The 283533-nt window shown below is 46.3% G+C and overlaps 9 protein-coding genes across 23 annotated transcripts; 5 read left to right on the forward strand and 4 right to left on the reverse strand.

The window, feature by feature from the left end:
• The first annotated feature begins 9561 nt into the window (after window positions 1-9561).
• KSR1 (kinase suppressor of ras 1) lies at window positions 9562-61699 on the forward strand. Of its 4 annotated transcripts, none has more exons than XM_034068775.1 (20): window positions 9562-9861; window positions 38269-38409; window positions 47562-47709; window positions 49644-50115; window positions 51069-51073; window positions 52561-52621; window positions 52811-52894; window positions 53467-53528; window positions 53638-53744; window positions 53903-54071; window positions 55306-55347; window positions 56030-56084; window positions 56624-56669; window positions 56883-57262; window positions 57894-57990; window positions 58497-58630; window positions 59049-59180; window positions 59343-59478; window positions 59804-59937; window positions 60682-60905. In XM_034068775.1, exons 1-20 carry the CDS (start codon window positions 9601-9603, stop codon window positions 60686-60688), a joined length of 2673 nt encoding a protein of 890 aa, XP_033924666.1. In that variant the 5' UTR covers window positions 9562-9600; the 3' UTR covers window positions 60689-60905. The 4 variants fall into 4 exon arrangements, with proteins under 4 accessions (XP_033924666.1, XP_033924665.1, XP_033924664.1 ...); XM_034068773.1 differs by lacking the exon at window positions 60682-60905 and adding an exon at window positions 61463-61699 and having other exon boundaries at window positions 9563-9861; XM_034068774.1 differs by lacking the exons at window positions 55306-55347; window positions 60682-60905 and adding an exon at window positions 61463-61699.
• A 3122-nt stretch (window positions 61700-64821) lies between these two features.
• Window positions 64822-81720, reverse strand: NOS2 (nitric oxide synthase 2). Its single transcript, XM_034069034.1, has 27 exons — window positions 81651-81720; window positions 80302-80469; window positions 79268-79361; window positions 78719-78841; window positions 78480-78628; window positions 76528-76693; window positions 76163-76254; window positions 75629-75770; window positions 75085-75224; window positions 74641-74815; window positions 73870-73971; window positions 73057-73251; window positions 72784-72866; window positions 72329-72473; window positions 71971-72075; window positions 71754-71803; window positions 71485-71659; window positions 70903-71035; window positions 70429-70507; window positions 69835-70013; window positions 69046-69209; window positions 68016-68226; window positions 67637-67724; window positions 67244-67365; window positions 66572-66720; window positions 66164-66358; window positions 64822-65631 (listed from the first exon to the last, which is right to left on the reverse strand). The coding sequence occupies exons 2-27, from the start codon at window positions 80400-80402 to the stop codon at window positions 65518-65520; spliced, it is 3471 nt and encodes a 1156-aa protein (XP_033924925.1). The 5' UTR covers window positions 80403-80469; window positions 81651-81720; the 3' UTR covers window positions 64822-65517.
• A 14687-nt stretch (window positions 81721-96407) lies between these two features.
• On the reverse strand, window positions 96408-128632 carry LYRM9 (LYR motif containing 9). Of its 7 annotated transcripts, XR_004081270.2 has the most exons (8): window positions 128497-128632; window positions 116503-116575; window positions 104451-104540; window positions 100137-100280; window positions 99348-99440; window positions 98397-98444; window positions 97551-97614; window positions 96408-96514 (listed from the first exon to the last, which is right to left on the reverse strand). XR_004081270.2 is itself a non-coding variant. In XM_031053699.2 (6 exons), the coding sequence occupies exons 4-6, from the start codon at window positions 100260-100262 to the stop codon at window positions 98427-98429; spliced, it is 237 nt and encodes a 78-aa protein (XP_030909559.1). In that variant the 5' UTR covers window positions 100263-100277; window positions 104451-104540; window positions 116503-116575; window positions 128497-128632; the 3' UTR covers window positions 97758-98426. The 7 variants fall into 7 exon arrangements, 6 of the variants coding, with proteins under 6 accessions (XP_030909559.1, XP_030909554.1, XP_030909555.1 ...); XM_031053699.2 differs by lacking the exons at window positions 96408-96514; window positions 97551-97614 and having other exon boundaries at window positions 97758-98444; window positions 100137-100277; XM_031053694.2 differs by lacking the exons at window positions 96408-96514; window positions 97551-97614 and having other exon boundaries at window positions 97758-98444.
• Window positions 128633-129104: 472 nt separating this feature from the next.
• On the forward strand, window positions 129105-171961 carry NLK (nemo like kinase). Its single transcript, XM_034068931.1, has 12 exons — window positions 129105-129162; window positions 129685-130639; window positions 153667-153796; window positions 155207-155262; window positions 162065-162171; window positions 162448-162533; window positions 163204-163413; window positions 164203-164304; window positions 167161-167247; window positions 168798-168996; window positions 169701-169794; window positions 170264-171961. Exons 2-12 carry the CDS (start codon window positions 130182-130184, stop codon window positions 170316-170318), a joined length of 1584 nt encoding a protein of 527 aa, XP_033924822.1. The 5' UTR covers window positions 129105-129162; window positions 129685-130181; the 3' UTR covers window positions 170319-171961.
• A 569-nt stretch (window positions 171962-172530) lies between these two features.
• Window positions 172531-175111, forward strand: TMEM97 (transmembrane protein 97). Its single transcript, XM_034068878.1, has 3 exons — window positions 172531-172665; window positions 173567-173711; window positions 174223-175111. Exons 1-3 carry the CDS (start codon window positions 172546-172548, stop codon window positions 174471-174473), a joined length of 516 nt encoding a protein of 171 aa, XP_033924769.1. The 5' UTR covers window positions 172531-172545; the 3' UTR covers window positions 174474-175111.
• A 634-nt stretch (window positions 175112-175745) lies between these two features.
• On the reverse strand, window positions 175746-177333 carry IFT20 (intraflagellar transport 20). Its single transcript, XM_034068894.1, has 4 exons — window positions 177135-177333; window positions 176853-176938; window positions 176455-176558; window positions 175746-176067 (listed from the first exon to the last, which is right to left on the reverse strand). The coding sequence occupies exons 1-4, from the start codon at window positions 177259-177261 to the stop codon at window positions 175986-175988; spliced, it is 399 nt and encodes a 132-aa protein (XP_033924785.1). The 5' UTR covers window positions 177262-177333; the 3' UTR covers window positions 175746-175985.
• Window positions 177334-177420: 87 nt separating this feature from the next.
• Window positions 177421-189975, forward strand: TNFAIP1 (TNF alpha induced protein 1). 3 transcript variants are annotated; one of them, XM_034068879.1, is made up of 7 exons: window positions 177421-177445; window positions 179699-180039; window positions 181543-181712; window positions 182822-182911; window positions 183018-183070; window positions 185012-185207; window positions 185431-189975. In XM_034068879.1, the coding sequence occupies exons 2-7, from the start codon at window positions 179823-179825 to the stop codon at window positions 185647-185649; spliced, it is 945 nt and encodes a 314-aa protein (XP_033924770.1). In that variant the 5' UTR covers window positions 177421-177445; window positions 179699-179822; the 3' UTR covers window positions 185650-189975. The 3 variants fall into 3 exon arrangements, with proteins under 3 accessions (XP_033924770.1, XP_005154443.1, XP_033924771.1); XM_005154386.4 differs by lacking the exon at window positions 177421-177445 and adding an exon at window positions 177464-177540; XM_034068880.1 differs by lacking the exon at window positions 177421-177445 and adding an exon at window positions 177597-177753.
• Window positions 189976-192326: 2351 nt separating this feature from the next.
• On the forward strand, window positions 192327-236472 carry SGSM2 (small G protein signaling modulator 2). Of its 4 annotated transcripts, none has more exons than XM_034068844.1 (24): window positions 192327-192440; window positions 200104-200179; window positions 212692-212854; window positions 213897-214058; window positions 215782-215849; window positions 216334-216479; window positions 216912-217046; window positions 217309-217433; window positions 218404-218471; window positions 219619-219782; window positions 220116-220245; window positions 221627-221761; window positions 224931-225081; window positions 225592-225656; window positions 226097-226242; window positions 226692-226820; window positions 229286-229468; window positions 230239-230622; window positions 231259-231383; window positions 232211-232293; window positions 232735-232844; window positions 233470-233566; window positions 234652-234819; window positions 235678-236472. In XM_034068844.1, the coding sequence occupies exons 1-24, from the start codon at window positions 192384-192386 to the stop codon at window positions 235764-235766; spliced, it is 3159 nt and encodes a 1052-aa protein (XP_033924735.1). In that variant the 5' UTR covers window positions 192327-192383; the 3' UTR covers window positions 235767-236472. The 4 variants fall into 4 exon arrangements, with proteins under 4 accessions (XP_033924735.1, XP_033924737.1, XP_033924736.1 ...); XM_034068845.1 differs by having other exon boundaries at window positions 192384-192440; window positions 219622-219782; XM_034068846.1 differs by lacking the exon at window positions 221627-221761.
• A 6765-nt stretch (window positions 236473-243237) lies between these two features.
• Window positions 243238-269773, reverse strand: MNT (MAX network transcriptional repressor). Its single transcript, XM_034068960.1, has 6 exons — window positions 269701-269773; window positions 263579-264140; window positions 261424-261465; window positions 260630-260741; window positions 246188-246380; window positions 243238-244677 (listed from the first exon to the last, which is right to left on the reverse strand). Exons 1-6 carry the CDS (start codon window positions 269771-269773, stop codon window positions 243962-243964), a joined length of 1698 nt encoding a protein of 565 aa, XP_033924851.1. The 3' UTR covers window positions 243238-243961.
• Between the last annotated feature and the right edge of the window lie 13760 nt (window positions 269774-283533).

Genomic DNA, 283533 nt, shown 5'->3' on the forward strand with positions numbered 1-283533 from the left:
GGCACACCACATGGGAGACAAGGAAAAGGCTGGTTTTCTTAAGGCAATTCCTTTCTATGTTTTTTTTACAGGTGTTTGCTTTGAGAGCGATTTTTCTCTCCCCTGCCACTATGCTCAGAAAATAGTGGTACCAATTTCAGGACCTGCAGTTCAAATTCCTGACTTCTGGGTCAGAAGCTGTGAATCATCTTCTTCTAGTGATAAGCAGGTCATTCAGCCTTGTGGCTTCTGCTCACAACCTGACTATGAGCTAACTGAAGTCAAGAGAGTTTCTCCCCTGGTTCTGAACTGGACCTACATAGCTACTTACAGACTGAAAGATCAGTGCCCTGTGGAAGTACAAGGTCTTTTGTGTTAGCTTTTTTCAACTCTTTTCTTCTAATGAAAATAACTTACAGTTTGGGATGCACAGAGATCATTCCAGTGGCAAAAGTTGGGTTTCTTCTTCCTTTCTTCCAGGAGCAGTGTGAGACAATCCAGAGTGAGAAAATGTACTACACGAAGCTCTGAATTAGCAAAATGCTGATGCCTGTGCTGGTTTGTGCTTCCTTCCTAGGCAGTGCATAGGCAAAGCCTGAACAGCAGCATTTCAAATCAGATACTAACTTGACTTCAGTGTAAATGTTTCTGCCATATTGACTGCGGGAGCACTTAAGTATGGACTTAAAAAATTCTATGCTTATGCAATGTCCTGAATAAAACCACTTTCCTGCACTGAGACCTCTGTCCTTATTGTGAACAAGTGTTCAGGTCTCGTCAGGCAATTCTGCCCACCAGAAAACAATGGGGACTTTTTCCTTGTGAACTGCAGGAACAGGCAGGAGCCAGGGCAAGCTGACTTGCTGCTCAGCTGCCTCATTTCTTCAGTTTTGCAGTGAGAGCAGAGGTAAAGAAACAAGTCAGCTGCTGATCAGGAAAAACGAAGCTCAAATATGAGGGAAAGTGGTAAGGGTTTACTTTATCCTTTCCTGTACATTTGTCTGCCATGAATGCAAAGGGCTTCCTATTTGGTGCTGTGGGTGAGAGCCAGAATTTTCAGCCTTTGGCTCAGCTCCTGCCAGCGTTCATGTTCTGCTTATCTTGCTTCCGGTGCAACCCATTTCCAGAGATAGTGTTATTGAGAAAGTCAGTGATTGTGGTTGAAACTAAGCAAGAAGAGAAAACCAAGAAGAAAACCAAGAGACTGGAATCATACGCTGACAAGAACTGGCCATGACCATTATCAGAAGAATTAGATGTGCCTTTGTGCAGAACTGGGGCAGCTGAGCCCTACCAGCCTAGCAGGTCCTGACAGAAATAGGGTAGTGAGCCAGGCTGTGCTTTCCAGCACTTTCCGTCTGAGGAGATTTTCTAAAATCGGAGCAATGCCACCCACCCCAGGTACCTGGAGGAGCCCCAGCAGCAGGCTATGCTCTGGGAAGCAGGCAGCACTGAGTTTGCAGTGGGACTGCAGGGTGCCCACATAGATCAGGAATAAAAGCTTGACCACTGCAAAATCAGAATCAGTTCAGAGCTGGATTCCTAAATCACCTTGTTACATATGTGTCCTGATTCAGCAAGTCCCAGAGCCGTATCTCCAAGCCTGACACTAGCACAACAGCTTGTGTTTAAAAGTCTTGGCTGAGTCAGGGCCAGCATCAGGAGCTATAAGGTAACACTGTGCAGCTCAGTTTTATAGCCCAAGGCTTCAGATTGTTTAGACCTTACCCATCCTGCCTCCCAAAATGTTCCAGAGCACTGAAGCAGGACCACAAAGTGCTAAAAATGATCAACCATAAATATAACTAACAGTATCTGCTAGTGCCTGTTGCAGGCAAAGGTTAGTAAATGTAAGAACACAAGCAGCTCAAGAGCTTTTTGACATCAAAGGGATCAGAACTCAACTTTCTGCATGTATGGTTTTATATTGTCTCTATTTGTCTGAAATGGTCCATTCTTCAAGACTTCATTCTGACTATTATGACTGCATGCTTAGGAATACCATACATTATAACCACAGGACCAAAATGGAGAGCATTTGTACCATGGTATGCTTTCAAAATAAGGAACTTGTATCAAATGTTAATGTAAAAATAATGCCCATTGGATTTTGTAAAGACTTTTACTGTGTTGAGGTGGACTTGCAGAGTATGCAGCTCACTATTTTCTGTAGCATCATTAGGAAAACATTCATTTGCAGGTGCATTTGGGCTTGGTGGGTAGTTTGGGCAGTGACTATCTGCTGTGTGAGAAGTTAAGTACATGCATGAAACTCTGGCTCGTTACAGTGACTGAGGCAGATGTTTGAATTTGAAGGAAGTTTTGCATAGTCTTGCACAGAAAGTTTAGTTTATCTTATTACTTCTTGCACTCATGCTGGTTATTAGCTGGTTAATTCATGGATGCACTAAATAGCTTAAGTATGGTATGAGTACCATGATCCACAGTCTGAGCTGTATGCAGAGTTCCAGCAGGGATTTAGATAGCACATGCACTTAAAGGTGATTTTCAAAACAAACAAAAAAAAGAAATATTTGTTTGCTGGGAACTCAGGTGTACAGAAACAGCCTTGGAGTATTTTAAGGACATCTATTCTTACTTCTCTTTCACCTGACAAACTAATGCTTGACCAACATTCACTATTTATAAACACACCATCAAGTGAAGACAAAGGTTTAGTGACTGTCCACACCCTGATGGGAAAGGGAGTATCACTGTGTGAATATGAACAGTCCCTTATTGGCATCTCTTGTGCTACCCCAATCAAGGCAACAAAAACTTCGGAACTTGCAAGGGCTCACAAACCAAGACACAACCCTCCTTTATGTCAAGAATTTGGCCTACAAGTTATTAAAGAATAAAAGGGGTGGTACTTCTCTTTGTCTTCTATTTATGAGCCACAGAATCTTCCTCCTGCTTTTGTTTTCATTTCAATCTGACCTGCCTCTCCCCCCAGGCTTTGTTTTAAATAAAATGCAGTGGTCAAGTGGATGCTCTGCCACAGTTTCTCTTGCCCTTCAATGCTGTCCTCTGAAATGTGAATCTCAGTCCACTGGCTACCTTGAGACCTGACCAAGTTTTCCACAGCATGGTACACAGAACCCTCGTTCCCAAGGGACTGCACTGACTTGAGCAGAGCCCTGCACACAGCTTGTATTGCAGCTCTGTGTCTCTGCTGCATTTTGCAACACTGAATGAAAGGAAAGGGTTAAGGTTTTTAGCTAGTTCTGAAAAATAGGGTGTCACTGTAAGACAGAATTAAAATGAGAATTAATCCAGACTGCACTTCTTTAGGATACACACTATTTTCTATATATCATCCCTTCAAAATCCCACTCTGTCTTTGACATATATTACAACTATGATACTGTTTTACAGAATCTAATTACTACTGAAGTAATGTCATAAAATCTGCTAGACCAGAAACTAAGATTCTTTTTTTCAATATGTTTCTCTACCAAACAACATAGCACTACAGAACTCATTGCGAACAAAGGAAAAATGCCAGACCCTAATCAGCACGCAGCAGCGATGGATCACAAGCACATTTATCTTTCTTCTCACAAGCCTTCCCTGGATAAAGGAAATGCCCTAATACTCAAGGCATCTTGGACACCAGATGGCTGATTATTAGACATTTTATGAAGAGGAAGGAAGTCAAGAGAAACAGCCTGAATTTTCATGGTACTGTAGGGACAGAGGAAAGGAAGGCGGAATAAGAATTTAATCCAAAACTTACTGACTGGGAAGACACTGATTTCAAAGGACTTAGAATTGGAAGGAACAAAAGATCTGTGTTTGCTTTTTCTCCTGCAGATTAATTCTCAAGTCATCAAGAAGCTAGAATGATTGATAGGTGAATAAAGTGTTCTTTCTACTACCATCACTGCAGTGAACTACAGCTGAGCTGTTTTTTTGCAGGGGAAAGGTTTGAGTTTTCAAATATTCACAATAATGTTGCAAGTTTCCTTTAGACTACCTGCAGGCTTTCCATAGACCTGGTCTCAGTAGAGCAGAAGCCAGCTGTGAGCCAAGGAAGAATACCAGGACTCCCAGGCAGTTACTTGCAGAATTCCATCTCCTATGAAGGAGCTCAACAGGCAATGCCAATCAGATGCATTTGGGTTGATGCTGCACTAATGCAATGGAGGGACACAACTACATCAGATGTGCGAAGGAATCTTGGGAAGAACGCGGATATTGGATCTAGCGGTCTTTGTGGTCCTGCTCCTCCCATGAAAAGGGATGTGGATTATCCAGCAGGCCCTGCTGAGCTCAGAACAACCTTCTTGCTAAGTATGTCATGAGAGACATCATAAATTGCTTGAGAAATGTATGTGGTCAGCCCACTTCTGAGGCACTGCACATAAATATGTGGAAGGGTTGCAGAACTGGAAACAAGGCCTCCCACAGAACAATATGAGAATTGGTGGTAAAATCTCTTTCCACACAGAAGAGGCTGCAACAGAAGTTTGAGTCTTTTTCTTTTTGCCAGAAGAACTGGCACTGAGTCAGGGTTTTGCTGACAGAAGTATGGGATACTGGGCTGTGAGAAGTATTTTCTCATTTTGCTGCTCAACATAACTACATTACCAAAACCTCGAGCACAGGATGAGCCTTACACAGGGTGTACACAGCAGAATCTGGACTCATGTCCTCTCCACAGGCCTGTCACATCAAAGAAATCCAGGAGCACAGGGTATAATGTGAACAGATGATTAACCTGTCCAACTCCTTTCCCTTTATTTAAAACAACAACAAGAAAGAGCTTGGGGAATGAAGCTAATAGCCATGTGCAGTAACAGCACTGGAAAACGTAATGATGGACCTTGAGCCTTGTTCACAGAGATGAAAGAGGGGCTGTTGTGATGCAGCTCAGCAGAGTGCTAATGATAGAGGTAGTGGCAACTCAAACCTTCAGCTGCATTTCAGTCTCAGGGCTGTAATCTCCTTATGCAATACACTTGACAAAGCTCTCTTGTGGAACATGAGCCTGCTTTTTCCACCACAGTGTATACCCCCTTTCTTGCCAGACTGAGGGCTCCAGGACTTTGTTTACTTACTTATTTATTCATTTATTTATTTATTATTTTTACCCTTATAACATTTAACCAAATGAACTGGTTGCCTCGCTGCAGATAAACCAAGCACAAGAAAGCTCTGCTTGCAGGGAGGGGTGTGCCTGTCTGAGGGGATGAGCAAAACCCCACCTGCTGCAGTGTTTTCAGAGGTAAAACTGCCTAATTATTTTTTATTATCCCTGTGTTGTTTTATTAACCAAATATTTGTCTTTTTGCCTCACACACATCTAATGCCAGTATACAAATTGCACAAGGGGATTATGCCAGCATGAGTCAATCTTGGGTGTGTTTATCCTCAGAGAGACATAAGCCTCTGTTTCTAGAGACGGGTGTTTCTTATCCCTGTTAGACCTATGAATATCTTTCCCCAACAGAATTTGTCACTTTTCCCTGCTGGCATGTCTGCTGCTAGAACAAGCCCCGCAGCCTGGCAGGCCTCCAAGTGGGGTGGGGGCTATGTCCGCTGGGACTGCTACTATTTAGTATTTACATTAGAGCAGAGCCTAGAGGCCTCTAGCTGAGATCCAGGCATTGCTGTGCAAGCAGAGAGTAAAAGACACTTCCTGCCCCAAACAGTTTATAGTCTAAACAGAGGAGACTGGTGACAAACAGCAGACAAAGAGGCAGCATTATTGCGACACAACTAATGCTAAAGCAAGGCTGCAAGCCCCATGAGATTTTTCTAAAAATAAGTAAGTTTTTTTGCTTGTTTTATAGACTATTAAAATGTGTTCAAGCTTTCTTAAAGGTAGAAAGTGTTTGGTTGCTGTAGCAGCTGCAATTCTTACTCACGTGACTCCAGGAGGTAAGGTCTTGTAAGATGAACTCATCGTTCCAGTGATCCTCCTCTCAGTCTCAGTTTAAAGGTCCTTTCTGTTCATCTGTCTACAGAAAACATTGAGTGTAGCTACACAGCTGATTTCTTGTGTCCTCCTTCTGTGGAGAAGGAACTGTTTCTTTTACATTGACCAAGCACAATGTGTTTTCCCCACACATGAAAATGATTTTTAAGAACAACCATGATGTTTAATTTGCACACCTCTCAGCATACAGTCCTGTTTCCTGTATCTACCCCTATCTCACTGGTACATTCTGTCGTGGATTTGTTGTTCCATCCCTTAATTTTGACCTTGCCATTTTAACTGCAGAAGACTCCTATTAAATCCCTGGGTTCTCTAATGACAGGTGATAGAGAAGAAGTTAAAAATACGCAGGCAGAAAGGAGTGGGTGTCTCGCCTGCCCAAGGTGGCTTCTCCTGTAATTTGTGCATGAACCCAAATGTGCAACTGAGCAGGAACAACTCTGTGGACCTACACACAAAAAGTTCTGGAAGGTGCAGGCCAAATGTTAAACTGCTATGAACTGGTCTGGCTCAGCTGCAGGCAATGGAGCCACTTAAACTACAGAAAACCATGAGGATTTGCCCAATGACCATCATCTCACCATCTTTACTCTCTCTGTATATCCTAAAAAGATTATCCAGCAGCAGGTCTAAAAATAGGACTTAAGTTTCTCAAATTCACAGCAGACAAGCATGCCAGGACTACTGTGTGTTATTGTGCTGCACAGCAATGAGAAGGAAAGGAAAGGAATACTCTTACTGTCTGTGTAGGAGGAAGCCTTTGAGGGGAGTCATCGGTAATAAAGGCCTCTTTTATCTGAACCACCGAACATTTCAGCTCTTCAAATCCCAGGTTTCTATTATGTGTTAGACACATCAAATAGAGTAATTCAGTCTCATCATCTAAATTCAGTGTTGTGATAGCTAAATGAAATTGGGGCAAGCTAGCTAAAAAGGTAATAGGAGCTTTTCTGAAAAGCAGCATGTGAAATGCATCACTGCTTTTCTCTCTTTGGGGAAAAAAAGGAAAAAGGTCTCTGTTTTTCCCCAGTGAGCTTGAAGAGCCTTGATATGGTCTGTAGGGCAGGATTCTGTAGAAGTGATTAGCAAGGGCAGGACTTTATCATGGCAGTCAGCGAGGGAAATTTCACATCCCAGAGAACTTGTGTGGGCAGGAGTCACGTACCTCAGCATCACATCTGTCCAGTGGTCACCTTGGGTGACGCAGACTGTAACCCTGTGGGACACACAGGGTTGCAGCCCCATGTTAGCCTAGCTCTGGATCCACCTCAGCATGAGGCAATGGTTCAGTGCTCACCTCTGCCCCTTCTTTCAGCTGTGCTATGAGAGTGCCACCCTCTCCCTAGCATGTGAGCAGCTCACCTGCATGGAATCTGCTCCCATAGAGGAGCACTCAAGGACTCCCCACTTCTGTGAACACAACAGCTGCATGAACGTAAAGTTTGTGTTCGTTCAGTAGTGCTGAGCAGGCCGGGAGAGCATGGTGTGTGTGGAGTGTTTAGTCAGCACATTTTTCCATGCGGGCCCGCAGGGCAGTCTTGTAGCTGGGACTGGAATGCTGCCCACTTATGGTAGCCAGTTAATGAGGCCGGCACTCCCAACGTCGAGCAAACACTTGCAGAGAATGCCAAGTATCCTGTGATGCACAGCCCACAATTTTCCTAGTCTGCTTTCTTATGCAATAGACTTGGTTTCTTGTCTGTTAGCAAATGGATGTTCTCAGGTGGGCATATAGAGAATCTCTACAAGAATAATATCCCCGTTGCCACTATTTCTTGATTCCATGGACACCTGTACTTGAGGAATTTGAACTGTCAGAGTTCTACAAACTAAAATTTCCAGTGCTAAACTTCCAGTGCTGCTAAAAGAAGAGGGGGTTGGTAAAAGTCTTTTTCACAAGGTCAGAAATATGGAGGTAATAAGCAAAGTTTGTTACTTTCCCCAAACCACAGGACTCATCAGATGGCAAACTAATTAGACCCTAATCCAGCAAAGCCCTGAGTGCGTATGACATTTATAGCATGTGAATAATGACAATGAAATCAAATACTTAACCTGACCCACATTCTTGAGAAAATTACTAAACAGCATATGCCACACTACTTGATGCAAATGCACACCACCTAATGTGGATACCAGTAAGCACCTGACCATGAGAAAAACAGCTCAGGGTCAGACAATCTGCCCTGCTCCACTGCCTCATGTCCTAGATTCATAGTTTCCCTCTCCCCTTTTTTGTTTTTTTTTTTTTTTTTTTTTTTTTTAGTTTTTTGTTTTTAATATATAAAAATCTCTTTTGTATTGCCACATGCAGCTCAGGTGTCATTTTAGCTTTTAAAACCTGGTGTCAATCTAGTCTAAACTAAGAAGGCTATCTTCTTCTGTCAGCAAAGAGCCTTTCTGGATTCCTCACATCAGATGAACAGTCCTAATTCTTCTAATAACTGGGAAATGTGTGGTTCCTGCACCAACACCTCAGTTCTGTGAGTCCATCAGACAGGATACGCAAGCAATGCACCTGTAAAGTGCTTACCTGCACCCTTTTTCTCGTGTTTCTGCTGTGAAAGCTGAAATCACAGTGGTTCTCAAGGCCTTAATAAAGTTCCCTCCAACTCGTGATATGAATGAGCCCAGATGACTATTGCACCAAAGTGTTTATAGTCACTAAAAGTTGTTTATAATAATGCCCACTTCATGTACTAGACCTGCACTTAGTCTTTACTAAGTAAACGTTTATGTCAAACAAAACATGCACCTGATCGATTTATTCAGCAGTTGGGAAAGGCTATTTTAGGCTCTATGGCCTTAGTAGGTGACTTGTTTCTAGCTGGCACTGGGTTTTGTGTAATGTGGTCACCAGCGTCCGTGAACTCGGTAACAGCTCATGCCACACCACAGGCTGCAGCTCCACTGCCTGCACTAGACCACCCCATCCAGGAAGGCACAAGGGGCATCTGTGGACACACACAACGCCATTTTGATGTTCTTTTTAACCTCTGGACCTCCAAATCCTCACAGTGTTCCGTGCCTGCAGGCTCGCCTTGTGCACCAGCACCTGGAGGCGCGAGGAGCTCGGCTGGGCCCGTCGCCCACAGCGAGGGGCTGCACCCCCCGGGGAGGACAGGCCAGGCCCAGCACTGCCCCGACCCTTCTTCCTTCAGGACCAGCGGCGAAGCTCCTGCAGGGCGAGTGCAAGCCCTGACATACCTGCCGGAAGGCTGGACGGGCGGGGAGAGGCTGAGGCGGGCGGAGAGAGGCTGAGGCGGACGCTGAGGTAAAGAGGCGGGCTTTTAAGGCTGAGGGAGGCGGAGGGAGACGCTGAGGAGGGCGCTGAGGCGCTGAGGGTTGAGGCGGGCGCTGAGGCGGGCGCTGAGGGAGGCGGAGGGAGACACCGAGGCGGGCAGAGGGAGGTGCTGAGGCACTGAGGCGGGCGCTGAGGCGGGCGCTGAGGCGGGCACTGAGGCCGGGGGGCGGAGCAGCCACCGCCCGCGGGGTCCGCCCGCGGCCGCGGTGCCTCCGCCGTCGCGCATGTTAATGCTCGGTAATTGCCCGGAGAGGCGAGGCGAGGCGGGGCGGAGCCATCGGCCGGCTGCCCGCCCTCCCTTGCTCCCTCCCCGCTGCTCTCCCCCCGCGCCGCCGCCGCCTCTCCTCCTCCCCGGCCTCCCTGATGCCGAGGAATGGATAGAGCCGCTGCCCTGCGAGCCGCCGGCATGCTGGAGAGGAAGGAGCGGAGCGGTGGCGAGGCGGCGGCGGCCGGCGGCGGCGCGGGGCCCCGGGCTGGCGCGGCAGCGCGGGGCTTGCCGGCCGTGCGGAGCACGCTGCAGCAGTGCGGGCTGCTGCAGGACCTCATCGACATCTCGCTGTCCAACCTGCGCGGGCTCCGCACCAAGTGCGCCGCCTCCAACGACCTCACCCAGCAGGAGATCCGCACCCTGGAGGTACGGGGCTCGGCAGCCGCCGAGGGGACACCCGCCACCGGCCCGTCCCTCACCGGGGCCGCCCGGCCTCGCGGCTGTCAGGGCCGTGAGGCAGCCCCCGCCCCTCCCCGGCTCCCCGCCGCTAGAACCGCGTCCCTCGGGGCTGGTGCTGACGGGGAGGCGGAGGGTGAGGACAGGTGCGGGGCAGCGCGGGTCACCCCTGCGGTCGCGTCCCGGGCGGGCACGGCGTGCCTGGGCTGTCAGAGGGGTCGCGGCTGGTGCGTGTGGCCGCGCTCCGCGGCCATGGGGCCTGTGGCTGCGCTCGGGTGTCGCTGTGAAGGTATATGCGGTGAGGTGGGGACCAGAGGTGACCTGAGCTCCGGAGCAGAGGCGGGTCCCCACATCGCCTGTCCTGGGAGGCTGGATGCAGTCACGCTTTGCCTCAGGTCTCTGGTGTTCGCTTCTGGTGGTTCCCACCCTGTACTCCAAGCCTGGCTCCCTATCCCTGGCTCAGTTTCACTGATCTAATCTGATCCTCCTTTTCACTCCATTGGTGCGGCTGACAAACGGCATCACGATCTGGGCTGGAGAGATGTTTGCTGTTTAGAAAGATTATATGAAACTCTTTAAACGTGAAACATGTGCTGCTGTGATGCTTTCAAGGAAGTGCTGTCTGTACACGAGTCTAAATGAGTATTGGAAACAGAATGTAGGTTTCTTTTTTTGTGTAGTTTGTTTGGCCCTTAGATACTTAAATAACATTTCTTTTTACCTGTGTGCAGGTAGTGTTGCTTGAAGCAGAGTAAATGACACTCCCCCTGAGACAAAAACTTCATGTGAAGGCAAATGGTCCTTTTCTCTAGCCTGACACTGGAGGCTGTGGAGCTACAGCATCTGGCCTTTAGGGAGCAGGATCATTACAAGAGAGTAACCGTAACGAACACCTATACTGCAAACACCATTGCACGAGAAATGAAGGTTGGGGAAAAATCACAAAACAATAGGTGGTAGATGGCTTCTGGCACAATCTCTTGGAAATGTATTGTTCTTACTTTTTTCTTCCTCTGCCTTTCTTGTGCCTTTTTTGTTTGGTTGGTTTGTTTTGTGGGGTGTTTTGTGTTTTCAAATTTGTAGCACTCTTTTTCCCCTGCCACCTCCAAATCATGTTCAAAAGGCTATTCTTTATAAAACAATATTTGTGCAGGCTTTTGGCAACCCTACTGACGGCCTTTTTAATGCTCAAACAATGTCAATCAGCATCGTTTCAGGAAACGATCATCAGTATTTTGCTGGGGACCTGTTCTGAAAGGAAACCTTTACAAAGGGTAAAGGCTGCTGTCATCTTTGGATTCTTCTGAAAGCAACAAAAGGTGTTTCTAGTGGCAGTTGTCAAGTGTGTGCATACATTCCTCTTCAGCATTTATCTGTTTAAACAAGTGGGTGCCATGATCATCATTTTATGATGCTCATACAATTTACTATCAGAAAACGTCTTACCTCAAAGAATTCTTTTTAAGGCACAGTCCAGTATGTGATTTCTCTAGGAATTCAATCAAGTACAGGGTATCTGCCAACATGTGGAGTTGTGGGTATGGATATGGGTCTGTGGCCTTTGCTCTGTTAGTTGCCTCTACCAGAATATGTGTTGTCAAGTGCAGCCTGACTCTTGTGCATAACTCTCTGTGCCAGTCTGCAGTGGGTCTGTCCGCAGGGGCAGAGTGAAGAACCAGGCTGGAGATGGGTCTGTCTTTTCCCCTGGTGCACCAGAGGGTGGTGGGCTGCAGTGTGGCCTCAGTACACAGTACAGACAGCTGTGGCACTTCAGGGTGTAATTACTGTGCCCTAGTTAACGTGGTCAGGGGCATTTGCATGGGCAGATGGGTGCTCCAGTCTCACAGAGAGCCAGTGTTACTGATGGGTTGACTGTATCACAGCTCTGTGCAGACTGTAGGTAACTCCTCATGAGTCAGTAGTTCACCCAGAAGCTGGAGGCCTGGAGATGTCCAAAGCCTGCTGTGGTTTTCCTGGAGCAGCCACGATGAGTCGCTGAGGAGTCCAGTGGATCCTGAAGAATGGCGACTAGTGGTTGCTGGGCCTCATCTGTATTTTTGGATTTGAACCCAGGCATCTTCTGTTCTTGAGCAGAAATTTTTAATGGGAAAAGAATTATTAAAGTTTAGCTGCATCAGTATAACTGTTAAACTGTGTAGCAAAGACTCAAGGAAATGATAAAGCGTGAGAGAAAAGCAGAAAACTGGAAGCAGGAGGTACTAGTTTGGGAAAGGAGGTGACTTTGGAAGTTGAAGAAGTAGCTCCTGAGGCCAAATGTGAGGCTGGATGTGTGATTTGAAGACAGCCAAGTGTACTAAGTCAAAAATAAATTTATTGATTTCAATTTCTACTGGAAGGGATAAAAAGGCAAGGAAGCTTCCATAATACAATCCGTATCTAGCTTATACACCTCTGAAAGTTCTGTGTTGTCTAGTTTTGCTGTCAAACCCTGTGAACTTAAAAGGTGAATGGATATTTCCTTGACCACAAACTTCTCTGTTAGTGAACCCATGTGCAGGGGTGAATGCTTTGGGGTGGATGTGGCTGTCTCAGCTCTATACCAGCTCAGGTCAGACAGCACTGTGTGTTTATTACCATTTCTAATCCCACAGTTAGCATAGCCCTGAAGTAAAGTTCTGAAAGTAGTTGTAATGTGAATGGGATTGATAGCCTAAACCACCAGTGCCATTCATCTAAGTGCTTGTGATATTTTAGTTTTTACACCAGACATACTAGTTTGGTCCTTTTGGCACGGCTTCCCTCTGTGCCTGTTCACAGTTTAGAGAGCTGTCATGTACACGACATGATTCATAATGTGTGCCTGTTTCAAAGTTAAGCACATCAACCTAACTAAAGGTATCTGAGTACATGCTTATGTCCCTCCCAATTTACTCAAATGCTTTAAGTCCTTCCTCATTCCTCTTGTGTATAAGCTCTTCTCAAAATAAAGCACATGGTAGATAAGGATTTCAAACCGGGACCTTGACAGGTAAAGATAAGCACTCGTGATAGCTCAAATGAGTGCAGGGAGGACTTTCTGTAATACAGGAAGAAAGGGCTATGGGAATTGCTTGCAAATGATGTGTTGAGTGTACATGTGTTACATGAGCTGACTGTTTCACTTGTAGGAAGGCCATTTCTTAGAAGGGCAGGGAGTTTCCCTGTAGTGGAAAGTAGACTGTGTTAGTTTGGTTATTACCAGACAGGTTCTCTGATGCCACAAGGTCCTGTGTATCTTAAAAAGTTTTATATGTCCTGCTAAGTAACTGCTTGAGTGTTTTTGCCCAACACTTTGGTATAGGGTTTTCTTTGAGTTCTGTCCCAGCAGGTTTGCTCACTTCTCAAGTTGACTACAGAACTGAAATGGAAAATAATGGTAATTTTAACCCATACTTACAAGAGAAAAATTTCTTGCTACGCAGTGAGCATCCAGTGTTGCTCCAAGCATCCTTGAAAAGAAACAACTCAGTCTTTACTCTGTCCCTGTGTTAATGCCTTGCATGACTCTTAACATTGGTAAGGGTGGGGTAGTGGCGCACATTGCTAAGATCTGCCTGCTCTTTAAGAAAATCTATTCTCTTCGCTCTTTGGCTGGATTATATCTGTGATAGAGACACTCTTGGCTCGTATGCAAAGATCCCTTTGACCTCTTCCTCAGCAATGTCTTCTGGTCAGCACCTCCAGAAAATATCACACCAGATGAGAAAGACGAACTCCAGCTGTGCTTTGTCACAAAGAAGTAAGTTACTACTCCACAAATCAGTCTTTCATATCAGCTGATTGATAACTGTGGGTTAAATATGTTTGAACTTGCTCTGGTATTATCTCGATTCATTTGGCAAGTTGGCTAGAAAAGGCTTATCTCTTACCAAGGAGTCTCTAAGCAGAAACAAATGCTCAGAAAATGGGGGGAGTCAAGAGAGGAGAGGAAGAGGAATTGTAATCATCTGAACTTGCAGACTGGAAGTTGGGCATGTGTTATGCCTAAGGAAAGGAAGACTGTGTGTTTGTAAATTGGAAGTAGTGGGAGTAGTGAATTTTCCAGGCCAAACTGCAACCTGTAGCCACATGTTTATGAGTCCTGTTCAGCGGAAAAGACTTCCTTTTCCAGCAGACCTTACATAAGAGGAGAGGAGAGTCTCTTACTTCATCTTACTTTTTGCATATATGCAGGATATTTGGTTTTCTTAAAGGTGTCCTCTTTTTATTTTTTTTTAGGACTTTTTCTTTTTTCTTAGACTTGTGCTTGTTTGTGTGAGACAGGGTTCAGCAGCGTTTCTATTTAAGGGAGAACCATCTATTGTCAACAAGTCTGTAGACATCACCTTTTCTTTGTGATAGTGTATCTCTGTATATGATCAGAATTTGCATGTCATAAAGGAATTTATCTCGTCTCCTACCACTGATTTTTGTATTAATGTTGACACAAAAAGTCAGCAGCAGTGTTGTAACTTACCTGGGGTTTCCGGACAAGCTCTGATGAGTAGGTTGTCATCAAGATGAAGATATGACAAGAGACTCTCTTCACTTTTCTGTCAAGGTCTCTGCGTACTTCTTGCCTTGGGTTGGATTCTAAGATGCACTGATTGGGAAGCAAGAAAGAAAGCATCAGAGTGAGGCTTTGTTCTTCCTTTGTCTTTCTAAGGCTGCTTGTGTGCTCACTGTATGATGTTAAAATAGAATTACTCCTGCTCATCTTCATGGAGAGTCAGCTCAGAGACCCTTTTCAGCAACTGAACTCCGATAAAGAAGTTTGGCAGAGCCTGGAGTTGAGACCCCTGTATGTACGTGCCTACACACACTGACAGGAACCCTGGTCTGTCATACCAGACAAACCTCAGGCTCCACGTACCATTTCTGGTGTTTATTGCGTGGTCAGAATTGATCTAATCAGTGAAGTTGTCTGACTTGAACCTCAGCTCTATCTTGCTAAACTCATGCTTGCACAGATACCACCTGAGTGGAGTCTGCTACTCAAGTTCAAATGCGAGCTCTTCACTGCACCTTACACCAGGAAAGCCCCAGTTAGTGTTACAGCTGCACACTAGTGACACATTTATAGCTCTGAATCAGCACGGTGGCACACAGATGTATCACCTGGTTCTGTTCATAAATAGGAACACTTAACAAAAGGAATCATGTGACACACCAAATTGTTTAGGGAGTAGTTATGCTTAAAATGATATTTCCAGCATAGCGCATATAATCTTCCTGATGCTTGAGGGAAACCCCTCACCTTTCCTGTAAGGCTAAGACTTCTTATCCTTGTTTTCAGCTCATAGGGAATATTTTTCTCAAAGGAAAATGTAATGAAAGCAAACCTGGCTATCTCTCACCCTTTTGGGGGTTGAGAATGTATTGGTTAGATTACTGCTGTGGTGAAAGGCACAGAATGAAATATAGATGACACCACACAGAGATACTGACTCAGACATCTCTTAGAGACTTCCCTTCCTCCTCGTTTCTTGCTCCCATGGAGTAATCCCACACAGTCGATGCTACCAGCAGCACAGTGTTGCCACATCTAGAAGCAAATGGGGGGAACAGAGACTCTTTGAATCGGGGAACACACCTCTTCCAAAAGAAGCGAGTAAATCTTCCAAGACATAACTTGTGAGCAATTGTGCAGAGAAGTGTCCTGGGCACTCCTGCTTCTTGGTAGGAGTCTGAACCTAGTAAAAAACTAGCTCAACATGCTTAAGAAACAGCTTGGCAATCTGGCTTGGCTTTGACTGCAGCTATTCCTTACTGGCATAGCCCCCAGAATCTAGGACAAGATCTGTCCCAAGTTAAACTAGAGAAACTCTGTATTGCTGCTACAGTGGGAGGACAGCTGAGAACCACCAAAGTATAGAGGTGGTCAGATACTGTCTTTTGCCTCAAGCCAGAGCAGCACAGAGCTGTGCCACCTACAGATCCCGGAGGCATGTCCCAGCCCAGTTGTACTCCTGCTGTACTCACTCCAAGGAACATGAAGTAATCATTGGTGGTGCTGTAGTGCTCACTGGAACCTGTGCTAGTTGACAGTCACTGGTTCTGTGGCTGAGCTCACTGTCTGTGTTCTAAACCTGCTTTTGCACGAGCTGTTTAACTGGAGCATTCCTGAGGTGAAAACTCAAACCTTAGCTTAGGCCCTAATCTCTCTAGGCATGTGAATATCACAGCCCAGTCTGACAGTAGAGACTTTCGGTCATCCTTCTCCAAGTGCAGCACATGTATCTTAAGTCTGAGCTGTTGGGGCTGTAGGCAGATGGAAGGCACAAATCGCACTGGAGTTATGCACCTCAGCTCCAGACTGTTCAACCAGCAACACAACCTATATGTGATGCTTTAAATTGCTGCTGAAATCAAGGTGGTTATGCAGGTGCACAGGAGATGAGGAGCTGGTTAGTGGCTTTGCTTCCAAAGCACATGATAGCAGGAAGACATTAGTGTGGAGAAGACTAAAACAGAACTCAAAGCCAGAACTTTTACATGTTTTGGCTCTATTTGAGCCTTTTCAGGTGTTACTCAGGATATTGTTCAAAATACCTAAAATTACTTGCTTCCTACAAAGTAAAACCACAATGGCAGGTAAAAGCAGCAGTTTTACAATAGAACTCTCCCCACCTAAATACAGGCTGTGAATTTTGTAGCTTGACTGGCAACACATTGTTTTGGGGAAGGGGTGTCACAGAATGTGCCTGCAGAATATGTACTTAGGTGGCCATGACTCAAATACACTTTCCATGCTTTAATGAATGAGAGGAAAAAAAGAGACAGCTTCCTGTTGTGGGGTTTTCTAGAAGTGATTTTCCTAAAAGGAGAAAACAAGGAATTTCATGGGTTTCTTTTGGCTATCCTTGGGGAGGCAGTAGTAAGGGCCAGGGTTGAACCCCACTGCAGGCCCATGGTATCCTCTGTGTAAGAAAAAGATCAGTGACTCCTTGTTATTACCTTGAACTTTTTTCTGTGACTGTATGATTATCATCCTCTGAACTCTCCCCGCAGAGACAAAGCTGGCCTGGCCTATCATAGTGCAAAACAAGCCACTCTCCAGCATGTCCTACTTTTAAATTTCAGTAGGGAAAATCTATCTTGATGCTCTGTGTTTTAAAGGACTAATTCCAAGTCTGCAGGCTTGCCACTAGGGCAAGGCAGTGTTGCATGTGTCTACAGGGAAATGCTAGCGTGCCTCAAGGTAGGGCAGTGACTGTCCAGGAGGTAGCTGAAGAGTAGTTATACTTTTAATGTCAGTGTAAATGGAATTACAAATACCCTCTGCAGAACCTACATGGATATTTGCTGGTCTAACTCAAAGAGTTGCAGTGAAGCTGCTTCCTGCCCATTAGCCATTCCCTGTCTGCTTTCAGAGTCTGCAGGCAGAATTGGATCCACTGCCTCCAGCTGGCTGTTGGTACTTTTAAATTTGGCTTTAAAGTTAAAGCATAGCTGTCTTTTCTCTCAGGAATGTATTCCAAAGTGAACAGGGGCCAGGTCTCTGTCATTGCCTTTCTGCCTAGAGAGAAGATCTAATTTGTACTGTGTGCACCTTGGAGAAGCAGAGGGGAATTACAGGACACTTAATCAGTAGCATAAAGAATCATGCTTTGATCAGGGGCTATGGACTGCCTCTCGTGATTATTAGTTATCCCAAATGGAAGACCTCTAATAGCAGAAGCTGCACAATCCACTTCAGAGTAGTCATTAACATGACACTGAGGACTCTTGCTGGGATGCAGCAGATTCAGGATCTGATCTGACACTGCCAAGACAGGTAATTGAGCATAGTGTTCAGAATGCAGCAGGAGCCTCTGTGTTCCTGAAAACCTTCAGAAGCCTTTTGCAAGTGAGTTTAACTGGGCAGACAAGCATTTTCCTGCCCAGTTCTGCTCTCCTGACGTGTTTCTAAAACATGGTTTGTTGATTTCTCAAAGAACTTTCACTTCTGTTTGAAGCAATCTAAATTTAGAAAGGAAGTCTTAAGCTTCTCACTGCTGCTGTGTGTGGGCTATTGTTAAGGCTTGGAGATTCCAGTGTGAGGTTTTATTTTTAGTTATTAATGATGCTGAATAAAGTGGAAAGAAGTAATAATTATTCTGGTTTACAGAGTGTGAACTTCAGCTAAGCATTACTGCTAAAAGATACTGGGTAGGAAGGTAAATGAACCTGTCAATACAGTACTGGAAGCTGTGTGTCAGTGCCTCTCAGGCTGTCATAGCAGAACCTTCCTACCTGTTTCCCTGCCCAGCCTTAAAGCATGGAGAATATTCTAGCAATTTTTTTAGTTTTCATCTTCCAGAGCAGTGTTTTCTTCTTTTTACCTTCAACAGTAAGCTAGAGGACCATGTTCTGCTTTAGGATACATTTGCATATCTCCACTGAAATAAGCAGAAGTAGTAAGATTTTGTTGTTAAAGCTTCCTGACTTTTTTAGATGTCTCCCTCTTATAAACTGCTCTTCATCTGCCAAGCAGAATGTTTCAGTTTATGGGCCTTTTGTCTTGCTGACCAAACCTGAAACTTTCCACAGAGTAAAACATCTCTTATTAAGTCTTCTGACTTTTAACTCTCACACAGTTTCTAGAGACTGTTCACGTGCCTCAGGCCAGCACCAGCTAGTGGAAGTAAACTCTCCTACTGTAGAGCAAAGACAGTACTTCCCCCCACCCGCCTCATTTTAGTCAATTCTGGAAGCTATGCCCTTTTCTCCCTTGTTTTAAGGAAATAACTGACTAAAATACACAAGTACTGTTATCAGGAGATTGATCTGTCTGGACAGATTTGCATAGGCTTCAGCCTGCTCCCTTTGGAAAAAGAAAGGTTTCTTCTCCCACTTTCTTTCTCCTTTGAAGCACAGCGTGTCTGGAAGCTCTCTGGAAGAGGAAGGAGGTCATAGTGTTGAAGTAAACCAAGGTGAGCACAAGTACCAAAGTCTCTTAGCACTTGCTCACACAACTAAGCTGGGAGAAACCCCAGAGTAGCTATCAAAGGGCTTGTCGACCTCATTTGTATTAAGCCAGGATATTATGTGTGTTAAACTGGTTTGGTCTTGCTTTGTGGGTCAAGTGTAATATTTGAAGAACTGCTGGCTGATGGCTACAGGCCCCATGTAAGCACTGTTGTATTGGTGGCACTTTGTATGGCTATAACAAGGCAGAGTTTCTGTGGGACACCTCTCTGTGCACTCTAAATTCCTGGGCCATTTGCAGTCATGGCCAGTGACTTGAGTGGAGTCTGGAAACTGGGGTTTGGAAGGAGGAAGGAGAGCTGCTGTAAGTCCAGGTCTTCAGCTGCTGCACTGAAGCACTGGCTGGACTTGTGCTGAGACCGTATCTGTAGGAAATACAATCCTACTTTAGGGGAAGATGTTTTTTATAATGATGCTGAAGGCACCATTGTAGCAGCAGTTACCCATTTGCATCTAACTAAATGGGCCTTATCAGTAATCATCTGCCAATCTCTAACTGGAGGCGTAGCTAACAGCAAGAGCTAGCTGAGTATCTCTACTAGGATGACACTAATATTTAGGTTTTTATTCTTATGGAAACTGAATCTACAATACTATTCTGCTGCCAAGGCATGCTCCAGTTCCACTGATGTGTTCTTTCCCTCATTTTTTCTACTGTGTTGTTCAAATTGCTGCAGTTGCCAAGAATAACTAGTTTGTGGTCTGAGGTGAAGGGCTTTGAAGTTAATGGACACCTCCAACACTGGCTTTCAAATTGAAGGTGGTGGCATCTGTCCCTTCACTGAGTGAGAAATTAGTAGCTTGGCAGCAGCAGTGCACTGGTGATGCAGCTCTCAGCTGTAGCCCGTGGTAGTGCTAGTGCTCCTTGCAGCTCCTCTCTGGGGTCCACTTGAACTGCCTTTACCATGTTCTTTAATGAAGGGGCAGATCCTGCCTATAGCATGTTACTAACAGATTTTTCAGTGTCCTTTTGAACTGTTGTGCCAAGAAGGGTGAGTTGGGAGAGGTTTAACAACTGGCTTCAATGTACCCATTTTTTGGTGGCAGCACTGGGGGAAGATGCAGAGCTGACACCTACAAGATATTCCTTCATAAAGCTATGTACAGAAATCTTGTTGCTGTGGTAGTCAACTCTGATGCAGTGGAGCAACTAGGAGATATTTGGAATGGGGGGTGAGGAAGACTGAGGAGAGGAAGCATCAACCCATGCTGGTGTTTGTGACAGCATGCCTGGTCCTGTAGGAACTGGACAATAAGAGCTGGAAAACATGCTGACCATACAGGGTTGTGGGTGCTCTTGCCCAGAGAGTTCAGGGTTAACACACTGCTGACGTGCAGGTCTTTGGGAAGAGCAGGCTGCTTGGGAGCTCAGAGAAGCATCTATGCTCGTTTCTGTCTGCCTTCATTGCACTTCTAGCACTTCTTTCTACTAGGCTTAATCTGCATCCTCTTTCCAGTTCTGTTAATGCAAAATGTTTCCAGTTCTTAATCTTTCCTAGGCAGAGCTCCACTATGTACCTTCAGCCCAATGAATCCTGCTTGTGCCTGCAGTGGGTGCCCCATACAGCTCGAGTGTCCCTACCCAGCAGTGCCTTCCCAGCCACTCAGCTTTTTCCTTTGGCCAAAGCCTTGTCACAGAGTCCCTGAGGCCCCACAGCCATAGCCTGACTCAGCAATTTTCCACAGTTCTCACTTGGTCTTTCCTGCAGCTGTAAAACAAAGGTGCAGGGGGGAAAGGGAAACACATGAAGAAATGCGTGGTCTGATCCCTGCCTTTCTCTTTCACTCCTCATAGATCTTATATGTAAATTGGCTGGCTCAGCCTTTTCTGTCTTCCTGTATCCTGACAAGAGGAGCCTGGTGTGAGGTCTCTTCAATCCAGGCATGGCGCCTTTATGCTGCGCAGGATAAAGTCTCCACACTCAGTGTTTTGCAGGGTGGGTTAGCAGCATGGTCTGTGTCAGCTTTCCTGACAAAGCCTCAGTGCTGTGGGAACAGTACCAGCAGGCACTGCAAGTCTCCACATTGCTGGAATTCTTTAGAGTTCTAGATGCTGAGCCTTCAGCCCCTAATACAAGTAGCTGTGGCTCTGAGATTGGTCTGGCCTCTAGTTTTGGGGCAGAGAATATGGGGAAAATCTGGAAGCCATCCTGATGGATGAGGGATTTTGAATTTATCAGTACTAAAGGTTCATTTCTCTGAGAAAAAATATTTTGAGATCTTTTCTTCTGAGAAGCCTGGTACCACCTCTTGCGGCACTTACAGTGCTGGCTACCAAGTCCTGTACTCCTTCAAGGCTTTGCTGCTACCAACAGTCCTTTCTACCTCCTCTATAAAAAGACTGCCTGTTCTATGCCTCGTGCAGTTCCCAACTTGAGCTGCTGTCTGTTGCTCATCCCTAACACATGTAGTATGCACTTTCTAACCTGGTTGCCTAAGAGATTAGGTACTTAACTCTACAGGTACCCAAATGCCACTCCTGAGGACAGCCAGTACTCTTGCTGTCACTTCAGATGCCCAAAGGCAGAAAGAAGGAATGACCTCCAGGACAGCCAGCATCAGACAGGTGGGGATCACCACAGCTCAGTACAGATAAAGGTACCTTCTGCTAAATTACTCTCTCATGTTCTGATGAGCTTCTGCTTGCCATCTGCCTCTTACACAGTCGTCATATCAGGATCTGTTCTTTCAGGGACAATTTAATTAGATCTTCTTTCAGTAGGTTTTAATCAACTATTATGGGGTTGCTGGTAAATTATTTACAGCCGTATCACTTGATGGAACACTTGGTGTCTGCTAAAGGGATCACATCAGTGACATATCTGTAGCAAAGAGTACAGCTGGCTTTAACTTAGGACCCTGCTTGTTTTCCTTGGGGTTATGTGAGTCCACCTTGCTTTACAATAGTAGAAACTGAGTGTGACTGTGCTGAAAACAAAGTTGTTGAAGCAGTTCAAAACTAGGGTAAGAGCTGAATTTAGCTCTAGTCTCTGCTGGCTCAGTTCTTTTATAAGTGCCTTTCAAGGTTGAATACCTTAAACAGTGTGGCCTTGACCCTCACTTGAAGCTCCAGCTATTTAAACAGAAGTGCTGTTGTGCTGTCTTCAAGCTGATGTAAAGTAAGTGGTTTTTGAATGGGCAAGGTAGTAAAAAACAACACTCAAATAGCAGTGGATAATAAAGTGAGAAAGTGGGTATTTTTAGAATACAGAAGGAGTCTTTCTCTGCCTCATTTCACCTGTCCCTTAAGTGGTGATAATTTTACAGCAATAGGATATCTCATCTCCTTCCATGCTGTTGGATGTTTGTTTCACCAACATTACTTTTCCCCAGTTCAGCTCCCACTCTTTATGAGAGCTCCAGCACGGGAGGATCCCATCCTGGGTTCATAGCAATGACCATCGGCTATTCCTGCTTACATACAGCCTCTGAAGTGAGGTGCAGTTTGAAGGTATATAAGCAGTCTTACAGATCTGTCAGCTATGGAAACCTCATTCCAGGTATTTGTTATGCTTATTTGGTATTTACAAATAGCATGGGCTTGGGTGTGTTTTTAAGGCTTTGTGTACAGTCTGTGGGTGCAGCTCAGGTTCCATTCATTACTGGAAAATTACTAAGTCCTTTTGAGGAAGAGTTTGTCTCTCTTGTTTCTGTCAAAATCCTTCCAGTCTAGTATTTGAAAAAATAGTTTTGCAGATTGATTGGTGTCTTGCTTGACTTGATGGGTTCATAGTGCTGAGATAGATACAGAAATACAGCTCAGCTGAAGTTTTGTGATCTGAACTAGACAGAGGACAGTAATACTCATTCCAAAGCACAAATCTCTACTGGGTGTTTGGAGAAAGGCTGTTTAATACACTATGAAGGCTGTATCTGACATCAGCCCAATGACTTCACTGTGATTTTATTTCTGCCATATGCATGTTAAGGCAGTAAATCCTGGCTTGGCTTACCCTCTACATCTGATCTATAAAAGCTGATGCAGAAATTGTGCAGACTTTGTAGTTGCACAGCCAAGTACAAAATCTGATGTAGTGATCTTACACAGTTTTTAAAAGTGGGCTTAAAGGGGAATACAATGATTGTCAGAATCCTTTTTCCAGCTATTCTCTCACTGCAGACTCCATCCTATGAGAACCTGAATCATTCACACAGAAAGTGCCCTACCCTCAAAAGGAGGATGCTTCCAGACCAAAAGTTGCAACTTGCTACCTGTCCACACCACTGCATAAGGACAGAGAACTGTTACAAGATTACAAGACTATGTGACAAGGGCTACTAACTTACATACAGAACCAATACCACAGTAATTTGACATAACACCTTGACTATGACAGTATGCTCTCAGAGCTGTTTTACCTTTCAAAGCCTGTGTCTTGCTCCTGACCCTCCTTTACTGCCTTCTTCCTAGTTCCTATCTCTGTGTATCAGCTTTGCTGCTCCAGCTCATTCAGCCCCTTCACAGCATCCAGAACCAGCTTGTATTTGTGTTCCTCCCTTTTGAGCCATAAAAGTGGCAAGAATTCTCTTACATTATGCCCCCATAACATGCAACTACTGCTACCCATGACCTATATAATATTCACTGTTTGTATAAAGATTTCCTTTGTTCATACCTGGCTTTAAAATCTCTGCCACTGAAATGATGACAGAAATGCTTTAAAGTCCAATTCCTCTTAAGCTCTTTCTTTGCATTTTTAAGAGCTTGAACCTTTCCCTGAGGCTGATAATGAACTATCAGTATAGTTAGGAATCAAGAATACCGTGTAGGAAAGTGACTGTCCCGTGACCCAAGCCATGTATCCTTTCAGTGGATAAGTGCAGATATTTAAATTTAGGAAGTGATGTTCAGAGAAGTCCCATAAGGGACCAAGGGACAATTTAACAGGCCATTGTGTCTTGTCATTATCATTTGTCATAAGCCTTTTGTGAAGGAAAAGACTAATTTACACTCTTACTGTGTAGATACACTGGATGCATGTTTTGAAAGGCTCCTCAGAATGAACAGTTGGAGTGAGAAGTTGTGTACTCTACAATTCCCCCCCTGCAATAAGAGGGAGGACTGGTTACACTTAACTTGTGCTCTTTTATCCTTCCTCATTCTCCAGAATGACAAACAAGAAGGGAAGTTTTGGTGTTTGTAAGTGAAAGCTGAGCACACCATAGTCTCAGCTGAAGGGAACTGAAAGCAGCCAGCCTGTTTGTGAGAGCATTTCAGTTAGCCACAGGTTTTCTAACCTCTCTTGGCAAGTAGCTGGGCAGGTGCCTTTCAGAGAATGGCTGGTACTCAGTTATTTGGTATTTGAGGGACAAAACAATGTGAAAGTTGGGATAAAAGGGGACTTAACTGCACTTGTATTGCACTGTAATTCTAACACTGGAACGGCTGTTATAGATGGCACGGTTATGAGATAAATGAAGCCTTAGTGTTGCTTATCTGGGTTGGATATCTGGAGCGCACTCCTGCCAGGTTATCTGCTAGTCTCAAGGTTCAAGCTAAAGCGAAACTATAGAGTGTTGGCTTTGTAGCCTCATCCCTTTCAGCTGCTGTGTAACCCAAAAGGTTTTTCCTCTCCTTTTCTCCCACTGCTTTGCTTGCTGGTTTCATGTATGTCATCACTGGTCTGAAGCACTCTGCAGCTGCTAGAAGAAGGCTGCAGAAGGCAGATTGCTCCCTGTCACTAAGTGTTCCCTGCCCCCAGACTTGGCTATTATTTACGCAACATGATCTAGCACAGAGTGGCTGGGAACCAATGGTCCAGAGTTCATTTCCAGTTATTATTGTAGTACAGAGTCAGTCTGGTTAGAGGTGCTCATTTCCAGCACGGAACATATACCATTTGAAAGCATAAACAAACTCTAGGTCAGTTTTACTTAGCTTCATACACAAGTGTTACAGCTAAACAGGAATAGCAAGCTGGAGTTGAAGTGCTTCAGACATCCATACTAAACTAAGTGAAGTCCCTTTCAGTAGAAAAGATGTACATGGAGGACTAAGTTCTAAAACACCAGTGGAAGTTTACCTTTTTAGTCTCTAGAGATGTATTGAGGACAGTTCTTAGTACTTTGTCTCAGTACATGTTTGAACGGGGCTATGGCTGAATAGAACACATCAAGATTACTTGGCTGGGTTGGGACCGGATGCCAGTGTCCCCAGCAGATGTAGCTATTGGAGACTAATGGCCTGAGCAATTACACCTGCAGTCACGCCCCTGTGGTGGTATGTGTGTGAGTGTTGCTGCTCTGGAATTCATGCATCCTACCTACACTAACTAGGCTAGTCATCTTAACTGCAATGCTCTTTTGTTTGCTTATTATCTAGGACACTACTAGAAATCCTTCACAGACAAGATCACCCAAGGCCCTAGCTTTGAAGGCAGGCGTGTTCAGAAGTTGTTGGCATGCTCTCCTAGACTGGGGATTAAAGAGGCTGAACTAGGTAAATCATTACCCTCAGAATATGAATTTCTAGCACTGGGATATTATCTTGGGTGTCTGTACAGTCCCAACATCAGTGATCTGACTGTAACTACAGCCAGCACAGGAGCGCTGAGTTAGTAAAGATGCTTGGCTACTAGCAGTAAAGCCCCCTTCAACTGTACTTTGCTGCATGCTAATAGAGATTGGAGGCAGAAATGAAGCTCAGTATCTGTACCTGGATATGAGGCTACCTCAGGGTAATTCAGTGTCATTGCCTTGTCCCAGCTAGTAATCTGTATGCTGCCCTGGGAAACAGAGGTCAGGCAGCTCATGGGAACAAACCAGTGTCATAGGCTGTTAAATTCAAAGGCAAAGTTTAATAGGGCAGTGCAGCCACAGTGGGGAAGAGGAGCCTCTAAGCTGGACAAACAGGTCCCACTGGTTTCCAGAGCTGTCCCAGCTGAGCAGAGCAGCAAGACTGCAGGAGCTGGATGCTCCCAGGTAGGAGCAGCACCAATACTTGGTAAGATCAAAGTTTAGCAAAGGAAAGGCTCCATCAGGCACCACTACAGTCTTTGAGCTTTGTTTAGCAAGAGTCCATCAGAACAGTCACTAATTTAAGTTCTGTGCAGTTAATACTTAAGTTCCTCCTGCAAAGCACCATTGATGTCATTAAATTAACAGTTTCTAACCCAAGATTAACAGTGTCACTTTGTTGTAGTCTTTCCTTTCGGGAGACACCAGCTTGGATAGCATGTTCTCTATTTAGGGAACAGAGGTCATATCCTGCTTTGTCTCTATAGAGGTGACTCCTACTCTTCCTGTTGCCTCGTTCTTTCTGTCCATGTCCCTTCAGAATAGCAGGGGGAGTAGGAAGGAAGAAGAACGGATCCAATACAAAACTGCATTCAACACAGTCAAAGAAACCCAGAAACTAAACAGCAGTTTTATAACAGAGCAAACTGGTAGAGCTTCTGCACACAGGTCACTCCAGAAACTGCCAAACCAAATCAGGAAAAAGACATCCTGCAACACCATCCATCCTGCAACACCACTCTTCTGCTTCAGAGCATTTCCCTCCATCTCACATTAAATCCAAACTTCTTCAACTAGTCTTTCATTCTCATCACAATAACACTGACTGCTTCAGGGGACAGTGCTGGAGTTTCAGAGAGGGGTTTTCTACCTGTAGTCCCCTGCAGGGAAGTTCCTCCTGTCTGCACTGTGTTTTGGGGTGCTTGGCTATCCAGAATTCTGTTCTTCCTTGTTCCTGATTGCATGGAAGTAAATTCCTCAAAGTGTGTTATATCTCATGAATCATCAGCCTTCTGCAGCCAGCACAGTGAAGGGAATACACTTCTACATGAGGAAACCAGGAGTGCTTTGGAGAAGTGATTCTTCAGCTGAGGCTACCTAAGGCATAATTGGAACTGATTGTGCTGTAACCTAACTGGGAGATGTGCTTACTCACCGTGTTGCGTGAGAGGAGACCTGGGGATGCTTGACTGATGGGAGGCATGTCCTAAGGCTTGGTGCTCCTTCCCTTAGTTATCTTCAACTACACCTCACAGATGATCTCTTGAGACTCTGATGATCCTGATCTTAAGAGAACAGGGAGGCAAACCTGAGGACACAGAAAGAGAGGGAATCAGAATGATAAGTTGTGTGGGTTTACATATTTGTTTTCTGAGAGCAAGCTGACTAGGGAAGTAAACCCAGTATGCATCCCTATTACTACTGACAGGCCAGACCCAGAGGAAAGATAGAGAAAACTCATATAATCCATTGACTCCATTTTATTTTTCATTGCTTTAGGAGCTTTCTCCAGAGCTGAGCTGTGGGGGAGCTGCTTTCTGCTTGGCAGCTGAATCCTGGTTATGCTTGCACAGATTTTGCATTCCTGTATTTCGTGCCTCAGCACATTGTCCATAGCACTCTGTAATTGTTCTCCAGAACTGATGAGCAAACTAAAACCCTCTGATCCCTGCTCCGTGGCAGAGCATACCAAAGATTTTCCCTTTTCCTCTTAAAAGCTGAAACAAGGAAGTTTGCTTTGTAGGTTCAAAGCAGTTTGAACAGAGCAGGTTTAGTGTGTTTTGTTCTATCTGACAATCAAAAAGTGCAGTCTCATTGCAGCTTGTTAAAATAAAGCTGCTTTGCTGTTTTAAGACACTTTCAGAGATCGTGGCAAGTTGCCACATTCCAGTTAAGCAATTTCCTACAGTTGACATATTTAAAAACACCCCACGTGGTTTTCTCAGCCATCTCCCTCCTCCATTTCACTGCAAGGAGGAAAACAACAACAAAAACATACCCACCAAAACTGAACCACAACACAGAACCCCCATCCCTGTACTTATACACATGAGGTGAGTATTCTCTGCAGGCCTTCTTCTATTTCTGGCCTTGTTACACTGGAGGAGTGTTGTAAGATTTACTCCCAGCAGGGTTTTATATCGCACCTAGCAGGAGATGCAGTAGGGTACCAATGGTGTTTAGAGTCTTCCACTGTACAGGTGTGGTGTTCCAGTTTTCAAAGCACCCTAAGGAAGTTAGCATCAGTAATGCCTAACTTATTCATGTCCCTTTTGGAAAGATCAAGATTAAACACTGTAAATGAAAGGAATCTAAAAATCCCATGAGTGATCTTTGTGTAACAACCAAGAGCTGGTTTGCTGCCGTGAAAAGTCTCAAAGCTTAAGGAATGAATTTGTATCCAGCACGCAGAACTGTCAGTTCACAGGCAGAAGGATACAACATAGAATCCCTTTGTCTTTCCCCTGCTCCTGAGGAGGGGAGGATTTCCAGTACAGAATAGCACACAGGCTTCTTACAATGGCTTTTTATTTTCCCCTAAGCAGTCATGTTTTTTTCTCATGTCTAGTTGCTGTCCCTCAGCAGCCCCTCCTCGGATGGAGCAGAAATTCTGAAGCTCAGAGGCTGCTGGATTACTCACCAGGTGATGATCAGAGATACTTTAAGACAAAAAGGATCTAACTAAGCACATGGAATGCAAAAGGGGTGATGAAGTATTTTGAAGAGTATTTCCTAAGGAGACTGTACAGCACAAAAAGTGAAAGATGTAAAACACTGCAAAGCTCCGCAGAAAAAGGGGATGAAGGTGAACAAGTGTATAGATCACTTCAGAAATGATACTACAGGCTGATGCTCTGAGGTTGGTTTCTGAACCGTTGGAGTGATCTGGGTAGCAGGGGTGGCAAATGAACTTCCCTTGTCCAAAGATTTCTTTCCAATCCCCAGCTGAGGAGAAAACTCAGACTCAGGTTTCACATACACACAATACACAAAATGCTTCAATTCTGATCCTGCACTGGCACATTTCCTTTTATTATACATTTAATGCAGGTTTCTGTTGGAAAAATACGGTTTGAGAGCTTTGACCTGTTTCCATAGAACCCTTTGAAAATGAGCGACCTACCTAACCCACTTGGTTAGGAAGGCTTGGTTTTCACTGAGTGACTCTGACAATACACTTCTCATAAACAAAACCAAAGATAAACCAACCCAAAGCCCAGCTCCTGCTCTGACGAGGCTCAGGGACAAATGTGCTGTGTGGAGCTTCTGTGGAAAGTCCCAGAAGTAATGGATATTGTATCTGGCTTAAGGATCCTCTGCTTGGAGCTTCTCTTTGTGCATGCATGTGATCATTTTTCAAGTGTTGATTCAAATCTTTCCTGGCTGCTCTATGATGCCAAATAGCTGTTGCAAGGCTGTCTGTTGTATGGCCAATTGTTGCTTATCAGTCTCCTGTGTATTTTTCCCCATACAACTGTTACCAGGTCAGCAGCTATATTTTCCTTCACTTTCTAAATGGGCACAGCAATGTCTGGATGAAAGTCTGAGTCGCAAACTGAGACTGTTCTTTTCTGGGTGAGAATCTGAGTTCAGGTGTCTCCACTCTAAATACCATTTCTGTGCTTGAACTAATGACTGAAACCCCATGTGGCTGCTCTGGGCAAACGGTAACCAGCAAGACAGAGCTCCACGGAGATTTTTGGAAGGACAGAATGTGAGCAGTGAGCTGTGGCAGCTTTCTCAGGCAGTGTCTGTGAAAGGAGAAATGTGACCCCAGCCCTTGCCAAAATAGCTCCATTCTTTCTAGTGGAAAGCTAATAATTTGGAGCATTTCAGAGAATAGTGTTTCTTAGCTGAGATTTCCCAGCGTGCAGAGATGTAATGTCTTCAGCTCTGAGACCGGCAGCCTGCGCCTGCACAGGCTTAAACTTTTCTGCCTAAAATTCTCTTTCTGTCTGACTTTCTCTTCCCCAGAGTCTCATTCCCCAAAGCAGCAGAGTGGGGAAGTGTGTCGGAGTGAGGAGGGGAGGCTGAACTCTTGAAGTGCACAGGTAATTGAGTCGAAGAAGCAGAGGACTGGATTTTGTTGTGTTTTGTTTCTTTCCCTTGGTCTAATAACAAGTCCAAGTCCTGTCGAGAACAAGCTGCTAATCTACCTCATTCCCCAGCCAGTACCTGAGGGAATGGAAATGTGTTTTATTGAGGCTACACAAATAGAAATGTGGAAGACTGAAGGGAGATGGCTGGGAGGGCAGGGGAAGAGAAAAGGAAAAACTGTTTTGGGATTAAGGACAGCATCCTGGGCAGTAAACTGCTTCATTAAAGGAGCTCAGTTCCTTCAGAGTACTGCTACACATGCAATGCCCTGCCCCATGGTCCCTCGCTGTCTCTGCCGGTGCTCAGTACCTTGCAGGATGAGGCTTGCAATGGGGAGGAAAGGGAAGTGCAAGAATGTGCTGGGGACCCAGAATTAGTCATTCCCTTCCTGACCTTGCTGAAGGAAATGTCTGGCTTTACATTTTTTGCTGTAGACTCTTGATTCTCTATTTGTGCTGTAAGTTCACACATGCACAGGCTGTTGGGTTCTTTGCCTCCCCCACCAGACAACCAAATGTACTTGAGAGTTGTTTTACAGATGTGTGAGAACGATGAGTGCAGTCATAAAAATGATGGAGGATATGCTTTCTAAAGGCACTTTAAGTTTTAAATCTTACAGAGATATCTGTGAGTTGTAATACAGCCCCAATGCCCAAAACATGACCTGCTGCTTCCTCCCCAGACTATGAACCTTTCATAATCCTTATCACTTGCTGCTTTCTGGCTGCAGTCACTGTAAATGGGAATGGAATGTGGGGTGGTTTTCTTTATATGAGGAGAGGTACAATGAATTTGCCAACACACTGAATAACTATAGTTCTAGGGAGAAGCATAGTACTGGTGTTATGTCTGAGCTGCATTCACCTCTCTACAGCTGTATGGGCTAGCACAGCTAAATTGGACAAGTACTTTTTCACCTCCATCCTTTGAGAAGCCTGGGTTGCATTAGCATCTGAGCACCTTCTAAACTCCTCCCTCTTCCCTGGCTGGGTGAAGCAGGGTTAAAGCACTGTGTATGCCCTAATGAACCAGGAACTGAGCCTCGAAGACTGTAAGATGTGGAACCATCAAAGCATGTAAGCTCCTAACTCACTATTGAAGTCTGCAGGGGCTCTGCAGTGGTTTGTTTTGGAGCGTGCAAGGCACGGGAAGGAGAGGAAGGATCTGAACTGAGGTTTCCCTGACTGTCCAGGAGGATTTACTCAGGGCTGATCTTTGCTTGCTGCATGGAGATAGAAGGCTTTGTGCTCTTGAGCCTCTGGATTTTTTCAGTGCTGTTACAATGCGGGTCAGTGTCTCAGCCAACACAGAATCCCTGGAAGGGATCTCAGGAGATCCTTTTTGCTGTCTTGCCAAAGGCATGAGCCGCTCTGCCTAGTGCATTTCTGACAGATGCTTGTTAACTTATTGTTAAAGACCTTGGTTGAGGGCCAAGACTGGCTTTGTGAAGCCTCAGCTGCTGAGGACCAGGTTCCGGACTGATGGTGATTCTCTTCCAGATGGTCACTGGGTTTGTCTGAGCTCTTTTTGATCGGGCTGCGTGTGAACAGATACAGGATCTGGGGACCCTGTGGAAGGGATTGAACAGGGAGAAAATAGGGAGAACAGGACGTGTGCTGTGCCTGAACAGAAGTGCTCTTCATAGCAGGGTAAACCCATAAGCCTGTTAAATGGCATAGGCACTAATATAGTGAGTGGATGGGAAACCTTAACAGGTCCGTAGGCCAGTCTGGAGTGATGATATCCTTCAGTATGCACGCTTTGTGCAAGGGGAAGAATTAGTCTTCCTGTGCTCCATATGGAAATGCAGTTAAGCCTAATGAAGCATGGCTGAGCTAAGGAAGCTAGATGGGTGCTGGAGAGAAGTCTGAGCTGAGAGGAGGTTGAGCTGCAGATCTGATGTGGCAGCAGCAGAGTTGTGCTCAGCAAATGGTACATTCTCAGTCCTGCAGGGCCTCTCAATCATTCTGTTGCAGTTGCATGTCCTGAGGTTAAAAAGGAAGGGGGAGGGCTTTCCTTTTTAGTGTTCAGTGGGTGTGAAATCTTTGCTATTTAAGCAAAGGACTGTTCCTGTAGCTGCATTAGGCTTGGGTGCCTCTCTAGGATGAAATCCTTGAAGAGAATCGTTTTCAGGCACAGGGAACCACTTGCTTGTGAAGTTTCATCCTCCCACTCATGCTCTTCACTGGGGAGGCCTCAGCTGAGTGTTACAGCTCTCAGTTGCTGGGATTGTGAAAAGGAAAGAAGGGGAGAGAAAAGCAGTGGTATGTGGCCTCCAAGTGACCCAGAAATGATGTTGTCTGCATCATCTGACAAAGCAGAAATAACATACTGTAGTGTTTGGGCAGTGGCTATTGTGTCAGCCTCAGGCATGACTGAAGGTTCAAAGGAAAATCCATCCATCTGGTATTCCATCTCTCCCTATCCCTCTACCTCTCTGTGCTTTTACGTACTAATTTCTCTTAAGGCTTTTCTTCCCTCCTTCTGCAGACTTTCTCTGTGCACTTTTCTGCTTGTGCTGAGTGCTGTTTTGCAGTGTTTGTTTAGCAATGCATTGAGAAACTATTTCCTTTTCTTCTGTAAGCAAAACCAGAAGTCCTCAGGCCAGCCCAGGCAGCCGGGTTCCACACAAGCGCTCAGCTGTTCCTGTGCAGAAGCTGCTGCAAGTGACACGGTGGCACTGGAACTCCCCGGGCCAGGCTCTCAGTGATGTGAGTGACCCAGTGATGTGATGCTCCCTGCCCTGGCAGCCTGCAGATGGGACCAGGGAGTTCTGGTGCCACTCGGAGTGCCTGTTCCTGGCCTGTCATTGTGCTGATTTCCTCTGTGCTTCAGCAGCTCTGGTGCAGTCGATGCTGCCATGATCTGGTGGTTAGACCAGAGCACTGAGAGTTCGCTCTTTTGTGAACTGTTTTTAGAGCTGCTCCTTCACTTTCTGCAAATTATTTTTAATCCTCCTTCCTCTTTCTGACTTTTAAGAAGGTGCTGCCACATGGGGTCTTGTGAGTATGTTAATGGTCATAGGTGGGTTTGGGTATTCAAAGCAGTAGCTCTGCTCTACAAACTGTCTGCTTCTAAGGGAGCTGTGCAGTGGTCCAGCATAGCGGTAACCTACATACCTGGTGCTTTGATTGCCCTGTATCATCAGTGGGGACAGGAAACAGAACCAAGAAAACGAGTGCTCTGGCCACTGTTTCAGCAAAGCAGAGCTGGAAGCCAAGCTTTGCACTTTGGAGTCCTGCTGAAGCAATCAGCTGGGTCCGAGGAAGAGAACGTGAATTCCACAAATTGCAAATCTGTCTGACAATGTGAGCTCCTCTTCTCGGGTATCATCTCAAATAAACAAGTGAATCTGCTACCTGATAGTTCTTTGTAATGTTTTATCTGCTGGCATGGCCTTACTCATATAGGGCTGAGGAAGATAGATGTTAAAGTACCATCCATTAGTGGATTCAGTTCTCCTGGTTTTGAGGGCAAGGCCACATGGATGAGAAATTGAGTGGCCTCATTCTTTTAGGCTACAAATAATTCCTTGAAATGTCTTTTTTTTCATCTTCTTATTCTGAATTGAGCATTTCCCTCCTGTGCAGCTTTTGTGCTTGCCTTGAACAGAGCTGTTTGAATTCCATGCTGAATTCAACGTAGCTTTAAAGTTTGTGGGATTATAAGGCTCTCCAGCTGAATCCTGCATCATTTGAGTGTTCCTAATGAAAGCACAGATGGAAATGATGGGTTTCTGTGTTGAACGAAATGTTCTATCAACAGGTTTGGATGAGTTTGCACTGCTAAACAAGCATATGCCATGTTAAAAGGGTACAGACCCACTCTCCCTGTCTCACCAGGCAGATTTGGTTTTAAACCACTCAAAATCAGGCATTAGTTTCATTTGCCCTATACTGGAAAGGGAACAGTCCATGCTGTTATAAGGTATTTTTATACCTACACATAGAACAACTTAGCTCTCTGAACACAGAGGGAAAATGAGACTTTCTGAGTCTTGGGTTGCTGCTTGGTGATGCTGTGATCAGATGATAACAGCTCAGATAGCCAGGAGGCATTCACATGAATCAGCTGCTGGAAGCTGAAGTTCACAAAAGGAGCAGTTCAGTGTTGGGTTGTGTGGTGCAGGAGCTGCAGAGACATTTGATTTTGGACACACCTGGTATCACTGTGCTTTGGCCCTAAATGCAGAGTCCTGACCAGCACTTCCGCTGCTTTGGTGGTTGCTACTTTCCATAGATTCGGTATTCCCACCCTGTTGCTGTGGTATCCAGGTGACTTATTAGCTCTGTTATGATCATCTTTTCCAAACCCAAGGAAGAAGGTCTGAAATGAAACACTGGTTCTTCCCTTTGCATGGATCAATTCAGCTGCACCTTTCTGCCTTTTTAACTCCGCTGACTTTGGCAAAGGTGTCCTGAAGCACACCCGCACCGCTGCCGGGCTCCTGGTGCTGCTGAGATCTTTATCATGTTCCCACATGGTTGCTGAGCTTGACTTCAGAGACAAATTTGCCAAGTCAGATTCTGACCTTTTTATGTTCTCTTCAGTGCTCAGGTTGCTCAAGGTTTTTTTCTTTCCTGGCTTAGGGTTTCTCTATATAACAGCACTGGGGAAAATAGATAAGAGTCAGCTAAAGGTGTGAAGTGAATCCACTTTCACTGGATGCCTTACAGTGACTCATCTTCCTTTCCCCAGTGTCCCATGCAGACATAATCTGAGTTCAGAAGTTTTGTCTCTGGTTCAGGATGCAGAAGGGCAGAACCTCCCGATGCAGGTAGTGCCATGTCCTGCACCCACAGCAGCTACTGCTGGTGCTTCAGGGAGCGAACCCTTGCCCTCTGGGCCTGTTCCTGGCAGGAGGTTAATAGAGGAGTTCCTTCCTGATTAATTCCTGTCTGGAGGAAGATAGATGATTTGCATTTCTCTTGGCCACATGTAAGAGCTGGGTCATGCATTGATCTGATCCTTTTAAAGCTTCAGCTGCCGGCTTGTTAAATTGCAGGGCAGTGAGTGGCTGTAGGCTCGGGAGCACTGGTGTGAGCTCATATTTATTGTCTTTTCAAGTGCCTTCAGACTCCATGAGATTTCATCTCCTGGGACCGGAGAAGTGTGATCGGCTTTTGAACAAGTGCTTGATTTGTTGATTAAATGACAATTGTTTGGTTTAGGTATTGTGAAACCCCCTCTTCTAAACATTGCATATGTTTAAAGTCATCAAGAAAAGCTGTAGGCATCAGCGAGCAGAACCTTTTGTGAAAGTGTGAAAACATGGCATTTGGTTGTGAAATGTGTGACAGAAACAAGTTGGGCTCAAACTCTTGATGTTCCGAAGAAATCTGGGCTTTCACATTGATAAGGGAGAAACAAGATGTCTAATGTATAATTCCCATTCTGTGCCTCCATTTCCTTTTTTTGTGAACTGAAAAGAATTCTTCTTTCTGCATTTATAGGGTATTCCAAGACACGTGGATTGAAAGCATGTGGAAAGCTAGGCAAGACTTCAGATAAATGCACTCTTCTATCCTCCATTTCTTCCTCCCAGGTTATTTGGATGAGTTGCATTCAATTCAGACTGACTGGGTCTTGGCCAAGTGCAAAAGCTGCAGCAGGTTTAATGGGCATCCCCTTCAGTGACTGCTGGAATAAGATGTCACTTTTCTAAACATGAAGAAAACACAATTGACAAGAAGCTTGACCCCCAAACGTGTGAAACAATTTCTCTGGTTAGGGATCACCACTGTTAACATTCTCTGACAGAGTCAGGATGTGATTTTGATCAATGAACCAGAGGTCAGTAATTTTTGGGCTCCAGTTGGATTACTGAATTCTTCCAACTCGTATCTCCTTCCTTGGCAAGGGGTCTTGAATTCTGCACCCCAGTGCCAGTGGTTTCACAGATGCCATTGCTTTCTTGTGCCATGCCTGCAGGAGTGAACTGAAGAACTTGTGTGTGTTTGGCTTTTGTTCATCAACATTGAAACTCCCAGCCATTGGCTTAAGGTCCTGGAAATGGGCAAACTTGTATCTCAAGAGATCTGCTGTTACGTTCGTATAAATAAATAAAGAAGTACAAGCTTGGCAGCTTTTTCCTAAACATCTTGGGCCTGATTCTCACACAGGCTGTGAAGGGACATTCATTTTAGGAGTGCAGGAGGAGGAGATCAGCATGCACCCAGGAGCAGACCTCGCAGCATGTGCAGTTCTTGGAGCAAACAAGAACGGGGTGTCCTGGCCATCAGCTACAACAGAGTGAGAGGAGGAGGGCTCTGCTGGAGCACACCCTGCGAGCAGCCACGTACTCCAGCTGCTCCATATCCTGTCTCTGCTCTTGTTCTTTCCCATCTCTGTGGGTTTGAGGCAGTTGGAGTATCGCCGCTTCTGTTGTGGGGTTTGCCATTTGTGATGAGTAGGATGTGCCGTTTGGCAGGCAGGCAGTGAGTAGCTTACTATTGGCTTTATCGCTCTGTCTAGGTTGTGGTTGGAGACCTGCATGTTGTTTGTGGCTTTTTATGTGCGTCACTGAACCCAGAATTTTTATTATATTCTCAGAAAAGGGTTTTGCAAGAGCTCAGCCATTAAAGCTGAACCCTGTAGTTTAGTTGAAGTCTGGGCAGGAAATAACAAAATTAAACTCATCCTAGGGGAGAAGCGTGGTGCGAGGAGGGTGGGAGAGAATTCACATACACTATTTATAGACAACAAATTTGGACTTGAAGAGTAAATGTGAAGGAGTTACCATGGGAAAACGGGACTTGGCGATCCGAGATCCTCGGGCTTGTGCTGTCAGCCTGCTTTCTCCTTCTGTCATGTCCCAACGATGAGAAGTTTGACACTGAAATCTGTGCTGCACAGGGAGCCTTCCAGCAGTATCCTTCTAGGAGATTATGCTATGGATGGAACTTGTCAAGTGAAATACTTGAACCCATGTTTTCTTGAGCAGTACAGAAGGAGCTGAGGATGACACGTGCTCCAGGGAGCTGGTGCAGTAGGATCTGGAGAGCCACGGGCAGGGTGGGGAGGAGGAGGCACGCTAGTTACTGTGCTCATGGTCAGCCAGCAGGTCAGTGGCAGAGCTGGGAGTGGAGTCCAGCTCCCTGCAGCCCAGGCCCATTCTCTTACCCATTAAATGTGATGCTCTGGGGTTACATTTGAATGGGTGAGGAGAACTTTCGTGGGGAGTGCAAGAATAGTGGCTGTACCTCAGGAATATCCTTCCTCAAAGCAGCGTGCTGTCCTTATGATACTCCATATGTGTATGTGGGGCATACAGTTTTGTATAATCTCTTTTACTTAATTTGTGATTTTCCACTTATAAATAGCTGCTAAGTGTTTCTTGCTTTCCACTGTGGGTTTTGGAACAGATTCCCACACCTTGCCACTGTCAGTGCTTTCAGTTCCCCTCTTTGTACTGGGTCATGTGCTACTTTTAAGGCATTTGCATAAAATTAGAGTTACATACAACTGAGCATGGAGCTCTAGCATTAGAGAGTATGCTGATATCTCATCCTCCTTTCAGGAATATGGATCTTTTCTGATGGGAGGTCCTACCCTAAAGTAACAGATCACAATCAGACTGAGGAGCCGAGTCGTGACTTCTGCACACAGACCTGCTAGGGCCTTTGCTGGCTGTACCAGCTTCAGACCCACTGCAATCTTGCTTCTTTCCCAGAGTGGTTAGCAACCCTGAGGTATGCCCAGGAATGGGGGTGAGGTGACCCAGGGAAAGAGGCAGTGACATACCACAGTGCCCTGGGAATCCTACATACCGCGGCTGACAAACGTGGAGCTGACTTGTTTGCCTTTGGCAGGATTTTGTGGTTGCAGTTTGTATATCAAAGTGCATATCATCACTGAAAGGCCTCCAGAAAAAGAGGAGGCTTAGGTGATTTCTGTCTTCCTTCTTTCCATGACATATCTATTGCACAGCTGGGAAGCTGACTTCTGGCATACTAGGGGCTATTGAGTAGTCCTCAAACTGCCTGCAACCTCTTCCTTCTGCCTCTTGAGAGGGGACTTTCCTCCCCTATTTATACCAGTTCTTCATTGCTCCTATTGCCTCTATTCCCAATCTGTATTCCTGGTTAACCTCACTTCCAGCCTGGCGGTTGCCAAGATCCCCTGTTTTTTAGGAGGAAGAGAAATGTGCTCCCCTCACTTCTCCTGCCAGGGCAGAGAAAGGAAGTGCTGTCATCCCCTTTTTACAAAAACAGGTACTAGGACTGAGAACCATCAAGTGGGGTTTCCAAGGTAATTTCTTTTAGGTCTTAAGCTCCAAAGCCATGTTAGGAAGTTACAGTTAAAAGGTTCCTCTGGTTTCAGCTGGGTGGTCAGAGTGTGAGTGCAAAGGGATGACTGAGTCCTCTAGGACGTGGCACTTGCATTTCTGTATTCACGGCATGAAGAGTTTGAATCACTTTTGTATTAACCCATTTGTTAATAAATCTCAAACTACAAACTACAAACAGGCACTGCTGTCTGAATTCACAAGTGGCCAGAGACAAACTCCCAGAGCAGCATCTCCTCCTGCTAGGTACCATACATCACCAGGAAGACACAACATATTCTAACTGCATCCTCTCTGCATCCCAACAGGTGAAGCTGATTGACTACATCCACAGACAGCGGCAGTGTAAGCTGAGTGTGCCCCTCAATGACAGGACAGCAGAGCTCAACAGCTATCCCAGATTCCACGACTGGTTAGACATTGTCAACGTGAGGAAAGAAGTTGTTCAGGTAAGGGGAAAACAACACTCCGCACAGACCCTTCCTGCCCTTTCAAGACATTCCAGCTGCATGCTGGGTTTACGGTAGTTTTCTGAACTTACTTCCAGGCAAGGTGGGAATGTGAGGGAAAGGAAGCTTCCTCTTTCACGAAAGCAGTGGTCACCCAGCGGGAATGCTGTAACATTCCCTTCCCTTTGCCCTCCTCCCAGAGTTAGGAGGGACCTTCTCATATCACTGAAGCAACACCTCAGCTGTATTGCTCAGTATGAGCCAAAGGTCCTCACCAGGACCTTCCCTCCTATTGCCTGCTGGTCTGAGGATGATGCCATCATTTCATCACTTGCTGCCTCTTAGATAATAAATAATAATCCTATACCATACTATACTCTGCATTCAGTATTAGCCAAAAAACGACCAAGACTTAGAAGTTTGTGCACTGACATGTTCAACAAATGGGCAAAAATGATGAGTTGTTACAGCCTATTTATGTCTAAAAGTATACATGCCATGATTATAAATTAGAAAGATCCCAAAATAAACCTCTAAACACAGACCAGCAAAGGGCATTAGAGTTTACAAGTTTGTCACAGACTGATGGTTTTAAACTGTATAGCTTCACACAGCACTCAGACTACAACATTACTGCAACCTAGTAATGGTCAGGGGGATTTTGATCTGGGTTTGGCTGGGTGGGAGTCTATGCTCAGAAACAAACGAGGCCTTTTCATTTTATACACACACACAAGTAAAGTCTCTACCAAAGAGCATTGCATCAGTGTAAAAGAATGGAATGAATAACCCTCCCGTGGTGGCCAGCATCAGCTGTTCATGCTCACAGACCATGGCTCCTTCTGATCTTTACAATTCAATTCTTAACATGCAAATCACCAAAAGCCTCTTTACAGCACAGAATAATCTGACACTTGTGCTGGAATTGGGAATTATGAGATCAGCCCAAGCCCCAGCTCCTGTCTCTGACACTCCTGGGTTTTTTGGAAGGGAGCCTGGAATCCCAGTGGTGTTTAGAGGGTTACTGGGAGCTCCAGGACTGCAGGGCACTGACATCACATTGATCCCTTGGACCTGGACTGGGCACGGCTGCCCTGGGGACACATCACTTCAGTGTAACATTAACGGCAATATAAGTAGAGCTCAGCCCACTGATGGCTAAACCAAGCAGAAGAGGCTTTTTCCATTCTTTCCCCAGTTTTGGCTCTGCAGGCCAGACCAGAGTGTTCCCACTCCCTTTCCTTTGATCCTTACACAAGCAAAAATTTTCTTTGACTTCAGCAGGGATCTGCCTGAGTGAAAAATTGCCCAGCTTTTCATGGAAGTTACTCCAGCTTGGACCTGCTGTAACTAAGCTGACTCTGGTGAAACAGGATGAGTTCAGGACCGAGCTGTGCCTTTTAGTACTGTTCATTTTGCATGTGCTGCTGGATGTCACCCTCCAGCCCAGCCAGGGTTTGGGGAGCAGGAAAGGTGCAGCTTTGGCAGTGAGGGAACAGCAAAGCTGCCTGTTGCTGTGGCCAAGCTGCCAGGCTCCCAACTATTGTGGGTTTCTAAGGTTACTGGAATTGCCTGAGCCTAAAAGAATGTCTTTGTAGCTCTTTTTAAATCCTTTGTGATGCTGCAGAACACAGGGGGGAAGGGAAGAGGTGAAGAGAAAGGGGGGAGGCAGGAGGGGGAGAGGTGGACAGTTCAAATCTGCCACATCCTGTTAATTCAGGGAGCAGAGGGTTGAGGCTGCCCTTCCCTGTGTGTGACATTAAAAAGGGTGACAAATTGACTTTTGATCTGTGCAGGAAGAGAATATTTTCCATCTGTTTATTATTTTTATTCATGCTCACTTGCTACCCCCTCCCAGGCAATGACCAGTGTAATGAATGGTGTTCCTTTTGCTCTCTGGGACAGAAACATCAGAGGTGTAACAAAGCAGTAAAATTCATCTGTTACTCCAGCTGTATGGTTCTGCACCTATTTCATGCAGCTGCAGACAGCTCCTGTAGCCTGTGTATGAGGTAGACAGGAGACCTGCAACACCCATGGGTCATTCCATGGGTTTTGAGCAGACATGCTGGAACGGGCTGTAAATGGGGAAATAGCTGGGCTATAAACTAATAGCTTTGTTCTTGCAGTGATTATTTTATCCTGTTATTTCACTGCTTAGGAAACAGTGCAGCCAGCGTTGGTGTTTGTGGCAGGAACAGCACAGTGCAGGGGAGAGGTTCGTCAGGGAGGAGCTGTCTTTCAGAAGTGTTACAGGTATCGTGGGATCATTCCTGCTGTTGCTCAGATTCCACACAACATGAGCTGCACCTCACCTGAATGCTTTCAATGGAAACCACTGACAGAAGGAGCTTTAATAGGTTAGTTATTAAGAAACATGTAATGGTTTCCCTTAGCTTTATGCACACTGCCTGTGACATGACTGGGGAGAGAGAGGGGGATAGAGCCTCCTTAAAAAGATGGCTGAACAGGTCAGAAAATAAACAGGGACAGCCATGTTCCATACCTGGTTCTGTGGCTGGTGAACAGGATACACTGGAGAATGACTTTTCATCTCTAAGGTATTGTTGTAATGTGCCTAATATGAAAATATTAGGCATACAGCCCTCTCTTTTTGAGACTTTTAGGCTCTGAAACAAGTCGGAGAAGTTTCCTGGTACCTGTAGGGTCTCAGAGCACGACTGCAGCAGAGCCCTTGCCTGGCCACCTCAGATCTGAACAGAGAAGCAGGTATGATGCAGGAGGTGCTCTGCTGAGCCCACTGCCTGTCATGGGCAGTGGGGAGAAAGGCCTGAGTTCATGGGGTTTTGCCTTTTTGAATGGCTCTGAATCCCTTTGCTTTTTTAGTGTTGCTGGAGAGAGTATTTCGAGATCATGCTAATCTGTGACATAACACCTTTGAAAACCAGCCTAATTGCAAGCAGTCTTTTAGCTCAGTTAGAGAAACAATGCTCTTTTCCTCTCTTTCTCCCCCTCCCCTCTCTCCCCCCAGTCCTCTCCCAAATAAAGCTGCCACGCAGGGAAGCACAGAAGCTCCCAGGCTCTCCTGTCAGAAATAGAGCACTGGCTCTAATTTAGAATATCTGCTGACTCCTCTAGTCCAGAGTGAGCACTATTTTTGCTCAGTGATTTGCTCTAGACATTGTGAAGCTTGAAAGCTCTTGCTGTTATAATTGCTGTCGTCTTGTCGGGCTCCTTTCTTTCTCTGAAAACCTATATTTAAAACAAGAATAATGACTGCTTGTAAAATCCTTTAGTTCTGCGAGAGATTAGAGTAATAACAATGCACTGTTTGTGGCATTGGGCAACAGCTAAAGCTTCGGTGAAGGTGGATAACAGTGAGCCAGTCATGCTGCGCAGGGTGAAAGGGCTGCTCTGTGTGGACCTAGCAGACTTGGAGGTAGGTGGTGAATACAAGCTTCAATCTAACCTATTAAAGCTCCTTCAGGTGATGTTGTTTGCTCTTTGGGAACACAGAGGTGGTGAGGAAACGTTGAACCCCCACCCCAACCTGTGCTATTTCTGTTTCTTTGTTATTGTTCCTCTCATCAGTTGCCAGATTTTTATCATAGAAATAGGGGCTGGTGTGGAGCAGGCTCTGCTGGGGAGCTTGGCTAAGGCTGTTCTGGAGCTGGCTTCCTATGTATTTTTCTAGGAAATGCTCTTGGTTTTGGCTGGGAGTCCTAGAGATTGATTAGTACTGTGCGCATGTGCTTTACTACTGAGAATGATGCATAAATGATTAAATACAGTGGACTGAAACTGGGAAAAGAGATACTTGAACTGAGAACTAGAAAAGACAGGGCAAGGAACCGAAGAACCATAGACAGAAGATACATTTAACCTATGTGGTTGTCTCCAGTGAGTAAAAGTTGCTCTGAAAATGCACCTAGAATAATGCACTGGTCTGGATTGTCCTGCTTCCATTAAGAGCTGGAGTCAAGAATTGGGATGGAGAGGGGAGGAGGATGTGAACAGAGTGCTGTCCCTACTCTTAGGCTGATGGAAGAAGCGTCTTGCAGAGGTACTTGGTTCTGGGCTTGGGGCATGGCTACCAAAACAGAGATTAAAAATCTCTATTGGCTTATTTTGTTCAGCACAGAAAGAAGTCCTCTCTGCCTTTACTGTTGTTCTTCCCAGAAACTTTTCTATTTGTTCTCACATACAACTTGTTGTCACCATCTTAAAAAATAGCATGAGAACACAGTCATCTCCTTATCATCTTCTGCAACATGCCTGAACCAGCCCTGCTCCCCGTGTAGCAGGGGTTCCAGTCAATCAAGTTTGGAAAGCTGTTTTTAGAGTAGATAACTGCCATGCACAGGGAGGGGCAGATCCTGCCCCAGGGCTTGCTGGCTCTAAGCAGAACTGTGCCACCAGAGAGACTGCTGGGGCAGATGGAACAGCACTGGGTTATGGCTTTTCCACTTGGGGAATATATTTGACTCCTAATGTATATGTTTATTTGTAATACCTCCTGTTTGCTTGGGAGACTTGTCTTCCCATTTAGTGTTTATGCCAAAGACACAGGCATGGGTTGACACTGAGAGACCATGGCAGATGGCTGTACTTGCACAAACTATGATCTAGTTGATAATTGATGGAGGAAAAGTATGGGCTTTATGTGTGTGCATCCTTACTTTGGTTGGGGGAATAGGAGAGGCAGATCTGCCTGAGCCTATCAGGTTTCCACAGCTGTATCCTCTCATCTTTCTCTGTCAGCATATCTGCATGAACAGGCCATGAGGACTTTGGCTGTTTGGGGGGATTTCCATGGGCATGGCAGCAGAGGTTCTGGCTGGACTGCCAGATAGCAGGGACCCTGAATGTGCTAATTGTTTGTATGCAAATTAACTGTGTCCTGCAGGCTTCCTGGATCCAAAACTCCATTGCTATGTTCCAGCTGAAGGCCCCTCCCCAGCATAAACAGCTCTTGGGAAATATTCTCTCCCACTGCTAGGGTTCCCTTCCAATGCCAAGGGGTCCAACTGCCCCTCACAGCCTTGTTACTGTGAATCACTCGAGGCTTGAGGTCAGTATGAGGCTCATGGTACCCCTCAGGATCTGCAGTGAAATACTGCAACCTCTACATCTGCCTTCCTACAGAGCAGTAGTGACAGCAGCTCTTCTGGCCACAAGGAGCAAACCAGACAGGAATGCCCTGCGACTGTCACCTCCATTCCACCACCCACTGGGTGAGAGGTGGAACAGTGAGAAGGGAGAGATTGCATGAAACCATAGCCTGTGGATGCTCACAGCTTAATGAGAGCTAGAAATTCCATGAGAGAGACTTTCCAGAATGCCCACTAGATCTCCAGAAATAGCACAACGACGTTTCAGTACTTTCTCCACTGGCCACCAGAAAACTAGAGCAAAATAACAACTAGCAGGCACAAGATGTTCTTAAGAGCATCCTTACATGCTTTGCTTAGAGCTATCAGTGGGAATTTAAGCACTTTATGTAATGGGCTTTCTCTTCTAGCATCTGCTGCCTTACAGGGGGATGACTGAGAGGGAATGTATTGATTTAAGAGGAGGCATTTGGGGCCTTGACAACTACCCAGCTTCAGAGGAAGAGCTGTGTCTGCCAGGCCGAGGGGCAGGTCAGGTTGATGCTGCAGACTGCAAGCAGTAGAATTAGATCTGGGGGCTTATCTGCAGGGTGGAATCTTTCCCAAAAATAACCCGTCCACTGAGGTAGATACCAGCATTTTTGCCATGTTTCAGGGATTTAAGTTGGACACCAGGCAAGATTAAAGACTCGTGTGAACTCCTCACCCTGACTAATTGAGGCTAACCTTTGGATGGCTTCTTGCATACCCTGTGATTTACTTTTGTCTCTTTCAAAAACACGTGTAACATGACGTGCACTGTCTGTATGTCTGATAAGCAGGAGGGCTTTGTAGAGAAGTCCTCTTACCTGTTACAGAGAGGAGTAATTTCCTGGCTTGGGCTTTCTAGCATCACCTCTGCTGAGCAATGTGTGGTGAGTAAGGCTTTAGCTTTTGCTGGCAGTTTCAAGGTGCTGAAGGACTGAAAGCAGGTTCTGTCTCTCCTGCTTTTTCTTTGTTCCTTTTTTAATCTGACCTAATTATTAGAGTGGTATCTGAGTATCTTGCAACTTCCCCTGTCACTCTGCAGTCAAGGCAAGGCGTGCTTAGGGAGGTAGTGTTTGGCTTGGCCCTAATGCAGACCTTTAAGCTGCATTTTTCAAAAGCCACAGCACCCATGAAGAAGCAGGTAGAGAGGGATCTGTTGGACCCACATTTCTCACCCTCAGTGCTGAAGATGGGGAGTAGCCCCCCTTTGCAAGGGCCCATTGCACTGGGGGCTTGGAGCCCACCACATGCTCTTCCAAGATGGAGCCTGTTGTGGTGAAGGGGACATTCATCCCCACAACAGCTGAGCTGGAGCATCAGCAGAACCTGTTTGAGGAGCTGCCTTGAACTAGTGACCATCACATTATCACGTTGGCCGGGGGGCTAACACGGAGCTAAAGCATATCAGGCCAATCTTGCAGGGATCAGGTTGACCAGTTTTATATTAAGCCACCACATATGTGCAGCACATGAGTGGCTGTTTAAAGAAAGCTTCTTACTTCCCCTCCCTCCCCCCTCTTCAAAGGCTTATTTCTTTTGTCGCGTGTCATGGGGGCTGGCAGCAGGTTCACAAAGTCTGAACTCGCCCAGCTCAAGGTCACTGGGATTGTTTAAATATAATCTCCTTTTCTGTACTTATACTTTCCTACAACTTGCTGCTCTGTCTTGCTAAAATTAAACTGTTGAGCAATAGAGCTGCCTGTGGTGGGAAAGCTTTGCTTTCCCCAGGAAAGCTTCGCCTCCTCCACTTCACTGAATGACTTACTAATAGTTCTAATAAGTTACTGGTTACACGTGTGTCATGCGAGGGATGGGGAGGGGAGGTGATGCAGGGTAACGTGACTGGGTAGCTTGCACTGGGATCTGCAATGATGGTATGAGCACAGTGCCTACATCATCTGGGCTGTTTCCTTAGCGGGGGTGAGGAAATGTTTCAGGATAATTCAAGGACATTGCTGTAATCCCACTTACTCCAGGACTGTGTAAAAGCATGAAATGGGATAAATGTTTTTGTAAGAGACATTGGCTCTCCCTGGTGCTTCCTAGGGAAACATTTACTGCCCTGCTCCAGAGCACAGGGCACCTGTAGCCCTGCACAAAACTTTCTTACTGTATTACACTAAATCTTGCTTCATGTTTGCCCCCCGTAACTGTCCCTTTTACAGCTGCTGGGGATGTCCTGCATCAAACTGCCCTTGTGATACCACAGAACAAAGATGCCTCTGTCAGCTGGGGAGAGGAATTCAGGGGGAGGTGGGGAAGTAGCTAACTGTAAAGCTTGGATTAACTCTGCTGTTATCAGCCCAGTTTGGCTGGGGCTCTGTGTGAGCAAACTGGTACTGGCTTGGTGCTGGAATATTTGAGTCATGGAAACCCATTCCAGTTTCAAGTCAGATGATCTGAACCCCTGGGGGTTTCTGTCCTTTGGAGTGTAATATCAGGTTAGGGATCCCAGGAGGGCAGATTTTGCACTCTGTTTTCACTGCAGTCTCTCTGCTTCCTGCATTTTATCCAAGTGGAAGTCATTCAGGAAGAAGCTTTCTGGATCAGTTTTACTGCTGCGTCTTGGTGGTGAGGGTGGACAGAGAAATGAACTAATGATATCCAGCATCAGCTGGGGTATCTGTGCTTTTACTTTGCTAATACTAATTATAGAACAAGAAAATGTACCCAAACTTCACTGAACTCCAGCCCTGCTGTGGCCCTGCTTTGTGCTTATGGCTCATTTAAATTCCTGGCCTCTCCTCACGTCAGCTGTGTTGTGTTTCATCCGGTTCAGGCATGTGACAGAAGATGCAGGATGCATTTCTCAGACTTCTGCCCTTTCTTAAGTTATTCTTTTTAATCTGCTCCACGCAACAGTTACTAAAAATGGAAACTGTGCAATTCCTCTTTGTGTTACCACTGACAAAGCTCCCAAGGTTGGGGCTATTCTAGCACTGTCACAGTTAAAGGCAGAAGTCATGCGTCAGACCTCAAAGGCATGAGCCTGGATTAAGAAAGATGCAATTGTTAAAGGATGTTCAGCAACATTCAGACTTGATTTACTGTCAGAAGCGGGGTTTGAGAATCTGGAGGATTTCAAGCTTTTTGTTTCTCCAACAGTGAGACACACTTTTGAGCTTCCCCTTCAAATAAACATTAAAACCTTTTTAAATAGGGTTTGATTCCAGGAGTCGAAACTTTAGTAAAGAGGCCAAATCTTGTGAAATTTGTGATCTCACTGGGAGCAGGGAGGTTTGTTTAGGCAAAACTTTCAGGGAAATTCCTGGGTATCTGGGTTAAATATCCTGGTTTTGTTTATTAACCACAATTGCTACAGCCTTACGCTGGAAACCTTTGAATGGGGGAGGAGGGAGGCAACACAGCTTGGTTCTGTGTCAGGAAATACCACATCATTTCATGCTTTCCAGTCTCTTGTGTCTTTTGTGTCTGCCTGATCTACACCTTATCACTGTGGGGGCTTTGGTGTATTAAGATGTACAAGGAGTTCTGCACAAATATCTTTCCAAGCAAGATACGGGTAAGGCTGGTTCTCTAATGAAGGAAAAATTGCTTGAGGAGGAGGTCACTATCTCTTTGTCAAAACATTTCATTTTGTTAAACAAAAGAAGTCATTTTCCTCACTGCTCTTACTTGTCACTTCCCCACTGAAAAGCCAAACATCTTTATCTGAGGATTTTTCAGGTTTGAGGCCTGTTTTGTTTCTGACTGCTACTTTCAATTAAAAAGTTATGCTTTCAAAAATACTGAGGGAAGACCTTCCACAAGGGGAGAAGAACATTTCCATCACCGCCAGTCCTAACTAAAACACCAGAGAATGACCACGACACCCTCGTGATACAGAGATGCAGAGGGGAGAGGGAGTTGAGCACTACTGAGATCTCACCAACCCGGTGATCCTCAAGAGATACACTACCACAATGAGTAAACCATGAGTCAGACCAGGCAGTGAGACAGTGGCACTATTTAAAGTATATCAGAACAACATGTGACAGCCTTATATATGTGTATTAAAATATATATATAAATGCATCATCTTGTTTTCTGCAGAGGATACCAGAGGAGCTGACCTTAGATGCCTTACTAGAAATGAATGAGTCAAAGGTGAAAGAAACAATGAAGAGATGTGGTGCCAGAGATGAGGAATGCTCCCGGCTCAATGGGGCACTGAGCTGCTTACGGAAGGCAACTGAATCAGGTACAGCCTGCCTTGTTGTGCTGTGGCATTAGCTTTTCAGCAGCCCAGCCCCCTACTGCTTCCTTTGGTATGAGACCATCTGCAAAGTCCTCTAGACAGTGTCTCTGGGCATATTCTGTAACCAGGCTCTTGGATTACATGAAGTTGCAGTGATCAGACTCATCTAGAGCTATGGATTTGATTTGGTTTTGACAGCATGTCAAATAACTAACTAAATGAAAATAACTATGTAGAAATATCCTCTCCTACTCGATAGACTGTATCCTTATCCCCTCTGTTCAGAGTTGTGTCTAATTCTCCAGCTAATCCTCCATCATTCATATCCTTGACCAAATGAATACAACCAGATTTCTTGTAGGTAATTCCCTCTGCAGATACTGCCAGCTCAGAGGGAAGATGTAAATCTGTTTGATATTACTTTGCTCAGAAGCCTGAGTACTGTTCAGCTTAATGCTTTGGAAGGGAAAAGCACTGCTCCGACAACCCTTTATTACCGTGTAGTGTATAGTGTGCAAGTTGACTCACTTTTCTTTAAATCCCCTTGCCTCCTGCTATTGTTCCTTGACTGCTAGAATTGATAGAATTGTTAGCCAAATTCCAATTGCAGATTCTAGAGTTAGAGAGAATCCTGATTTACCTTGAAATTATGGGAAGCAGGGTACTGTGTAATCAGAAATGCATGTGTTCAGCAGGCAAGTGGATCTGACAAAGTTATTTAAGATCAGTCAGGCTCAAGATTCCCAGGGTGCTGCATCACCATCCTCCCTGTCACCTTCCCCAGGCTATGTTCAAAGGCATTGTAAAATCTGTTTGTACAGAGAGTTTCTCACAGCTCACTGGTACTAATGTGCATCAGGTCTTTCTCCATAGCAATTACCAGTCTGTCACTGCAAGCTGGTGTTTCCTGTTGGTATTATGACAGTTCATCCCATTTGCAAATCAGAAAGATTAGTTAATGGAAAAGTCAGCAAACAGCCCAGTTTCAGATTTCCTTTTTTCTAATCTTTTCTGTCCTGGGTTGTTAAATCTTTCCCATCCATACTGTGGCAAAACCAACTGTGCTCAGAGGTCGTGGCATTCACTCCTTATAAAGAAGAGGTAGTTTTTCAATTCCAGGTATCTGATCTCTTTACAGCCCCTGACTGGTCAACAGGACATTGCACCCTGAAGCTTTGACTTTTCACCTTGGTTTAAGTCATTAGGGGCAGAGAGTTATCCTGATGAACTAAGCCTCTGAAATTATCCCAATAGTCTGTGCATTCCCACTTTGCTGCCTGCAAGCTTTTTTTTCCCCATTTGTTCTCACAATTGATCTACAAGTTGTGCTGGGCCATTCAGAACTACAGTGCTAGACAGTGCAGGAGACAGTATGGGGGATGGCAAAGGGAGGAAGAAGTGGTCCAACGAGTATGAGGAGCTCCTACATGCTCCTTATTTCCATTCTAATGGCCTTTCTCAGTTTAAGTGGTATTTAGCACTTCAGTTGGCTAATAGAAAATAGTGTCCTCTCTTTACCAAAGACTAGTCTAAAAGCAGAGAGGGTACTCAGTTGTCTACACAGATTAGTACCAAATCCACACAAGTTTGCAGTGGGATGTGGGTGCCTGTTTTATGAAGGTATGTATATCCCAAATGCTTCAATAGGCCCAGTCTGTTAAAACTCACCCCATCTAAGAACACAGAACCTGATTTTAGCCTTTGAGATACACAACTACAGATCAGAAAGAAGGGTAGTGACTGCCATTCCTGTTTTAAAGGCTACTGCAGCTGATGGGTGTCAGGAAAGGAGAAATTAAGCTGGCACCTTGGCTGGGTACAACACGGGGTGGGGGGGGGGAAACACCTTATAGTGCAAAGCAGCAAGACGTGGTATGTGTATATAGGTTGGCTTTTCCTTCTAAGCAGTCACTAACACTGCTGTGGTTGGTGAGCAGGCGGGGAGCTCAGGGATGATGTGCTGATGAACCTCTCTGAGGCACGCCGAGAGAACAGCTCCACCAGCACCACCGAGTCCCCCGGCCCCGCTGCGCCCACATGGACCCCCTCTGCACTGCACCCTCCCAAGGGCAACAGCCAGCAGCCACGCTCTGTGTCAGTCTCTACAATCCCAGCTTCAGACTCTCTTGCCTCCAGTCACGGACCTTCTATCTATGCAGAAAACCTCCTGGACCCTTTTGCATTCCCCACACACAGCGGAAGGTTAACGCCAAGGACTCCTCACAGCATCACCATCACCCCTCCAACCACTCCTCAAACCAAGCGGCGGCACAAGTTGAAGCCCCCACGGACTCCTCCTCCCCCTTGCAGGAAGGTTTTTCAGCTGCTACCTAACTTCCCAACCCTCACAAGGAGCAAGTCCCACGAATCCCAGTTGGGAAACAGGATAGATGAAGTTCCTCCAATAAAGTAAGCATGACACTTCCTCCTTACCCATGGGCACTGGGGAAGGAGAGCACTCAGCACTCCAGTTCTCACTCTCTGAGTTTCCTTGTCATGGTTTCACTGTAGTCTGAGAACCTCTGTCAGTGGGATATTCTAAGATAACCACAAAACCTGCTTGTTAATGGTGTTCTTTACTTTATTTGAATTAATTTGAAATTGCACCTGCTGGGGAGGTTGGGGTGGCTGCTGCTATATAAGGGCCCCAGACAGTTTTCCTGAAGCATCTAATAGCCAATTCCAGCTACTAGAATTCTCTTCTGTCTACAAATGTTCCTCACAGTTCAGGTATCAGTGGCTGGTATCCTGTTTTTATCTTAAAATGTATCTTAGCTGCTAGTGTGAGCTTTCAAACACATTTATGACAGTGTTATAGCTCCATAGCAAGGCATATGGTTTTAGGCAGCACTATTTTATGGACTGAGCCAGGCTTTGAGATACACTTTTTTCATGTAGGTAGGATGGAGTGCATTAATCTAGCATATAACAACTGGTTGAAGCAGGGAAAGCAACGTACCTTCCAGAGGCTCTGCCCACCCCAAAACATCAGAGACTTAGGTCAGCATCCAAATTCTGCAGCAGGCACTGGAGTATTACAATTTACACTAACTCTTTGACCACCTGAAAGAGTTCACAGAGCTGGTTCCACTCAGGACCCTTTTGCCCAAATTACATTCTCATCTACAAGACACAATTCAGGTGTGCTCTTTACACTGCCCTCACAGGCTGGAGCTTTGCCCAGCAAAGACAGCCCCTTGTAGGCAGGAAAACAGTGGCTATGCAGCAACTTCAGAAGCCAAAATCAGAGATCTTTGTAAACCCAACACTAAAAGCTGCAGGAAAGAGTTTCTGCTCTAGCAAAGTGTGTATCCTGTCACATCAGTGTCAATGTCTAATAAATCTGTATCTTTTCTCTCTAGGTTCGGTAAGAGATTTTTACAGGGCTGTCTTCATTTCACTATGAGAGAGAAGACCCTGTTCTGTCAGCTCTCTTTGATCATCCCTGTGCAGCCACTGGAGGTCCTCAACAGGGCCTTCTGTCCCAGAGCTGCTGCTAACTAGCAGGAGCTTGGCCTACTGGAGATCTGCGGGATATTCACATGATCTTTTCTGTACCTGGCATCTCTTTGGATTACAAAAGGAAGGAAAAGGAATACTGATGTTTAAAGGGCTAAAGCAAGGGGTTTGGGTGTAGATGCCTGTCTGTGACTTCAGACAGCTGTTATTGATGCCTCCTGGTACTAGAAATAACTTCAGATCAAACTCTTTGGTATCTCTATATATTCATTGCCAAGTATCTCTGTAATGAAATTAGACAGTTACGTACAACCTTCTGAGAAACACTTCAGCATGTGCTTAAATGTGGGATGTTCCCCTGATGCTGATGAGTCTGTTCATGTGTTTAATAGGTTAGTGGTTTTGTGGTTTTGTCCAGTGACATATTAATGCCATTTAGTGTTTTAGCTAACCTGATGTGACCATATGTGTCTGTCTCAGACACAACTGTAACCTTGGAAGCTAATGTAGATATGCGCCTCTTGGATTTAGCCATCTTAACTGGTGTGTTACAATTAATTCAGATGACTCTGCAGTTGGATGGCCACACTAGATATTCCTTAGAAAAGCAACTTCCAGCCTGTTCTAAGATGCTGAAGGCCACAGCTGCCTTTAAAAATTTACTGGAATAACGATAAGAAAGAATCTGGTGCCATCTAGGGTCAAATAAAGAGACTGACTTTTTGTAAGCATTGAGAGGTCCAGCCTTGAAGCTGTGTTGGTGCTTGCGGAGTTGAGTTTCCTCCAGATTTGCAACATGGCTGTAGCCTTAATTCAGGAAAGATGCCAGAATCTAAACATTGGGGGGTTTCTAGGAAGCTACGTGGTGTAACCACGGCAGTGCTGAGCTGGCGTTCTGAGGTCTGCACTTCCAGCTACCAGAGTGATCTCACAGAAATCTGTTTATTCTGTGTCACACTGGCCCTGTCTATAAAATGGAGATAATGATTTTCAGTGTAAAAGAATATTGTGAAGTCTACTGACACTGCATGAGAGCTGGGTGATGGTATCTGTGGTAAACCAATGGGGAATAAAACCTGACTTTCCACTTTAAGAATGGGCTAGACCTCATCACATGGACTCTGTAATCCCTACATGTAAAACGTAATGATTTAACAACAAAAAGGAAGAATTGTGATTCCACAACCAAATCTGATCTTACATTGTCTTCATGTGAGAACAAATACCAGAGTACGATCTGGTAATAGCTTTGCAGCAGAAGGCAAAGTGATCTCAGCTGTGCTATGTAGTGGCTATGGGTCCTTATCTATGACAGCGATTGCTTTGTTTCTGTCTAGACTGGTAAGCACACTTGTGAGTGATGCTTCCCTAAACCATCCTTTTGTTCTCCATCAGAACTCTCCCAAGGATCCCCTCAAACGGTACGAAGAGACTTTGGCTTAGCTGTAACACACAGGTAAGCAACAGGCTGTGGGAGAGAGAGAAGTTTGAAGCTGGGTCAGTTGCCTCATTTGTCAGCTTCAGCCTTAAGTATGCATTTCAGCTTCATTTCTAAAGCAGTCCAGCCTGTCTGTCACTACCTACAAAGGTTAATTTTCCTTTAAGCATGAGTTAACATCATTTTTCCCCTCTTGTCTCTGTTTAGGTTCTCTACAAAGTCTTGGTTATCTCAGATTTGCCAAGTCTGTCAGAAGAGCATGATGTTCGGGGTGAAGTGTAAGTACTGCAGGTGAGCACACAGCAATCATCTTCAGAAGAACTTTGCATGGGATTCATTAAAATTTGCCAGTAACACATGTCCCTTGATGTGCTGCACCCTTAGCAGTGGCATCAGTTTTTCAGTGAGCTCCTTAACTGGCAAAGGGAGACTCTGGCACAACTTACGCTTTGTGCTGGAAGCCTGACACATGGATGAACTAAATTCAGTTCCCTGCCATAGGCTTTCTACCTGATCATGGGTAAATCTTGCACTGGGAGCTGGATACCTAAGTAACAGTGAGGATTTTAGTTCTCTGTCTGGGTTTAGTTCAGAGCAGTGAGATTTAGTGCTTGACTGTAGCTGGATGACTGTCAGTGAAGGTAACTGCATTAAAAATAAATCAGATGCTAAGATATGTATATGGCTTTCATTACCCTAATGACACACATTATAGGATTCCTCATATAAATGCATGCTCCTCTGGGGCCCGGAGCATTCCAGAACTCCCTCTGAGATTAGCATAAGAATTACGAATTAAGGGTAGGCTTCCTCTTCTGGGGAAAGAACAAGTTGCTATTTAACATGTAATGTATCTCTTTCAGATTAAAATGTCACAACAAATGTACTAAAGAGGCACCTGCTTGTAGAATCTCCTTCCTTCCCAGTAAGTAATTTTCTGCAAGTTCTTAGCATTTCAATGTAATTGATGGTATCACAAGAATAAAAAAGCCTGATTAAAGCTTTTCTCCTTCCTTCTCCCACCTGTTTTTCAGTAGCAAAAATAAGAAGAACGGAGTCTGTCCCTTCTGATATCAATAATCCAGTAGACAGACCAACAGAACCACAATTTGGAACTCTTCCCAAAGCACTAACTAAGAAGGTACATGGCGACTGCAGTGTGTCTGGTGTCTGTAATAAAACTGCTGTGCCCAAGGCTGGGACAGCTTTCCTTTCCCTGATGTTCAGTAGACATTGAGGGCAATTCTGTCTTTCTTTCTTTTTACTGTCTCCTCATGAGTAACTTCCTTTACTTCACAGGAGCACCCACCAGCAATAAACCATCTGGACTCCAGCAGTAATCCTTCTTCTACAACCTCATCCACACCCTCTTCTCCAGCCCTATTCCAGTCTTCCAACCCTCCCAGTGCAACACCTCCCCCAAACCCCTCTCCTATGGGCCACAGGGATGGACGCTTTAACTTCCCAGGTAAACATACCTTTTCAGGAGACCCCTACCAAGATTAAAAGGGCCTCTATATAAGCAGAGATTGATGAGTCTTCGTAGGCAGTGGCGGGTTTCTGAATACATGGCTGTATCTTAAGCAAGTTGTGAAGGTGTATTTTGTTACCTGATAAAAGAAAATGTCTGTTCTTACAAGTTTGTAAGTGGTACCAACAAGATACCTTTGCAGCAGACAGGTTATTGAGGAATGTTTGCAGCTTTCTTAAATTATTTGATTTCCTCCTTTTTTGAAAAAGCCTAAAAAACCCCATTATATTCTTTCTCCTCCCTTCTCTCACTGTGCTGTGAAATGCATGCTGCCTGCTGTGCTGGTCACCAGTGGCTTTAAATCCTAAATTGATTGCTAGAGCAAAACATACAGGTGAGAACCAGAGTGAATTACTTCATCAGTCCCTTCCAAAAGATAACCAGCAACAAGCACTCAATTTTAAACCACTGACATACACATATGGTGGAGAAGAACTGACCCTACCTATCTGTAGATGAGGAACCCAATGTGCAGTCTTTAACAGCTGATATAGGCCAGAATCTCTTGACAAGGGCAAAGATTTACATCATGAGAATAAATTTAATCCCTTTGATCTGGAAATTGAGCAGCATGTGACTTTGTAACTGCTCTGTCTAGGCTTCAACACTGCTGTATCTTGCATCAAGCTTTTGATCTGTGAGTGGAAGTTGCTATTTTAGCTTAGTCAGAAGGAGCAGAAGTGGAACCAGTTTAGTACAAGGATCCTATTGCAACTACTTTATATTGGGACATTCTGCTCTAATTCACTGAAATGCAGAGAACTGTTTGCAGATGGCTCAAGAGCTTCAGCTGCTCTGAGTGCACCTCTGAAAAGCTGAAGACAGGAGAGGGCATCAAAGCACCAGCCTTTAGCATCGCTGGGTCCCTCAACTTGCCTCTGCCACTTGAAGTCTGAATGTGTTGTTTCCCAACCAGACTGCTTATTAGCTCTCATTTGACAAGCATCATCTGTTGTAGTCTTCCCAAAATGCATGTGCTGGAATTCACCCCCTCAAGCAGGCTGATAATCTACTAATCTGTTTCCCAGCCCTGAGCTGGGACTAATTCATGGAATGCATTTGGAGCACTCTCTGACGATCCTCTAACTTGTTTGTGTTGTTTTTTTCTCCTGGTATTTTTTATTTGCTGTTCTTTTTTTTTTGTTTTGTTTTTAAACAATTAATCCTAAAGCTGCCTACTACATTCAGCACAGACAACAATTCATCTTCCCAGGTGAGTTGATGGGGTTAATTCTACTAACCAGCTCCTACTGCCAGAAAGTAACTTGGTTGTAAACTTTGCATGCTGCCCAAGGACAGTAATTCTGCTTTTAAAAAGTGTATCTAAACCAGTTCAGACTTTCTCTTATCTCAGGATGGAATTCAGGGCCCTCTCTCCTAACAGGAGGTACTGATGTGATTTGTGTACTCAGGTGAAACTCTGAATAGTCAGTTGGAAACCAGCTTTCTGCTGGGGGGTTCTATACACAACAGTGTTCTTTTAAAAGGCTCACTTTTAGGGGTTTGTATCTAATATAAAAGGCCCCTGGACAGACTAGGTGCATTTGGAATACAGAACCTGCAGTACAGATGCATTCACGCAGCCTAGTTACGTGAGGACTTAAGTATTTCTGATTGAGAGCCTTTGAGCAGTTCACAGAAAGGACTTGAAAGACATTACAGATCAGTAGGTGAACGGGAGGAAGACTGGGCTTGATCAGTATACAGGCACAGAGGTACTAGGAAAGGTGAGCACAGTTTTAACTGAATAGAAGAATGAAATCATACTGTCTGTGTCTGAGTTTACTTTATGAGTCCTGAATAAGAAGCAAGTAATCACAACTGCAATCTTAAAACTTCAATCTATAGGAGATTCGAGTGTAAAATATATATCATACATGTTTCTACTTCCCCAGAAATTCCCAGTCCTGCCCAGATAGCACAGCCTTCAGAAACAGCCACAGACACTACGTAAGTACAGCTCTAAGTTCTCTTTGCACAGCAGTTGCCTGATGATCTTCAGATGTGCCTGACAGCTCTGTGTTATGTCCAAACCCAAACTTACCAGAGAGCTCCCAGGGTATTTCATTAAAATAAGATGGCACACTTGGATGATCTGAATTCTATGGCATACAAAAGATTTAGCCCACATTACTAGGGCTCACAATCACTTCTGTGATCTACATGCCTCAGTAGCATGAATGGGAATATCCGTTACCAGAACACATTGTAGTAATGTAGCCATGCCCTTGCCAGATCAATTCCTACCACTTAATAACTGAAAATCCCTTCAAAGTCTTTGTCCCTCATTTGCTAAAGTAACCTTAGAAAGTCCTTATCTGTTAAATGGAACAGTAATTGTGTTTTTCTCTGAGCTCCTCTGATGCTGTCAAGATCTGTTCTCCATTTGCTTCCTTCACTCCACTAACAGCACAATTAGCAGCCCACTTTTCTGACTCGGGTGGATATACAAACGTTATTTTCACTGTAACCCTCTCTTCTCTTGTCAGTGCTGATCAACAGCCAGACACACATGGAGTTGAATGTGAAGCAGAGGTAGGTTTGTTTCTGGTTTGCCCCTCACTTTTCTACAAATTCATGCCTATATGGGATGAAGCCTTTCTTGTCTGCACCTGCACACAGACATACAGATGTCAGGTGCCTACATCCAACCCCTGAGGTTCTCTCAGAGCAGCCTGTGCTGTTGGGCTGCTACTGCCCTTCAGAGGGGGCTCTCAGCATGTGTTTCCCTTCTGTGTTTGTGAGCAGGTGGAGGAACCAGAGGCTAATAAATCAGACCCTGAAGATGACGAGGATGAGGTGGAGGATCTGCCAAACAGACGGCCCCGCTTGCAAGGGATGATTTACCGCAAGCCCAGCCAGACCAGCGTGTACCTGCAGGAGTGGGACATCCCCTTTGAACAGATTGAACTAGGGGATCCCATTGGCCAAGGACGGTGGGGGAAGGTCTACAAGGGGAAGTGGCACGGGGAGGTGGCCATCCGGCTGCTGGAGATAGATGGGAATAACCAGGATCATCTCAAGCTCTTTAAGAAGGAGGTGATGAACTACAGACAGACCCGGCATGAGAACGTGGTACTCTTCATGGGAGCATGCATGAACCCCCCTCATCTAGCAATCATTACCAGGTAAGGATAGAGCAGCATAGTAGTATTTCAATATATATGTATTATATAAGCTAATATTTATTCTTTACACATAAAAAGAACCCTCTCACTGTCAGGAGGTGGCAGACACACAGGCTGTGTTGCTCAGCTTTGGATACATGCGTTGTCTCCTTTTAGGGAACATACAATATTTTTTGCCAATTTTCGTTTTCTTTTTGAATTCTTAAATAATAAAATCCAAAATGTAGGAGGGAAAAAATTTGGAACAGGCTGTTCCTCCTTCCAAATGGTTCCAGTGCGGCAGTGACAACAAAGCAGTGTGTGAGGCCAGTAATGCACCAGTTACCTTTTCTGTTGAGGGGCACTTGGCAACAATGGTACTGGTTTTGCCCCCTCCTTTGTTTTCAGGATTTAGTTGAGATGAGGATCATTTAGCTCCTAAATGCTTTTTGGAGTGTTCCTGTACAGGTTAAATTCATGTAAGGCCAAGGACATGCCACTCTCCTAGTCCAAAAGGTGATTCTGAGCAGTGGAAGAGCACTAGGAATCTGTCACCATGATAAGAAACCCAACTGAACATCAGTGTTACCCTTATATTTCCCTCCAGTATTTTAAAGACCTTTCTCAGGATTGTTGTTCCTCTTTCCTGTAGCTTCTGCAAAGGAAGAACACTTCACTCGTTTGTGAGGGACCCCAAGATATCCCTGGACATTAACAAAACCCGGCAGATAGCACAGGAGATCATTAAGGTAAGAGATGTGATGCCCTGGTGCAGAGCGGAGGGGAGCAGTGAAGGAAGGTGTGGGGCAGGGTTCCTCTGTTGGTAGCTGCAGCTGAGCTGATGCGTTCAGGAGCAGATGGCGTTTCCTGCCAGAGCTGCACAGTCTGTGCTGGGCTTTCAATATTGCTCAACTGAAGAAGCGTTTCTAAAGCTGCCGGTTTCTTCTCTGGCAGAAACATGGTGTGAATTCAGAGAGCAAACTCTGTCATCTGACACACACAGTCTGCGGTCCACAGCCACTTAATGCTCCAACTAAGGGTACCCCTCCTGCAGCCTCGCTATGCAGAGGATGCAAAGCAACTCCAAGCACCACAGAGATCTGCCCCCTTTGCTGCTGTGCCCCCACTTACAATTCATCATTTATGCTGGAGTAGGGAGGGTCAGTGTGTGCTACAAAGCAAGGCACGGACAGAGTTAGCAGCTTGTAAATAGTAATAGTATAATTAAAAGTTTCTGTCTGCATGTGTTTGCCAGGGCATGGGCTATCTTCATGCAAAGGGCATCGTGCACAAGGATCTGAAATCCAAGAATGTTTTCTATGACAACGGGAAAGTTGTGATCACTGACTTTGGATTATTTGGAATTTCGGGTGTGGTTCAGGAAGGAAGGTAAGTGGAGGTTTCAGTGCTGGGTCTGGTAAATAATGGTCAAAAGAATGGTAAATAATAGTCAAATAGGGAAACACAGTTACAAGTGTGGAATGTCAATTGCTTTGGGACATACACACAGTTCTGGAATATCCTGTTTTCTTTTTCTAAGCGGAGTTCTTGCTACAGTTCCAGTAGCTCAGGGCTGGGGAGTTCTGTGTGGATTAGGACTCAGAACACAAACAAAACCTAAGCTTAAGCCCCAGAATGAGCTGGGGAGCCAGGCTAACTCATGCATGGGTTTTAATATGGCATTAAAATGAGAAATGAAGTATCAGCAAACACATTTGAGTGACTAAAGCCCAGGCATCATCAGGTGAGGCACAGATCTGGGCTGATGTAGCAGTGTTTCAGTGCTGCTTCTTTCTTTGGAACTCAGGAGGGAGAATGAACTGAAGCTGCCTCATGACTGGTTATGTTACCTGGCCCCCGAGATTGTTCGTGAGATGGCCCCTGGGAAAGATGAGGACAAGCTGCCTTTCTCCAAAGCGGCAGATATCTATGCCTTTGGGTAAGAAAGGGACACCCGGGAATACCATGGGAACTCCCCAAGTGAGATCTGTTCCAGGCTGAGCCCTCTGGGTCAGCCGTCCTCTGCTCACATGCGGGATTCCAGTGAGGATGCATTTTCCTCACCTACTACAAAAGGCTTGATTTGCTGTTGGTGTTGCAGGACCGTATGGTATGAGCTCCAAGCAAGAGAGTGGCCTTTCAAGACCCAGCCTGCCGAGGCGCTCATCTGGCAGATTGGGAGCGGCGAAGGGGTGAAGCAAGTCCTTGCAACTGTCAGCTTGGGTAAAGAAGTCAATGTAAGTACCTTGGTTGCAGGAATCCTGCCACAGAGCTATTGATGAGGAAAGAGGGGCTGCTTAAAGAGACTTACTCAGAAGTCTAAAGATAAAAGGCAGGGGGGATATAGATTAGAATGGACACCAGGTAAGGTACAAGCCTCTGCCCCTGACTGCCATGCAGAAGTGGGCATGCACCAGGATACTGCTGGGTTATAAGAACACCCAAGACCTCTATTAAAGAGTATCTGTGCCTGGGCTGGTGCCCGTCGGTGCTGTCGGCTGCTTGCTCGGCAGAGCTGGCCTTGACCTGAGTGGAGCTCATGAGGCACAAATACCCCTGCAGGAGATTCTCTCAGCGTGCTGGTCCTTTGACCCCTGCGAGAGGCCAAGCTTCACTGTCCTCATGGATATGCTTGAGAAACTGCCAAAACTGAACCGTCGGCTCTCCCACCCGGGGCACTTCTGGAAGTCTGCTGAGTGAGTACTGGCTGCTGTGAGCACATCCTGCGCCTGTCTGCTGACTGCCGTTTCTGTGCTTTCCTGGGGGGTCAGACCTCTGACGGGCAGGGGACAGCGTGCTGCTCTGCTTTTGAGGTACCAGGAAGTTAGGACACGGAGCTGGCATGCTGCAGACACTTCGTTTCCTACTTTAACGTATTCCCCTCCCTCTTTCAGTACATTATTTACCCTGCTTTATGTTTGGGTTTGAAGAGGCTCTAACAAGAGCATTGCAAAGGGCCCACACTGCCCCCAGGGTCATTAGAATTTCCCCTGTGCTGTGGTGCTGAGGAAGGGAAAGACCAGAGGATGTGCCATGATTTCCCTTTGAAGTTATTTTTGCCTGGGTGACAAACTGACCCCCCCTCATACCCCACAAGTGGTTCATGGCAATTCCTGCTCTTTCTCTGTTCAAAGCCCTTATTAACACGGAGAAGCACTCGAGGTGTCAGTATCAATTATCAGCATTAGTTACTGCTCAGTGAAATGGGAGTGCAGCAGCTCTGCTGCTGTTCAGCTGCCTTACACTGGGGTCACACCTGGCAGGAGGCTCAGGTTCCAGACCCACAGCAGATGTGTTCACCTCCCCTCTGACAAACACGGCACTAACCCTGCGCTGAGCTCCAATGTAACCTTTACAATAGCTCTCAAGGACTTGCTTTAAATAACTAGAAACTAACTCTCATGGTGTCTTTTTCCCTTCCCTCCCATATTTCTCTGTAGGTTGTAGCTACTGGTGCAATAACGGGCTCCAACTTGCATGTTTCCATGTGTTGTATCCTAACCGGCAACTCGGACAATCACCTTCCATTGCAAAACCAACCCACGAAATTAACCCGGACATAACCCACACTGATCTGAGCTCCTCCTTTTCTGCCTTTCCCGCTGGGTGTGGGCTGCTCGCTTCAATAACAGCTCCTGTCTGCAAGAGGCCACTGCCTAACACCGGGGAGCACTGCAGCAGGCGGGCACCGGCACTGGGCTCACCTGGTGCTGCGGGTCCTGAGCCTGGGGTCACCTGTGCAAGTCTCATGGGGCAGAGGGGCAGTGGTGGTGCACAGGGGCCAGCTGGGCTCGGCTGCGCTGCTGTGTGGAAGAGGAGCTCCTCCTCCTCCCCTTGCAGATGGGTGCTCTGGATCTTAGGTTTGCTTCTGTTCACATCCCTCCCCAGCAAAACCCCTGCCCTAATGCCTGGGGCTGTGCAGAGGGGCAGGTGACACAGCAGCCCCTCTAGAAAAGGTCTGCTTCCATTCCCTACCAGTTCATGAGTTTGAAAACCACCTTGTCCTGGAGGGGAGAGGGCTGAGGAGGGTGTGCCAGGAACCAGAGGGGACAAACAAGGGCAAGGGTTTGCTGCTTAATTACTTAAGCCTCTTTTGTGGCCAATCTGGAGTTGTACGGGATCAGAACCTAACCCATTGTAGTTCCTTTTGTAGGGCTGTAGCTTGGTAAGAAACCAAAGTAAGTGACTTTCCCTCCCTTCTCCCCTCCCCGCTCTCTCCAGCATTAACAGTAGCAAAGTTGTCCTGCGCTTTGAGAGGTTTGGGTTGGGAATCCTGGAACCCAGTCACCAGAAGCTGTAGCGGTCGCTGGCCCCGGCCCCGCTGCTCCTGCCCGTGTCCGCACTCGGCCCCGGCGGCCCAGCCCTGCCTGAGCACCAGCGGTTGTGCAAGGAATGTTTACATGGATCTTTGTGTGAACTCTATTTTTTTAAGCACAATAAAGCAGTGAATCGGTTGAACTGCGGCCGCGCTCCTACAGTGCCAAAACCAGAACCACTTCCAGTTCCTTCTGGGGGCTGCGGTGAGCTGCAGTGAGCTTCTGCCTTCAGAGCCCTTGCTCTGCCCAGGAGCAGGGGAACGGGCTCCCTCCAGCACCAGGCCCGGAGCCCAGGCCTGCACCTGCCTTTCACTACAGTCAAACTCGAGTTCCCGCAGTGGGGTTTGCCCAGGCTGAGCCCCAGTGAAACTTCACAGAACTCCTGTGAGCAGGAAGAGTCACTCCTGGCTCCCGAGGAGCTGACCCAGCGCAGCTCACACTGCATCAGGGTGATCTGAAGAGCCCCCCCCAAACCAAGCCCTCTGCAGCACACGAGGTGGAGGTCACGAGTGAGGACGAGGCATGAGGGGTCCCTGGAAGTCCCCAGATTCCATTTCTCCAGCAGCACTGGCCCACTGCACCCCCCTACACACACCTTGCACCATGAGGGGCCCGGGGGCAGCTCTAACCCCCCATTGATGCAGGTGGGTGACTTGTATAAAACCCAGTGGCAAAGAAAGCCCTGGGTTGTGCTGGGCAGAGCTCCCCTGCCTTGGGCAAGCTGGGAGCGCTCCCACCAGTGCTCTGGCAGTGATTTTGTTCCATGTCCCATACAAAACATGGGTTTGGTGGTAGCCAGGCGCTGCTTCTGCCCTCCCTCCTCATCACTGTTACAAACACCCCCCTGCTCCCCCGTGTGTTCAGCCTTCACCACCTTGCTCTCCTCCAGACTGGCTCCTGTTTGCTGTTTTGCTCAGTAGTGCTGTGTAAGCAGTTTTAAGCTGTTGTTTGCCCAGTGGGCGCTGCTTATATCACAGCAGCACCCCCAAACCTAAGCCAGGAACCCTCTCGGGCTTCACCCTGCTCGTGCTGCAGTGGCTGCTGCGGGTGCTGGGCCTGCAGACACAGCTCTGAGCACATCCTTGGGGGACAGCAGCCCCCCTGTGCTCCTCACCACTGCCCTGGGGAGCAGGGACACCCGGAACCCAGCCAGAAACAGTCCACAGCTGGCACATGGACACTGGAGCTTGTGCTGCACCCGTGTGCAGGACCCTCGCTGGATGGGCAGCGCTGCACCAGAGCCCAATTAAAACAGGATAATTAAAGCCCGACCAAGCCCCATCACTGTTTGTCCTTCCTGGCCTGCCCTCGGGTGTAACTGAGGCCCTGTCCATGAGGATGCTCTTCCCCTGCGCAGGGCAGAGCTTCCCCATTCCCTGGGAGCCAACATCCCCTTGTGCTGCAGTTCAGTGTGCTCGGTGCTGGCAGAGGAGCACGGGTCTGAACCATGAGATCTGGGATTCGAATTCAGCCTCACCTTGGGCTTACATTTGACACCCATAAACTGCTCCTGAAAGCCAAACCCGGCCTCCTGCCCCCCTCGTGGTGGTCCGGTCGTGCTGCGGCTGCAGGAGCCGCGTGCCGGTGGAGCCCTCGGGGCAGCCCCGCTCCGGGGCACCGGCACCTCCTGCCCCTCCCAGCTGCGATGTAAACTGCACAGAACATCGGGGTTTGCATTGGGCACCTTCCGGGATCGCTCTGAACTGAACGAACCCGGGCGGTGCTGACAGCGGGTCTGCCTTAGGCTCATGCGGCCCCAAGGCAGCGGCCACGGCGCGCTCTGTGCTGGGTGCGTGGGAACCTGCCAGTGAGTAAACCTGTGCTCTGGATAACACCACTGGTGCCGAACCCTGGCTCCCCCCGTGTACCTGTAGCCACATAAAACACGAGCCCATTTCCACTGGGAAACCCCAACCTCCGCCGTTCCCTTGAGCCAGTGAAGCAGCAGCAGGAGGTTTCCCACCTCCCTCCCGCATCCAAGAGCCCGCAGCGCAGCACTGGGGGGGTTCGCACTGCAGGGGCTGTGCTGGGGCCGCCCCACGCGGGTGCTCCCCTGTCCCGTTCAGCTCCCACCCGGACCGCGCCGAGCACGCGCAGGGATCCAGGAATTCCCGGGACAAACCCGGCCCTGCCCCTGCTGAGCGCCCCGAGCCGCGTTACCGGACGCTGCGTGCGCGGCCGCGGAGCCGAACCCCTGCGCACGGGGCCTCAGCGCCCGATCCCTCATACGGAGCCAGGGCTCCCCCTCCGGGTGCAGCGGCGCTCACAGCACTAACTCCAGCACAGGCAGGGACCGTTCCCAGCAGCAGACACCAGCCCGGAGCGCTCCAGTGCGTTCCGAGCCTGAAGCCCAGCGGGGACCCCAGCCCAGCCGGACCTCACTGCCCATTCAGCGCTCTGCCATCCCATAGAACATCCCGGCGCGGGCACAGAGAGCAGGGTCATTCACAGAAGGCACCACAGAACAGCCCACGACACAGACCAGGCTACAGAGGACCCGACTGAAGCAAGCTCTGGGAAAGCCGGACGCACCACATCAGTTATCCCAACAAATCACAGCCTCATCCCAACACATCCCCACCTCCTACCTCACGGCTCAGCCTGCTCCTGCCAGCACACAGCAGCAGCTCCAGCCCTCTCCTCCCAGCCCCGCAGACTGGGGCAGGGACGTACCCCTCCCGAGCCCCCCCCATCACTCAGAACCCTTTGCACAGCAACAACAGAAATCACCATTTCAACACAAAGAGAAGGGAAAAAAGCCTCTGACCTACCCGGGTTCCTGCTGCCCTCCGTGCCCGGCAGGACCATCCTCGCAGCAGCACCGACAGCCTCTGTGTGTGGGGCTGTGCCCCACAGGGCTCAGCTGCCCCTCATTGCCCTGCATGGAGCAGTTGATCAGGTTCAGCTGCTGGCCCCTCAGAGCCTGCAACCCAGCACGGAGCCTCAGCATCCAGCCTGTCCTGAGTGCTGGATTCCACCTCAGCTGTGTAAGCAGGGCTCAAGTGTTAGTGCAATGAACCACTCAGTGCTTCAGAAAGGGCTCCCCTGCCACTCTCAGCCCGGTGGAGTCCCCAAACCAGTGAGGAGCTCATAACCTGGGAGACTCTTAGCCCAGAACATTCCTCTGCCTCCAGCAGCACCACTCAAGTGCTTAACCTGATGCACGGCTTAAATCCCATCCTGACCAGAGGCTATAACAAAGCCAATTGCAAGAGCCAACAGCAATTCCATCCACAGCAACATTTGTCTCAATATAAAGGCATCTTTTATTACACACAAATCAAGTAAATCAGAGCATCGGATTCAAATGTACCAAGTGCTTTTGACTCTTCTGAACCTCACTGCCATGGGCCAGGTAACAACAACAATTCAGGTTCAAGTACCTGAAACACACAAAGCAGAACTGCAACCACTGCCTCCTCATGCACCCACACCTGGAGCAGGTATTGCCACTTAGGAACCATCACATTATTATCTCATTTGCATATCTTGCTGTGGATGCAGCCAGGCGTGGGACTGAACATTCCCAAGCGGCACAACCGTCCAGTTACTTGCTTTAAGGTGAGGATAAATGTGCACAGGGAAAGAATCTGGTACAAAACCCTCACACAGATACAGTGCGGGTTCAAGAAATATTCCACTTGCAGCTCATGCCATAAAAAACCTCAGGATTTCCTCATATTTACAGAAAACAGCAAGTACAGACTGCAGACAGCATTACAAAAATAATTTGCATCTTCACTATTGAGAAAATCAATGAAGTCTCAGAATAAATAGTAACAAAACGTTAAACTTCATGTTTTCCTTAAGGCTGAGGTTTAAAGGTCAAATCCTACCATCACAGACATGTTCTACACATGTACATACGTGTCACACATACACACACATACATGAACATGCATGAGAAAGAGGATTTGAGCCCTTGCGTTTTGAAAACAACCACAAATGTGCAAGTATTGGCTAAAACAGGAGGTGATTTGCTCGTGGGCTGCTGGGTTGCAAAGCTCCTGCCCCTCTCTTGACTTCCTGTGGGAACACAGCCCCAAATATATCTTCATGGTATCGCTTTTGGCTCTGCAAAAATGAAAGGAAAGCCAAGAGATGAATTCAGTGCTGCTCCCTGTGCAAGAGCTCAGTAACCAAAAGCTCTTTTGCATTCTGTGCCCGTGGCTTTTGTTTCTGTTAAAAGAACCTGTGTGAATCCCAGACACACATGTGCTGCAGGACAAGGTCTGGTAGCAAAAGGATCCTAAAAAGCCAGCAGAGCCAAGCACTCTGCTTTCAGTGACTGCTTAAACTCACTTTGCTCCCCTGGTACAAGACAGACTCAAACTCTTGCTGTTCTGGACCCAGCGTAAAGCTGATGTCCAGGACCCAAAGAGAAACAAATGGCAGATGTAAGAGAAGAGCATCACGTGTCACTCTCACACCCTAACCAAACAGAAACTGGTTTACATCACGGTGGGTGGATAAGCTTATCACATAAAGCTTTTCTACTTGTGCATGCTCATGGTAGCCCTCAAGGTCTGGAGTGTGACTGAAGACTCCTGTATCCCACCCCGGAACACTGTGTGACTGGGAGGACACCTCATGTGTCACAGCGTACCTTTAGCTGGAAGAAATACTCCTCTGCCTGCTGCTCGCTGAGCTTCAGGGCTTTTGTGAGCAACCTCTTCAGAGCCTGAGCAACGTCCCTGGCCATGCGCACGTCTCCACAGACATAGAGGTGCCCTCCCTCCTTATGCAAGAGGTTGCACACTTTGGTCCCCAGCTTGCTTTGAAGAATGTCTTGAACATAGACCTTGGAAACAGAAAAAGGACCAGGAAAGGTTTTCAGTGTGGGCTGACACAGTAAGGTTTTAACTGCCCTGGCCCCGCTGTGTGCTGCCCCACAGTACAGGAGAAGAAAACGGCTTCATGCTGCTTTTACAAGCCCCAGACTCGGAGGCAGACTGAGACTCTCTCAGAACCAGTTACAACTGCCAAAGCCACAGAGCAGAGGAAGCAGCCTTACTTTAGGTTTGCCAGGTTGTCTGGAGTAAGCTGTGTAGACTTCTTTCAGGATTCCCTTCCTCTTCATTTCCTCAGTTTCTGCTTTGTAGAGGTGATCCATGTCTGGCTGCCGGCAGCCAAACAGCAACATCATGTCACCCCCTTTGATCCCTGAAACCAACATTGGCAAGTTGCTTGTCTTTCCTGGTAAAGCCCCATTATCCCTTATGACTATCCCCATATTGGGCCCCGCTGCCACAGTAACTGGCTGTGTAGAGCTGTTCTGTTCCACACCTGGAATGCTGTGTTCAGGTTTTAGAGTCTGGCAGGAGAACTGAACCTGCCCAAGCCCTTGGGGAAGTACAAGGAATCACCTGCTGGAGCAGGTTCCACACATGGGCTGACTGGGCAGGCCAAGGTGTTTCCTCTCCATGTTCTGAGTGCCTGGGGCAGTCACTGAACACAGAGCAGTTACAAGGATGCAGAGGCTGCTTCTCCAAGCGACCAAACACCTTGAGACCACCAGAATGGTCTCAATGGGACAGAGGAGCTGTTTCAGTGCAGTGCTCAGGCAGGGTTCTTGGCCGATGTCTCCAGGTATCTCCCTCTGCAGAGGTTCCATTTGGAGGGTGAGGGATGTCCCCTGCTGCTAGGCAGGTTCTGGCCTCCCCCTTGTGGCAATCCCCATCAGTACCTCTCTTTTCCAAGTCGTGGAGACGCTGCAGCCAGAAGCTCCTGTAGGGAGCAATCCCTGTTCCTGAGCCGATCAGGAGGCATGGCCTGCTTGGCTCCTTCGGGAGCTGGAATTCGTTAGCGCTAAAATGCAAAACGATGTTAATGGTGTCGTTAGCTGATGAATGACAGCTCAGTGTCTGTTTCCTGACTGACTGTCAGCAGCACAACCGAAGTCACCGGTTTGATTTTACTCAACATAAGACAAGGTAAAGGATCCCATCTCTGGAAGGTGGGGAATTCCCTCTCCTCACACTCCTCACACCATATGCACCCAGTGAAAAACCCACTGAAGAAGCTGACCTAAGAACCATTGGGTTCTGTTTCTTTCCCTGTTTCTCTGTCAGACACTCACCTGCGTACAAAGCACGGAACCATTTCATTGAGAGCTATTGTGTTCAGCCACGTGCTGCAAACTCCGTGGTGCAAAGGCCCTTGTCCATCTGCTCAGAGCAAAGAAAAACATCTGTCAGTTCTAAAGCTCTCTCTTCTAAAAGGACACATTTTACACCTAAAATTATGGGTTTTAAATAAATAAGTAATAAATAATATCTAGTAATGATTTATAAAACAAGGATACGCTGATGATGATAATGCCCATCCTGACACAGTATGAACATCTGCAGTTGCTACAGGTATGCTTCATGCCATATGGCAGAGACAGTTAATTCCTGAACCTCAATGCAGCCTAAACATCATTTAATTCAGAGAGAAATGAAACCAAATGTTCTCACCTCTTGTCCTGTAGTTTACAACCGCAACTGTCAGATGAATCTCTCTGGCTGTCACATCACAGGAGGAGCTGACAGAATAGTACCTGGGTTTCAGGAGTGGCAGCTGAGTCAGGAGGAAAGCTGTTGAGACCTCAGCAGAGGGAAACTCCTCCAACACCTCCAGGATGTTCGGGTTGTTGTAGAACTTCCATTTATTGTATTCTTCTGTGCTCTAAAAGCCAAAAGCCACCATGACAATGTTAGCAGGTCATTCACATAGATCAGGAGAGCAGGGATGCCTGAAATATCATTTATATATAAGATTTCTGCCTTATGTTCAATGAAATGTGCAGGTGAATCAACAGAAAGCCCTCAAAACTTTGCCTAAAGCGATGCTGGGGTATCCTAAGGAACAGTTTCAGTTTTGAACACAGAAGAGGTACAGGATACCTGCTGTAACCTTCTCAGATACCAGCTCGCTCAGTGTGCATGTAGAGACTGAACCTGTTTCTCAGCCCCCTGCTCAGGGGCATCCACAACACGTTATGGGCCCAGGCCTTGATACCTATGGAGCCTCGCTGAGCCCAGCAGGAAAAGCAAGCCCTTAAACACCAGTGAGCTGCTGGTTACTCCAAGTAACATCCCTCTTACTGCATGTTACCAAATCCTCTGACAGAAATACCTACCTGCTCCCCTGCAGCCCATCCACCTGCCAGCTGTGAGCTGTTCTAATGGCACATCAGGAACCACCATGAGGAAGCACGAGCCATGGGCAGGCAAAACAACCCACCCAGAGCCCCACAGGAAATGCCAGATCTGAAGCCATCTTGATGCCCACACCCAAGTGAGCCACAAGACCAGCCCTTCTCTCTGTGGTTGGCTTTACCCTAACCCTTTTCTGGTTGGCTTTTCTGAGCACACAGAACATGTAACAGAGGCATAAAATCAGGCACCATCACTACAAAACTCCTTAAGTTTCTGCTGTACAGTGAAAGGGCATCAGATGCTCCAGTGCCCCGTCTCCTAATGTAAATGTAGCCCTAACATGTACCTGACACAAAACTTCCAGCCTCTGTTTGTCTCCTTCCTCTGTTACCAGCTGGGAGAGCTTCTTCAGCAGCTGCTGGGAGGGTGGAGTGGTGATGTCAAGCAGGTACATCAGCGCCTCGGGCAGTGTGCAGGCTGGAAGCCTTTTGTCTCTTGTCCAGCAGCCACCTGGAAACCAGGGAAATAAGAGAACACTTCTCAATTCCCACGGCATTCGACAGCTGCAGAGCTTTACAAAACTCAGTGTCCTTCACTTCAGCTGAGGCTGCAGCAGGTCTGGACCACAGGGCCCTTCTGAAGAGATGTTAATGTGAGGCTTCAGACTTTTGTAAGGGGAGGCTCTGATGCAGAGAACTGCATGATAACAAAACACCACTTCAGAAGGAAGTTCTCCATCTGAATAAATCATCTTTCTGGGTGTCAGAATCCTATGATTTAGCAGATTGCTCCTACTAAGATGGAAAGATAGTCATGACATGCAAATCTATTTTAGGGCTCTCATACGTAGCAACAATAAGCAAACTCTGTTTAATTGCAGTCAGTGGCCATTTTAGCAACAGAATTACATTGTCAACCTAGGATAACTCTGCAAACACTGGTGCAGTTACCATGGGCTGCCAGAGTATGCAAAATCAGAATTGAGAATTGTAAGAGTAACTCAAAGCTTCCACAAAATCCTATGAAAACTTAAGAAAAGGATAATATAGAAAATTCAGTCTATAAAACTGCTCAGGAATTGTAGAGAAATCTGTCAAACATCCTCTGCTATTTGATCTGAAGAGAACCAGCTTACCATTGGTGCAGGCTTCAAGTCTGACAGTCTGGTCAGCTGGAGGAGCATCCTTGACGTGTGCAATGAGGCCATGGACTAATTCTGGGTGGTTGCCTGGGAAAATCCCGATGTGTGCTCCAGGCAGGTAGTGCACTTCCTGATCAGTCTCACAGGAAAGCTTGACTAGAATGGTAACACGACTGGATGTAGAGAAAAGAGATCAGACACATCTCGGTGACGTCGACAGGATTTCCCTTCAGTTGCACAGAACAGGAATAAATCGGAGGTGGCAGCTGGCAAGAGCTTACTTGTGCTCAGCACCAAACCACAGACCAGCTCAGTACTTTGTGTCCAGCACAGATCAAAGGGCTGCATCACAAAGTTTTTTATTCCCCTACATTCACAGACTCCAATGGGAAACCACCTCTTATTTAAGCCAGAATTAAGATTGTATGTATGACTGTGGACTTGTAGTAATGATTTACTTCTATTGATCATTTGAAACTTGTATGTGTTTCTTACTAACTGCAGGAGATGTCTATAACCAGACATTTCAGATGTTTAAGTCTGCAGTAAAACGCAGTATTGCAGTATTCAAAAGAATGGGAACCATACCTGGATTTTACATTTTGAAGATTCTGTCTGAACTTCAGCTTCATGGGAATGATGTCCTTGCTGTGAATGCTTGCAAGTGCTGTTGAGAAAAGAGGACATGGATATGACTCATGGGAATTTTGTGATAAGGTTTGTTTAAAATGTCTTCAAACAATGTGCAGAGAAGACCTGAACCATGCTCGCCCTAGAATTAGTCACCTATGTGTCCTGTGTGCATGACGCCTTCCCTGACTAAAAGTAGTTCATCTCAGCTTTTGTTCTTCTAAGTCTGTCAAATGTATCCTAGTTCTGGTGTTCTGATGGAAAAGATAATGATTAATGGAACGGAAACCAATGTCTTTTTTTTCTCTGACCACTGCACTTCAGTATATGCATTCTATCATCTAGCAGGACCAATGTCACTATATAAACCTTTCCAGTTCAGACCTATCTGAAGCAAGATGGACAGAGAAGGCGAGATGTGGGAGATAATACCTTTAGCCAAGACCATGGTTTGAGAGTCATGCACTATCCTGTAATTCTTAGGATCCCAGCTTTCATCAGAGGTATAAACCTCAGGCAACTGAATACTGGCTTTGCCCCGGATGTTGAAAATGTCACAGGCAGTCTAGAACAAAGAAAAATAATGTTATTCATAATGATAACATAAAAAAAATCTTAGTGCTGTCAAAGTCCTATTGAGGAGAATTCAGTGCTAATTTTGTTGATTCTATTGAGTTTAGTGATGTGACAGGGATTCAGAAAGGTTCCACTTCTAGGACAGCATAAGCCAAAACCTGATCTACTTCCAACACTCCTGATGTTTGATGCTACCACCCTTGTTCGTCCTGAGCATTCCACGATCCCAAAGGAACTTTATGTGAATACTAAAAAATAAAGAGAAAAGGGGCCCAGTTCCCTCTTCAACTTGGGCAAGCAGCATAAAAAGTTCAAAACTCAAATATAAATCCAGTTGTTTGTTATCCTTCATTCCCCCCCATTCTTACAGAGGCTGGTGAATACTGAAATAAAATGAATGAATGAACAAACTAAAATATGAGCTATTTATGTGGTCACCTTGAATGCAGTGACTGCCCATGAGCGAAAGGCTTCTTCTTGCCCACCGAGCTCATCTCCTTCACCTACTGGAGTGAGCTGAGAAGCCCCGAGTTGGGCCAGTTTTTGGTCAATGGTATGAGCAAAGGCACAGAACTCTGGGTACATGCTGGAGCCCAAACCAAACACAGCGTATCTGCAGGAGGACATAAAAGAAAGATCACTGTGTTATGCTAAATGAAATGCAAAAGGACTCAATCCCATGCAAATCAAACAACAAAGTGTTCTACCTGATCTTTTTTCTCAGTGATTTCAGGGTGAGCAAGGAGTTCTTCAAAGTCTGTAGGAAAATACATAAAATACTTCAGGTTAGAAAAATACTCTGATTTAAAATAGAACTGAGACCCTGATCTGTATCTTTCTTAAGTACATGGGGCAAAAGAGAGGTTTGTCTTTGGTCTTAGTGTTTGAGTTGAGAACCATACATACTTCTGAGGTGAATATTACCTTTCCGTTATTTGGAGAATCCCCATTGCCAAAAGTGCTGGTAACCACTAACAGAAGTGTTTCTTTTTCCAGGTCATGAATGTTGTACTCATCCATGCACAGAATCTGGAAGGTATAAAGCTCATGAGAAACTGCTGGCAGACATAAGAACCAGCATTAGATATCCCTGGTTGTCAGATGACCACTGACCACATTTACAAGGCGCTACATTAAATGAATACAAAATCAAAGTCCTGATCCAAACTGTATTTACTGAATGTTCAAAACATAGGTTTAGGGAATGAAAAGGCTTGCAGAAGCTGATGAAACCAGCCAAACATCTTCCTCCATTTAGTGTGGATGATTAAAGCTTTCTTACCTTGGTGTTGAAGGCACAGTTGAACAAGCTGCATAGATTGTTGGCTAGTGTTTCAGATTTCCCAGTCTCTGTTGCATAGATTACAGTGACCTTGGTCCTGGTTGCCATCGTTTGTTGCATGAGTGAAGATGCAAAGAGGACAGCCCTGGGGAAAAAATAATCACACACAATTCTTAATACAAACAGTAATTCAAATTGATTCACAAACAAGCTAGGAAAGACTGAACTTGAGCATGGTTTTTCCTTGGAAGATTGTTCAGAAGCACCAGGGATAGCCCTGAGTAAGAATCTTAGATATTAATATTACCTAATTGTGGCAGGTAAGTCTATGATTCAACAATTCAAGTGGCCCCCACTGTAATTATTAACATTAAAAAAACCAACCAGGGTGAAACAGAAACATGACAAGAACTGAAGAGCTGGATAAAATGAGGATTCTTATTTGAACAACTTACTTGGCCAAGATGCTAAACTTGATTTCCTTTTTCTTTGGCCTCCGGGTCTCATCATGCCAGACATGCGTTTTCCATGCATCCACCTTTAAAAACAGGAAAAAGTTAAGTTTCAGGTAAGAAATGTGGAACAATAAAAACATGAATTGTATTTGTGAGTCTCTCTGGTGAGCTTTCATTAACCAGGGCTTTTCATTTGGATTTCTGAATGCAACATAATTGTATCTGCACTGCTGGAGCTGTCCACTAGAATCATCTTTTTTGGCTAATGTGTACCTGGTAGTAATAGAAGGGAGTGAGGACATAGTTCAGCATCTCCTGATGGAAGACAGGAGTTATGCTCCCTGATATGGGAGGTACGATCCACACCCAATCAGCTGGGCAGCCTCCTCGCGCGCGGTACTCATTCTGCATGTACTTCATGAAGGACTCAGCAGCTGAGTGGTGATCCATGATGGTCACATTCTGTTTCTAGAATTGCAAAAAGACAGACATACATTAAAAATCCCATTCTGCTCTTCTTCCTGATGTACTCCTTTTGCTTTGGTTCCTGTTTAAAGGACTATATTCAGTGCTGGGAAATAACTACTATCAGCAACTATTATACAAATACAGATAGAGGTGGACCTTTGAATAAGGACTCTAAGCCCCTCCTTTTTTTATAACATCAGCATTTCACCTCTCCAGCACTGGAGCACATGCTGAAAAGCCTTGGATTCATTTTTACCCATCTTTCATATTGTTATGATATGTTAAATAAACTGCAATGGTAAATAAAAGATATTCATCCAACAGCTTTACATAGATTCTGAGACTTGCATTAAAAGGATGAGCAATCTTGCCCTTTACTTCCTTTTCTTTTTCTCTCCCTTCTACCTTCACCTGAGATTTTTTTGTGGCAACAACAGGAAACACAGATTCCTCTGCTTTCCCAGGGGAAAATCAAGAATAACTCTTTTTAGAATCATTTGATCACCTCCCTTGAGCATTGTCCACTGGCACTGTATTTGTATAAAGCTGTTATAAGTGAGAGAAAAAATAGGCACCCAATAGTCAGTGTCTCTCCAGGTACCACACTCGTTGACTTACCTGGAAGCTGTAAAGCACAGCCACATTTATCTCTACAACAGCTCGGTCTTTCCATAGTGATGAAAGTTTGTTTGTTTCCAGTCCCATTCTCCTCCCTACCTCCTACATGTGAAAAAGAGAGAGAAAAGAGAAAAGCAAATTTATTATGTGGGACTTAGACCTCGTGATTTCTCCACCTCAACACACTAATATGCAGGAAAATGCACTGCAGAAGCGGAAGAGGTAACTTGAATTATGGTGTTTGGGAAAGCAGAGAGTGATTTTCTCCTGGACTAAACAGTTTAAAAAGTGGCAGTTTCTGGTTATAAGCCATAATTTTTAATTTGCATTGGTGAAGTGCTCAAGACGTGCAGTTATCCACCAGGAATGCCATGTCAACAGCGGACTGGAACTGACAGAAATACACCTCTGAGAAACATACAGTCAGAGACCAAAAGTCCTGAGTCAGCAGGACTCAGGGTAAAATCAGGGAAGAATTCCCTTTGGACATCATTTTCTGTATTTTTTACAGCTGCAGTTTCACCATTCTATCCAGCTGTTTGGAACAGACACTGTCAGGACACTGTAAACCAGCCACACAATCTGGCAATGCTGATCTTGGCAGAAGTTCAACATGTCCCACAATAGCCGGGGTTTGTGTTAGTTCAGTGCTGAAGTGTGTGATGTAAACACAGCACCTGACCCAGCAGAGACTGATGGTGTCTCTTTTCAGAAGCCATCACCCAGGAAGGGTGATCACAAACCAGCACATCCCCCCCTTCAGAAGGTTACCTTCAGGATGTTGTACCGCTGCACGTCGCAGAAGTCCCGCACTCCAATCTCCGAGCCCATGTACCAGCCATTGAAAGGACACCCAGTGAACTCCAGGCCTCCTGCCTCAAGCAGCATGTTGGCAACAGCAGGCAGCGCATACCATTTCAGATCTAGCTCCTTAAACCATTCATACCTGTTCAACAAGCATTTTGATCCCTTTATGTGTCTTTTCCCCCTTTAGGCAATACCCAGAAATGTCCAGGTAGATAAAGAGTACTAACTCTAGGAGAAATGACATGTGAAGCACAGTGTGCAAAAGCTCAGAGCAGTTTTCCTTTATAGTGTGGTAACTGGGGCTCTCAGCACTGTTTACCATCATTTATCCTAACAAAGAACTCATAAAATGACTGATAACCTGCCAAGGTGAGGCAGAAATGCAATCATCTAAATCTTGCTGCTTACTTTGGATGCTCCATTGGAACTTCGAGGACAATTTCTGGCGGGATCTCAAATATTTCTGGGTCTTGGCCGTTTGCTTGGAGAACAAGGGGAACTACATCAAAGCGGCCGTATTTCGGCTTCCACCCAAGCTCAATGCACAGCTGTAAATAAAGAAAGTACATTTGGGGGGTTTTTAGGTTGGTCGCCCCCCACATTCAAAGACAAAAGGATGTTAACCTTTAAAAGGTAGTTCTAAAAGCTGCTGAGGTAAATTCTAAGTGATAAAGGTTATCTTTCTCATTCAGACAATGTTGAGGCATGTTGTTCAAGTACTAACTGTGTCCCTGACTTAAGGGAGGCATTAGCTCACCCTGTTCTGAGGTGAAGGGGAGTATTCTTGTATCAGGATTGCAGGAAATTATTGTTTCAGCCTGTACCCAAAACCTGTGGGGCAGAACATGCCATTCACTCCTCGCCACCACATTTCCCTCCCCTCTGCATAAACATGCAAGGAAAAAGCATAAAAGACAGATGGGTCAGAAAGCAGCTGGGACTCTCTATGTACCTGTGTGAACTCCACGCTGGCAGGGTCTCCGATGACAGATCCATCCGGCATCTGATACCCAGCGTATCGGATGAGCTGGCTGTTCCAAACACGGAAATCGTGTTTCCCATCAGTCCTCTGGGGGAAGACAGTGATGGCTGATCTGCCCAGAGAAACAATCAAACCCCGTTACAGCACAGCAGCACACCAAATGCATTCTACTTACTTAGGCAGAAAGTGTTACCAATAGCAATTATTTTATATTTCTGAAACATCTATAGCAATAGGATCATTCTTCTTCTCTACCCACTGCTCCCAGTCTTCAAATCATCCCTTGCCTCCAGGAATTACAAAAGGTTTTGCAACATGAGCCACAAAAGTTACAGGTTTTCAAGCTGGATGATGGTATGTGAGAGGAACATGCAGTACCAGGGGGAGAACAGCAGACACAAGTTGTCAAAATATTCAGATAGACCATTCCAGGTCTTAGGTGGAGTTTTGAATCCAGAACTGGATGTGAATTCTGTTGTTTAAAATGAAATTGAAGAGACTTACCTTATATTTCCACTGTTGGTGGCATACTGAATATGACGACAGAGATGTTCAAACATTTCCTTTGCTGTTTTACAATCACGTGCATCAAATACCTTCATGTTTCCAAAAGAAGCATAGAGAAAAAAACTGATTTGGAAACAGTAATGTAAGCTTAGTATTTTCCTTATGCATTTAAGGAAAGATTAAGGAAAGAAGTAAAGTGAAAAATCAGTGTTTCTCAGTTTAATTGCAGCTCCACAAGTATCTCATGGTATGAGAGGAGGGAGCAGTGTCCTCAGTTGAAGCAACTGGCATATTTTACCAATATGTGCACATGACTACAGCACATCACTACTGGACCCATGGTGCCCAGACTCCTTGGTTACCTGCAGATTGGACCACTGGATCCTCCCAATGCACCTGGGTGCATTCCTCCAGGCCTGCTTGGCAGCAAAGATCAGTTCCTCCTTAGTCAGATGGTAGGTTCCTATTGTTTCTATCTCCTTGGTCACTGTTTCCAGTCGGGCCAGGTGCTCATCTATTTTTGGCTTTCTGAATAGGAAAACAGACACAAAAAGACACAATGAGAACTTCATTACTTAGATCTGACCTAAATTGCAGACGTTCTCCTTGAGTTCTAGGTCAAGAAAAAGCACAGGCATTGCTGAGGCCATAAAGCTTTTGACTATCCTTTTGCACGAGATGACTTCTCTCCACTTACATCACTGATTTTCTCTGCCAGAATGCAGGTAAACTTCTGGGGAGGGGACTGGCACTGACATAGGCTGAGATATGATTGTTATCAAAAAGCAGGGGGTTTCTAGCTGAAGGGGTGAGTTGAGTACGTAGGACTGACTGAGGACTGCTGAGAACTGTTCCTGGCTTCAGAATTTCGGAACTGCCCTGAGGGCAAACAACAGAGCTCACTAGTCTGATGATGTAACTCACACAATATTTAAGCAGCCTCACCCTCCTTTCACCCCCCAGCACTTACATGGATTGATCAGAAGATTTTCTGTGTACATTTTCAGTTTAAATTGGGGTTTTCTAGATTAGTTTGGAAAAAAAATGTCAAATGACAAGCAAATGAACAGGGGAGAACAGGCTGGCTCCAGCCAAAAGTGGAATTCGAGTAACTATCCTCTCAAAGTTCTGTTATGTTCACAGGGACACAGGTCTTCTGAGCAAGGTAAGCAGGATTTTCATTCCTAAAGGGAAGTGCTGATTAATTCCTTTGTCAGTGAAACCAACTCTAAAATTCTTCAGTTTGATAACAGAGAATGAAGTCAAAATATTAGGAAATATTTATCACAGCACAGACAAAAATCGTTTTGTTGGCTCACAGACACAATGAAAACAGCCTGCACTGTCTGAGAGTTTCACATTTGCAACAAGATGAAAGATCAAGGGCAAGCATGTAAGATAGTGTAAATCAGTGTGATCGAATAGCCATGAGCAGAAACACAGCAATGTGCAAATGTAATACGCTAGCAAGTGAGTACAGCTTGTGTGTAAGACAGGGACTTTCATAAAGATCCACATGGAAGAAAGCTTTGTAGGAGTTCAAAGTGTCTAAAGAAGCAGCTATTTTATGGCTGAGCCCCTTTGAAGGTTTGATGATGTTTTATAATAAGATGAGCAAACACTGAATCGTCACTTGAAAGCTTGTCATGGGAAATGGCACTGCAAACTCTTGGACCTCAACCTGATGTTCCAGCTCTTCCTGCAATAAGATGTGTCTGCGCCATGCCCATTTTTGCCAGAACAAACCTCTTCTGAAGCTAGAACGCACCTCTCAGCATGCTCAGCAAGCTTATGCTGATGATAGCACAGAGCAAGGTTGAGAAGCAAGAGACTGGCCTTCCAATCTTTGGCGAAAGCCTTGAGAGTCAAACAGAACAAAAGAACACAAAGATACTTGGAACAGCACAAATGAAAAACATTATGCACATATTTGACATCTAGGTCTGATCTGAGTAGGAGCTAATCCCAACAACATCCAGTGTTAAGGAAACAATGACATTCTGTCAGAGTCCCGACCAAGCTGCTTATTACAACTGAACTATAATGTAACACACTGAGAAGGGAGAGGGCTGAGGAATGCACTATACAGAGTTCATTCCTGTATTCCCAAGGCTGTGGATTGGCAGATAGAGCATATGAAGTGCAGTACTAGTTTTATTTCGCTTTCCTAATAGTCCTTATCTATTCTTTGAATGCATGCTATGGAACAGGACAGTCACCCATAGCTGTGAGGAAACCCAGCACTCCTGTAGTCTCACAGACTGGTGGGTAGGGAGAGGAGTTTATACAAAAACTGAAGGTAAAGCTGCCTTACTCTTTAAATGAATTGTAGTACTGCTTGATGAAGTCTATTGCCTGAGGTAACAGCTCTGCTGGTGGAACTGGCTCATCTCGAGTACCTTTCACCAGGCCCTTTGGGGTCATGAGTGCCCCTTGGCAGGCTTTGGTCCGGCAGTTGATAACCTGAAAACCAAGAAAATGTCACAAACCAAGGCTGCACTCTGTATCTTGTCAAGGTTATGAAGAGTCACTGTTCAGGTTTCCAGATCCTACCTCCTTTGCTGTCAGGTGTAGTGTGTCAAGAAAGCTGGAGCCATTTTCCATATTTCTTACTTTCACATGTCTTGGACATCTTGATACTTGGTTTGAAGCTTTGATACCATTTTGGGAGGGGTTCTGGACAGAGGAAAGATAAAAACACATCCTTTCTTAAGACCTACTGAATATCTTACAGCTTCATTTTAAATTTGCCATTTTAAATTCACTTTAAATCTGCCACTGCAAACCCCTCTATTATTTCAATAAGGACTCATAATAGTCACAGTCTCACAAAACAGTGAACCAGACAATTTTAGAGAAAGGCTGGGTTTTCAAAGGTGAATAAAGGAGCCAGGCACTCCAGTCCCCACTGGGTCACTTCCTTCCCTTAAGTCTTACCAAAGCTCCTTTATGTGCAGACAAGATCTTGCATCCAAATATCCCACAGCAGTTCTAACCTCATGTATCTACAGTCAGTCCTCATAGGAGAACTGTGAGAAGCTTTGAGCAGTAAGCATAACCTGTCTGAACTGTTATTATCAAACAATGATGCTAGAAACAGACCTCTCTGCCATCAGTGGCCTTTGCTGAAGTTACAGGTGGCATCTCTATCCACTTCTTGTTCAGATCATATATTTTGGCATCATCATTTTCTAAGCTTTAAAAGAGAGAAAGATAATTCAGTATAATGCAATGTACCAGTTTTTGTTAGTTTTACCTCCAGCATCAGTAGAAGATGCTCAGAGCTGCTGTTGAAAGATGCACTGAGTCAATCAGCCAACCAAGCAGCATGAGGGGTGGAGTGGACTAGAAGTCAGTAGTAAAGCTATGATAACCCTTTTCAGATCACTATGTGGAAAGTAAAACAACAGATATGGCTTGGAATGGTAAAGGTTGAGTATCCTTGCTGTAAGCGAAACAAAGGACATCTGTACAATTATGATCTGGCCAAAAAATACTTGGAGAAATTAAACAAAAAGGTTGAAATCTTTGGGGAATGTGTGAAAAGTGCAGCTAGATCCAATCTCCAGCCCATTAAGCAAATAACATACTTTGATATTAATTTCCTTTTGTTTCCACATTAAGCCTTACTTTCTGAACTCCTGCTTTTTAATTTGGGTAGGGAATGGGCAGAGAAAGAAACAATATGCAATAGAAAACTGAAATAAGTAACAGATTGAAAACTGAGAGACTCAACACGAATGTCCCACTTATTTTATTCAGTGTCTTGTAAAACAGTATAAACACCAACTGAATTAAAGCATTAATAACCACTTTGCTAACTTTTACAGCAGACACATGCCTCCTAAGTCCTGCATACGTGAAACCTTCATAATACATCAAATAAATCTAGAACTATGAAAGAGAAAGGAAGATGATTTATTTCCTCAATGACTGCATAACTTAGACACAAAAGCTCAAAGTACCTGACCAAGTCATCACCAGCCAGCGGCTCCCAGGGACAACTGCTCTTTGGTTAATATTATTGCATTTGAAACACAGTACAGGGCTCTGCAGAACCCATGACACTTATTCACATCTTCATTTGTCAAATGGAAGAGAAACTGAAACGGTTAAAAGACGGTAAGAGATCTTACCCATGGCTCTTCCTATCCACGTTATTATTGATGTCCTTCTCTGCAGAGAATGGGCTCTTAGCAGCACGAGATCTGAATGCAAACTGCCATGGGCACAGCATTGTGTATGCTTTGTTTATGATTTTAGTCCAGTGCTGAAATCTTGGTTTGTGTGATGTGAAAACACTTCTGAGGAGGAAAAAACCCAACAAGGTCAGCTTTTATCTAAGAAGGCAACTCTTTAAAACTGCTCAAACCCACCAGCCTAACGGACCTCATGTAATTAATATCCTGTTTTTAAAATGAAACCTGCTTGACTCAGAGTAGTGATGCTGAAACTGTCAGTTCTCTTTGTAATGCTGCAGCCACACCTTCTGAAACACTGCAAGAGAATTTCAACTGTCCCACAGCTGATAAACCAGCAAACACCAGTGGCTGCGAAAACCACACATGTGCTTTGCTTGCATGAAAAACACGCCTGGACACTTGACACTTTCTTTTGTAAGTTCTATGTTTTTCAGAAGCTTGCTAAGGGTTATTAAACCTTCTGTAAATTCACATCACTGTATGATAGCTGGGAAAAGGGATGCAAATTGTTGCTGTTATTCACATAGGTCTGTAATTCAATCAAAACATTTTGCAATGTATTGATCTGCCAGCGACTAATGGAGCTCTGAGATTCTGTATTTTGTAAGATGTATACATGTACTTAAATAATGTAAAGCATTTCTCTAAGACTATAAGAAGGTTAATGCTATTCATTTTAACATACATTTTCTGATAGTTTCTCATCCTACAATGGATTCTTGTACTAGGGAAGGTGGGACAGAAGAAAAGGAGCAGACTAGCTCAGGCTAAGTAAAGCAGAATCAGTCCCAGCGGGTTCATAGCACAAATCAAAACCTGATCTTTGCAAACAATTAAAGAAAGAAAATATACATTGCCGTGTATATACAAATATACACTGTCTGTTACTCCAAGTAAAAGGAACAGTGTGCAATGAGCATTTCTCTACAGTTACAAAATAGGAACAAATCTAAATTCCTATTCTGCAATAAAATGCTGCAGTGTGCCTATACATTTCTGTAAAACACAGGGAAAGAGAGAAGCTAAAAATAGGGAGAGAAAGAAAAAAAAGAAAGACTGAATGAGAGAAAGAAAAATCAATAGAAAAAAATAAGAAGAAAAAATAAAAAAAAGAGGAAAAATAAAAATAATAACAAAATTAACAGAAGAAAAAGAAAACCAGAGATGAAGACTCCCATTTTCCATGCATTTCTGGGCAGTCAGAGTAAGAACTTGTTCTTCGTGTTCTCCACAACAGAGTCCTTTAAATAACATTTACAACATTACCTGTTACATGCACAAACCTTCAAATCAGCAGAAAGGGAGATAAAGGTTCCAGAGCAGGAAAACAGCTGGAAATAGAGCAGGAAACTGATTCCAGCACTTTACTCCTAATGCAGAAAAGAAACAAAAGACAATTTGCCACATAATTACTCCACTTGTGAGCTGCAGCACACCAGTGGCAAACCCAGCACTGGGACTCAGCGCTGTCCTACCGTGCTTTGTGAGGGACTTCTCCAGCCCGGCCAGGAGATCGCCTTCGCTGTCAAAGTTCCTTTCCTTTAATCTCCTGGGATCTGTATCTTTCCTGTGAGGCAAATGCATTTTATACATGTATGCAAAACAGCAGAGTGAGGCTACACACGGGTAATGGACAGAAGGGGAATCCCAAAGTGTCCTGCATTTCCTTCAGAGACCAAGGGGCGTGTGGCTGCTGCTCTATTACAAAACATGCATGATAGGAGGAGGGAGAGCAGCCACCGGTTTGGGGTTGGGAGCATCTCCTCCCTCAGGCTCAGCGTGCTGTAACCTTTATCTCTACGTGTGCTCTGTGACAAGGACACTGTATCACACGGAGCAGTTTTTGCATCCTGACAGGCAGTGTTAAAATAGGGAAAAATGAAGGCATCCTGAAAGCACTGTTACAGATTTCATCACTGGATGGCTGTTCTCCTGCACATCAAAGTCACAGCTGTAGGGAGAGAATGAGCAACTTCAAGAGAATCTTTTCAGAACCACAGAGCTTCAGGATATGGGCCAGGAAAGCAGTTAAGCATTATATTTACATGTTATAATTGATTCTATTAGAATTGATGATTGATTATGACTAAGGCATTTTAAATTTTACATAACATTCCTTATTTTTGATCATGCATTTTCCTCAATAAAGTATTTTCCTCTCCAAAACTCCCTGTTCTATCTGTTGCTGCCTGAGGTTTGTCCCTTTGTGCTTTCCCAACGTACTGGAAAAACTTGGAAGGAAACTGCAACTCCTTGAAGTCCAAACTATGCAAACCACGCTGCATGCGTGAATGCCAGAAGGACAGTTAGATGATGGAGATAGGGTTATGTAGCTGACTGACAATTTCAGACAGCACGTGGACACTCACACATTACAAAACCAGGTTTCTCCCTGAAGCCTGAAAGCCACAAGCAGCCCTGAAGACAGGGCTGGCACAGTGCTGCCAGGCAACTGTGGACTCTGGAGTGCTGTGGTGTGGCAGGACACCCCCAAGGATACCTGATATTGCCCATGGATGTTATGTATGAGTTAAGAAAGCTGTTATCACATTACAATCAATTCTTAAGTCTGCTAACACACGGTGAAAATCCTCACAATGACTAGAAGAAGGTTCACAGGTGCTGATCAAAGATCTATAGAAATAAGCTATAAAGCTTCAAGAGAAACAAGGAAATGCACATGAAACGTTCATTCATCATATTTTCAGTGGACAAGCTTGGGCAAGGCTTTTTCTTCTCTCTGTATCTTGTCTGTCTATTTAAAAATTAAGTGCTTGTTTAAAGGCCTCCTAGAGGTAAAACCAGGTTATGGGTACAGGTGTTCATGTGTGAATACACTGTATACATCCCACCCAGCATTGCTCGAGGTGAATCTCTTGAAAAATAGACTTTTCTGTAGTTTGAGCATTCACCTGCTTGTATCAGCCCATGCTCTGCATTCACTGCTCATGAGCGTTCTCACCTTGATCTGTTTTATCTCCACACAGTGCCCTTCCTCACACTGGAATTATCACTTAACATCCCCTGTTTAAAATACTTCAGACATCTAATCAGTGGGCAGGAATGACACGTGAGCTGTGTGTGACCCACTGCCATGCCACAAACTTTTACCTTGCTTCTGATCCATGGCATTTCTTCCCAAACCATACAGACAGTTGTAATTGCTTGAGTGTGGGTACAACCCCACGTATCTCAATGGTCAAACTGAAAGTGCTTGAGCTGGAAGTGAAATTCGGAGTTCAAAGAACAAAGTCACACTTTTTGTATTTGCTGTTTTGTCAGGTTATAAAGATTGTATTTGCATCTTTCCCTTTCTTACTAGATCTGACCTCTCATTTCTACAGAACAGGAGTCTTAATGTCTAGTACTTTAAAAAATAATGTATCTAGTAGAAATTTAAGTGAATTATATTATATCCAATGGTTTCTAAGCTTTTATTATTCAGCCTCTTTATTTCCCTGTGCTTGAAGACTGCTGGAATTAAGGAAATGCTCTGTAGTGACTGGATATGAAAAATCGCATTTGGAATGACCAGAGGGAAAACATCTTCTTTCCACATGGGAATTACTCAAAGGATTGGCTGAGGTACAGGCATCCAGAGAACTGCTTCATCACTCCAGTTTTCCAAGCAGGACCTGCTTTTTACTCACCACAATCAATACGAAAACTCCCTCTGTATAACACCACCAAGAGGGCACAATTAATTCCTCAGGTGGAGCCAGAGATTATCTAAACACTGATTGTCAACTCCTACAAATACACTACACTGCTTGGAAAGTTCTTCCCAAAGTACCCCAGTCCCACACCTATTTCCTATTTATGCACAGCCACTTCTGCCTCTGCCATAGTAAAACGCAAACTAGCTGCTTTTCTTGCATTAAGTTTGATGAAAAAGGTGCCCTTTTGGAGCAGAATGTCTGACCTATTCGATGGCATTCTGACCACGCTGTCATTTTGACTTAAATTGTGTTTTGCTTCTGAGAATGTGATGGTCTGTAGCCTCAATGATAAGCTTTCTGCCATCTCATTAAAACCAAGTCACATTCTTTGTCTGACTCCAATATTCTGCATCAGCTCAAGAAGTTCTACCCTTAAAAACATTTAAAAACCAAGCTCTGTTTGTAAGGTTGCCCCCTAAGATCAGGACACCTCGAGTCTTCAAAGAACTATTACACTGAGGCAAAGCTGATGATAACAAGGGCTGATTTTCCTGACTTGATGGAACCCTAAAGAGAGGATGCTCAATTGTCCCACATCTCATAAATGACAAGTGATATTTTCTAGCTCCCTTTTCCTACCCAATGCAACTATTTTCTATGTGAGGAGTCTCCAAGATGATCTTTCAGAGACATCACAAATGTCATCACAAATTCAAAACAGAACCTTACAGGCACCTAAAAGCACTTGGCAGCTTCCAAGATTCATGAAGAGGCCCCATGCTCCTCAGGCAATAGGGATGAAGCACTCTGCATTTACAAACTGATGCCTCTGCTCCTTGTGCATTTCCTTTTCCTGCGGAAACCTACTCTGCTTCCTGCTTCAGCCCATCTGATTAACTTCCCTGGCTGAACAGGAGATTTGGTCCTTAAAGTACCAGTAACACAGAATCATTATAAAAGGATTGGGAAAGACCCCATAGAGTACTTGCTCAATCTCCCTGCCCCATCAGCAAGGTCAGCTGGAAGGAAGATCTTTTTGAGCTACCTGAAAACAATTACAACTCAGTGGGAGGGGTAGGAGCTGCCCAGTAACCTGGGATGAGACACTGAAGAGTAAAAGCATCAGTCAAAATGGAGGCAGGACACAAAAGACTGTTTACAGCACAGAAATGAACTCATGCTTCTAAGTAAAGTGCTTGCTACTTCTTTCATGTAGCCACTGTGTGGTACAAATGACTTCACTGATTTGGTCCATCAGGAGCATTCATTCACGTTCTATCCCTTTCTGGACTGCAGTGCTGCTTTCTCAGACTTTAGTCACATTTTCCAGCTTGCTATCGCTTAACTGCAGGACAGGCATCATTTCCCAGCAACACTTCATCGTGTACTACATCCTTCAAAAGTTATTTTAAGACAAGTTTTGTCTTTTTGTTCTGTATCCAGTGCCTGGTCCAATGGGGCACTGAGCCACAGGAAACCCCTCTGCACTGTTTCAAATCCAAGGTAAATAAGTGCATAAATGATGACAATGGTGAGGGTTTGTGTCAGGGTGGTGCTAGACTCGGGGCAGTATCAACACCTCTCAGTTTGCTGGTGACCTTGCACTGCTCATCCAAAAATGTTATCTTCAAAAGAATGCATTATTAGTTCCCAAATTTCTACACTAAATACCAAATGTACCAGAAATAGTACTGCTCATTGTACTTCTAAGGATTGTCGTGTATTTCATTAACTGCAGCATCTTCTTCATTGGCTTCTTCATTTTGAAATGTTCTTTATAAAAAGTGAGGATAACAACTTTCTACCAAAAGCAAAACAAAAGATTCAGGTTTAGGCACTTAAGAAGTAGGATTCCAAAGCTACTGCCTGGACTCCTTTTTAGTTCCTGCAGACCTAAGATAGGAAAAGCAGCCGCCTAGGGTAGAAAGCAATGTTCCGTTTGCCACCTCCTGATCCGAGCCGTGTAAGATCGCATGTCAAGTGAGGACTGGGCAGAGTGGAAAATTTCAGGAACTGAACATCTGCGGGTGAAAATGAAAGCTAAGGTCAGGTTCAGAGCGCTGTGCCAGTAAACCCGTCCCTTCCTGTCTGCTCGCTGCAAGCCAGGCTGAGCTCAGAAATGCAGTAATAACAGAATCCCCTCCACAGGCACCCTTTTCAGAATTCCCATTGCATTTGATGGACATGGATGATGAAGTGAAGGAGGGACGGAGCAATGAGACACCCAATAACCGCATTCTCTGTGCCTGGATGCACGTTCTCTCAGGCAGAAGCGACTTCTGCAATGTTCTGACTCAGCTGTGGGCTCCTCAGTCTCAGCCACAGCAGCAAAGGCTTGTTACCAGCAGACTGAAGCTTGGCACTTGACTGGGCATAAACCCAGCATTGCTGTCTGCTGGGCTGTGTGCCCCACTCTCCTGGACAAAATGTCAGCACATTTAATATAACCTATTGAAGATGTCACTGTCTGAAGCATAAGGAAAAGCTGGTGTGTGGATAGGGACAATGTACAGAGCACTGATCTGTAGTCCTGCGATTCACAGCATTCGGCTTGTGGCAGCAGAACAGAGAAAGATGACTTGCAGATTGCCACGTGCACAGAGATGTCTTGCTTGAGAAATAACAGTGAACTATAGCATTGCAAACGTATTCTCATGCCGTAAGAGCACAGTCTAAGGAAGAAATTCCAGTTTAAGTAACAGGGCAGTGGTTGATGTCAGTGGGAACAGTCCCTCACCACAGTGTGAAGGAACACGCAGCCAGTTGTCCAATTATTTCTCATATGAATGTGCTAGAAATATGATTGCAACAATGCATGTCCACAGAAACTGCTCCAAACCCTGTGAAGCTGAACAGAGAACGCTGAAGTTCTGGAGGGTGATTTAGTCACTCTGTCAAAACCTTGAGCAGAGCTCCAAGTCTCTGTTATCACAGAGAGTGGGTCATGTTCTTCAGTTTAACAGGGCTTGAAAACTTACCTGCAATTCACACCAAATAAATGCTTAAAGTCAGCCTGGGCAATGATAGACACTTAATCAAAAATTCCAACACTGATTTCTGCAACGTGGGGCGTTCGTTTCATACTTTTTACATAACTTTCTCCTAAATGACTGATTTCATGTTAGACTTAGTGTAATTACAAAACATGATCCATGTCTTGCATGAGATATGAACATAAACTCTTTCTTCAGAGTTTGATGATCTCTGAAAAACATTATTCAGCCTATTGGGAAGTCCACCGAAATCCCCAGAGCCTGAGGCTTGCACATACTGCAGTCTATTTCTACCTTTATTCTGGTTTGGGAGCACATAGGCAGAATAAAACACTGAAACTCATATTTTTGCTTACCACTAAAATGGGTAACAAACTCAGGATAACCTTAGATGCAAACAGAAGCTCCAGTGCTCCATCCTGGATGAAGGAAGTAGGAAGTTAAGTCATTATAACATTAATAATGATTTTAGCTGTCTCAGGAAATAATCAGAAAACAATCAGAAAACATGTTCTCAAGTTCCTTTTTCTCCTCACAACACAATTGCTTCGTTATAGTTCTCTTGGTTACTGTAGAATAACTGTTAGGTGTAGGCAATGACAATGTCCACAGCTATTTCTCTTTCCTTTAGGGACTGTGCTGAGGATTTCACCTCTGGGGCTCTGACTGCCTGGAAAGATGCTTCCTCTGCTAAAGCCTCACTAATCCTCCAGGCAGCCTCTCCCAAACCCTCGGATGGGTACAGATGAAATTTGCTGTGTCCTCCTGTACTGGACCCAGAGACTGTGTTTCTCATTCTGCTTGATATCTCTCCCCCTACTCATCTCCACACTGGAGTGCCTGCCTGACTGCACATTAATACCATGTGCTGCTGTGCACACTTTCAAAAGACACTCATCAGCATCTCTGTGACTTGGGCCAACAGAAATTGGTCTTAGGCACAAGTTCAGACATTGGTTGAATTTCACTCCCAAACCCAGTGCTTGCATTCACTGCATCCCAGCCTGAAAGTTCTGGCTCTGAAGAACACGGACCAATTGTGATACCCAGAGAAGAATGGATCATCACTCAGCTCTGTTTCCTCCTTGAGGGACAACCGTGAAGCTGAGTTTGAAAGGGACATAATCAGGAGGAAATAAAAGCATACTCATAAACCATGTTGCCTTCCCAAAGTATAACATTTCCTTACCTGTGCCATTAAACCATGGCTTTCTTCACAAAGCAATTGTGAGACATTTTCCTTCCATAAAAAGCCTGTGATGCTGCTGGGCTGCAGAACCCTGACACAAATTCACAGGACATTACTAACTCATTATAAAGAGAGGGTACCTCCCTCCTGCTGAGCTCTCTGTAGGAGCAGCTCATCTGCTGAACACTGGGAAAGGACCATTGGGCATCTGCTCCAAAAATGGCTCCACCAAACAGTCCACATCAAATAAAAAGAACCTATTCCAAGCCACCTGACCTGCAGAGGTACCACATCTTTCTATCAACTCAGACTTCTACTCAAATCTCTGTTTTTCTCTCCCTAATTGATTTCCTACAGCTGCCAGCAGGAAGTTTTTCTCAAGAACTGCCCAGTATTTCTGTGTGGATATTTTCCCAGCTGTTTATTTGCTTGGTAAGAAAAGGGATTGAATGCACGGAGAGATCAAGAAGGAAACAGCCACAAGGACATTTCCCACATCTAGAAATGATCAATTGCAGTCATTACTGTTGTATGGCCTTTTGTAGCTGCCCTGGCTGTGGCTTTGCACTATCACTAAACCCACAAATAAACCTTCTCCAATGGAACAACAGGTCTGGAAATGGATGTTTGAGAGCAGCTCTGCACAGCCTCCTCTTCCAGCAGTCAACAACCCAGCCTCGCTGTGCAGTGCACAGCCCTCCTTTCTGCAGCCATAGGGATTTCTTTGGGTCAGCCTGCTTTGGCAGACTTACATTTATCAGAAGTCTTGTGAAAATTTCTTACTTTTTGTGCCTGTCTTCCACGAACCAGACACAACCTCCACACAAAGCTTGGCAGAGAGGCATTCGCCACACAAGCACCTCAGATATGTCAGTTGGACCCATCCCTTCTAGCACTTTCTGGGTCCAGACACACCAATATTTCCTGCTCCTAAGGGACAGTGGGAACAATCTGATGGTTGGCTTTGGAGAAAGGGATGGGGGGGTTTGCACAGGTTCTAAATGAAAATTTTTTGGTCCATGCAGAATGAATCCTTTTCTCCTAATCAGAATGAGCAGCGAAGCCTTCCTACCTCATACAAAGGCTATGGGTTTGGAATGCGGTCACATATATTCTGACTGATTCTTCACCACTGAATAAAACAACTGGTTCTTCATTCAGAACTGCCAAGCAAGTAAAACCAACATGGAGGTGAACTTGAGGCGGTTGCTGAAATGGTGCACTGAATAGTGCTGAGATTTAGGGAATATTCCTCCAACATAACTCCCATAATTGAAATAAAGTCACTAAAGAAACTTACATCATGCACAGGGTTATAGGAGAGTGCAGGTTGGGAGTAGGAAACATCCCTTGGGAGTTTGAAGTGTCACTTATTAAAAACAAACAATGGAGATGTGGAAGAATGCATGTGGATATACAGCAAGGTCAGATTCTAGAAAGCAATGGATGGCTTTATGAAGTGTGTGAAGTCACAGGGTTTAACCTCAATAAGTAGCCTTACTAAAAACATCAAAAGATTGTTACGCATTCATTAGCAGGTGATTTTATTGCCCATAACAATTTTTGCCTCTATTCCCAAAAGGATAAGATGCAGAATTATCACTTCATGCAGTGTAAATGCTCTGGCTAACTATTGCATAAGGGGATATTTGGAGCACAGCCATCAAAGCAAAAGGAGCTCATGCAGACTGGGTACTGCACTAGTAAGTGCCAGAAATAGTAAGATTTTTGGTTAAAAGCATGTTCTTGCCTCACCTCGTTTTCATGATTATTAGTTCTGGCTTAGTCACCTGAAACCAGGCAGAAGGAAATATAAGGGGAAATTTTCTGTGACTACAACATTGTCCCTAAGGTTAAAGCAGCTCAAGAGAGCTCTCTAACCACAAGCTGAACACCACTACGCTATTTCCTTCTCCTCATATACCAGCTTCTAAGACTAAATCACAGTCTGAGAATTCTCAAAAAGCCCACGTTATTCATCTTCCTTTTAGGGTTTTTTGGGATCAATACTTCCTGTATTTCCATGAAGTGGAACACATCCTCTTTAATCCTCATTTCCTCCCATGGTTTTGCTTTTGAAATCCCATTTCTTTTCAAAGGAAGAGCAAAGCTGCATGTATGAAAGACAGATGACTGGCATCTGAAATGGCCTGCCAGTGACAAGAGATAAATCTTCACAGTTAACAGTGGCTTGATGTGGTAGAATGACCATATCAGGAGAGACGACCTCTCAAATACATGATGATATACCCACAGTCTGTGCCCACAGTGTCTCAGTGTTACAGATAAGGAACTAAGAAATGATAGCTGATGGTATGGCTCTGTCACAAGCTCATGTGAGATCAGTTCCTACCCCATTAGATGATCATTTTGCAGAAACCACAGCACGCCATCCCTGATGAAATAAAAGTGAATGTACTATGTGGAATGAGTGATCATTTCCATCAGAGAGGCATTCCAGGTCAGTGATGATAGACACAGATGAGATACACACAGTATAAGCTAATGATCAGTGACCCATCAACTAGTTTGTAGACTGCAGGTTTTAATACTGATAAAAGTTGAAAATGAGGAAAAGTGATTGCAGTTCTTCAGCACAGAAGACAGCAGCATGACTTTTAATGTATATATTTCCAAAACAGCATGAGCATGGGAAATAGAAGAGAAATGAAAGCAAGTAATTAGTGGTCAAAGAACCTCAGAAGCCTTTTTATGCCTTCCCTTTACTTGGAGGCTGTAACTAGGAGCAGTGCCTTTGCTCCCAGCCTCCAGCCTGACCTCTTGAGCTTTGCTCATCTCACTAACCCAGACTGGGTTTTGTAAAAGCAAACAAATTAAACTGTTTCACTTTTAATTCTGGTAAACATTATTAACCAGGGTATGTTTTCCTCAGCATTCAGGGGACTGAGAAATGGTGGGAGATGGTGAAAGCTCACTGAAGTACACAAGAGTCTTTTTCCCTTTGATTTCATTGGCTTTGGCTCAGAACCCATAAACAGCATGAAAAGCAAATGTCCTGATACGCCATTATCTAGAATGCCTTTTTTCTATAGACCCAGACAGAATGTGATAGAGCACAAGGACAGATTTGTGTCTCCCAGCTTTTCTTTTAACAACCAGCCCCTAAGAACTCCAGAGGTTCTGTACAGAGCTGTACAGAGCAAAGTTACCTAATTATGATTTGTGGTTTCTTTGAGATACTCACACAGTTGGGACCCCTTTCTATTGAGTGAATAACCCCCTGCACACCCCCACAGCACAATAAAGGCAGCTCATCCCAGGTTCAGTATGGAATACAGTCTGATCCTTTCAAAGTGCCTTCGTTAGATGAAAGAGTTTATGGTCTTGTTCCCCTCTCAAGCAGACAGGATTTCATCAAGTTACTCTTCATGCTACATACCACTCACATTGTGTCCATGCTTTGTATTATTACATCAGCTATAAAAACTACCCCTTTGCTATGAATTAACTTTGAGGTTAATGAGCAAGTTAGAGGGCAGGGATAGATTCTTCATCTCTTAAGCTTAATAATACACACTGGCTGCCTTCTCACTGCAGTCAGTCAATCAGAAATGACCAGACCTGGTACACCGTAGCTGTGAACTGCTGCAGGCTGTGTTATGGCAGTTGGAAGGGCTCTACATTGTAAGCTGTGCTTCTGAAACAATTGTGATTGTTAGCATTTTTGCAGCTTCCTAATTGAGAGCCATGCTATCAAGGGAATAACCATCTTCCTGCTACTTGCCACTGGAGTCCCAACCAGTCAGAGAAGTGCTCTGTTCATTGAAATCATCAGGCATGATGGTGAACACAACACAAACGAGTATGTAGGAGAATCAGATAGGCTAAGAGCACCCACTGGTTCTTAGAAAAACCCCAATATTGAGATCCACTGCAAGCTGTTGTTTACTCTTGTCTTGCCAATGACAACCTAACTGTTAATTGCAGTTGCAGGTGTTCATCACTGTGCAGACAGTGAACTGGAGACCCCTGCATGTAATCCAAGAATTGCTTTTGAAAATCTTGGCCATAAAGCTGCAATCTGCTCTGGGAGGTATTTCCCGCTAAGAGAGGCCTAACTCTACACAGCTCTTTCAGATGGAAGCCTCCAAGACTCAACAGGAGTCTGATTCTGTGTGTAAGCTGTAGTTAAACACAGCATTTTGCAACCTCTAAGAGAGGAGGAGAAAGCAGAAAATAAAAGAGAAAGCAGCCCTTGCAGTTACACAATGGTGGAAAACCAAACACCCTATTTTTAGGCATAAAAAAAATCAGTCCTCAGACTGGTGAGTTATCAGGGAGGTGTCTTCAGCAAATACAGCCTCTGCCTGTGTCCACCACCATGATATAATATTTTCCAGACTACTAATTTGATGTTTGTTTTGAAACAGTTTTCCTTGTTCCTTGTTTCGTACCATCTGAGGTACAGCTGACTTTCTGTAGATGAACTGACTGCTGAGAAAACTAGAGTAAAACTGAGAAAACCCCAGTCCTGCATGCTGATACCTAACCCAGCCCATGAGTCAACCTCATCAGCTGCAAGAACTTACTGCCAAGTTTGTATCTTTGGAAATCCAGTCTGTAAGAATGGCAGGGGATATTCATTGAAACAGCATTTTTAAACTTTAAAAAGGATACCAAGGACTGTGCAAAAAATAAGCTGTAACAAAAAAGGCCAAAGTACACTGGTTTTTAAACAGGTGAGGCTGGAGCCAAGCAGAAGGAAGCACACAGGTGATGAGGCAGTTCAACCTAATGCTGTGGAGCTGCAGCTGACAGAAAAGGTTTTATACGAGGCAGGGAAGCACCCAGACAAAGCTGAACAGAAGTTACCGATTCAAAAGAAAAGATCAAGTTAATCCTTTTCAAAATGTAGACTACGAAGGCAGATTCTTCTGGGGCAAAAGGCACCCAGGTTGACAGTTAGAGAACAGGGTAGGCAACCCTCTCAGCTATAGCTAAGGACAATAAACAGCAGCTTCAGAACTCTGCATAATATCCACCCAAGTGTGCAGGATTACAGGAATAAGTGCAATGTCAGGGACCTCTCGGATCAGGGATAACACTAACACTGGTAAGCTCTTTGCTGCAAGTGGCAGATGCCTCTGTTTGCTTCTAAACTTTAAAAACTTATTTTAAATATCAAACAAAATTACGAGGAAAACAGAAAATACTCTTCAAAGCACAGGGGTTTTTTGAAAAGCTAATGTGCCTGCCCTGATTAATCATGAGCTGAAAGCAGTACTTGATGACTGCTGTATACTTCAGTTAACACTAGTTCATAAAACCTGGCTTGACAGAAGTATAAGATAAATTAATCACATAATATAAAGGTTGAAAGATGCGCCAGTTGGCTCCTGCTCAAGAAGAACCACAGCACCTCACAGCACCTCTGAGCAGGCAGAAAGAATGCAGCAAAGCAACGGAGCAAGCGGGCAGCACAGTGTTGAGCTGTTCTCAGGTGTTATCGACTCACTTTAGAACACAGCTCTTGACAAGGAGACTACTCACACATTTCAAATAAACATATACTGGCTTTGATGATGGGCACTACATTGTGGAGCATAAAGCTGAAGACTCATTCTTAACATTTAAGGTCAAGGACTCTCATAATAAATATTGTGATGCTGAATGTCTAAGACCCACAGCCGCTGTGCTGCCCCTTCCGTCTGCATCTTTTCAGAGCTTTAGATGAAGGCACAATTTGTAATGCCAAGTTAAAAGCTATTCACAAAAAAGAAACTGTTTTCCTTAAAGATCACAGTGAATATTATTTGTTCCTCCAAAAGAGTGAGCATACTTGTTCCTTACAGTATCACAGTAAAGATCACTTCCTTACAACATCTGAAAAGGAGCCAAGCACCATGGAAGAGATGGTTTTGTTTAGCATCAAATTCTTCAGCTCACATGTCTCTGAACAAAAAGCAATGCCTGTGACATAACGACCCAAGTGAAAAAGAGTTTACAAAGTGCTAAAGCTAAAGAATGATTTAAAGAATATTCAGTTATTGACAAATGGTGCTAAGCAAAACCTGCCTTGGGATGGAAGTATTCTATTCAATACCCACAGGGCTCAAATGGCTTTTAGTGGCAAGAGTGAACTGAAATCAGTAAACACCTGACGTAACAATGTGATCAGAAACATGTCTTTCCCCATGGCAAGGGCAGAATGCAATCCTGTATTTTAGATAACGCACAAATTTATAGTCTTTTCCATACCAAAACCTGATACAGACAAATTAAAAAACAAAAAAGGGAAGATTTTTTCACTACACAGAAAGCTTCTACATGAGGCTCTGAGGCTGCAAAAATCAAAAGCAGACTCCTGAACATTTCCATGTGGGCTTAAGAGCAAGATCCTATATACTAAACAAAACACACTGACTATCCTACTGCTGTTGTTCCAGCTTTTCTAGACACATTACTGCCATATTTGTCATGTATAGATTATTTCCACACAATTTCAACTTTATGTTCCTGATGTTTTTATACATGTGCGTGTATGTGTGTGTATATATATATATATATGTAAGAATGTAATAGCACCAAATTTGGTTCTGCCCGTAGAACATTGGTAAGTCTATAACCCGGAGCTAACAACTAAGAACCTTTTCCTCATTTTCCTCAGCTAAATCATGATCTAAATAATCTGTTTCTCCATACCTCAAGAATTAAAAGCACAATCCATAGCTATCAAACAGAAGTCTCCCAATTGTCTTTTCCTTGTTTTAATGTTTGTCTTACATAAGTCTCCTGTGAACCTCCCTCTAGCTTAACTGAGTGTTGCCTGTACATAACCTTTGGACACTTCATTCCACTCAACTCCTCTAAGTGTAGAGTAGTAATTAGACGTTACTGACTCAAGGGCTTACAGTAACCAGCTGTAAAAATGTTGTTTCCAGAAAGTAGTTATTACATTTGTGTAAACACTGTGAAACCCTCAGGCTAATGTATGGCCAGGTGATGCTATGCCACACTGAAAGTGATGCTGGTAACAGAACGCTTCCTGTAGGAGCAGGCCCAACAGAAAAACATGTCTTTGACATGACTTTTCTGATGGGCCCTTAATCATTACTGTATATTATTATCAACAGTATGTTATTTATCAAAACTGGCATGATACACAAGTACAGAAATGGGTTCCATTTCAAGGAAGAAGAAATGAAACCAGTGAATAGGCTTGTCCCTTTTTACTGCTATGATCCATCATTGCCTAATGAGCCCTGTGAGCTTCTGTCTTTCAAGCTCTGCAATAGTAATCACAGTATACAACACAGTCTCTTTTATCCCCTGTTACTTAATTTTTCCCCAACATCTTTATTTTCAGAGATTCTGGATATGGAAACACAGATGCATCAATCTATTGGGTGGTGATATTTTCTTTACAACTGCCAGAGAACCATGGAGAAGACTGACCAGCAAAGTGTCCCCTGTGAGCAGGCAGGAACAAAGTCATCCCTGTGACTGTGCAAGTGTTTCCTGCAGTGGGCCCTGTGAGAACCACTGGCATCTAATCAGGAACACAGTGGCACTGACACCAAAGGGGACACTGGTGGGACAGAGAACAGCTCTTCAGTCTTAGCAAGGCTGGGTGGCTCAAACAAAGGTGACCCTCGGTACTACTGAAGAGAACTCAATTCACCATATAAACTCTCAAGTCAAACAGATCAGTGAGTGGTAAGTTATGGCAACAAAGTTAACAGAAGACCTTTGATCTCAAATGCTGTTGAAGAACAGAATTTATATGTCTTGAAAACAGAAACCTCATGAAAATAGAAACCTCAGCTATGCAGCTGAGTGACTCTTCAGCACAGTCATTACAGAAGAATGACTGCCAGACACTGGGGTTACTTTTACTATTAAAAGGAAGTAAATAGTGGTTTACATCATCTGTCCCCTCCCCCAAGAAAATTATTCATAACAGAGTAAATGTTACCTTCACACTAGATTTCATCCTCTGAAAAGCTTTGTTATGTTGAAAACCAGATTATGCTTGTATGAAAAAGAACCAAACAAAACCCCTCAGGCACCTCATCTTACCCTACACCTGAATCACTGCTGTCACAATATTTAGTCAGGATGTCTCCCGTCTCAGCAACCACGTTCCCCCTCTCCACCCAGCTAAAATTTGCACACTTTTTCAGTTCCTGAAGTCTAAAATCCACAGATCCTGGTCCTACCATATCAGTTACATCTGTCATACCTTTGGTGTGGTGTTCCCAAGTTCAGCTGGCACCTCAGCCATTTGGGAGCTGCAGACATGCCACGGCTGCACCTTCCAGCTCCTTGGTGCTTTCCCTCTTGAACTATCCATAAATTAAATAACAGGCATGTAAGGATAATTGCATGTGTCCAAGTCATTCTATTTAGTAACTGAACAAAACTATGCTTCACACTACAACAAGTCAGACAACTAAAGCAATAGAGGGATGCTGAGCACACTACATTCACAGTTCAGGAAACTAGAATAGCTCCATACACTGTTAATCCTGCTGAGTCTGAGAGGTTTCACTGTTGCATTGATATAAAGTTCAGTGCATCTCCATGCTACAGACCAAATATATATAATGTAACTAGAGCACAGCACGGGTCATCCATCTGCTGTTCTTGATTAGAAGTAACACATTCCGGTACCTTCTCCCAAATCTTTGCATTACAGTGTTTAATTTTACACTGGATATTCTTTGTCAGCTGCCAAGGCTGAAGTTTTCCGTGCTCTGCATCAAATTATTTTGAAAGCTTAAACCAGAATGGTTGCACTTTCCAAAAACTGTATTTAAGCAGAAAGAAAAGTGGCTTTTCTCACATGAAGGAGAAAAACTTACACTTTACACATTGTGGAGAAACGCTATTACCTTCCTGCTTTAGCTGAAATTCAGCAGAGGGATGCCCCAGCATAATGTCAGAGTATCTTCTGATAGACCTGTCAGGAAAGGATTCAAGGAAAAAGAAGTGGAGTAGAAGGACAAGATAAGAGAGAAGATAGTTAAGGAATATATAGAACGGGAGTAAAGTTGAGGGTGTTAAAGGTGATGTGAAAGATGGGGGAGCAGAGAAAGGAACAATAGTGGCGATGGCAGAGAAGAGAAAAACAAAGGAGAGGAATTCTTGAAAAGGGGGCTTAGGGTTAGCAGAGACAAAGGAATTTTTTGATACAGTACTTTATGCTATAAATGGTCACTAATGGCCTCCATTTCTTTTATGGCATTTGTCAAATCCTTGGTGCTTTGAGCGAGGATTTTCTTTTTGTTTCTTCCGTGGCTAAATGAAAACCGAATAAGAATCTAACAGCCTAAAAAAGGATGAGCTGCGGAAGCTCTGCAATTCGGAAACAGAACAAACCTGAGGACTCGGACAGACATCACAGCAGGCACTGCCACCTGGAGGCACGAGGTTCCAAGTGCAGCTAAAAGCAAAGGTCATGTTTCAAAAGGGCTCTTCTCCCTAAATAAATTTTATTTATAATACTGGTATTTCTCCTGAGTTTTCCCTGATCCAAATCTGTTAGGGCAGTGGAAAGATGATCTTTTTAAGAAGGACATGGACTCCCACTTTTAAAGGACATTTATTTGTTGTGAAGGCCTCTGTACAACATTGCACATTGCAGTTAATCACACCATTCAGTGCACAAAACCCCCTCTGAGTGGTGCCTGTTTTCATGCAATTCTAGAGATCAGGGTGACAGGCACCTATCCTGAAATAAGAAAAGGCTACCACTAGTTCAATTGCCAACCTACAGTGAAGAATGAAGACCTACCCATAGCATGGACAGGCAAAGTGGGAAATACTATGCTTCAGGTTTCAGATGGGCTTGAAGTTAAGATCTCTCAGATAAGCTGCTGTAATTCACCAGATATGAACACCACACAGGGCATTATTTATTTCTTGTTAATGATGTGTACTCCATTACATCTGTATTCTCAGTTAGCTTTCCTGAGAGCTCTGTATTATTTAAAAGTTCAGACAAGTCTGGCCTTTAAGCTAAACTTGTGATTATACAAGCTAATACTTTCAACCTAGAGTGTGCCTTTTAATCTACAAACCCAAATAGCTTCAGAAACATTAACTCAGCTTCATGATATCTCAGTGAGACATAAATTACTATATTTGTATTATCCAAGAGAAAACTCCAGGCAGCAACTATAATAAAGTACTGGGCTTGACAGCAAGTCCTCTAAGGTTCTTTACCAATGATGCTCTTGTCTTCATCATCCTCTTCTACTTCTGTTTTTTATACTAAAGAAAGAAAGAAAAAAGGAAACAATTATTTGTGGGAAAAGCACATAACCAGAAGCCACAGTTCATCCTGACATGGATTTACAACCCTCTTCATGATCTACATAAAATGATCTCAGTTTCCTTTAAGCTGGATTGAAATTTGATAGGCTTTCCCTCTACACTATAACAATAATGCTGCTGGGCAAGCACTAGTGACCTGACCTTCCTCTCACAGGTCCAATTCCAGTTTCCAATCCAGCAGACTACAGTCTCTGTAGCAGAATCAGAATGAGGCTTTTCATAATTATAGGGAGAATCAAATCAGATCCAGGCCCAGACAGTTATTTCCTAGCCTGTAACTGCTGGGATTTGGCTACTGCTATAATTTTATAATCTATGAGTAATCTGTGCTTTCTCCTGTAGCAATTCTCATTTGGATTTCATGGACTGGCGGAGAAAAGGACTTAACAGTCATTTAGTAAATTAAATCACAGATATTTAGAGCAAGCTGAACTTTTGACTTGTTTCATTATACCCTGAGAAATGCATGGTAAGATATTACGCTCCCAACCAGATCTAGATCCAAGGAAGTACAGGTGACTTCAGCTATCTAGTGTTAAACAGCCTCCACTCTTTTATCTAGGACCCCAGTGCGAGTGCCATCTTTCAGTGCTGTGACAGTGAAGAGGCCTGTTTTCTGGGTGATAACTGTAGCACAGGGACACCAGCTACCAGAGTTTTGGCCCCCTGTTGTCTGACTCTGATCTTCAAAGCCACAGGCAGGATCCAGGAGAAAAAGAAATGGTTCTGGGAGTTTATGAAAACTGAGAAAGGACAGATCCCTGTCAGGCAAGCACCTGATGAATAGCAACAAACAGTGGCTTGCAAAACATTGTCCTTTCCCCTTTCTGATGTACTTACTTTATTCATGACCCAGTCAGCATCTTCAATGGCTCTCTTAATAATCTGCTGGATTCGCTCAGGATCATCTTCATCAGCATGAACCTTGAAGCTCTGCAACATTAAAGTGTTACAATGAGTAGCCAACATAACACTTGTCAGAATAAGGATCCCTTTTAAGTCTCAAAGAAAATATTTGAAGTGACCAATTTTCTGAAAAGATACAAATACATATTGTAGGACCTGGCTGTGCTATTTCCGTAACAAGCCCAGTCAAATGTAATTTACTATTAAGTATTTTACTCCTTTCATACATCAGCAGAAAGAAAACCCTAGTAAACTTTAATTCAGAACAACAGCTGAAATTGTCTGGTATGTTAAAACCACAAAGACACAGGACAACAGGTATGACCAAAGGCATGAAATCACTTCCATGTGACCAATTTACCCATCTGGGAGACCTGAGGGAGGGGAAATACAGATATGAAAATGACCAACAAGGAACCAATAAGCTTCACCATACAAGATGTGTTCAAATGAGTAAGGAATGATTGTCCACTCTATCGACTAACAAGGATTAGAGATGAGAACCATGGAAAACACAAGATTTCAGATTCGAAGTAAACAAGAAGAAATGCTCCTTCATATACTCCCAGTATAATCATCCAAATCCACTTGTGGTTTAGCCTTGGAGAAGAATCACTCATTAAGTGCCAGGAGTTACAAAAGTTGGTCCAACCTGTAAGAGGAGAAAACCAGAACACCCCACAGGGCTCACTTCCACCACCAGAAAAGCAGTCTGCTTCTCACCTGCCTGACTGCATGTCTGTAGTGCTGCCGGATGCTCTCTTCAGGAAGCTGCTTACAGCATCGGAGCAGGTAGCGATACAGCTGCCGAGAGTTTTGAACTAGTTCAGCGTTTGGCAGCGGGGGCATCCTCAAGCCTTGCAGCTGCTGAAAATGAAACGGATCAAAATACCTCATGAACGTTATATATATATATAAAAGTGTAAAGGGATTTTACAGCAAGAAGGGGACCAGCAAATTAAGGTTCAGCAGCGTAACTTGAAGAAGCTTCACAATATGAACCAGGACTTGCTTAGTTGATGGAGGTTAGCTGTGATTCATCACAGTATTAAAATACAAAAGGGTGCAGTTCATGCAAGATCACTTTATCACAATAACATTCAGGTGTGCTGCAATATTATTTTTCTCTAGTTTAGAGACCCCTGTAGAAGCTGCTCGCAGTGTACGGAGCAGCATTGTGGCCCTGAGGGGGTTTTCTACTTGATAAGCTGTGATTCCTTGATTCATGCAATCTCCCAGTGCTTCCCCTGAGCATCCATGGGTGTCCATCCCCATGGTGACACTGTACAATGAGAACACTCATAACTGCTACAAGTGGTGATGGAATTTCATACTATTTCCTAGTGCTGGCATTCTCTCCAGAACATCTTGTGAACTGGCCTAGGAATGTCAGGCTTTAGCTTGAAATAACATGTATAAATATAGAAGACAGGCAAAAATATCAATAGGTTTCAAGTTCTCCATTTTTTTGGTAACAGGAAAAGAACAAATCCCACAGGTTTCACCTCCATGGCTGTACTTCCATATTGTATCACTCAGTCCATCCAAGCTATATAAAGTGCTAATCAAATACTGTGACTTGTCATTTAACAGATGGTTGCCATCTGCAGAGAGCTAAATTAACATTCAGAAAAAGCACTTCTACATCAGTACTCTAAAGAATAAAGATAATAAATAAGAAAGTGAATAATGAAGTAGGTGTGTGGCATTATTTTAGCACCCGTTATGACACTTACTTATTGTTTGGGTTTTTTTTTCTTTTTCTCAAGTAATTTTAAGTCCTTTGGCCAAATCTATTCCAGAATAGAGCACTGCAGCTATTGCATGCCTGGGATGTCTATTTGCACAGACTGGTTCTTCTTGCAGTGGGGAAAATCTCGTATCTGTGTACCTGTAAAATACCCACCATAATGGGCCATGTACTACTGTAATCTGTATTTTCAGTAAAACAAAATCCCACCTCAGACTATAACTAGATATAAAACAGCTCTGGAGCTGTAACAAGAGCTATGCTCATTTACAGTAGCAGAGGTCACTGAAAATCGGTAATGTCTTAGGTACAAAAAGCGTGATTCTTTTATGTGAAGAAAATGGCAACATTCTATGACAAACGTGTCTTACTCTTGAAGGATGGCCCTCTACAAAGCTTTACTCAGAGCACAGAGTCACACCTGAGCACCTCTCAGTATTGGTTTTTGTCTGTTCCTTACTGAAAGATGGAGTGAAATCTATGCTATCTTGGTGTTTGATTCTAACTATCTCTGGTCAAAAGTAACATCCTGTAGATAGCAAGGGAGCTGTTCCTGTGGTAGAGCTGCTTTTCCACAGGGAATCTGTGAGAAAAAGCCTTGCAATACCAGCATTATTCTCTGTATTGGAGCTGTGCCCATACTCTTCAGTCAGGGATTCAGGCTCCATCATGGTACGCTCTATATATACATAGCTAATGAAAAAGTTTCTGCCACAAAGAATTTACAAGGCAGACTAATGTCACATCACACGATGAGGCAGAAGGAGGCAGATGAGCCAAGTGGGTGGGATGGGAGGGGAGGAGGTGGCAGCAGTATTAGCCTGGCTTTGTGGGGGCTAATGGAGCACACAGGATAGCACACCCCCAGTATCCAGCAGGCAAGGGTTTTGAAGGACCTGCAGAAACAGCGAGTCACAGCCTGGGTGTGATAGAAGCCCCCCAGGAAGGCTCTGATGACACTGCAGGAAAAGCTCTCCCAGCCTCCAGGGGAACAAGAGGATTGCCTTAAGGAAGTACTTAACAGGGACAGGGCTACTACCTCATTAACTGAGGATGTGAATTACTAAGATATACAATAGACTTAATATGCATAAACCTTGGAATAACATGTCAGGATCCCTTTCCTGCTTAGTCATACTGACATCTTTCCTTACATCTGAAATGTGTGTTGCACAATTCATTTGTAACTTCACTTGGAATCATTTTAGCAACACTTATCCAGGATGGAAAAATGGGTGATGCCAATGTCAAGATGGCTATTTGGAATCCAGGTAGTTTGTACCATGCTGGTAGTGCCTCATCCAGTGCACAGAAGGACTAATACACATCTTAGAAGTGCAAAAAAAGGATCAAATTTAAAATTTAAGATAACAACTTTGATATGGTTATTACTGAAGTCTGGAATAAAGAACTCAGGGACTGAAGGAGTATAACATTTAGGAAAGATCCCATGGACAAAATGTAAGTTTCATTTCCAGTTCTTAGTTTTAGGTAATTCAGAAGTAGATGGTGTTGACGGGAGTAACTTTTCAAACATGCCCTTCTATCAGCACAACTGAGTGTGGTACCAGGACACCTTGCGAGCATGAAAATCTCACTTACTTTGCCCCTGGATTCTGTCATCACAATCTTTACCCTCTGCCAGTTATCCACTCCTCCCACAACTGATATACCCTAATGAAAGTGGATCTGCACTGGCGTCTGACAGGCCAGCGATGTGTCAGTAAAGCTCACATGGTCCTCTAATATCTGAACCTGACCACTGGTTTCTGCACCTTGAGCCTTGTGGGGTGTGTCTCCTTCTGAATACTTGGTATATTCTATCAGTAAAGTACAAGAGATGAGGTCAGACTTCACTATGATCCCTTCTGGGAATTATTCACAGCCAAAATATGGTTTCCATTAGCTTTCATGGGCAATTAGAAATCCATCTTTCCATCATGAGGGCAACAAGTTGGCTCTATACTGATGCTGCAATCTTTTCATTCTGTTTGTTTGATTCCAGTTCTGGTTTTTCATATTTGTTTAATAAAAGCCATTCGACCTCACACACATTACAGGAATTGGATATTGTCAAAAACCCCAACATATGCAGGGCAGAAAGATGTTGCAAAAATGCAGAAATATAGATCAAGAGCTGATACTTCAAAACAGCCTCAGTCTGACTAGTCCTATTGCTGGCTCAATTTCCAAGCACCCAACTTGAGCTGATTATGGCTTTACCTAAGAAGTTCCATCTAAAGTACAGATCAGGATGTCCTCAGGTTTCCAAATATTAATCTCTGTTTCCTTACAATATTTTTTCTCTAAAATATCATTTTTTCTTTGTAATGAAACCTATGCTGGGCACCAGTCCCATGCACTTTTTGTTTTGGATTCATGTCACTTTGGCATTTGAGTACAGGAGGTGATGATATTCTTGATAGTCAGTAAAGATCCTGCATTCCCCCTCCAACCAGGAGAAAGAAGTAACTCCAAAATGTGACTTAAACAATATGCAGACTGAATTATTCCTTGCCCTTGTCTCTGCTGAACACAGGAGTTAGCAAACCAAGAACTGTAATACAGATCCTGCAGTTACAAGCCTAAATTAGGTAGGAAGATTCCAAGTCTGTGTCCTACTTTGAAAATAGAAACAAAATCATAGAATGGCACAGGATTTGGCTTGTTACTTAACAAACACATTGCCACAGGTTCTGGGTATCAGCCAGTACAGAAATCCAGAATATGCAGTTGGATTCAAGTTGATCTGAACCTAAATTTAACTTTACACAGGTTTTTTGGGCTAGAGACTTAGCTGGCAAGAAGTGGTGTAGTTCCACTGACCCTAAGAACCTGACCCTGTATTTCACATATTCCCACTAAATACAGTGAAACATCCCAATTCAATACAGATCCCAAAATATACTTTGGGACTAGAGCCAATTTGTTGTTTCTAGGCTTTGATGTGTAAACTCATCATATGTCATTGTGCTCTAATTAAACTTAAGTGGAGCAATAGATTTCCTGTCACAAAAGCAGAGATCCCTCATGTGCTGGGAATGGGTAGGACAGCTTGCTTCAGCTATGCTCTGGGAGACAGCAAGTACCCACTCACGTAAACATATGAATATGGAAGGATTAAACTGATCAATGGAATTGTAAATGTTGTTTGGCTATAGATAATTGGGAATTTTCCACTGCAGTACCTTTCCATAGGGAACTGAGGAGCTGTTGAAGCCAAGTCAAATCGTGTGACAAATACATTTACACTGATGAATATTAGGGGAAAAAAATAAATCCTTTACCTTCACACAACCACTGCACTTTGTAAGAGATGAAGAGTGAAGGTTTCACCAGGTCTCGCTGTCAAACACACACTCCACGAGACTCCCATACTGGAAGAGAAAAATACACACATCCTGAGTTCTGACCCATTCATAGCTCAAACATGCGATGATTTCTGGATAAGCTCCATGGGGAAGTTTATTACCAAAGAGCTGGATTTTTCTGTATGTGTAACTTCAGTCCTTGCAATGTAATTTCCAGCAAACACTTCACTGTGAATCTACCATAGCACATGGAAAACTTGATGGCTACTGGATAAAATGGATCTTTAATGAGAAATAACCTTGTGACCTGACCCATTATTCAGTTGTAAGGTACTGTATGAGTACAACTCAACAGTGAATAGATCCCCAACAAGGTAAGGCTGAACCCTGCATTTGTACAGCCCAGAACATCAGAGAATTGGCATAGTTACTTCTGAAATTTGTCCCTTACTTAGCACAAAAGGACAATGAAGCATAGTAAGAATCTGTACTATTGCCTTTTGTTCCAAAAAACATCCCCCCCATCCCACAAATGTTATTGCTTTTTTTTCTGCCAAGAAAAAACCCTCGACCTCATACAATCTGGCTATAATCCTGACTAATAATGTAAATCCCCTCCTGATAACTTAAATATCAGGCATAGCACAACAAACAAACTATCTAAACCAAGAATTGTTGAGTCAGAAATCAAATAATCCGCTAATTGTGCTTTTCTGGAATGGATGACTGTATAATGTCCTCATCAGAAGGCTGAAATCACATTTGCATTTAGATAAAGCCCTGTTTAAAAAGAGACAAGTATAAAAGGAGACACTGAGACTATTGTGGCATTTCTCTGCACTGCATAATGATTTACATTCCTGATAATGATATTCAGATAGTGAAGCAAAGACTGACCAAAGCCCATGAATCTTGCACTCTGCATTAGCAAGCTTGTCAATTGACCCAGTGTACAGCTGAACCCGGGTGACACTGCTGTGACACCGCCACCGCGCTCTGCTGGGGTGTGCTGCTGTTGGGACTGTTTTCCAAGCAAATCCCTACGGTTCAGTTAGAGACTCAATCCCTCCAGACTGGTTAAACAGACACCAAAGCTGGGCCTCAGGGACTGGGAGTGTTAATTAAAGCATTGCAAGAGTTACCCGAGCTGTTGCTGGTTAGACGTTAGCTTCTCCATCCCTCTCTTCCCCCACTGTACAGGCTGGAGATGTGCTTTCTTATTGCTTCAAAACATTACATTTTTAGGAGTTAGACTCAGGAATTTATGTTTCCCTCTCCCAGTCAAACCTTATGATCTTTTGAGTATGGATTTTACAGGATCCTAGCAGCGTAGACAACATTATTAAGTCCATTTTTAACAACAGGGAACCAAGACAGGCCTGGATTTGACTCACTTTGGCCACTTAACTGATACAAAGCTATAGCCTGGAACACTGCCTCACCAGCTCACTGTAGGTGAGACACACACCTCAACGCAACAACAGAGATCCTGAGTGTTGAATCCCAAACACCAAGAGGTATTTAACAGAATGGAGCAGGGTTCCCACAGCCTGCCTCAGCATTCTGACTACCTATCTTTCCTGACAAACCCATGTTCACAACCAGGCTCTCCATTGGGGAAGGCACTGCCATTGCCATCCCACACAGAGGCAGGCACACAAAGCAGACATTCCCTCCTTTGGAGGGAAAGGAAACTAGAAATGGAGAGACAGAACCATTTGATACTAATTCCTACTGTTTGCTTTGTGTAACTGAAGGTACATGTGGGATCCAAAAGCTGGTGCCAGTGTTTGAAGCTGATCCAGGCTCTTGCTCCTGACTGTCTGCCATGCGAGTTGATCACACTGCATGTCCAAAGATAAACTCCTCCAACAAATGGATGTAAAGCATCTACCGAGTGGTATTAGTTTAAATTAGGAAGATGCTTTGGAATATTCCCAGCAGTATAAGCACTCATAAAACAGCAGAGAAATGGACTGTTCCTTCAAATCTTTGTGTGACTCTAGCTACCTTGGGAATCTGGTGTTGAACTTGGAACGGTTATTTAAGGTGACAAAATTATTTGTTCTCCTCAAAGTGTCCAATAACAGAATCTGCAAGAAAAAAACCACTTGTGAACTTACTATTAAAAATTCATATTCAGATTCCGTAACCTGCCCTGTTATGCCTTAACTGGGCCTGCTTTTAAGTCTGCATACAGGTTCCAAAAGTGCTATTTGCGCAAAATGAGATGCACAGGAAAGTAATAATCCAACTGCCAAAATAAGAATGAAATTGGAAGCCTCTTGAAACCTCTTTAACCACAAAATATCTTGGTTCATGTTTTGACATCAGCCCAGGAAGACACCCAAGTAGACGGCTGCTCCTCAGAAGGATGCTTACTCTTTTGTCTTCGAATCTGGCTAACTCAGTTCTCCCTTCCAGGTTTCACAGGCTCCCAGCTGGGAAAGACCCATGACTCGGGGCTGTAGCTCCTCAAATACACTTACAGCTCACTGCAGCAGTGGCAGACTGTACTGGTTTCAGTGAGCTAACTGCCTTCTCCGGTTATTATACTGCAGTGTCTTTCGTTTATTCCCCAGTAGGTCACAGGAGAATGACTGGTGTGCTTGTGTCCAGCCCAGCTCCACAGGCTCTGCTGCCCTGGGCAAACCAGCAAACATGCATCCCTACCAAGTCACATTCACTGACAGAGATACAGAGCATTCTGCAGCCCTGGGCCATGGCCTGCCCTGCGATACACCCCTCCTCGTGTATGGCTGAGCACGTACAATGCTGGAGTCACTTTCTAACACACACATCTCTCCAGCATGCTGGGCTTTTATCAAGATCTGCTGGTTTGATGTGATCGCTTCTGACGAGCTGTGGCCTGTCATTGTTGTGGATTTTGTCCTTTCTAAATCTGAGCTGTAAAGTCCTATTGCATGAATGATGATAGCCAGTCCTGTTCTGTTCACTTCTATTTCTGTTCTGCTCTGCTTTATGCTTTGCTTGATGTGTGAGCAGAGCTGCAGTGTCAAATGACAGTGCAGCAGCAGCACATTCTGGGGGCACAGCCCTGCAGTGTAGAGTTAGCTTACATGGACAATATCACTAGAGCATATGGGGGATTAAGAACCAGCTAAATGAGAGCACTTAGATCTGTTGTTGACAAGGAATCACCACTGGCTGGATGTCCTTCATGCAGCTCTATGAGATCAGTATTAGGGCTGATGTTATTCACCACTATCAGCAGTTGTCTCCCTGAAACTTATAATTGGCAGAATTTAAGGATGACAAAGATTGCCAGAGCTGTGCATAATGACCATAGGGAATAACAGAGAAAGTGGTATATATCTGGATAAGGTGGGCCAAAAGTCGTGCTTTAATACACCTGAGCATTAAACAAACTACTCAAATGCATGTTATCCCCACAGGGTCAGGAACCATAACCTGGAAGTAATAGTTCTGCAGAAAGAACTAGACGGTCATACTGGACAAGTAACTGAACATCAGCTCCCAGTGAGCTGCAAAAAACTCAGTTATCTCTAAATGTATCAACAAGGAACCTATGAATAAAAGGAAACTAAACATAACTGTACCTCTGAAAGAGCAGCAGAGCTCCAATTCATTTGCCATTCACTCATCCACATTAAATAAAAAAGAAAGTAAAGAAGAAGAAATGGGCTGCCACTACCACAGCAATTCATCCAGCCTCAACCTGCAACTGAGAGTCGTAGAATCACAGAATAGTTAGTGTTGGAAATGACCTTAAGATAATCCACTTCCAACCCCCTGCCATGGGCAGGGACACCTCACACTAAATCATGTCACCCAAAGCTCTGTCCAACCTGGCCTTGAGCACTGCCAGGGATGGAGCATTCACATCCTCCCTGGGCAACCCATTCCAGTGCCTCACCACCCTAACAGGAAAGAATTTCTTCCTTAGATCCGATCTAAACTTTGCCTGTTTTAAGTTTGAACCCGTTACCCCTTGTCCTGTCACTACAGGCCCTAATGAAGACTCCCTCCCCAGCATCCCACTGCAAAGGACAAAAAGGAAAGAGCTCCACACACTTGAACCATCCCAGTAATCCTCATGCAGTGCAGGAGCTGTGAAGCACAGATGTCCTGGGCCAACACAAGCTTCCTGACTGAATGCAGAGGTTCCTGGGTCAGGTTTAATACCACATTACACAGAGTCAACCTGTACAATCTAGTTGTCCTGCTCTCAAACCCTGAACATACAGGAAGGTGCTGAACAAAGATCTGTGCACCCTGCCATGCTCAGCATATAAAAGCTCTATATCCTCAGGCTCTGAGAAGCAGTTTTCTTACAACTAAAGCATAGATTATATTTCATATTTTCACTCACTTTATGATCCCTCTACTGCTGACATGGTGTAAGGAAACTGTAAGGAAACTGGCAATGAGACCTGTTTTTCTTAGTGTCCAAGTAAAAGCTTTAAAGATCTGTATTGTAAAGGAAAACTGAATATAAATGTAAACCAACAGGGTTATAAAATGCACAAAAGCTCTGGGGTTTGACCACAAAAAGGCATCAAATTCTTGTCATTATGAAAAACACTTATATAAATTAAGCAAAGCCACAGGGCAAATATTTTACCTTACCCTTGTTCTGTATCATGAAGCAGAGACATGCAATACACCAAACAGCAACGAAAACACTGGGACTTTTGCAATCTAACACCAGTGAGGAAACCTGCTGCCCACACCGAGGCCAGATTACCCTGTTCTGGATAATTAATAACATGCTCAGGCTAATTAGAGTAATATTCTTTGGAGCATATTCGTTGAACATCAAGCTCAGACAGCAATGGGAGGATTGGAATCTCCCTGTTCAGGTGCAAATCAAACCTCTCTGCTTTGGTCTCCTGACTTCTCCTGGGTTAAAGAGAGGCACAGACTCAAAAGAACTTCATTTTCCCAGCTGTAAACTTCCCAATTCAGCTGCTGTCCACATGAATGTTGTTCTCAGTGGTCAAATCAAAGTATTTATCTTTGATACCACGTGTAAATATGAACTGTTATATCTTGGTGCTGTCAGCTTTAAAACAAAACTTCCTGTTTGTTCCTTCTTTCCTTGTAACTACTGCATCTGAAGTGTCCCAGTGCCCAGCTCCAATTTAGCAATCCCATCATAGTTCATATAACAACTTCCCGGCTGGGCTTCTATCACCTTCTAATACTGTTTGAATCATCACATTCTTGAAGAGTTTCCAAGGGGGCACAACACAAGCTACCACAGATGTTGTTCAAGGACTGATCCCCAGTTGGCAGCAGAAGGTATGAAAGTTCTTTTGAAGGGGGCAAACATGCTGTCTGATTAATGACAACATTAACTCTGTGACCCATGGGTCATATAAGCTTGGGAAGAACAGTAAGTCTTGCGTGAGGTTTTGTCATGGTTCCTAATGATTGCGGAAAGACTGAAACTGGTTAGTTTTTACCTTCATGGCAAGATAAGCTTATTCTGCTCATGAAACCCAACTTCATCCTTGATTTTAAAAAAGGAAAGAGGGTAAAAGCCCATAATTGAAAGGAGCAGCTCTCAGTGCAAGGACTCTGCTTAGGAAAGTAGAAGCATAAAAGCTCAATAGCAGAACAAAGCCATGAGAAGACAGAGTCAGAATTTAAAGAAGCCAAAGCACTCACTGTGAGCCACACTACTAAGGATTAATAAAACCCTGTTGTTTTAGTTTTAAACCAAGAATGCCCAACATACACCTCAACATTCCTTTAGTGTAAACATCATACCCAGCCTACAAGGGAAGAAAACCTGCAGCGCAACAGAGCTTTCCAAGCTCTCATATTACTGGTTCACCACAGCACATCCATCCAGTTCTAACTATACACACATAATCCCTGAGCTAAGGACGATGGTACTTGTGCAGTGCCCTGGTGCCTCCAGCTCACCCTGTAATCGTCCTTCCCAATGTACATTATCCTTTCCAGCAGCATCAAGAAGCTGTCTCATTACTACAAATCCACACCTGCTGAAATTTAGCATCTTCCAGTCCTTTGCTCTCAATCCAAGTAATCATCTGAGCCAAAACCTTCCCTGGCACCGGCCCTGTCTGTGGTGGAATTATACCACGGATGAGTCTGGCCCACCACATCTTGAGCAAAATGCCTATTCCTGGGAGCAATGTTTGCAAGCAGCAGTATTAGAGAACATTTAAGTCCAGGAGTCTTTAGCCTCTTAAGGGGGATTTTCACTGGTGCAGTTCCTTAATCAGGGATTGTTACCATACCAACAGCTAATCATGTGGGCTGATCCCTCCACGTCTTGGGAATGCTTCTGAGGTCTTAAAGCCATACCTCCAATTTTCCCCAAAACTTGACTGTTCCGCTCCATGGCCTGGCCTAGTGCAGAGAGAATCTGTTTCATAGGAAAACAAAGCAAAAGTCTGGCTAGTAACAAGCTTACCACAAAGAAGGAATTCCCAGTCCTTGGCACTGAAGGTAAAAGCTTCCTTTTACCCTTGACAAAGGCAGAGTTCTTTATGTCCCAGTGCAGAGATTCGCTGCAACACATTGAGACACCAGCGGTTCATGCATCCCACTGCACTGTGCCTAGACCATGGATGCACAAGAAGAGACAACCTTTGCTTCATGGATCTCTGAGGGAAAATATCCGAGAAAACAAACTGCTCCAGAAAATTAAGCAGCTTCTCAAAGTCACGCAATGAGAGCTGGGCACAGAAACACCATTTCTGATTCTCAAACCACCACCTTAGACAAGCAATTGTGCTATTATATTTTACACAATGATTCACAACAGCATTCCTAATTCAAAAAGCCATCCTCTGAATCTCTGGAACCTATGTCCTCATTCTTTTTGATGTATGCCAGCTAAACCAGACTCAAGATCCTCAGTACATCTGAATTCTTATTAATGGCTATTCTAGCTTTCTGGTTTTGACTGAGTGGCTCCATGTCCTCCTCTCTCAAGTGCTTGGGTGTTGGCACACAAGGCTACAGCATTCATCTCCCTTCACAGCAGGCAGCACATTTATCAACGCTCATCTGAGCGAGTGAATGTGGCAGGACAGTTCTGACTGGCAAAAGCTCTTGATGGAAGCGGAGCTGCCTCAGCTTTCACCCGTGATTCAGATCTGTTTACATTTTGTGAAACCTCAGGAAAGGGGGGATGAAAAGCTCTGGTTCAGTTGAAGGCATGGTGTTAACCCCAGTGCTAATAATTAACTCAATTATGCTGAATTAATTTGATGTAATTATTGGTGATGGCACAAAGACAGCGGCCTAGAGAAAGTTTGAGAGACAGGAGGAACAGAAGTCTGAACAATATAAAATACCCCCTAAATAGCATCTTTTTTTTGCCAGCATGAGTCAAAGACACAGAATGAGTTCATTACAGTCATCTGGCTTCACTCAACCCACCAAATTACCCCCACACCCAGACAAATAGCTGTGAAATCCAGCAAGTGAACTAGAATTAAAACATGCCCTGACGGATTTGACACAGCACTCAGCACAAGTGTCTTTCCCCATCCTATTATCTAAACAATACAGATTTAATAATATATTTAAGGGCTCCACAATGCTTTTCCTTTAACTGAAGACATTAATTAAGAACATTTTCTTGTTGTGGTGTTGTCAGTTGGGTGGGTTTTTGATGAACAAGCTGCAGAGCCCTTATGGAGGCTTTTCATTTGATCTGCAGTTTTTATCCAGTATTTTCAGACTTATTCAGTTCAAAACAAATCCCATCTATAAAAACAAACACCTATCTTTCTCCTTCCCCATTTAATACTTCTGTGATTTGCTTTGAAGTGGTGTAACAAATAAATTCCTTGCTATGAAAACACACATTTTACTGAGGTATTTTTAATTCTCATGCACTAAATAAAATCACTGGAGAATAGAATCAGTTGTGATTGTCTTAATTCTTGGGGAGTCGATTAAACTGAAAAAGTAAATTCTATGTAAATTAACACCTTAAGTATCATCAGAGTTGCTACAGGACACTCTCAGCTCCTCCCTCCACTCCTGGAGGAAGCACACCAAGACTTACACTCCCATTTACAATTAAGTCTCCCATTACCTTGTTTCCACCAAGCTTCATCATGTATATGGATTTAGAACCATGGGTTGTTATTTTCCTGTTGTAAAGGATTCAAAACTTAAGAGTTCAGATTACAGCATCACATATTTAATATTTTACAGTCCTGGAGGACTGATAGTATCTAGCCCTGAAGGGCTGGGTGCCTTTGCCTGTCTAGCTTCAGTCTGAGATGCTACTTGACTTACATTTGTCATAATGCTGTAAATACACGAGCTTCTGAGCTTCCACTGCATTTGTCATCATCCTTGTGACACGAATAAAAATATTACTTCTAACATCACCCGTTCCGTGTGAACAGAGATGTGTAGCTGTGAGAAAAGCTGTAAGAAATGAACCGTATTTCTCTAATTTGCTAAGTAGGTGCTGCTGCCATGCCCACAGCTCACATCCACATGAGTTCTGATGACTCTCAAATGCAGCTGATCTTTCAGAACTCGTTTTAATTGCCATCAGGCTCTGATCAGACTCATTATTTCAAAGTAGGCCATATTACATGCATAATTTATGCATTTGATTTCAATAGATCTTTTTCTGCCCAGTTCAGAGAGGGCAAAAAGTGTTTTCCATGGGGAAGCTGATAACATTTCCTAAAGACCCAAACTGACTTTCGTCAAGAACAACTTGTTTAAAATATGATTTGTGAAGAGACACATTTTGAAGTTAATTTAGTGTGATGGATTGTTTGAAGTCTCCTACATTTATTTGGACAGCTACTGCAAGTTTTCTCTATGCATATTTACCAGAAACTAGCTTTAATTTATGGAGCTGACAGTTATTGCTGGAAGTAGTTAAAAGAAATAAACTGAAATGGTAAATATTGCCATAGATGAATTTATGTCCAACATAAGGATCTGCAGTACTGGGATTGTATCTGTACTGGGACTCCATTTGGAGGAAGCTGCTACAGGCAATGCCACTGAGGCAACATTCCAGTCACTAGCCCAAATTCTTGCCTTGTGTAAATCAGCACATTTCCGTTACACCACAGAAACTTGTTTTCCAGCAACCTGGATGGCTGAATAAAACTATATGGGGTTTCAGACAACTCCTGCAAGTAACTGGGCTAAGCTGAGATCCAAATTAACAAAGACTAGGCATTAATTCTTTTTTTCAATCAAAGTAATTCCACTCAGGAAGCAATCCACCTGAAGTGGAGATGACCACAAAGGAGAGGGCAGTGGCATGTCCTGCCACAAGCTGGAAGGAAGCCCAGCCAGTAACATTTTAGCCAGCACCAAAGGAACAAGAGGAGATGCATGTGGTCTCTAAAACCACTTCACACCAACCTGACAACGAGAAGGGTGTCTGCCTAAATGAGGAGTTCATCAGCTGCTTCCTGCCACCAGCCCACGCCTCCATCCAGAGCTCCCTCTTTCACACCCCAGCTCTGCTTTTCACTTCTGTCGTCACAGACTTGATTTTCCCTTTCATGGATTTTTGCTGGAAAAAGCATCACTGCCTCAATTGTCTATTTTCAGCCTATATTTAAGAAAACCCTTTAGTTCCATTTGTAGCCACATCCTGTCTCAGCCTCCCCCTCTTTTTGTTCCTAAATATAAGGCTGATGCCATTTGATGTGACATGACAAAATAGCACATTTGCATTGGCAGAAACTTTCTCTCAACAGCAGTAATTAAAGGGAGTAGATGAGACATTGCTGAAATTGGTGTTTATTTAGCCTGAAAATAAAAGGCTTGAAGAAGACTTGAGAAAGATGTTCAAGTGTCACAAACATGAAATTCATCGATGGGTACCTTCTTTTACATGCTCCTCACTGCAAAGCAAATGGTTGTTCAAACAACGCAATCGATTTAAAGAGATTAAAAAACCCCAGCTATTTCTGCAGACCATATTCCTAACCAGTGAAAACCATTTAATGTGTTTCTTTGGATTATAAATAGTACCAAGACACTTGTGGTTACACAAAAGACAAGGTCATTCAATCTCTAACTTCAGAGAGCAGACTCTCAAATCGAGTAGCAGAGAACTGAGATCTCATTGACTACAGTGAAAATGAGGTGCTTAAATATCTTCATTATGAGCTGAGCAACAGCAAATAGCATTCACCTTCACCTACAGCACAGGGTTTTGTTAATTGTGGGAGACGGGAGCTAAGAAATGGCAGCCCAGGGCTCTGAGTGCAACAGGATTCATACAGCAAATAAAATCCCACAGATCTACAAAGTTATGAAACCATTTACTGTGCTCAGCTTTGCTGAATGGATCCACTCTGCAGATACTTCACAGGATCAGACACTGTCAGCTTCCTGCACTGTATCCCATGATGGATGACAGCAGTGGAAGGCAGTGGTGGGAGGGAGAGCAATGTTTGGAAGTTGAGGGTGTTTTCTTGATTTTTAGAAAGTAAGTTTAGTTTACTTAATCTGTGTGAAGCACCCACAGAGAAGTCTGATGAATGTTCCATAGGCCACAGGATTTAACACACATATGCTTTCAAGTGATACTTCCTGCTCTCAGAAGTATCTTCCTCCTCTTCTTGTTCACGAGGCTATTCTTTCAAATCCATCTGTGATTGGCACTACCACTCTGCTTAAAGCTGGCAGACCACATTCTGAGCAGGCTCATTTTCATCCTCACACAGATGGCATCAAGAATTGGGCAGGCCAGAAAAAAATCAGTTTGCATATTATGCCTCAGTTTTTTATGGGTCAGATTACCACTGAAAGCCATCAAAATGGCAACCCATATGTGATGTGTCTGCCATTGGAACCGAAGTGATACACCATCATAATCTTAACATGGCTGGTTAGAAAAAGTTTCATTAAACATTAATCAACCTCTGATAATTAAAAAGATATTTTTCTTTCCAATCAAATTTTGACTTTGACAAACCAAGCAAAATAGCTCTGGTGAACCAAAAAGGGAAAGACATTATCACATCTTCATCCATGAAGAACTGCACGGGCAAGGCTCTCTTGGCAGAAGGTACTTTAGCTTGTATGCCAAAGACTCATTTGGTGAGTGAGCCAGGTGCAGATGTTGGCTGTGTAATCTCCTCTAACTTCTTTGTTCTACAAGCCAGAAAACTCTTCCCACAGCTTTGGGGGAAAAATGGAGGTATGAAGAGCTTTTTGTGTGTTTTCATTAGTGCAAGGATATCAATTGTTTTAAAGACATTCCCATAGAAATAAGAAATGTGTTGTTAGCAATACACATAACTATTAATCATAGATTCAGCAGAGCGTGGTGTCCTATGGATACTAAAGGGATGCTGAAACAAGGTAACACACCTGGCATGCTGTTCCGGCCTCCCTGCAGTAGCCTACCAGATAGAATTGCTGGATTCCATGATCCACAGGGGTATAATGCCAGATGCTCCAGCATCCATGCTTCTATATTCACAGGGTTTAAAGCATGCAAGTCTGCTCCTGTGAGATATCTATCAAACATTAAAGACATATTCTAAGTCTCTTGCTATGTTATCATGGCACCTGAAATTTGAACAACTTTTATGCTAAATAACAGCCAAGGCCACCACCCTCTGTCATTACCAATGGGAAAATGTTTCCTTTCAAGTTTTATGGCCCCTGACTCTTCTACATGATACCCTGGTTAAGATACTATACTGACACTTCCGGTGTTTATTCTCAACCAGATACAATACATACAGCAAGAGCAGATTCTCTCTATCATGCTGAGATTCCTAATCTAGCTGCTGTCCTGACAGAAGTATGAAAACGTTGTTTCCTCTGGTATCTTTACTGGCAATTTGCAATTAGGTTTCTGCTACTGCATTTATCAGCATGGCTGGAACAGAAATAGGGGTGATCCTGAATACAAAGTGCTGGTTAGAAATCTCTCCTGCAAACATGTACATCATACAACACTTGTTTGGGATGTGGGGGCATTTTCACCTTTTTTCCCTGTGTGAGGCAAATGGGCTTCTAATGATTTTCATAAAAACAAACAAGAACTCACAGCATTCGGAGCAAAGGAACTTCAATTATCTTCACAGATTACGTCTGTCCAAGTCCAACAGTAAGCAAGAGACCTGCAGAGAAGAATCAATTTTCATTATCTGTTTCTCCACAACTGACTACTTAAAGTACCATCAATAAAGAAGTGCAGAGAAGCCCATCTAGAGCACAATTTATCAGTCTGTAAGCTTGCACTTTTGTCTAACTGGTTATATTAAACTTAAATTCATGGCCTTGATATGAACAGGTCACTGCTTTTAGTAATCTACTCAGCAAAAACATTAATAACTCTACACTACAAGAAGATACAAGTAGAGAGATATTCCAAAGCACTCAGTGCAACTGAACCTTCAGTGTTTCCTGTCCTGAGTTTCTGAAGATAATGAAGCATTTAAGGAGACTGACAGTTTCCAGTGTTCAGAGCTCAGTGCAATGACAAATTCAGAGATTTACATATCTGTTAGAGCAGAACACTGCTTTGGAAAAGTGTTTATTGACATGAGGGCATCTAGGAACTCAGTAGAATTAAGAAGTCATAGGCCTGGATGGTTATTTGGCTTTCCATTTCCACTGCCACAGTGGTGCAATCTCATCCCAAAACGCTCCAGATGACTGACTCCATATGAGAAACTCCTGCTTTTTCAAATGCTCAGTTGTACAGTGAGTGAAGGTATAGTCATCTGCAACACAGGTGAACTTCCCATAGGAGGTGATGTGAAAAAAGGACCTAGAAGAATAGATTCAACTATAAGCCAGTCCTGCATCTACTGAAGTTTTCTAGCGCTGGTAGAAGAGCTGCACACAAGAAGCTGCATGACATTATTTTCATCCATGATATGAATATTCTGTATAGCAGATAGGACCTCCAATACCTGCCTTGGATTACTCCTGCAGAAAACACTTATTATTCAGCATTGTTAATTAACATTTAGTAAATGTACCTGCAGTTAGTTATGCCATTACAATGTCCTTTCAGAGGTACTTCATGCTTTGCTGTTAACACATAGCCAGTATAATAGCCAAAGAGCAATGCAATTAACTTCTCCATAGGCTGAAATTCAAACCAGCAATTACTTCTGTAATTCATTTATCAAAGCATCAGACACCTGTGCTTAGAAAGCTTTCCAAACCTACTCAAAATACACCCAGCTGAGCTTTGAGAACACAATAAAACAGTATCACTGCTATACATCATTGTTTAGTGATAAATACTGCCTAAGGTCTAACTTGAATTTCTACTTTGGAGGTAGAACAGTCTTTAAAGAAAAGCTAGTTTATGTCAAACTTCTGGTTGGTACATTTCTGGCAGTGTGTAAAGGATGTAAATGTGAGTTACATTCCTAACATGTTTACTAGCTGGTGTAGGTTAGTTAAAGCAAATAATCTCCAACTTGCTGCACTATTTTTACTACCTAAAAGCCCAGTATCTTCTCTTGCTCTTAGAATACAAAGCTGATCTGCACTCCGTCACTTGTATGCATCGTATTGATGGCAATATTCCTGGATGTTGGAAAACCGCCACCAAAGAGCTGCAGCCTGGACAAACATCTGCACGGTACTTAAAAAAATCAAGTTCTACTGTGCCCCTAAAACGCATTTGAGGAAACACAGGTTTGCTTTGCAGTGGAAGTGTGTTTGCACTTGGCAAGCAGAACTCGGAGCTGATGTTCATTCCTGCCTAGGACTGAATAAAAGTATTGTCATTCAGTATCTTATTTATTGTATATCAGACACACTATATTCTGAAGGAACATAAAAATTCTATATGTGAAGACTTGACACTTTAATAAACAGCAATTAAATATAACGTACTAGATGGAAGCAGGTATCAATCTGTTATTTCTAACACAGCAGAGATTACTTGTCAGAAAGTTTGTCTTCCTGCCACTTTGCTGCAGTGGGCAGACAAAACCTGAAGCCATATACACATTATTTTTAAAGGGTTGCCAATGTTTGTTAGCCAAGTGATGAATCCCATTTACTCCCAACACACCAGTGCTTGCATATCATAACTCTGCTTCCCACTGATGTTAGAAAAGGATCAGAACCAACAGGCATTCTCATTTCTCTCTTCCACAGCACACACTAGTCAGCTTTTAGGGAGAGCAACATTCCCGTAATAATCCAACAAGACCGGTCCCTCATTTGTGAGCAACAAGAGAGTTAATATCCATGACCCAAATATGGAGACCCATTTTCAACTTGCTGAAAATTGCTTCTTAATCCCAGCTCTCGAGGATTTCCTCTGAAGCCATCTGCCACGCACGCGGGTGCTCTCTGCCTGTGTATGGGCAGGATTACCGCAATGTGGATTCTTTGTGTAACTTAATACATTTCAGCATATTACAAAAATTAGTCAGAATTTCCATTCTTTTCTGATTCCAACTGCATATCACAAAAATGACTGTAAAAGTCAAAACCAGCGATAAGTTCACTCCAAAACTGACACCCTTATTTACTGCAGTATTTACACTGCAGCTTGGATATATTTAGTCAAACATCGGACAGGGTTTAAGCAAATACTAATGAGTCATTTAACCAATATAACTTAGGCACATGGTTAAAAGTAAGGTGAAGCATTTCCCTGGGTAGGAATGGATTTCAGCATGTGTCTTCCCAACTACAGCACAGTTTGAAGACTGGAAATTACCATTATGATAACTAGAGACAGAAAAAATTTCCAAACACTATTTCAAACCTACTGGTCAGCCTTTTCCTCCTCCCAAGAATCTTTCTGCAGTTGGAATAAGGAAAATTTGCATAGTTTGAAGCACATGAGGTGACAAGGTGACAAGGTTTTGGAGGACAGACAGGCCAGAGCCTGGGAAATTCTTTGTTTCACAGAGCACACATGAGCACACGCAGCTTTGCAGGGCTTCCTGCTGGCAGCCCTCAGAGTCCTCACCCATGTTACTTCATGTCACAGCCAGTCACTTAACGTCTAACAGAAGCTGATAGCAACACAACATCCACACCGAAGCCTTCCCCTCCTGCTGAAGATAGGATCCCATACCCTTGGATGCCTTTTCCCTGGAAAGGAGGAGTGTTAGATATGATTAACATACAGGACAGATCTACACATGCAGATGTTAGAAGAATGTGGAAAGAAGAAAAAAGAAACCAAGCAAATCATTTTGTTTCAGCAATAACAGATGTTGGAGCATCATCCTGCAGACATGTTACTTTTAATACAAGATTGCTTGTAAAGTGAGTGAGGGGGTGAGGCCAGAATCAATGCCCAATTACCCTCGTATTCCAATGTTTCCATTTTAATGAGCTTCTCCATGAATCTGTCCTTTTAATTTTCCTTTTCCAATAATCATATCAAAATAGCTTTGTCTTAAATATCAGTGAAAAGAAATTCAGCTGCCTAAAAAAATCCAACCCTAAGACAGCTGGTGACAGGTTCTTAAAAAGGACATGTCACAGTGTCCTTTACTTCTGCATCAGCCCAAAACAGTTCACAAAAGCCTGTGGCACTACTTGGGATTAGACCTGCGAGACTGAAAACAGCTTCATGTCCCAGTACATCTGCTTATAGCAAATGGGTAGTAAAAGACTGTAACAGTGCTATGGTATTTGCAGATATATCAGTGCTGATAAAACAAGCAAATGCATAATAAATAGATTAAAACCACCTTTCTCTGGGTAAGGGAGGGATCAAGTGAAGTCTGATCTGCATTCCAGCTGGGGAGTAGCCCACTTTCCTGCTAGATTGCATCTGCCACTCACATTATCAATACTGCACCATAGCTTCTTTCCACTTTCTTAAATTTGGCCAGTGATGTTGAGGAGCTGGAGACACACCAGGGATTGAGTAGTGCCAGTGCTGTGGCTAGAGTATAAAACACAGCTGCAAGCACTTGACTAATAACATCCAACTCCTCTACTAAACAACAGGAACCTAAGTAATGTCCAGCTATTTATCAGAACTGCTTGCATGAGGTAGATGTGAAGCCTACGATGTTGTGTGGATCCTCTGGGATATACTGAGCAGCACAGCATCACACTGCAAAAATAAGGCTTAGCGCATGTTGGAACAGGAGAGCCATCCTTCACCATGTACATTGGCACACAAAGCTGTGACAGCAGCTTCTGAATTGTGACTGATCTCAGATACAGTTTCTCTTTAGGCTGCACCCCCTTCTCTTTAATGCCAGGCTGCTAGTACACCACCCCAGAGTCTCATGTACAGAATATTTACATCCCACTTTCCTTTACAGTGAATTACATTGAATATCATTAGGACCACGGGGCAAAAGAAGAGTTACCAGCAGCCTTTAGGATGCCTGGAATTCAGACTGATACATTAAGAGTGTGCCATCACAGTGGCAGCACATACAAATACAACAGCTACAAATGGTTGTTGTGCTTTGAGCTCTGTTATCTCTTGGATGCCATTCTCCATCAGAAGTATTTTCCAAATAAATTTGCTCAGCTGTGTATAACATGGCCCCTCATTAGGACAATGTGGAATCCACAGGCAATTAATACCCCAAAAGGGGCTGAAGCCATCCTTCATGCCCATGTGTAAACCCGCAGGCTTTTGATGGCTGCCACGTAAAAGCTGTCAAACCAAACAAAAATCCTCACCAAAAGAGGTAAAGAAACCCCCAAGAGCCACAACTGTTTACAACAGCCTTCTCACAACTCACTGGTCCACCAACACCACAGGAATTAGTGATGCGTAACTAACTGATACAAACCTCCTGAGGGAAGCATTGCTGCTGGATATCTTGAGATGAGAAATTTAGTCCAGAAGGATAACTTGGATGGACAGCTGAAAAGCTTTAGTTCTCCGAGTAGGAAATGAATTGATCTGGCAAAGAAAGCCCTTGAAGGGATATTATTATGTCAAAAAACAGGATTAGGAAAAACATGGAAAACATGGATGCTGTAATGGAGAGTTGTGCTGCTACAAAGACTATGATTTAAAAATTGTTTAAGTGTTTCCACAACACATTCTTTTTTTTGATACTAAATGCACATGGTCTATTACAACACTCAGGAGAGGATTTATAAGCTATTATGCTCAACAAAATCAGTCATTAGATGAAAAGGCATGGAGCAGCTATACATATAAAGGGGGAATGGGAATCTGAATCAGAGTGGACTTTGTATTATTGTTATAAAGTCAGAGCAAACAAAACTAACTTGTATGTACAGCTATATCATAATCTGCAAAAGCTCAACAACCTAAAGGTTTAATCTCCTGCCCAGGACTTCACCGAGTCATACCTATAGAATACTGAGTCAGATATAGCTAACTTGACGGAGCAAATCATTGCAAGCACTCTGTTTCAGTGTAATTGAATGCAGGACAGAAATCATCATGACCATTAGCCATGATGTTGCAAACAAAACTCTTAGCAAGAGGCATACAATCAGAGAAGCACACAATCAATTCAGATCAACTCAACTGCTTTGTTCAATTTGTTGCTACTGAAATCAATGAGAACAAAAAGCCAACTGTGGGACAACCAGGAAGCCAGGTCTCTGAAAGATGCTGTTTCCAAAAATACCACCAGAGCAACAGTATTTTCTGTTCTGATTAAATATACAATCCAGAAGATGCAACATAAGTACTGGTGTTTTAGGCTCCTTCCTCCCTCCCCCAGCACTGAATGAAAGATACAGCAGAAACAAAGTGCTCAGATATTATTGTACCTATTTTAATTTGGAGGCAGAGGAAGTTATGTGCTCCTCTCCCCACTCCAAAGCGCATTACTTAGGGATCCTGCTCACACAAAACCAAGTGGCTTGTGGTGGGCTTTTCAATGCTCCACCATCTAGAGAAGATAACATGCTGTGGAGCTATTTTAAGAACATCTCATTCACAAAGGTCTCAAATTTAATCTTCAGAGACAGAGATGATTTTCTTGCTGCTTCAACATCTTTACTGGCATGACATTTACTTCAGAGGGAGTTCATTTGCTGTTCCAACATCAAAATGGAGCAAGAGCAGCTGCCAGGAGAGGGATAAAAGGAAGCACTGGTGACAAAGAGCAGCAGGGTCATTTCTGGTGCAAAGGAATGTAGAACAGAGAGAGCTGCAGCACTGTCACTTTCCCCAAAAAGCCACAGGGGATAAAGACCCCCCCTGCCTCCTGCAACTGGTGTTTAGCAGCAAGAAGGAAAATGAGACACAAAGAACTAAACAACCAGGCTCAAGTCTTTAAATTGCAAATTATTATAAACCAGCTTTAAGCACCTGAACACTTGCAGTTAAAGCCAAGCTCATGCTTCACCTCTGCAGTGAGTAAAGAATTCAGCAGCTCCTTCAGAAAAATCCAAAGAAAACACATGGCTAGAAAGCACTACAGAGGATGAAGTTCAGCGTTTCAGAGGTTATCATCTTTGGGATGAATTCAAGCCCCAGTGCCAATCATGAACTCCACATCTGTATGTTCGGTACAGCAAAGAAACTTGGGGCAAAGCTACCAACTGCGACATGACCACCACAAAAACTACACCATGAGAGGCACAACCAGGGCTGACAGGCCAGTGAAGCAACATAAGTGCCTGTAGAGTCCGATCTCCAGCATCAGAGACACACATGATCTTAGATGACACCATCTGTCACTTACACCAGTTGTCCCCTGCCCAGTGTCTCAGTCATATCACCGCAGCTCTACTCAAGAAAGAGTCATTCCATCATTTTAGTGGCACTTCAAAGCAGTGGCCACATTCCCACACCACTGCTTTAAAAACTCATCTTGGTCAATGTGCCTTTTGACAGAGTAAAAGGCTCTGCTGGGTCATCCACTGGTCTTCACTACTTGATTTCCCCCTTGCCAACTTTAAGACACAAACCATTATACATAAGCAAAGTTAAAACAAACTACTCTCTCCCCTTGCTCGTCACTGCATTGTATGAATAATTTATTCTTTTCCAGTTTTGTAGAGAAAAGGTTTTGAAGATAAAATCTCTGGGAAATTATTCTTTGCAAAGGAAAGAACTAATATACACCAACAGGAATTTAAACCTATGATAGTTTGTGCATATTAATGTTTATTCCACTTATTTGGAGCATGGTGTTTATCTGACTAACCAAGCCCCCTCAAATTGACAGGCATTAACACTGTGTTTATGACATTTTAAGGGCTTCAGCATTAGGGTTTACAAATAAAATATTACCAGGGTGTTACAGAACAGCAAGGACTATCTGCAGTTGTATATCAAGGTACATGTGGCTTGTCCAACACCCACATGATATATCATCAATAGTGCAGCTTTGAGTACTCCTGGTGTGGGTCAGAGGCAAATCTGCACAGGCATTTTATTATGCTTCGTTCCACTTAATGTTACTTTTTCTGCATTAAAGGGTCACAAACCCCCTACATGCCTAAGGGCTGAAGGACATTTATGCACAATATTCAGCCATGAAATCAAAAGACTCTAATATTCAGAGTCCTGTTTTTACAGGTAGTTCTTGTGGTACAAGAAAAAACCACAAAACCTATGTCTGGAACTGGACCGTAACATTTGATACTGTACAATATGATACAATCTTCTATGGAGAATTTTAAGGCTAAAACACTGCTGAGGAACATCAAAGAAATAGAATTGGGTGATTAAAAATTGACTTCCATCCCTTGCCTTTATGCAGAGTGCTGTCAGACAGATTATACCCCTGCAAAGCAACTGGGAAATCCAAGGGGAAAATAAATCTCTTGAGTCAGAAAAGATCAAACTTGACCACGTAGATTTTCCATAAAGGGACAAGCCTGTGTCCTGTGTTTCTCATGCACAGTATTTGCTTTTAGATGTAGTTTAAGTGAGTTTAGCAAAGGGCTCCTGAAAATCTAGCTATACCAGCATTCATTCTCAAACAGCAGACTTGCTGCTGCTTTACAGCACTCTTACTGTGAATAAAATCGTAAGAGACAGATGCATGTCCCCATGAATAACTGTCTTCACCAGTAAGAGATTAGAATTGATCTGTCATGTTTCATCAGCAATAGTCACCAATCACATATCTCCATGCATCACTGGGGATGACAAATTAGCTGCAATCAGACCGGGCTTTGGCAGGCTCTGGAGCAATGTCTGTACCTGCCCAGTTCAAATTACTATGGTTAGATTTTGCCAGCTTGCTCATCAAGAGGCTCAAGCTCATTGAACAACTCACAAAACACTCCTCTTGCTCAAAGTTATATGAGCCAGCTCTGAAACAAGCTCCCCTCAGCAGCCTCATGCTCCTTATGCACAGGCACTAAATGGCACAGAAGCACTGACATACAGTAGTACACGATTAATTCATTCTGCAGCCCTCTTCTGAGTAGGAGTGATTCATACAACTAACAGGCAACACTCTTAAGGAACAGACCTGCAGTGAGGAAATGAAGGGTCTGTTAGAAGCTGGGTACTTTGTCTGCAAGTTTCATGTTTCCTTAATATTCTTTTAAAAGGATTTTTTCCTTAAACATACCTCTACATGAATCAACTGGATCTTGTCCCCCTTAATTTTCATAGCATGAAATACCCAAAAAACAGCTGAACTGACAGTCTTAAGCTTCACAGCATGACAGAGGCCAGGGACACCAATTAAAAGTGTTTATAAACTCAGTGTAGGAGGAAGATATACTTGTTAGGGTGGGTCATTCAACACTGGCACCTCACATAACTCCATATGGACAAGCAAGATAAGCATATCCCTTCAGCTGCCATCCCACCAGGCTTTCACCAAACTGGAAAGAGCTGGTTCAACTCCAAAGAACAAATGAAAGATGGGTAATACGGCTGTAGCTTTTACTCCAATTAAAGCAGCTCCCAGATTTTATTGCACTTTACAGTCATGGCAATTGGAAAACATGGTTTGTAATGTCCAGTCAAGAGCTGTCAGGAAAATTGATGACAATGCCAGGACTGCAAGGCAGTTCACCCATTCTACTCTCATTGCTGAAAACACATCTACACGACAACCTCTAATGACACCTTAAGAGTGTTTAGACAACGGTGTGTGAGGAGAAACACTGTGCTGGATATAGTGTGCTGGTTTGGGCAACTAACCTGACTCACAAACACTGGCCATAGGAGTTACCCCAGATCACTTGGCGGCAGTCAGCCTGAGGGTGTCTGAGCTGCTGGAATTGGTTACTTTCTTCTTTGAGATTTACTAACAATAAACTCTATCCAAAAACTTGAGATGGTTGGTGTTTGATGACAGCCATAAGAAAATGGGTATCAATAAACAATACAAACCTTTCCCAACAATTTACCTGAGGTACCATGTTTTTAAAGAAGCCTGGTTTTCATAAAAATACATTCACAAAACTGTAATGCATCATGTGATGCTTGCACTGGAAGGCTGCACATATGCAACATCAACCATGACAAAGATGTGAGTACAATCCCCACTGTGTTGATCCTTCCTTAAAGGAATAAGGATAAAGAAACAGGATGAGCTTCAGCTGGTACTTGCCTCAGATTAGTTGGCAAATGGTTTGCACATGAGGAAGTGTAAACAGCTGCTTTAAACGCAAATGAGAAGCAGGTCCAATTCCCACCTTTTCATGAGCACAATACTTGAAAGAGCAGGTTCTCAGAAACACAGACCTTTAAAACATGCTACCAGAGACCCAAGTCTGAATTACTTCATATCCACTGCAAAAATAAGCTGGTAAAGCCATCTTACTTAATACTAAACACTGCTCTTCAGTGCATTAGTTCCTTACCCGTCAAGGGTGAGGAGCCTCCAGATTAGGCTCCTAAATTAGTAATCAAAACCACATGTCTGTGAACCCTTCTCAAGAAGCAGTCACTGCAACCGTGCTAGAAAAAAAGGTGACTTTTCCCCCCTACCTCTGAACATTTTGTTTACAACCATAAATTCAACTATAGCCCAGTGGCAAGAACAAGATAAACAATTTCTTTCTTCCTTTTCTTCCCAACATGCAGTTGAAGGTGACTTTCAGCAAGTCCACCAGTGGAAATTAAACTCTGTTGAAAAGAAGTAATTTAAAGACATGCAAACCCGTTAACTCAGTAACATACCTAATTGAAAAAATACTACTGAGACACTCTGCCTGGACTTGAATAATGCCACTGAGCCACCAACCTGCAAATACACATAGAACCCAAGCTTCCATACAATGATTATTAGGCAATTGCTTGATTTTACTACTTAGGAAGATTTTGCAAAGCTAGAGAAAGAAACAAACCCATAATGAAAGTGCATGGGAGAGTTAAAAGCCTTTGAGGCCCCACAGCCCTTCTCTATGGCCAGGCCCACCCAGACTACTTTGTATCCACTTCCTTCCATTGTCTCTCATTCTCCAGAGTTCGATGTGAAACAAAGTCCAAAAGGATCCTCAGTGCACACCATATTCATACCAGCAGCTCATTATCATCTGCACTAACAACTTCAGACAGGCAGCTAGAAACACAAGTTCTAAGAAGTGTTCTGTCTTGTCTTCCAATACACAACATTATAAAATGGCTGCACCACATTTACTCTTCTTTACCTTTTCTAAGTGAAGCCACTGGTCTTCAAACTGTGACATGATAGCAAAACTCCACTATAATTCCAGACTGGAATATTAGCTAAAACCCCATAGAAATGCAACAGAAACTGTTTTAACACAGAAGCTTGTCTTAATCGCCACAAGACTTCTCATTTACATTATCAAAGAGCAGACAAGTACTCAAACCCCATTCTTAAGAAGATTTTGCACACAAGTTGTAGGAATTGCAACAGGCACTCACACTTGGAGCCTCCTTTGCCCCATGTGGTACAGGCGGCCAATGATGCTCAGACACACACACACACACAAAGGCAGATCACAGCAGTTGATACCACACCATCAGGGTGCTGCTAAAACCTCAACACCGCTGCACTGTTAGGCTTGTGTTTGTCTCTCCTTCCAGACAGGGATGGAAAGGCTGTCTCCTCACTCATAGCAGGGGCACGTCTGCATTCCCTGGCTGCCATTGATTTCCTTTGGAACTGCTCAGCCAGTTTAACCGTAAGAAGGAGCCTCTTTATCACCATCACAGTTAATTTAACTCTACCACCATCACGGGCAAGGCTCTGAAAACTGCGAGGTTTTCTTCTGAAATAAAACTATTCATCAGATAGGATTAATGCTCACACAAGGAAATGGAAAAGTGTTAAACCTGCCAGATTTTTATTAATCTCTCTGTTTTAGGGAACACTTATGAAAAGCCACACCGTGTTCCCCAAGCATGCAGATTAATGGTCTAAGTGAACTAAATCAACAAAAATCACTCTGGCCCTAGGTTAAGATGCACTCAACACTTAAAAAGAAACTCTTAAGTGTGTTCTGAGCATGCCACGATAAACTGAGCCTTCGAGAACCAGTTTTAGAGCAGACCTGGCCGTAGTACCTGCTGCTGGCTACCTGCTACAAAGGCTTAAGCCTCTTTTTCTTGTTGCTGGAGCCCACGAACAGGGCTCAGGCCCTCAGCTTCCTCCACACTCAAGCTGCTTCAAGGCTTTACGGTAAAAACTTCGAGATTTACCTTCCTCTCTTCACACTGAAGGGAAAATCCCCCCAAAACCGCAAGCGAACACCCCCCACAAACACTTCGAGGCCAGCCCTCGCCTCCAAGCACATTCGCCTTCCTTTAGCCGAGCTAGGCAGGCTCCTCTGGTGAGGGACAGCCTCAGCAATCCCCTTCCTCTGGAGAGCGGGGCTCAGAGGGAGTCATGCACCTCAGGAAGCCGAGCTCCTCTTCCCAGGCTCGGCCCCCGGCGGGCTCACCTCAGGGCTTCCCGCGCCTCCCCTCAGCACCCACAGTGACCTCCCTGCCCCGCCGCGTCCTTACCTCACCCCGCCCCGGGAACGCTATTGGCTCTTCCCTCCGCCCATCATCCGATTCCCCGCCTCCCATTGGCCAGCTGCCCACCCACCGGCCTGCTCCCCGCCTCCCATTGGCCAGCTGCCCACCCATCGGCCGGCTCCCCGCCTCCCATTGGCCAGCTGCCCACCCACCGGCCTGCTCCCCGCCTCCCATTGGCCAGCTGCCCACCAGCAGACGGGCGCACGAGCAACTTCCTCGTCCGTCCCGCGGAGCCTCACGCTGCGATTGGAAGGCCGGCGGCTGCTCCCCCGGCCATGCCCGCCGATCACTCGCGAGGAGAGCTGCCAGTCACGCCGCCGCCTCGCCTCCGAGTACCATTGGCCCAGTAACCCCTTTTCGGGCTTTCGTTTCTCTTCATTGGCTAATTGGATCGGATAGGGAGCTGCGATTGGGCAAAAAGCAGGTCTCGGGGGCGGAACTCGGCTCAGAGGGAGAGTTAATTGGCCGGCGGGCCGGAGCGGCGCCATGTGATTGGCAGGAGAGGTGAAGAAGGCGGGGCCGCCCGAGGTGAGGGTTGTGTGAGGTGAGGGAATCTCGCGGGGTCTCGCTAGCTCTGGGCGCGGAGGCGCGCGGTGATTGGGCGGCGGGGGTCAAGGGGGCGGGTCTGAGCCAGGGAGTCTCTGCAGCGCCCGAGTCCTATGGGCCGGCGGCGCTGGGTCCCGCTCGGTGATTGGGTGGGGGCGGCTCTCGCGGAGCCTGGTGGGCCGGGTCCGATTGGCTGCGGGCGGGTGTCGGGCGCGCGCCCCGCATGGGGGCGGGGGGGGGGGGGGGGGAGGGTGGCCGGCCCGGGTGCGCGTGCCCGCTGTGCGCTCCGCGCTGGGGCTCCGTGAGGAGGTGAGTGCCGGCGGCGGCAGCGGCGGGCGAGGCGGCGGCCGGGGGGCGGAGCGGCGCGGAGCGGCCTGAGGAGAGCCCGGGGGCGCGCCGCCCCCCACCCCTGCTGCCGCACGCACGCACCGGAGACCCCCCCCCTCCCCTTTCCTCCTCTTCCTCCCCTCAGCCGCGGCCGCCCCGCTGAGGGGGGGCCCGCGGCCGCCCGCGCTCCCCGCTGAGGCGCTGCCCTCCGCCGGCTCCGGGTCGCGCTGTCACGGCTCCGCCGCCGCCCCCATCGCCCCCCGGTCCTCCCCTGTCATCCATTTGTCACCCGCCCCCTCCCCGCCCTGCCCCGGCCCTTCCCCTCACCCTCTATTTTTATCTGCTTCCCACTCCGCTGCCCTCCCGGCCTCCCCCGCGCCCTCCCCCCCTCGCCCCTCACCACTTTTCCTGGGCGCCCGTGCTCGTTTCGGGCCTTCCAGGAAAAGTTGCGAAGTCCTGAGTTGTTTTATTTATTTTATTCTTTCTCTCTGTTCGAGGGAGCAGGTGTCTGAAGGAGGGAGCTATGTAGGAGGTGCCTGGGCGCTCAGGGAGGTTCCGAGGCGATAAGTGCAGAGGATGTGGGAATGGAAGGGGTAAAGTCGTCAGTGCTCTCAGGGTGTTCCAGGGGAGAGACTCCGCACCCTCCTCCTGCGGGGAAGGGGGATTGAGCACCCCAGTTCTATTTCATTAACAAACAAACAACAAAGTGAAGGACAGAACCAAACCCAACCCAACCCAGTGGCCCGAGGATGGAGTTTCAGTAGCCAACCACAGCTGGACTCTTGGGGGAAGAGGGTTCGTGCACGCTGGCTCACGCACACATGAAGAGAGTCTCCAAGTTGTTTGGCTTCACGAAGAGATAAGGCCGGTCGAGCTCAATGTTTTTAAAGGTGGGCCGTGTATGATGAAACCCAACGTCTTTTAAAGTGTAGCAGATTTCATTTTTATGGCCAAATGACAGCTTGACCCAGTTGTTATCCAATCAAAGGGCATTTTTTTGAATGTCTCTTTGTGGCACAACAGCCAACGCAAAAATGATGGCGGCTTACAATGGCGGTACGTCTGCGGCGGCAGCAGGTCACCACCACCACCATCACCACCACCTTCCTCACCTCCCTCCTCCTCACCTCCATCACCACCACCACCCTCAGCATCACTTGCACCCCGGCTCTGCAGCTGCAGTCCATCCCGTGCAGCAGCATGCCTCTTCGGCGGCTGCGGCCGCGGCGGCTGCGGCTGCGGCGGCAGCGATGTTAAACCCGGGGCAGCAGCAGCCGTATTTCCCATCCCCGGCACCGGGCCAGGCCCCTGGACCAGCTGCAGCAGCCCCAGCTCAGGTACAAGCTGCAGCAGCCGCTGCAGTTAAAGCGCACCATCATCAGCACTCACAACATCCACAGCAGCAACTGGACATTGAGCCGGACAGACCTATTGGATATGGAGCCTTTGGGGTTGTCTGGTGAGTAAAGAAAACAAAAACCAAAGCAATTTGTTCCTTTTCATTTTTTACCAGATCATAATTCATCCTTGGCTTTGTCATTTGAATCAGAATCCCAGAAAGCTGCTTACTATGGTTTTCACTGGGTTTTTTCTGTTCTTAGAAAGTTGGCTTCACTTGTTTTTGTTGGCAGGAGGAGGTTTAGAGCGGTGAAGAGCAACCTCTGACTAACAGGCCACACCACCATTCTCCTCTGAGACAAATGCAACGTGCACTTCTTATACATGTCATTAGAATATGCATTCCGTGCAGCTAAGCTGTGCTTCCTAAAATTTCAGGTTAACAAATGAGCATTAGAATATATGATGTGACCTGACTTAAGAGTTAGGAAGTAAAACCATATGAAAATGTCTTCCTTCTTCAGTCACCTGTCAAGATCTTTGTCTAGGAGACTGTTTGACCTGCGGTAGCGTGCTGTGTGCTACCTGAATCAGAATGTCTGAACTTTGCTCTCCTCTCATAAATGTAAATGGGCTTTTTCCGTCTCACGGTAGCACTGCCTGCAGTCCTTGTGTTCCCCTTCCTGCTTCAGAGGGTTCTCTCAGTGGAGCATAATCTTTTGTACTGTATTCCGTGACCACTTTGATGCAGTGTGTGTAATTATTGCCCTCCCCGATCGCTGAAGCAAAGCTGGCATGATTTTCTCTCTTTTATAAATGGCTGTCAGTTTACGGTATTCCGACACGTTCATTAGAGGCACGGAGCTGCCTCGGTGCTGGGGTTGAGAGCAGGCATGTTGCAGCCCACTTCCTGTACCGCAAACACAAAGTTTGAAGTGTGCCACTGTCTCTTGTGTCCCTGCAGAACTTTCCACAGCGCTCAGTCCCTGCGACGTTCTGTGGTGCTCGAGGAGCCTTGCTTTAGGTACAGCCCGAGCTGTAATTCTGCATGAGGGAGAGGTGTTAAGTGGCAGGGCTTGCAGCCTGTGCCAGCATATGGTGGCAGAGCGCTTTGCGGGACAGGCCTCGGAAGAGCAGGACGCAATATTCCTCCATCCCAGCACTTAATGCTGCTCAGTCGTAACCAGATCGTGCTGTAATAAACTCGTGTTTCCTAAGGAGGCTGAACAAGCCGCACAGAGCAGGGGTAGGTTAATGTTGTGGTTGATCTTGTGTTCCTTAATGCAGAAGGCCCTGGGGGTTAATTTAAATGCAAAGCTTTCAGGGTCGCTGGGGTGCTGTTGCACAGGTACTTCCGCCGTGTTCGTGCTGTGGTGCGATATTAAGAAGTTGATAGAAAGGAATGAAACCTGACAAGGAATCTGCTGTAAGAAATGATCTGAAGAAATTTCCATCTGTTCAGATATTTTTTGGATAAAGTGTGGAGTTTTTTTAACTTAATTGTTACAGGCTTGCTTAAATTTAGCTTGTTATGTAAGATCAGCCCTTGCTGTCGTGTGGTTTACCAGTATGGATTTCCTAGGTCTTTATTTTGTCAGTTGTTTGCCAAAAACTAAGGTGTAGAGAGAGATCTGCTTTCATAACATTAAGTAGAATAAGAGGTGATTTAGATGCTTATTTAAATATTTATATATATTTTTATTTAAATATAATGTCGTTAAGAATGCCGAGGGGAAAAAAAGAAGTGTGGAAAGAAGGGTATGCTCTTGACTGACATCGGGTACCAAAAGGGTTCACCCATCCGAGCCCCATGCCCTGCCTCCAACGCAGCAGGGATTGCCACTGGTGGGACCGTGCTTGCAAAGTTGTGACTGCGGCTTTTACTGCAGCCTGGGGGGGAAGAAAGGGGAGGGTGTTAAGTGAAATAAAAGCAGAAGCTTGGAGGTAGCTCCCCTTCGGCATGGTTGCGAGGCTGCGGGCTGAGAAGGTAACCGGTGGAGATGGGTTGCTCTTTGCTCACCTATATTTGAACTCAGTGGTCACTGCTAGGCTCTGGCATTTCATACTAACTTCTGTGGGTGAATGCAGGCTGCGTGCAAGAGTCTGTAAGCAATAATTAAAATGAATTTTAGATGTAATTCAAAATGTGAAAGAATGCCTGTGTAATTTAATTGTAGCTACATGAGATAATGCAGCTGAACAGAAACATCGATTGGGTATTTATAGTTTAAATTGACTTAGACATGAAAAATGTATGCTTTGGTACAAGTGTAACACAGAATTTTGAGAAGCATAAGGCCTAAGCTGATTGTGAATCAGGATTCTCTTGCTTGTCTGTCTCTTTCTGAGCATGTATTTGCACTAATATATAACTGAGAAGTTCCTATCTGTGCTTCTGAGGGAGATGGATGTTATTCTGCAGACAGTTTGAGTATTTGAAGAAGCAGTCTTTCATCTCACTGCTTGGATGTGTCACTGCATTGTCTAGAAAGACACAACTCACCCTGCAGTGAAGTTTAGCTCGTCAAAGAAGTAATCAGAGGCGTGTGGTATTGAGTTTCCCCTTCGCTTACCGAGAGAGACTGTGACTTGGCAGTTGAATTAGCATTTGTCATTAGTTCATTTGTCCGGTACTTTATGATGTTTTGGGGCAGCTAATGTGCTGCTGGAGTTTCTCACTCGTGAAGAGCCAAAGCGTCGTGCTTCAGCATTTTCATTATTAACTCATGCAGGCTTGTACTGCTGGTGTTTGTACACACAGACTGTGCCCCCGCTCATCTCATCACTGTTAACATTTGAAATCAGCTTCCATTGGCACATTAACTCCTTTGAATCCATGTAGCTCTTAAAGTGGACTTAACCCAAGCTGACAAAGCAGGAAAGGCTCTTGAACAATCAGCATTAAATTGCTATATTTACGCGTTTTCATTGTGCATTAACATAGAGATGTGCATGTTAACACCAGAGCTTGGTACTTCTGAGCTCGGACAGCCCAGGTCCTGCAGATTTGCTTAACTGCACCCTGCTTTGGCACCTCACCATGAACCACTTTGGGTACCTCATTTGCTGAAAGCAGCAATTTGCTCATCAAGCTTTCGCTGCTTCATGTTAATGTGTTCTGAAAGTGCTGAAAAAGACCCGGATTTGAGTTCCAGCGATAAGCTCTGTTTGTGCCCCACGTTTCAGACTTTACAGCTGGTTTTTGGAAGTCTCTGTGTGTATTCTGAGAATAAGGAGCTGTCCTTTGCAAAGTGCTCCTGTTTTGCTGGGGAGACATGCTGCTGCCATCTGGTGGGATTCCTACAAGTAATAATAACCATGATTAAAAAATTACCCATTGAATCTGCCAAGGCTTGAAGGGTTTGGAATGAGGGGTGAAGCCTTCTTACCCCTGCAAGAGGTGCTCATGCTGTTGTGTGCAGGGTTCCTACACGGCTGAAGAGGAACTGCAGCTTCTGAGCAGGTAGGCAGGGAATAAATTACTTTTGCTGCTGTTGTTAAAATGCTGCTGCTGAAATGTTGTGAAAATGTCTTGTTGGTTGGGATAGTTCTGCTTTAGTGAGGTAAGGAGCTGTGGCTCTGCAAGGCCTGTTTGTCTCTAATTCTGAGCAGTTATTGTCATTCATCAAAGATTGGGAAACCCAGCAACTGCTTTAGTATTAGCAAAAAGTTCCCCATCTCTGTGGGAAATGTGTTGCAGAGATGATAGATGCTGGTTTCTTGTTTTGTTGTTTTAAAGTTCTTGTTTACACAGTTTTAAATTGCACTGTGTGGGGGTTTTAAATGTATTTTCTTCTAATACCTTTTATTCAGGAAGTCAAACTGCAGTTTAACGTTCCAAATGGTTTGGCTGTTGATGTTGAGATAGGACATTATGTACAGACTGCCGTAACTTTCAAAGGCAGGAATAACTCAGCCTAAATCGACCATTCATTCCTGGCCTTCAGAGCCCTGGAAGCACTAAAGTCCACGCTAAATAAAAATTGAAAGAATATTGCACACAATTGATTGTTGCCTGGATCCTAGAACTATTTTAAGAGGGTTTTATCACTATGCTGATACTAAGCACCGCAGTAGGAAAGGCGTTCCCGGGATAAACTGATAATCTCTTGTTACTTTAAAGGAACGTGTCATGCTGAGCCAGTGTGCAATGGAGATAATTTGTTTTGGACAAAATTGCTAGAATGTATATTAGGGGAAAAAAAGATGTTACAGCTTCAAAATGATGAATAATGGCAGATGAGATCCCCTTCCGACTTGCGAACCACAAGGATGTTTTGCATAGTTAATGCAAATAGTAATGCAAAAGTCCTGCCTGGTGAGCATGGGAAGTTTAGAAAGGGCTGATTGGGAAACATTTGTTTTACCAAACCCTTTAAGACTTTTGGAGTGAGAGGTTTTTTTTCCTCAGCTAAAGCTGTTTATCTCATGACCTTTTTCCAGTCCCTCAAACCTGACCTGTTAGTGGAACACAGTATTCCAACGGCCGGGAAATGTCCCATGTAAATTAGCATTTAGATGGGCAGTTGTTTGCTTTGCTTTAGCCTGTTCCATCTGACATTTTGTGTTAGGCTAAAATGACTTTTTTGTTATTGATCAACAAGATATAAAATGAATCTCAAGTTTATCCCGGAGCTCTCACTGCAAGTGAGACCCAGCACTAAGTGGAGAGCTGTGAGCAAGGAGCAATAGCTCTGGGAGATGGAACAGGATATCCACCAGAATTGGATCAAGAGGCTCTGGAAGGAGTAATCCACACCAATAATGTTACTCAGAGAGAAGATCCCTACAAAACATTCAAAGTGAGCAAATCCAAGACAAATCCAAAGAGCCTTTTAAAGTACTGATGTTACAGCTGGCTAAGATGCAACAACAGTACTAATCAAGAATGTAAGTCCTAAGAGTGGAAAGCATCTACAGCGTGAGATGTTGATTTTTGGAGTGGTGAAATTTGCTTAAAGTAATGGGCAACAAAAATGCTTAATAAGACTAAATACTGAGTATTAAATAATAGGTCAAAATAGTTGAAAAAGAAAAATCCAGGGTTTTTGGAGGCCTTGGCTGTCTGTGTCAACTGCTGTGTGAGAAGGGGCACCCAGAGTGATGGTGTTTGCCTTCCCGAGTCACTGTTAGGTGTGATGGAGCCCAGCTGTGCTGGGGATGACTGAGCACCTGCCTGCATGGGAAATGGAGAAGGAATTCCTTGTGTTACCTATTAAACTGTCTTTGACTCAACCCACAGGTTTTCTCACTTCCCTAATTCTCTCCCCATCCCACTGGGGAGGAGCCAGTGGCTCTGTGGGGCTCTGTTGCCAGCTGGGGTTAAACTGTGGCAGTTTTCCTCTTTTTCTGTGTTCTACTTGAGTGAGTTTTCCTGTTGTCTGCGCTCTGATGCAGATAGGCAGTGATTTCCTAAGCAAGAAACTAAGTCAGTTTTATCCAGTTATTTCTTGGAGGAAACCATGAGGATGCCTGAGGCAAAAGAAGCAATGCTGGCAATGGGCACATTATGGAGCAGTGTGCTTTGTGTTTCACACTTACCAGCACAATTTAAGGATCTGCAGGTGATTATCTTTAATCTCTATGTCAGTATTTTGTAAAAGATTGCTGTGTCTAAATTGGATTCTGACTCTGTTAGTGAAGAAATATAGCAGAACAATGACTTAGGTAGGGGCTTATATGGGGAATTCTGCAAAGCTTCTGGGTTTAAGGTGGGTTGTTTATTTTATTTTTTCAGATTTCATGAAAAGAAAAAATCTCTTAACAGTTCAATGTCTATTCCCTGAATGTGCTGCATTAAATGAAATGGATATAATAACTCCTTGCTTTTAAATTAGATGCTGGGAATTAGGTGAAATTCAAGCTAAGCAATATACTAGATTGCTCATTATTGCCTTGCAAGATGATGCAAGAAGGAAGGAATGTGGATAGCATTTGATTTTTGTCAAAGTTGGGTGAGGATCATTTTGGATAAATCAGTTCACTGTAAATTATGCCAAGGTCAGCAGCATTTCAGGTCACTTGAAATGCATGTTGCTTTGCGGCACCTGCAGATCCTGTAATCCACATGCTGACACTACAGTTAGATCCTGGGAGCACTTGCTGCTCTCGGAATTCTGCAAGTGTTGCCATAGAACAGCTTGTGACTGGATCCACAGTCTGATATTGATTTTTCAGAAGAGGTATTTCAGATGTTTCCCCTCTTCCCCCATGCACTCTTCCATCTTCCTTAAGAGAGTGTTTAAATTGCCCATTCATTAATCCTAAAGCACAAGTGCCTTTAGTAGTTATAAATGGGCAAAAGCAGAAGCATTCCTACCTGTTGTGGATGATCAAATGGAGTAGTAAATAAAGGTGAGTAACAAGTGTGTGTGCTATGTGAGGCTGCTTGATGTCGCTAGGCTGCTTGATTTCTTGGGGGAACAGTGGGATTGAGAGTGAAAATAGCTTTGGGCAGGTAAAGTAGAAGGAAGCCTTTGGGATATGTTTGAAGTGTTTTTTGATGACTTGTAATGGTTGTATCTGGGTCTCATGTATCTTTAATCCTCTGGAAAGTTCTGCCTTCTAGTCTGGAATACCTAACGTTCAGCTTTTCATGTGAGAAAAGCTAGCTCAGACTTGGATTGCGCTTACTTAAACTGAATTTGTGTTTATTTAAATGAACAGTCATTTGTTAATGTAATTGGAAATGTTTTTTACGATGGCATATTAAAGAAAATCCACAAAGAACAGTAATTTAAGTGTTGGGAAATGAGAGAAAAATGAGAAGTTGGGTTAGACTGCAACACAGCACAGATGAGTGAGTCTCATGATGGAGGGAGGTGTTGGGGGAATAAGACTGTATTCTAGGCTAAAATAAAGTATTAGGTTAAACTGTTCCTGGAGGCTCCTGTATGTAAGTAGACCCATCTGTTCTGTACTTGAGGGTTAGCTTTTGAAGTCCTGCTTGTCTGAGTTGTTTGCAAGCAAATACTGAACAGTAGCTTTACTACCAGGTTTTGTGTACCAATGGGATCTAGCTCCCAGGTTCTTTTATGTGGAAGCTTTGGTTACTTGAGTGCCTTGGGGCTTTGGTTTCTTAAGAAGAAAAGTTGCAGTGGAGCAGGCGAGTCCTCTTCTTCCACACAATGTGAGAAGCTTCCCCCTCTGCATTTCTGAAGGATTGAAATGGCACATGGGGAATGCTACGATCAACTTGTGTGATCAGGGTCATGGTTGGAACAAGTGTGCAGCTGGGCTGTGATATTCAGTCAGTTCACATCTGTGTCCTGCTTGGTCTAACGAAGGTGGTGGCCACCCCTACAACCTCTGCACTCCTATTCTCATGCAGGGCTTGTTGAAGGCATGCTGGGGCACTGTCAGTTACCTGCTCATAGCCAGAGGATGTTACAGGACTGTTCTGACTCTTCTAAACAGAATTTCAACTGACACAAAGAATAAGTAATTTTCCCCCACTTTTGTGGGTTACACCTTTGCTGTGTTGGGTTTCTGTTAGTCCAATTTCCCTGCTTCTTTCTGAACTCTGTAGATTTCCTCAGATTAGAACTGGCTTCTTTGTTGAATTCATTGAAAAATGAAAGTCCTTGAGCAGAGAATAAGATGATCCAGAGGTAATTCAGACTTTAAAATCCTTCTGGAATGCGAGAAGTTACGTAAAAAGTAGGGTCTCTACTGGGAACAGGTCCTAGTGTTTACTGAAACCCCATTTGTTTCTAGTCAAAAGAATTCAATAAAAGAAGCTTGTCTCAGTTACTGCAATTTCCTCTGTAACCTTTAGAAACGAAGAGTAAGCACTTGATTAAAGATTAAGTTATAAATATTACAAGTGTAATTTATCTGGAAATGTTTGGATTTTGTTTGTGAAATTCAAGTCTGTAGGATGCCCGGTGCTTCCTGAATAGCTGGTGGCCACGTGGGATCTCTGTGGTAGATTATTTAATGGTGGTGATCAGTGACTGTTCTCGATTGCTTTACCAGGGATTTACAGTCTTACAATCGCTTTCTGTAAAGGAAATATGGTCTCAGTTTCCAGCTGTAGCTCAGGTTTACACCAGTTTGAGTCTGTTCTAAACTACCTGTGAAGTTGGGAAATTCTTGAAGGAATAAGTAATGTTTTAAGGTAACGCAGTTTTAGTGTTGGTTCCATGAGTGATTGGACTCCTTAGTGCTGGTGTAAACTGCAGTTTGTGTTCAAACACAGGAAGATGCTTTGCAGTTCTCCAGGTTCTCATGTGGATGGGTTCAGCTGCTCCACAGACAGTTCAGTGCTGTCAGAATGGGCAAATCCCAGTATTGCACTTTGGAACTACATCACTTGGTAGATGCTGTAAGTTTTCCTTTATTATGACTCAAGCTAACCATTACCTCCAATTCTGTAAAAGTAGACCCCTGCGTGAGGTAGTAGATGCTTAAATGAAAGTGGCTTATGACAGGCAGCACAAATATGTATGTAAAGGATAGAGGCTTCTGTGGTTAATGCATTTATTTATTGATAACAGTGTTTGACCGTAATAAGCAGTTACAGGGAAGAAGTGAATGTGAGTGGTGATGGATGGGATGGGCAGTGAATGGGGTGTTAGCTAAAGGTGGTACCAACTATAGCAATTATCTGCTATCTAAATACAGAGAGGTTGCAAACACCAATGCTGTTGTAGCCGTAAGCCAGTTCTTTTAAAAGAATAGCATAGGTAACGTGTTTTCTTTATTTCTTTCCCCCTCACTGTGTCCTGACTGTCCTTTCATCACTTCCACCCTTTTTTTCCTGTTTTCCTGTATTGTTTGTGGTACTTTGTATGAAGTGCAGCTTATCACCAGTGAAAACAATAGTGTTTAGGTACAAGGGCTAAATGGTAGAAAACAACTCCTGCTCCTCTTAGAAATCACTAGAGCTTCATCCATCTACTCTGCAGAAACATTTGGCATTCCTTAGTGTGCCAAATGAATGGGCTGCACACCGGCCTGCGATGCAAAATGAGCAGATACTGAGTGAAGCCTGTCAGTCATAGAACTGAGTGTCTTATAGGGAAATCCCTGCTGTGCTATGGCCAGGAATGCCCTAACTTGGCCAAAGTTAAATTGTAAAAATACTGATGCCTTTAGTATCTTTTGTATCTTATAGAGTACACTGGGAGCCTTGATCAGTGGAATCAGTGGCATTCTTCTGTGGTTTAGAGTACCTTCATTTTGCTACAAATTAGACAAATTCGCCTGCTGGGAGTTCCAGTAATCATGGGAAAAGGCCAGTTGTGCCCAGTGAACCTGATGTGTGGGGTGTGGGTGCACACACCAGCACTGTGCATGTACACACACATACATATCCATACATATACACACACGCACACGGCACAAGCTCAGCACTGGGCAGCCTGCCTGCAGGCAGCCTCACAGAAGAGGGAACTGTTCAGTGTACAAGAACACCCAAACAACCTGGGCTTCATTTAATATTTAAAGCCCTGTCTTCTTTTGTTGTGTGCGAGTGATGGGTCAATGACAGCAGAGCTGTGTCAGCCTCGATATTGGATAACTTCATGGCTATGGTTGACTTTGAAACGTGGCCACGTCCAGTGTTTAACAGTGCTTAGTAAGAATCTGAGCTTTAATCATGAATCCGTGTGTCCTGGTAGTATCATTCTTTAATTTCCTGTTGTGGAATTTCTATAAAGGCTTGGAAACATATGCATGTGAGTGGAATTTTTATGCTCTCGATGATGTTGGCTATAACACCAGAACGGTTATAGCAGAATCGTTCTGTAGAATATGGACTTTGATAAATTATCTTCTGTGACTTCTTTAATTTTCTTAGAAGAAGGTCTGATGGTATTTGTGTGTAATCTGAAAACAATCAATTTGGAGCTTTCTAGTCAAGAACTTCTGCAGGACATCTTGTGGAAAAGTGAAATTCACTGGGAAATGTAGGAATCCCAGGGCTCCAGAGAAGGATTTTCTGTCCCCCATTCTTTTCCATATGCAAATTCATTTTAATAGGTGCAAAAAAAATTGCTTACTGGAGAAACTGGCGTTTTAGCTTCCTTGTCATGTGGGAATGGTGGTATTCCAGTTTTTATTCCTGGTTTCAGGGCAATTCTTCATTATTCTGGCACCACCAGGCGGTGCTCTTTGAGTTTTCTTCCTTTCCTAAGCTAAATGTATTGTCAGGACAGAGCCTTTGCTTCATGGGAGATGGTGGTGAACTGATGGCCAAGCAGTTATTATGGCTTTCATCTACATAATTAGCTCTTTTCTGAAAAGCCACTGACTTTCCATCTCTCTTGCATAGGGGTTTAATTTCAAGATAATGCATTGTTGTATTTAATACAAATTCTTGTAACTGCTGAAGACTATTTGTCTGTGAATAGCAAAACTTAGTCCATAAAGATAGCAGCAGTTTTCAGAAGTGAGCATTCTGCTTCGTGTGAGGGAACTGCTGAGATCTCTCCTGGCCCTGCTGAGCTCTGTGAAGGACACTTGAAAGCCAAGCAAGTTGTAGGTGAGGAAGGAGGGGGTCTGCTGTGTGCTCTGTGTCACTGGACTTTGTTTCACTGAGAACCATTTTCTATTGACTGGTTTGGGTCCCAATGAATTGGGTAAGGATTATCACAGCCAATACAGGGAAAGTCACAGTCCATTTTGCATCCCTTTCACCTGTGTGTGGCACTTCCGTCTGGAGCCGGAGCTCACAGTGTGCTGACTTCTGAATACAAGTGTCTCTGTCTTTTATCAGAGTACCTTTTTGGCTTCCTTCTGCCTTCACTTTTAAAGGCCCTTGACAACTGATACGAAACCATTTGAAAGCCTTAAAGAAGAGCTTTTTTCCCCCAGAGAGTACACAGTAAGCAGAACAAAAGCGTTGTTAAAGAGGCTGTTCTCGTACAGCAATGTAACTTGTGCGGATGTTCCTGTAAATTCTGGTTGGCTCATTTACTTCACATCTCTTATTTGGAGAGAGAATATCTTGCAGGTAAGCTTTACAGGAGAAGGAAGAGAATACACCAGCTATTCCCAGACTGCTTGTAATCCATCTTTCGTAATTGTATCAACTCCGAGGCTGGCGGGTTTAGGTAAAATGAAGAAGAGAATTTCCTGAATCTCTTGGTGCTTTCTGACCCTCCTGTGTTCTCTTCAAGTGCTTTTGAAACCCTCTAGACCAGACCTCCTTGATGTTGATTTGTGGCTTATGGGTATGTGGATGAAGCAGAATTACTCTTCTTGTTAATGTTCTGACAGACTGAAGGGACATGGATCAAATAGGTCACAGAAAGACAGGATATTCATAAAATTAATATGCATAACGTAACACCAGCAAGGTTATAAATGCAGACTGACACTGGCATGCCTTAACTTCAGCACTTTCTGCATCCGGTTTGAGCTGTGGCTGAGGGCTCAGGAAGATGCATTGCAAACCAGCTCTGAACTCTTCATGTATATTAAAAATAGACAGTGGAAAAAAAGACAAAAGAAATTGAAATGCTGTTTTGGGGGGTTTGTTTTTTAACGAGAATGAGGAGTCTTCCTTTGAGTTGCATTTTCCGAGTCATCATTCCTATTTCACTTGCAAGGATGAATCCAGAGCAAGCAAGAAAAGACATAGGCTAAGAGTGACGTCTTGGCAAATGAAGATCTGCCAGTAGTTTTGTGAAGGGCACGTGTCCTCTAAGTCATCCTTCTGGAAACTGATCCTGTTAACGTGATGTATGGGTAGAGCACAATGGGGCTGGATGGTTCCTGTTTCCTTGTGGTTCCGCAAATGTGAGTGAAAAAGACCAAAGCAAACCCAAACACAGGCGAGGATTGTATCAGTGCAAAACACCAGAATACTGAGAGGCAAAAATACTTGTTCTAAAATCTGTTTTACCATAGGTCACCTTGGTTAGTTCAAGTAAAGAGTTGTACCTACAGCCTGGCTAAAAGCAGGTTTTAATTGTGAGGTGGAAAGCACCTTTTATTTGTTTATAAGGTATTAGAGAGAGCTCAAGGTATCAAAGTGCTTTTCTGAGCATATTTGCTCATTGGTTGTGTATGAAAGGTCAGGATTAGGGTCTTCCTTCCTCTGAGCTTGTGACGGCAGGGCACTGACATACTTACCTGAGCCCATAATCTGACTTGCAGCTTTCCTTGTGCCCCTGCGGAAGGAGAAAAGCATTTCTGTTCTGCAGGTTTGCATTGTTTATTGTTTGCTGAAGCAGTTGAAGACAAGTAGGTGAATGTTGACAGAATCGGGACCAGCATTGACCTACTTGTGCCTTTTCCTCTGATCTCTGTCGTGGGGATGTCACCTTATGGGGTTTGTGCCCCTGTTTATCCATCTAAGGCATGGAGAACAGGCACGTGTTTGCTAATTTGCGTATTGCATCCATAGTCTCATCACTCCCCCAGTTCTTCCCAAGAAGATTTTGTCACCCTTCATATGACCCAGTAAAGGGAATCCTTCTGCAATCATTTCATACTGAACTATTGTTTAAACTTGGGGTTTAAAGTGTTTCAGAGCCACTAATTTGGTCCCCTTTGAAATCCTGTGTTTTCTTCCAAGAGTCTGTACATTACTTCAGAATGTCCCAAAACTGGAATCACACCCATGTGCTGATTTATATTATCACAGGGGTTTTGTCTGATTCAGAACAGAGAAACATAGATGAGAATTTTCAGGTCAATTTGTGGATATCATTAAAATTAAATGTAGCTTTGACATGGAGAGGTAGAGAAGAGCCCCCAGGTCTGGCTTCTGTGTGTCTCTGGATGCAGTTGTGAAACCAAAACAGCTGCTGCGTAGGATGGAGATTAGAGTGTGTTACCCTGCACAGCAGCCAGCATTGCTGCAGGAACAGATCCGTCATACCTGAGATATGTTTATATTTCCATCTCTGTGGGGTTGGTGTTGCTGATGATATCACTGCTCAGTGGTTGGTTATTGGTCATTATGATGAGTTTATTGCTTAATTCCACTTCAATCTGAAAATACTGTCCTGGGAAAGGAAACAAAAATGAAGTCAGGAATGGAGACCAGCAAGAATCAGCCATCACTCTTTTCACATTGATAGTTTATGTTGTTCCTGTATTATTTTGCAGTTAGTAAGCACTCAGATAGACTTGCAATGGAAAAATGGCTTGTGTTCATTCACTGGCTTGAACAAGTCACCTGAAAAGGGATGCTCTGCTTCAGATAGGTGTAATACTGCATAGCAAAGCTGTTCTGCTTGCAAACACCCTGATTATTTGCTTGAGTGCTGGTCATATACTTTATCACAGGTGGAAAGGAGTCATGTTAAATCTTGGGAGGTGTCACAAAGGTAGAACCTTTACTCGTAAAGGAACTTTAGCAAGAACAATTCTGAGTGCCAAATGCCCAATTCCAAGCAGTTATTAAATATATACATATATATATATATAGACAAGGACTTGGTTTTACCTGAAAATTCAGATTTTGCCGATCTTACAGTACTTCAGTCATTTGGTTGGGAAGTCAAACAGCTTCATAGAATTATCCACAGGCTGAGAAGTGGCAGTGGTTACACATCCTGCCTGTCGCAGCCCTTGTAGAACATCTTGCATTGCTCTCAGCAGGCTGTTAATGCAAAGGTGCTATTTACCTGTCTGGTTTAGTCTGTCACTCTAATATCTTAATATTTCTGAAATTGCCTTTTGAATCTAATGAAAGGAGTGGGTATGGCTCCGATGTAATTGAAACTGCCAAGGAAATAGGTGGAATTTTTACAGCATTGTGAAGCTTGATGGTATGTGACAGAGGATCATTCACTTCACTGGTTCATAGTAATGGGAGAATGATGTCTCTTTAAACTCCCTGTTAATAAATATGAGCCTGATTATCTCTTTCCCCCTTCTTTGTAAGTTGTGGATCTTTCTTAAACCTTCATTAACATGGACTAAAATTAGAAGTGCTTCTTTCACATTCCAGAAATATCCTGCGGCCCTAAAGCATCTTCTAGACTTTTTTGGCGCATACAGGTTACGAGTTTATTTCACACTTGTGTTTTGACATGTCCCTGCTGTTCCTACCGTAATTCAAAGAAGGGATGACTGTGCAGGCTTGATAACATAGAAATATTTACACAGGAAATAAACCAGCAGCAGTTTACAATGATTTGCATGAGTGAAACATAGAGAGGAAACCTCAGAAAGACTGGTGTCTGGTTGCCTTGTATGCAGTGACATGGGCTGAACACTGACCTAGCAGATACAACCATTTCCTATGGTGGTAGCAGAGAGCACTGGAATGGAATTGCTTGAAGTACTATGTTTGAGATGTTGGTTGCAGACTTTGGTTTGAATACTCTGGATTTTTCATCTGGTGGCCAACAGCCAAACACCATGGTGGTGAAAAACTGAGTGACTGAAACACGATAGATTCACCTGGAGGATGAAGTGTTGAGACATTAACTGAGATGAGGTGTGGTGCTGCTTCACAGGGGTTATTGTGCAGCTGCATTGGAGTCCGGAGGCAAAAAGGAGTTTGATCACTATTCCTTGTTCTATTTTGTCCCTGTCACCCTACGGGAAAAGGGTGGTCAGGAGGAAGAGGGGGACAGGGGAGAGCTGGCAGTGATGCTGAAGGGCTTGGGGATGGTTATTGCTGGAAACTGGGTATCTGTCTAGAGGATGTGACCCAAGGCTTTATTAACCTACTTTGCTGTGGAGGTGCAGAAATATTCTAGGAACTGTGCCAAAGCCTGGAGGCTTGTTGGACATGGAGAAGAAGGTTTCTCATTTGGGTTTTCCTTGGTCGGCTGGTGCGGATGGGAGTAGAGGTCAGTGAATGGGGCCAGGAATATAGTGGTTCGTGTAATTGTGGCATATGCTTTCAAAATGAAGAAGGAAAGTACAAAAATACAATAGAGATTTGTGTGTTTGTTGCATGTTATTTATCTATGAACATCACAGACCTTAGAGAGCTGGGCCATTGACTGAAAAAAAGAAATCTTTTATGGAATTAAGAAGTCTATGGGGATAAATGTGCTGTGTAGTGTTGTAACTGGCTAGCTGTGGTTCATATAGGCTGTTGAGAAGTAAATAAAAAGGTCTCAAGCATAACCAGAAAATTTTGTGTAAATGGGGAAACAGATTTGATTTGGAAAGCAGTTTCAGTCTTAAGCTTCCATGAAGGGAAGACAAATGAAACATTTTTAAAGATATTAACCATAACAGTATCCCTTTAATTTTCTATCCTTTCTTTTAAGTAAGGCACTCTGAATCAATTTTTGTTCAAGGAGACAGATTTCTTGCAGTAATCAGTTTTGCTTTTAGCTCTGATTTTTGAAGAATACGTGATAATGGTGCACATGCTTGAGGGTGTGATTAGAACGCAACATTAAAAGGCTTTTTAGGACATCTCTGGTTGAAAAAGGAGCTCTGGAGAGGTCTGCATTTGGCAGCTGAGCACAGGGAATGAAGCATACCTTTGAAGTGTGGTATGAGGAACAAGTCGCTTAACCCTTTCACATCAAATGCCTTTTAGTGGAAGATAAATCTTGGTGTCGTCTTCAGCTGAAAGTTATCCCTTGCGTCTGTGAGCTTGCATTCAGTCTTTCCCCAAACGAATCCTGTGCCTCTAAAAGACCTAGAATATGTATTGGGGAGATGTTTGGAGTATTTGCTATTTGGAGTAACTACAGTACAGGGGTTTTGGTTTAGTGTCTTTGAGTATTTCTTTGACTATTTTAAGTATTCTGTAGAGTATGTTGAGAAAACTTAATGCTGAGAATTCACATTGGTTGTGAGGTACTTCAATTGTTTTCCTTGATAATCTTAAGGAACTTATTTTCTGTTCGTTGTCTAGAACACTCATGGGTATGGACGAATGCAGATTCCTGGATGTGGAACCTACTTGCCTTGCCTCAATTTTGAGAGACTGTTTAGCTGGTAGAACAGATTATGGCAGGTTCCAGATGTGTAAAACCTGAAGAAGCTTTTACTTTTTGCCTGTGAACACCTTCACCCAACTTTATCCACCCGTATCAGTCTGCAGATAACTCCTGTCTGTTCAGTATCAGCGGATCTGTTGTGTGAGTGGGTGCTGAAGCTGGGATGGGTGAGTCAGGGGAGAAGGGCTTGTCAATAGGCTTCCAGTTCCAAGGGGAGCACTGCTCTTTAGTCCTCCCGCAGCTGACGGGACACTTTGCACTTCAGGCAGGTGGGAAGCACAAAACAACATCTGGATGGAAGACTCTCAGTGCCTCCGTCCCCAGTGCTGCTGAAGGAGATTAGTAGTGCTTCCTCCCAGAGAGCTGAGGAAGAGGAGGGATGCTGGTATATATGAAGACATTCAGGACTTGTTTATTCACTCCAAAGGCAATTGGAAATAGGTTTTTGAAAAGCGTTTGCTCTGCTGTAATGGTTTTCTCCTTATAACTTGTCTGTGTGTGGCTTTTCCTTTAAAACTTCAAGCTAACATGATTACGAGTATCTCCTTTAAACAAGATTGTATCAGCTTCTGCATCTCTTCAACAATGGTGTACAGCCAGAGGGTAGAACAGGGTATAATACCATGCTAATTGGGTGTGTATGCTAAACCTCTCCTGTTGTGAAGAATCCAACAGAAGCAAAAACCTCCCTCCCTTCTGATGGCACCAAGCAATTCCCAGCTGAGGGGAGCTGAGGCTGGAGTCCCTCAGCTAACAGGACAGGGTCTGGTGTGTTTGTGCCTCGCACTGATCACAGCTCAGGCTTGGCAGACGGGGGCAAGGCTCATGTAGGAAATTTGTGTCCTCAAACCAGCAAGCTCCAGTTACCTACAAGGGAGGCTTTGTTTGCAGCTGGTTCCCTGCAGTGAACTGGGGGGTGAGGTGTTCCTAGAGAAAGAGTTTGGGTGTTATCCAGGAGCCCTTTAAAAGGGATCACTCCCACCTCTGCCTCTCCTTAGTGACTAGGCAGAGCCACTGTGACTCAGATCATGTTAGACATAGCTGAAGCTGTCATTGCTCCTGACAGAGCAGTCTGTCTGTCTGCCCCTTTCCTGAGCTGCTGCTTCTCCTGCACGGTGCCACTGCTGTGGTCTGCAGGGCCACATGGGAGCCTCACACCAGGTTCAGCATGCCACACTTTGAGCCTTGGCTGGAAAAGTGACTTTTAGGCTGCTAAAGTTAGACAAAATGCTTCAGCATGTGAATAACTTCCATTGAGAACTGTCACAGAGCTTGAAGATGTGTTTTCTGTGCATTGGTGAACACCAGCACTGGTGCTCAGGAACCGTTTGGAAGAGGAATGCTTATTTCAGGCCATGTTTGGAGATGAAACATTTCCCAGATGAGCAGTTTGGTAACTGCACACCCTCTCCCTGCCCTTTCCCTTCACTCTTGGGAATCTTCTGCGTTTGTGAGTTTTTCTAAAGGATTTTATTTCATCCCATGCTCAAATGTGGTTTGGGATGTTCCATGGTGTGCTTGACTGCAGTACCTGGTATTGGAAAAGTATCATGTGCCCTTCAATAGGAGCTGTATTATTTTGTTTAAAAGTGGCTGTCATGGTATGAGCATGTTTTGAGGGTGTTTGAACAAAAACACTCTCAAAACATGCTCAAACCATGACAGTGGCCTATCAAATAAGCTTGGGTGAGCAGCTGAAATGCTTGTGGGAGCAGCTTTGCTCTGTGTTCTAGAGTAAGGCTTTCTGGAAGAGCTCTGTGGGATTAAGAGTCGAGCAACTGGGGAACAAAGTTCATGACTAATAAGAAAAACTGGGAAAGTAATCCTGTGAGCCTCCCCCTGATATATCCTGATGTAAATGTATAGGTACTCTATAAGCACAAGGGAGGGTTCACCTCCCCTTAGAACAAACTCCATCAGCAGTTTCCCACTCCGCCCCTGAGAACGTTCTTTCATTATCTTGTTTCTGTGTAATAATTGCCATGGAGTAGTCACAAACTTGTTCTTCTACCAGTTGCAACTGTAGAACAATGTGTATGCATTGACCTTGATACAGAGGGAGAAAAAGTCACCGCTGGCACAGGCCCCACTTTGAGGATTTGCCGTTGACGTGGTAGAGCGTTGCTGAAGGCTTTACAGTGTGGAGTTGAGTAGGCCAAATGCCTGCAAGGATTCTTTGAGATAAGAATTGTCATTGAAAACATGTTAACTCGAGCTCTGGGTTGTACCATTAACCCTGCCTGTAGCTCTAGTACTCTTTAACATTTTACTCTTTCTGCAGTGATAAGCCTGCAGTGTGAGTAGAAGCCATGGGATTTGTAATGTATCTTCCTTATTGAAATGTTTCATGTCAGACTCTTGTTTAAACATCTTATGTAGTCCTTAAATATAAGAAGACAAATTTACATGATGTGTAATCAGCAAAAAAGCAAGATTTCTGATGGGTCACTCGGCTGTGGTTCTGTACGTGCAGTCCCCATTCCTGGCTCATTTCAGAGGCAGGTTTAGATTTATTAGTGAATGCAGAACTAGAGCTGGGAGAATTGAACGAGAAGGGCTGTAAGTGCCTTACAGTGTTAGTCCAGGACACACATAACCCATCCTGGCTGGGTACAGGAAGTTTAACGTTCAACTTCATTTGAGGATTTGCAAAATCTTGGTGTGTGTAAAAAACCAGGCACTGTTTCAAGAGGAACGGTTCAGTCTCGTGTTAAGCATTCAAATAGGTATTTGATTTCAGGTATTAGAGGTATTAGATTTTTTAACAGAAGTCAGAGTCTGAGCTAACACAAATGTTCTTGCTTCCCTGAATCTTCATCTCTTCTCTTTCATGTTTGTATTGGGTTTTCCCTCTTTTTGAGGGAAAAGCTTTGTCGTGTTTATAAAACCAGTGAAACTGCCCAAATTGCAGTTACACAGGAAATGAACAGTACGAAACAGCAGCGCGATATCAAATCCATTCACAGGTCAACAACAGAGAAATAACCTTCTCAAATATTTTGGCCATAGTAGTCTTGGTGTTGCCATCATATAATATTTATCACACAGCATAATTAAAGCTAAACTACCTTCCTTGATATCCCCCCAGTTATATTTATTACCTATTTTTTTGCCAAGTTATTTTTGGTTTAAATCATGGTTTCTTATCCCTTTATCCCATCTGCAGCTGATGGTTAATAAGTGAAACCTTTGCAGACTTCAGTAGTAGCTTGAAAAGAGCTCCCCGTTGATTCTGGGCCAAGTGATGGACAGATTCCCTGCCTGCTGCTCACTTCACTGCTAGATTCACCTAGGGTGTAATAGCCTAACAAAGCAGAGGAGGGAATTGAAATGTGTTCTTCTGAGAACAGCAGTAAGTAAAGCTGCCTTTCTAGTTGTTCTCTCAATTAGCTCCTAGGAGATTTTTGTGCTTTCCTAGTTTCTCTTGGGGGTATGTGACCTGATAGCATATTGCTATAAATAATTATTTTACTAGTGTCAAAGTAGGAACTGCACACAAACACAGAATCACATTTGCAGCATCTGTATTGGATGCTGTAAGTACCATTTTCTATAGACAGGCTTTTTTCTTTCTTTCTTCTTTCTTTCCCTCTTCCCTGGAATGCACTCCTGACACTTCTGATCTTCATAACTTTGATTGTTAGTTTTGTGCTGCCCCTTGAAGTGAAATTGCTGGTGAGTGGCATAAAGCTCGCAAGCCAAGGTGAGGAGATGAGGAGCAGTGTGAAATCATTGCAGCTATGGGGGAAGAGCAGGGGAATTGCTTTCAAGCTGGATACTGCAGGAGATCATTACTTGTTTGTAGAAGTGGGTTATTTAAAAGAAAAAACGAACTGGCCTTAAATACATATTAAATGCCACAGCAGCCACACTTAACTCATTCCTTGACCAGGGACAGCAGCAGGAGCACTAGGAAAAGACTGTTCACCTGAATCAATTCTTATTGTATGGAAGCATTTGAGACCACAGAGAGCTGACACACCAGCCTTGCTTACACAGCTGAGATGAGCCTGGACAGCTCTGATTTAGCTCTTTTTAAAACAGGTCCCACAATGAGTAAAAATGAGCATCAATAAATCTGTGGTAGCTGTCAGAATAAATCGGAGTTCTGTGGTGGTTGATTAAAGACCAACCCTTTTATCAGATCTTTCCCCCTCCCTACTGAGGCTGTGGGACAGCTCCATCCATGGGAGAAGTGTAGGAATTAATGGAATTAACAGGGCACTGGTGTTGGCCTGTGTCAGTTGCCTGACTGGGTTCTGACTCAACAGTTTAATATTCCTGGGTATGAAAGCAAGTGTTTCAAATCCATCCAAAATCCTGTTTTAGATGTCTTTTTACAGTGAACTCCAGACATTCCTGTTTTCGTTTGTCTATTGCAACTTCTGAACTTGTATCTTGGATTCACATTTTATGTTACCTTCACAGTCTTGACCTGTATCCTCTCCATTGATGCTGGTAGCACAGGTTGTGGGAAGAATTGGAAGTGAGCATTTTAATCCATAATTCAGTTAAAAAGACACCTTTTGAAGTCTAATGGTAACGGTATAGAGATATGGCACTACCTAAGAATATACGTGAGTGCAGGGTATAGCTTTTAAAAGTTTGGTTTTTAGACTAAGATTGAAAATGTGGGGCATTTTAACTTTAAATTTCATTTTATTAGAGTGATGTGAACAGTCATGTAACTGTAAACCCCAGATGTTTAGTACATGCATTAAAAGCATGCTGTACCTGAATAATTGATGTGAGGTTTGGTTTGACAGGTAATGGTCATGAAGATGGACGTTTGAACAGGGTGGTTTGCAGTGGGGATGGGAAGCTGCCCTCAGAGCTGCTCATTAACCGATAGGGATGGGACAGCCCCTGTGCTGCAGATCCCGGGATGCTCAACCCAGGAAGCCCTTCAGCAGCAAAGGGCTGACTGTTCTGTGGCACTGCATGTGCTGAGCCCCAGCAGCTGCTACCCTGAGTTAGGAGAGAGCAGACTCACCCTGGCGTGAAATCAGTGCCCTTGCACTCACAGTCGTTAGGGTTATATTGTTACCAGCTACAGGCAGGGCTGTGCCTGGCATGAATAACAAGAAATGCTACTTTGTGAGTTTTACCCCAAAACATGACTAAGACACCCTGCAAACTTTGGAACCCTGTGTGTTGTGGTTCCAGCTAATAACAGATATTAGAGGGTTTTCCTTGTCAGTTGCTGCTATAATATTTATGCTTATGAGACCTGGAAATAGGCAGACAGGAAGTTTCTAAATGAAATTATGCTTAAAAGGTAGCTATTAAAAATAGCTCCAAAATGTTTCAAGTGCAGGTTCCCAAGGCTGTGTTGCGGCCACTGAAACATGCAACCTCTGAGATGTTTGGCATGGGGAGGAGAGCTGGTGTCCAAATCCTTGGGTACCAAACAGAGCATTCGCCAGGCTGGATCAGGAGTGAAACCGCTGAGTGGAACCTTGGCTTTATTGATTACTGTGTGTTGTTCCAGTGCTTTTCCAGTTTCCTGTATGTTTCATGTAGGGCTGTGAATTGTACTGCATGTTTGACCTGTTGGTGGAATATTCATGTCAAAACCACCTAAAATTTCAAAGCTGATTCTGGGATGCTGTGTGCCTGTTAACCTGTGATAATGTCAATTCCAAAGGGGAAAATAAGTGATCCAGTAGCATCTGCAGTGTAACTGCTGGTTTTTATGTCTAAAACATCACAACTTTGTTTTAGTAGCAGGAACATAGCTGTGTAATTCCCAGGAAGGGGCCGGTTTTAGGTTTTCTTTTACAGGTTAGAGGTTTGTGGCTTCCTTTTCCAAGCTGGGCAGGGGCCAGAGCTGCTGTCTCAGAGTGAGAACGCCTCTAATTAACTGATCAGTGGTGCTTGACCTTGTGAGCAACGGGAGCTCAGCTCATGCCGGGATCAAATCCATATGACTGTATGAGCCCTGCCTGGTACGGGTCCTGCTGTGTGTCATTCAGAACCTGCCCCTGCTGTAATCCCACAGCCACGGACCAGCCTGCAGTGTGCCTGCTCCTGATGAATAGTACCTTGTTCTGCAGGCATATGCATTGAGGTGACCATCGTCTCTGAACAGTTACTGTAGGTTGAGGCAGGATGCTTCAGCCTGGCCTGTGGTGAGTGCTGAGTTGCACTAACAGGGATTTGCTGCAGTGCTTCCAGTTTTCATTCCTTTTTTGTCCCAAGTTAGGCTAAAGGCAAGAGGCAAAGTTCCTGGAGAAAGTAGGCAGCATGTTGTGAATTAGAAGACTTGTTCAGGTTGTGTTCAGACAAAAGAAGAGCCTTCCATGTGATTTGCACAATAGAAAAGCCAGCAGCTTTTTAAGGACACATGTAGTCCTCAGGCTGCGTAGCTGGATGTGGATTCCTACATGGCTGTGGCATTGCACTGCGAAGAAAGTTATTTTGATCATCCCGATAAAAAGATGCAGGAAAAAATGGCTTCCTGACAAGTGAAGATCTGGAAACCCTGTTCTGTAGTGAGGTTTGAGAAGCCTCACCTTAAAAACTGTGACTGGGAATTGAGGCACCGTAATCTCCTTGCTCTAGTTTTATGGTTCTCATTATAAAATTCTATTTTCAGAATCTAATTACTTTAAATTAAAATACTTGCCATGTGCAAAGCACCTTATAATTTCTGAGCTGCTGTACTTGTAGCCCATAAGCTCTGTGAGAGAACTATGGATGTCATGCATGGATTACATTTGAGGAAACTTAGCTACCGTGTGCTGTTGCTTGTCCAGATGTGAAGTGATTTAGTTGTGGATCAAGTAATAGTAGTACACTTGCCAGTGTTCTGTCACAATGGGATTATTACAGTTTTTGCACTCTTGGGAGGGGAAGAAGGCAGCAGTAGATCTGACACATCGAATCTCTGTAACTGAGCAAATGGTTACGCTTAATAAGGTGGGTTTTGGGAGGTGAAGGAGATCACTCCTCAGCTCAAGGTATTAATCTGACTTGGAGCTGCAGTGTGCATCAGTGGCAGGCAGTCTGTGCACTCATGGACATTGTCAGCCACTTCACAGCCACAAAACTTGACTGGGTTTGTGTGTACATGCTTCTAATGAAGGAAGGATCACAGCGTTCAACACAGGCTCTGCAGGATGGTGCATGATGCCCTTTGCTCGTTGCTCTTGTCCCTAGAAGTGTTTTGCCTCACCGTCTAACTGAGAATGATAAGAACTCTAAAATACTCTTTTCTGTTTTAGAAGGATTGTCTAACAGTAGTGTGTGATGTTCTGACTCTCTTGTTCTTCAGGTCAGTAACAGATCCACGCGATGGGAAGAGAGTTGCACTCAAAAAGATGCCCAACGTCTTCCAAAATTTGGTCTCCTGTAAAAGGGTCTTCCGGGAGCTGAAGATGTTGTGTTTTTTTAAGCATGACAATGTAAGTAAAATCAAAGGAATTTTGAAGTCTTTGATAAAGCCTGATTGTAGAATGGAGCCATCTGTAACAGAAGTCTCTTAAGTTACAGGATATGTAAAATGCTTTAAAAGCTCTCTAATTTTATGGTTATCAGAATTCTTGGAACTCAGGTGTTACCACTGCAAACACTATCAAAAATGGAATTATCAAGAATGTAAGGATATTCATAATTTCCCTTCCAAATGTTTGCAAATAGACAAGACACGTCTCCCTAATCTTATTTTAGGCTTTAGATAAATGTCAGTCTGCACAAAGCTGTGCCAGCTGGAGATGCTTTCGTTTCCAAGCTATTTCTTGCTCCATCTTCCTCTCCCTGCCTTTTCTACCTGCTCTCTCCATTCTAGCAAAGTGGCAAGAGCGCAGCTATGGATGTGGTAACCTCCCCATTGATGAGCATTAATGAGTGTGTTGGGAGTACTGTCTTCTAGCAGAATGGGGTCAGGAAGCACAGATCTATTGTTTCTCCTGTTTTAAAGTTTACCCTTTTTTATCTTGAGGGAATTGTATTCCAAGAAATGTTTTTATTGGTGGTTTAGCACTGGGTTCAGTGCTGGTGTCAGGGGGTGCAAAAGAGGTGGACTGCCTTGCCAGCTTGTACCAGGCTGCAGAGTGCCCCCACCACCACTGTCACCAGTCCTTGGATGCTGGGACAAGATTTGTGTTGAACTGGTACCTTCAACTGCTCCTCATCAGGGTCTTCGTTCTGGAGAAGGTTTTACTGAGGGATATAAAATCAAATAAAAGCATCTCTGTAAGCAGTCAGAGGTTGAGCCTGATCACCACTGACGTGTGTGTGCTTCACTTGAATGTCATAGGTATTCCTAGGACAGGATCTAAAAGACAACACCAAGGTAGTATTTTTTCCTGTGAGAGGATGTAAATTCTGAGCTGCTGCTTTTCTACCTTTCTGCTTTGCACAAAGACCTGAGCTTCTCATTCAGAATGTGAACAACTTTGGGTTCTGTAGTTCCCATGTGGAAGCAGAGCTCTTAAATAAGATGAAAGGCACAAAGAATTATGTCTTTTGCTTTTGCATTTCTTTGCTAGAATTGCTTCTTTCAAATATTTCATAGTTGTATATACTTTGAAGTAAACCAGTTTGTATTGGGTAGACAAATGAATGCTTTTAAGGTAGTACTTGGACAGCTGGGAAAGTTCCTTGAATTAAAAACTAGAGGGAGAGATACCCTGAATGTGCAGCACATCTGACTTGCTGGGCTATTACATTCACCTCTCTGGCACATAGAACATTGGTCTGTCTGTCTGTGTGGGATAGAATAAAGCTGTGTAAGAAAGGTACAGTCTGTCTCTTTGAAAGGGATGTGGTTTTGTTTGACTGGGATGGGTCTTGACTTGTGTGGTGTTTCCTAGGTACTCTCTGCCCTCGACATACTCCAGCCTCCACACATTGACTATTTTGAAGAAATGTATCCTAAATATAAAATAGAGCATCTTAATTGAGGTAGGTGTGATTTTCATTAGCCTAGGAACTGCAGCTAGTGGGTGGAATCTATGAAATAGAGCTACAAAACCCCTGAGCCTGTGCCTGAACAGTTTTATTTAAAGAAGTGAACCTATACTATCAAGAGCTCTTTACTGATATTAAAGTTGGAGGTGAAATGGTGCAGGATTGAACGTGAAGCTTTGAAGATGTCAGAGCCAGCAAATGCAGGGCACTGGGGTATGTACCAACAGATCCTACTGCTGCTAGTGGTGATTCCCCCAAAACAGTCACTAACTTCTCAGCTGTTAGTACCTGAAGATACTTTCTGGTGTTTGCAGAGTGCTGCTGTCCCATGCTGTGAAACCACGACTCTCCAGAGATGGTTCAGCAGAGCAGCTGGGTTGGGGCTTTCCTTGCTCAGCCTCTGTCTTGCTGAAGAAGACAGATTTCATGCCAATAAATGTGCTGTTTCATGTGTCACTGATGCAAAGGTACACACTGTGGGTGACTCTGTCACCAAACTGCATTTTAGTACGTAACTTGACATGAGAATGTCATGCCTTCTTTTATTCCTTTTTTAAACTCTGGGTTATTTTGGGGTTTGTAGTTCGGAATTTCAGCATTTTTTAATCCTGAAAATTCAGGGTGGGTTCTTATTGACTGAAGCTGGAAGAGAAGTTCTGTCACTCAGAGCAGGTTGTTCCAGTTTTTAAATTGCAAGAACTTTACTGCAGTGAGTTAAGTACAGATTTATATGGTGCAGAAAGTATCTAGAACTAGTGTGAGATTTAGAACAAAAAGGTATTTTAAATAGGGGTAGTTCTGTTCTCTGCAGAGACTTTACCAGCCACACACCAGGAATCCTAATAAAGGTTGCCTGCCGGGATTAATCTGTCTGCTCTCCTCTTTATGCTATTTAAAAAATTCAACATGCTAAGAGCCAGTTTTGAGACCTTTTTTAGCTCATAAAAATGGAATTAACTTTATAATTTGCACTGAACGAGATTATTTGTTTATATTTTATTTCTTATATGTGTAGGAAAAAATCTGCCAGACTCCTGCCCAAAACAGCGTTAAGATTATTTGCAGAATTTTATAAACTCTTCAGATATTTTTACAACCTGCTGTTAGTAACAAAATATCCTTTGGAGACCTCAGTAAAAGTGGTATTTTAGAGAGCAGATAATCAAATATCCCAACCCATTGACATTTCCATTACCAAATTAGCATTTCAGTCCAGGGATCTGCCGTGCAGCTGAGGTCAGCTAATAGACTGCTGTGCTTTCTGTGGAAAACCCCACAAGCAAACCCTGACAATTAAACTCAGTGCTGAATTGTTGGACGTGAACACTTGAATCGTATTCACTTGAAGCATATTCAGTTATGTGTTGTCTCATTTGCACTGCTGCTCCTTTCACAGCTTCAGCCACAGGCTTTCCACGTGAGAATTCGCAACCAAATGGTGCAAATAAAAACTTCCCAAACCCGAAATTGATACCAAAACCTCTGACTGAGGCAGGGCATTATGACCTGGCTGCCATAAGCTGAAGTAAGATACCTGCCAGTCAGTGTTCGTCTGAAAAAGTAGGTATATATATTCAGGGGCATAATAAAGTGTTCTGATGAAGGATTTGGGTTTATATTCTAAAATTATATGGGTTTAATACAATTGTAATTGGGACCTGAGAGCTTTTTGTGTTACCTGAATGCATAGTAACTTTTAGGTTTACAAAAATGGAGCGCACTGTCCCACAGGTGTCCATAGACTCCTGCAGGTAACTCTATTAGGCTGGTGTCAGTCTCCAGTGAAGCTTTGGGTGCACCAGCCTAACTGTCATGGTTAGACTTTGGCAGGTTGGTTTCGATTACTGATGGGTCTTTGCTGTTGCTTTGTGTGACCCACTTCAGAAGACATTTAATGGGCAGGAAATTGTCGTTCTTTAGTTTTAGCTAAACTGAACTTTGTGAAATATGATTTGATTTATAATACCTTGAATGGACTGGAGAAGAAAGTAGGTGATTTCCAACTTGGTGGTTCTGACTGAAGTATAGCATGATTGATCACCAGATTCTTTGGTTGAAACTATTGCTCAACCAGAGCTTTTTTGTATGAATGTGAGATAAAGCCCTTAAATTCTGCTTTGAATTTCCTTGCCTATGAACAGCATATAAGTAGTCCTCAAAAACTGGATTTTGTTTATTAACACTAGCTCAATGGCCTCATTTTATAACAAGTCATGAGTTACAAATCAGATCTAGGTTAAGGATTACTCCTTCTGTGTAATTGTACAATCAAGAATATTTAAATGGGATAAGCTTGTTTTTATGAGCTCAGCTACTGCCAAGTTCTGAATACAAACCCCAAATCTTAGTTTCCTTCATGGTTAACTGATTGAAGTCATTCTGACTAGAGTTTTATAGAGCTGTCTTTTTTCAAGTTGTTTGAATTTCCTGACTCAGATTGCAATAGAGACCATTTGCTTTGTGTAGCCTTCTCTCTCCTTTCTTCTGGAATAATTGCAGTAAATGCACTTAGGATCCTTAAATTAAAATCTAGTGAGATTTCTGGTTTAGAGTGAAAATCCTTTGCAAACTCTTAGATTGGGATATAATTTGAATGTATGACATTTTAGATTAAATCTCTGTGAGCACTCGGCATATGATACAGGTATTGATATTTTGCCAATATCACCTAGTGCAAAAAGGAGTAGATAATGGAGCATATATTATTCTGGGTGTTGTCTTGATAAAATAAATGAAAGAGATTGTTGGTGAACTTCAGGCTTTTATATTCATCATGAAGTTCATCAGTAAGCTGAAGTTCAAGACTTACCCCTGTAATCATCAATTTACCTTGGTGGAAGAGAAGCATACAGTAGCTGGATGATGTTTAGTTCTGTTGTGTGCCTGCTTCCCTGGGTGGACTGGCCTAGCTTTAAAGCACGTCACTTCTAGAGGTCAAGAGTGACTCAGATTTTGCTAGAGCATCTAAGAAGTGTTTCATTGCAGCTGTCATATCTGTTAATTCTGACTGAACTGCTTTTCAGTGGTAGGTTTACAGTTGGACTCTGATCTAAAAAGTCTTTCCCAACCTAAACGATTCTATTACTCTATGGTTTATAGCTCTCTTTTTTCCACTTACAAAATCTCCTGCAGTTGATTTTAATGTGGAATTCTGCACCTGGATTTTCTTTTAAGAAATCTCCTAAGTTTCTATAGTAACTTTTTGAAAACTTTTCCCATGAAAGTGACTGTTAGAAGCAGCTGAGAAGAAATCACTTTTGTCAGCCTCATTATACTGCCTTGGAAAGATTTAAGTACCAGTAGAAGCAAAGGTGTGCAGTAATTCCTTCCCACTGATCTTATTAAGAGGTGAAAGAACTGTTTTCTGAGAGATTACAGAGTAAATCCCTCATATGTAGGCTGCAGGAGGGTAGACAGGGACAAGGTAAGGTTTGGTTCCAGGAGCCTGTAAAAGGGACAATGCCCACACTGTTGGGGTACCAAGGAGGGTAGAGTCAGGCTTCCTGTTCTGTCACAGTACCCTTAGAAAGAGTTCCCTTGTTTAAGTGCTCATCTGAAATGTCATCACAGCAAGTTCCTCTGGGCCAGCACACAAACAGGGACCTCAAGGATTAAGAAGATTAGTATCCTCTGTGGAAAGCTGCAGGTTGCTGATTTGCAGTTGGTAGCACAACAGTTTATAGTGCTGGGTCAGGCAGGATTGTGACTTAGATTTTCACTAGATACTCATGAGAGCAGAGTGGCTTGATGTACTTTGTGCAGATAATACAAGTGTGTGCTGCCATTGTCAGACAGTGAAGTGTCTGAGAGAGCATACCTGATGTCTGCTGGGATGAGCTGTGCCAGTAGTGGCTGTTCCCTGCAACACGAGGCTCCTTTGCCTTGGGTTAAAGTTCTGCTTTATTCAGCAGTAAGGCTGTGATGCTTTTATTCCAGTTTCTGCAAAAGCTGGCTGGATAGTGCTGGAACTGTGAATGTTTTCCCCACCGTGCATTGGAAGTTCCTCCAAAAGCTTCTGCCAGTGCTTGCCTGTGCTTTGGGACACATGCCATAGATTTCCATTTCTGCATAGCACAAATAGAGGTGACTTGGTGGCAAATATATTAGTAGTTTTGTAGTAACAGAAAAGTCAGCAAATTTTAAACATCAAATAAGCATAACTTAAGGAATAATTTCAAAAGTCATTAAATTATTTTTTAATAATTGTTGCACTGTTTTTACATGGACCAGGTCCTTTTTTTCCCCCCATGTTTTCAGTATTGATATAAAATAAGGATATTATAGGAATAGTTCTTCTAGGAAGCTGTGAAGTCTGCAAAGAGTTAGAGGTGGCATCACAAATTTAGCTTGATGTGATCCTAATGTAAAACCAAGTATAACTAAAGTACACTAGAGTGTCCCTTTGTCCCTGTTTTATAGAAATACTGAAATACGAGTTTTGTTTTGCTTTAAAAGCCTGTGTCTTGCAGTATCATGCATGGAGACACCTCTCCCCCACTGTTGGCATCCAACCATTCCACCAGCTCCAGGACTTGTTCACTGAGCACTGGCCCCTTCCCAGAAAAGCAGCTGCAGAGCTGAGTTCTGTGGTGTGCAGAGGGCCAGCGAGGCAGGACCCAGGTGGGTCTGGGGACACCAGTCCCAGAGTGTTCTCCATTCCTTTCTCACACGTGTGTGCCACTCTGCAGGATTTACCAGCTCAGCAGCTCTCCCATTCACCAGAGCAAGGGAAGTTCTTTTGTGCCCAGCATTTGCCTTGGTAATTATTGCAAAGCAAATTGGAACATTTGTAGTTCTAATTTTATACAGCTACTTACCTAATTACTGCTGTCAGGAGCAATTTCTCTCTGGTCGCAGCGCTCAGCTTAGCTCCAGCGACCACCTCAGTGCCAGCACATTTTATGGGTCTACTTGAGAAAGGAGACTGCAGGTACCTGTTTGAATGGTTGAAATCCCAGAGGGGTTTGGTTTTGCTGAATGTTCATCCTGGCCGGAGCAAAGTCGTTGACCTGCTCGGTAGCGGCTGTTTGAGGAGCTGCCGTGTTTGTAACAGGCAGGAACGTGAAGCAAGTGCTGCTGCTGCTCTTGTTGCGAGACCCTCATTAAATTATCTAGAGACAATAATCAGATAGCTGCTGCTCAAGTTAATGGCACCTCGGAGCCCCTGTCAAGAGAGCTTTATTTAATGCGCCACAGACCTGGAGTGGTGCAGGTGCCATTTCAGGCCCTCATTTAATTTAAGCTGCTTTAGTTGGCATGGCAACTAGTTGAGACATCTGGGAGACATTATGTCGGGATTGAGATTTAGGGGGATTTGTGGCGTAGCGCAGCAAAAATCTGATCAGAATAAAGTGCAGAGTAATGCTTCGGGATTACTTTTAATATTTGACATTAACAATGAAACACAAAGATTTGTTGCAGCCACAAGGTAAAAACCAGAATGTAAAAAGCTGATATAAATATTTAAGAGAACCTTTGCAAGAGGAAGAGAAAAACTAGAGGGCTCAAAATTACGGTGCTGCGGGGTTGGCTTTTGTCTCATGAATTCTTTATGAATGCAATGTTAATTTGCTGTGGGTTTGGTCACAAAGTTGGCAATATTTAACTTACACAATTAATTTCTGTGTGGTGTGCTGGTGGCAGGTGAACGCTTTGGCTGATGGGGATTTGGCCGGAGAGGGTTTGCGGAGCAGCAGATGGAAGTAGAACCTTGCTTAGGTAGAGATGAAGGAAAACGGGTGTTTTCTCTAGGTTGTCGTAAGTGCCAATGAATTGGTGATAAAGGTAAGAACTGGTTGAAGTTTGAGCCGAAGCTGTTACACAAGATAAGGATCTTGACTGAAGTCAGGGTTTGCTGTTGCATTTCAGGCTTGATGTTAGGGGGTTATAAAGAGCACTGTACCAACTGATAGGCTGCTGCGGGATAATGGGGAGATGTAAAGTCAAAGCAAACCCAACTCCTGCTTTACCTTGAACTGAGAATGAACCTGGAGCACCAAGGGAGATACTAGACTGGGGCTCAGGAGATGCAGGTTTACTTCTCACTCTCTCCTTGATCTTTCCCATAACCTTGGCAGTGTGCATCACCTCCCTGCTGCATTGTGGCTGTTTGAACATGGCAGAGCTTGATGTGACTCCAGTGCCCTGCTTAATCCTCACCTTAGCATCAGCCACAGCACGGAGAACTCCATGTCCCTGCCAGTAATTGTGACCATCGCTGTGCTCTGCACATCCATGAGTACATGAAACAGTGGGTTATGGGGTTTAGCTTTTCCTCCAGGTAGAAGTTTGGGGGGTTTTAATTTCCTGTTATAACTCAGAAGAGGGTTTGTCACTGGGGTTTGTATGCATGTGAATGTGGTGCTGGAGGAGGGTTAAACTATGTTGATGGATGTCCACTGTGCAGATTCTACTTCAGTTGTTTGTAATTTATGGTTTACTGATCTGAAGAAAGAACCCTAAAGGATCCAAGATGTCACTGATTCTATTAATTAATGTTTTGAGTTGTAACTTGCCTTTGGAATGATGCTGTAACAACCACCTTAGTGCAAATGCTGCTTCATTGAGTAAGCTCTTCTTTCACAACCCGTTTTTCATTTTCGTTCCTGTAAGAGTCTGAGAGTTGACCTCTGAGGAAGCTTTATTCTTGTTCACTCGATAGCTCTGACCTGAGAGAGCTCAGGTTCCTGGGAGTTAGGAGTGAATGTTTCAGTGGATTATGTGCTGAACTTCCTGCTTTTGCCTTAACTAATGAATTGAAGATACGTTGTCACTGAGTTGATGCAGAGTGACCTCCATAAGATTATCGTCTCTCCTCAGCCACTCAGCTCGGATCATGTCAAAGTTTTTCTTTACCAGATTTTAAGAGGTAATTTTTCTTCTTTTCAGTTCAATAAAAATGATGTCGTTTGGGGTTTGGGGTTTTTTCCTGTTTCTTACTGTGAATTCTCAAGACAGCCTCATCTTGAGGAAGTTTTCCGTTCTTTGTATTTCACATTATGAATGAGTAGCAAGCATTACTTCTGATAGTTACAAGAACTTGGCAGCACTGTCATAGCCATGGGTAACTGACAGAGCAGCAAGAGGCTGCTCCTTCGTTTGAAAGGCAAAAAAGTGTTTATTTTCATTTCCTGTACTATTTCAGGTCTGAAATATCTCCATTCTGCTGGCATTTTACATCGAGACATTAAACCAGGGAATCTACTCGTGAACAGCAACTGTGTTCTGAAGGTGCTGCTTAACTTATTGAAAATGTCCATATGTGTCTGCTGTTCAGTAGAAACCCAGTGTGAATTTTTAAGCAAAAGCATTTAATGTGAACACTTTTCCTGAAAGTCATTTTAAAAGACAAAAATCCCACAGATTCTGTAAAAGCTATAAAATAATGCTGAATATATATAAAATAATCCGTTTTGTTTGCAATGCTTTGCTCAGCATCTGACTGTGATAGTTTGGGTCTGTTCCCTTAATGCTTCTGGTTCAAGTCTTAAAAGCTCTCAAAGCCCAAGTGAGCAGAGGCTGAAGCTTTCTGTAACATTTGAGGCATCTCATGAGCAAATGGAATCTGGTTTGGGATGAAATTCTCTGTACCCAGAGGTTGGCAAGATCTGTGTGTTTGTGTTAGTGTAGAGGTTTTTCATCTCTGAGATGATGAATACTGTAATGGCAACTAAAACGAGCTGTAACTTAAAATGGAATTGTAGAAAGCTTAAGTGGATGTGGCATAAAGTAGCATAATTCCTGCCATTCCCCTTTCCCTTTGCTTACGCAGTTGCAGCAGATAACTGGTTTATTTAAATGCTGGTTTGGAATTCCCTGCTGCGTTACCAGAAGGTTGCCTACTTGAAATGCATTAAATGTTTTGGTTATTTCAATTTTCTTATTTACCTTCTCAATTTAGATTTGTGATTTTGGATTGGCCAGGGTGGAAGAGTTAGATGAATCTCGACACATGACTCAGGAAGTTGTCACCCAGTATTACCGAGCTCCAGAGATCCTGATGGGCAGCCGCCACTACAGCAATGCTATTGACATCTGGTCTGTAGGCTGCATCTTTGCAGAGTTACTTGGGCGAAGAATCTTGTTTCAGGCACAGAGTCCCATCCAGCAGGTATAAGCACATTTCCCTTTAACGTCATTTTACTGCATCATTTCATGAAATCAGTTACACTGATGCCCTTTGAACCTCCAACTTGCTTTTGTGTTGCTTGGTTTACACACAGGAGAAACCCCAAGCTGCTCTGTAATCAAAAGTGATGGCTTCAGGCAGTACTGAAAGCAGTGGATATTCACATTAGCTTCTGAAACGTGTAATTTTTTGTAATCCCCTGTAATCTGCTGCAGTTCCAAAGCTGCTGTAGCTTTTCAGTGAGATAAGGCAGAGGTGATACAACGGGGATCAAGGTTTTTGTAACAGCTCTTACGAGAAAGTAGCGAGTTTTCTGTCCAGGTATAACTGGAGATGCAGAGATTGCTTCTGACCTGAACCGGTAACTTAACCTCACAGGTTCATGGCATGTGCCCAGAAGAGGTCAGTTGAATTCAGAATGAATGGTTTGTAATAATTTTTTAACACCAGAAATTCAAAATCTGTTTTTTAATGCTTTCTAAACCCCGTGTTTGATGGCTGCTGCTGTGCACCCAGAGGCACGAAATCAGGCCTCTTGGTGGAACTCTGCCTGAGCACATGGGAAGTGCAGGGGCTGAGACAGGAGAATTTCTGCCTTGAGAGGTGAACAGGAACAGTCAGGAAATCGTTGAGAAAACCGTTTCCAGTAGGTTTTCTTGTGCCTATTTTTCATGCCTTAGATGTCACTCAAGTTAACTTCAGAGCCTGCTATCATGGTGATGTGTATAATGTACACCTAAGATCTCAGATGTGCATGTTCTGTACCTGCAGCTGGATTTGATCACAGACCTGCTGGGAACGCCGTCACTGGAAGCGATGAGGACGGCTTGTGAAGGCGCCAAGGCACATATACTCAGGGGTCCTCATAAACAGGTATAGCTGGGGGTGCCTGACCTTCACCTTGGTCAAGACAGTCCTTCCATCAGCCCCCATCAGTCTGGATCCCCTCTGTGCAGGGAACTGTTGGGACATCATCGCACTGTGCCACATCTTGCTCAAGCTCTTGTGGCTTGTTTGTTCAGAAATGTTTTGGATATTTAATCTCAACACTGTCTCTGCCTGTAAATGAGGTTGCATTCACCAGAGGTGCCTGTGGTGTGGCAGTGGCAGGGGTTAAGGTACTGTTAATAGATACGGAGAAATGCTTGGGCAGGAATGCATGGAATCATAGAGCAGTAATAAAGCAACGTGTCCATCTAGTCTGGTCATTTTTATGACTGTTAGATAGTAAAAGTTAACTAAATTAATAACCTGCCCATGGGAAGACATCAGATCTTTCCAGCAGTTAAGTTTCTCTCTTTATGTTGAAGTAAGTTCTCAGATGTCTACTCACCACAATAGTAGTTACCATAGAAATGAGCATTGAATGTATATTCTGCTCTATTATTAACTTGTGGGAGTTCTGCTGCCTTGGCACTTTGGATTCACTACATCAAGTTGTCTCTATTCCATTTTATGACAGGCTTTTTTTCTGCTAACATTAACAATAGGAGGGTTTCCTGAAGTCTTTATCTCAGTTTTAAAACAAATCCAGTGTATTTTTTTGCTCTCATTTGCTAGAGGAGTTGTAACTTTGAAGCTCTGCTCTGTAATGTACTGGGGTGCTTCACTTACAAGGCTTGAGGTGTTTAGAAGAAAAGAAGTTTTGTAGTGATGGAAACTGGGAGAAATACATCTACTGTACTTACATATACAGATATGCAGCAGCATAAACCACAGCCACGTGCTTTATAGAAGACATTGATTTCAATTCTGATAATGAGATATGATAGTTTGATATTTCCAAAGTGCAGCTGTTGTGCTCCTTGTAGTAAGCAGGAACTCTGGAATTTGTTAGCTTTGTTCCGTTTGTTGCACCAGGATGTTTAATCAGGAACTGAGGTGGGTACATTAATGTTTCTCATCCCCATGCTAAGGCTGTTCTTGTGCAAGCCTCTGAAATCCTTTGCCTCTTGACCCACCAAATGATGGGAATAGTAAAAAGCAAGTGAGGTGAAATGAATTAAAACATTTCCAAAGAGATTTAATGCTCCATATGCACCAAGTCTAGGAAATAAACTGTAAGCAGTTATTCTGTGTTTGCTCAGGAAAACACCGTTCATTTTCCATGGAATGCCACAGGAGCTGAGCAGTCTCTGGAGCTCGTTTGCAGCTTGGAAATAGGGGGTTATGGTGCAGCAAAGTGGTCTCTTGAAAGGCATTTCTCTGGTTTCAGCCCCAAGCACACTTCATGTTTGAATGCAAATCTATGGCTTTTCATCTTTTGAAATGGAGGCTTTGGTGGTTATAAATAGCTAAATGTTACCAGTTTCTTTATTAGATTAATAGGGAGAGAAAACCAAGTTGGAACTGGCGATCCCTTTGCCGCACAAGCTATTTTTAAGCAATGTAGGTGAGCCCAGTGGGAGTTGGGGGGTGAAGCATTTTGCTGCTTCATGTAAAAATAGATGAATGCCTGACGTTCCTGGGCACAGCCCCACACCCCGTGTGTGCTGCCAGCAGGGAGGTTCACAAACTGAGCAGGCTTCTCTGTCACTTCTGTGCTTAAAGCATTCACTTCAAACTCCATGTAAGTGGACCGACAGCGCTGCTCGACTGGAGCAGGAGGAGGAGCATCTCTTCCCACGTGCCCATGCACTCTAAGGAGCGGTTTGGAGTTCCCTGGCAGTCAGGGGCTGACCCACTTCTTAAAGTAGAAAGTGTTGGAGTTCATTCACTTCCTGATGGGGCCCTTGGATTCTCTATGGAAGAGAGAGATCCACTGGGATGCACCCGACTTGCTGCCAGACCCAACCGTTGCTTCCATGACAAATCTAATCTTAGAGCAGTTCAGTTTTTACCAGTTCCTTCTGCCCTTGCTTGAGCTCCTGTCAGGGCTGTTTCTGATCTCTGGCTTTGGACCTGGCTGAAGTTTGTCAAGAACAGGCTGTTCCAAAAGCTCTGTACAGCCACGTGCTCTTGGAATGGCAGACAAGGGGCATTAAGAGTAGCAAAAGAAATGCATCCTTTGTGTTGAGTGCAAGAGCTTCTGTAAGTAAGGAACACTGTCCTGTCCATGCTCCAGTACATGGATGAAACCACATGGTCTCTTCACTCTCAGCTAGAACTGGAAGCTCTCGGCTCTTCAGGCTGCCCTGAGTGTAGGCAAAGCAAGGAAACAGGAGGACAAGGATCTGCAGAGCTGTGTTTGTGAGCAGAGCAGGAGCCACGCTGCTGCTGCTGCCCCCAGCATCTGGGCTGTTCCTGCCTGCGTGAACCACATGGTTCATAAAGCAGGGGGAGGCCAGTGAACCCCCTCCTGCTCCCCCAGACCCTCCAGCCTTGGTCCTGGCCTATTTATGCAGAACGCTGATGCCTGAAGGTCATTGTAATTGTGCTGGATGTCACTGTCAGGAAAAGCAAAACAGTCCCTAATTTGGCAGTGGCCAAGATCAGGAAGGAGGAATACTGGAAAGGATGGGGTTAATGAGCTCCTAAGCAAAATACAGGTTTGTTCAGGGATTGCATCTGAACAAAGGCAAAAAAAAATCAATTGGATCCATAGTAGAATTGCTGAGTTCTGTAATAGTGGTTTTTGTCTCTTTGGGAAGCGTTAGGCAGCGAATGTCCTTTTCAACAGGAAGTTTGTCCTTGGTAACTGTAAAATAACACGGGTGGTAACAGCGTTCTGCTGCTGATGGATCTGACAGGACAACTCTCTGTATTTTCTGTCTCCCATTTCCCCTACAGCCATCTCTTCCTGTCCTATATACACTCTCCAGTCAAGCTACACATGAAGCAGTTCATCTCCTTTGCAGAATGTTGGTCTTTGATCCAGTAAGTATGATTTAAGATTACTTCTAATACTGTTTGTTTCAACACTTTTTATTGCCTGCTTCTGAAATTACTATTTTAAGAAAAGAACTGCTTTAACTGACTTTTTTTGTACATTTTTTGGTGCTTTTGGTCTGTAAAAGACATAAAAGTGTCATCTTGGAATGGGTCAGTTAATTCCCCACTGGAATGGGGGTTTGCATTGAAAACCTATTGGTCTTCTGAAGGAAGCTGCGACAGGGTGTGAAAGATGAGGGTGTTGGTGACTCATGCTCGCTTTTCCCAGCGAGGTGTAGGTAGCAGAACATCAGATCCTTTGCTGCTGTTCTAATTAGAGACACGTGGGTGTTCGTGGTCTTGCAACACACACAAGATTCCTTCTGCATCCGCACAGTCACATAACAGGATCTCACTTTCCACCCAGCATCTGTTTTGCTAATGAAAATGAGCTGCTGTGGGTTGTGGGTTTCATCTCTTGGGCTCGTGGTACAAAACTGGTACCGGAATCGATGATTATTGCTTTCCTGCAGACCCCCCCCCTACATTTCAAATGAGATCAGACATTGGCCATGCTGCACAGGGGAAGCCTGTGCCTGATGGAGCATTCAGAAGGCTGCCCCTTGTGTTTAGTATTTGAAACCTTCAGATTGTTTTACTGCACAAAACAGATGTTAAATCATAACTTCCACGTCAACAAACTTCAGTGGTTTCCTTTCTCCCTCGCCACTTACAATGCTGTGATTCGGCATTCCCCCATCACATTTAAATACCTGTGGGTTTGTGTTTTAAAGGCTCCTTTAGCAGCACTGATTCTCAAACATACCCTGGGAAGTGGGACACGTGGGTTTTCCTTCCAGCTTTGCCACTGCTTTTGCTCTGTAACTTCCTGTAACAATGGATTTGGTTACAGACCCTCAGCAGCAATTCTGCCCCAGTCCTTGCAGTGTTCTCCTTCTTTGACTGACCCTTTGCTCAGGTCATGCACAAAACCTGAATATGGAAGCAGCTTTTGTAATTCCAGCCCCTGCTCTGCCCCCTCTTCCTTGGGCTTCCTTCACCGCTTGTCTTCTGAAACTCGATGTGCAGAGTGGGTTTTAGAGCTCCAGATGCTCTATCCTGAACTGTTTTCAGTGATGCTCACATTTGTGTTTCACTTTGGACACACTGCAATGTTTTGCAGACCCACAAAACGCTGCGTTTGCCAACATTAAATTCTTTGGGCTTGTTTTGATTTATAGAGTCACAATTTGAAGGTTATATGGGGAAGGAGCTATTGCAAAACACACTCCTGAAGATTCCATCCGCAGCATCTTCTGTCAGCAGCTCTGGCACAGGGGGGTCTGGAGTCAGCCCTGTGCTGCTGCTGCTGCTGGTTTCTAAGCAGAACCTCCCCTCTAGTGGCAGGGTTTTCAGATCCAGAACATTTCCTAATGTGAGCCAATCCTTTAACATGATAGAGGGTTATAAACCAAGTCAGGTTGTTTAGGCTGCTCCAGCGCCTCTGCAAACGTTCTGACTGGTTTCTTCTGTTTTCCTCAAATGCCATGTTTCAGTCCAAAAGGATATCTGCTAAGGATGCCTTAGCCCACCCGTACCTTGACGAAGGGCGGTTGCGATACCACACTTGTATGTGTAAATGTTGCTTCTCCACATCCACTGGAAGAGTTTATACGAGTGACTTTGAACCCATCACTAACCCCAAGTTTGATGACACTTTTGAGAAGAACCTCAGTTCTGTTCGGCAGGTGAAAGGTGAGTAGCAGTTATCCTTGCATCTGCATTTATCCTCCTGCTCCATCCCTTAGCCCTGCGTGGGCAGAATGTGCAGCCTGCTGTCGGTCAGGTGAAAGGAGGAGAATCAGTCCTGGTCCCTGGAAGAGGAAGCTGCTGCCACAGATGGTCACTAAATGCCAGCAGTTGCTCTGTGGCACTGGAGATTTAAAGCCTGATTCCATCCCAGCAAACAGGCCATAAATCAGGCTTTGTGGCTTCTGAAACCAGATCCAGTGAGGAAAGCAGAGCTTTAACAAGAGCAATGTGATCTGAGAAGCAGTGGTAGGGATTTGGGCTCTCTTTGGTGGCAGCTCGAATGACTCCAGAGGAAGAGAGGGACAAGAAATGTGCTGCCTCAGCAGTTTCTGACAAGCAGTTCCATCGCATGGAGCTCGGTCCTGGCACTGGGATTTAACCCATAAGTGGTTATCACTAGTTCAGTGTTATAGTGGTGACTGCAGTTGTTTCATATATAACTTTATTCCAGTGTGCACAGAAGAGTTCTGTGTGAATCTGTGTGGTGAGGTCTGGCACTGGATTTGATTCAGGGAAGCTGGAATTCTCTTCTCCTTCTGGAAGTGTACTTTCAGTGGAGGAAGCTGCATTTCCCTCCAGCCTACGCTGCATGTCACTGGAGCAAAGTGTTAATTCTGTGGTGTTTTGTGCTTTTCCCCTATATACAGAAATAATTCATCAGTTCATTCTGGAACAGCAGAAAGGAAACAGAGTGCCTCTCTGCATCAACCCTCAGTCTGCTGCTTTTAAGAGCTTTATTAGGTAACTGTATGTACTCACATCTGATACTAATTCGCATTTATTAGTAGCACAGAATTCAACACATCCCATATGCCGTATAAGTTTCTAAGAGTAAGGAAAGGCCCAGGGATAACTTTTTTGGGGGAAAAACCACCTTTGTGTGATTACATTTTAGGGTATCTCAATGAATTCTTCTAGAATTTAAGTGAAATGTGCCAAGGTTTCAGGTAGTATTTTGGTGTAAAGCACAGAATTCAGGCTGAAAATGAGAACTGGGGGGGGGGGGGTTGATTGCAGAACCACGCTGTAAAACTAGTGAGGGGCAGGACCGGTGGGTGGAGAACCACCAAACCCATCAGTAGATGTGGTGCAGGACCGGTTGTTACTGGTGGCTCTGGGTGTTTGGGTTGGGTTTGGTGCTTCAGTGTTAACTGTGGTGTCCTTGAGCTCTTGCAAGTGAGCACTGATTGTCTGTGTCGCTGCGTTGCAGTTCCACGGTTGCTCAGCCATCCGAGATGCCGCCATCTCCATTGGTCTGGGAGTGAAGTGGAAGAGAATAAACTACTGAAGATGTAATGTAGCTTTCCACTGGAGCCTGGGATTTGCAATTCTGGAGGTTAATCATGCTTGTACTGTAATTTTACTAATGAAGTTTTAAATTAACAACCACTACTTGTACAATATGAATGATATTTAGAGCCGCACTAGACTTTTAATCTTGTAAAGTGGTTGTGCTTTTAGAAGAGAATATTTCCCCCAGAGCTGCACGTGTTTGATGAATTGTGGTGCAGCTGCGGTGGCTCAGCTCGGAACAAACAGAATCGAACCAAATTTGGGGAGGGTTTGTCTTTTCTTTTCCTTTCTGTTTTCTATTGCAGTGAGTCTGTACAAACACCTTTTGATATTGAGCCATTCCTGAGGATTTTGGGTTTTCTAAAACTAAGGAATACAGAAAACTTGACTGCGACCAATCATGAAGTCACGTCGGGCGATGGCACGTCCCCGACCGAGCCCTATAAATAGCTTCTCACTAGAGCTGTGATGGTGATGTGTGCTGTTCTAAAACCAGATGTTGTGAGTAGAGAGAATGAGTTTGTGACTAGGAGAGACTAAACTTCTGTTTCCTCACCCAGTATAAATATATATATATATTTAATCTATTTTTATTAGAAGGTTTTCTGCTCTTTCTTACATGAAACCCCCCAGCATGCATCTCTGTGTGTAAATAATGCCATTGATGGGCTGATGTGGGCGCTCCCCGGCATCATTGCTGTATAGAGAGGAACTAGCTTGCACATTTTAGGTCTGTGAAACTTTGTGAGAACTTTTTTCCTGCACTGGAGAGTTGAGAAAAAAAATAAAAAAAGGAAAAAAAAAAGGAAAAAAAAAGGAAAAAAAAAAAGCCCATGGGGAATTCTGTGACTTGGTGTTCGTGGCTTTAGGCAGAGCTGTGCAAGTCTTGAGATGTCACCGTAGGAACTGACTTTGGTTACCTTTTGGCTCATTGTTTTTCTGTTGGAACACTGAATTCTGTGCATATGTATATATGTGAACACAACTGAAGGCCTCTACCTCCTGGAGTGTACAACTTGCTTTGTTTACCTCCACATGAGTTTTGTTTTTTTAAGTTCAGCGTGGAGACTCGAAACTTGAATGTCCCAACTTTTGTATTTAAACCGAGACAGGAAAAACCCGCGCCTGTTTTTCACCCGTACCAAGGGAGCCGCAAGGGTGGTCAGAGCCTGGGAGCAGCGGTCTGGAGGGAACGCGTGTGTTTGTTACGGACAATTAACTGTTAAAGTTATTGTAAGTTATCTGTATTTAGCAGAGTATTTTCAACACGAGTGATCTGAGCTGCAACTGGAGACTGTCAGTAAGTTATGTTTGGAAGTTTTAACTTCAATGAAGTAATTATTTGCTGTGAAAGAGAGGAATAACGTGGGATAACTGAACAAAGATGGTGCGATGTCTTTGTTTCTGTACGAGGCTCCTGAGAATAAAACCAATTGAAGCATTTCAATTCACTTGAATGAGAACCGTGTGTAATTACAGAGCCCAGGGCGACACTGGTGTGACAGGTAAAATCTCAGAGGTTGGTCAGTTAATGTGGCACACTTGCTGGTCACTTTGTAAAGTGTAGATTTGAAGTACAGTGGTGAAAACATTAAATGTGACATTTGAAACCGGAGTGGTGTTATCTTCATTTCCTGCCTGAGCCCCTGTATTTAACACTGAATTGTTCCGATCTGGATCGAGGTCTGAGAGAATGTGAGTAAAAAGCCTTTAACAGCTGCTTTGGGCATGGTTTTGATTTTTACACACACACACACGTGCACACAAATATATATCCATACACACATATACAGATACACACATATATATACATATATAGGCATATCTATATCCATACACACACATCCATAGACACACACACAGAGCTATATCCATACAAAGATAGGCACATGGCCCCGTGGTTGTGTGCCGACACAAGCCCCGGTTGTGGAGCTGTTTCCTGTGGCCTCAGCTGCACCCTAACCCCGGTGTGTGCCTGGCCTGAAGGAGCCGAACCGGCCCCGCTGCGGGGCGGAAGCTGCTGAGCCCCGTGTCCGGATGTTCCCGGTGTCACCGCCGGGCACAGACGGGAAGGTCCCGGTCCCGTTCCCCTCAGGGCGCGGCGCGGCGGGGGGCGTGGCCCCGGTAGCGGCGGGCGCGCGTCCGGTGGCGCGGGGAGGCGTGGCCACAGGGGCAGGGGGCGTGGCCGGCGCGGCGGTGATGGCGGCGGCGCCGCGCTGGCGGGAGCGGCTGTTCGCGCTGTTCTTCCTGTCGCACGTGCCGCTGACCGCGCTCATCGATGCGCAGCCGCTGCTGCCCACGGGGCTGCTCCCACCGGCTGTGAGTGGGGCCGGGGGGGGGGTCCGCAGCATCCGGTCTGTGCTGGCACCGGGGGGGGTCCGCAGCATCCGGTCTGTGCAGGCACCGGGGGGGGTCCGCAGCATCCGGTCTGTGCTGGCACCGGGGGGGGGGTCCGCAGCATCCGGTCTGTGCTGGCACCGGGGGGGGGGGTCCGCAGCATCCGGTCTGTGCTGGCACCGGGGGGGGTCCGCAGCATCCGGTCTGTGCTGGCACCGGGGGGGGGTCCGCAGCATCCGGTCTGTGCAGGCACCGGGGGGGGGGGTCCGCAGCATCCGGTCTGTGCAGGCACGGGCGGGGAGGGGAGGGAACAGCGGCAATGGAGCCGCATTTAACGCACTGGGGCCGTGCGGTCTCCGGCGCTTGGTTTTGGTCTTGGTCCTGCTCGCGCCCAGGCCTCAGCCCCGCTCGTGCTCCCAGCAAAACGTGCACGGGGTCTGGGACAGCGGCGACCAGAGCTGGTGCTGGACACGGCCGGGGTGCGGGGATGGGAACAGGGTTACAATGAACATCGTAACGTCAGTTAGAATGGAGGTGGGTGGGAAACAGCTCTCGGCATCAGGGTGAGAGCAGCGAGAACCCCTGTGAGCTTTGCAATGAGGGAATTTGGGGTTTGCCATTAGAATTGCCTGTGGAATTCCTCCACTTACAGCAGCCGTTTGTCATTAATAGTTAACCAGCAGATCTCAATACATATCTCTGCGTCCAAAGTCCAGTGTAAAACCCTGCTGGAATTTACCTTTCTGTTATGGAAACGCTGAGCCAGGTGCTTGCTGAGCTGTCCCTGGGTTTTCTCATCCAGGATGCTCCAGCAGACAGGGTCACCATTCTGCTGCCGTTGATGTTCAGTGCATTAACGTGTTGCCCTGTTCTCTCTCTGAAGCTGACGGAGCTGCTGCAGTGGTACGCAACCACCTTCAGGGACCCCCTGATGCTCCAGCCCCCGGAGTGGTTCAAGGCATTCATCTATTGTGAAGCTTTCCTGCAGCTGCCCTTCTTCCCCATCGCAGCCTACGCCTTCCTAAAAGGTTGGTGTAAAGCGAGTGTGTAAGCACATCGTGTGCAGTGCTGCCATGCAGCACCTGCATTCTGTGCAGCAGGGGTTGAGGTGTGGGTAAGCAATGGCAGGGATGTGCCAGTGGAGCGCTGCCCTGTTCTCACGGCAAGTTCCATCTGAGACAACAGAACAGGACAAGGGCTGTTGCAAACAGAGGCCATCACTACAGGCCTGGTCAGCTGCAGTCATTTACATGGGACCAGCACCATGGTTTGACACCTGGTGTGCTCCCGAAGGAGATAAGTTCCAGGTACTCACTGTGCTACTTGAAATGTTTGTGATCACACCATTGTTCTGCATTTCCACAAATGTTTGTAATTCTCCTGGGTTGTTACTGGTACTTTTTTTTCTGCTATCTATTTACTATATCTTGTGCCTTACCCTGTCACAGCTAGAGCAGGTAATGTTCAGGTAATTTACAAGCTGCTGAATCCTGCTTGCTTCAGGACACTTAAATACGCTTCCTTTTTGCTGCCCTGCAGGGAGCTGCAGGTGGATAAGGACTCCAGCTATTATCTACTCCACACACGTGGCTACCACTCTGGTGGCCATCCTCGCACACATCCTGTTCCACGACTTCTCGGGGCCGGAGCAGCTGGGACCTCGGACGCAGCGTGAACGCCTCATGCTGCTCTCCGTGTACGTGCCCTACTTGCTGATACCGCTGCTGCTTCTTTACACCATGCTCTATAACCCCCACTACAACCACGTGGAGAAGCGGAAACGGAAGTAGCCGGCTCTGCGGGTCATACGTCCAGCACTGACGCAGAGCCCATGCTGACGTGGTCCTCTGGGACCGTGGTGGTGGCTGCAGCAGCCATTCCCAGGGCACCAGCTCCCACAAGAACAGGCTTGGTGTGAGCTGAGCCCCGGGGCTGCGGCACACGCAGGGGAAGGCAATTCCCACCTCTCCCTGTCCCGTTGTGCCCTCTGCAACGGGAAACCGGACTTCAACCACCTGATGTGTAACTGCGTGGTGGGGGGATGCTGCCGCTGATCCCTGTTCCCAAGAGGACTGCCAGGAAACCACTTCAGTCAGAAACATGTCTTCCAAGAGCTGGTTACACACAGATCCCCAGAGTGATGCTTCCAACACATTCCACATCCTACAATCGCTCTGAGCTTCCTCGCTTCCTTTAAAATCCCACCTTCCTTTGCTCTGCTTCAGTTTTGATTAATTGTCAGTTAATTTGCTCAGTGATAATGTGCCCAAACTTGGATTTACTAATGCCTGAAGTGACCTTTGCTGGACACTGAGGCATAATTCCTGGGGGATTCCCAAGTATGTCAGGGATCGTGAACAAGGGTTTGCAATTTCTCTCTCCATAAAAATCACTTCTCATGTGGAAATAAATAACTAAACGCATTAAACTGCATTTAGTTTTCTTCAGGGAATGACTGAAAGCAACTTAATGATCATGAGGCAGTGCAGAGTTCCCACAGTAAGTGTATGCATAAGGTACAGCGAAGAGAACCTAGCACTGACAGAAACCCAGGGGTGGGGGGGTTGGTTGTGGGGTTTTAAAGTTCTCAATTTGAGCTGCAAGAATCAAACTTGAGGTGTTTCATCAGTCTGGGGCTCCATCACTTACAACACCCATAGAATTCAGCTCTAATGGTACTACCAGTATGAATGTACCTTGGGCATAGCTTGAAGTTCTTAATTCAGCTGATTTCCTGATGTTTGTGTCTAATTGATCCATTCCAGTAACTGTAAATTTCTTGGGTTTTCCTAACTCCATGAAAAACTCATGTGGCCAATACATGTAGAAGTTACTGCTGCTTGCATGCTGTCTCTTTAACAGACAAGACAAATGCTACATATAACTACATGTGACAAGCACTGTGACTGTCCAGGGAGCTGTAAACCCTGAAGCTCAAGGCTAACCTTCTGCGGAATCACCTAATTCTAGGGTCTCCAGAAGGTCTGAAAACAATCATTTATTTCCCCAGTTTCTTTCAAAGAGCTGCACAGTAACACAAGGGAGAGGCGTGACATAGCAACAGCAGTATCAATTCAACTGTAATTTGAAGTAGACTGTACAAAACTTATAAAATCAAAGGACACAACAGTCTTCACCCCATTAGAAAGCCCTCCTTATTGCCACTCGTAGTGTAAGTCACTCTGAATTCAAACACTTCCATTGGTACAAATAAGCTCTTTAGATATACACAGTGAAAAATTGCATATTTTGAAGTTGCCAAGATTCTGGAATGGTCAAGTTTGGTTTTATCTTAAAATCCTCTATTTCTGGAAAATGAATTGGTCAATGAATTCGTTCTGGTCTGCTTCAATTTTACACAGAGTCTCGTACTCTGCCTGATACCTGAAAGATAAAGTAGGTGGTCAGCAGCTCGCGTGCTGGGTCAGGACATTGCTTCTGAGCTGCAGAGAAGGGAGTTGGGCTCCAGAGTCCTCCACAGAGCAGCGGCTGCGTGAGCTGGACCCAAGGTTCTGCAGTGCCTCTGTGTGCTGGACAAGTCAGACCTCCCTGGCTTCCCCAGCTGCCCCATCTGCTGCTGCCCCTCGGTTTAGCCACAGACATCAGAGATGGACCTTAAGTGCACCCTTGGCTGGTGGCTCAACGTTGTCCACACGTGCTGTGCAGATGGGCTGCATGGACGAGCTGAGACAGTGCCCAGCAGCCATGCACAAAGGGGAGACTGACTTCCCAAACTCTGCAGTGCCCCAGAATACCCAACAGGTAACTCACCTCTGCAGCTGCATCTTCTTCTCAGCTATTAAAGCCTGAAGCTGCTGCTCCTGAGCTTCCCTCTGCTTTGCTATAGACGTGAGCAGGTTCCGTGCACCGATGGCCTGTCAGGAGAGGACAGTGCTGTAGCTGCCCTGGGATTTGTTAATGTGTTTAACCCCTCTCACTGCTGGCAGGCCGGGATTCAAGTGTTTCAGCCACACCAATGGTAAAGGAGGGTGACACCACAATACTGATGTACAGTCAGAAGCAGAACAGTGGGCCTGTTAAACACAGGAGTAACATGGCACTCCGGGTGCTCCTGTACGAGTCCTCCAGCCATCAGTGTCACAGAAAGGCCTGTTGGACACTGACAGCAGGGCCTGCTGATGCTGTCAAGTGTGATCAGCTGCACATACCTTCATCTTCTCGCTTTCTGTAGCTTTTGCCAGCTGATCCACAAGTTCAATCAAGCTCCCCACTATCTTCTGGAATTCAGCTATTTCTGCAAAGAAGAGCGCACGGTGAAGCACCATTCACAACACCCCCGCGCAGACGAACGCGTTCACCCCCCCCCCCCGCTGCAGTCCTCAGCTCCGCGTTATTTCTGGCGCTCCCGCACACAGGTACGCGTTCGGGTTCGTGGGACGAGCGGAGCGCAGCCCCGCTGCCGGCCCCTCTGCGGCCCCCCCGGCACTCACTGCCCAGGAAGGCCCCGCACTCCTCGCGGAGCTGCGCCGTCTGCTGCGCCGCCTCGGGCTGCAGGACCCGCAGCTTGTGCAGCTCATCCAGGTGCAGCCCCGCCGCACCCAGCGCCGCCTGCGCCATGGCCCGCTCCGACCGGCGCTCCCCGGCCCCGTCAGCGCCCGCTGCCACGGCGACGGCCGCGGGGCGCGCTGGGAGCCGTAGTCCGCTGGCGGCGCGGGGCAGGCCGGGAGCCGCGGAGCGCTTCCGGGTCGCCGGTTCCCAGCGGGGCGTGGAGGAAATGAGCTCAGGCGGTGGCCGCGGGCGGGTGAGCGGGCACCGGGCGGGCAGGGCCGGGGAGCGGCCCCGGGGGAACGCGTGAAGGAGCCGGAGCCCTCCCCGCTGTTCGCTGCCGTCCCCCGGGTAAGGCCCGCGCAGGCCCGGCTCGGCGGGGCCGGGGTAGCCCGGTACCAGCGGCGGGGCACTGGACCCCCGGTAGGACCGTCCCTTGCGCGGGGAGCACTCGGCAGGGCCTGGCTCCGGCGGTGTCTGAGCGGCTCCCAGGCCCACAGCGGGCGGGCAGGAAGGAAGGAGCGTGGAGACCCCCTGGAGCGCTGATGGATGCCGTGGTTAAAGGTTCCGTTGTTGTTTGCAGTGAAGGCCTCCTGGCGTGCTGGGTAACGAGCGCGTTAGAGCAACAGCACCGAGCCCTACCTGCGCGGGCGGTGCGGGGCGTTCTGCTCACGTTCTGCTGGGCTGGAGGTGTAGGTAAACCCCGAGTTGGTAGAGCGGGCTGAAAGCCTGGCTGTAGGGAGTACGAACAGATGGGTCGCTGTTGAAGTAGGAGAGCTCTGTGCATGGGCCTGTCTCATTGCAGAGGGCGTCCTCGCACTCTTCTTTCTGAAATAGGGGTGGCTGAGAGTTAGGGCAGGACATTGATGGCAAATGTGAGGTTAAGAGCCCTGTTTTTACCAGGGTTCTTAACTACAAGACAAGGTGTAGTTGCTTAGCCATTTATTTGTTATACATTAACATTATTATGTTAGCATTGTTTTAGCCATAACAGGTCATACTAAGCACCTATGAGTGCTTGGAAGGAGTTGTGCTACTTGCAGAATAGAGGCCATTCTGAGGGATTTCTCTGTACCTCTCAGCTGCTTCATCTGAGGAATGAACTTCCCTGTAACCCTCACACACAGTTCTTGGGGCTTCCCTGGTCAGCCCCACGTGCAGTGCCCCAGAGCTTCGGTTTGCACATGGGCTGCTCAGTGTGGGCATGGTGGTGGGAGAAGCTTGGTCCTGCCTGGTTGTGGGCTCAAGCTTGCCGTGATGGAAAACAAGTGTGGGAGCCCCAGTTGAAGTGTTTGTGGACAAATGGCGCTCTTTGGCACTAGAATTCTTAGAATTGGTTTGTGACTGATGATCTGCGGAGTGTCTGTGTTGCTTGTTATTTAATAGCTGTTGTAGCATTTACTTAATTAGAATGAGTTAAGAATAGCAGAATAACGTTGTGTTTTAGCTGTTGTTCCAAGTTCAGTAGTTATTCAGATCTCTGGCAATTTTAAGATACCATCTGTAGCTGCCACGTAATTTGCTGTGCAGACGGATGGATGTGGGCTTTTTCTCTGTTGAAAGCTGAGGTGGGGTGAGAAGGAAGAGGCTGTGGGATGAATAGCAGTATAATTAGCAGGTTATTTATTTATAAAGGTTACTCATGAGCCATAGGCACAGGGCAGAGAGGGGAGGAGGTAATTGTAATCTGAAAGAGTTTTAAAACAACAACAAAACCCCAAGAGCTAAATGCTTTTGAGAAGAAAGGTGGGTGAGAAACTTGTGTTTGTACTTTTCCAGTTACAGAACTTTGGATCTGGCCTGTTAGAGTTTTGTTCTTTGTTTCCATTTTGAGCTTATTGCTGATGGGAAGATAAAGCACACTGAGACTGGGGAGAGGAGACAGCAGTGAGCATCTCAATGGGTTTTTAATGGAGACAAATGTTCCACTGAGTGGATGTTCTTGGCAGGGAGAATGTGTTAATTTTTGGTTATTTTTTTTAATAATTGACTCTTGGCATTCCAGGACGAAGGGAGAAGAGTTTTGAATGAAGGGAGCTGCCAGGAAGTAGGATGTTATGGTCCAGCATTGCAGTGTGGAGGCATCTGAAAAGACACTTGCCAGTGCCTCCAGTTGAAGAGCAAACCCCAAGCCCCGCTGGTGCACCCACCCTGCTGAAGGGAGGGCAGAGAGCTCTCCCCTGGTGTTCCAGCTCTGCACAGAGTTGTGTTCTGGGAAGCTGAGAGGGAAACAGGTTCCAGCCCCCATTTGAGCTCAGACCATAGTGTTGTGTGGGGTTTGAAGGGGAAATAACAGGAAGCCTGGAAAAACTGAGTGTGCCTCAAAGCAGGAAGGCAACTGTAACGTGACTGCATTCATTGCTGCGTGAGCTGTCTGACAGAGCTAAATCCTGGTTTGTCAGTGTGTGCAGATGTGTCCTTGGGAATCTGCTGAAAGTATCTCTTCATGGGTTTGTTGTAAACAGACATTCCAGGCTCCTGTCCTGACCTCATGCCTTCCTGTTTTAAGGGCCCCATGGTTATGACAGCTTTTCCCTTGCTATCCTCGTCTGGTGACTCGTGACCCGTCACCAATCACGGCGGAGTCCATCAAGCCCACACTCTGCAGGGTCGTCATCTACCTCCAGAAGGAGATGTCGGGGGACACGTGTCTGACCACCACCCTCTGCCCGGCCGCAGGGCCCAAGCCCAAAACCTGCAGCTTCAAAGGGGGCAGCCTTGGCAACAAGTACGTGCGCCTCAATGTTGGGGGCTCTTTGTATTACACCACAGTGCAAGTCCTGACCAGGCACGACACGATGCTGAAGGCCATGTTCAGTGGCAGAATGGAAGTGCTCACGGACAAAGAAGGTGAGGAAATGTCTTTTGTTGTTGAGAATTTTGTAACAACAGTTTTGTAACTGGGGTTTGATGGTGTTCTTTAAAATACCTCAAGACTACGTTTGGTTAAGGATGTAGGAGAAGAGATATTCCAAAAATAACTTGGAACATTAGGCAGCCAGTTCCCATTGGTGCTATCAGTCCTCTGTGCTTTATAGAAATGTGCTCTTTTGTTACTAAAATTAACAAGCAGAAGGACTGGTTCTTTCCTGTGCTCACAGCTGGTGTGCGGATCCTTCATGTTGTTCTGAACAGACAGTCTGTGGGTTGTCATTTCTGTGGTGTCATGTAGTGGCATCATTGGAAATGTGCGTGTGGGGAGGGATGTTCAGTTTTCATCTTCAAATCTCGGCATAGCCGTGCTTGAGATGTCAAACTTTTTTTTTCCCTCCTCCCAGGGGCATGTTCCACTTGCGGTGATGCTGTGACGGTATTTCGCTGTCACTCAAGCACTACGTCACCTCCTGCAGGGCACTCAATATTGATTTGCTTTATAAAAATCCACCTTACACTATAGAGAGAAGACTAAGAAGGATGATCAGTATCAGCAATGGCTATGAGTGCTTTCGTTTTTCTTTCTTTCTTAGTCCAGGGCAAAATTACACTTTAGGAATGGGGTTTGTGTCACTGTGGAGGGGAGGCTGCGAGAGGTTGGCAATTATTTAACCTCTTGGTGTTCCTGAACACTCACATGCAAAAGCTCTTTTGCCTGCCCAGATGACATCAGTTTAAACTTGATGCACAGCAGTGTGTTTACTCGGGCTGAAACAACTCCTTGTGGTTTTGCATATCACACAAACCCAGTCCTCCTTGACTGGGTCTTGTTCAGCATTAGTACAAGTAACCCCAGTTAGCCCAGCAGCAGTGTATAGGAGCCCCAGCCTGAACGGAAAACAACTGACAATGGAAAACAGTCTGACAGCTACAGCTGCAGGCCCAGCAGTGGTTGGCGTACTTTCCTATGTCATTTTCTGTTCCTAGGTCCTAAAATAACACTCTGCTGCTGCCTCCTGCATTATGGAAGAAGGCTTGGCAGTGTATTAAGCCTTCTGCTGATGTGCATCCTACATGGCCATTGTTTGCTGTCGAGTCAGACATCCTGTTTCCTAGTGAACGTGACTTCAGGGGTGTTTTACAATTGCGAGAGCTGTCTGTCTCCTGTTTCCTGCCTGCATCCCTTCTCTGCTCCCTACTGATCTGTCTCTGTCCTGTTCTTGGCTCCTGTTTGGAGACCAGAACAACTTTCTCTTCATACTGGGTTTTCTGGGCCAGTCTGCCTTTTAGCATCTTTGAAACACTTTCTGTTCTATAACCAATTTCAGTTTGCTCGCAGACAGTAGATTTCCCTGAAGGAAATGGGAAGAGTACCATGTGGTGTTTAAGGAAGCATCAGGCTTATTTAACCTCTCCTAGCAGCTTTGCCTTGCCCCCTAGAGTTGAGGCTGCTGAAATGATGTGATGGTTATTTTTCAGGCTGGATCCTTATAGACCGTTGTGGGAAGCACTTTGGAACAATTTTAAACTATCTCCGGGATGACACAATTGCACTTCCAAAACACAGGCAGGAGATCAAAGAGCTGATGGCAGAAGCTAAATATTATCTCATTCAGGGCTTAGTGGACATGTGCCAAGCAGCCCTGCAGGTAAGTAGAAGTAGCCTGCAAAGCTTTTCATGGATGTTTTGCATGTAAAATTGACATAAGACAACTTGAGAGAGCATTTCATGGTCTTACAGATAGCATCAAGTCTTAGATGTACAGGACAGCCTGGAGGAAAATGAGACAGCAGTCAGGTGAGTTGTGAGAGCGAATCCAGGACGTTTAACAAAGCCAGGGTTGTCTTTGCTCTGAGTGCATGCCTGGGATTCCAAGATGCTTTGAGTAAGAGACATTTCCATGTGTCAGTTTTGTAAATAGTAAGCCTGTAGTAGCTTTATTCATTTTAGAAGTCTCTACATTCAGTGGATTGAAATCAGCTTGGTCTGCCAACTTTAGAATAAGGTTAGCCCAGATGCAATATGTAGAACTTATTATTAGGCTTAAGATTGTGAAATGGATGCTTCTTGCAGGACAAAACTCAGTAATTAATAAATGCCTCACATACTGGGTTCAACATACTTCTTGTATTCACTGAAAAAACACAAAGCCACACGACAGTTCTCCTTCTGGTTTGGAACTGAAAACCTTTCTTCTAAAAACAGAATGTTCTAAGGCCTTCCAATTAGCATTGAGCTGTCCTTAATTTGCTGCATGAGGAATCTGGAGTCACAGACTGTGCCACATGCTCTCGATTGTTGCTTTTGTATCAGAAGGGGCTGAAGTCCATTTGGTGACGTGCTGTTCTTGCCAAATGCTCAGTTCATAGTGGCTGAGGCTGTTATATGCGGCAGTGCTCTAGAGTTGATAGAAACTAGTGCAAACCCTTTCTATCCTTGCCTTCAAAAAGGGTGGAATAATAAAACCACTGAAACCAAGTACAACTTGAGCTCGGAGTCCTTTGCTGTAGCTGAGGACATCCACCTGCATCCCAGTATTTTCTTTCCTGCTGCCTTCTGGGGCTGAGCAACCTCCCTGCAGTATTCCTGGGTGCAGATCGGGGTAACGCTATGTGGTTGCTGTAGCAACACGGAGCTTGTCCTTTGCATCACACGGTTTGGAACATGGCTGGAGGGGTTGGAGGAGACAGCAGCAGTGCTTGGCTTTAGCATTTATCTCCCTTGAGTTTATTTACTCTCTTTCTTTCTTTAAAACAGGACAAGAAAGACTTGTATGAACCTGTCTGTAGCATCCCCATTATCACATCTCCAAAGGAAGAAGAGAGACTGATAGAATCATCAATGAAAGTAACTGTTTTTCCACAACTACCCAGTGAGAAACTGATTTTTTTTGCTAAATATCTTCAAACACAGACCTTAACCTTTTCTGCTTTTTCCCTTTCTCTCCCGACAGCCTGTTGTTAAGCTGCTTTATAACAGAAGCAACAATAAATACTCCTACACCAGGTATGTCAGGCTTTATCCCCATTGGAATGGGGAAGTTTCCCTTTGACTATGGGAGTGGAGGAGGATGTGGGATGACCTAAGTTGGGTTTTTTTGCTTACAACACTGCTCTTCTATGGATTTGAATGCAGTTAGTTTTGAGTGATGTGTATCTGAATGGGGTGTGAACACAGCAGACTGTATCCACTGAAGTCTAGTGTACAGTTCAATTGTGTAAGAAAGATGAACAGAGACAAGGGACAAGAGATAAGAACTGGTTATTAATATTGGCTGAAACTAGGTATAACTTCAGTCATGCAACACAAACCAGTAATGAGAGCATTACCTTGTCAGTGCAATGCTTTGATGCCTACCTCAGCTTAGCTTGATTTTTGAGTCTGCAGGTACCTCTACCAGCACTCTTTGACCTGCAGGCATTTTTGGTGTTCCAGTGCCTCTAAATGAATTAATTATTTGGTTACAAAGGGAAGTACCTGTTCAGCTCAGAAGCAACCCAGGTAGGGCCAGGGCAAGAATTTACTGGCTTTCCTCCTCTATAAAGAAACATTATATATTTAGTTTTATGCTGTAAATATCATGATCCCTTTGTTAAGATGCTACCAGAATGGCTTTGGGTTTTCCCTAGCCAGTCATTGAGGAGACGTGAGTAATCCTTTATGCTGTGCACAGTCCTCATTTTCAGCCTTTTCCATCTGAGATGCAATCTTGGAAGTTTTTTTCTCTCGACAAACAGTGTCTGGCTGTCAAGAGAGATGGATTCTAACAATCATGGTATTTCAGGTAGTCGGGAAATGCTACCTGTGGGAGTGCTGAAGAGCAGCCAGCTTGGTTTCAGCAGACTGCATTCTGTATCTGCCGTATCGGATTCCTCCCTGTGTCACCCTTTAGCTTACAGCTGTGATGCTAAAGCAGCACAGAAGAGCACATTATTCGCCCTGGTCTGGAAATGAAAACGTACCAGTAAGGAGAACAACAGAATCCTAGGTACCAGGAGGTGCTGGTATCTCAGCTAGCTGGAGGATTCTAATGATACCTTGCACATGAATCTGCATGCTTTGCTGGTGTTTGAATGAGGCATCCTTACTTAAAATTCCACACTGGCTGCTAGCAAGCAAAGATTTTTTCCTTCTGTTCTTCCTAATCAACAGTATAACAAGAGCTTTCTCAGTTGTGTTGTCAGTGTGGTCTAATAAGATAAATGGATGAAGATTTCCATGGTCTTTTCCCAGCTCTGCCCCTTTATAGAGGTTGGAACTTCTCATTGGCTGAATCCCAGATTGCTTTATCAAATGATTCTTGGGAGCTGAAGGCTTTGGTTGCACATCGTTCTTTTTGGGTTTAGCTCTGAACAGAAATACTTCTCAGACTAAATATTTTATGGCCCAGGTGAATAATCTCATTAGCAGTGTCTTGATGCACAAGTATTTCATTGCCTGCCTGGGCTACTTGCAAATGTCAAGATACGTATGAAGCATGATCTTGTGTCCTGGGTAGGTTTTTGGCAGCAAGGTGTGAACCTGGAGCATCTGGGTCCAAAGACCTTGCTTTTAGCTGGCCTTCTAACACGTGTTGGCTCTTTGGATTTTTCCTGTTATGAAGCTAAAGGGAACTGAAGTGAATATGTCATTTAGTGGTTTTGAGCATCAGTGAAGAGGTAGTTATAGCACATTGATGTAATGGTTTGGGAGATTGTGCTGTCGTTGTTAATTACATAACTTGACCTCTAAACGCTGGTGTGTTTGCTCATGGGCATCAGAGCATCTTATTTGTATCTGAAATTGGCTATTACCCTCTCTTTTCTTGGCAGCATATGGCAGTGAGTCACTACTTATTTGTAGTCTGCAGTTAGATCAATGCTTAAAGCTGTGGTGGAACTGGCATATAAATTCTGCAGAGATGGCCAACTGAAAAACCCCCATGTTCCTTCTGTTGTTGTGTTTCAGTAACTCAGATGACAACTTACTGAAGAACATAGAACTATTTGACAAACTCTCACTCCGATTCAACGGCCGAGTGCTTTTCATTAAGGATGTTATAGGGGATGAAATCTGCTGCTGGTCTTTCTATGGGCAGGGTCGGAAACTTGCTGAAGTCTGCTGTACCTCTATAGTGTATGCTACAGAGAAGAAGCAAACCAAGGTAATAAAGTTTTCCTATCTGCCCCTTATGGTTTAAAGAAAATCAGGTTGATGATACATCACAGAAATATGTAGATTTTGTATAACTAAAGCCAAATTGCTAGGGGCAAGCAATATCACTCAGTAGAAAAGCTTTGATAAGCCCTCCTCTCCTGCATGTTTGCTGTGTTTCAGCTGTGTAATCCTGCATATATCAGGAAAAGGATGTGTGTTCTTTTCTGTAGGTTGAGTTCCCTGAGGCAAGAATTTATGAGGAAACACTAAATGTCTTACTGTATGAAACCCCACGCGTTCCTGACAACTCCCTGCTGGAAGCAACCAGCAGGAGCCGCAGCCAGGCGTCTCACAGTGAGGATGATGAGGGGTTTGAACTTCGTGACCGAGTGCGCCGAATCCATGTGAAGAGATACAGCACCTACGATGACCGTCAGCTTGGCCACTAGCACGTCCTTCGAGGAGAAGGGGGTTGGTGTCAAGGCTCATGTTGATATTCTTTGAGGGAGATCAGGAAGTAGGGAGGGATCGGTTGGATTCTGTGGATTCATCTTCATTTGGCTTCTTGGCTCCGTAGAGAATCAAACGGGCATTTGTGCACACAAAGCAACACTAAAAGCCAAAGGGCTTTCAGAGACAAAGATGTTCATTTTGCACCATGTGCTTTAGATGCAGACTGGTCCCTTTTCATGCCACATGAGGAATGGAATTCAGGATGCTGATTCTGACAGTTTGTGGTTGTTCTTTAATGTCTAAAGACTTTGCCAGGTTTCTTACTTCCTGCAGAAGTCCTGCTCTTCCCGAATGAGGTGGTGGGATTTGAAAAGCCTTTCCCAGATACCTGCCGTGTTTTAGGGCTTTGTATAACAGAACTTTTAAGTTTTTAAGTCGAGATACTGAAGAGGGGACAGAGAGAACTTGAACATGACTACTCTTAGTAAACACTGTCTGATAACCCCCAGAAGAAATGGTTAGCTACCCTGTAGTCAGGTGCACTGCACGTGTGATTCTCCCACCTCCTGCCCCAGTACACATTCAAAGGTTTGTGTTCCAACATAGCTTATCTCTAAAAGTCATTAATTCTGAGGCAAGCTCTTCCAAAGAGATAAGAGTCAAGTTGTGAGAAAACCACCCCTTGTGGAAAATCTGTAATGAGTTGTCTTGGGAGATGGAGGGAAGGGGTTTGGGGAAGGAAGAAACCTTTTCAAGTAAGAAAACATTAGGAAGAAATTGTGGCAGGGTTGCCATTCTTGAGGCCTGTGATGGCATAATCCTGTTCATATAAACAATGGCAGTCTGGGAATTAGTTCTACATTAGTTTCCTCCTGTGGCTCAGAAGTGCTATTTGATGTGAAATTTCTCAGGCAGCAGGGGAAAAATGGCAGTGACTGCGGAAGTACAGACTAAACAGGCTAGATGATGTTCACATAGGGAAGGGTGAATTGTTTTGTGCTCTGAATCCCTTCTCGAGCATAGAAGTTGAAGTGGAAAGAGAAGAACAGTCATAAAGATCTTGTTCTATCATGAAACTGCAAGAGGCTTTTGGCACAGGAGAGGGGTAGCTTATACTGAATTTTAAACTGAAATAATCACTTCTGAGCGCTTGCTGGGTGCTTATTGTAAAGGGCCTTTCAGAAAGTTGGAGTCGATGCAGCTCTGCACCCTGGCTCTCTGAAAACAATTTCAAGTTTAGTATGAAAGGGCCTTACTGTATTTTTAGATGTTTGTGTGTATCTACCTTGCAGATTCCAGTGTTACCACCGCTCTAAACAGCGATCACTTGATGGCTGCTCTCTGGCAGCTCTGCGTCTGTGGCAGCAGTGGGTTGTGCTCCACAACTGCTTTCCTGTTCCCATGTTGTACATGAACATGGAAGCTTCAGATTCCATGATGGTTGGTCTGGAACTGTTTTGGCCAGTGCCAAATTTACGTATAAGTTTTAAAGCAAATTAATGCAAAAGCCTGATAAGAAAATAATCCCAAATGAATACAGTGAAGTCACAAGTAGAATTAAGATGGTTTGGTCGTAATAGAAGCAGTGGAGGGAACTTAAAAATGCTTTCCACTCATTTAGGCTTTTGAAGCTGAAACTGTTAAGGTTTGATAAGAAAACACTAATGGCTGCAAACTATCAGGATTTCACTGCCCAGCCAGGCCTCTACTTGTGTCAGGAATTCCCTTAATTCTCACACATTCAGGAGGCAGCATGGCCCTGGTATTGCACCTGCCTTTTTGTGAAAGGCCTCTTTAAAACTCTAATAACCTCTTTTCTTTTTATATTGTTTTTGTAAGTTGTTTTCCAGCTGCTTTTTCTATTGTGCCACTGAAGATACAGCTGCTGAGATGAGTTGTGACAAAGGTCTTGGTGGTTTTTTTTTTTCCTTTAATTCTGTTAGAGTGTGATGTGGATAGTTTAATTTTTTCCCCTCCACTGCTGCTATTTAAATTGCGCTGTGGGGGGTGCTTTGAGGCTTCCAGCAGAGCCTGTAGTGGTGGGGTCTTTGTCTGCACTTAATAGCTTCCATTTGGTCTATTGTACTTTTTTCATCTTGTAGCAGGTAAGTGCCATTTAAAATCCACGTGTGGCACTTCTGTGCCTTGGCAAATGATTTAGACTATCTTTTGTTGTTACTATCATAGTGAAGGTTACCAGGGTGAGTGATGCTGGTAGCCTTGCAAAACTGTGTTTAAGAGAAGCCGTCAACAGAAAAATGGCATCTTTGCCTTTCTTTTCCATGGGTAGTACAGGTATGGGAAGGAGCATATGCAGGAGAATTGAGTATCTGATCCACGTGCTAGTCCAGAGGGTTTCATTCTGTGGCTGGATTCTGTGATCCCAGGATTCATTCATGAAATGGATTCAAATCGTGAATTATTACTCTCTAAGAAGCAGAGAAAAGGGTGTGTTTTGGTTTATTTGGGTTTTTTTCCCTGTCTCCCATAGCCAACAAGTAGTATTAATTTCAGATTTGAATTTAGATGAAATTTATCTTGGAAACAAACTGTTTTGAGAACCATCTGGATTGTGAGAATCTTCTGAAAAGCGCAAAATAACTTCTTGGTATTTGTGGAATATGAGAACTGTAAGCAGTTAGGAATGTTCTTTAAATATATACAGATTGTCTCTTCATTTCACCTTCTTCTCTCATCCCCATTCATTCTCCCTTCTCTACCCCCAGTTAGTACTGACCACAAAGCATTTGCTTTTAGATTAAGATACGACTAGAACTGGAATGATGTTAAACAGTGCTTGGCCAGTGTGGACAGAATGCTGTCAGTCTGTCAGTTTTACTCAGAGTAGAAATCTAATTGCATAAACATCTATTCAGATGACATTTTTAAACCATGGTCTTGGTGTTCTTTGTCCTGATAAGATTTTTGAGGATGTGGCAGAGAGATCCCCGTTAAATGCCCATGACTGGCAGTGCTGTGGTTCCCTCCACTGGTGAACAGACAGGAATAGGAGGACAGCAGGAAATCATCTGTGGAGGTGTGCTATTCGGACATGCACCAGGCTGAAATGATGTAGTGTTAGAGAGATCCCCTCCCTCAGTGGGCTGCTGGTTTTTGATAAAATTTGGAATTCCTGGAGTTTTTTCTTGCCTAAATGCTTACAGAATTGGATCATTTACATGAAATCTCAGTAAGTGAAATGCAGATGTGGCTGCAGCTGTCACACAGTTCATGGGTTGAACACTTCTCTAGTACAGGTGATAGAACACTATTCTCTCTGGAGTCCTGCTCCAGTACAGTGTTAACTGAATGTCTTTTCCACCAAAATCATGGCATGAAGATTTTTAGTCTCTGTGCTACCAGGTTCCGATAGTTTCAAATACCTTAGTTTTGATGTAACACATGCTGTGTATTCTAATCCTAATTGTCTTTTACTTAATTAAAGTCTATAATTTTTTTGGCAAGAACATTCTAGAATGTAATTGTACAACCTGGTATAACAGAGAAAAAGTGGCACTGAAAAGGATGGTGCAGTTTTGAAATGCAGCATTCACTCATTTGTAGTAAGCTGTCCACCTCTGGAGAGGGCAGCCAGCTGTGCTTCCTAAGAGTCTTCTCTTCTGGCTTTATATCTCAAATTATGATCCCTATGAGGACAATATAGAGTTCTAACTATAGGCATTTGTCTACAAGTTAAGAGAATTGTAATGGATTCCTCCATAGACCATCACACTGGGTGTGTTTACTGGTGTGTTTGTGAATTTGTAGTATCCTTTAGGAGGAAGAATGCCTTTTTGCTTCATTTGTAATGGATGAATTCTAACCACATCAGCTTGCATTTGTTAGCTGCTGGAGTTCTTTCTGAAACCTTACTGTCCTTTTCACTCCCAAATTTAAGTGAACTTTTGCACAGTCAGATGTTAGATTGAGAGGAGGAATGGACAACATTAATTGCCATCTGTACACCAGTACTGTAATGAGGGGTTGCATGTTTCTGTAATGGGGTCCTCACATACTGCAAAGCAGCCTCAGTCTTTCACAGGAGAAGGAGACCTGGTGCCTTGAGTGAGTGTGTGATGTTAAAAAGCTTCTCAGTACCAGTGTTAATTAGGCAATAATGTCAGAAGAGAGAGCTCTGCAGGGGAGCAGCCTCCAACTGCTCCTAAATGCCGAGACAAAGCTAAATGTTTAACCTTCACCTTGACATTTAGATTTTGAAGCAGGAGACATTTATCCTATGGTAATGTTCCATTCCACTGGCTTCTTATCTCTTGCACTTCTTGGTTAAAATATAAAATAACTGACAGAGACTGGGAGGGCATGGGGGGGGGGGGGGGGGGGCGGGGGGGGGACTGGTACTATGGAGCTATTGAAAAGCTGCGCACTGCTTGGCACAAAGCTGTTTGGGGTTTTTGTCAAAGTTTCTTTTTCTCAAGGTTTTTTGATTTCCAGACATAATTCACTCTAGGAAATAGCGATGAAGTATTCCTTAACTGAATGTGTCTGGCCCAGCAGTCCCTATCTTACGCAATTAGATTATATCCTCTGACAATCCTTGGCATTAAACCTTTACAGCCAGATTTCACACCATCCATTCTGCTAGGAGAGCTGAGGTTTTATTAAGCCATGAGTGGGCATGAGTCCTGTTTCCAGCTTTGCCACTAACGCAGTGATGTACAGCAAGCCATGTTTTCTGTAGGTGCATAATTTTTCCTCATCTGTAATAAAATGGTGGTAAGACCCTCCCCTACCTCAGAGGGACATTGAAGCTTAATTTAATAATAGTGCAGGTCTTTGGATTTTTATAATATATCCAGAGGATAGTAAATATGATTTCTGATCTTGTTTAAACTGACATTCTGGGATCAAGTTGTTTTCTTATAGCATCAGGCTTGGTTTTATTTGTATGTCTAACTTTTAAGGCTCAGCCTTATGGATAAAATAATTAGTTAATGCAGTAACCATATTAGGTCTTGATTAAAATGTTTTTTCTTTTATCAGTGCATTAAATGGAAATGGAACACTAATTTTTAATAAAGTGTTATATTTTGTCTTCTGTCATTTTTTTCCAGCATCAAAACTTTTTATTTGTCTTGTCGGTCTCTGTGTTGTTGTTCTGCATTTGAGTTGTGATCCTCACCATGAATTTAGGATTCCTGAACCATGGAATTACTGGATCAGCAAATGGGTTTTGTGTTAGATGGAGCTGTTGCTGCGTTTCACCCATGCCTTGCAAGTGCTGGCTGTGTGTAGGAGGTGTCAGTGTACTTACAGGTGCTCTGCAGACAACCGGCTTTGATTTTCTCTGGGCTTTCCTTTAATTGTAGAACAATTCAGTGGCTGCGGTGGCTTTTCATGTTCATGGAGATAACTTCATTTCCTGGTAAGAATCACAGAGCAGTTTGATATTGCATGAAGTCTACACAGTTTATATTAGCACAAAAGTAACTCACTTGTATTTTGAAATCTTTAACATTGACAGAGCAGGCCTGGAGGGAATTAGATCCAGAGGTTTGGTGTGTGTTCTGCAGTAGCCGTGCCATTGAGGTAGCCAAGATAACCTGTCTGTTCTATTTAGCTATATCTATGTAGCTGTTCTATTTAGCTATATCTATGTAGCTGTTCCTTTTACTGCTGTCACCCTGCCTTTTGAGCTAAGCCACAGGGGTTTTTATTGCAAGCAACAACTGCAAAAACTATTCTGAAGGGTATTGGGTGTATTTGGAAGAAGAAACCTCTCGTGTCACCATGGTTTCCAGTGCATGCAGCCTGTGCTACCACTTGTGCTGTTGGGAATTGTTTTACCTGATAGGTGGGTGCTCCTACCCTGACTTTGTGCTGGTGGAAGCAGCCATAGTGGTGGGACTCTGGGTGTGACTGGGTGATAGGATTCAGCCTCTCTGCTGCCTCTAAGAAATGGAACAGCTTTTCTCCTCATTTCCCCTCCTGTGCCTGCTCTAACCGAGGTCTCTGCCTTGCCCTTGGTGCTGCCCAGCTCCTGCCATCTCCTTTCTGCACCGTTCCCTTGGGAGCTTTCCCTTTGCTGGGCATTCTAATGGCATCTTTTCCTTTGCAGCCATAGCTCAGGTAGGGTTTGCAGCAGCAGCTGGAGGGCTCTGGTTTATTGAGTATCCAGAATACCTGTGCCGAGGGAATGACTTTTGCCTACATTCTTATTTGCTTTGGAAGGAAGAGCTTGAGCACTTTCTGAGCACTCCCTGTGGCTCTGCCAAGTGTTGTCCTTTTGCCAGGATCGAAAGTGAACCAGATGAGTCTGCTGCTTACTCTGTGAGTGGAAAACACGGGAAGATGCTCTAGAGAAAGCACATATAGCGTGTCACTAACCTCATGCTTCAACCTCCTCCTTCCCTTCTCTAGCGAGGCCGGTGTGCCGCAGCCGTGCTCCGGTACCGATCCGATGGGCTCCCTGGATCGAGGCTCCTTCAGAGCCGGGTTGGTACCGGCGGAACCGGGGCCGCCTCATGGCCGCGCCTCTCCTCACCTCAGAGCATTCCCGCCGGGCCTGGCCCCGCCCCCGCGCCGTTGCCATGGCAACCTTGGGGCGGGGGCGGCAGGTGCGGGCCCGCCCGCTGGCCCCGCCCTCCGCCTGACGTCACGGCAGTGGCGGAAGATGGCGGCGGGTCCGCGCGGCGCGGAGCAGCCGCGGCCGGGAGCGGTGGAGCCCTCAGCCCGCGGTCAGCGCTGAGCGCGGCCCCGCTCCCGCTCCGCCATGAGCTGCTCGGCGGACGCCGTGAAGGAGAAGCTGCTGTGGAACGTGAAGAAGGAGGTGAGGGGAGCGGGCGATCCCCTCTGTGGGCCGGGGGGCTCCATGCCCGGGCGGGCTCGGGGCCGTCCTGCGCTCCCTCACGCCGTGCCGGGCTGAGGTGGCGGCGCGGCAGTGGCTCGGTGTCCCCTGCAGCAGCAGCAGCGATCGGGAGTTCTCCCGGCGTACACGGGATAATCCTTGGGGCGGATCGGTGTGAACCTGCCGGGGCGGTGAATGGAACCGGAGCTGTTGGGCTGCAGGTGTTCGACCCTTGGGTCCGGTGCAGTGCGCGGCCTCCCCGCCGCCGGGTGGGTAAAGAGCGGCTCCGCTTTGCCCGGCCGCTGTCCTGCTCCGGGAGCACGCTGGGTCTGTGGGGTGCTCCCTGCGGCCCCGGCTCCCTCAGCACCCGATTCCTGAGGGGGGTCTGTAGCGGGAGCAGGCCCGGCTCCCCCCGCGGGTCTGTGTCCCGTATTGCTCGTGACTTAACGAACTTCTCCGTAGCTGTGAGCTCAGAGGAGAGAGGGGCAGGTCCCGAGGCACCCTTGGGTGAGCCCTGGCTGCAGCGTGTGCCCCTGCGGTGCTGGGGCTGTGCTGAGCGGAGGAGGCCGCCTTCGTTCGGGTGGTTCTTTCACAGCTGTGTGGTGCTGGGGCAATCTGAGATCGATTTCAGATCAGCCGCCAAACACTTGGTGGGCAAATGGGGATGGTGGCAAATCTGCCACACTTGTGTTTGGACTGGTACACAAGGACATGATCCTGCTTGAGTGAGGCTATGGCTGTGCTGTAAGGGCCAGAGCAGCTCTGCTCTGGAACCAGGCTGAGAGAGCTGGGCTGGGGCAGCCTGGACAAGAGAAGGCTCCTGAAGGGGAGACCTGAGAGCAGCTCCAGTGCCTAAAGGGGCTGCAGGAAACCTGGAGAGGGGCTTTGGACAAGGGCCTGTAGGGACAGGCCAAGGGGAATGGCTTGAACCTGCCTGAGGGGAGACTGAGCTGAGCTCTTAGGCAGAAGCTGTTCCCTGTGAGGGTGCTGAGGCGCTGGCACAGGGTGCCCAGAGAAGCTGTGGCTGCCCCATCCCTGGCAGTGCTCAAGGCCAGGTTGGACACAGGGGCTTGGAGCAGCTGCTCCAGTGGAAGGGGTCCCTGCCCAGGTTGGAACTGGATGATCTCAAGGTCCCTTCCAACCCAACCAATTCCAGTACTCTGTAGTAGCTCCTCAGTCTTCAAAGAACAATGCCCCTTCCCTGGGAGGATGCATTCCGCAGGACAGAGCTCCTGCTGCACTTTGTGTTTGGACGTTTGGACGGAGTGGCTCTTGCTGTGGAGCAAGGTTCATGCAGAGAACAGTTGGGATGCTGTTTGGGGTGCTATGGGGAGAGATGCGTGTGCTGTGAGCACACCTTGGTTTGTGAACATGTCTCAGGTGGAGCTGCCGGCTGAGTGAGTGACCCCTGCCCTTGAGTCCTGCATTTTGTGGCTCTGTGGCATTGGGAATGTATCTGCCTGTTCTTACACAGGAGGTCAGTGAAGATGTAATGTTTATCCATCACTGCAATGAAATGTAGTTTAAAAAACTAACTGTCCTCCTGCTCCTTCTGCTCCAAGTCACAGCTGGGGAAATGAGAAGTAGTCAGAGAGCAGGACTCGTTAAAGCTCATGTGAAAAGTACTTGCTACAGCCAAGGAATCTGGTGCTTCTTGGTGTTGAAACCACAAAATACCAGCTGGTTTGGTCAGTGTAGGTTGACTGGAAGAAGTAGAATGCGGTCAGCATATGAAGAACCATCTGCAGGTACTGATCCCAGAGTGACCCAGCAGCAGCAAGCTGCAGGACACCCAGCGTGTGTTACCTGTTGCCTGCTCTCCTGCTGAATGCTGTAGCTTAATGCAGCCATGAGCCTGCTTCTTCATTTAGAAGTCTTAGCTTAAATGAGGACCTTTGAGCCAAGCTGGTGTAAGGTTTGATTTGGGAGCGTGAGCACTTGCTCTCCTGGGTTAATGTTTAAATATATAAATAAATGGGAGAGATGTTTTCCAGCACTGCAATCTTGTGCTAATGTACGAGATTGAAAGTGAAATGGATTTTCATGATCCGAGCCAGCTCGAGCCAAGGAGAACAAGTGGCATGTAATTAAAGAATATGAAGCTAATTTGTTTGTAGTCTCTAAAATGTTTTTAATTGGACTTGAGCTTTTAAATTACTTGGATAATGCTTGAAAGTGTTACTTGTGCCTCCTGTGTCATCTGCAGTTCTGTTTTGATTTGTTTTTTTCTCTTCTCCAAACCCTCATAAATGCTCTTTTGCAGCAGTTATATTTCTTGGCTTCTGGGGAATTGCCCTGAGTTTTATATCCTAAAACAGTCACGAGAGCTCTCTGACTGTGTGCCCTGTAAGGCAGCACCTCTTCCCTGAGCGCTGCACGGATGTGTGGGAGTCCTTGCCTGCCCTGCTCACATGGGGACAAATGGCATCAGGAGACAGAGACACCGGGAGGGAGATTTTACCTTTCGATAGTGATCCATCAGTGGAGCCAGGGCATGGATGCAAACCACTCGTACACCAGCCTCAGATCGTGCTGCCCTTAATGGCAGTAATTAACTTGTTCCCATAGAATCTTCAGCCTCATGGGTTTATTCTGTGTGATTTTCACACAGCCATTGACACCTGCATGCGTGGTTTGGGCTTTGAAAGCTGGGCTAGCCTCATGTCCATTCTGGAAGTGATCATTCCCTTCCCTTGTCCTTTAAACCCAGGCTCTTCTGCCCATTGAATTATTTCCATGTAACCTCAGTATCTAATGGAGCTCAGAGTAAATGTATTGTGTGTTGTTTGCACCAAACCGATTAAAATCTAGTTGTCTTTGCAAAATGCTTGTCTCCAAAGTCACTTGGTGCAAAGTGGTTTTCTATTTTATTTCATTTTGGTTTTCTCTCTCAGCAAAAGCTTTTGCTTTTTTCCTTTGGGAAAGGGTAATGTTGTTTGCTTTTTCTCAGATGGACTTTCAATTCCCACCGGTAGAGCCTGTATTTTGCTGGCTGTAACAGAAAGGAGGACATGTAATGTGTTTTGAAAATTTGACTCTAGCAGCATTCGTGCTGAGGCTGTTGTAAGTTCACATTTCAGACAGTTATGTCTCTCTGCAGGAAAAGCTGTGGTGACAAACACACTCATAAACCAGGCTTTGCTCTGGCCATTTCCTTCTACCAGCTAAAACAGAGGGGGTTTGCCATTTTTGGGTTTAAACAGAGCGCGCTTCCTAACTGTGAAATGAGCAGGATAACAGTAACCAGAGCAGGCTCACCCTGGAAATTTTCAGCTCACAAACACACCTGCTCAACTTAAACCTGAAATGCAACCACTTTTGAGGAGAAATAGGGTACTTATTTAATACCTTATATACACAGCACCCAGGCTTTCATCAGGAGTAACAGTCAGTGCAGCAGGAGCGATCAATAGATGAGATGAACAGTGACTACACAAACTAAAGAAGGTACAGATATAGGATTTCTTCTCTTGAGGAGGAAATGCTGTGGGGTTTAACTGTGGTCCTGGTTATGGCAGTATTTTACGAGCATCGTTCTTTGCCTTGGATGCTGCATTGTCCCCATGGTGTTTCCTCAGAGTCCATCCTGATGCATGGTTGGGGAAGATGCTGCAGCCTGTGTCTGAACAAGGGGTGCTGGCTCGAAAGGTTCCTCACCCTGATGGTTGCAGGGGATGGAAAAGGCAAGGTCTATTCCAGCCCTGTGCTTGTGAATATATTAGTATATGGTCAGTGCGTGTTGTGTCTTGGTTGCCTCCGTTTCTTTGAAGGCTGCTGCAGAATTGGGATTTATTTCCATTTTGAAGGCTTCTACATAACAACAATTTAAAAAAATTAAAGGCATTTATCTTGTGTTTTTCTTTGGTGAAATTAAGTAATCCATATGTTCTGCCCTGTGCCTGACTGCTGCTGAAAGTTTTGGCTGATGTCGAAAAAGTCAGAGCAGTGATCCATTATGGCATTGTGCACAAGCTCATCAGCTTCTATTGCAGGAGCTTGCTTTGCTCTACCTGAATAATGCTACTGCAGGGGATTCATCACTCCTCAAATGCCAGGATCTTCACTTGCATGGCAGAGCTTTCCCATCCCATCTCCTTCCACCTGAGCAGGTTTCTCTTGAGGCATCTTAGTCCTGTGGGCAGCTCCATCCCTTGCAGAGGCAGTAGTCAGGAGTCTGGAGAGATTTCCTTACCTGTGCAGGTACAGGGGAACACAGAGCGTGGGCTGTTGCTGTCTCTTTTAATGAGATCAGTTTGCAGTTTGGTCAGGTCCGCTGGTATCTGCAAGTGGGTGTGTGTGGGCTTGTGCTCGGAAAGCTTCATTGACAAGCGCCTCTGCAGAGCACAGCAGCACAACAGTAGCAATCCCCACAAAGAGCTGCACAGAATTACAAGGAAAATAAGTAACAAGCTTGTGTGCCATTTCATAAGGTCATAAAATCCCAGACTGCTTTGGGTTGGAAAGGATTGTCCAGCTCTAACCCCTGCCACGGGCAGGGACCCCTTCCACTGGAGCAGCTGCTCCAAGCCCCTGTGTCCAACCTGGCCTTGAGCACTGCCAGGGATGGGGCAGCCACAGCTTCTCTGGGCACCCTGTGCCAGCACCTCAGCACCCTCACAGGGAAGAGCTTCTGCCTTACCTCCAACCTAAACTTCCCCTGTTTCAGTTTGAACCCATCCCCCCTTGTCCTGTCACTGCAGTCCCTGATGAACAGTCCCTCTCTAGCATCTTGTAGCCCACTTGAGACACTGGAAGCTGCTCGGAGGTCTCCACACAGCTTCTCCAGGCTGAACAGCCCCAAGGTTCTCAGCCTGTCTTCAGATGGGAGGTGCTCCAATCTCCTTGTATTCCCCCCTGTTTGTCCTCCTACCCCTTTTTAGCTTTGAAACATTTGATTTAGCTCCTTGCCTGGAGCATCCCTGAGTTTTGTGGCAGCGAGGAATGACGTGGGATTAAAGAACGCTGCATTCCAGCTTTTGAATCTTCATATCTACTCTCTGTGCCCTGAAAATGTGTTCTAATAACATTCCCTAACTCCTGAAAACATGCAAAGATTGCCCTGCACTTGGTGGCAGTTGGGAAGATGCTGGGTGCCTGCCTCCAGAGGTCCTAGATTCAAAGCCTGCTGATGATCTGACCGTGTGGTGCTGCTCTATGGAAGTGGGGCTCCTTACTGCATGTGAAACCTTTTACTTTCTGATTTTTGATACACATTAAATAATACATTGAGTTAATAAAGAGTAACGATTGGGCTGTGCTTGGGAATGTGTGATAGCAGGGAATTGGCCTCTGAGCTCTAGAGCTCTTGTTCCTAGTAAACGACTTCTTCCTCCTTGAATTGAATTCCAGTTACTTCTCTCTGGGGAGCTGAGACTGAGATCAGCCTCCAGTATGAATGGTGCCTGAATTAATGCCTTGAGATCTTGAGTCACAAGTGCATGTCTTACCCTGGTGCAGCTCTCCTGTGCTTCCTCTTCTGTCTGCCTCAATGCTGGGGGCACCCAGAAGTACTTCATTCCTTTACTACATCAGGCCCTTCACTTGCTACATTAGATACAGTCTTCATCTGGTGGATGAGGGCTGGGGGCACCCAGAAGTACTTCATTCCTTTAGTACATCAGGCCCTTCACTTGATACATTAAATGCAGTCTTCATCTGGTGGATGAGGACAGCTTGCAAAGGTTGGGTTGCTGTCCTTTCACAGGTGGGCTGGCTGAGGCAGGATGAGCTGTCTTGGAGGCAGGAGACGGCCCTGCACTGTCCCTGTGCTTCCTTGCAAGCTGGGTTTCCTGGAACCTGCTGCCTCCCACGTGTGGAAACATGGGTCAGGATCTGAGCTGGAATTTAACCATCAGAGCTGTGCAGCTGTCCTGTCCCCTGCCCTTTGCTGCCTGTGTGCTGTTACCTAGATGATTGCAAACCTCTAGGTGAGGTCTGGAACAAGTTTTGTTGAGCTCCTGACAAGGCAAAGAGACATCAAGCTTGCAAATCAACAGTGATGTGAATAAAAACATGAGGAGGGGGTGGCTGGATAGGCAGGGAAATTGGATGCTTCCTGTGTGAGCTCCCATCTATGAGACCTTCTCACACCTTTGCTTCTTTCCTGATGATCTCTTGCTCCTCCACCTCCCACTGCTTTATTGTAAGGTCCAAAGTTTTAATAGCCATGTTAGAAATGGCACAGGAAAGAAACAAATTGCCTTGCTAGGAGTTCATATTGTTCAGCTTCAGTATGTGAACAGTGAACCAGGTTTTATAAAGTGCAGAAGACTTGCTTGGAAGTCCTCAGATATAAAACATGTTCTGCTTTCAAAGCCTCTTACGTTTTTGCTTCCTCCCTCCTCACCAATGTTTTCTTTGCAACCCAGAGGGCTCGTGTTTGGTAAGAAGCCCAAATTCTGTAGGATCCACCTGATCCAGAATTGGGGACGAGAAGAACTCCATGTATTGAAAGGCTCGTGCAGCAAGAGCTGGAGCTGCAGACTGCTGCCAGCCGGGCTGGGGGTGTAGGAGTGGGCCTGGAGGCCTCGGGATGAGCGCCAGGGGAAGGCTTGCTTGGTGACAACATCCAGAATTGGCCTCACACATGGTCCTACCGGAGGAGGAAGCCCTCCAAACTGGAGAAGGCACCTTCAGAGCAGCTGCCAGCCCATCATCACAGCAGCATGAGTTCATCAAGCACTGCACCTGCAGCTTCTCCTGCTTCCAGTGCTGAATGGGAAGGCTTAAAACCTTTGGACCTGTCAGCACTGCAAATGGTAACCCAGCTAGCTTTAAACTGGTTATCTTGGGTACCAGATGCAGCCCAATGAGAGCTGGGTGTGCACTTGCCACCCTACTTAGGAGCATGGGCTGAGGTCTCCTCAGTACACAGAGCCTCTACAGCAGGAGGCTGACCATTGCTGTACAGCTTGCACTGGTACTCAGTCCAGATCAGGCTGGTACATAGCCCATGGTGCTGAGTTTGATGATAAAGAACAGCACACAGTGATTACTGCCACATACTGTGTATTGGATTCCAGGACTGCTGCAAACGTGTTTTTCCAACTTAACAAAAGGAAGAAGAGTATCTTGTGAAATGTCCTGCCATGGCAGCACTCACTTTCATATACAGAAAGTGATGTGGCATTTACTTAGACAGAGTGTCCCTGTAATTATAGCTCACAAATGAGAGAAGCCGAAAATAACTATGGATTTGTATGTGGAAAAGTGAGTGCTTCATGGCCAGGAAGGAATGAGTGTCTGATAAATGAGCTGGCTGGGGCAAATAGGTTTCATCTGGTGTAACGCTGAGGAAGCCATTGGACGAGCAGTAAGCTTGCAGATGAATGGAGTTTGTGTGTTTTCCTCCTTAATTTTGAAAGTCATTAATCTGCAATGAATTCCCGCTAGAGTTTGACTCATCAGTCTTGAAACTGGGGAGGAACTTTGTTTAAAGCAGTAAGAAGTGTGATAAATAGAATGATTTTATTTGCTGTAATTGTTAAACTGTGTCTCACAGCCAAACCCGAAGCTCCTCTCTTCTCTATATGTACTGTCTTATTTCTGTATAGCGTCTGGCGCAGCAGAGCTTTGAGAGCATCATTTGTAATAACTGTGCTGGTTTGTGTTGGGTCTTAAAACCACTTTTTCCTGTTTGTTTTAGGTGAAGCAGATCATGGAAGAAGCTGTCACCCGGAAATTTGTACATGAAGACAGCAGTCACATCATCGCCTTATGTGGTAAATGACACACAAGAGCTAACACTACATAATCTTACTTCTCTTATAGAAATGTATTTGCTGTCAGAGGTAAATGCAGGGATTTAGATACTAGAAATCCTGGAGTTCAGGCCCGTGTCACCTTTTGTTTTCCTTTGCCACTTTTGTGTGTACGTTGCAAACAAGAAACTCTTATTAAAATGTCATTATCCAAAATATTGTAAGGTAGTGCTGAGAAGTCAAGCTATGTACTATAGTCAGTATGTGTGTTGGCCTATGAGTCCTCGGCTGCTTTCTCTTCATGCTTCACATTGAAGCCTAACTGGGAGTGATGCTGAGAGTGTCTGGAGAGCAGCCATCATTAAACATGTCTGGATTTCACAGAGCAGAGGTTTGCAGCCAAACATACCCAGTTTTGTGTTGATGACAGTGAAGAGGTTAAGAAGAGTGGAAGTTAGATTTGGCTTTGGAGATAAGTGGGCTGTTCAGGCAGAGCAGCATTGACACGTGTTACTGAGCATAGTTGCCTTTTCCTGTTACAATACTGAAATTCCAGCTTGCTCTGCTGTGTCATTGTTATGCATGTAAGGCTAATCTTTCACTAGCCTGCTTGCTGTTTCCAAGTCATCCTTTGCTTACAGCTTAGGAGAATTTGTTCATCCCTACATATTGAGGAATGTAAGATTTGGCCATGTTTTCTGGTTCACATTTTATTGCTATTAACACAGACTGGAGCTGTTTCCTCCATTTAGCTTGTGGTTATATTAAACATTCCCATTTTAGCTACAGCATATCTGTGCTATACAGAGGGGGAAAAGTAACTGAGGCAAATGGGCCTGAGCTGAGAGCAGGGGAGGGAAGCCTGAGCCCGTGCCCTGTTGCAGGCTGCCTGCTTGCTCTGGAGAGCTCCTGGTGGTGTGTGTGTGTTCTCCATGTTGAAGGTGCATTCTGCAGGATGTGCTGCAGTGTTGATGTAAGGCTGGTGGGGCGGCAGCTATTTCTGTTAGAGTCTGCTTGGCCAAAATTAGGAATACTCTAAAATCTCAATGTTTCTCCCTGCCTTTCACTGTGATTCCAGTTGGGTTTATGTTCTGAATTGTGTAGGGTCTAAAGAGCTAATAACTCTCCATGGGTGGCCTCATTACTGCTCAGCAATCCTACCTGTCCTAAGGAAGGTTTCCTGCCTGCAGCTGCTTTGAATGTAAGACTTCATTAACTCTGGACCAGAAGCAGGTGATGCTGAATATTCTGCTATTGCTTCAGCTGAGTGAATGGAGAAACCATTCCCATCAGATGTGTCTAATGGCTCCTGGCTGGGGCTCTCCTCCCTGTGCAGTTCTCTTCCTTCCCCCACTCCGGTTTCATGTGCCTCTTCAAGAGGTTTTTCCCTTCCCTTTAAAATTAGATTGGCTCAGTGCATGAGTCATTTTCAGTGAATCTTGGTTATAAATATAGAATTCTTGTGAATCATTTTACTCTCCTGCAAGGCTGAGTTTAGCAAGAGACTCTTCAATACATGGTAATTGATTTTCAGGGCCTGTCTGCAGCAGTAACTGAAAATTCCCTGGCCCTCCCAGGTCCTGAATGGCTGAAGGTGCCAGTGAAATACCAGGTGCCACTTTTCCCACACCCTTACTCAGTGCTGCTTTGTTACCGTGCACAGGGTAAGTATGAGAAGCTCCAAAGCTGAGATGTGCATCCTAGGGTATCTCTGAGCAGAGCTTAGGTGCATCATCTGTTAAGCAGAAGGAAGTTTTTCATGTAAGATCACTGCAGGGCATTGGGCCTGAATGGGTTTTCTCAGAGTCTGTCCCTTGAAATGTGTCTTCATGGTCCTGGATTCCACCCATAGGATGCAGTTGGACAGAAGCACAGCTTGTGTTGTGTAGAGTTCATTTGTGACTCTAGAGGAGCTTGTATGAGATTTGACTCTACGGAGATAAGTTGGCATCCAGAGGTTAAGAGTCCCTTTCCTGCCCCTCTGAGACCACAGAAAATGTGTATTAAGGTAGAAGATATGGTATCAGCTCTACCTGTCTCTCACACTGAGCACTGGGCATTGAAGCAGTGAGCTCACCTCTGCAAGCTCCTGAAGGAAATGCCATTTTCCAGACCCAGGGCAGCTCTGTGCCACCCTTGCTGGCTCCTGGAGGAATAATGCTTCTCTGCAGGTGAGTTCTACTCACCCAGTGGGGAGATCTGTTGCAATCACAATGACTCTGCTTACAGCCTGTGGTCTTTACCTGCTTGATCTCAGAGAAGGAAAACAGTGCTGACATTTTCATCCTTGTGGGGAAGCAATGATGTTTTTGTATTTGTTCTCAACCCAGTTAATAACCCAGTTACATCCCAGTTGCTCTTTCATCCTGTCTGATTTGTGAAAGCTCTCGCTCTGTGATTCAGAGCTGTAGCAGTTCAGTTTGGACTGTGCAGTGTGGCTCATGTATGTCACATTGGGACAGAAAGTCCAAATTCCTTTGGGCTCCAGCTTGTTGGTGAGTGGATTTCACCAGTTCTGTGTTGTCAGTCAGAGCACGATAAAATGACGCAGCTCTGTGGCTGCTGGAGCATCTTTGTGGACAGGCTTTTCTGGATGTGGATGCTTCAGCCAGGTTATGTGGTGCCGTTCCCTTAGTAACAGTAGCTGACATCCGTGACGCATGGGCCGTGCTGTGCTGTTCTGCTCCGTGCTGTCTCTGCGGGGCAGGGAGAGCGCTGTCACTCCTGCATCTCTCCCTGCCTCAGTGTTGTTTCATTATCTTTGCGTTCTACATCTGTTCCAAAGCAGTGTTTTAACTGGACCAGACTTGCAGACCAGAAATGTTTTCCCCCTTCTAAATCAAAGCAGAAAATTTGCTATTTTTGAATGTGAAGTTCCTGCTCTATCTTGATAGATTTGTTGGGAATACTCACTGCAGGACCTGCAGACCCATGTGCTGGTCCAATACAAATGGGATGTGCAGAGAAGAGAAAGAGACCCTCTCCAGCTTGAGAGCTTGGCTTGCTTAGCCCTGGGAGACAAGCCAGTCCCCTTCACTGAGCTGCATTAACCTCAAGTTTTGTGGTTTCCATTCCCATTGTGCATATTGCTTTTCTTCTCTTATTAGCTGATGAAAGGTGCTGGTTTTTTCTGAGTAATGCTGTTTAAATATCACAGATCTAAAAGAAAAACAAAATCAATGTCACGATCTGTCCAGTAATGCACTGGGAAAGGTGATATAGTTTGGTTACAGAGCTGGATCTCAGTATTAAAGGAGGGTGTTTATGCCTTCTTTGTGACTCTTTAGTCATGCATGCAGCCCTTGAAACAAGAGAAGGATGTGACCACTGCAGCTTGTGATCTAAGGGATCCATGTAGGAAGCAGTCCTTAGAGCAGTGTTCTTTGTGTGAATAATACACAGGAGAGAGATGGCCTAAGGCCTTTCAGCTGACATCAGCCATCCCAAAGTGAGCAGACTCTTGTCTGAACATGAACTTGGTGCTGACTTGCCCGACGATGAGTCCAGTCTTCTCTGGAAGAACTTACTCCTAATGTGGAGACCCCATATCCATCCATTGCAGTTTCCTTTCACATAGCCCTTTGGCACCTGGGCTTGGATAACAGAAGGTATTCCTTTCTTGGAGGATAATTAGAAGGGTGTGTTAGCTGGAATAGCTCTGTATGGGTCAGTATCTGTTCAAGCAAAGGACTGGCAAATTCTGAGAAACAGAATGGTTCTGGGTCCTGTTAACATTTTAGAATCATGTATAACCTGATTGTAGTTAATGTGCAAAACCACCAAGAATTGACTTTCTTTAAGAATGGACCAAACAATTTAAGTTACTTCCCACCTCTAATTCAGTGTCATCACACCTTCTGAAAGCAGATGAGGGCTCCATTCATTTTGGAGGTCATAGATAACAGGAAAGCAATGATGTGACTGGATTTTCTGGAGCCAAACACTTATTCTGAGATCAGTAGAGATCTTGTGTCAGGGTCTGTAAATCAGGAATCCAGTCAAATAGCTTCAGCTGAAATCATGGATGTCTCTGTCAAAGCTGGCAGTGGAAAACCAGGAAATCTCGACAGTGTGGGCAGGAGTGCCCTGTGGTGCTGGTTAGGAATCAAAGCTGCCAACATACATAAGGGTTAACCACAAAGATGTGGTTAGTTGTGAGACTGTTTCTTCGTTGGTTTTATGATGACTTGTTATCCCATTTTGCACTAAGCTAATTGCGTTTGAAAGAGCAGATCTAATTAGGAACCAGTGACTGCATGATGCTGGAGCTTGGGCTCTGCTTTCTCTCGTTCAGGACTTGAAAGCCAAGCAATTATCAGAGTCACCAAACGTCACGATTGCCAGCCCCGAGCAATGAAAAACCATGAGTCAGAATCTTTTCCTTCGTGGCCCTAAATGGCAAGACTGGATTAAAGTTCATGACAGGAAAAGAAAATTAGCAGAGGAATAGAAATGTATTCCTTAAACACGCTTCCTGTCCAGAGGTTCATGTCCATTGGCATGCTTCGAGATGGTGGAGCTTTCAGAAGAAGATCAAATACCCACAGACTTGCACTAAAATCATGGAAGGCAGCAATTTGAGAACCTTTGTTTTTAGGGCTTCTATCAGGAACTTATTTTCCCTTTTCTCTGCCTCCTGTTTAAAGTGTGGCAACAAAGCATTTAGAGAAGAAAGGAACAGGAGATTGATTTGGAGCTATTTTGGACCTCAGTTTTGGAGTGTCCACACAACAAACCATTCTCACCAATTTCAGTTGAAAATTCCTTCCAGTCCTCTGCAAATCAGCCCCATTAGGAAGAGGAGCCATTTGCCATGGGGTTTTTAGGTGATTCCCTTCAGGCTTCTAAATAGCACAATTCTCCTGGGTTTGACAGGAAAATAAGAATTCACTTTGCTCTTTTTCTTTTCTCCTTAGTTCATAAAAGTGTAACTTATGTAGAAATGGATGTAAATAACCCCTGCCCAAGCAGGCTATTTATTATTTGAAGTCCTTTGGCTTTCTACCCTTGGCACTGATATGTTAAAAAACGCACTTAATCTGCTGTGAAAATGCAGGTCTCAGAATAGGAGCGAGCCTCCCTCTTACTGCATCTGTTTGGAAAACAAATGGAACAGTTTCAGCGATGAATAATGCTGATAAAATAGTTTACAGAGATTCTGCCTCACTTCATAAATGCATTAGCCTGAAGAGAGCACCAGAGATGAGCATCACGGGGGGGGGGGGGGGGGGGGGGGGAGGCAAATATTTCTGCACAGAAATTGAAAAGGTTTTTGATTGTGCTCCAAAGAGGAGCTTTAAAGTAATGAGTGGTGTGCTGTAGCGGAGAGGGAAAAGCAGAGGGTGACTATTAGCTCTGATGTGAAATGAGACAGGTTTTGAACCGCACGTGTTTCTGTTTTAGAAGTGAAATATTTTCTCTCTTCCCTTTTAGAGGGCTCAGCTGAACATTTCGCTTTAGTCATGGGCTGTTGAATTGGATCATATTCAGTTATTTAGAAGCATCAGGAATTGTGATTTACCCTTAATAGTGTTTAATGGAAACATTTCTGTTTTCTGGGGGTTATTGAGATTCTTGAAGCTTAATGGTGAAGGTTTAAAGAGGAGCAGTCACTAACTCCCAGCACTGATGTTTCCCAGCCAGACCTATCTTCAGAGCTGGGATCGCCCATTTAGATATTTACCCCCCGGGAGTTTATTGAAGATAGGAGTCTGTGCAGCAGAGCAGAGCACAGATAGCTTGAGTCCAGGTGAACTTAACCATTAAACCACACAGTGTTGGTTGAGGTTCCAGTAACTGCTGGTTTTACCTTGCATCCATGGGAAGGGTGCTTTCTCGTGATAGGGACTCAAACCGTCCAGTTTATAAGTAGGGTTTTCAAATTAAATCATTCTTTTACAGTGTGTTTTCAACATTTCTGTAGCAGTGAATCTCCTCTCACATGTAATCTCTAAAAGGGGTTTTTCTGGTAGTCATCAAGTGCAATTTTACTGATGGACTCTTTAAAGGCAGAGACTGCCTCTCCCTGCAGTGACACAGGACCTAGTTCTGTGCAGGCCTAAGCACACATAATGTCTCTTCGTGCTGTTGTAAAATAGGAATACTTGGTGTTCTCCTAGCACCTATCACCTTGCTATTTTCCTTTGCGTGGATTCCAAGTGATTTGCTACATTAGTGCTTTAACAAACACTAATAAAAGTGATAGATACTTTAAAGGTCTTCATTTTGCAGCTTGGGATGAAAATGAAAACAGTTTGCCCTCCCAGTTGATCTAACACTGGGCATCTTGACTTCTCAGCTCACCAGTCAGAATAAGAGCTGCAGCAGAAGTATGGCGCCTTTTAACTCCCTAAGATACCATCTCTTAGCAGTGCTGCTGTTGTCCAATACAACCACGGCAGGGCTGTTGTAAATAACACTGTAATAAATATACCAGCCTTGCGGTGAGGCTGCAAGCTTCAGATTTCCACAGCCTTGTGGGGAGATGAAAAATGAGTATATGCTGAAAGAAAGTACTGAAGTTGTACATCGTCAAGGGAAGAAACACATCAGCATAGATAACTTTAATGCATGTAGCTATTAAGGGATGCCCTGTTATAAAGCATGAGTTGTACTTAACCACTGAGGCATTAGCTTGGGATTGTGATTATAAAGAAAATATTTAATTGGACTTTACTTCTTGTACAATGGTGTTTAAATCACGGCACCAGAGTGGGAGGAACATTAGTTCAAAATGAAGCACTTTTCCTAGTGCTTTTTGTGCTGATAGGGAATCCTCCTGTCTCGGTTGCATTGGTTGTTGCATGCTTGGTTTGATGAATGGTGTACTGAAGATCAGGTGAGGTGGGTGGGAGTGAGCTTGGCTGTAGCACAGCTCTCTCGTTATCCTTGCCCAGTGTCTCATGAGAGTACTTGGTTTTGTGACATGAAGCCCCTTATTTGCAGTGCAGTTATATCTGGAGAGTCTACATACAGCCCTTGGCATTTGAAGGCAGAATGTCAAATGTGGATTGAGACTCAAAAACATGCTTGATGTTCATTTTTTTTCTGTCTTACATAAAATGCCCGAAGCAGAACCCTTTGGTCAAAGGAGCAGATTTGGATATCTCCTCTGCAGTCATTTGGTCCTTAGCTGGTGTGCAGGTACAGCTGGGTATCTCATCTACTCAGTACACATTTCTCAATGCCATAGAATGCTATAACTTGGTAATAAAGTTGGTTTCAAACTGGGCAGCTCTGCAGCAGCGAGGTAAAGCAACAGCAGCTGGAGATGCTGAGCAGCTGACTGCTTCTCTACCATCCGCCCCTTTTCACTTGTTCTTATTCCCTTCAGCCTCATGAATTCAATTCCCTGTGCAGTTTCCATGAAAACAAGGTATTTAGCTGTGGTATTTCTTCCTGTCTAAGGAAAATCTCATCTGCTAAATAAACCCCATAAATAATCCTGCTTTTTGCTGCTTCCCACCCTTCTAGCCCCATCCCTAGAGCTCTCTTGTTTCACATTCCATTAAGTCACGTCAAGATTTTCATAAAGGCAAAAAAGATGAAAACTGAACTTGTTCACCTGAGCCTGCAAGAAGTAGCCTTGTTGGAGGCATAAACCAGTGACATTGCCAAAGCATGTTGGGGACTGTGGTTATTTGAGCTGTAAATCAATAACATACTTGCACTTAATTAAATTCACAGTGGATACTGCAGGGGATGTTCCTCAAAACTGGCTGCAGTTAATGAATTTTGGATGGCTGCTGTCAGATGAGCCATACAAGGGAATTGCCTGGGCTCTGCTGATCTCTTCCAAGTTGCAGTGCTGCTCTCCCCACGTATACGTAGTGAATGTGGGCAGTTTTCTGTACTCAGTGTTTGTATGTACTTACTGTTGTAAGTACAGTGACAGCAGGCAGGCTTGGGTCACACTCACATTGTGCTGTGCCCACAGAGCTTATAGTAGTTTTTTACCCATGTAAATAAATAAAAGCATGTGTATGTGTGTATGAATTGCCTGGTTGTACACCAGACTACCTCTTGATGTCTTTCTGAAGTTCAGATCCTCCAGAAACAGCTAAATCTTCATCACTTTTTAGTGTCAGGTTCCAGAAAGGGGAAAATTGTTAATTTGCTTTAAAGTAGGTAAATGACTTCATTTTCCTGTCCCAAAGGTTTATCTATAAACTTCCCCCCCCCCCTCCCCAAGCCTACCAGATGAACACCAAGAGTCTGCCGTGGGAAACTGATTTAAATCCAAGAGCTGGCTGAGAAACAGCACTTGTTGCCTTACAGATTACCAAATGCAAGAAGTGTGAGCAGCCTAACTGCAAAGATGGGGAGGTTCTCAGGAAGAAGAGTTTGTAAATACTGGTTTATTTCACTGCAAAATTATTGCTTTTGCTGTTTCAATCTAGTGCTTAAAAAGTAGACATTGAAGTGTTGTGGAAGAGACAGAGGGAAAAGGTAAGTGGAGCTAAGGAGATGTCCTCAAATACTGTTACTTCTTCTCTGTAAAGCCATTGGAGCACCACTCGCCAGGTCCTCTCATGTCTTTTGAAGGATTCTGCATCTTGAGGTGATACTTCTGCAGGTTGCTCAGGATGTCCAAGTTCAAGTTTCCTTCTTGACTGAGCTTGGCTGTGTGTGTGCAGGAGAATGTGGTTGTGCAGGGAGCTCGGTGTCTGCCTTTGGGCACACAGCAAACCTCCTTGCCCTCTTTGGCTCTTCCAGGCAGGTGACCTCTTTAGTTAATGTGCTGGGAAGCTCTTGTTCCCCTTGCTGTGCTGCAGGCTGCCTCCCTGCTGTTGCATGCTCAGAGGTGACATCTGTACTGTCCCTCTGGGATGGAATAGGAGGGCATCTGTGTGCAAGATGCACTGTTCTCCTCCAATGTTTCCCACTTTAACTGGATAAAAACCACTGTGTATTTGAAAGCTAACATGGATTAGGTTGGATGTGAATGTAAAGTCAGTGAGCTCTTTTGGGATAATTCCTTTGTGTAAAGGAGCCCAAGGAGAAAAGTTGGAGTCAGACAGTAATGTTAGCCCTCACTCTGTGGGTGATGTAGAGGAGAATGAAGTGGGACTGTGACCTGGACCCTGGCCTGAGGGTGCTGGACCTATAGACCTGGACATGGCGCATTCATCTCTCATCCTGCAGAGCATACATTTTGAGGCAATCCAGCAGCTAATTCCAGTGTCTCTCCCCTTGCAGACACATACATGGCAGTCATTTGGGGACTGATGTTATGCCAAGTCCTTGTGATGAGAAATGTCACGATGGAATAATTAAACCTTGGGGCCGTGGGGCCGGTCGCTGTGGAGATGGCCCTCCGTGGCAGCTGCAGCCTGTGTTACTGATGGAGCTGTGCCTGCTGTGCTTTCCACTACATTTGTTTCATTAATATTTTATTGTTTTAAAGAAAGAAAAAACCCCACACTGGGGAAGGTGGGGAAAGAGCCTGTTTCCTGAGCAACCGCAGTGCACTTCTTTGCAGTTATTTTTGAAGGCAGGTTGCTTCATTTAAGGTTTGGAAGCAATTATTGCTGCATGGCTGCAGGCATCCGGGAAGCTGCCTTGCTTGCTTCATTTTCTTTACTTCTAATTGAAAGACAGAGCAAAACAGCAGCTGGGTTGGGAGTTGTTGTGATGGTTGCTAGACAGGATCTGTGGCTGTGATGTGAAGAACATCCCCAGGCTGTCATCACTCTTTGTTCTTCCCGTGCCGCTCTACCTGGCCTCGCAAAACCCTGTGGGCAGCCGAGCAGCGCTCACCCCCACTGCTGCTTCTGTGTTAGATACGCAGATGCTCCCTCTTCCTCCGAGTAGAAACAGCCTCACTCACAGAGGTGTCATCAGCACCGGGCTCCCGCTCGTGTGAGAGCACAGGCACTGCCTTTGCCACCTACAGATGTCCTTTGATTGCAGCGGATGTTTCCTGGAATAAGCTGATTGCTGAGAGGGGTCAAGCAGGGATGTGCCTGTGTGTCCTGGTCCCCCTTTCGGGGAACAGTGCCATGCTCAGGCTTCTGTACATAACAGGGATGAAAAAGCAGGGGGTGGTTGTCTTCTGAGTCAGTAGTGCTGGTTGGGAAGCACAGCAGCGTGGGAAGCGGCGTCAGACTCTGCTCGGTAGCCTTGATGCAGCCAAGCTCATGTCCTGAGATCAGGAGCCTGCAAAAGCTGAGGCCGTTGCTCCATTGTTGCCATACAACATCTCGGTCTGATTTTTGCTTCTTGTGGGCTCAAAACCTCTTTGCAGACAGCAATAGGAAATGCCAGGACAGTCATTCTGTTATAGCCCTAGGCCAGCTGCACAAAGCCCTGATCACCAAGTGGCTATTGGTGTTCTCCTCTTGGAGACATGATGGGCAGGAAGAACATGGTGACATACTGTCCATCTCTTTACTGGAGAATGGCTGCATGTGTATGGTTTCCCTGGCTTTATTTGAGTTGTAGCTGTTGTTGGAGTGTTGAAAGAAGCTGGTCACAGCATGGTGCATCACGATCCTGGCTTCTGGCTTGCCAGCAGCTTTATGTGACATTTCCCATTCAGCAGCTTGAGGAGAGACTGTGAAGTTAATACATGTTCCTTGTTTCATTGTAAGATGAAGTTGGAGTTGCAGAGTTCTCATCTAGGTTGTATGGTAAAGGAATATATAGCATTTATTGTGAAGAATTTGCTGTCTGAACAAACTTAGTACTAGGAAGGAGAAGAACAGAGAATGTTGACTTCTCTGTTTTACAGGGAATGAAGTCAGGGTATACAATTAGAAGACTCGGCTTTGCTAACTTGGGTATTGCAGGAAAAGCCACCAGTATTGCATTCCACTGATGGGCTCATAAGGAAATTAGGGCTCTCCATGGAAATATTATCTTCTGTCAGATTTTATCCAGTATTACTTAGCTTAAAAACGTATCTGCCTTCACAGTTGAAAGCAAGACAGTGGCACTGTTATCCCACAGCACATTTCCAATTTGCTTTTCTAGTGTTGTTTTTGACACTCCAGGAGCAAACGGTTGTGCTTTCTGAACACGCATTAGGGTAATTTGTGTAGTGAGTGATAGCAGGAAGCCAATTACAGCTTTCTCTTTTCCAGTGCGATAAGACACAAAACATGAAGTTATTAATACCTCATAAATGCTTCTCCTAATGTTTGCGTTAATTCAGCAGGCCGGTGTTCAGTCTCACAAAGCAAAGAAATAGGGTAGCAGTGGAGATGAAGGGGATGTTTATACTGATGCTGTTCAGTGCAGACACATCCTGTGATCCTCTGACTCCACAGCTTCCTGGCTGGATGAACACAAGCGGTGTGTCTGTGCCATTCCCTGTGACTTAGGTTAATCCTCAGGGACTGAGCAGTGAGGCTTTCCTCAGGCCAGGCTTTCAGGTATTATGGGGTTTGGAGGCCATTAAGTACAGTGAGGAGGGGGAGTCTTCAGGGATTGCTCAGCACCTGACAGCGTTGGGCTTAAAGCACAACAAAACACGACCGCCTTCTATGAAAGCTCAGTGCCGAAGCTTGGGAGAGGTTCAGTGTGTGTCAGAGCAGATGGAGGGCCATTTGTGACACATAACATGGCAATTGTAACTGCAGTTGAGTGCAGGACTCCCTGCTGCCATTGAAAGCAGGAGAGCATCACTGCTGCTGAGCTCAAGCCCTCTGCTGTGCCTGCCTGTGTTTCATGAGCACACCTTGCCAGTGCAGTTGTTCTGCTCTCCTCCCTGTGAATGAATTGGTCTGTTTCCTTCATACCTTGTCGTGGACAGTGCTGACTGGATGAGTCATCTGCAGTCTCCATTTAAAAGCTGGTAGACAAGGAAAGCTTGGGTTTTATTTTGTTCTGTTACTTGTATTTCTCTTTTCCCTGCAGCAGTTTAGATGAGAGCTGTTCAGATCTTTGATGCACAGTCCTGTCAGGCTGAAGTAGTGCAATGCAGTCTTTTCCTGGTGACCATCAGAGCACGTTACAGTAAGGTTTGCAAAATGAACCTCACGGGCAGATCTCTTGTAGTTGTAGGTCTGTCTGCTTCTCTGTTCCCTCCTAGGCTGTAGGATTGCTACATTTCCTTCTCAATTCCTCGGTTTTTGTTGCAAACATCAGACCACAAGTGGAGGAAATGGATGCAGCAACTCACAAGGATAAATAGGAGCCTGTGTTCAAACCAGAGATCATCAGTAAAAGCAGATTTCTACCTCATTCTGTCTTGAGGTGGGGGAGCTGGTTCTGCCACAAGAAGTTGAGTAGGGAGTTTGCTTTTGGTTCATTTTCAGTAGAATCTTTCACAGAGATGTGTGTAAAATGGGATGAAAACAGAGGGAAATGTTCAGTCCTGTGGTTCATTTGTGCACTGATGTTATCTGTAACTTCCAAGGTGTTTGTTTTTGCTTCATCCAGTTTTGAGATCTGGTCTGTCTTTCTGCCTGCTTCCGCCACAGCTCTGTTCTCTTCACATCTGACCAGTGGGTGTCAGCAGATGACAGTCACCGAAGGGAAGACCAAAGGACAGCAGTACCCATCACTTCATCTCCCTCCCTTTCTCATAGGTGTGGTGGAAGCGTGTCTCCTGCACATGCTGAAGCGCAGGGCTGCCGGCTTCCTGCGCACTGACAAGGTAGCTGCTCTCTTCACCAAGGTTGGCAAGACCTATGCGATAGCTGGGGACATCTGCAAGAAGGTGCAGGACCTGCAGCAGCAAGTGGAGAGCAGGTGAGGCTGAGCTCTGGCTGTCACCAAAATACACACGGTGTGTGAGCAGCTTGGTGAGGGTACAGACGCTGCCTGGTAGGTGCAAAGGGACCTTTCTTGGCCACGTTTGCTAAAGCTTTGTCTCTTCAGGGACTGTCACTAAAAGCAGATTTTCCTGGCAGGGGATAATTGCACAGTGAGGAAGGACCATTCCCATGTGGTTCAGAGAGCCCCGTGCTGAGCAGCCCCCTTGTTCTTGCTTACAGCCACACTCGGAGTGATTCTGCTCTGTACAGCCAGCTTGACACCCTGCCTCTGAAAGGCAGCGTTAAGCTCCTCATTTCTGAGGTGGACCTGTTGCTGTGCTGGCTTATGCTGTAGGAACAAGCAGGGGGTCTTGGCTGTAAGCAAGCTCCCAGCTGGCTTTGGATGCTCATTTGCTATACTTCTAGTTTCTCAGTTTGATGTTGCTTATCTCTTAGTTGTCTTGTTGTTGTTCTGTAGGTGGTAGGAGATAGGCTCTTACTGCCAAGACACTAGCACAGACTGTGCTACAGCTATATATGGTACTTAACAGAGGGAGCAAAAAGATGGGTCTGTGCCCAAGGAGTGCCTGGAGATGGTATGGCAGGAGGTCCTTGGAACAGCTCTGCCTCTGTTAGCTCAAATCCTGCTCCATGCTTCTCACCTCAGTGGATTATCTCATGCTAAAACAGCTGTGTGCCTTTTTGGGGTTGTGGCTAGCTTCAGCCTGAGGTACCAGACAAAACTGGGGAACAAGAATCTTATTTTTACCATTCTCCCTTTGGCTTTCCCAATGGAGTGTGAAGCTTTTTCTGATAAGAAGCAAGTTTCTGTTCATCACACGCCACTTATTTTCTGCTACACTTTGCATTTTGCTGGTTTTTTTCATTCTTTTGGGGTGTATGGTCTGCAATGCATTTACAGCCTATTAATTTCAGCCTGTGTGTTCCAGCACCTCGCCATGCAGCCCTTCACTGGGGAGCTTCCTGTGAGCAGAAGAGTCTGAATTCTGACAGCTTTACTTTGTCCCCTTTTGCAGGAAAAATCAGCCAAATGGGCAGGAGCCCCTCAAGAGGCAGGGCTCAACCACAAGCAAAACTCCTGTCCTGACACCTCAGGCCATCAAACACATATGGGTTCGGACAGCACTGATTGAGAAAGTGCTCGACAAGATTGTGCAGTATATTGTTGACAACTGCAGGTAAGGACCGAACCAGAAGCACAGGGCTTTGTCTGGCTGCTGTGTTCAGGTATGTGCAGCAAGGGATTGCATTGAAAATCTTCTGCAGAATTCTTGGAGAGAAAAAATCAACTGCAAAGGCCTTTAGAAACAAAGGTTTGGGTCGTTGATAGTGTTCCTGACTTACAAAAGCTGAACAGCCACATTGCTTCCCAGAAAACAGATAAAAAATTAACGAAGCATATTAGGTGCCCAAATTCTAATGGGACCTAACCTTAGTGGAACAGAAATGTCTTCTAATAGGTCAGGAGTGGTTAATTCACTTACAGTAGTAGATGAAAGAAGGGGAAATGAGTTTAGAGCAGGAAGAGTTACTGAATAAAACCTTAGGTTTGTTCTCATGCTTTTTGGTGACATTCCTGCTCAAATGCTCCATGTTCAAGTTCTGCTCTTGAGGAAGAAAAGGTGGTTTAGAGTTCGAGCCCCATCTAGTGGAAGAGACACCAGAAGATGAGGACAGTTCAAGAAATCTGGGTGGTTTGATGTTTTGACTCTGTGGTTTTATAAGTCAGCTTTGCCTGCTGTGATGAGAAGTCAGGGGTCATTGCAAAAGCTACTGTTTGAGTAGTGCATTGTTCTTGACAGTGTTTCAAGTTGATTCCTCACAGATAGATGCTTAAGAATGTGTGCATCTCTTGGTCTCTGTGGAAAACTGACAAAATTGCTTGCAGAGAGTTATTGTTTGTCTTCATATTGCATTAGTGCCCAAAGCCCCAAATCAAATATAGTGGGTAAACACATTTAGCAAAAGGCAAGCTCCTGCCTCTCTAGAGCTCAGTGCCAAAACAGATGAGGTAGGATGGGCACTGTGAGAGGAAGCCTGAGGTTACACAGCTGATGAAGGGCAGAGCATGGATTCAGTAGGGTGGTGGTCATCTTGTTAAATATAGAAGCCTGGAGTGTAGGTTTATTGAGCTGACTGTTTTAGGCTCCTTTTGTGCTCCATGGAGATCTAGTCCATGTTATCGATATAATTTAGGAAATGTTCTAAAGCAGATGTCTAAAATGGGCTAAATTAATTTCTCCACAGCTTTTTATGATATATTTTAATGAACTTTCAAAATAGTTCAGAACACACCATGTAAGAACCTTCTTTATCTGCAAACCCAGCACAATGTTTCTTCTTTACGAAGTTACTATATGGGGCAGTTAAGCTCCATCAGAGCTTTTAGAGGAGATGCTTTGCATTAGTAACTAATAGGTAATCCTAGCAACTGCTTTTTCTCTACCCATCCAGTTCAGGAAATATAAGGGGTTTAGCTCCCTTTTGTTCTGTGTCTGACTATTTACGCTGTTAGTTGTACAGCCCAGATTCCATTTTCAGCCTTGGTAAAACTCTTAGAACTCTGAAACCTTCCCTTTTATACAGGTAATTTATTGTTTGAGTTTGCTTGAGATGAGTGTTTGGTCTGTTTTTGTTAAGTGTGACCTGGGATGTGAGCTTAGTAGCCACGCTTCCCCTGCACACAGCACTGACTGCTGGGGGCCACAGCCAATGCTGAAGCACTTGTCAGGTTAACAGCAGCCTGCCTGGCTTCCTGCCCTTCTCTCAGTGCTTCCTTTGGCACCCTCCCAGTAACACATGGTATTTTTAAAGTCAATGGACTCGTGCAGCTAGGAGGCATAAGAGCTTTTAAAAATAACCACTGGTGATTTTAACTGAGTTTTGATCTTTTGTTCCTAGTAAATACTATGAAAAAGAAGCTTTACTGGCAGATCCTGTCTGTGGCCCAATACTGGCTTCTCTTCTAGGTGAGTTCTTGCAAAGTTACTTCTTATGCTAAAGAGAATAAATTGTTTCTCAGAACATTCTGTATTATGACAAATAGTGGGTTTTATCCTTAGCATGTAGTGTTAACTGTTCAGAACAACATAGAAGGTGATGTTTTGTTGCTTACGAGACCAGTAGAGACTAATCATCTGGTTTTAGTATTAAGTATCAGAGAACACAATGGGAATGGCTTTTAACTGAATGCTTGCTAGCAGATCATTACTACTAATGCTGCTATTGCAGGGCACTACAGGAATGTTTTTATACAGCCCTAGAGAACAGGACCTGGTATGTTGTTATATGTATTGTCTGTATTATGGGCTGATCCTATAGGGTTGTTAAGTGATCAATAATAGTCACTTGGCTTGAGAAGGAAATCTCATGCTCATACTTGGCTAGCAGGATAAGACTTAAGTGTGTTTCTGAAGAGACCCAGAAGGTTTCTCTCTGGGGCTGTTTCCTTAGTTGGACCATGTGCTCTGGAGTACACCAAGCTGAAGACAGCAGATCACTACTGGACAGACCCGTCAGCAGATGAGCTCGTTCAGCGACACCGCATCCACGGAGTACATGGCCGCCAAGACTCTCCTTCGAAGCGCCCAGCCCTGGGAGTAGGTATTTACTGTGCAGCTATTTCTGAGTTAAGGCACAGGTTGATAATAAAAACAACCCAGGGGGAAAGATCTGAACGTAGAGCAAGCTTTCTTGTCTCGTCTGTAATGGAGCCTTTATCACAGATTACAAGTCCATTCGGGCCCAAATGTCCTCTTTATCTACATGTAGGAAAGGTTGAGATCCAGGACTGAACTCTGTGGCTTGTGACACCTGTGATCTGACCAGGTCGTTCACAAAGAATTATGGGTGTCCTTGCTCAGGACTTGTGTTAGACTCCAGATCATTTCTGTGCCAGGTCTCCTGGCTCCAGAAGATTTTCCCCTCTACAGAGATTGGTCTAAATGGAACTGTTGCTGTTTCATTGGTCTGCTGGTGTGGTCGTTCCTGCCCTACCTGATCTGCCTTGCCTGTGTCCGTGTGTGTGCTAGATCCGGAAACGACACTCTAGTGGGAGCACATCAGAAGATCGCTTCGCTGCTTCAGCACGGGAGTATGTGGAGTCCTTGCACCAGAATTCCCGAACTCACCTTTTGTATGGGAAGAACAATGTCTTAGTCCAGCCAGTGAGTACCCTGAGTTTGGGCCAATAGACACAGCTGCTGCCTGGCTGTGACTTGAGAGGTCAGTAGTGTGGGTGAGAGTATAAGAGGCTTGTGTTTTTCCCCTAGTATTAAATACTGATACATGTGATATTAAGGTTTCCCTCAGCAGTTCCTAGATAATTCACTGCTGTACAACCTGGGGAGCATAGGAAGACTGGAACATGACAATTACAGTTGTGCACTTGAGTCACCTGAATTGCCTGTTTGTTGCTTCTGTGAACAGAAAGATGACTTGGAGGCAATTCCTGGCTATCTCTCCCTTCATCAGTCAGCAGATTGTTTGACATTAAAATGGACCCCAAATCAGCTGATGAATGGAACCCTTGGCGATTCAGAGCTGGAGAAAAGGTAGTCACTGTGTTCAGAAGATTGGAAGCATTTGTGATATTTATTTCTTGTATACTTGGCAATATGATGTAAGTGTAACGAGGCTGATTGGACTGAAGCACTTCTGAATAGTGCATAAGTTAAGGTGCCACACAGCTTGGGTTCTGTTCCTGTTTTGCCACTTTCCAAAGGTCCTGTAATGCACTCGGATATAAGGGCTTTTCAAAAGGAAAACAGAAATCCACTTTGCAGGTGTTCAGAAGAGGCTCAACACTACCTCCCACCATTACAACCCTTGTACCTCCCTTCAGAGGGTCACAAATCACTTGGCAAGCATGGCTGATTTCAGCTTCAAAAGAGAAACCTGCAATGTCCTTGTCTTTCATTAGACCAGTTATTCATCTAATCTGGTATTCTGCTTCAGTAGAAAGACAGGTAGTCTTGAACCAGGCAGGTATGTCTCCTCAGAGAGTGCTGCTTGAGCCCACAACACTGCTTTCAAATGCTTCTTCCACGCCATTCTTTTTCTAAAAGCCCTCTACCATTGCCCTGTTGCTAAACTCTGATCGGGTTGTTCTCGGAAGGGTTCAGAGCTGCTCCTAGTGTTTAATCTGAAAGCTTGAGCCCCAGTGCATTTACAAGCTGCTGCCCATAAATCACATGTGCAAGACAGACTTGAACCCGTCTGTCCTGAGACCCACAAGACCATTGCACAGCCTGTGCCCCAAGCACTTTAACCTTAGAGCATTGCTGCATCTGGTGTGGGGCAGTGGTGGGGACAGGGAAGTGAAGGGGGAAAGGGACGTTATGGGAAGGCTGGTGCCTTCCTTCCATTGTGGGGAACTCATTCCTTGGCCTTTTATTTGACTACTAATTTGCCAAGTTTAATGAGCAATTATTAACTTGCAGAGCATTTTATTGGGTGCTTGGAACCACAAACACTTCTGAATGTGGAAAATAATGTGTCCTGTGCTTTTTCCTTCCCTCCTAGTGTTTACTGGGACTACGCATTAATAGTGCCACTCAGCCAGATCGTCTGCATTCACTGCCATCAGCAACGTAAGCATAAACCTTCTTCTGATGGGGCACTCCCCAAGCCCCTTTCTGCCAGGTGAATGTTAATGCTGCTGCCTTTATATGTGGTGCCTGATAGGGTTTTACTGCAAAAGGAGGCTGGTTTAGAAGACAGTTTGTGTGTTGTTTTAAAACACATAAGCAGAGGATTGCCACTTGAGTGACTGCTTCTCCTCCCTCATTGTCATTAACACTTCTAACTAGTTATGGATGTATGGGATGAGTGTTAACATCTGGAATCCTACCTGGCACAGGATGACAATGGCAATGTTAATTCAGGTCTAGTTGCCTCACTTTGTTCAGCTCCCCCAGGACACTGGGCTTATTCCACTGACGGTCAGAGGCATCACCACTCTGTTCTGTGGCAGTTCCTTAGGGAAAGGGGATTAAATGACAGACATGACACTTGACAGCCTGTGCTATTCTTCACTGAGAAAGCTGTTTCAGTATCGGGTGCCAGGCATATGCACAACATGAATCTTGCTGCTTGCACAAGATGACAGACACTTGGCGGTCCTGCCCAGCACCTAGCTACCAGACTGGAACTTGCACAGCAGAGTACATCCTGCTCTTGGAGATTCCCCCTTTACTCAGGTGGCTCCAGATGCCTCATTCATTCAGTTTTGTAAAAGGAAATGAAGAACCTAATTCACTTGAATTCTGTTGCCAGTTGTGCAAGATGTAGATCATTGTGCTTAAAGGAGTATCCAGTGCACAGGGTGGTTTTCCTTATTTGTTCTCAATTTCTAGTGACAGCAGGGAGTGTGACTTACCAATTCTCACAAGAGTAAAGCTGACAGCCTCTGGTTACATCCATTAGGTTGGTTTCCATTCTGAATTGTGTGTCCTTTGTCAAGTTATGTCATGCACCATTATTCCTTTATTATTTATTGTATTAGTGTTCAGAATCACTCTAAATGTTTCTGCGTGAGGCCTGAGTCCTGGGTCATAGTTTGCTTGTATCTGGAACTTCTTTAGGACTCAAGGACTGAGACATCCCTAGCTTCCTGGGGCTTACAGGGGTTTGTTTGTCTGCTTAGAGGTGATCACAAATGAAATTTACTTAGAAGGTCAGAGCAACAAATCAAGGTTCCCATGTAACACTGTGGACTCCCCTTGTCCTCCTTTGCAGCAGAAAGCAGATGGACGTTAGTCTTGGTGAGTCAGGATGGAACCCAGAGACCTCCGCTTCACTTCCCCCAAGGAGGTCACCTCCTTGCATTCCTTTCCTGTCTGGAGAATGGTCTTCTGCCTCGTGGCCAGCTGGAGCCACCACTGTGGTCCCAACAGGGCAAGGTACTGTCTTTTCTGATGAGCTGCTTGTAGTGTGTAGGGCTGATCTCAATGTTTCTATTCAGCCAGCATCATCCTGCTCCATAGAGTCTGGGCACTGATTGCCAGCTGCATTATAGTAAAGTGGGAGGCAAAATAACCCTATTTAGTCCAATTTTATTTAGTGTTAGGTACCCCTAAGCCACCTGCTATATATATGATTCTACTGTTGTTTTCTCCCTCATCTCCTCCCAACATTGGAAGTTCAGTTTTAAGATGCCAAAGGTCTGAAGTACTTAGTTTGTTGTGCTCTGTAGTCGTTCATAGCTGAATATATGGAACTGTTATTCTCTCTAGGGTAAGGTATTTCCAAAGCTTCGAAAACGGAACAGCAGCAAATCAGTGGACCTGGAGGAGACCCCAGCTGAAGACACTTGTACAGACTATGTGTTCAGAATTATCTATCCAGGACACAAGCATGATAACAGTAAGTGCCTTGGTTCTGCTTTGTTAAAAACCAACCAACCCACCAAACAAAAAACCCAAACCAAATCAAAACCCTAAGACCACCAAGACCACCTTGTTACTTCCTCAGAAGTAACAGAAGGGAACAGACAAGTCAGGTTATGGGGAAAACAAAACCCTACCACAAAATTTCAGTGGGTAATAATTGTGATCAGCAAGTACAGCTTATTGTAGGTTTCCTTAATGCAGTGAAACTCGTTATCTTAGAGGATATTGACTCTGTGTTTTGCAGAGGAAGGTTTCAAAATACTCCCCTGGGCTTGCAAGCTGAGACTAAAAGCAAAAGGATTGCTTGACTAGCCAAGAGCAGCTTTGCTCCCGAGGAGGATATTTTTATTGGCCACACTGCTTGCTCATAATGTTGTTATTAAAAAAAACAACATAAACTCATCTCTTAAAGTACCCCAAGAATTCCCTGGGCTAAGTTTTCCTGGCTGTGGAAGCAAGAACTTAACAATGAATAAATAAAGGCCTTCCAAGGAAACTAAATGAATTCCCAAGCACCAAACCACCTCATGTCATCAGTGAATACAAATTCCTTACATGCAAGAGGCATTTGAGCCTCTTTGAGTTTTAGTCCCCCTGGCAAAGAAGCAAGAATTACCGAGAAGATCAGATCCTAAAGTTTACAGGGAAATTGGATCTGCTCTTCATATTGGGACTTACTGGAAAAGCAGAAATCTCAACTGAACCCTCCTTACCCAGGGGACTGATGTGCAGTGGTGGCCACGTTTTATTAGGGCTTCTGGATTTGCACAGGTGAGTTCATGCACACACCAGCAAAAGCATGTTCTGCCTTTGCCTGAATCGAGGGGACTGCAGATTCTGTGGGCACATTCAGCACAGAGCTGCCTATGCAGTGCAGACAGAGCGAGCTGGCTCCTGCCTTGGGCTTGCAGAGGAGGAGGCCTGCACCCTGCATGTTTGCAGTGCCAGATATAGCTGAGGGAGCAGAATGTTTGCTGCCCAGATGCATCTGGCACAGGCTGCAGAGTGGAAAAGAGGCCACAGCATTGTAAGGGCATGGTGAAGGAGAGAAGCTAGGTGAGCCTAGAATTCCTATGGACTTTTGCTAAAAGCATCCTCACCTACTGCAGGCTGGCACTGGGACCTTTGTCTGATGCCACGAGGTGATGTGTGACACAGCCTGTGCACAGTCACAAGCTGGCCTGTGTTTGGTGGAGCATGCTTTTCTTTGTTAAGAGCCTCATTTTTCATACCCGTTTACAGGAGCTTCAAGAAAAGGGCAGGATTTGTCTTTGCTGAACATGTTCCTTTTGAGCTTTCCCACAGCATTGAGTTCTTTCTTCTTATGCTCCTCTTTCACTATTTTCTTTGAGCAGTAACTATTAACTACCACCACTTAGCTGCCAGCCGCTCTACCTCTGTTGACGATGATGAGGAGGAGGAAGATAAGCTACACGCAATGCTATCAATGATCTGCTCTCGGAACCTCACAGCTCCTAATAGGATGAAAGGTTTTTATCCTCCTCCCTCTATGTCCCAGAGCTCTTTTGCAGCTCGTTCCACTGATGCGTACAACAGTGTTGGCATTATTACAAGGAAAAACATTTCACTCACGCAGTGAGATCTGGAGGTGAAGCTGGCAGTACCTGGAGGCTGGGAGTGCGCTCACAGCCCATGGGAAGTGGAAACAACAGCATCTCCCCTCTCCTCTGAGCATGTATGCTGCTGAAAAGACAAACCACCTGTCCTTCACAAAAGCCGGCTACTAGAGCATGTTCTCACAAGAGGAGGAGGAGGGAGTATAACAGGTCTTTGTGTTCAGTGTAAGTGGCTGGGGAGAGCTGCCTTGTGTAGGAAGGATCAGAGGTGAACCATTGCAGCAGTAGTAGTGATGTGCCTGGCAAAATCAGAAATGGAGTGTGTCTGTGAGGGCAAAATAGGGCAGAAGCATGCAGAGGTCGTATGGAGATGCGATACCTTTCTGTGCTCAGGTGCTTTCACTCTGCTTGCATCAATAGGCTCGATGGGTTTCAGGTGATCAGGCTCTCCACCCTCCAAAAATCCATCATCTAATTCTTTTCCTAAAGCAATTGATAGCAGATGTATTAAATTGGTATTCTCAGGAAGTGTGTACGTTAGCAGGTAGTCAGGATCTAGTCATGTAGTTTGGGAGCCTGAGAAGTCCTTGTGCTCTCAAGGAGGAAGCTGAATGGTGTACAGAATAATCTGTTCCCCAGGCCAGACCCTTCCTGCACAGCCTGGATTGCAGGTGTGCAGAAGACAGGTCAAGGCCCCTCCACTAGTTCCTGTGAAGTCTCTCCCCCTCTACACTTAGCAGTTACTGCACAGTTTCAGTATTATCAGACTTCTGGCCTTGATACCTTCATACCAAACCTGGCATACTCCTGCTACAATCCAAAGAGCAGCCTCTGCCTCTTCCTAATAACAGGAGGGTATCACCAAGAACAGCATCTTCCCTGTATTCAGATGGCTGTAAAGTAGCTGTCAGAAGTTTGGTATCTGTAGAAGAAGTAGGAAGGAGAGAAGCTGCTTCCAAGTTTGGCTCTTGTCTTGTTTTCTCATTAGTTTTGTTAGCTTGAGCATGCTTTCTCTGGTGTTTCTGTTTCCTAAGGAAAACACATTGTGTCTTGACTCCAGATGAGAGACTCATACCTCTAAATAGCAGAGCAGTGATTCTGGTTCTAAATGGATGTTAGTTTGATCTGGTGGAACTGACTCTAGGAGGCAGTAATTGCCATGCATTTCTGTGTAGTGCTTAAGGTCTCTTTAGACCATGTGTTCAAGGGGGTACTCCTCACTTCTTGTAGGCTGCCCACATGCTTATTCCAAGGTAGTAGTCCCTAGAAACTGATAAAGCCCAGCCCAAGTTAATAAAGAGCTCTTGGAAGGTATGGATAGAAAGAAAATCCAAAACCACAGTATTCCCCTTATAAAAAGATACTGTTCCAGGAAGCTTGTGTGTCTTCAATGAACATGTCTGGATATGGGTGATAATGGAAAGGAGGAAGGTCTGATGCTGCCATGTACACGTGTTAAAGGCTAACACTGTGATCTGAAGCATAAGAAACCCAATTTAGTCTTTAGTCAGATGATGGGAATTTGGAGTTATGCCATTAGAATGGTTGTCAGATACCTGCTTTTGTCTGTTTAACCTTGAAGAGTTAGAGTATGTCTGCTGTTTGAGTAGTGAGTCCTGCTGACCACACTGGACTGGCGGTTGTCTCTCCAGCAGCATCCCTTCTGCATAATGACAACACTGTTGTGGCAGGTTTGCCAGCCATTTGCTTTCACATCTTGCAACATGCTCGACTTCTGCATGTCGCTGAAGTTCCAGATAACACCACTACAGTTGAATAAAAGATGCTGTTCACTCTAATTCTTCACTAATTCCGGTACCTTTCATCTGAATCCTTAGGTTCTGTGGGGTTCGTGCCTAAAAACCAATACAAAATTAAACCTGAAAAACCCACTTTTCTTGTCTGTAGAGAGGAGGCCAAAAATAATGATCTAAAAATGCTTGTCCAGTGGTTTTTATTTGAACCCAATAAGAAGCTGCAATAAATACTGGGTCATTCAGCTCCTTCCTGAAGAATTAAGGTGAAGAGCATTTTTGCATCACACTTTGTTTTGTGGAATGAAACACACATGACTGCTTCCGCATGAGCCTGTGCTTTTTCTGTTACCAGATGATTTTATTCCACTCCTTCCTCACCTATGCCCACTCTCTAATAGGCACTACTAAAATGCTTTGTGCTACCTTGATTTAAAATGCATGAGATGGTTTGGAATTGCCCCTACCACCACCCAACAAATGTATGTTTTCAAAGCACGGCCCAGGGGACTGGATTTTACTTACAAATGTGAAGTTAGTGACATGCAGTATTATGGCATTTGCCTTAATTTTAATCATGGGTGAGCTGAAAGGCCAGTTATTTATTGTAAAACAAAAACCCAGGAGCTCAAGTGCCAGCTGGGGACGTTGGAGAGCTGAAGCCAAGCTGATTTTTTGGGGTTGTCTTCCTGAAGCTGGTTGAAAAGGGAAGTAGATTTGGTGGAGCAGGGATAACCAAGAAGGTGCACTGTACTATTGGATCATATTTTCCTGCAGGGAATCCTACTTCTATAAACATAGTCTTGACATTAGTAGGACTTGAACTATCCTTGTGTTCTAAGTATTTTAGGATCTGGTTCTGAGGGGGAAGGAAGCATCTTCTGGAAAGAACTGAATCAGTTTGACTTAATTTCTTCTCTGCTCCAAGTTTCACTGCAGCTGGACTAGCAGTGACATGGCTGATTCCAGGAACTCTGAGACCTGAATTAAATACAAGTTCTTCTGGCCACAAATGACATTGCCATAGCATTACACAGGAACCAGTTCAGTTGTTACTGCAGCACCTTTTCTCTGTTCTCTTGAAAGACCAACTGGGATGTGCGAGAAAGAAAGGGGGAAATGGTGAAGGGTTTGACTTTGTGGGACTGTGCACGGCATGCAGCTGGTTTAGATGTGCCAAGGGCTGTGTTTCTTAGGATGCTCTCCCTTTTATGGAGTCAAGGTTCAGAGCCTGCTGGGAAGCAAAGCATGAAGCCATCAGGATGCACAGCAGAGGGGAAAAGAGGAGAGCAGATTGATGGGCTGCTGTTCTGTTTGGTTTTCCCTAGACAACAGTGAAATGCTGGAGATGCAAGGCTTCGGGGCAAACCTGCTCTCGTGGCAGCTGGAGCACTGCAGCCAGGGCTCCTCCTGTGTGTCCTGCTCAACAGGAAGCTCTCCCTATGATATACCCAGTTGCTGCAGCTGCATCCATGACAGGTAAGCAGTTGTGCAGAGGCCTTACTTGTGCATGCCACAAAAGATTGTATTGGTTGCAGCACCAGAAAGTAACAATTTCCAAGTAGTTTCTAACATAAAAAGATGGAGTTAACAAGAAATTTTATTTAACCTATTAAACCACTTTTAAGTCACATTTGGTGGAAAAATTGCATCTAGTTCTTTCGTCTAGTTTAATATAATTCAGCTCTGGAAGTGTTTTCTTTAACAGTCATTGATGATTACAGTGAAGGGCAGCAGTTCAGTTCATTTGACAAGAACCTTTACCATGCACCTGTATTGTAGCTACATGTGCCAGGTGAATCTGGTTTGGACCAGAATGTTGATGGGAAAGATGCTTTAAAAAGTGGAATTTGTCATTATTATTGTCCTTCAGCTAACTAAATCTCAGTGCAGAGAAAGAATTGCTATGTGTGGGTGATAGGGGTCAACATCAAATTCACAATCTCTGTCCTTGTGACCCATTGTATTCCTGTTAATGTGTCTCCACAGAACTCCATTAAAGATGTTGTGTGACAGCATGAAGAGGCAAATAGTTTCCAGAGCCTTTTATGGATGTAAGTGAAGCTTCTTCTGTCCCATCCTTGTGCTATCCATATGCTTACCTACAACCCATGTGGTGTTTGCTTTAGAAAGCCGTCTGACCCCAAATGCATTGCTGTGAGTGAGCGCAGGGCAGCGGGGTGGATGTGACTTGATTTTCAGAGCTTCAGAGTTCCATTATCTGTGGGGTTTGCACATAGCAATGGGTGAACCAATGCTTAGTGAGGACAGAATATAGTTTTACATTGCTCTGCTTGGATTTTACTAGTGTGTGTGAGTGAGATTTACTTAATCTTTGGCTCCATTTCAGTTCTTCATTCTTACGCGGTACAGTGCAGGTTTAGTCATACAGGATCATTAGTGGCAGGTTGAAAATGTCACAGCTTCATCTCCAGAAAGGAGCTGCTGGTATTAGACTGCTCATTTATCGAAGCTGACCTCCTGCCCACCACAGGGCTTGCCTACTGCCGCCACTTGTCAACGGTGCGCACGCACCTCTCTGCCCTCGTGAACCACACCATTGTCCCACCTGACAAACCCTCCAGTGCAGCCGGGGGCCTGACGAAAGAGGTCTGGAGCAAGTATCAGAAGGACAGGAAGGTAAGTAAGTAGCAGACCAGCTTTCTGATCCTTGCACTAGTTCCTGTCCACTGCTGCAGTGAGCACTGTGTTCCTTAGAAGGGACCCCAGGTAGTTGTAGAGATGTTTTGTAGTCCTCACAGGATCACTTCTTTTTCAAGGGGGAGTTGATTCTTAGAATCTCTTTTATCTGTTGCTTCGCTGATGGTAGCAAAGATACCAGTTAACATCAAAGCAACCGATCTCATGATGGCTCTGGTGTATTAAAAGTCAGATTATTCTCATGGCATGACAACTTACATCAGACTGGATTTGAGCGAGAGCTCTAAAGGCTTGAATCAAGTGGCAAAATGTATATAGTACCATGCATACATTTCACAGTCTTTATACCTGGTATTAAGTGCATATGAGTGTGCCTGAGGAAAACAAAGATGTGTTCCTTTCAATACCTCTTTCTCATGATGCTGTAGAATTACAAGGAACTGGAATTACTGAGAAGAGTTTACTACGGCGGGGTGCAGCACGAGATTCGGAAGGAAGTGTGGCCATTCCTGTTGGGTCACTATAAATTTGGCATGGCCAAAAAGGAAATGGAGCAGGTAAGCACAGCGCTCCGGGAGCTGAATTATGTTTGTTTTCTGAATAGCAAGTGTTAAGTCTTTCTTATTGTTTAATATTCCTAAGGGGGAAAAAAGCTACTGAAACCATGAGTGATGTGTTAGTAGAGGGATCATGATATCGTATTATGTCTGGAAATCACTACAAGGGAGGTCTTTATTGAAGACAAGGAACCTTGCATTCACCCTCTGCCTGTGCCATGTATTTGCCCTGAACAAATCCTGTTTTCACAAATCTGTCCCATTAACCAGGAAGTGCTGGCATTTGGATAGCAGTTGGAAGCATCCCTCTGTTATATGGTCTGTCAGCTGAGCTGTACTTCAGAATGCTCTTTGAAATAACTAATATATCTGTAAGATGCTGCGTCTGTGTGTGCAGACTTCTGCTGGTGCTGTGAACAGCTCAGATGTACCTTCTGAAGAGCCCTTGGAGTTACTGTCTGGAGGCTAAAAATACCCAGAGGAGGGTTTGCTTTGTAAGTTCATTATGCTTTTGCTAGACTTCAATCAGATGTGCCTCTGTGAAACACAAGGTGCAATTTCAGATGAGACATTACAGCTCTTAATATCTCCCATGTTGCTGCTAACATTGATCGGTGAATAATTGCCTAGGTTATGTCACAGCCTTATTTCACAGTCAGAAACCCAGCGTTAAGGATATAGTTCCCATTAATGAAACCACAGTTTGCCCATCTCTTCGTTGCACCATCTCCCTTTGCTAATCTCTTTATAGCAGCACCAACTTTTTACTTTGCTGAGTGCTTTCATCTGTTATAATTACCAGGCAAGTGCCTCTATAATACAGCAGCCTGGCAACAAACAGAAAGTGGCAGGCAGCCATCCCTTCACTGAGCTGTGCTCACCAGCAGAAACTGGACGTGCTCCTAAGCAGAGTGCTGAGGATACAGCAGAACTTACTCCTAGATGCTTTCCATAATGACATTAAGAATCACCCAAATGTTTGCTGAACTGTCTACAGCAGTAATGAGGTTTGCCTTGAAATATAATTAACACATTAATCTGCTGCTCTGTTAGTGTTATTACCAGGGAGGTAGTGCTCAGGCAGTAGCTGATGCTGTTCTGGATTAAATGGATGAGGATATCAAAACATTTGGCATTTGCTAGCTCCCAATTATTTTGTATTCCAAGGGATAATTCATATCCCTGTGAGCACCTGCAGATCAGAAGGGCAGCCTGAGCTAGGGTCTTGCAATGGCAAAATGAGCTACCTTGCAAACAGTGAGCACTTGACAAGCAGCATTCTTGTTACTAAGCATTGCTGCAGCAATTTGACTTGGTTTTCCTCACACTCATCTTTATTGGCCAGTTCTGAACACAGATGGAGAAGTGTCCCCTTAGTTGTTCACCCCTTTCTGCACACCAGTAGTAAATAACAGGAATAACCGACTGCTCAAAGTGCTGTTGGAGTCTAAAGCTTTCTACTGAATGTGAGAGTCTATTAAATGAATGGCATGAAACCAGTCATAACACTTGCACATACAGGAGACTTCCCATGTCCTCAGCTCCAGCCATCGTGGTGATTTATCATCTTTGCCTTCTGATGGTATTTTCGCAGTCATCCATCAGTATCATTCCCAAATGTGGCCGTCCTCCAACCTTCCACTAACTGTTGTATTTCATGATTTATGACTCGACAGCTACCTCAAGTGACAAATAGCCTGCAGCTCCTAGCATGAATGCTCTGGTGGCAGCTCCAGCCAGCAAGCCCAGAGCCTGAAGCCAGCTCACAGTTACAGTTTCTCTTCAACTCTTGACAAGTAACATTATTATATGGTGCTTAATAGCTGAAGGGTGTGTGTGTGTGTTCTGTGTCTGTCTTTCAGCAAAGGAAGCCAGCAGTGGGAAAAGTCTGTTTTATTACTATGGGAACCAGAGTGGCTGGATCTGGCCATGTGCAGGGCATGGGCTGTGTGAGCTGGGAATTCCGCTGTTCAGGAGGTTCTTCCAGCAGCTAACTCTGTACAGGCTGATGTCTGTAAAGCTGTCACCTGCAGTTCATTGCAAAGGCTTTGGCAGAGTTGGTATAGAGAAGGATTAGGGAAAGAGGTGTAATGGAATTAGGAATAGTGTGGTGGGAGGCAGCAATTGCTCCATTAGATTGCATCTGACTTCTTAAGGGGGATTTCACATGAAAGCCAAGGACACCTCCTGTTCTTTCCTGAGCAAAGTGCTGTTGGTGCTATCTACAGATGCTCACATGAATCTTTACTGGCAACTGCAGTGATAGTTTTTTTCCCTGTGCTAAATACACAACATCTTACTGCTCTGGGCACTGCACTTTCCAGTCAGTGATGCACAAGAGGGCATCAGGATCCCTCAGGCTTTCAGGCCAAAACATTTCACCTCCTTTACTCCCTCCTGCCTTCCACTCGTTGTTGATGCTGCTTTTCAAGGAGACCAGCATTTCAGTGTCTGTCTGTCTGCAGGTGGATGAAGACATTGCTCTCCGCTATCAGAAGGTCATGGCTGAGTGGAAAGCCTGTGAGGTCATTGTGAAGCAGCGAGAGAAGGAATCCCATTCTGCCACGCTGGCAAAGTTCTCCTCAGGCAGCAGCATCGACAGCCACGTGCAGAGGCTCATTCACAGGGACTCCACCATCAGCAATGATGTATGTACTCCTTCCACTCACGTGTACGGTGCAGGCAGCATGGGAGGGCTGGCATCTGCACAGGGACACAGACATTGACATTAGCACAGCTCCATCAGTCCGGAGCTACTTGAGTCCTGTACAGAATGGGGAGCTGTAGTGCCTATGTTAGAGCCCAGAGCTCTGTATTTTGGGTAGTCTATAGCTGGTTTTAAGCAGGATCTCCTTAAGAGGCTTTAAGAATCACTTACCATAGAAGATCCAACTGTCAGTAGAGAAATAGTTTTCTAGATCTCCTTATTACAGGTCCTTTATTCAAATCCAGCATAGAGCAAAAGCTCACTACTATTAAAGCATACTTTTGATTCTATCATGTTCCTTATTGGCAGCTTGAGGGTGATTTTAGTTTGGGAGAGGGGACCTCTGTCAATCTAAGGCAAGATGCTATGCAGTAGAAAGGCAGACTAAATTGCCACTGCAATGTCCAGATGGTTTTAGTGTTGCTGCCGCAGGCAGGGAAGCTTCATAGGTTTCCAAGGCATTTCTAATTGAAGATTATGAAAGGGGGAGACATCATCACAGGAAATGGATATGGGATCATGAACTGGTATTTATTAGTTTTAGACATATAGCTCCAGTTTAAAGACATGGTGAGGAGCTCTCAACTGTGTGCATGCAGGGAAGCCCTACTCACCAGCGATCTGTTTCACTGCTGATTCCCACAACGGGAGAGGTGGTTGGTTGTTTGCTCCCCCATCCCCAGTTATCTCCTCTCCCCTGCCCACCCCCAGGTCTTTATCTCTGTGGATGAACCGGACTCCATGGAGCGGGACTGCAAGGGGCAGGAGGACACCCGCTTCACCCCGGCGGCAGCAGCCGCTGCAGAGCCCCAGGCTGTGGAGTTTGACTCCCCCGACTCGGGGCTCCCGTCCTCCAGGAACTACTCAGTGGCCTCGGGCATCCTGTCCAGCATCGACGACGGGCAGAGCGTCTCCTTTGAAGAGGGGGCTGAAGAAGCAGGCACGGACTTGGAAAGGACTGACCCAGACGCACCACGGCTGCAGAAGGCCAAGGCAGTCGTGCTGCAGCCTCAGGGCTCTGTAGCAGAAGAGCAGCTGTGTTCCCAGGTGGACTATTTAATGGATGTGGCTTCTGTCTGCGCTGCATCCTACACAGTAGGTCACTACTTCAGTAAAGCACTGCTTTTCTAGCACAGGCTTGTACTTTTTCAGGTAGGATGGAATGAGACAGTCCCAGACTCGAACCACAGGTGGTGGGACCAGAACTGAGGATTTTTGCATCCAAATCTCTTCATCTGGATTCAGAGCTAGATTGGAAGGAGGACAGCAAGAAAAACTTGGGTCTTTGTTTGAGTGGGAGGTACAGTTGTAGCAGCCAAAGCTGTCCATGGGCTGGGGAGGGCCTGGGGGTGACACACCACCTGTAAGGTTTCAATGTCACTTAATTCAAGCTAAACCCCACATTGAATGAAATGGAGCCACAATCTAAATCTAGGTTCAGGGCTCCACCACCCGTTAGTGTGGCTGTCAACAGATTTGTACTTGAGGTTTTGGCCTCTCTTTGCTAAACTTGTTCAACTGGAAATATCCCTTTGGAAACAAGACAGGCTTGGAACATTTACCAGTGAGTGTGCATTGGACCTGGGATTCTTGACAGTAATCAACTATTTCAGTGGTCTTGTGTGCCCAGAGTTTAATTGTACCATTTCTGTGTTCATTCTGAAAGTGAATCTGCACAAATCCTGCAATGCTTTAATTGCAGCAGATCTAACTAAAACCCTTCTCTTCCAGATAGAGCTATTGGACACTGTTGCCTTAAATTTGCACCGAATTGATAAAGATGTCCAGAGGTGTGACCGGAATTACTGGTATTTTACTGCTGATAACCTGGAGAAACTCCGAAATGTCATGTGCAGGTAGGACAGCTCGGGAAGGGAGCTGCTTTCCACAGCCCTGTCCTAGCCCCTAAACTATAATGACAAGCAGGAAGAGTCTGTGTAAGAGTTCTGAGTAATGAACTAAAGAACTCTGCTGGAAGGAGGAGCCTGGGGGAGAAAACAAAAGCCACAAAACCCCACTCCAGGTACCTCTAAAACTCAGGACTTTTCCCCATAGGCTGCTAATGCAGCTGGGTTATCTCAGACTACTGCTAAGCAAGCCCTGTGTGCAGGGCCTGGTTCTCTCCATCCGAGCAGAAACCAATGCAGGCTGTGGAATACCCTGGAATGGGAAGGGGCAGAAAGTTCTCAGAGCCTCACATTCAACAGCTGCTTGAGATGTGATCGCACACAATGAAATTGGATTTTGTTATTAAGCTTGTGAGGAACAGAAGGAGAAAAACTCCAGTATTAATGCATCCTGGGAGCAGCCAACTGATCACAGCCTTTTGTTCTTTCACAACACATGAAGAGCCTTCAGCAGGAGTCATGTTCCAAGAGCCCCTCCTGTCTCACGTGCTGCTCTGTCTGCACTGTGGGTTGGTTACAAAGCCTTTAGGAATCTTCCTGGGGGAAAAAAACCAACCAAACAAGCATAAAGCAACAGAAATACTTGTCATCTTATACTGGTATGCTGGAAGATGTGAATTGTTGTAGTTCTCTGTGGGCTTCTAGCTTTATCTTTTCTAATATCCAGAACAAGACTTCCAACAGGAGTTGTACTTTAGGTGCAAGACACAGTTTTGGGGCCACCATGCAGCAAGAGGATTTTTAATCCTGTTACCTCCTGTGTTTTCTTCCTGCAGTTACGTTTGGGAGCACCTAGAAGTTGGTTATGTTCAAGGCATGTGTGACCTCCTGGCTCCTTTGATGGTTATCCTTGACAATGGTAGGAAGGGGTTTATTGTGTTACATTGCTTTGTCTCTTTAGGGAGGTCTGTCCTTAGAAATGCTGGTTCAGAAGCAGCTATAGGAGTTAACCAGGGCCAGCTCCCCAGCAGAATCAAACCTGCTGAATGGTTAACACCAGTGTCTTGGGGATTCCCTGCTCACTCACAGACTTCCACATGAAATTCCATTAGATTTTCAAAGCGGCTGCATTGTGGCAGTTGCTGACACTGAAAACTAACTGCAAGGTGGGTTCTTTTGAAACACCACTAGTAAAAATGGCCCAGAGTCAGGTACCATCTTGTTACATCTGAATACCTGGTGATGGGATTAGGGAGGAGCAAAGGGGAAAACCCTGTTTTTCCCTGGCCCTGCAGCTTGTTGTTTGGCTCAGGGAAGTCTCACAACTGGCAGCACTGAGTGTTTGATGTTGTGCCTGCAGATCAGCTGGCTTACAGCTGCTTCAGCCACCTGATGAAGAGGATGAGCCAGAACTTCCCCAATGGAGGTGCTATGGACACACACTTCGCCAACATGCGCTCCCTGATCCAGGTAAGTCTTTAAATCTTTGGAGGATGGGGCTGTGGCAGAGGCTCAGCACGAGCCTGATGCCACCACAAAGGGCAGGAGCTCCAATGGCTCCTTGTCATCTGCTGCCTGAGAGCTGGGGAGGACAGGAATTGTTCCATGCAGTCCCCAGCTGATTCCTGTCACTCAGGGGACAGCATTTGCTGTCACAGTGAAGAACGTGTATTACAGCAGCTCAGTCCATCTTAATCTGACAACTAAAACCAACCCCAAACATCTGCCTCCACTACAGCAGCTACACAGTGCAGTGATTGCTGCTTATGGCTCAGTCCAGCTCCTGTCTCTCTTCCAGAAAACTCAACTATTTGCCACTTGTTAGGAATCAGTAGGATTTGTAACTCACTGTTTGGACCTTTAAAATCACATCAGGAGTGACTGCTGTCACCTCATAACTGCACAGCAGTAACTCTTCACCTGTCAGCCTGTGTCAGGGCACCCCCATCACAGGCATTTTGCAAACACAAGGTAAAAGGATGTATCTGTGCCAAGAGCTGCACTAACAGCAATGGGGAATAAAGAGCAGCCTCCACCACCTCTGACCCTGGCTACTTTCAGACCAGGTGCTGACAGTGATGGTTTTGCATTTTAGATTCTAGACTCGGAGCTTTTTGAACTGATGCACCAGAATGGAGATTACACTCACTTTTACTTCTGCTATCGCTGGTTCCTGCTTGACTTTAAAAGAGGTAATAATGTTCTCTGCCTGTAGCTTAGAGTTGTGCAAACCTGTGAACAGTTCTGTGTGTTGATCTAAATGTCTGGCTGGTGAGTAGCAGATAGGGTCAGAGGAGAGACTGTAGACAGGAAAGTTAAGGGAACTTTCAGAGACAAACTGGCACTGGAATGAAGTCAAAGCTTAGGGAAGGGTGTTGTAAATTCCTGATAATGTGGTTGGAGCCAGGTTTCTGCTCAGTGCAAATGCCTGTTTGCTCATGTAGGTGATCCCAAGTTGATCACGCTCCCTTGTAAGCTTTGCCACCTCCTTTCTAATCCATTTCATAACAAGGAGCAGTAGCTCAAGAGCTGTTGTACTTTGCTGAGTGAGGTATTTCATATACTGTGGGGGCACTCCAGGATCTCAGGAGTCCTGCACAAGCACACTCACCTGCACCCACTCCAACACAAGCTGTTCCTTGTAATCAAGGACCCATCTTGCTGTCAGGCAAAGTCAGTAGCTCCTTGGAATTCAGGACTGACCTGTAAGAATCAAAAACAACAGCTCTCTCAAGTACCCTAAAGCACAAGGTGAGAGAGGGAGATGATACACAGCCATCAGATATTATAAGCAACTATCTGATGGGGGGGAGTAATTATGACTCTTAACTGAATAGTAAACCTTCCCTCTTCTCCTTCATGGAGCATGGCATGTTCCCTACATCCCAACCTCCAGTCACACACTGGGCAGATGAGCCTGTATCGTTCACGAAGATGAAGCTTCCATGGGCTATACCTGAACTGTGGTGTGTGTAGACCCAGTTACACACATCTGCTATCCCTAGAACCTCTGCTGCTCTCATGTGTTACTGCACTTCAGGCATCTTCCTGGGGTTGAGTTTGCACCATCACACCTCTATTCTGTCTTAATTTTCCTCTAAACCCAATTCTGTTGCCAGACTTGCACAGGTAGTGATAGGAGTTGGCTGGGGGAGAGGAAAAGGAATCATCAAGTACTATTCATGCCTGTCTATAAGGCCTGTAAAACGTTAGTTAGGGAAGGGGAAATGGTCAATGTGAATAATCAGCTGCTCTTGTAATGTTTATTCCCATTCAGAATTGTTGTACGAGGATGTATTTACAGTGTGGGAAGTTATTTGGGCAGCAAAGCACATCTCTTCAGAACATTTTGTCCTTTTCATTGCCTTAGCACTTGTGGAAGTTTATCGAGAGATTATCCGTGATAACAACATGGACTTCACTGATATCATCAAGTTTTTTAATGGTAAGAGGCTTTAAGAGAGCTGTTTTGATAAAAAGCAAGTGATGAGAGTTTGTTCCTTCTCCCTCACTCAGACTGTCCACACTTGGGCCGTGTTCTTGCTCTCATGACAAGCCCCTGGTCATTTTAAGCTCTGAATCTCTCACCCCTTCATGTCCGTGAAGGGCCCAGCCTTTCACATGGTTCCCAAACACCTGACTGGGTGTTTAAAAGGTCTGGAAACAGTTCTGTGTAAGGATAGTAACTCACCCCATGATAACACTGTGGCCTTCAGCCATCTGCTGCAGAAGCCCCAGGTTTGGTTCTGGTTTTGCCTCAGCCACGTATTGCAAAGCTGTACATGAATATTCCCTCAAAAACCCCAACCAAGAAACCCAGTCCCTGCCTAAGCTGATTGAACTGAGGGTCTGAGGCAGTCCAGAGCTGCACTCTGATTTGACCAAGCTGCAGAGTGCAGACGTGGAACCATGTGGGCACATCCCTCCATGTACGTGAAGCCTTTCCAACAGTACTTACCACCTGCATCCCCGATGCTCCAGCAGCAGTCCCTGCTGGGAGAGGCACCAGGATCCAGCTGGGTTCAGCTTCACAGGTTGAGACCCCCAGAGGGCTGTTCACAGGCATCTCTGCAACACAAGAATTGACACCAGAAACGTTGGATCTTGATGTCAGGGCCAACAGCACCAGGAGATTCATCCCTTACTCTCTATTTAATGCTACAAACCTAACCCCCTGCACTGCTTTTGGGTTGCTGCTAATGTTACACTAAGTAAGGAATTCATGCTAATGGTACCTTAGCGTCAATGCCAGGGCAGTTGTGGGTGCTGCTGGCAGTTCAGAATGTTTGTCTGTGTCTTTCAGAAATGGCAGAGCACCACAATGCTGAGGAAATCCTGAGGATAGCCAGAGACCTGGTCTACAAAGTGCAGACACTGATTGAAAATAAGTGACAAGGAGCAGGCTGTCACTGTGGGCCTCACTGGGAGCTGAGGGACAGAGCACTTCTTGCACTGCAACTGCAAAATGGGGTTTTAACTGCATCTTCCATGTAATGTAACAAAGAGATTTGTAACGGACTTGTAAAGCCAGAACTTTCCTCCACCAGACAAGGTTCGTGTTTGATAGTTCCCCGTTACACTCACTTTGTATTTCTAGACAAGATCTTTTTGCATTCTCTTGCTCCCCTCTCTAAGACCGTCTGTCCACATTTGAGATACCAAAAGGGGGGATCTGACAAACTACAACATTTGTATTTTGACTTACTGCACCTTTAAAGCCTGGATGCACGTTGGGTGCTGTGCCAGAACCTTCTGTGGGGTATGGCTGGATCCAGCATCACTCAAGTGTTGCACTTGGGTCCTTGGAGGAGCACTTGGTGGACTCGTTGTCTATGTCTTGAACAGGGAAGAGAATGTGTATGAGCTCCTGTTGCTAAAACAGTTGGCTTTGTATTTAGCAGAGTATTTAGCAGCAATTAAAGTAAGGGTACCAGCTGGAGAATGGCCTTAAACTACGTAACATGGTTAATACAAGCAGTGCAGATCTGGCACCACAAGCTAAAATCATCACCCAGCCTCTGCTGACTCGTTCACGCTGTTGAGCCTCCATGGCCTACACTCGCCTTCCTTTTGCTTTGCAAACTTACTCTGTGCCTGTCCCCAGCTCAGCACCTGGGAACGGCTGCATCCCTGCTCGTGGCAGCAGCTCCCAGGCTCTTGGTGTCCGTGCAGAGTACACGAAGCTCAGACCCTACCTTAGACCAGAGCAGAGCCTGGCCCCCTGCAGGTGCCTCCTTGTGTGCTGCTCTCCACTTCCTGCTCTGCAGAGCTTTCCCGGAGGAACTTCCCTTGGGATCTGCCACCACCACCCGGGCGCTCCCTGCTCCAGCTGATGAAGCAGATGGGAGCATTGCACAGGATCCCGCCCTGCTGCTGCAGCAGGTGCTGGTCTGCAGAGCATCCACATGCCCCATGGACGTTCTGTGCTGCTCCATCCCCTGCCTGGCCACACACAGCCCACAGCAGCAGCCGTGTCCTGCAGAGAGAGCAGAGGGGCCTGTCAGGTACCTGCAGGTATGGTGCTGTCCCAGCACCCCCATCAGTCATCACCAGTCTATTTGCTGTCCCGGGGGTGTGGAGTTTCCAGGTCAGCCGTGGAGCTCCTCTGTGCTCCCAGGAAACCAGGGGTAAGCACTTCAAGTATTCCAAAGTACCCACCCCTGCCCTTAGAACCTCAGTGATTTAGGCTGAGAAAACCCCTGATCCTGGATCTTTGTGTTTCTACTTTTTTGGGTTTTTTTCCATGTGTTTCCCTTTCTCCTGGGAGGCAGAAGGACACAGGTCCCTGCCACTGCCCCTGCAGAGAAAGCAGCGCTGGGCTTGTCCTGCTCACACAATGGTTTGGCTTGAAGGCACCTTGCAAGGGCCAGAACGTCCAACCCCTGCCCAAGCCCCTGATCCTGGGCTCACAACCCTGAGGGAGGAAACCAGACACCAAACCTGATGCGGCCTCCAGGCTGAGCCTGGAGTTCTCTGGGAACAGGAGTGGGAAGGATGAGCCCCTGCGGTGCTGTGCAGGCAGCTTTGGGAAGGGAATCTCTTTCCCAACAGTGCTGGAATCCCAACAGTGGGAGCTGCAGGGGGTAAAGAGTCAGGATAAGCTCCAGTGCCTGTGTTGGGAATGAGGGATGCTCTGGCTGGGATCATCCTGGCTCTGACTGCAGCATCACTGACAGGGTCAGCCTGTGCTGGGGGCCGGATCCTGGCTGCTGCAAGGGCTCCAATGCGCTTCAAGCTGTGTCTGTCTGGAAACTGAAACGGGGTTTGTTAAATGACACAAGTGAGGAACCCTCCAACTGCCAGAGCCCCAGGAGGGGATGGGACAGAGACCCCTGCCCTGCTTCCCTGCGGTATTCCCTTCGGTGGGAATGTGCGACCCAGCTCTGGTTACCCCAACAAACGAATCCCTGTGAACTGCACTGTATTTGTTACAACTTTCTGTCCCGCTGTACCTCTCAATGGTGTGTGTTATTTATTTCTGTTGGGAGCAGACTCTGCTCTTCGCTGCTCCCTTTTTTATGTTTCATGTAACAGATGAATAAATCCTTTACGGTCACAGCATTCCATGGAGCTCAGTGGAAGTCGTTCCTCTCCCTCCAAGGCAGTTCCAGGGACAGAACAGGGAGTCCTAAGGCTGGGGCTGGCTGGGAAGAGATTGCAACACATTCAGTGCAGGGGCCGCTGTACCAAGTGGGTCAGCACCAGCGCCCTGCTCGTGGCTCCTGGCTGACTCTAAGGGCAGGTTTAAGCTCTGTATCCTCAGAGGCCTGGGCTGTGGCTGCCTCAGCCCTGGGGAAGGAGCAGGAGCAGACACAGAGCTTCAAATCAAATGGGGTTTAACTGAGATTTGGGGGGGGGCTGTGGGAGAAAGCTGATGATAAACTGGTGAAAGCTGCAGCCACTGCCCTGCTCCAGGGTTAACCTGGACACGGGGGAGCCGAACACCCCCAAACCCTTCCCGGGTGCAGCCATGGTGGCTCTGAAGCCCTCACCAGCACCTGGGGGATGCTCATGGTACTGAGCCCCCCCCCCCCACCCTGCATAGGAGCCCTGCTGCCACCCCAGAGGTTGGAGCTGCCCAAGCTCTTACCAGGCTCTGCGGCCACGTTCCAGAGGCACGGACACCGGGAGACCCTGGGACTCAGCTCCATCACCTGCAGGAGAGAGCATTTGCATTGAGTTAGGTGAAGGCTGGGCCAGGCTCTGTGTCCAACTCCTCCTCATACAGGGGAGGGCCCTGTGACCCCCCCACCCAGCGCATCCACCACGGAGGAAGGACCTCAGAGAGGCTGGTGCTGTGGGGGTGACCCCAGCACCATCCTGTGGCCGGGGGAGCCTCACCTGAGCACCATGATCAGGGTGCAAGCACCGCAGCCAGCACCCAGGTCCGCCAGGGCTGGAGGGAGAGAGCTGCTCCCTGAAGGAAGTCCCAGTGAGGGTGAAGGAGCTGCACGCAGAGCACAGGAGGAAGATGCAGACTCCTGGTTCAGCTTTCAGTGCATGTTTATTTCAGTTTTGCATTTACTTCAGGCAAGTGCTTATTACAGAGGTGTTATTCATGTTGGATGCCTGAACTCTGGAGCATGAAGAGCCAGTATAGTACAGCTGAATACTAAAAACACGATATGTACAAAATTAGTGGGTTTTTCCAAAGAGCAGATGTATCCAAACACATCAACATCTTTACAGCCTCAGTTGGGTTCTTCCAGTGTGTCAGTCAGTTGGTGCCACCGTGCCAGTCCTCACCACTGAGGCAATCTGTGACCTTAGAACCAGCATCTTCAAACATCCCTACTGCAAATGCTTTTAGCCAGGAGGGGGCTCCCCGCAGTGAGATGCATGGGGGGACCCGCTCCCACCTCGCTCCTCACCCAGCGATGCCTCAGCTGCTGCTCGACCGGATGCAAGTGAATCACTGGGTGGATGCAAAGGGCCCTGCCCAGACACCCCCTCTGGGACCTGTGTGTGGGCAAGGGCCGGGCACTGGGCTCTCGGCACCACCAGGCTCTGCTGCCGTCAGCATCACAGGCACTGCCCATAGGGTCCCAGTGCCCAGCCCGGGGCAGCACCACAGCCGGTGCCTGCCATGAGAACACGGAGCACAGAGGAGGCACCAGCAGCCAGGGACGGACCCAGCGCAGCGGCCGAGGGCTCATGTCCACCACCAGCATCCTCACACTCAAGTCCCTGCCCCTGCACAAGGTGTGTGCGAATTAACGGGTCTCATTCTCCTCTACAGCAGGACCAGGCCATGACCCCTCAGGGGTTGGTGAGGAATCCAACCCGTGCTCCTCACACAACTGTCACACCAGGATTTCTGATCCATGCACAATCTGCACCCAGGATGAAACCCGTCCAGAGCAGACACAGGTGACACACGAACACCAGACACAAGAAAGCCTTGCAGCGAACATCTACACGTGCATCAACAGGCATTCACAGGGACCACCATGAGCAGCAAGAGCCTGAGCTCCACCTAAAACACTCAAAGGCATTGTACAAGTTTGTTCCTTTGTCAGAGAAGGCCACTTTCAATTAAAACAAAGTTAAAAAGGAGACAAACTGACCCCCAGCAGCAGCCTGGACACACGCAGCTCCAGTGGGATGCAGGGAATCCCTACCCGGATGAACTGACTCTGTACAGCTCTAGAAGAGCAGGAGGGCATCGCCCCATCCAGCTCTGTGCTCCACCACAAACCCAGCTCAGAGCTGAGCCCTCCTTGCCCCGACACCCACCACCAACCCCAGCACCAGCACACACACATGTGCAGAGCCTCCATGGCACTGGTTTGGCTCCAGCCCCGCTCTCCCGGTGCCCCCCCCCACCCCCTCACCACAGGGCTGTGCAGGGACCCCAGGACCCACTGGGCACAGTGGGAACCCCGGCACCACCACGGCACCAGAACCTCCCCTCAGCCACCGACCTGCTTCTGTCCACAGGGACCCGGGAGCCCAGGCTGAGCAATGGGGCTCCTGCCTCCCCATTCAGCCAAGCACAGCCCCGCTCCTCCCTGGGCTCTCATCCCCTCCCCTCGCTGCTGAGCACCCTTCAGACAAAGCCACGAGTCCCTCCCATGGGGTCCCCTTCATCAAACAACGCACCAGAAGTGGGTTTGGTCAAAACCTGGCTCTGGCAGCACGAGGGCATCGTCCCCTGCATCCGTCACTGGGATGTGCTGGGTCCATTCCACGCTCACAAGGTGCTGCTGGAGGAAGGTTCAAGTACTGATGGAGCTGTTGGCAGCGCGACACAAAGCTCGGGAGCACGCAGGCTGCGAGGTCAGGAAGCACGGAGAGATGGACCCAGGGCCTGCCCTTGGTGGGAGCATCTCCACTACCTACAGCCATGGAGACAGCCCTGATGGGACAGGAGCATCTTCTTGAACCTGCTCCATAGAAAACCCATCTGGCAGCTCTGGTTACCGACAGCTCACACTGCTCAACAGAAGAGATTTCTTGTAAACTTTGTATTTATTGATTTTTTGGGACAAATGAGATTTGTGAATTCCAAAGTGTACATATATATGTATTGACATATATAGCTTTCTCCATAGGGAAAACATGTCAAAGGAGGAGACATTGGTGAAGTGTCCCTTGTTACACAGTACTGAACAAGAGCGTTAAAGCTGAAGTTCTGAGCAGCAGTGACAGACGTGGGCATGGAAGAGCTGCACTTGGCTCCTTCCCCACAGAACAGAGAAGTTTCCTTAAAACCAACAGAAAATCCCCAAGGAAACACTTCTGGTGGCCATGGAAAAGTCAGAAGAGACCAGGGGAACCCAAGACATCTGGACCAGCTCAGTGCTGGCCGAGCAGAACAAGATGTGTTCAAGGTAGGGGTTTGGACATAACAGCATCACAGAACTCCGAAGGGAGAGAAAAACTGGCAAAGATGTGGGACATGGACATGAGCAGAGCAGTGACACTGGTACCTTTAAAACCACAAGGGAGCAGAAGATGAGGTCAGCAGCATCCTTACAGCCAAGGCCATTAAATAATCCACAAGGAAGCTCATTCGCCTGCAGACAGGGACTCCTCGCTCCATCCTGTAAAAAGGATTGTGGGAAACAGAGCAACTCTGTGCCTGGCTATGGCAGAAGAAGATACAGGAATAAGAAGCCAACAGGGCTGAGGTGGGAGCAGAGTTTTCAACACACAAAGTGAGCTGTCATTGCAAAACTGCTTTAGAAGAGCTGGACCAACCCACAAAGGCTGATCCTGCAGGTCCTGTCAATGGGAGGGGCTCTCAGCCAATGCTCCTGTGCGGAGCCCCACTTCCCAATCCAGGGCTTTTCTCCTTCAGTGAGCTCAGCCACTCTTGATCAGAAACCTCCCACCTCCACGATGGTGTTTTGTGAGCTGGAACAGCGAAGAAGGCAGAAAGATGCTTCCTCCCCATCCTAAAGCTGCTGCAGGAGACAAAGCCACACGGTTCTCCTAAAATGGGAGATGATCCTGTTGCAAATACTCAGTGTTCAAGAGTTTCTGATGAGGAGCAACTGCCCCAGTCCCGAATGCTCATCCCCAGGGTACCGGCACACAAAACACAGCGTCCTGAGGAAAGCACCTGTGAGTACAAGGAGACAATGCTGCTGTCCCCGAGTGCCAACACCCAGTGAAACAAACCTGGTTCAATGTGGTTCAAGGACAAGGAATCCTTACAGGTTTGTCCGCTCTGCTGTGGAAACAGTACCAGGAACACTCAAGGATGCAGGGAAAAAGAAAAGCATTAACTACAGAGCACCCAGGGCTTTATGACCGAATCTGATGCAGTTCTCAGCCACGTCTGACCTTTGCTTGCAGGCATCACCCGCCTCCAGCACAGTTCAACCACAGCACGGGTGCATTGGAACTGAAGAGCTCCTGAATGACACCTCCAGCACTGTCCTCCGAGAGCACAACCAGGCCCAAGTCCTGCTGGCAGCACTCCAGGCAGGCTATGGAGCAGGTTTTCCTATGGCAGATCATGGCCCAGAAGAGGATGCAGCATAGGGAGGCCCTCTGCATGGGCAGCACTTCCAGAGCATTCCATGGCAGCTCCCAGCAGGCACCATCCTCATCCTGCCCATGGAAAATGTCCACTGGCTACAGCAGGAATTCTGCCTGTGCTGACAACTGTGGAGTGCTGGGTTTTGGGAAGAGGAAGACGGAGCAGAGATCATGAAGAGCAGTACTCACTACACACAGAACAGCGCAAGGACCAAGCAGCCAGCAATGGAACACGTCCTAAAGAACTCTCCCAGGCAGGCTGCAAGTACCACACCACATCCCTCCTCCTGACACCACTGGAGTTTGCCATGGACTCCAGCATGATCTGACCTAACCACCGGACAGGATGGAGAGGGTCCCTTGGGATGAGGGGCTCTTTGGTGCACATCTCTCTGTAAGACACGAGTTACACACACTGATCTCCTGGAGTACACCATTAACCTCTCGCACTGTGGAGATAACCACATCCACGTTTATCGCTTTCTAATCCACTGACTCCCAACTAAACCACGGTCAGTTGAGGAACAAACCAGCAAAGAAATTAATCCATGCAGCAAGTCTGCTTAATGCCTGCTGCTTCTGTCCCAGCCTCCACTCTATCAGGCCACATCCACAGACCCAAGCTGTCAGCACAAAGTATCTGCCTCTGCAGAACAAGAACAAACCCAAGAACCTGGAAGCTTGGGACTGGTGGGGGGAATCCCAAATAGGAAGAGCCACACAAAGAGATCTGCAAAGCCAGTTACTGCAGCAGCAAAACCAAACCCCCAAAACCATGCAAACAAAGCATCGCCAACCATCAGAACACCAAAACCATGCTCGCTGTGACACGGCTCTGCGAGTCAGTTAGAAAACTGCCACGAGGGAAGTCCGGTTGTGCATTCTTTTTCCTTTTATTAGACAGGACAGAGAATTTCCTTAAAATGCCGTAACAAGTCACAGTGATTGTAGATGGTTTCTGAAATGTACGATATCGATGGGAATACCTTTGACACGGTTTGTGTTGGGGTTCCTTTGTCACTGCAGATGTACCCTGGTCCACCAAACCATCTATCTTAAGGTTTCCCATGTAGAGAGCACACTCTGTCTCCTTCCTCCAGAAATGAACTTTGTCTAATAATCCTGCAAAATAATCAACCTTACAAAAGGCCTTCTTCAAATGTTATATTTATATATATATGTATATACATATATATACACACACATACACACATATATATAAATATAGACTCCTGTGGTTGGTTTTTTTTCCCATTCTAAGCAATGTCTCAATAAAGAGATCGGCAATTTTTTATTCTACAAAGAAGCAACACATGGAAGGGGAAATGAAAAGTCCGCAGAACATCATATCCATACCCACTGATTACACATAAAAGGAAAAAAAATCACCAGAACGACTGTCTCTGAAGTCTCCTCAATCACCAAAATTCAAGTGCAGAGGGGCCCGTCCCCGGCTCCAGGGTGGCCCCGGGGGCTGTGCAGCCCGGCCCCCCCTCCCCAGCGCCTCTGCACCTCCCTCCCATGGGGCCGGACCTGGTTGGAATGTATGGAGTTTAGGAAAGGTTCCCAACAAAGACCTCGCGGCCGGGCGGTCCCCTCTAGGCCAGCTTCAGCGTGCTCACGGGGAACGACGGCATGGTCACCATAGTCACCGGGTTTAGGACCGTCTGCCCCACTAACTGTGGGTGATGGACAACCTGGGTTCCTACAGCGGGCTTGGCCATCACCGCCTGCTGGCCAAGACTCGTGGTTCCATTCACTTGCTGGTGCGAGATCGTGTGAGCAATGTGGCTCACGACGGGCTGGCTGACGGCCACAGGCTGAGGGTAGATGGGCAGCTGCTGGCCGAGGTGGGCCATGTGGTTGATGGTGGCTGGGTGCACAGTGATGTGGCCGATAGGCTGAGCAGCAGTGGTGAGTTGCACGGGGCTGGATGTGGAAGGTGCAATGTGAGCAATGTGCTTGGTCTGTGGACCCTGAATCACGTGGTTGACAGTCTGGATGACCGAAGCGTGGGTAGTGGCTGTGTGGGCTATAACAGTCGATTGCACTGTCGAGGCCGCCACGATGTGAGTCTGTGCAGGGACGATCGCCTGCGGCTGGACCAGTGCTTGTGTCTGGATGGGAGGCGGAGGGTGGGCCGGGCTCTGTTTCTGCTGGATGGGCAGGTGCTGTGGCAGGACCGCCGGGTGGTGGGAAGCAGCGTTTGTGGGGACGGCTTTCAGCAGCTCCGGGTGCTGCCGCTGGGTTAGTTTTGGTAATGAGTTCACTGGCCTGTCGTCTTCCATGTCCTCATCCATGTTGTCTTCGCCCTCTGCAAAAAACGAAAGGATGAGACTCCCATAACAAAGCAAGCAGAGCATGGACCGGACTGACCGGCCTCCCTGACGGGCAGCAGGAGGAGTCGCTGAGCTACAGGCAGGCCGAATGCATGGCACAGCACAGCAGCCTCCACCAAGTCCCAGTGGGGCAGCACACTCTTCTCCTCCCTGTTTTTGAGCCAAGGACCTGAAGGTGTGAGCCGCTCAAAGCCCCAGCTAGAAAGGGGTGCTCACAACAGGCTGAGATCCCGCTCGGCAGCAAGGGAAGCAATGCAAGCAGAGGCAGATGGAGAGCAGCCAGGCTGAACTCTTGTCTGTGCTGGGAGGAACATGGAATCCTTCCCTTTCCAGTTGTTCCACCGATCAATACCACCCATTCCACTCCCAGAGTGGGAAGGGAACAGCCATGGAGAAACATGGCAGCAAGTTCCTTGTGTGGTTCTGGGAAGTGGACTCTTTCCCAGTCTATGAACTAAGGAAGCAATGCAGGAACATGCTGACCCTGCAGAGATCAGAAGACAAGCAGAGCACCCTGCCCTGCCTGCTCTAAAGCCATGCAGTAGAGACTGAAAATCTCCGAAGATACAGAAGCAGCAGGAAAACAGGGAAGATGCTTCCCTTCTGCCAGCTCTGTGGTTACTGGTAGCTCAAAGTGATCATTTTCAGCAGCAGTGGATGGCTGATGCTCCTATTGACTCCTACTCTCAACTTCCATCAGCCTACACTTGAAATCTGCAAGTGTGTTCAAAGGTGATGAGCCCAATACAAGCCTGAATGAACCAGAAAACGGAAGTTTTCCCTTCCTGGAGCCTGCTGTATGTCTGCCTGCAGTGCCAAGAGCAAATGCTGTCACGACTTGAAGGAGCTCCTGCAAGTGAATACGGATTGCTACAGCCTCCTCATCTCCAGCAAGCAAAGTGCTGCATGTCCATGACTGCCTGTTCTTCCTGCTGCAGATCACTGGTACGGAGGGAAGCATGCACTCTCCTAGCTCACACTGTACTGGGAATGGCACGTCACATATTCCATCATTTCATCTTCCCTGTGAATCCTTTTCACACAACGTGAGGGTTCATTAAGTTGCTCAAATGCTCTGGTGATCCTTCCTGTACCAACTCCTTCTTCTCTACGTGGCTGAACACCCTCCCACATCCATGCACAAATACATCAGGATGCTCATGCACCACCCGGTTCTAAAAGCAGGGCTGCAGAGCTGCACAACAGGAAAACTGAGTTTTGAAAGCAGAGACCTCCATGTGAGGGACCAGCAGATCAAATGCACAAACCTGCACTTTGTGTCTCCCTAATGCTGACACAGCTTTTCAGTCTGCCTTGCACAGGCACCAGTTATCAGACCAACAGCATCATTATAAAACACTTAAAAACATATTACTCTATCTGAATGCAAAGACACCTTGATGGTGCTAAATGAAGACCCCCAACCACCACTACACAACTGTGTCTGTGATGTGTGGTGATGACCAGGAGGAATCTTATGGGTACCTGACGCAGTCGAGGTAGATGCCTGGTCATCCTCCGGCTGAACCGTCTGCCGGATGATCCTGTCGATCTCCAGGATGTCCATCCACTGGCTCAGCTCGTTCTTCAGCTCTGCCAGGCGCTGCTGGGTAGCAATCTTCTCTCTCGCCAGCCGCTCCATCTCATGTTCATATTCCTTTTCCTTCCTCTTTAAAGTCTAAAGACAGAGGGAAGAAAAATAAGCCTAAGGAGAACAAAGACAAGTGTCATCTGCGCTAACCTGGTCACTCCCATGTCCACAGCTCCTCTTTTTAACAGTTGTGCTGGTGTAAAAGGTGTTCAGATACAGTTAACACCTTTCAAACTCAGGCAGAAAGGGAATGAGACAGGACAAGAGCTGGCCACAGAAACCTAGAGTTGCTTTGGCCAACAGCTTCCTGCCTTCTGAAGGAAAACCAACAAACCTCCAAACCAGAAATGCTGAACCACATTGTGTGAGTCCCTCCAACCCCAGGGTAAGTGTAAAGCTCAGAACTCCTCAGGGAAAGCTGTAAGGTTTCCTCTCTGAAAGTATCTGCCACTCTGAAGAGAGAAAATGAAACCTCCTTCCTGCATTCTTCCCCTTTGCTCTGACCTCCCCAACAAAACTAAAGAGCTAAGAGCCAAGAGCACTGAATTATGACTATGACTCATAGCATATATATCATATGAGGTGGAAGTCAGACACTTCCCAGCACTGCACTTCCACCCTGCTGGCTTCCTACACTCAACACAGGACACTGATGGCACCTGAGTGCAAACACAAGAGCAAGCATCTCTAAGCACACAACCAAATGACTCATGGATGCAGAGCGCTTGTGGACCATGAGGGACTGTCCAAGGCAGGCAACTGCTGGAGGTGCAGCAGCATAAGCCAGGCCTCCTCTCTTCTGTGTCAGTCCAAGGGAGTTCTTTGCTGCACTTCAGCATCAGTTTAGAGTAACAGGGCCTGTACTCAGCTCCCAACATCAGCCTCACTTCACCTGCCTCACAAAATACCTGAAGAGCATCAGGGCTCATGATGGTTGGGTGGGAGGGGGCAAAGGGAGGGAATGGGTGCAGCTCTCTCTGAATGCCAGGCAAGAGGCCATGGCACCACTGAGCGTCAGCCACCAGAGAGTGGGGCTATAGAGCTTTTACTACATACATCTATTTCCAAGCACCCCTATGGAAAGAAGCATCTACACAGAGCAGTGCAGAGCAACTGCCTGCTGGCCCACGGCCTGGGAGGTGGAAAATACCCCACATCTTTGCAAGGGGACAGAAACCCCCTGCGGAAAAGAGGGGGATGGAGGGGAAAAGCGAAGGCGATGATGGAGCTCCTGTGCTCAGGTTCAAATATGTGAGAAGATAACTTGTCTGAATGGCCTGCCCCTCACTGTGCCATCAGGAACACAGCAGGCAGGAGAAACCCCGAGCTGAGAACTGCTGTGCAGTGACGGGAGCCCAGCCCTGCTCTGCAGGCACATTCCCGGTGCAGTCACTCGCAGGGCACAGCACTGCAAGGACACAGCAGCAGCTTCCCAGGATTAGCAAGCAAGAAGTGCAGGAGCCTCAGCACCTTCCCCAGCCCAGCACAAGCAGCTCAAGCAGGTCTGATTCCTGCCCTGCTGCCAGGAGCTCCCAGCTCCGAGGTATGGGCAGGCGCTGGTGCTTGCTCATGAACCTGGAATTACCGGAGGGGCAGAACCCTCACAGGCACCAGCAGGGCCGGAGTTGCCCTGAGGATGCTCCCCTGCTCCAGCACAGGCTCTGGGCCTCTGCTGCTGGGAAATGCCTTGAGAGGCACCAGCTCCTGCAGCACCCAGCACAGCACATGCTGCTCCCGGGCTGGGTGCTCTCCAAGGGGAGCTGCAGCAGCAGATGGGCTGGAGTCTCTGCTGGCACAGGCAGTGCCTCCAAAGCTATTCCAAGATAGAGCAATTCGCGGTGGTAACAATGGGCTGAGCTGCTTGCCCCAATCATGAACTTGGCTGTGATTCACCAGAGCCTCCCTCTCCCACAGCTCCCAGCACTGCCCTGCAGGGTGCAGCCCCTTCCCACCTCTGCATGGTCCGGTTGCATGCCCTGCACTGGGTGAGCCTGGGCGCAGCAACAGACCCTGCGCAGGAACCTGCTGCCTTTGAACCTCTTTGCACCAGCAGGCAGGATGGAAGAGGGTGGGTTCCTGTCTCCCATGTCCCCTCTGTCCAGCAGCACCAGCAGCCCCTGGCACCTGCCCATCACCAGTTACTTTCTGCAGGTCACCCTGCCCACACTGGGTGCCAGGCTGTCCCGTCAGCCAGTAGAAAGTCCACAGTCACAGCCAGACCTTAGTCACTCTGACTTTGCTCACCTGCCTACTCACAGAGAACACCCTCAGAGAGATGAAAACTCGAGAGATTTCAAAGTTTACCTGGCTTAAAGCTGTCTGAATACGGACTGACTACAAACACCACTGTGGGGGAGCTTCCTCCTGACTCACGGTATGTCATGGGCTTACTGAGGACAAGGACCTGTGCTCCCACAGCCTACACCAACCCCGTGGAACCAGCACTCCCCCTCCTGCAGCCAGCATCACTGCCAGCCTGTGCCTGTTTAACCAGGGAAGCAGCACATGGGCAGCATCACAGCTGCCTGCTGTGAACCCCTCTGCTGAACCCGGTTCCTGACACACTGCCCCTGGTTCAGAACACACTGGCCTGGCTCCTGACACACTGCCCCCGGTTGCTCATGGTGGGAAGCCCACTGGAGTTACCAGCATCTCTCTTTTCCCACTTGCTCAGAGAGCAGCGGGAGCTGCAAACCCCTGCAGGAGGCAAGGGGCAGACACCTCAGGTTTGCTCTCTGCTCGGTGCAAGCAGTGGGGCTCTCGCCACCCAAACCTGGTGAGATTTGATTAGAGCACAACCCCCATGTACCCAGGCAGGCAGCGTGATTCCTGCCAGCTCAACAGACACCCCCCCCCCGAGACTGCTCTTTTCCAAGCAACAAACTTGGGCACAGCCCCTGCTCCTTATGTCTGTGCAGTGATGATGGCAGGGCTGCTTTTTTTAGCGTGACGAAGCTGGCAGCCTCGGTTGCCTGGGCAACTTTTACTCTGCAGGGTGAGGAACTTCAAAACTGGTTTATTTTTCACTTCTATGCATTTAAAAATATCCCCCAAGAGCATCGCTTGAGGCGCTGGAAGCCCTGACGTGGGGAAGAGGATCCACCCCAGGAAGCAGGCATGGATTCCCCTCACCTTCACGTGAATCCAACCACCACTCCTGACACTCGGGAAGTTTTGCCCGAGTTTGATGCCAAGAGCAAGCCCTTTGCTCGGCAGCACCAAGGGCCTGGGCAGTGAAGAGTCCCATCATCTTTCATTTAAGCAGCACAGACCACACTAAAATCCATGCATGGGTTTGCTTTTGCTCCCTGTATCTGATTGTCCTCCTTTACACATGGCAGCCTCTATCCATGTGGATGATAAAGCAAGACCAGCACAACAGCAGTGACAGCAAACACCCAACAGCACCAGTTCTAACACTTCACTCCTTTGAGCCCATCCTTGTGTGCACAAACTCCTGTTGTCAGTACACAGCAACAGCCATTCATCACTGTGAAGGATTTTCCATTTTATGGCTGGTTGTAATTAAATTGCTTATCCTTATGTCAGGATGGAAAATAATGCCCCAATGCTTTCCCTGTGCTTGCCTCAAGAATAAAGCCAGCCCTGCAGTTGGCATTAGTGAGGCTTAAAAGGTGTTCTTAAAAAGCTCCCCTTACAAACATTATATTAGCAATTTAAGAACACACTTTCAATGATGAGCTTTTCCCAAAGCACATTTCAGCCCTTGTGTTCTATTACATGGCATTCACTGATTAAAAACTCCTCATCAATGAGCAATCACGAAAGTGATTTGCAATTTCGAGCCAGACTCTGTAACTCTTTGCTATCAGGACCGCAGCCGCTGCAGCAAACGGGAGCTGCTGGGCCAGGGCAGGTCCCTGAGCACAATCCCACCTGCAGCATCTCCATGGGATTCAGCACGGACCTGACCCAGGCTTCCCACTGCCATACGGGTGCTGGTGCCCCTACGTAATGGGAAAAAAGCTAAAACCTAAGAAAAGGATCTTCTTTCATGGACTCCCACGGTGCAACAGATCTGCAGCACGAGCAGCCCACCAGCCATCTCCACAAATGCTGCACCAGAAACACGAGCCAGTGAAGTGAGGAACCCACAGTCCCCAACCAGCCCACAGCCCCAGACTGTTGGCAGATACCACACTCCCCTCAAGTGCTTTGGGTGGTTCATTACTGTATCCATTTGGGGGACTCCTGCTGTGAATCCTGCTACATTTTCTATGAGGTTCTTCAGCAGCTTGCTTAAAGCCCAGCATCCAACTCAACCCACCCTGCTGCCATGAAGGGGAGCCCATGAAAGCACAGAACCACAAAGTCGGTTCCCCCCACAGCATCAGGCCAGCATCCCCAGCATCTGCACGCCAGTGAGTGTGCCAGGAGAGGTAACAGCACCTACAGGAGCCTACAGCCAAGGGACCCGTTCCTGCACCCGGGACCTGCTGCACCCAAGCTCCTGCTGATGCCAATGGCCTCAGTCAGTGGCAAGCAGCACTGGGCAGGACCAGCGGAGGTAGCAGTGCTACCCTCCTCCTGCCTGTGTGCAGCCCCGGCTGGTTGCCATGGGAACCAAAGCCATGGTTTCCATGGCAACTGCTTCATTCAGCGGGCTGCTGGAGCCGCAATCCTGCAGTGGTCCGGATGTGCTAACCCGGCACCACTGATGGGAAGATGCAGGTTGTGGCACAGCAGCACCACAGCTGAAAGCACCCGTGCAGCTACACCCGGACAGACTGCACCACAGCAGGGTCTCCACGTGCTTCCCTGAGAGCCTCTGCTCAGGACAGCACGATGGACATAAAATCACAACAGGCTCGACCCAAACAGCACCAAGTGCTCAGCCCTGGGGAACCGCAGGATGGGGACCTGCAGGGACCAGTTCTCAGCAGACAGCCCGAGAGGGCAGGAGGAGCACAAGGACCTCAGGCCCCTGCTGCCTGTGCACCAGGTGTCAGGTCTCAAAGTGAACCTTTTACACGAGCACCAAAACCAAACTAAAACATGCAAGGTCAAACAGAGACCAAGCCATGCTCCCCACAGGCCTCACCACCAGCACCCTGCAGCACATGGATCCCATCCCTGGCACCGCTGCCTCCCTGTGGGTCCTTCCAAGGAGCCCCTGCGTGCAGGCTGACCCATGGACACAGACCCCATGGACATTTGCCAGCAGGCTCATGATCCAGCTCTCCCCAGTGCCAAACCTTGCACAGGGAAGGCAGCCAAAGGGCAGTGCTGTGCTCCGGGAGGTGGCTGCACCCTCGCACACACAAGCACAGTGACTTCAGGAAACAAGCAAGTCACTGCTGCAGGGGCTGCCCCGGCTCTTCTGCAGGTACAAAGTGAGCTGGGGAGGAGTGGTCACCATCAGGTCTGTGCACCCACAACTTGCAAGGGAAGAGATCAGTATCCAGAGACAAATACTTCACAGAACAGGCAGGAGCAGAGGAATCCTGGGGAAACGAGCACATGACATGCTCTGCTATTTACATTCGTTATTTGCACATCGTTAGCACTTAAGAATCCTGGTAAAGACAGACACTGGGTCATGGTATCTGGAACACAACTACAGCTGACACACGCTGATTGCATAGGCCTTGCAGACCCAGGAGGAGCCAGTGTCCTGAAGCACTGCTCTCTGGACAAAGTACAAGCAGTTACTAGGGCAGAGGGGAGGGAGAATCCAGATCAGGAAGACAAAGAATAAATTCAGGAAAGAAAAAGGAAAGGCAGCAAATGACTGGAACACGCAGAACACAAACACAAAGCAGGGAAAGGCAAAGCCATGCCCAGGGAAGCACCAAACCGGGCTGGCTTCCCCAGCAGATCTGGTTTCTGTGGGACTCCCGTGGTTAAGAGGAATTCAGTGTTAAAAAGATGTTACCTGCAGTGACCAAGTGCTAAGTTTGTACACAGCCCTGGCAGGGGATGGTGGCCCCAACATGAGCTCTCATGAACCACCCCCCTGGCAGATGATGACCACCATGGCGGGGGCTGAGGTGCTGGTGACACAGACACCAGCCTCCCACACCAGCCCTCTTCCCTGAACCTCCATCCCTGTAAGGAGGTCAGTGCCAGTTACTCACATCCCGATGGATCCACCTACGGCCCACAGAGCAGATCTGGGTCACCAGAGGATTTCTCTAACCTACCTCCCCCATTGTTATGGCCACGGCAGCAGTGGGAGGATGTAAAACCCAGTTGTTAGGTACAAATGACTCCAGTACCTGTGCACAGCTCTGAGTCACAGCTGTGCACATGGGTGAAAACCTCTGCCTCTGTGCTTAAGGGTTTAGGATTGTTGTGGTGCCTGACAGCATTGACTCCCAACTGCTACTCATGAAGGTGTCCTAAGGCTGGAGTTATTCTGCCCGGTACAAGCCCCAATGGGCGGCCTTAGGGTAGCTAAAGTCCCACAGAAATCCTAGACATGAAGCGATGGGAAGGTGCCAGCTGCTGGGGCCAAGCTCTCAATCATGACACACACTGCCCAGCAAGAGCAGAGCACAGCAACCAACCAGCCTGAGCATCAACCCCACTGCAGATCACTTGTAGAATGAGATCCAACTTCTTTAGTGACCATTGCCTCCCAAAGACCTCAGCCTTTGGAGAGCAGAGGCAAAGTCACATTGCTCCTTCCCGAGGCACAGGAAATGCCACAGTCACCCTCGGAGAGCCCATTCCTGTCCTCAATAAATCCAGGGAATAACCGGGTAATTGCCTGACGGGAGGCACCTGACTCGCACAGGCCAGCAGGTCACAGCCAGCACCTCCCCTTCACACACCATTTCCCCTCTGTGATGCCCCAAGATGACCCAAGCAGTCCGTGACTCAGATCAGGAGGTATCCCAGCACCACAGGACCAACAGCCCCAACCTGACACCCTCATCGTCAGACTGGGGACTGTGTTTTCTCCCAGGGGTGCTACACTGGCCAACCCTGAACAAACAGCATGACACCAAGAGAGATTTCAGGTAACAGTAAGAAGCCCACAGTCAAAGGGACATTCTAACCCTAAACCTGAGACAGTATTTTAACTTGTGATGACGGAAAAGGTGAGCAAGAGAGATAAAAGGAGAAGAAACCAGGAAGAAATGAATCAGTTTTCTCCTTTGTTTCCTCTTCGGTTTACTTGATGCATGTGTTAACATCCTGTGCAGGAGCAGCTTCACTGGCCACCAGGTCACCCACCTTCCACAGCCTGTGTGGGCCCTCCCAACCATGACTGGGAGGAAAGAGGCAACAAGAGTCACAGCTACAGAGAGGTGTCCAGATAAAGCCACGAGAAGTGCAGGGCAGGCCCAAGGCACCGGCAGGATCAGTCACCACTGATCTCTGATAGCAACAACTGAGACAAGCAGCCTCATAATAACCACATTCCTATCTCCACACCCTCCAAAGCATGTTTTATCAGCATTTCTATCACACCAGAGTAATGCCAACAAGACAACAGGAGATGACAGTGACTCCAGCTCCCACTGCTGCACCAGTTTCAGAGTCCTCCCCACTGACTGCTCTGCAGTTGACGATGGCCACTGGGATGGGAAGTGTGCAGGGCTGGGCCAGGCTCTGCTGCACTCGAGCACACACAGCACTTCCTGGTCCCTTGCAACTCCTTGTTTGTCATTTTAATTGTCAATAACTGCGTCACCGCAATTTTAAGGCGGATCAACACAGACCTTGGCTACAGGTAACAAGAGCAGGAGCCCAAAGCACACTGTGACTGGTGCCACAGGCCCGGCCTCCTCCCCGTCAGGCTCCCAGGGGAAGAACAAACTCACCAACCAACCAGCCAACCAACCAGTCACAGTGTCTGAGGGGGGTATTTGTATCTGGGAGTTTTGCCTTGTTCTAAAGGTAGGGACCTGTGCAACAGTACCCACAGGGCAGAGCCTGTGCAGTCAGCTGTAATTAGCACCACTCTCATCACGCCATGTGCGCTCCTCTCCAGCAGCAGATGACACCCAGGACAAGCAACAGCACCCAGATACAACTTAAACCAGCTACCGCACAAGCAGCACTGCTGTGCTCACTCACAGGTTGGTTTGGGTTTTACAACCTTGAGCACTTCTTTAAGCTACGACTCAAATGCCAGCAGCAGGATAGCAGAGATTCCCTAATAATTACAGAACTGTCACCACTTACTGCCTTGAAGTGTCCTGACCAGGCCATTTACCCCTTCCAAATGCTCATGGGTGAGTCAAGAGCGAGACACGGTTAAAAACCTCACCAACCCTTTGGCAAAGGCTAAGGAACAGCTTCCACCCGGTGCACAGGGTTCAGACACGGGGCACTGGAAACACTCCACTGCATGACACGCTTTGGGGCCACTCCTGCCAATAAAATCCACTCCCTGCTCTGTGGATGGAGCCTCCCTCGAGGCACAGGGCTGGATCCCAGGCACCTGCACTGCCCTGGAGCCTGCAGTGGCTTGTGCCAGCTCCGGTTCAGGACGGGAATCCCAAGTTTTCCCACTCAAAGACAGTGCAAGTCATCCAAAGGGAAAAAAGGTGTCAGTGTCCTGCATGCTCAGCACAGTGCTGGGATACACGCTGGAAGCTTTTCAAACACACCTGCATTGGGAACGGGCTGGCTCGGATCAGCACACCCAATGCCAGGAGATGGGAAGCTCCTTGAGCATTCCCGGCTTCTCAGGTTGAGCTCCATTGCCTGTATTGATGTAGGCCAGTGTCATAGCTCTGAAGCTAAAACCAGCTCCCCAGTGGCTCTATTAAGGGCAGGAACTTGAGCCTGCACTTGCTGTGCTCCCGCTGACTCCAAAGGAAGGTGAACTCTACATCCAAACTCTCACTTGTCCCACATTTTTAAGCAGGTTCCAACCTGCTTTACTTTACAAAACACTATGTTTTTAAAGGCCTTATTTCTCATCCCTGTCTGAAACGTGGATGACACCACGAGACATGACCACAGCCTGTTGCTGCTGGAAGCCTTTAACATTGGCAAAGAAATTCAGGCTAATTAGACAAGATGGAATCAATTGATCAGGTCAGGTAAACAGCACAAAGCAGCTCTGCCTGGCACGAGAGTGCTGTTCACGTGAGGACTGATGGACCCAGTTCTCACTGGGAAGTTTTAGAGAAGACAAGTACATTCACCTCGTAGCTGGCACAGAATGAAACCCAGCAGTCACAGCTGTACTTTCCAAGGGGGGAACTTGACTGGACTCAAGCATCACAGCCTGGCTTATGCATTCAGATCAATAGTCCAGTCACTGCAGTGCCTGAACATCAACGAGTTCTGTTCTTTATACAAATGGTAGCATCAGACATGTGGGTTTGTCGGTGCTACAGCACCTCCCTACACCAGAAACACCGTGTCTGTAGCGTTCTCCACCTGAGGAACACCTAAACCCTGACCTAAGCGCTCCTGTGGGACTCCAAAACCCCACCGGTCTCCTTACAAACCTCTGACTTCAATCTAAAGCAGTGGCCCACCACACAGGAAAACCACTGTGCCCTGGCCAGCAGGCAACTGAGGCCACAGGACACTGGGTGAAGCCAGCTCAGCCCAGCAAACCCACTCTTGTGGTCAGGTGAGGGTATGAGGGAGGTGCCCCTCCAAATGAACAGCACAGGGATTTACTTGGGAACCAAGAGGTGTCGGGTACAGTCAGTCCCGTATGCCACCGTGAGGGGTTTTTGGCATGAACGTTTTTAGCTCCTGAGAAAGGCACCAGACCACAGCAGCTGTGGGGGATGGAGACTGCTTTGACTATGAATTCACAGTCATCCACCAAAGTCTCTTTCTTAGAGCAGATACTCCTCTGCAGGACCAAGGCCCAGCATCCATCACCACCGCATCCCACCCCCCAATACGTTAGCAGTACCCCAGCAGCACGTGCCACAGTTCGGATCACAGCAGTGCCCTGCTCTGCAGTCTTCAAAGCATTTACTCTTTGCCTTGTGCACGCGCTGGGAAGCTCAGTTTTATCAAGTATTTGGCAAACATGTTATTATTTAGTCAGCGTTTGTCTAATATTTTGTAAGCACATTACTATTTAGTCAGCATCTGAGCCTGTTCTGGTGGGGAAGCTGGCAAACAGGCAGGGTTGTGTGATCTGGAACCTGCAGCTGGGCTCACACACAGCCTCTCATCCCTGCTGTCCCCTTGTCACCTGGTGAGCAAGTCACCTGGACCCCATCACACACCAAACGTGCAATAGAAAATAACCCCTGAAATGGGAGGTGCTCAGGTACCACAGGCTGAACATCACAGAATCACAGATGGGTTTGGGTTGGAAGGGACCTTAAAGCTCCTCCAGTTCCAACCCCTGCCATGGGCAGCGACCACTTCCACTGGAGCAGCTGCTCCAAGCCCCTGTGTCCAACCTGGCCTTGAGCACTGCCAGGGATGGGGCAGCCACAGCTGCTCTGGGCACCCTGTGCCAGCACCTCAGCACCCTCACAGGGGAGAGCTTCTGCCTAAGAGCTCAGCTCAGTCTCCCCTCGGGCAGGTTCAAGCCATTCCCCTTGGCCTGTCCCTACAGGCCCTTGTCCCAAGCCCCTCTCCAGGTTTCCTGCAGCCCCTTTAGGCACTGGAGCTGCTCTCAGGTCTCCCCTTCAAGAGCCTTCTCTTGTCCAGGCTGCCCCAGCCCAGCTCTCTCAGCCTGGCTCCAGAGCAGAGCTGCTCCAGCCCTCACAGCAGCTCCATGACCTGAACACAGAAAACAGCCTCGCTTCAGGGCTTCAATTACCTTCCAAATCAGATGATTACAACATCCCCTAAAGGGCAAAGGAATCCTTCAAAAAGACTCAAATCTCAGCTCCAGGCTGCACCTTGGAAACTTTCTGGAAGCCTCCAGTGTTGTGGCTGCTGCTTTGCAGGGAGGAAGGCAAAGGGTGAGGCGGCCACATAACCAATGTGCTTCGTCATGGCTCCAGAGCCCACCCCAGCTCCCGCTGAATCACCCTCTAACAGGATTAGTGACTTCCAGCTGCGTTCAGCCTCATTTCCTTTGTGCAACAGTGTGCTTAATTGCAGAGACTCTCATTTACTGTTGCAGAGCACAGCCCAGCTCCAAGGATAAATTAACATGACAGCTCCATGGGAAGCGCAGAATGTAACTTTCTGACTTATCTGATTTGATGCAGATACAAGTATTTCAACCCAGCCAAGGACACAAACAGCCATTTCTAAGAAGTTCCAGCTGGAACAGGGGAGCAAGGATTCTGTAGCAAGGGCGGCTGCAGCAATCAGTGTCCTGCCACGCTCCCACGGGCACAGAGCATCGGCTCCAGGCTGGCACACTGCACTGCTCCTCAGCAAGACTCGCTGTAGTGGGATTGCTGGTGGGGTTTTCCTCTTTAGTGCAAAACTACTTTGCTGTATTGGGAGTAAGAAGCTTTACTTGTAAATCTCCTTTGTACAATTCCTCTGCTCTTTTCAAGGGAGACAGGTGAGCCCCAAGCCTGTCAGTGACACCCCAGGCCTGATGCAGGGTTTACTGCCAAGAAAGCAATGGCTCTATTGTTCTTTCTTGCCATCAGACCGACTCTGTGCCCCTGTCTGCAGATGAGGCTGTGGCTCACCTCAACCCCTCCTTAGCTGGCTGGAGGGGTCCCAGCCCAGTCTGCAGTCCCACCAATACTCCCTATGACTGGTGGGGAGGGGCCAGCATCACCTGCAGGCTGCTCATCCCATCCCCACACTGATGAACACTGCCTTTGTTGAGACAGAGCAAAGCTTTATTCAAACTGAATTAAATAATAAGAATGCAAAAAAATTAATTGTGACCTCTGGGAAATCAAATCAGATTTCCAATAATCTGCTTTTTCTCAGACACAAACGGAGCACTCAGATTGCCAGCATGGCCGCATCCCATGATCCCAACACAGACCCACAGCCCAGCGCTGCCAAGGAAAACCCGGCTTTGGGATACTCCCTGTGAACTCCAGCGAGCGCTGCCAGAGGCACCCTTGCTGCCGGGAGAGGGGAGGAGGAGGAGGTTACACAAGCGCCCACGGGGCAGCGAGCCAGCCCGGCTGCAGGCTCAGCACAGGGCAGGCTCAGCGCCGGGCCAGGCTCAGCGCAGGGGCAGGCTCAGCGCAGGGGCAGGCTCAGCGCAGGGGCAGGCTCAGCGCAGGGGCAGGCTCAGCGCAGGGGCAGCGAGCCAGCACAGGGCAGGCTCAGCGCAGGGCAGGCTCAGCTCACTCACTGCTCACCACGGTCCCACTGTGCAAGCACTGGCGCTCACCATGTGCTCACTGCACACGTGGAAGTGGACGCTGCCATGGGAGCTCCTGTCCAGAGCATGGCCAGGAGGGGCCTGAGGTCACCGTGAGCTTCACTGCCGGGCTGCAGGCTGAGCAATGCTCTGCCAGTGCCAGCCCAGCAATGGATGACAGCAGCCAGATGCAGCGGCATGGACTGGCCCCATCCGAGTGCTCCTTGGGCACTCCTGGCACAGGAGCTGGAGCTGCACCCGCAGCCCATGGCCTCAGGGTGTTAGTCCCTGCCTGCACCCAGCTGGGTCCCAGCCACCAGGGTCCTTCAGCACCCTAAGTGTTCACTGAATGGGTAAATATGCTGCAGTTACACCACCCTGAGATACCCCCAGCCCCAGATAGTGGCACACAGAACAGCACAGGCACACCAGAGTAGTCAGGTCAAGAGACTGACAAATCCCAGCCACCTCATTCCTGGAAGGGATAAAACAAAAGCAGCACTGAAATGGACCCTGTGAGGCAGAAACTTACAGGAAACAAAATGCAGTTCTGAATCTGTGAACACCTTCTGCACCATCAGAAAAGCAGTTTATACTTCTTAAAAGGATGTGAGGAGAGTTTAATTCCTAGCAATTCACAGAGAAGTTGGTGCATGCACTTGTAGGCAGCATAAAACTGCATTGTATCCAAGCCTCAAAACACTCCACAATAGACCCAGAGAAGATGGAGAGGAAGAACTGGCCATCTCCTCTGATATCCTCCAAGAGAATCTGTAACTGTCTCCAAAAGCACAGAACAAAACCACAGCCAGGGAGCAGAGCCTGCTCCTGGATAGCCTGCACCCATATCACCATTCACACAGCATCAGCCATCACACCAGGAACTGCTCCATCTGTGACATCCCAACTCCAGACTCACCTCCTGACACCAGATTGGGTCATCTCATCGCTCCATCTCCCTCAGTGCTAACGGAAGCTCCTCTGCACTGACACCAGCCTGCCTGCCACATGGCACCTCACACCTTTGCTAATGCCCATGAGGCCACACTACAACCACATCTCCAAAATGACCTCCTCAAGCAACACAGGTTTCTCCTCCTTTGCCATCCTCCAGCAGCCGGTACCATCAGAATCTGCCTAATAAGAATTAGGGAGGCACCTGTGAGCACTACTGAGGAGGGCTAAGCTGGCCCAACTCTGACCCTCTGCACTAAAACTGCTGCACATAATCAAGGTCCAGCACCTGCAAGCCCAGGAATGAAAAGGTATCTGAGAGAAAATGGTAACAAAGCCAGAAAAAAAGACAACACTTTACCATGGGAAAGCCCACTGTGAACAGTCCTTAGCACCCTTTATTCCAGACACAATGTGAGGTCTATTTGTTCTCTCCATTTGCAATATAATTTAGCAACTTTTCCATTTTCCAGATGAATTTTAACTGCAATCCATGCCATTGATTTCACAACCACAGAGACCAGCTCCAAGAATCTTTTTTGTGCTACCATGAACCACTTTTACAAATACTGAATATCCAAACACTAACACTTACTGCACTCCACTTGCAAGCAGCACAGCTGAGTTTCAGCTTTGCTTTACCCCAGGCTCATTCATGGTAGCCCATCCTCCCAGAGCTTTGTGTTACAACCCTGAACTAGTCTTTCCCCAGCTCCAAGCAGATCACCTGTACTTGTATCTCCATCTCATCAAACATCTGAGACACTCAAAACCTTAATGGAAACATGTCTTTTCTAAGCAAACAGAAAACCTCCCTAAAACATGTGGATTAAAGTTCCCTTCAGTCCAACAAAGGAGCAGCTCCAGTTTATATAGCCTGAGTGTCCCTCTTTAAGATCTGAATTATCTGTTCACTGCAAAACCATCACTGGTGGGGATGCCTTATGGTTAACCTGGAGCTTCCAGTGTAAGGAGACTGCATGAAGCAAGTGTTCCTAGAAAGTCTGAATGTTCTGGAAATCTGGAGTTTCCAAGTGACTACACTCACATGGAAGGAGAAGGAGCAATGGGAGTTCTTCTCTCCCCTTTTCACTACAGGAAAAAGCAACTTGGTTTAAGCAAAGTCTGCTCCATTCTTGGCTCAGTGAAGTGCTGCCCAGTGGCAGCCACGCGAGCGCACACGTACCTGGATGTATCTCAAGGCACTCCTTAGGACACTGAGGTTTGAGGTCTTCTTGTCGTCGACGTTGGGGATGTTGCGCTTTAACGTCTCAAAGCACTCTTTCAAATGAGCCCGTCTAAAGGAAACACAGGTGTTTTGTCAGCTTGGGCAGCACACACCAGGCACCAGTTTAGCAGAGGGGCAGAGCTTCACTGGGGCCTTCATCAAGCAAAGCACTTACACATGTGCACAGCAGTCACCTGCCTGCTTACACCAGAGCCAGCTCAATCCAGCAGGAACACCACAGGGTTCTATGCACAGATTCCAGTCCTGGCTGTGCAGTCTTACATGAACTGTCTCATGTCCCTGTGCTGCTGATTCCACTTTCACCGCATTCCTGGTTTAACTATTCAGACTTACAATAGTTTTGGATCAGGAAGTGGTCTTTATTCTGTATTCACACTGTGCACAGCCCCCTGATCCTGGCTATTTTATTGCTTCAAATCAAGGGAAGCTACACTGTTATGCACATAGGGATTTACTTTGCGAGATCAGGGCTTTGAGGGTTATTGCAATGCAGCACACAGTGCAGCAGAACACAGGGGGAAGCAAGAGATGCTGGGCTGAGCTGTCAGGAAGCAAAGCAATTCCAGGAGATCCAGGGAAAGTCACCCGGAATTCTGTTGAGGTTGTTTGTTACAAACAAGCAAACAACCCCCCCCCAGCCAAACAAGCACTGACAGACCACAGGCCAAGCCAAGGGGGATGAGAGGGAAAGAGGGAATGACAGCAACCCCCCAGCCCCTGGCCTTACGCACCTGTTCTTCTCCAATTTATTATGTACTTCCCTGGTGCCAACCCTGTAACCCAAACAGAACAAAGATAAACTCAGTCAGTGTCAGTTCAAAACTACAGCCATCCATCCTGCTGTGTCTAGGGCACACAGGTCAATGTCAGAGAGCACTCCAGGGGTTCAGGTATCACTGCTGCATTCACACCTCCACCTCTGCTGGGTGAAGATACAGTGCACACTTCACAGGAGGAGGGACACACATGCGTATCCTGCACACAGGATACAAACAGGTACAGTGTGTGTGCCGGGGACAGCTTCTGGGCTTGGGTTCTGACCTGTCCCCACCCTTTGAACCAGGAATACTTTTAGGAAAAGCCAAATGAAACCAAGTTATCCCAGTTCTTCAGCTACAGCAGTGATAAAGTACATTAATAGACACATGAAGGCTTCAAGTACCTTCCATACACTATGGAAAGTAATTGCTTGCCTTTGGCTGAAGATACCCAGCCATGGAGCGTGTTAATGTTTCATAAATATTTAAACCAAATATTTGACAGCCTTTTCCCATGAAACCTTCCCAAGCCGAAGGAGACATCTTTCCTAACGGAGCAGCTCTGGGCAGACACAGCACACGCCATGGGCTATCCCATCCAGAGGCACTTCAGGAATCCTCCACACTGCTCAGGTTTTCCCAGCGTGCCTGTGCCAAGAGCTCTGGCAATCCTGCAGGGTACAAGGCCTGGACTGCAGCACGGACACGGCAATGCTGCCCCTGGCTCCCAGCTTCCCAGAGCACAAGGGCACAAGGCAGTTCTCTGGAGCAGCTGCAGCCATCCCAGAGCCACCAGGAACCCTCCTGCACCCCTCAAACCCACACAAGCCCCTCAGAGGCAGCTTCACTTGACTGAAGCACAAAGGCACCAATCCTTCCTGCAGCTGAGTGGTGTACAGAGAAGCTCCAAAGATCACAATCCATCTCTGAGGCATTACACTGGCATCCTAGAAAAGCCATTAGTTTTACATATCCTTACCTACTTTCCCCATCTCCTTCTATGCATTTTGGGATCTCTACATCCCAAAGGACATCATGAACCCTTTTTTTTGTCCACTACATCCTACACCTTCTCCTGCTCCCACAGGATGATACTGAAACTGCCTCCTTGCATGGAGGATACCCACATGGGAGGTCAGTACCATCTCACAGCCCTGTGCTCCTCTCACAGCTGGGTCACAGTGGCTCTGCACTGCAGCTCACAGCAAACACTGTAAGAAGCAGTCCTGAGCAAAAGCAAGTGCACTGCCACGTCCTGGACCAGCGTTCCAATGTAAACCCCACTGTAGTCACCCTCAACTGCAGGCAGTTGGGAACAGTTAGAGGTGTAGACATGGATGGGAGGAAAGACAGAGCAGACCCAGGTCACTGCTGCTGCAGGAAGGAAGACTGAGGGGCCAAGGGAAACAGGAGCTGGCTGCAGAGGGAACAATCTGCTCTGCAGGTCACAAGCAGTAACACTGGGCTGCGCATCCGGATACAGTGATCTGGAAACAACTGCCTGAGAAGACAGAGTCTGCACCAGCCCAAGTCCCTAAGAACAAGTTGGACAAACACAAACCTGGAGCGACATCAGTCACAAGTCCTGTCCGAGGGCGAGGACAAATCAAAACGCCTTCAGTCCCTTCCAGCTGCAGGAGCTCTCAACAAGCAGGAGGCCCTTAGCACCTACAGCACTAAGAAACTGAGACAGCAGCTGCGGTCATCTCTGTCCTGGGGAACAAAACCTCATAGATCACATCCCCGTTCTCAGGAAGGTGCCTGCCAGCAGTGCTGCTGCATGACACTGGACCAGTGTTTGCAGAGATCTTTAGCCAGACACAACAGCAGATGCTGCCTGAGATGAGAGAGGCAGTGCTGGGACTTGGGAACACACTTGTCCTGATGCAGGTCTGGCTTGGAAAATGAAATCCTTCTACAGAATTCTACAGTGTGCAGTCAGGGAGGGAAAATAAACATGGAGCTAAGGAATGCGCTATCAGGAATCGAAGAGGCATCCAAATTCCACACATGCTGGTGCTCCTGACCCAACAGCTCTGCAGCAGCAGCAGCTGCTCCAGGCCTGCGCCGCTCCCGGCACCATTTGCCTGGTCCCTCTCAGAAGCCTCCATGCACAAGCCGCACTCACCCGCCAGGTCTCTTCTTCTGCTCGTTCGGTTTGGTGTCTTCGGCCGGAGCCAGCTTCAGCATGCCGAGCGGCGCGGGCGCTGCCGGGTGCTGCAGGGCCGCCTGCGGCTGGGGCTGGATGGGCTGCTGCACCACATGGTGCTGCGAGATGGCCAGGACGGGTGCTGTGTAGTGCTGGAGCTGCTTCGGGCTGCCCGATGGGGGGGGCGCAGCGGCCCCGTCCGGCAGGAGCGGCCCCGGCGGCCGCTGGAGCACGGGTGGTGCCTCCTGGCTGAGGCCGGGGGCGCTCACCAGGGGCTGGTGGCGCTGGGCGAGCGGTGGGGACAGCGCAGTCTGAGCCTGCTGGGGGGGGCTGGTGACAACGGGGATGGGAATGACAGAAATGGGGGCTGCCAGCGGCGGGGGCGGCGGCGCCGGGGGGGAGATGGGCACCAGCAGCTCGCTGCGGGGCTCCTCGGGGGACACGGCGCTGTTGGCCCGCGGCGCGCTCCCCTTCCCGGCCTTCTTCTGCTCCTGCTCCCTCTCCAGGCGGAGCTTCTCCTTCTCGTGCTGCTCATTCTCCTCTGCAAGAGACACCGACAGTGGTTAATGGTCCTTCCCCATCCGAGGCCTTCAACCCGGCCACTGACAGCGGCACATGGAGCCCCCAGCAGCACCTGCGCCCCTGCAGACCCATTCCATGTCCCAGCTGTGCTGCACCTTCCACTCGCTGCCCCTTCCCTCCAGCATGGGCTATTTAAATACAACCCAAGTGCTGCTCCCACATTCACCCTTGAGGCCAAGCACCAGGGGATGCTGGCTCCTCGTGTCTGCAGCAACCCCGGCATCACTGGGGACAAGACATCACTGACCACGTGGAAAGAAACATCCCAATCTAGCCAGTTCCCTCTCCCGAGGTCCAACACTACGAGGCCTCTGCCAAGGACACACATTTCTGAGCTGAACAAGGGTAATGGACCTTGTTGGAGGGCCCCGGCAGGACCTGGATGGGAGCCTGTGCCTGCTCCTGCACAAGCCCACAGGCATGGGCTCAGTGCCCCAAGTGATGGCTGCTTCTGCAACACCTTCCCAAAGCCCTCCCTGCTTGTGCCTGTATGCAAAGGCATCCTTGTGCTGCAGAGGGTCACAGCCAACCACCCACCCGTGCAGGGCAGCACAGGGCAGGCTCCCAGGGTTAAAACACCCTGCGTTTCATGCAGCAAGTGTAAACCTCTGCCCAGGGGACACTGCACTGACACAAACCCATCGGGGTGCTCCTTCCTGCTGTAGGTTTTCCTGGAGCTCTTGATCTTGGCTTTGCTGTGTGTGTGTTCCCGTGTGTTTTCAGAACACCAGACAAAGTAAATGAAATCTGTGTGGCCTGACTAAGAAAATAAACCTCCATGAAGGCGATGCGGGCCCGCAGCTCCCGTTGGATGAGCATGGCACAAATGACATCTATTTATACAAGCCCTGTATATACAAGCCAGTGGCCCCACACCTCAGCAGCTCGCAGCCTGCATCGAACACCCTGAACCTGCTGTCCAGGCCCCACAGACCCAGTTCCCCACAGCCTCCAAGGGCTGCAACAAGAACTGGTGCTGCAGCAGCTCCTGCAGTTCCAACCCCTGCCTCGGGCAGCTCTGGCTGATGGCAGCGCCTGGGAGATTCCCAGGAGCGATTCCCAGTGCCGGGAAGCTGGAGGAGGAGGAGGTGACGTGCAGGCTGCTCATCAGCAGTATTTATGTAGATGTCTCTGGCTGCTGACTCGGTGCCAGCCAGGCCCCCGGGGCTGCGCATCCGGAGTCCCCTTCAGCCAAGGAGTTCAGCCCAAGCGTTACTTTGCTGCAGCCAAAGCCTGGCACGGGTGAGCCACTGTTCCCTGCATCTGGCCCGTGCAGAGGCGAAGGAGGACCCTGCTATGGCCCCTCCTGCAGGGAGAGGACTGAAGGGTCCCTAAGCCTTCCCTTCCTAACACACACACCCCTCAGGCTAGAAACGCTTTCACTGAGCTATCAAGATCTCCATCTCCTGCTCATTTTGTACTCAGGCCTTGCCAACAAACTAAAGCCAAGCTTTACAAAAGCCCCCTACAGCTCTTTGAGTTTCCATGCAAAGTGAGCTCACCCTTCACTGACACCCATACAAACAATGAAAGGTGCTCAGACACACGTGGTTCATCCTTTCACATGGGATGCACACGGTGCAGAAGCTGCTGTGAACCCCATAGGTAGGAAGGATACAAGGCTCTGGGCATTTCTTGGGCTATCAGGCCAGCTGAAGCTGCAGGTACCCACCAAAATGACGTGCCATTTCCACTCATTCTCCACATTGCCACCCAAGGGTCTGTGGACTGAGCAAACCACGGGAGAGAACCAGCCCTCGGGGGTCTGAGCCACAACCGAGGGGACAAGGAATCCCCCCCCACCCAAGCCATGCCACCTGCCAAAGGGCTTGGTCACAGGAGAGGGGACCTCAGTGTCACCATGTAGGACAACAGCAACGCCAGCAGCAACAGCACAAATCTCATCACGGGAGGACACAGAACGGGGTCACTGCTCCTCATTGGGGACTGGGGCTATTTTAGGGCCCTGATGGCCCAGGAGTACACGGTGCCAGGCACCCTTAACTGTGTTACCTCATAACCCACAGGCTTTAAATGCATCTCCTCCCTCTTGCATGCCCTGGCAATGCCACCATCAGTGACAGCCAAGGCAGAGCCACACGTGCTCCAGGGCCAGGGCACGTCCCAGGCCTCCTGCCCCACTGTGCTGCAGCAGCACTGCACCGGGAGCACTGCAATGCCCTTTTCCTGCTCCTGGTTTCAGCAGGGACACTCAGTACTCACACCTCACCAAGGGAATGTGCCTCTGTGGAACCCAGCATTGCGCCTCTGCCACACTTAAAGGTCCCTCCCCAGCACAGAGGGAGAATACAACAGGGATGCCCCATCCCTGGCAGTGTTCAAGGCCAGGCTGGATGGGGTTTGGAGCACTGTGCTCCAGTGGAAGGTGTCCCTGCCCATGGCAGGGGTTGGAACTGGATGAGCTTCAGGTCCCTTCCAACCCAAACCATTCTGATCCCACCAACCATTGGGCACCAGCTGTTAGCTCTGCAGAGCAATCTTTTGCATAGACTCAAGTGTTTCTCTGGATCACTGAATGCTCTGGAGCCCCCATTGCATGCCCTGAGCCATCACAGGCCTGGGAAAAGGGCCCTGGCTTTCCCTCACAGCAGTTCTGCAGCAGCAGCACCCGCAGGAGTCCCTCTGGGCTCTAACGTGCTGGGGACAGAAGGAGCCTCCAGATACTCTCCATGCCCATGGCTGGCCCGGCTGCACCCAGGGAGGGGACTGCCCCGCTGGCAGGAAGGGCAGGCTGGAGCCTGGGGTTAGGTTCTGTTGCTGCAGGTCCTGACTCTGCAGGGAAGAACCCGGAACGGGAAGATAAGAGCCGTCAGCAGCACTGGAGAGCAGCAGGGCTGGAGCCAGGCAAACCCTGAGTCATAACAAGGCTGCTGACACACACACGGGGCTGCGCCAGCAAACACCCCTGGCAGTGCTCAGGAACAAGCTGCAGGACTGAGAGCCCCCTGAAGCGTGACCCCTTCTCTGAGCCCCTCTGAGCCCTGGCTGACAGCAGCACAGCACAAGCCCAACCTCCCTCTCCCACCTCTGCTGAAGGCACTTTGTGTGGTGTTCACCCCCCTGCAGCCCCAAGACACAGCACCGGATTCCTGGATCCCCTGAGGAGAACAAAGAGCTGCTGCTGCTGCACCTTCATGCCTGCCTTGGGCAGGGGTTTCACCGGCTGCTCAAGGGAATGAATGGAAATGTGCAGTTACCCTTCCCAGTCCTACCTCCATCACTTGGAAAGGAGGAGACAATCTGCCCATCAAAGCACAAGACACTGGCACACAGGAGAAGCTTCCCTGGCTCACCCAAACTGGCTGGACCAGGGCAGTTATCCCTGAATGTACACAGGCATCCTCTCCGTCACAGAGCAAGGCTCTTCCCAAAGTTAGCATCTAACTCAAGAGCCAGCTTGTGGTATCAGGCCATTGCCAGAATACGGATGCTGGGTATGAGCTGGCCCTCCTCCTCCTCACCCACCAGCACTGCAGCCAAGGGAAACCTTTCTGCTCAGCACATGCCCTGTTGCCAATCCCATGTCACTAAGATGGGCCAAACTGGCAGGTAGAGGAGATGGGGAGCACAGGCCTGTGCTTACTGCGTGTTCACCACCCCTGCTGGCAGTGTTCACAGCCATGAAAAGCTGCAAAGGGAATGGAACAGCACCAAGCAAAGCAGAGAGCAAAGCCGAGCAGGGCCTATGGGAAAACCCCTGAGAAAACAAATACAAGTTACTTGTGATTATAAATAAATCTGTTTCCTGAGACATGAAGCGTTCCTGGATTAACCTAAACCCAAAAAAATCGGCTGCCCCCAGTGCAAGTCAAATGTCTCTGGAGCACAAGGGACAGACAGCAAAAGGACCTCGGTTGTGGTCGGTTTCTGTGCATGTAAACATGCAGGGGAGCCACGTTCTTACACAGAAAGGGTCAGCACAGGAGCATTATGAAGCACGGAAGCGCAAAGTGGATGGGACAGGGGTGCTTCAACACCCTGACTCCCAGAACCATCAGAAACACTGGAGTGCGAGGCCAACTCAGTGGACGTCCACGGGGTGTCTGCTCCTGCTGCATTCCCACAGGTTAACAGCATGAGGAACATGCAACATCAACTGTCCCCTTGCTACCCCAATCTGCTGGGTTTACCCCACACACAGCAATGAGATCCAAGCAGCATTATTACTAATACCAGCACTTACATGACACTTGCCACTGTGTAGGAGAACTGTGCGTGTCACAGCTCGGACCATGAGCCAGCCCCTGAGGTTTCACATCTCTCTGCACACACCTACACGAACCCATCTCACGCACTCACAGGAACCTGTTTCCAAGTCACATGAACGCAGCACAATGCGTGCAGCAAAGCCAAGGCTACTCACAAGATCCAACCGGGATGTGCAAGGAGGACACAAGCAAAAGAGCCTCCAAACCTGCTACTTTAAGTCAGTAAATAGCAGGATTTCACCCCAGCCACACAGGTGAACCCAAACAGCATCACAACTCCCCAGAGCAGCAAACAGCCCTCAGGAGTGAAAGCACAGGAGAAGAGCTGCTCTGGTTATGAATTAAGAAGAGCAAAGCCTCCATGGGTTACTTTTCCATTGGTGGAAGGTGCTGAGGGAGCAGGAAAAGGCAGTGCACACCTGATGGGAAAAGAAAGGCTTCAGGCACAGCGTGGGAATGGGATGCTCTGTGACACTCATGTCACGTCTGTGCGCGCTCCTGGGTGCACACTGCAGGCCCTGACCCCGAGGCCCGGCGCTGCATCCGCTGCAGAGCTGCGGGAGGGGCACCCCCACCCCCGGACCTCCCCCGGTGCTGCGGGGCGCCCGTGCCGGGGGCAGGAACGGGCGGAGCCCCGAGGCCCCTCCCACCCGGACCCGCGGTTCCGCTCCCCCGGCGCCTGCCCGTGCCCCCCCCCCCGCTGCCCCCGCCCCCAGCAGCTCCCGCCCGCGGGATCCCGCCGCAACCGGCCCCGGGGAGCGGCGCGCGGCCCCGCGCGCTCCCGGTGCGGGATCCCCCCCCCCCCGCGCGCGCAGTGACTCATCACAGCCCCCCCCCCCTCAGAGCCCCGCGCCAGCGGCGGGGCCGGGCGGGGCGGGCCCGCGTGCACGTGGTGGCGGGCGGGGCCTGGCGCGTCACGCGGCACGGCCCCGCCCCCGCCCCGCCGGCGGCGCGGGGACACGCAGCGCGCGGCGGCGGCGCGCCCGCGGGAGGGGCGGTGGCGGGGCCGGAGCCCCCCGGCGCGGACACGGCCCCCCCCGCACCCCTGGGAGGGCCCCGAGGCCGCCCCGAGCACACAGCGGGGCGGGGCCGCGCTCCCCCCGCCCCGGCCCCCCCCCCCACCGCTCTGTCACCTCCCCGCCCGCCGCGGGCTTCCCCCGCCGCCCCCGCGGCAGCGCCTCGCACCGGCAGCGCCCCCCCCCCATCTACCGGCCGGCACCGCCCTGCCCCCTGTGCGCGCCCCCGCGGCGCCCCGGCCGGGCGCGCGCTGTCAGGCAGCGGCCCCCTTACCACGTGCGCTCTGCTGCTGCTGCGCCTGCCACTCCAGGAACCGCGCCGCCTCCAGCAGCGTCTCGATGCTCATGGCGCGGGCCCCGGCGCCGCCGCTCCCCGGTGCGCGGGCCCGGCCGCAGGCGCCGCGCCGCCCCGCGGCTCCCCCGACGGCCGCAGCGCTGGCGACAAGATGGCGGGCGGCAACAGAAACACAACAGGCGGGCGCTGGCGCCGCACCGCTACTACGCGGCGGGCGGCGGCAAGACCCGGCGGGGACTCAGGGCGCCGCCCGGACGGGACGGGGCGGGACGGGACGCGGCGGAGGACCCGGACCGGCGCCACGCGGGGGCGGCCCCGCAGCCCCGCCGGCAGCAGGGACGGGGGGCGGCCGCGGGGGGCGGCTCGGCCCCGGGCCGGTGCCGGTAGCGGGAGGGCTCCGGGTGCGGTCGGGGCCGGGCCGGGCCGGCCGTGCCGCGCTCCGGCCGCCGGGTTTTGCGGGCAGCCCTCCCCCCGCAGTGCGCTCGCGGTTTATTACGCTCTGTCACCGCGGCGCGGGCCAATGGGCGCGCAGCACAACAAGGCATGGAGCACCTCCACATGGGCGCCCCGCGCCGCCGCCGCGCGCCTTAAAGGGGCCGCCCCGCGCCCCACCCCGGCCGCGCGCCGCTCCCCGCACCGACACGCGTGGTGCGGGGCGGGGATTCCCCGCGGGCACAGACCCGTTCCCAGTGCCATGAACGGGCGGGGCGGGGACAGGGCCGCGCTGCGCCCCGGGCCCCACGCAGGCACTGCTCGGAGCACCGGCGGCCCCGCAGCGGGCAGCGCTGTCCTCCACACACAGCTTCCTCCAGGTTCCACCCCGTGCTGCCGGAACAGGACCTGTCCCCTTGCCCATGGCCAAGGGCTCCGCTGTGTCCCCTGCCCCGTGCCCAGTGGGATGGCCGCACAGAAAGGAAAAGCCAGGCCCTTTCCACAGAGGAAAAACAAGGAGAGAGGGAACCTTGGAAAGGGTTCACAGAAGGCATCGCATGTTGGGCCTGCTCTATCAGAAACACCTCACAGCAGGGCTGAACACGCTGCCTTGGCCAGCGTTAGCTGATGTTGCCTTTGCAAGACCCTTTTTCAGTAGCTTGCAAGACTAAATTAACCTTTCATTATCCACACTGCTGTTTTCCATGCTAAATGTCTGCCAAAACTCTGCATGGCTTTGTCACCTGCGTGTACCTCACAGTATTATGCATGTGGTGTGTGTGTGTCACATCCTGAGCTCGGGTCTGCCTCATGGCAGCAGAGGAGCCAGGGTTCCAGCCTCTCTCTGTCACACCGCACCCCATCCCACAAGCCCGGCAGGCTCACGGTGCTCCTGAGGCCCTCAGCTGTGAGCAGGAGTTGCTCTGTGAGCAATCCCACTTTGCAATCAGCACCTCTCAACCTCACAGCTCCTGCTCTCACCCAGTGCCCACTCTGCACCCTGCGAAGGGCTGGAGCTGGAACAGACAGAGACGGCAGAGAGGAGAGGAGCTCCTGGCAGCGCAGTGGCCGCTGCTCTGAGGGACTGAACCTGTTCAACACAGCATTGTCAGAGGCGTCTGAAGGGTTCAGTCTCTGCTGGGTAACGGCTTCAGCAGAGGCAAACCTTCCCTGCTGCTGTCTGCTAACGTCTTTTGCAACACTTGAACCTCCAAGGAGAGGTGTTTGTTCTGAAAACTTCAGCTTTGCTAAGCAGCTCCTGACTTTGGCAGCTGAAAGCGTAAATCAGTGCCATTAAATGTTCCTATCGGAGTGATGTTTCCTGATTAAATTCATTTATTGTGCGTTTTTGGACCCAACTGATGCAGCAGTTTGGGACCACATCCAAAATACATCAACTTATATTCACCCACCTCTGGAGGATTATACCAGGAAAGGTTTTCACTGAATCATTTGACCCTGTTAGTAGGGACAGCAGTAAACCAGAACACTTACATTGTTTGGATTGACTTTGTGAACACTTAGGGGGAGTTTTAAAGCTTGGTGTATGAGCTCAAGGTACAAAGAGGTCCAATTCCTACCCCACTACACCCCACGATTGTGGAAAGCAGTCACTGGGCTCTCCATGCAGCCCGGACAGGCATGAACTGGGACTGGGGACATGGGGGAGCAGTGCGGCTTGCTCTGAAGTCAGCACCCGCCTTCCTTCAGGCCACCAGTGCTGAGGCCCCTCTGCTCTTCCTTGTCTAGCTGCTCCCTCCAGCAACCCTGTGCAGGAGCCACTGTGGGAGGCGGGAACTGCTGCAGGATGCAGGAGGCTGTGGGATACAGGAGCTGCTGAGGGATGCAGAAGGCTGTGGGATGCAGGAGGCCGTGGGATGCAGGAGGCTGTGGGATGCAGGAGGCTGTGGGATGCAGGAGGCTGTGGGATGCAGGAGGCCGTGGGATGCAGGAGGCTGTGGGATGCAGGAGGCTGTGGGATGAAGGAGGCTGTGGGATGCAACAGATTCTCTGGGGCAAAGGAGGGCTCCCCAATTTGCACCTCTGGTTCTGAATGTGCCAGTCACACGCTTGGATGATGTGATTTTTTTCATCATGTAACTTACAAGGCTTTAAAGCTATTGTTTCCTTCACCAGCGCATCAGAGGCATGTGTGGTACCTGTCCTGAGGGAACACCGAGGGCATCTGAACTTCTGTGTTTAGTCAGTCCCCCAGATAATACTGGATGCTGCTGGGATGACACCCACAGTAACCTCCACTACAGCCTGGCTGTAGCCACTTTAAAGTGAATGGAGCTGAGTGTGAATGATGATGCACTCTTCACTCGTGTGATCTGAGTGCTGGCTCAGGGCTGGAGGGGTGTTTTGGATGTGGTCTGTGCTCAAGCGCGGGGTGGTTGATGTGAGCTTCTGAGCAGGTGAAATCCTGACCTGTGTTTAATACAGAACACGGCAATGCTGCACCAAGAGCCTGCAGTCACTGCGGGAAGTGCGTCTGGATCTGTGGATAATAGTGGGGGGAAAGGTCCTTCCAAAGTCCATAGGCTGCATGCTGAGCTCTCCTGCACTGGAAGCAATCACTGACCAAGAACTGAGCAGATCTTCCTGCAGCACCACTGGGTGATTAAATACCTGCTTGAAACTACAGGGTTTCATCTATGAAATACAGAGAAATCCAAATGCTCTCATTGGAGAACTGGGTCTGCCTCTACATTGCTTCGGATCGCCTCTTCCCTGCATTAAAACCTGTGCCATGTGGAAGAATGCACGGCAGAAAAGCTGTGGGGTGGTTCTGGCAAACCAAGCCCCGCGGGAGGGAGCCTCCAAACTGCAGAATAGGTTTAACGGGTGCTCAAACCGTGTCTCCGGTGCCAAGGCGTGAGGACAGCCCCCTCCACAGGCTGGTGTCGGGAGTCTCATTCCCGGCAGCGGGACCCGAGCTCCTGGCTCCATCCTCCCCGCAGAGCCCAGGAGCCTCCATCCCACACTGCAGCATCCCGGCCCGGCTGCCCCACTCTGCCGATGGGTGGGAGCAGCAGCACCAATGCCCCCGGCAGCAGAGCCTGGTGTGCTCAGGGCTGTCCAAACCCACACCTCCTCTAACCCATAGCACAGCTGCTTGGCAGTAATGAGCCCCCAGACCAACGACACACAGCAATGCGCACAGTACAGTGAGGGGTTTCTGTTCTTCTCTATTTCAAAGCCACTCTGACACCAGCACTGTTGTGTGTGAAGGTAATTTCAATTCTGCAAACATTCCTGGATGGATCAGCCCATCAGGTAGCTGTCAGTGACGCTGTACTTCCCACTCTGCAGCAATAGAGGGGGAACAGTCTCTGCCTGAGACTACTCAGCTCCTGTATGCACTGCAGAGCAGCCTGCTCTATGGGAAGGTGTCCCTGCCTTTGCCAGGGATTGGAACCAGATGAGCTTTAAGGGCCCTTCCAACCCAAACCAGTCTGGGGGTCTATGAACACATTAGTCCTTGTCTTTAATGCAAAGCCACTAAAAGCTGTATAAGTAAAATAAAACCAAACCAACCAAACAGAATGTGCTGGTGAAACAGCCAAGAAAGAAGTGGGGACGTGAGAGTTTGGGTGAATGAACCTCATCTGCCTGGACAATGGTGAGGGGTGCGTGGTGTAAACCAGGTTTGATTCACTAAGCAAAGTGTCAGTGCCCAGAGACCCAGTGGTGCTGTGCGAGAGAACACCCTGTGTCCTCCCCATGTAAGAAGAGGCTGGTCCCTGCTTTGGGTCCTTCCCCACAAGGATGTGAGATCTCTGCATGAGGAGTGAGCTCTGTCTCCGTGTCCACAAGGCCATGACACGATCACAGTGCTGCTGACTGGGCCGTTTCAGAGCCACAGTTCTGATCCATCATCAGGCTCCTCTCGGAAGCTGTGACTTCTGGGGATGCAGAAACCGGGCTAGAGAAAATGGAAGCAAAAATGCTTGCTGCTCCCTGCAAGTTCCTGTAAAGTGAGGACTCAGCAGAAGAACACAATAGATGTTTCTTGCTTTGGATGATTTAACCAAAGCTGACCCAGCACAAGGAACACATCCTGCCCTGCTTGCTACAGTCACTGACCATGCAGAGTATCAAAAATGAAACAAACTTGTCAGGAAAGGACAAACCCATCATCACCGTCTGCACGTGGCTAAAACCATGCAGCGAGACACAGCCCTGCACAATGGCAGTGCAAACACCCAGGGAAACGCTTACATGTCAACCAGCTACTTTGGTTTGAAATGTATTCTACAAATACACATGTGAAAATAGAGGGGTTTGAATGGCGCAAACCAACCGACTTTGACAAAAGCTCTGAAAAAAAGGGTCTATTTAGATTTATGATAAACACCTGCATGGTTCATAAAGTACCATTTTCCCTTTCTCATATATGTGCTCATCTTGTGTTGAACATTTCCACGTTGTAATATATGGCCATATGAAAATGGAACGATAGCAAAAGCAGGCTTTAAGGATCAACAGCTCTAAAAATCATGCTTTGTGTTTGCAGTAGCATAACATTATTGGTCACTGTAAAACAAAACCTCAATGAAATCACACTATGGTAGAAAAGACTCCCCCTTTTTAAAGTGGACACTAAAATCAAGATCAAAGTTTGCCTGGATCTGTTCTGAGGAGGGCCAGAGCAATTGACCTGCCACAGTCTAGTTCAGGGGGTGATGTGCACATACGTTATTCAGCACCCCAAAATCTAAGTCAGTGCTTCTCATTGTGTAATGCAGCTGAATGCAACAACCAGAAAACCCATTTATAGCCTATTTTAGATGAGGTTTCCCCACCAAGAGCTGCAGTTGCGACATGGAACCAGAAGGACGAGCCTTTTCCTCCCTGCGTTCCACACATCCGCGGTGTTTTAGGGTACGTGCTGGGCTGACAGCACATGCTGTGATCCTCGGTGCTGGCTGCATCCCAGCCCACCTCCCCTTGCAGTGTAATTAATAAGGGGCTCTACAGCAAGTGCTGACATAAGTCTTTCAAAAGGTTCTTACTCCCTGTAGTAGCAGTGCTGCTGCTGCTCAAGCCCTCACATCCCTCATGGTCATTCCTACACCAGAGCGGGGTGAATCACAAATGGGAACAGCATCACACGGGGTCTGCAGACTCCAGCCTGCTCTGCACTGACAGCTCATCCCTGCAACCACTGGCAGTGGTAACTACACGTAAACAGACAATAGCAGTAAACTCATCTGTATTCCCTCCCGTGCCGAGCAAACTATCCAGGCTTAAACAACTCATCCTCTGGCTTCGGAGGTACCGTTCACCCCAGGATCTCACAGCACTCTGCAGCGTGTGGGGATGGGCTTTTCTGTCACTGGAGTAAAATAGGGTAGGGAAAGATTAACTGATTGACCAAGGTCATGCTGCGTTAACAGTTTATTCCTGCCCTACCACTTAACTTGCTAGATGCTGTGACCTTGCAAAGCTGAAGAAGCTGCATTTCAGAGCTAACAATGTAAAGATAATCTCCCTTAAAGGGCACCATATGGTTATGATTAGGCATAAGAAAAAGCATGAGAAGTACTGCTGGTCCTGTGAGTGCTCAGTGTTCTCCGGGGTGTAATAGCTGGAATTTAAGTGGAGCCTGAGGGATGTGGATGCAAAGCTCCCCCACTGTTGCAGGGAAAAATGGTTACTCAGCATCCCAGGCTCTGCTGGAAAATCAAACCTGTACCTCTGTGAATGTTTCCCTATTAGAAAATGAGTGATGAGATGAGACCATGGAAGGCCCATGCCCATGGAGGCTGTGATCCAGGGAGCTCAAGATGCCACCACAAAGCCACACACCAAGTATTTTAGCGATGGACCCATTCGGAGGATGCTGTAATGTTTGACTGCCTCTCCTTGAGGCCCTACCCTGGTCCTGCAGAGCCGCCCCAGCCCCAAACACCACCCAGCCCAACACAGACAAGCGCAGTGGGCTGCGGAGAGGAGCCTTGGCAGGGAAAGCAAACAATGCTTCTTGTCGGGCTCCCAGAAGTGAGTCAGTAGGGCCTGACAGCAGAAAACACGAGTTGCCATAGAAACCCGCGTGCCTTCCACCAGGAGGAGGGGGAATGTAGGCCAATCTTTCTGCTTAGCTGGCTCTTGTTCTTGCTGCGCTCCGCAGCCGCCGGCCGACACTCACTCTGCTCCCAGCATAGGAACACCCTTGTCCCTAGCCTGGGACACATGGACACGTGGATATACAGACCCACAGACACATGGACACACAGACACATGGGCACACAGACACATGGACACACGGACACATGGACACGTGGACACACGGACACATGCAGGGACATGAACACCGTGTCAACTGAGGCAGCAGCAAGGCATGGACCCAGCCCACGCGCATCCTCCCCCAGCGTGGCAGGGAGGATGGAAAGAAGAGTGCGAGTAACTGGTTTGACATGAACTGTTTGTGGTGCTGTGGCAGGGGTTGAACTGGATGAGCTGTCCGGCCCCTGCCAGCCCAAACCGTCCTGTGATTCTGTGATGTGTCCTCCTCACTGGGGCTGTGTCCTGGAGAAAACACAGTTCCTAACCAGCACTTGTTGCAGTGGGCAGCAGTGATCACTGCGGAACCATCCCATGGTGGATTTGTTCCCGAGCACATGCTGTGGTTGGGGTTTACTTTCAACTGCACACACAGGGCAAGTCGCTTTACTCCTTTCCTTGTAGATCCCATAAAGGCCCAGTGACCTACTGCATATTCACTGGGCTGAATATAATAAACACCAAACACAAACACCAGATCCCTCCAACACATTTACCTCAAGACATTCCAGCAGGAAAAGTCTTCTTTTTGCTGGAAAATAATGAGTGAAAGAAGAAAAAGAACTTCCTGAACTGTTTTATTCTTTAACTAGCTCAGAGTGCTATTCTTTAAAGTGCTCAGAGCTCTCCTACTGATTTTTCTATCTCAAATGCTTGTTTTCTATGGCAAGAGCTGCAATAGTTCCTGCAGTGGAGATGGCCAATAATCACTGGGGATTTTAGATCTCTGCTTTGGGAGTGCAGAGTCAGTAAAACTTACTTTATAGATAAAAACCACTGCGTAGGTTTAACAAAAATAGAACAAAATTCAAGAGAAACTTTGCAACATTCCACAGGGGAAGCGAGAGCCTAATTCTGTGGCTGCCACTCCATGGATTCATGCAGTATGTGGGGCACTTCCCTCTGGGAAGGAGTAAGGAAGATTATGTGGAGCTAAAAAAATCAAAGTCCTAAACTAAGGAAGAAGTTAGAAGGCAGTGTTTGGTACTACCAGAAGGGATGCTGTGCTGTGCTGTCCTGTGCAATGCTGTGCTGTGTCATTGCCATGGTTTCTAATGACCCAGATGAATGTTTTCTCCCACTCTCTCCACATTTGAAAGCTCAATTAATCCTGAGCTGCAGCTCTGTCCATCACTTCAAGCACATGTGGCAGAGCGAGAATTCATGCGAGAGAATGGTTAATTCTTGGTATCTTCTGCTGCCCAATGGCAGGTGTTCTGTCCTAAATAATTAGCTTTCAAAAAGGGATCCCCTTAACCCTCCTCTGAAACTGGTTAGTGATCTCCGTTTTACTTCATTAAGCTCTTGACAGCTCAATGTACTCACATCTGTTACTGTTTGCTACTCTGATTCCAAGAACACAAATCGCTTCAAGAACTGGCAACGCATTCATCCAGGCTTGTGCTGCAGACCAAAATCCATCTGTTTGCTAATCAAAAGCCATATTTTAATCACAGTACAATAGTGGTGTCAGCAACACCACGACTTCGACTTTCTCTCTGCCCCAAACATGATGGGTTGCACTCTTCGTTTCAGCTGCATTTATTGGAGCAGCAGTCTGATACTCGAGCACTTGTACACAGGATTGAATCAATCTGCTTGCACAGGACTAGGTCATCAGGACACGTTCCTGAAGGGCTGAGCTCTCTCCCTGGCAGCTGTGCTGTTCACTCCTATGATGCAATGTTTTCATGCTGCCAGTGGAGCTTCAGGTCCTGCATTTTAACAGATGTGCTCCCACCATCAGGAAAACAACAAGAAATGAAGCCATGAAATAGCTGTAGGATGCTGAGCCGGGTGCTCTGACCCAATGTGGTTTCCAGGTTCTGTGACATCAGTCACCCCCAATACGATTCTGAATTATACCAAGAGAAAACCAAGGTGATGAATCCCATTCTGGCTAAAGTTTCCAATTACTCATTTCTCTGGAGGAAAGTTCTTTGCCTCCCCAACAGCACCAAAACTGACCAATGTCTGTGCGAGTCCATGTGCACCAAGGTGACCCAGGAGGGACCAACTGGGGAGCTGCAGCTTCATCGGATCCCGACACTTGGGAGCAGTCTGTGCTGCATGAAGGAAAACACCCCGAGATCCAGCCTGGGGGAAAGAGGGAGAACCTCACATTTCCAGGTGTGTGCCTTAGCCCAGGAGGGCTGCACAGGGACCTCGTGGATTACAACAGGACGTCTGCATAGATAATAAATGCTGTGGATTTGAAGCTGCTCTGTGGAGAGTCAACTCCAACACAGGGATCCATAGACTGATTTTCCAAAATGCAAATCCCAAAGCAGGACTCACCCTGCGCCATGGGACAAATCAGCACAGGGAGCTGTGTGTCAGCTCCCAATTGTGAGTGGTGCTCTGATTTATTCTGGGGGGTGAGATGATTGTAAAATTATGGCACATCATTTAACCGTGATTCCCATAGCACTGCCAAGGGATGGCAAACGCAGAGTGGTCAGAGGCTATTATGGGATAATCACCTCTTCAAATGAGAAAATCAGCAGACATTAGGCAGCATAATTCTGCAGGGAATTCACCCTCCCTGGTGGGCTGCTGCCCCTCCAGCAGCTTACTTAACAATGGAGTTAAAGGCTACCCAAGTGGTCCTCTGGAAAGAAAACAAAGGGGAGGGAATAGTTCTAGACTAGGAACTGGGTCCAGAGGAGGACAGAAGATACTGACAAAGTCTTTTGATTTTTGGATGCATAAGAAAACTGAAATAAGGATCTACATTAAGTTTCTCCAGTTTTTTATATGTTTGCTTCTCATGTCTGCTACTTGGGCGCTAGCACATAACTGTGCTGATGTTCTCCATCAGTAGTGTTTCAGAGAAAATAATGAAGTGCACAGTGGTGAAACAATACCAGTGGATTCAATAGCTGTTATGGAAGATTTAGAAAGCAAGAACCAACGGCAGTGCCTGAGCAAGCAGATTGTGTAGCTCCCACTGCCAAGAGTGGCATCAGACACTTGGTTTGCAGCTGGAGGGCATGGGCATTGCCCAGGGCCAGGCTCAGCAAGCCAAGAACATGCAGGACACAAGGTCTAGATGGGGCACAGCAGTTAGCAAGCATGTGCTGGGAGGGAAGAGAATCCAGGGTTATAACACACTGCTCCAGCCAGACATACACATGTGTAGCAGCCGTGTTCCCAGTGACATGTTCTTGTGCACACATGAGCTGAAAAGGCTGACCAGAAACGTGTGTGTGTGCAACAGATGAGGAAAAGAGCATCTGGAGTTTTGAAGGAAAGTGTAAAGGATCTCAATGAGTCTGAAAATCCTTGCATTTTCAACGGGTAACTTTGCATTTCCCCGCAGAGCAAACACACCAGAGCTGGAAGGCAGGCTTATCTGGAGCCTCCATTGAGGCAAATCAAATCTGCCCATTTCTCCCTTTGTATTCTCCATGTGAAGTAGCAGTTTCTCATTGACCTCATGTACAAACAGCTCCAATGCTTCAACTAAAAAACACTCTGGAATTGTTGTTCCTGAATAAATCCATCCTCACACTGACCAAGAGCACATCCTATAAGTTCTGATGGTGTGAGCAGGTGACCAGGAGCATTCTGCACATGACACACCAAAGGTTCTGGGTGGATTTTTGGTTAGACTCACATCTACTTAGTTCTACTGCCTGCTAGAACATTTAGTCCTGAACAGGACAGCAAGAATTATGCTTGTCCATAAATGTCCTCCACATACAGAGTTCTTCATGATTATTAATAGGAAGAACTGCTGAGGAAGGCAGCTGGTAGCAAACACTGTGTCATCAGGACTCTCACAAAGACAAGAGAATAGAAAATAAAGATAAGACTTTGGACAAATTTGCTACAGGATGGAGGCAAACTTCACTTCCCAGACCCTGTCAGCCAACACTGTGTTTACTACCATCCCCATAACTATATTTAAACATGTATTAGGATGAATTGTACTGTGGGCATTGACTGAGCCTACATTAGAATCAAGCTCCAGATCATTTACAAATTGTTGAGGAGCACTAAACAGCTACAAGTCAATGCCACAGTTATTTTCATATGAATTACAGCCAGTTTTGCAGCTGAGGACACAAAAGGCTGTAAATGCATAGTTTAAAAAGATCAGTGACTGACCTAATCCCAGGGATGGTGTCTGAACCCCTGAGCGCTGTGGGCACCACGAGGGGAACACATCTGTCCACGTACACCATGAACCTGCACACTGTGGTGCTGGGCCCAGTTCTAACACCAGGGTGAGCCCTGCAGGTGCACTGGGCTGCAGCACTGAAGCTATCAGTGAATTCTTGACCCTATGAAAATCCACCAAGTTGTGACACTCATTATAGGCTTCACCATTCTTTTTCCTGAGACCCTGACTTATTCACACCTGAAAAGCAAAGCCTGCGGGACTTTACAAGGTGCTTAACCTATGACCACTGCATTAAGGCTTCAAAACAAATGTAACTCATTTGCTCCAGGGTGACAGATTAATACATTGTTCCACCTCATTATCCCTGTGATACCTGACGGCAGAGCCAGAGGAGCTCTGGAAATGACACGGGCCAGAGGTCAGTGCTCCCTTCTCCACACCAAGATTACAAACCTTAATGCAAACATAAATGATTCAGTGGGTTTGCGAAGAGGCAGTAGAAATCCTTGCTGGGGTTCAAGCAACACTTGTCACTGTGAGAACCGCACATCGAGCTGAAACTGAAACCCATGTGGCTGCGTTTCAGATGCTCTGCTCTGTGACTGTCACCGGGGCAGTGCCGGGGGTGGCTGTCACTTGGTGAGCCACAGCCAGGCTGCTCCAGGGCCACCAACAGCAGGAAAGGAGGCAAGGAACAGGATAACCACCACCTTCAGCCACGGTAGAGATTAATTCAGAATGTCACCTGCACTGAAAAATTACCTGTATTTCACCTCTCCAGAGGTTTTTCATTCTTCCTCTGCAAAGGAATGTTATTTTTGCTGTTCAATTGCCTTTTAACCATTCAGTCAGATTGAGCTCTATATGAATGTATGGACTCTTGCTTCAGATTCCCTTACTCAGCTTTTACAAGAGAAGAGCTCTGTTCCAAGGTCACACCTGGTTAATCCTGACCCGTGAACCTCGGAAGTGTAAAGTCTGAATATGAATGTATTACCCTACATAGTAAAGTGGAATATACTCTGTATCCATGACAAATAATGAACTGGATCTTTCTGACTTTACTCTTTAGTTGTTAATTAAACACTCACCTACAAGGTCTGGTAACTCTTTCTCCCTCTTTGGGTGAATTATGTGTCTATGTAAAGAGTGAAATGATGTGGCCCTTTGAGCAGGGGTGATGGAGGCCTCTTCTTGACAGGTATTTGCAAAGGGTTTTCTGCTGAGCCCTGGGGAAGCCCATGGTGGAGCTGCCACAGGCGTGCTGCAGCCTTGTGAGGTGTGTGGTGTTTACAGGTAGGTGTTGCTGAGCAGCCTCTTTATACACATACACACAAGCAGAGATAACATCTACGTTCAGGTGTGTCTTCCAAAGCAGATTCTCCTCCTGTGGGCAGGTCACGGGCAGCCTCTTACAGGAGAAGGCACCACATCACCTGGCACTTGAGGTAACCAGAAGACAGCCAAGTCAAAACAAAGCTAGCAGGCACTTCTTGTGACTTCAGCCAGGACTGGCAACATTTACAGTGGTGACAACACAATTGGTTGTGCTCAGTGGACACTGTGAAATCACATTCAGAATGCATTAGGATGCTCTTACATGGGTGATTTCTGCACGTAGTTACTGTATTTCCTGCCGATCCAAGGCCTGCTGCAAGTGGAAACACAGCAAATCTATTTCTGTCTTTAATCACTCATTGTGAAGCACTGACAGGCACATTAGGCTCTCCCATCTAAAATTAGTTCTGCTCATGCTGGAAGCAGCCATTTATTCCATCGAGCTATTTGTACGTTTAATGTCAGGGCGATGTCACCGGTTTTGTGTGAGGTTTCTCTGAAACACCTTGTTCTGTTCCTAGAATGTGGTATTGCTGCCAGAATGAACACCCTCCACTGTCAATTGTACGTCATTAAAACCCCCATTAGCTTGCACACCACTTGGGGAGACAAAGCACGAGCCTGCTCCCAGGAGACTCAGCACTGAGGTAAAAGGATGGGTGGGAAGTACCAAACATTGACCCCATCATTGCCCATCTCATTGTCCCACCAGGGAGGGTGCACAGACGAGCCATGGCTCATTCTCTGCCTGTGGTTTGTGTCACAGGGCAGCTCCAGCCGCTGCCTGTGGGCTCAAGGCCCGTAATAAATAACATCTCAGTAATAAACCCCTTCCCCTCTGCACACACCCTGATCAGATGCTGTAGGGGCACAGGGAAGCCCTACCCCTGTGTGTGACACTGCACTACCAGATCCACTGGTCACAGTTCCTTACTGTAGTTTCCTTCTAAAGGTGTTGGAGGACTCCAAGCACATGAAACCATCTCCCACATTGCTGCTGCTGCAGCCCTGCATGCTCTCCAGCACCTCACAGGTCTCAGCCATCTGCACATCTTAGACTCATCCAGAGAGATCAAATGGGGTTCTTAAAACCCATATGGATTTGTGCCCAACTCTGCCCATCACCACAGGAGGACAAGCAGCAATCCCACCTCTGACACCACTGCCCTCTGCCCTGGGGAGCAGGAAGAAGGTGGCAAGGTTTTGCCTGTCACAGAAGTCTTGCAGGTGGCACATTACATGTGTTTAGTATCAACTCCATCTGATCTAAATCCACGTAAGCGCATCCATCGCCTGTGGACGTGCCATTGGAATGACTGTTCATGTTCCTGTGGTTGGGTTGGTCAGCCACTGGATGTCACTAGCACTCTGAATACATAAACCCAAACAGCATTTGTTTGGCATCAGAAAATCTGGGAGGACAGGACAAGGCTGAGCACCCTACACAGAGAGAACATTTCCAGGTGCTGAAAGCATGTGCTCAAGGCTCACGCTTCCACCCAGTGCATGGGACAAGGGACAGACTGAATGCTTTTCTGTATGGGTTTTGGTGGTTCATTCATGAGCCTGATCTCAGCTCCTGTGCTCTGGTTTCTCTCCTCTCCTGAAGTCAATCCGTGTCCCGT

The sequence above is a fragment of the Melopsittacus undulatus genome, chromosome 13 (assembly GCF_012275295.1).
Source record: "Melopsittacus undulatus isolate bMelUnd1 chromosome 13, bMelUnd1.mat.Z, whole genome shotgun sequence".
NCBI lineage: Eukaryota > Metazoa > Chordata > Aves > Psittaciformes > Psittaculidae > Melopsittacus > Melopsittacus undulatus.

Bases quoted from the DNA above. Each gene is read 5' to 3' on its own strand.
- KSR1 (XM_034068773.1), top strand. From the start codon at position 9,601: ATGGATAGAGCCGCTGCCCTGCGAGCCGCCGGCATGCTGGAGAGGAAG. The intron at 9,862-38,268 runs GTACGGGGCTCG...GCATCCCAACAG, and splicing joins AGGAGATCCGCACCCTGGAG to GTGAAGCTGATTGACTACAT. The intron at 59,938-61,462 runs GTGAGTACTGGC...CGCTCTCTCCAG, and splicing joins CACTTCTGGAAGTCTGCTGA to CATTAACAGTAGCAAAGTTG.
- NOS2 (XM_034069034.1), bottom strand. From the start codon at position 80,402: ATGCTGTGCCCATGGCAGTTTGCATTCAGATCTCGTGCTGCTAAGAGC. The intron at 78,629-78,718 runs GTAGGATCTGGA...CTTGGTTTTCAG, and splicing joins TACACCTGACAGCAAAGGAG to GTTATCAACTGCCGGACCAA. The intron at 70,014-70,428 runs GTATGGTTCCCA...CTCTACATCCAG, and splicing joins CTTCAAAATGTAAAATCCAG to TCGTGTTACCATTCTAGTCA.
- LYRM9 (XM_031053699.2), bottom strand. From the start codon at position 100,262: ATGCCCCCGCTGCCAAACGCTGAACTAGTTCAAAACTCTCGGCAGCTG. The intron at 99,441-100,136 runs GTGAGAAGCAGA...TTAATGTTGCAG, and splicing joins ACAGACATGCAGTCAGGCAG to AGCTTCAAGGTTCATGCTGA.
- NLK (XM_034068931.1), top strand. From the start codon at position 130,182: ATGTCTCTTTGTGGCACAACAGCCAACGCAAAAATGATGGCGGCTTAC. The intron at 130,640-153,666 runs GTGAGTAAAGAA...CTTGTTCTTCAG, and splicing joins GGAGCCTTTGGGGTTGTCTG to GTCAGTAACAGATCCACGCG. The intron at 163,414-164,202 runs GTATAAGCACAT...CTGTACCTGCAG, and splicing joins CACAGAGTCCCATCCAGCAG to CTGGATTTGATCACAGACCT.
- TMEM97 (XM_034068878.1), top strand. From the start codon at position 172,546: ATGGCGGCGGCGCCGCGCTGGCGGGAGCGGCTGTTCGCGCTGTTCTTC. The intron at 172,666-173,566 runs GTGAGTGGGGCC...CTCTCTCTGAAG, and splicing joins CGGGGCTGCTCCCACCGGCT to CTGACGGAGCTGCTGCAGTG. The intron at 173,712-174,222 runs GTTGGTGTAAAG...GCTGCCCTGCAG, and splicing joins AGCCTACGCCTTCCTAAAAG to GGAGCTGCAGGTGGATAAGG.
- IFT20 (XM_034068894.1), bottom strand. From the start codon at position 177,261: ATGGCGCAGGCGGCGCTGGGTGCGGCGGGGCTGCACCTGGATGAGCTG. The intron at 176,939-177,134 runs GTGAGTGCCGGG...TCTTCTTTGCAG, and splicing joins GTGCGGGGCCTTCCTGGGCA to AAATAGCTGAATTCCAGAAG. The intron at 176,068-176,454 runs GTGAGTTACCTG...TTTATCTTTCAG, and splicing joins AAGAAGATGCAGCTGCAGAG to GTATCAGGCAGAGTACGAGA.
- TNFAIP1 (XM_034068879.1), top strand. From the start codon at position 179,823: ATGTCGGGGGACACGTGTCTGACCACCACCCTCTGCCCGGCCGCAGGG. The intron at 181,713-182,821 runs GTAAGTAGAAGT...TCTTTAAAACAG, and splicing joins TGTGCCAAGCAGCCCTGCAG to GACAAGAAAGACTTGTATGA. The intron at 185,208-185,430 runs GTAATAAAGTTT...TCTTTTCTGTAG, and splicing joins CAGAGAAGAAGCAAACCAAG to GTTGAGTTCCCTGAGGCAAG.
- SGSM2 (XM_034068844.1), top strand. From the start codon at position 192,384: ATGAGCTGCTCGGCGGACGCCGTGAAGGAGAAGCTGCTGTGGAACGTG. The intron at 214,059-215,781 runs GTAAGGACCGAA...TTTTGTTCCTAG, and splicing joins TATATTGTTGACAACTGCAG to TAAATACTATGAAAAAGAAG. The intron at 217,434-218,403 runs GTAGTCACTGTG...CTTCCCTCCTAG, and splicing joins GATTCAGAGCTGGAGAAAAG to TGTTTACTGGGACTACGCAT.
- MNT (XM_034068960.1), bottom strand. From the start codon at position 269,773: ATGAGCATCGAGACGCTGCTGGAGGCGGCGCGGTTCCTGGAGTGGCAG. The intron at 260,742-261,423 runs GTGCGTAAGGCC...TGTTTCCTTTAG, and splicing joins AATAAATTGGAGAAGAACAG to ACGGGCTCATTTGAAAGAGT. The intron at 244,678-246,187 runs GTACCCATAAGA...CGTTTTTTGCAG, and splicing joins ATCTACCTCGACTGCGTCAG to AGGGCGAAGACAACATGGAT.